The 257,579-nt window shown below is 42.1% G+C and overlaps 4 protein-coding genes and 1 non-coding gene across 16 annotated transcripts; 1 reads left to right on the plus strand and 4 right to left on the minus strand.

Annotated features, from left to right (window-relative positions):
- Positions 1-15,349: 15,349 nt before the first annotated feature.
- WHAMM (WASP homolog associated with actin, golgi membranes and microtubules) lies at positions 15,350-29,016 on the minus strand. The gene is made up of 10 exons (XM_068695569.1): positions 28,428-29,016; positions 26,299-26,472; positions 24,861-25,011; positions 24,147-24,316; positions 23,133-23,298; positions 21,981-22,168; positions 20,471-20,557; positions 20,291-20,386; positions 19,476-19,938; positions 15,350-16,700 (listed from the first exon to the last, which is right to left on the minus strand). Exons 1-10 carry the CDS (start codon positions 28,959-28,961, stop codon positions 16,414-16,416), a joined length of 2,316 nt encoding a protein of 771 aa, XP_068551670.1. The 5' UTR covers positions 28,962-29,016; the 3' UTR covers positions 15,350-16,413.
- A 2,441-nt stretch (positions 29,017-31,457) lies between these two features.
- FSD2 (fibronectin type III and SPRY domain containing 2) lies at positions 31,458-52,482 on the plus strand. Of its 3 annotated transcripts, none has more exons than XM_068696368.1 (13): positions 31,458-31,664; positions 33,573-34,351; positions 34,433-34,528; positions 35,538-35,771; positions 37,172-37,194; positions 38,186-38,307; positions 39,387-39,542; positions 40,567-40,701; positions 41,143-41,296; positions 42,570-42,703; positions 44,895-45,027; positions 48,600-48,776; positions 51,021-52,482. In XM_068696368.1, exons 2-13 carry the CDS (start codon positions 33,614-33,616, stop codon positions 51,271-51,273), a joined length of 2,355 nt encoding a protein of 784 aa, XP_068552469.1. In that variant the 5' UTR covers positions 31,458-31,664; positions 33,573-33,613; the 3' UTR covers positions 51,274-52,482. The 3 variants fall into 3 exon arrangements, with proteins under 3 accessions (XP_068552469.1, XP_068552467.1, XP_068552468.1); XM_068696366.1 differs by having other exon boundaries at positions 31,459-31,963; XM_068696367.1 differs by having other exon boundaries at positions 31,459-31,652.
- Positions 52,344-227,384, minus strand: LOC137863315 (high affinity cAMP-specific and IBMX-insensitive 3',5'-cyclic phosphodiesterase 8A-like). 9 transcript variants are annotated; one of them, XM_068696363.1, is made up of 27 exons: positions 227,251-227,384; positions 226,149-226,253; positions 101,517-101,573; positions 99,163-99,353; positions 98,145-98,201; positions 95,717-95,774; positions 94,140-94,228; positions 93,832-93,910; positions 92,130-92,267; positions 86,567-86,655; positions 85,288-85,339; positions 85,145-85,187; positions 84,038-84,115; positions 82,757-82,827; positions 81,948-82,112; positions 79,311-79,359; positions 78,926-79,061; positions 76,595-76,793; positions 73,582-73,799; positions 72,589-72,721; positions 66,921-67,085; positions 65,877-66,006; positions 61,032-65,106; positions 59,014-59,182; positions 58,338-58,404; positions 55,528-55,594; positions 52,344-53,608 (listed from the first exon to the last, which is right to left on the minus strand). In XM_068696363.1, exons 2-23 carry the CDS (start codon positions 226,203-226,205, stop codon positions 64,997-64,999), a joined length of 2,364 nt encoding a protein of 787 aa, XP_068552464.1. In that variant the 5' UTR covers positions 226,206-226,253; positions 227,251-227,384; the 3' UTR covers positions 52,344-53,608; positions 55,528-55,594; positions 58,338-58,404; positions 59,014-59,182; positions 61,032-64,996. The 9 variants fall into 9 exon arrangements, with proteins under 9 accessions (XP_068552464.1, XP_068552460.1, XP_068552458.1 ...); XM_068696359.1 differs by lacking the exons at positions 226,149-226,253; positions 227,251-227,384 and adding an exon at positions 190,009-191,555 and having other exon boundaries at positions 61,032-64,901; positions 64,984-65,106; XM_068696357.1 differs by lacking the exons at positions 226,149-226,253; positions 227,251-227,384 and adding an exon at positions 190,009-191,555 and having other exon boundaries at positions 61,032-61,200; positions 63,162-65,106.
- Positions 55,762-55,892, minus strand: LOC137863389 (small Cajal body-specific RNA 15). The gene has a single exon (XR_011100890.1). It is a non-coding gene; the product is annotated as a small Cajal body-specific RNA 15 (non-coding RNA).
- A 3,740-nt stretch (positions 227,385-231,124) lies between the features above and the next one.
- Positions 231,125-243,992, minus strand: GATM (glycine amidinotransferase). Of its 2 annotated transcripts, XM_068695608.1 has the most exons (9): positions 243,839-243,992; positions 243,196-243,414; positions 237,341-237,536; positions 236,379-236,569; positions 235,481-235,618; positions 235,066-235,230; positions 234,224-234,287; positions 233,992-234,108; positions 231,125-232,106 (listed from the first exon to the last, which is right to left on the minus strand). In XM_068695608.1, the coding sequence occupies exons 1-9, from the start codon at positions 243,905-243,907 to the stop codon at positions 231,994-231,996; spliced, it is 1,272 nt and encodes a 423-aa protein (XP_068551709.1). In that variant the 5' UTR covers positions 243,908-243,992; the 3' UTR covers positions 231,125-231,993. The 2 variants fall into 2 exon arrangements, with proteins under 2 accessions (XP_068551709.1, XP_068551710.1); XM_068695609.1 differs by lacking the exons at positions 243,196-243,414; positions 243,839-243,992 and adding an exon at positions 242,723-242,745.
- Positions 243,993-257,579: the final 13,587 nt, after the last annotated feature.

Below are 257,579 nucleotides of genomic sequence, written 5' to 3' on the forward strand. Positions count from 1 at the left end.
GGTGGGTGTTAGTCACAAAGTTAGACTGTCAAAAAAACAACAACAAACAACCCCAAAGGCAGAAAGGGTTGTAGTCTCTCACTGATTATTCAGCAGCTCTAAATACATTTTGAGTAATGCAAAGTCGTACATCAGGTTCCAGCAAAAAGGATGCTCTCTGCATCACCAGCTGATGTACAGAGGACCAGGGAGGAGAATTCAGCCCAAGTTTTGATTTTATCTCTAGGACTGCCATCAGCTTCTCTCTTTTCTTTCTCTGTATCCTGGTTTGAGATTCTGTTCATACAGCATCAGAATTCATTCAGGAAAGAACTTCTGATTAGGGGATGTTATTGTTTATTTATATCAGGTGAAAGCTTGGTTAAGCACCTGGTTAGTGCTTTCCAGCAGTGACTCATATAAAGTCATCATGCCGTGCTGTTTGCATATTGTTCTTAGTTTTGGGTTTTTTTTGTGTGTTTTTTGTTGTTTCTTTTTTTTTAATTCTCAGCACATCTCTATTATAAAAGTGACCTTTAAAAGACAGGTGGGTTATACATGAGACATGCATTAAATAATTTTTGCACATGGGCATATAACCCACGTGCTGGAGATAGGTTTGGTTTCCAGTTGTCCCTTGAATTTTAATTTCATCTGTTACTGTTGTGTTACCACATTGCCTGTTGTTTAGACTGGAGTTTTTTGTATTTTTGCTTTTAATCCTTTTAAACAACAGATGTGAAGCTAGGACCTTTTACAACCAGTATGACCATTTAAGTCTCTTAAAAAAAATGCTGTAGGCTGTTGATATTTAAAAATAAAAATAAAAATCAGGTACATAGCATGTAGGCGTGTGAAAATTAGACTTTGCCAGTGTGGAATATTCAACAGTTGCATAATGCGGGGTTGGATCAGACTTCTCAAAACCGAAAATGACGTCAGAAACTGTGTGGTTGTGAGCAAGCAATCTCCGTTTTTAGTCTTCTTATATGATAGCAAGTCAGACAGACTCAATCATGTAACAGGCAGCTCATCCAGCTTCCCCTCTCCTCCCCTGCTCCCTTGTGCAGCCAGTGCCTGCAACGGCTGGGAGCCAGGAGACAGCCCCGTGAAGAGCTGCAAGCAATACAGGTGGCTGGGGCCTCCCATCACAGCGCTCATCAGTTTCACACGGAGGACCCTGCTCCACCTTCTGCTTCCTTTTTGCCGTTGAGTGATCTTAGGGTTTTTGCTCTGGTTTTAATACATTTTTTTTAATGTCATTCTGGTTAGAGGGGTGCAAAAGAGTCTGAGAACAAGTTATTTTATTGGGGTTAATCCAGATTCATTATTTTTTTTCCAGCTTTAGTCAGGTCTATCACAGATTCCGTTCATTAGGAATGTGTTAAGCCACTCTTAAATTGCAGGAAAAGTGTTTCTATGGGATTGCATCAATCTAATAGATTAGGTTTAATACCAGCATGTTAAACCAGTGCGTAGCTGTGACATAGGTAATTATTTTTGGCTGCTTCATGCTCTCCAGAGGAGCGATAAGGGATGTCCTTCCAGGAATCCCTGTGCTGCCTCTCCTAGTCTGACCCCAAATGTATGCTCTCTGTATGTTCTTGCTGTGATGTTGAGCTGTCAGGAATGCCTCTACACGGCTGTATGCTGTGGGAAACTCCAAGCATGTTTCCATCCTCCAAGCACCCAAAGTCTTGCTATAATCATCCCCTTTCTCTTTTTTTCCTCCCCAACTGCAGGAAGTTGAGAGCTTCTATGTATAACCCCTTTAAAACCCCTCATAAACTCCATATTTTTAACCTTTCCCTCTCTTCCATTCTATTTTTCCTCTTCAAAATACAAAAGCACACTGGCCGGGCATCTGCCAGCTGCAGCTCCTCTCTCCAGCCCCTGCCCCACTGCTGGAAGCCCATTGATCCCACTGTGTGGGAAACGGGGGTATAAAACACCATTTCTTCCTAGAAGCTCTGTGAAGGTCTGGCAGTAACCTCTTCATGCCAAACTGTGAGCCCCAGGCAGCTCCCTGGGACTTGTCCTGGCATCAAAATGCCTCCTGTCCCCTGGCAGCATTCTGCAGGCACAGCTATGGCTGTGCAGGAGGAGTTCCCCAAACCCACAAATGTCTCCGAAATGGCCTCAGATGCTGCCAACAGATGCTCATCTCCCCTACCCAGTACAGAGCTTGTTCCTATTCATTACTGCAGCGCTGTGCAAACCCAGATTTCCCCATGCCATTGCTGATGAAGGAAGGTTAGCTCTATGTCCGTTAAGCCTAAGTGGAGGTCTCTTTATGCGAGGCTGAATCTCACCTTGAGCAACCCTGGATTCACCTTCCAGACACAGGTTTCTCCCTCCAAGTGGTTCTTGGCAGGATATCTCCTACCTCAGCTGCACGGTCGTTGTTGCCAAAGGCCTTGTGCGTGGCACACCGTGTGCCAGCGCCGCCGCTGCCTGCTGGCCATGTCCTGCCCTGGTGGCACCCACAGGCTGGTGGCTCGGGGAGCAAACATCCGTGCTGACCTCTTTGGACAACCAGCTAGAGAGTGTCTGTCTGTCTTCTGTGTTTTCCAGTGAGGTTCTCCTTTGACCTGGTGTTAGAGCTGCTGAATAATGGTGTTTTTTGTTCTTTTTCTCTCAGTTCTGTGGCCAAAATAAGGGATAAACTAAACAGTTCTACTAAAAACTTCAGAACATTCAGTGACAGAAAAATACCTTGAGATGATTGCTGTCAAGGGGAATAATCTGCTTCATCAGACAGATTATTTAGCATTTTGGAAGATTACCTTAGCCTAGTCATTGGAAGAAATTATTTCAAAATGAAAAAAAAAAGTTAAAACCTTGTTTCACACACCAAAATAAAACAGTTTGACCTTTTGCTTTTTTCCTATTTGACTGAATCTTTCTTTGCTGAATTTGAGTCAAATTCACAATTATTTTTTTTTTCTTAAAAGTGCATTTTCAGTGAAATCAATACTTTTCATTGTTTTTCTGTCTGGGTCTAATTGGCATCTCTTTTATTAATTTTTTTAAGTAATTCAGTGCCTCCTCACACTTTGTATATCCTACCTTTCAAAGTACACTATTATTTTCAAATGGTTTTACACTAGGTGTGCCTGTGCCCAGCAAACACATGCTATTTAGGCAATACCTTTTTTAAATACAAACATCTGATTTTATTTTTAGTGAGAAACAAAGTGTGAACTTTTTTTAAAGCAGCTCGATGAACTGAAGAGAGCAGGAGGGTTTCTGCTATCTGTGACAGCCCGTCACTTCCGAAGCACCACGTCCCCTCCAAGCCAGGCACAAACCGTCCCTGTGCTTTGTCACTCTTCTGTCACACCATTTATTTTTTTCCCCAAGTGTTCGCTTTCTCCCCTTATTCATTGCTGGTCACCTCCGGCTGCTCCCCAGCTAACAGAGGACAAGTCCCCATCACTGCCACTGCCATGACCCAGAGCGTGTCCTTAGGCTCTTCCAAACACAGCCCTTCAAAGGCTTAATGGTTTCTAACAAATACAGCGTTGTCCTCCTGAGCCTATGGGTTAACCAAGATAACATCATTAGAGTGAAGCACCCTCTTCATCTCAATGCATTACAGATGCTGAATCCAAAGGGAAGAGGTGTAAGTTGTTTAAGCAGCAGCTGAGTTTGATGATCATTTTATCAGAGCTTCAGTGAAGGACGTGCTCCATCCGCAGCCCCAGACTGTCTAGGTGTAGGACGGCCACTGCCGAGCGGTCGGCCCCTCTGGCTTTATCTGGGATGTTCTGGGCTTGTGAAGCCTGAAAATATCAAAAAGTCTTCAGCATATCGAAAACGTTGCGATGCGGGGAATGAGAGGTGAACACCAACCCACAGCCGAGCAGCATGAGAGCCTGGCAGGACTGATCAAACAGCGCTGGTTTACACTCAGAAACTTTCCATCAAGCACACTAAGAGCTGTTGTTGTCCCATGGGGGCTCTGCAGTGGGACCTCGAGAGAGGTAGGAAGGCAGGTTCAGCCCTGGGGGAGCATCTTATGGTGATGGGCATGGTTTAGTAGCTGTAAGGCACAGAGCTACCCTACGGTCACACTTCTTCCAGTGACTTAACGCTCACCACACAGCTGTGTGTCAGGCAAAGCAATACGTAGGCACACGGTGTTCAATCCAAAAGCAGGCCCCAGTGGAGAGTCCGGGCTGACCCACATAGGCGGCTGGGGTGCCACACACGCAGTCCTGAGGAGCTCTCAGTGCTTTCTACTGATTTTTAGAAGATAAACTTGACCGTTCTGTGAAGTCTGCTTGTCTTAAATAATGCTCTCTATGGTAAACAGTAAGATACCTAAAGTGAAACGCAGTCAGGAGATTAATGGTAAATGTGACACGCTTCCAAAAAGAGGCTTCTCCTGCAGGCTGCAGGGCAGAGCTGGTCCTGGCCAGGGGCTTTGCTTGGGGTATTTCGGGATGTCTCACAGTTTGACTTTCTGCTGTGTTTTGTGTTCGCTCTTCACAATCTTTTTTTTTTTTTTTTTTTAACAGCCTAAACTCAGTCTTCAAATGAAGGTGCCTATACCTCCAAAAAGTTTTATATGCATATTTTGAAATAGATCGCTTTTTCCTTTCTGTTCATTTAGTTACCTGGTAGTAATGGCACATACAAAGAGAGGCACTTGAGAAAAATCTATCCGCTGTTGTATTTTTGTTTAACACTGGTCAGCAATAATTATTTTAGCCATATACTAGCTAAAAAAGACTGATAATGCAAGTTTTGTGAACTAAGCTTCTAAGTTTGCAGTACATTGATTAATCTGGGTGTGTGAAAGGGGAGTTATGCTCAATAAAAGAGTATTTTGCAGCATTTAGATGTTTTCATTTAATTGCCTAATAGTGATCATGAACATAATATTCTGTAAAACTCATCATGAAGAACAAACAAAGCACATCGATTTTAACATAAATATATCCCTTGTAGTTGAAAGTTCTGGGAATGTTTTAGTGTGGTCTGCTATACCAAAATATTTAGATTATTATGAGATTTTAGTACTGAAGATAAACATACACCCTGTTTTTACTGTTTCAAGTAAAGTTTAGTGAATGACTGACAATTTGTTGATATACAACTGTGGGAAAACACTGCAGTGCTCTAAATGTATATTTTTCTTTGGTTTTGTTATATTTAGTATATGGTTTAATGAAAACTGAAGTGTTTACTACAGTTGGATCATTGTAAAAACATCTCTTACCTCGTCATTTTGTCTGCTGTGAAAAAGTACTTTCCTCTTTTTTTTTTTTTTTTCTCAAATTGGCCATAGACAGTCATTGTTAACATTTAGACTCCTAGTAGCAGTAAATGCTGGGTTTTATATATATAAAAGAAAAACTTGATTTTTTTCTTTATGAACTTATTATACAACTTTGTGATTTTTATCTGATTTTATTGTAACATAAAGTTGTTTTATGTAAAAATATATAGTTTAAGTAAAATCTCTTGTCTCACTGTCTTCATTGAACATCTCACAGTCTTCAATGAACATCCTATACCTGAAGTGTTTCAGGTGGTTGTGATGCTGAACTCAAGGTAATCCCGTTATTTAATAAGAATGTGATTTTGATCTATACATGTGCTATAGTGCCTTAGATAGACCCTCTTTAAAACTTTTTTTCCATGAGGTGGAACTTAAAAGCCTTTGTCCTCTTTCACTTCTTTCATACTGTTAGTACATTGAGGGCTGAATGGGTACATGCATGCTACACTGGAAAAGTAGTTTCTAGAAATACAGTGGCATGAAATTTGGGACTTAATGCATGCTGAGAAATGCCTATCACTAGAAGAAGGCTTTTTGTCACCTCTTCTGGAGGATGCTCAGGACTGAGTATACCCCAAGCCCAATGGTAGCCCTGTAACAGATGAAGCAGCCCCAGGGGCAGCTAGAGCTGCTCTGACATTTTCTTCGGTGGGATTAATAAGACACAGAATTAACTCTTTGCTTTAAAATTAGAGGTGTTTTGACATCAATCATCTTCTCTGTCAGCAACCAGAGGTTAACAAAAGCCCTCTCAGAGGAGGGTTTACCAATTGTCGCGTTAAAGGGGTGTAGCTGATTAACCGTTACGGGCCCGGTTGGATTCAGAGTACTGAACCAGTCAGACATTCACCAAAACTGGGTGTCCGTTCGGACATTCACCAAAAACGTAATAACCACCTGGGGGTCCGCTCAGACATTCACCAAAAACGTATTAACCACCTGGGGGTCCGTTCAGACATTCACCAACAATGCATTAACCGTCTGGGGGTCTGGTTAGATTCAGAACACTGAACTATCACGGATAACCACCCTCACCCTAGTTGCATTAATGAGAGCTATCACAATGCAATCAAGTATGGTTTATTACAGCAACAGATAATCAGGTTCTTTTGGATTGCCGGTGATAGTGACTATCTGCAAAAGCAAGCTAGTATGCATGAAATACACAGGTGTTACAGGTGTTCTAGGTGTGTGTTCTAGGTGTGTGTTCTAGGTGTGGGTTCTAGGTGTGGGTTCTAGGTGTGGGTTCTAGGTGCGGGTTCTAGGTGCGGGTTCTAGGTGCGGGTTCTAGGTGTGGGTTCTAGGTGCGGGTTCTAGGTGCGGGTTCTAGGTGTGGGTTCTAGGTGTGGGTTCTAGGTGTTCCAGGTGTTATAGGTGTTCCAGGTGCTATAGGTGTTACAGGTGCGCAGCCTAGAAATAAACGCGTTAAAAGGATCAAAGACTCTATAGAGATTTATAAGCAAATATTCAGATCTCACCCAAAGGTGTCCCAATGGGGGGGGAAGAGAGGCTCAGCCCGTCGACTGATCCCAGGAGTCAGGAGGTCCTAAGGATGTTGTATGTCCTCGGGATGGTATCTCCCCTGACGATGGTATCTTCCCTAACATCCCCTCTCTCTTGGGCCAATTTATATTATTTTCTATCTTTTAGGTGGAGCTTGAGTGGCTCTAGTCAAGCATATCTTAGTTATGATTGGTGTAAAGTTTTCCCGTTTCCGTTTAAAGTAATAGGCTCCGAGAAATTCAGAGTGCATGCTCAGTGAGGGGTGGTCGCACCTTGGAGGCGGGTAGCTTTTGGGATGGAGGTGTGTTTTGGTATTATAATGATATTATAATGAGCAAAAAGTACACTAGGGTACAGCATTTGTCAAAACATGACAGGTCTTTGGCCTAGGGTGGCAAAAAGTGCAGCTTTGTGCACAAGAACAATCGAGGCCCCACCTGATCACAGAGCCTAGCCGTGGTGTCTCCACTCCACTCCACGCTCCGTGGTGTTCCTTAGAGCTAGCACACCAAGTTTCCCCACATCGCGATAGCATCTAAGGTTGGGAGCCTAGGGAATGCTCAGATAATGCAGTTATGCCCTACCCTGAAAGCCTCTTCAATGCTGTACCTTTTCCTTAAAAGTGTGAATGTTAGTTTTATTTTCCTAGTTACTTCAGGCATTTACACCACACCAATGTCCCCACTGGTGTCCACTGACACAGTCCTTGTTCAACAGCCCATCCCTGGGGAGGAGGTAACGCTGCGGTGCAGCTCCAGACTGCACACAAACATGTTCTCAGCATCATTGTATTCATCGTACAGAAACAGTATTTGCTGTCTTGGCATCAGCCCAGGCTTTCCCAAAGGAATTTAAAAGGCTTGAAGAATGTTAAATGGATAAGGCTCACTGCGCCTTTGTTACTCTGGGTTACAAGGCTGCAAATGTCAGGCTTGGGGTGAGCAAGAAGCACATCTGCCCCTGACCTTTCGCCAAAGCTCTTCTACAAGGAGCCATCAATAGCTCTGACAAGCCGCTCAGCAAACTTGAGCAGTCCATGAGCTCTGAAAGCAGCTTATGTGTGCTGCAGGAGAATGCAAGTGGTCAGCAGGAAAGGCTGCTCCTCGCTGGCTGCTTGGCGTGCAGGTGATGAACGCTTCCAACAGAAACAGCCGGGCTGGAGAGCCGTCAGGGAAATCAGCTGCTGCGTGCCGATAATCCCTTAATTTTCACTTTTGACTGGATTCATATCAGAAAGCTTGGAGAGCCTCCAAAATGGGGTTTGTACTTCTTGAGTTATTCATTAAACAGGTTTTTGCCTAGCTACATGGTATCGAGCTGTGATATGCCACCTTGGGATTTCTGATGAAAATACGAGCGAAGGTGAGATGAAGTTTTGGTGTAATGTTTGACACATCAGCAGATGAATGACTTTGTAATATGTGCTCCTTCTGGTATTCTCTGTGCACTCCTTGTATTCGTTCAGCAACAGAGGAAAACTTAAACTCTAACCTCTTTCCTTTTAGAGGGAAAAGCCACCACAGCACCACTGGGGAGTGCTGTATAAAAGCAGCGTGTTCTGGGCAAGATCACCAGGCAGGAGCAGGCTTGCTCTCTGTGTGCCACTTGTAACTGGTGACAGAGTTGAATTTACACAAAATCCCTTGTTACTCTGTCCAAACGCTTTTCATCCACCACACTTTTCATCTAAAGGCATGCCTGCACAGAACAAGGGCAGGGAACCCAAGGTGTTAATTACCTGTTGTTCTCATCACTATTTCCAAACTTTAGAGGAGAAGTGAGTGTTGCTCGCACACAAATCCCATCCTTCTCACCACCTTTATGAATATCTTGTGGATCCTGCACACTTCCCTGCAGTAGAGACCCTCTGTCAGTTTATAAGCAGCGAAATGTCTGTGCATTTTCATCTATTTCTTTTTATCTCCTACGTAGTGTCCAAAAGCTAGTAAGTCAATTTAAAGATTTAGGACGTGAAATATCCTTTACCTAATCAGCATTGCCGACCAGAGAACAGCACAGCAGTGAGCCTAACGTGGAACAGGCCAGCCTTGTCCTGTGAACAACTGCAATGTGTGTGTGAGATACTAATGTACAGCAGCAGCGGCTGGAGAGGTAAAGCCAGGCAGTGAATGCAGCTCTGGCCCTGCCCTGCAGCTGTGCTTCAGCCACTGCACTGCCTGGAGCAAAGCCTAACCACCCCTTACAAACAGCAGAAACTACCCTACCGGGGGCCCTGCCAGATCTGATTGCAGTTGGCAGCACTGAAGGCGGCCATCCAGCCTCAGAAATGAGCTCTACAGAGGCCAGGCGGGCAACCTGGAACGCCTTCTGATGGCATTACTTGACACACATCAGAGCAGGGTGGCCGTGTAGCTGTCCCATGTCCCGGGCTACAAAGGTCTGAGGGCTGGTGAATTTTAAGAGCTTGGCTAACCTTTCCAAGGCAAACACCTCCAAGCTTATTGCAGTCATGCATGGCAGGGAACATCTGCCAGACTGTCGCAGCTGAGTGGTACCTAACTTGAACCTCTGCCTGCGAATCCTTCACCGACAGATCTTGCTAGCTCCCCTTCAGGTCTTAACACCTTCCTTTGAAATCAAATACATTTCAATACCTTGTCAGAACAGCTCAATCTTCCCAGAAGCACTGTCTGACATGATCTCTAGACAGAAAGCTGTTGACTTTCATTTGGGGTGAAAACAAGAAATCCTTGTTGCCACTTGGTTTTATTGATGACAATTTGGGGCCTGCCTCTTTAAGGCCCCAAATGCACGGGAACAGCAGCTAGAAACATCTTTCTGAGTCAATCCTGCCTGAGCAGAGCTTTAGGGCCAACTGGGCTGCAATGCAGAAGACCTCTGGTAAGAAATGCATATCCTCATGCTCGTGTGTGGCAGCGGTTTGGGGCCAGCATCACTGCGTCGATTACCACGCCGACCTCCCCTCTGGGGACGGACCCCACAGTCTGCACAAGGGCTTACATACCCTGAACAACATTTCGTGACAATGGTCTGCAGCTAATTATTCACATTTCTGAGCAGAAATATCCATCATTACATGAAGGACTTTGATTTGAATATTTTTGTTTTCCTTTCATGTGCTCTTCACTCCTTAGTACTGGCAGTCTGCAAAAAAAGAAGTCTGTGGCTCGTTGTAATCAACAGAGATCAAGCTTTTGCTTTTCTCCCAAGTTTCCATCATTGAATATGATTTGTTGCATATGCCTTGGATTGTGCTTAATGTATGCTGGCTGGAGGGAATTCAGACATACAGGGAATTACAAATAACACCCGGACAAGCAACCTTTTTGCATTATCATGTCATACTGAATTGTATCAGTTTTCAAAGCAATTTATTTTTAGACTTTTGCCATTTATTTCATTGCTGCCATTAGCCATAGCTTTCATTTTATGGCAAGTGCAGGTTTGCATTGTTCATTAGCCTGGCAATGAATGATGCCAAATGAGATCCTGCAGTTTCATGAAGAAAGAACCCAAGAAAGAAATTATTTATGTTGCTCAAATCCTGCTTATATATAGCAGTGCTGGGTGCATTTATAGAGATAATCCCTGGCTCTGAAACCTGGGAAATTGCAGTGATTCACTTCCTCCTTACGGTGCAGAGGTCCCATGGTCATCAGCACAGTCATTGCAGTGGGAGGGGAATAGGTTTAGGACAGCACTGAGACACACACAAATGCTATTAAAAAAAAAAAAAAAAAAAAGAGGCAGTGACACATTGCACAGCAGCATTGCTCTTCTCCATTAAATTGAAATTTTTGTATGCCTTGTTGTTACAAATGGAAGATGAAGGAGGTCCAGGGTCCTGGGCCCTTCATCAGGTGAGCTGTCCCCACCCTCGGGAAGCACAGCTTCAGCTTTCCTGCTTTTGTATCCCACAGATATAGATGCTGTTATAACTTTGATTTTTGGTCATTTTGGAATACAACCACCATTGCTGATCACGTCTCCTCTTTTGAAAAGAAACGTAAATGCAAGGACAGAGTATTACTGATGTACAAGTCCCTGTTTCTGTATGTGATAAATATATGTGAAGGTTATGGGAGTGTTATGTGTGTAAACAGATAACACTGAGCATGAGATCCCCAGGGGATGCAGGATGCTGCCGTGCTTCATGCCCCGGCTGTGCTTCCCAGTCTCTTTTTGCTGTTTGCTGCTGGACCATGATGTGGCCAAGCAGACAACAAATACCCCCCCCCCCCCCCCAATGGCAAGTGTTTCTTCATAGGTGAGGCCAGCAGAGGAGGAACGTGTCAAGGGGTTTCGCTAGACACCTGAATCTCCTCTGGTCCAGATGTCTCTTTACCCAGATGAAGATTAATTAGAGCTGCACAGATGACTGCAACCCTGCCAGAAAGCCACTCACATCACCATGGGAAACAGTGCTCACAGCAATCCTGCAGGGACAGAGGCTGGTCCAGTGAGGCAGGTGCAGGTGTGGGGACCCTGCCCTCACAGGGCAGGCAGCAGCCTCGTCCCCAAGGGTCCCCACAATCTGATTCCTGCAGCATTTACCTGTGACAAGCACTCATTTGGGCACAGCAGACAGAACATATCTCTGCTTTGCCCCTCTGTGTGCCTGGCTGTGGACTCGTGTGTTCGTGCACACTTCTCAGCATAAATATTCTGAAGTACTTGGCCTGACGGCTCTGGAGGAGGGGACGGCAGCAGAGTTTCCGTGTAGGCTAGGGGACGTGTAGGCGCTCGATCCCTTTTTGCCGTCACCGCTGCTTAGCAGGAAGAGACCGTGGGACGGGCAGTGACTCACTTGCTGATGAATATCGATTTGAGCATCTTTCCTGGAGCAGGACAGATCCGCTTTGTCACCCCAGCGCCTGTAGTGCCCACTGCTGAAGGGCCAGGACCCCGTCACTGGTCCTGGTGCTCTCAAACCCACCTCAGTGGGAGGCGGATGGAAGCTGGGCTGGAGTGGGGGCAGCTGCTGGTTCTGAGCTATGCTGTGCTTTTGAACAGACATCCATAGGGTGGTGTTCGGAGCAAGGCAAGACATACTGCCTTGGGACAGAGGGCATTTGCAAGTGTTGTTATGACATTAAGAGTGACTAACTGAATCCAACTGAGATCAGACCACTCTCCCAGTACAACGCTGAGCACCTTTTCCCAGCTGCAGCACAGCCAGGAGGGAGGGGATGGTGGATATCTGCATTTCCCTGGTTTTGGGATAACGAGCTGTTAACCATCAAAACAGAAGCCATGTGAGAGCAGTTCCCCACACTCTGGCATCCTTTGGCTATCAGCAGGGCAGCTCTGTGTTTTGCTGTGGCTTGCTGCTGCCTTTTCCCTTGGGATGCACTTCTTCAGGGCTGGCTGTGCTCACCTGCAGCCCACTGCCCTGAAAGCTGCTTTTTGTCCATGTCCTCTGCTCTTTGCTGGAGATTGTTCTGGTCCTTCAGGAGGTGCCATTTCCCCCAGCCAAGGGCTGAAGTCAGAGGATGAAGCCCCAAAACTGTGGCAGATAAACCTGGAGGATTTGCCTGGGAGGTGATAGGAGGGGAGCTTGAGAAGAGGCTGAGGAGCTGGGGCAGGAGGGGGTGTCCAAGGGAAAATAAGCAAGGGTAGATTGTGGTTAAATATCTTTTCTGAGCACTTAGTGGATCGTTTTTAATGCTAGAGCAATGGCTTGCTAAGGATGGCTTGTTTTACACAGCATTTTTCACTAGTAGCTGAGCTGTTAATGTCACTGCTACCTGAGCAGATTTAATTCTGCTGCTTCTTGCTTTCAGCATAGCATGACATGCTGAGAATGAAAATCACACGCTTTTTCACCAGGAAAAAAAAAATGCCATGTTCAGGAGCAGTTTCCAGTGTGTGCTCCCTCCACAGGGATTCAGTCACATATTGTTCTGAGCTGTTTCCACTGCCAGGCGCTGCCGTGGCATTTATTAAAAGATGCCTTCAATACCATTCACCTTTTATCATCACTGTGGATTTAATTGAAATGATGCATCCCTCTTTCTCACAATACCACGTTATTATGGCATGCAGTGTGCAACTGTTCTCTCTGATGCAAACAGGAAGTTTGGGCATTAAAAATGCTTTTCAGTTGAAAGCATGTGTAACCTCAAATCTCATTTTTTCTCAAAGGGTGCACACTTATCTACCCACCTCTTCTCTATAAAGGACAGCAGCAAGAAGCATTTTTCATCTTTTTGTTTTCCTAATGAATGCTTTCATACTGATCAGCTTTGTTCTTCTTGCTCCAGGTGTCCTGACATACATCTGCATTTTCTCATTTTTAAGGATAAAAGAAGTGACTGGAAGTGGGCGAAGGGGTTTCTGGGGCATGAGGGGCAGCAGGAGGCCAGCAGCAGCACCAGCAATGGGATTTCAGCCTTTGTCCAGCTGTTTTAACAAGAAGGCAGAGAAAGGCAAGTGCCTGCAGCTGTCAGGCATGGTGTAGCCCTCTTGTTCTGCTTGCATTGATGGTATGTCTTAAAACAGGCTAAAGAAGCAGGTAAATTCAACACCCACGCCCCTGTCAGAGCCATCCATAAGGCAGTGAAGCCTTGGAGTTGCTCAGTTATGGGTTGGAGAAGTGACACCGAGCTGGCAGGCGTTGCTCAATACCATCAACCCAGCTGCAGTGCTCGGGCCATTCAGAACCACGAGGGCATGGGCACACAGGCTGCTCCCCGGCCTCTGCCAGCAGCACAGCTTAGAAATCAGCTGGGGGAAGGAGGAGCCCATGGTCTGAATGGGGAGAGTCCTTGGGGTCTTTAGTATCGGGTGAAGCACATTACATACATCAGTATCAATTGCCAAATGGTATTAAATGAATCCAAGGAGGCTCTTTGAGCTGAGACCACACGCACGAACCAAGTGACATCCTTCCATAAGACCCCCATTAGATCAGCCTCTGGATCACTTTGGGGTGTCCACATTCAGGCCTGACTCACCTAATGCAGTATCATTTTGCAGAAGAAAAGAGTCTGTCCCCAGCCCGGGAATCAGCTCTGTGTGCTGCTGGGGGCTTCCTCACAGAGGAGCTTTGTGAGGAGGAGCTTCGGAGGTGCCTGGTGCCGGCTGCGTGCGATCCTGCTCCTGCTGCGATCAAAGCACTGGGCTGACAAAGGGAAACTCTCTCCATCAGACCAAATAGTCTTTGAATACATTAACTTTAAACATCCCTAAAAATACCGCCAGCTGCTGCCTGGCCTGCCCATGTCTAGTTTGAGAGTTCACAAGCTGCCGGGACACTGACTGATTTGTAGGAACCGATTCTTGGCCTCCTTGCTGGGCTACAGCAGTTCTGTGCACTATTAACCCTTTAAAGCCAGAGAGCTGCATTTCTCAGGTTTAACAGCTGGACAGTCAGGGCAGACTGTTCCCACTGAGGGGTCCATTTACTAGCCCCAGAGGAGATGCATTAATAAAGGTATTACATTTCAAGAGCTGTCACAGCAGTTCTGCAGATTAATATTAATCCTGTCTGGCAGAGCAGCTCGCCACAGAGCCAAGCAGCCACCCCACTTTCTCCACTTTTTTGTCCCTGCATGGTGCAAATATCCCGGTGCCAGCAGCACAGTACAGATCACAGTTACAGAGAGGCAGAAGATAAATCTGAAAGTACTTCAGTAAGGAATCTTTTTTTTGGTCCTCTTATATTGGGGCATCTCAAAGAAAAACTGCTGCGGCTTGGCCCTGTGGAACAAACCGAGCCTCACAGCAGCAAACGAACACATGGCTGCGGGGCACCAGTGTCCCATGGGCTGCAGTGCAGCAGCAATGCCAGGAACAGGCCTCAGGGCTTGCTGAAAACACAGCAGATTTGGAAAGATACACAACACAGCAGATTTAGAAAGATACACATCGTTCTGTTTTGTCCTTTTCTTCAGTTCTCCCTTTCCACAACCACACCGCAAAACATGAAGCTCAAGAATCTGTATCTTACATAACCTTGAGGAAGAGCTCTCCACGTTCACAGCAAGTTTTTGCTCAGCTTCATCCTACTGAAGGACGAGATTTTGTGCCCGGTCCTGTTCTGTGTGAGAAATTCAGCACATGGGATGCTGAATTCTGTGCCATAAAACACCCCTACCTCCCCCCAGCTCAGTGAGGCCTTCGCACCCAGCTGAGCTCGGCCTTGGCACGTGGCAGTCCCATGGGCACTAGTTCCCCTCTGCACACATCATGTCAGAGGTGGCTTGTGCTGATAAAGCATGGGCCTGTGCTTCTGCTGCCACTTTTGTCTGCTTGGTTTGCTGTCAGTGAATGGAAAAAAAAAGTCTCACTCCCAAAAAAGCAGTTGACAAAATGGTAAAAAATGAATCCCCACCTGTTGCTCCTGTCACAAAAATTGCTGCATTTACTGATTAAATAGATCTGTTTACTGTAAAACAGGGATAAGGCACCATATTTGCCAACCTGCTATCGAATTATATTTCATAAATATTTGAGAAAACATGGACATATACATATGCCATTAGCATGATAACATGACTGCTTTACAGTTCACACTTATTATCAAAATCCAGAGTACTGTAGTGCAAGTGAATTTTGTGTCACAGCAGAATCTGAAAACGAGAGCACACTGAATCCGCTTCTGTCAGAATATATTTTTATTAAGGGTCAGTATAAATTCCCACAGAAATTATGAATCATTTTTGTCACTAATTTCCCCAAATAGAAACAGTCTTTAAATGAAATGTGGTTGAATTTTTAAATAGTCAGGTTCCAGGCACAATGCAAATAACCGTCATTTATAAGGCTATCAGGTAATTGAAATTCATCAGAGTAGCTATAAACATGTATTGACATTCTCAGTGGAGAAATGCAGCTCTGTTTTACATGGCTACATCCAAGGAAATATTATATACAAAATTTTGGCTTTCTCCCACAGCAACAGTTCATTGCAGCTGCAAAGGTATTAAAAACACTTTGCATCTAGAAACACTACATTTAAGTTTCTGGCTAAAAAGCAAACTTTTAAGTAATTACTACAGCAGTTTTTATCTCAAACTTGATAGTAATTAACCCAATCAACACTGCTAAGCACCTTTGTAAGAACACATTTTACAACATGACAATGAGTGGAGCATTCAATGTAGTTATTTGAGTGCACTGTGTTAGACAAGCAATATTTTAAATAAATTTCTGGGCAACAGAAGTAGGAATGAAAAATTCTGAAGTATGCTAAGTGTTCTGGTCTGCCTTTACCATTACAGGCTGTGTTATACTTTTATGTGACAAAATAGATTTTCAGTTTTCATTCCTGAAGAGTTCTTGTGATAAGTATTACCTACAATGTAGGTAACAAGCTAAATAATGTATGTTTCACTTCAGTATTTTATCTGTCTTCTGATGCGGTGAAAATTCTACATACTTGAGCCAGAAATATCTAATGCAAACATATTTTGGAATATATCTCATGCAAAAATAAGAATCTTGCAAGCATAATTTGGAGTATGATAACTCATGCAAAAATAAGAATCTGTAGCTCCTGTAGAAAACCATCAGGATCCTTTTACTCTACAGAAAACTTTTGCACCACATACACACACACAATCACACTTCTTTCATTTTGAAAGATACATTCTTCTACAGTGTGCAAAATGAGACCAATACTCTGTTCCAGTCAGTAGTCTGTTACTTTAAATTGGTTAGCTGTCCCATTCTCCATTATTCTGATCATTGTTTTCCTCTTCTTCAGAATCAGCAGACACTTTCTTAATTCTCTGGATGGCTGCCTTAATGCTTCTCTCCAGATCATTAGAGGATCCGTTACTGACATCTTTCTCAGTATCTTGATTCACTTTTCTTAGTTTAACTCCCTGCCGTATGGCAGAGAGGATGCTGTCTTTCACAGAGGCATATGGATTTGACTGTTCCACTTTGCGAAGCTGAACTTCTCCACGTTTTAGAGAAGCCAAAACCTCATCCATTGTACCTGCAACAGATAAGTCTATTGTTACCAGACAAAATAATCACACTTTACAAGGTAAAGAATTTTACCCATGTGCTCAGGGTTATTCCTCTCATCTTTAGTAGAGACAGGAAAAATAATGGTCCATTCTGGCACACTCTTCAGTTCCAGAGCTTGGCATTGCAGAAGCTCATAAGAGTTGAACCTTTGTATTTTGAATTGAGAATCCAGTACCTCTTCAACATAATACAAGGTTGTGCACTAACGAAGAATCATATACAAAGGAGAATGCTTCTTTTTCATCATAAATTTATGGGCTTTCAAAAAAGAATTACCGAACCAAAAAATCTCTTGTACTTTGTATTAGAAACAATCTACCATTCCTACTAGTTTGTTCAGATGCCTGCTGAGACTGTCAATTGCATTTTTGCTCAGTCAAGAGAAAAAATGAAAGGATCTGAGTAGAAGAGCTTCAAACTACACCACTGAAGTCAGTGGGAGCTAGATCGGGCCCTAAGCAGGCAGGCAGCTCTTTTCTGTATGGACTTAAAAAAATATATATATATATAATAATAATAAAAAAAAATATCCTGTTTTACATTATTTAAATCTCAGGCTGTGTTTCTGAGCTTCATACCATAAAGAACACCACATTAAGAAAGCTTCTACTTGTTCTCTTAATACATGGTGTAATTTATGGTTTACTCCTTTTGTTGGATTCCTTGTTGCTGGCTTTGGACTGTCAGACAGGGAAGGCAGTTTCCCTGGACAGCAGTCGACTCCTACAGCCACAGGTCCAGACCATCTGTGCTTCACAGCTGAAAGTATTTTTGTCATGCGCAGCGTGTAGCGGGTTATGAGATTAACATCAAGTGCTGAAAATAAAACATTCTGCTGAATTCTGTGGTACCTTCAGAGTGATAGATATGCCAGAAAAGAATCAAGCAAAGATGCACAAAGTTGTCTTGCAAAGCCTTCCAGTAAGTTAAGTCTTAAAGCTATTAATCAGATGGGCTGCATAGTCAAAGAGTAGTCAGACTAACAAGTGATAAGAGACACTGCCTTTGGGAAGTATGATAACACAGAGACTATTTTCAGCACCAGAATATGAAGCTCTCCTGGCTTTTCATGTGCAAAGACAAGAGTAGCCCATGTATAACACAATGTGTTCACAAAGCTGTTGCAGTATGTTCTTATGGCAATAATTTATCAATTACTATTACAGCAAATAACATTCTGTTTTTCTTCATAAAATGTGTATGCAACTTAGTGGATCTCTCTGATGAGCAAAAAAGGATTTTTCCTATATAAAATTAATGAAACATCAATGCTAGGCTGTGAGTGGTAGTAAATATTAGCTACTATTAATGCTGTGCCAGTAGCAGTCAGAATACTCTGGTGTACAGCTCCTGTTGCTAATCAAAGGTTTTTATGAGCATCTGTGGTACACTAATCCCATGGACCTCTCAGCCTAAAGCCAGCACACTGATCCATTGGATGCACAGTGGTTTGTCATGGTAACCTGACTGCATCTCAGGCTCTCGACTGCTTGTACTTCCTCACACCTTGGAAGAACTAAAAATGCTGAACTTTCCTCGGCATTTCTGCCTGTGGTTTGCCTTTTAACTGAGGGGATACAAAGGCTGCTTAGATGTATTGTGAACAGTCTGAAAAGGAAAAGGAATGTACTACATTTAAAGACCTGCTTCAGTCTAGTATAAGCTCTACTGTGAAAAATGACAATAAAAAATTGCTGCCTTCTGACTTAGATCAATCTGCCTGACATAGTAAGAGTATCTGCTTGCTTTAGAGGCAAAAATAAGCCTGTTAGCAGGATGTAACCAGCACAGCCTTGAGAGGCTGCTGAGTTCTATTCTCATTCAAACTACTGTGTTTCAATTGCAGAGTTCAGCCTTCAATTACACCTGCACGATCTTACTAACAAAGCAGAGGTGTAACAGAGCAGAATTTTTGCCCTAGGAATACAAGTATGCCAAAGCTATCCATCTGCCTTTCAAATCCTGGTTGAATTCTGCATGAATTCTCTTAAGAAACCTTTATTTAGAAACAAAGCACACCAATGGACAAAGGCTGTGCATACCTTAGAAATGCAAGCAGCCCAGCTGCTAGCTCTGTAGTACCAAAATCACAAACACTAAAGAATAGCCTTAGCACAACCACAGATTTACCCACAGTAGTCTTTTGCCTGGACAGGTGATTAATCCACCATCAAAATGATACATTCAGTTCAACTGCTGGAAAATTGTGGCAAGAGTAAGTTTAATAATAAAGACAGCTTCTCATCAGCATGAGTAACAAATCCTCTCTCTCCTTGGAATTTCCTCTGACACCTTTCTACCTATTACACCACTGGGATCGTGAGAAATACAGGTCTTGAATTAAGATCTCCTCAGAATTAGTAGTGCTGTCATTAAGCATGTTTTAATCTAACTTGTAATGCTGTACTTTACAGATGCTGGATTACAGCAGAAATTCAAACATGGTAAGAGATTGACCAGAACGTCCAACTTGACATCATTTCCCAAAACCACTGAATGACACACTCTGGAAGTCAGGACCCTGAGCACATCAGACTGGATCAACAGATCAGTTACTCATTCAGGGTCCTGAGTAACAGTCAGTGTTATTTATTGTATGTGGTCTCAATCAAAGCTCTCTCAGGACTCCACTCTCTTGAGTGAGACCGCCCACTACTACTGGCCAGAAACAGAGGAATGGAAAACTGGAAAATACAAACAATGAAAAATGAAAAACACCAGTCAATGTGAGCCTACTTACCTATGCAATTATTTATAGACCTCATGGATGAGTCATCCTGTTTGTGCAGTGCAGAGCTTCCTGCAGGGCCATCAGCTCTAAGGGGAAGTGGCTTGTCCTCTACTGGAGATCGTGTCTTTAAATGGAGAGGTAAAGGAGGAGGTGGGGGGGGAGGTGGTAGAGGTGGCGGTGGTGGTGGAGGGGAGGATGGAGAGACCACCAACTCTTCACTGTCCTTTTGTTGCTTTGATTTATCAGCAGTAACAAAAATCTGGACAGGGATATCTGCTGGAATATTCTCCTGTGGAGCTTCTGATGCTTTGGTTTCTACTATCAGCAAGCTCTTTGGCTGCTCTGGTTCTGGCCTTGTTCTTAATGAAGGCGGAGGGCACGGTACTGCAGCCCGTTGGGTGACACTTCGTGGCAACCTGGGACTGAGAGGTTGTGGACGAGATGTTTTCAGCACAACATGAGCTGGGCACTTCTAAAAAACAAATGGTAAAGCAAAGAGTCACATCTCCATTGGTTTGGCCAAAACAGCATCCCCAGAGACAAAAAGCTACAGAGCACAAACCTGTACCACTCAAGGAGAACACTGAATACTGACCAAGGAACATAAAGGTATTTCTTTCCAAGTCATTTCCTCATTTCTATTCTTTGCAGCAGGTTCTGCACCTGGAAACTACTTCCTTAGTAGACTGAATCCTCAGTACACACAATCTTTTCAGGCTACCCAAGCAGAGGTCTCCAATTTGGATCATGCTCACTTGTGAACTCTGGCTACTTTCTGGTAAGTTCAGACACCATTTAGGACTACTGCAGTTCACATTACTTACCTCCCTGAATGTCTTCAGCCTCTCCAGTGTTTTCTGACGTTCCTGGCTTATCCAAGCTTTTTTCTTTTTCTCCTCCTCTTTTTGCTTGTCTCTTTTCTGCATTAAAACACAAGTAAGAGAGCATTTACGTGTGAAAGCAAGCAGCTGCCAGATTCTCCAAGGCTGTTATTGAGTACTCACTATCTGTATGCTGTGATGCTGCAGGAAGCGTTTCTTGCACTCTTCTGCCTGTTGCAGTCTCTGTTGATGTTTTGCTTCACATTGATCCTGGTAGAACAGCAAAATCCATGAAGTACTTGGTTAGTTCACGTTCACTGTGTGCCATCAACTCCCATGTACAAGCCACTAACGATGACCAAGGCCAAGTGCTTGGCTGTGCCATGAAGGATGGCTAAGCTCAACAGGTGGCAGATGTGAGACCCTGAAGGTTATTTACATGGGACTCCTTCATGGCTAAAACCAATGAGATTTTTTTTTATCCTAACTAATGAGAGGGTTATTCATGCTCCAAAGGGAGTATACCCAGATCTTAACAGACCCCTCTTTCTTACATTTAGATAAAAAAAAAAAAAGCAACAAACTGAAGAAATTTCACCCAAGTACTACCTAGAGGAATGGGGCACTAAGATATGAGAAAGAAGGCAAGAAGGAAGTTAGAATGGCACTGCACAAATACAGGGCTACTTTCCCTCTGTCCGTTATTTGCCATAGCTCCTACATACAAAGGTGAGGGAAGCAAAGGTATGTGAAGCACAACAAATGCCTAACAGGGGTACATTTTGTTAGTAACAAAGTGCCTCAGAGAAACTGCAAGCTTCAGGATTTTCTCCAGGAGTCGCTATTTGTCACTGTACAGAGGGGAATTATCCACATGGCTGTGTAAGCATTTGCAAATCATCTGGCATTCGGCTGTAGTGTTATGTAACCAATAGACAGCAATTAAGTGAATGAAAACAGAAGCAAAGGAAGTGTCTGCCAAGGAAGCAGTTGCAAGCAAGAGACAATGATCATTCACAAAGCGTTTCCAGTGTCATTCCCACTTTGTCCCGGCTAGCAAAGGGCAAATGGCCAGACAGACTTGAGCTTAAACTCTGCTCTCTGCCTCAGCAAAACTGTGCAGGTATAAGGTAAGCCCAGCTCACTGGGGAGGTTCATGAGAGTCAACTGTGATCTCAACTTGTGTCTTCCTACTGTTCTGCTTCAAATGGGAAAAAATGCCTTTTACACAGAACTGAGAGGCTGGAGAGAGAATTGCAGTAGTCAGATCTCCCCTTCCCTCCCATTCAAAGGTAATGTAAGCATCGCTGTGTGGGTTCTGTCAGTGCAGCTTCCTTCATTGCAGGCCAGGTTTTCTCCTGTGCTGCAGCTGCTTTGTGAAATGCTGCCAGGGCAAAGCTCCAGCTGGCCACAGCAGGGCTCTGCACGAGGTTCAGATGATAGGGGAACACCTCCTGGGTCACCCACATGTCTGTGCTCTCAATACACTTGAGAGACACTTGCACCACACAGTGGAGAGTAAAGTTGGCTTAAAAATCACATTGCCCCTCTTTCTGCTTAGGAGGCCTTGGCACCACATCACTTATCATCTTGCACACTCCACCCAAACCCTTGTTGATTCCTCTCCGTCCCTCTTGAGTCAACACTCATGACATCAGCTACAGAAAATGCACATCTCCAGGACTGCATTTACTTTTTTGTTCCTGAGGTAGGCTCTCCTCGCACAGACAGTCCCACGCTTTGTCTCCAACTGTTTAATCTTCTGCCTCAGCATCGTCATTTCTGACAAGTTAGCGTAATGTTGTTCCATTGTCTGTTCAATGACCTTGAGCTCCTCAGGATTTTCACATGTATCATAGTAAACAACTTCATCCTGTTTCTCTAGAAAGGCATTTGGCATTTTTTTAAAAACCCAAAAATTGCCACAGTTATTTAAACATTTAAAGAACTAATGACATTTTAAAAGCCACTGAAGGCAGTGAGTTAGTTATTAGAAAGTGTAATGCTCCAGAGCTGAGCTTGGTCCTTCAAAGTCTTACGCAAACACGTCATGTTACTCACAGGGGTGCTTTGCAGGATCAAATTTATGTTGTTAGCATTTGCTGTTATTTAGCTTCCTCTTTCAAATGTCTCTCTGTGCTTTAACTCCTACCTTCACCGATTGGAGTTTTCCTGGAAAACTGAAGACTGTTCTAATCAACACTGGGTGACTTATTTTATTATTTACCAGGTTTTAATTATGCAACAAGCAAGAGTGATGTTTACCTCAGGGCATACACAGTAACAGAGAATTCATAGAGCACGAATAAACATAAACAAGACTGATGCCTATTTTTGTCATAAATATGTTATGAACAGACACTTAAATGGGAACATAAGCAGCACTCAAGTAGCATCTAGCTATAATCACTTCTTTTTGTCATTACAGAAGTATTTTGCCATTTCTACATGTTAAATTACAACAGATTTGTGATGAAATCTGGACCCATTACAGCAGGTCACAATTTTCACAGTTTCTATACAAAGATCCTGTAAATACATGATCAGTAAACATTTGCAATAGAAGTTACTCAACATGCCAAACCAGTGAGTGCGTGCATTTATCACAGCTGCTGTCAAGATGAGCTATCAAGTACAGCTTTCTTTTTGAAAACTTGTGTTATCAATTAAGTGTCAGAAGGCCATATTACAGATGCTACAGCACCTATGTTTTCCATTGATGCTTTCTACAGTGAAACTTAAGTAGGAAATTTTTTTTTTTTTTTAATGTATCTTACAAAGACAGAGATGTCATACCACCACTCCTGTGTCTTGGATACGTCCTTAAGTATTTCTTCATTCTTACCTTTGATCTGCCTCCTCAAAGCATCCAACTGTACAATGAGCAGCATCTCTTCATGTTTCAATACCTCAAGCTGTACATTATATAATTCTAGTTGGGTTTCATAATAATGTATTTCTAGCTCCTCCACCACAGCTAGATTCTCTTCTTTTTCATCAAGGTTCTCCATCTGTACAGCCCCAAATAGAAAATAAAAAGCATTAATAACAAAATAAGCACATGGGAAACAAGCACACACGCATGAGTTAAGATACACAGATGCCCAAGTGTCTGCACAGAGCCTGGCCTAACTGGTAGCTGCTTAGGTGGGGAAATAACATAACATTAGAAATGGATTGGAGCAGAACTCCAAGGAGCAGAGTCTCATTAGCCTAAAGTTGTAATTTTACCTTAAGTCTACCACAAAAGACTTCATTATAATCTGCACAAATAACATTACTACTACTCTTGGAAAATAAAAATCAGATACTCCTAGCAGCAGTTAGATAACCTCAAATAGAAAAGATCAGAAATTAAAATTAAGTAAATATCTCAAGTTTGAAGTGTCTACTGAAGATAATAGCTGCTCTTTATCTTCCTAGAACTAACAATTTTAAAGGTTAGTGCCATAAATGCTAACATGATACTTGAAATGTAATCATTTATCTTAACCTTTCCTAAATGCCTTCATGTGTGAAGGAACAATTTAAAAAAACTAGAAACAAGTATTTTTTCATAACTTAAAACTGTGCTCAAAACCATCTAGTTCAAGCCGTTTGCTTCTTAATTTTTTTTTCCCTAAACTGTGAAGAAACACTAGGTTGTTAAGGTTTTAATTCTGAAGTATTTATGCATATTTGGGTCAGCTCTGCAACCCCGTAAAATACTACGCACAGAATGCAGGTGCTTTGCTGAAAGAGGCCTTTCTCAGCTGTTTCATAGCCAAGGAGTTTGAAAATCTCCCCATGATCCCTTTGGTAGATTTTGACCAGCCTTTCACAAAATGTTGACAGAAAAGGAGGCTTTGCAGGGTCTTACGTTTTTCTGAATGGCAGCTCTCTTCTGTTTCACGCATAATTCTCTTGCCCTCAGATGCTGAAGGGTTTCTTTAGCTAACATACATTTCAGGTTTTCTAGTCGTGGCAAAGCTGATGCCCAGGTGGCTTTACCAAATCTTTCCTGATCTTGTTCCATCTGTTTCTGCATTGCTGCAGATTAAAACATTGCAATAAGATGAGAGAAATGCAGTAAACTAGTAACACTAGCGCGTTTCTACTATAGATGCAATAGTAAAAATGCTGATGCTGCTAAACAATTTATGAATCTTCTTCAGAAATTACAAGAAAAAACAACTGAATTTATGATTTTGTATAAGTAAGCAAAATGCTTACCTATACAAAAATGCTTACCACAGACATGTTGTAACAGTTACACAGTGATCTACCCAGTTAACACATTGAAATCCTTGACGCTTGCATACCAAGGGTTAAAAGCATGAGTGTTTTTTGTTCACAGGTTTGCAGCTGTGAAGTCTCGATCCTTGATAATGTTTACGTGCAAGCAAAATGCAAGGCATAAATCAAATTGGTTAAACGATGTCAGTCTTAGACGAATAAAATGTTTCTTTATTAAGCTGGACACTCACCCTAACAACAGGGTCTGCCAAGAGAGACTAGCAAAGGTGCTAAGAGGAGCTCTCAGTACAATAAATCAAGTACTTAGGAAACCTTTTGTGTAAATCATTCTGATTACCTGTTAAAGCCTTTACAGTTTCCTTGAAGTAGTTCACAGTTATATCCTGAATGGAGCACACAGCATTCTCAGCTCGCTTAGTCCATTCTTCAGCATCTTTCTGCAAAGCTGCTACTCTTTTAGGCCCCAAATTATCATACTGCAAAGATTTCTGCAAGGAGACAGAATTCTCAGTTATCAGCTGGTTACCATAGTGGTGAAGCCCACATTACACTGCACTGACAGACAATTCAAGCAAGGCACAGCTCAGTGGCAAACATGACCTTCCCCTCACCTGCCACAAAGTGAATCACTGCTCATGCTTGTGCATTACCCCGTTCCTCATTCTCTGGTTAACTCAGAACCTTTGATCCCTAATCATGACTTTAACATTCGCTTTCGATTAGTGAATTGGGTTATTTAAGAAAAATACTTCTTAAAATATTTTTAAACTACCATCTTAAAAATCATGACCAACAGAAGTGTTTCAGTTGTTACTAAAAGTAACCCAGAAATACTCTTCTACGTGCAATGTTCTCTTCTATTTTTCCCCCATGTGTTGACAGCACTTCACACTGTCAGGTTCTCCAGCTTGGCAGACTTTCACATGGGAACAGGGATAAAGAAAAGAAACATAAGAGTATTTTCAAGTCCAAAGAGAGCACATGGGTACAAGACTAGTATTCAAATCCTTCTTTTTAAAAAAATCTAGATTTCATGAGCCTAAGCACCCCTTTGAATTATTTGTATAGAGGCCAACTTTGTGTTTCATCCATTCCAATTTTCATTTTACAGCATACTTAAAACAGTTCAGCTCTTTTCTGGAACATTAACAGCTTATTTAAATTTGAACAGACCATTTAAGGAAAAATCAAAATAGTAGATGGCTCTCTTTTCCAGGGATATCATAACTTTCAGTATGTGTTTCCAGTTTAACATGCACATAAAATTAAATTGATAAAGTGGCAAGTTTGAGTCTGTACTTCTAAAGAGGCTGTAGCAGCAACAGAGAACTGCTTGGGGTGGTAAGGTCTCCTCTGCCTTCTGTTCTACTACCACAGCTGAGGTAATGTGTCCCAGCACTGGGGGGATGGCATTCTCGATGTCACAAACTAAACCCACTGAACAAGGGCTACTCAGATCTCCAAATTCAGCTCACTGAAGAATAGTCCACAGACAGGTGGTGCTTGGGGATGTTTCCCTTTCAAGTCCTCAAAATGTAGGGAAAGGGGAACACTGGTGGAATATGGCTGCACTTCTATTCAAGCCAGTACCACGGACTCAGACATCACCCCAGAGTGGTCCTGCCCTACCTCTGAATTTCTCTGTCACGTTTGGTAGATTTGCAGGGGGGAAGTAAGTGAAGACAAAACCAGAGAATGTTAAATGATTTGAGCTCCAAGAGCAGCCAACGCCCCGCTATGTAACTTGGCCTTTCACTTGATAAGGGCAGACCCACCAGGATTTCCAGTTTGTACAGTGTCGCCAGTTCTCGCATATCTCTGAAGGGCTGCAGCAAATACTGGTAGAACTGCGTCGCCATGGTTACCAAATCCTGATAAGCTTCGTCTTCTTCTTCATAAACCTTCATCAAAGCCACCATTGTGTCAGCACTTTTATGCTGCTGGAGAACCTAGGGGGATAAAAGGTAAATAAGAGTTGGCTGGTTTGCATTTGTGTGTGCTGACTGCCAACAAGGGAAGAACCTGCTCTTTATCTTTGGATGGCATAGGCAAGGCTTCCCTGTGCACCAGGCAGTCAGCAGCCACCCCCAGCAGGAAATATCATTAGCACCACACTCTTAAGGGTACTAATTGCTGCATGTTGCATTAGGAGACTGCAAGGAACATCAGACCTAGGGCCATCCACGTCAGGAATTCCAGTAGCTGCGTGCAGGTGACTCGGTCACTGGTTTTTGGAAACATGAGTGGTAAATGGGAATTCTGCAGACTGGAAGGACAAGGAAAGTATTCTTGAACTAGTTTTTGCATCTCTTCTACAATTACTAAATGCCTGCTAATGAGTTTCTGGATCCCAAATTTCAGATTTGGCAATGGAAACATCAGACTGCCATCTGAAAATAAGAATTCAGAACCAGATTCCTACTCCTAATATAGCCTGCAGTTAGGTTCCTTTATCATTTGCACAATTTGTGATAGTTTTCTCTAATCTCAGGCCTAGCAATATTACTTTGTAACCTGTAATTCTTCCAGTGAATGACTTTGACACATCAGCCCCATCTGAGATCTTTATCTGCTCTTTGACAAAAATGAAGTTGGAAGCTTCCCCTCAATTACTTGTGCTTCTTATTGGTACCAATCAAGACTTCAAAAACTCTTCATTGATAACAGCTGCCGGGGACCATGGTGCACTCTACACACCAGGACACGGTGAGCCAGCTGGAGGAGCACAGCTGAGCTCTGCTGAGGAACACAGACCTTCCTGGAGGGACACTGCTCGCTCTACGACTCCTTAAGGGAAGGGAACAGGGGGTGCTTGGTGCTACAAGTGGGGAAAAAAAAGCCTCAGAAACACAGGCTTGATTGTGCCTCAAATGAAAAGCACTGGAATTAAACTATCACCTTTGCTCTTGCCCACTGGGTCTGGGTAAGAAGGACCACAGCGGCAAGAGTCCCAGCTGCAGAGCAACCTGCCCAGGGAAGGTCTGTGGAAGTAAGCTCAAGGGCGCTGCCTGCCCATCCTCTTCCCAGGCCCAGCACAGTGGGACAAAAGGATATGAATGCATTGTTTCTGATAATCCCAGCAGTCCTGTGGCCCCTTATACAGTTGCAGGAGCCCGTGGTAGCTCACGGCTCCAGGGCTCACCTGTAGGAATTTAACACATACACAGTGCCAATGCCTAACAGAAACACATGCTGCTCCTGGAGGCTGTTTACAGTGCACAGAGAGAAATTACTTGTGAAATTCACAAGTCACCTCCTGAGAAAGGAGGAGCTTTTGGTACGGAAGGGAGAAAGGGCTAACAATTAGCTCATAAACCATTAGGCCAGACTTTGACACTCAAGAACTCTGACCACAAAACACCTATCTGGTGCAGGCCCACAGCTTCACTTGATTTTAATGAAGAACTTGACCAAGAAACCCCCAGTGAAAGGCATCACTGAACCTGACCACGAAAGGCGTCAGTGCAAAGAGGCTGACACCTTCACAAAGAGGTTAGAGAACTACGTCACGCTTGTACTTTCACTTCTGGTTGTCATTCCACTCGGTGCACACCGCCGGGTATTTTTAGCAGTGTGTTCTTGTCGGAGCACTTGCAGCTTAAGCAAGCCCCCAATGTCTTATACTGAACTGGGTTATTCCCCACTTAATACAGCCGGGCTTGCACAGAGCAAGGACGCCGTAGTTGAGGGCACTGCCTTAGCAGTTCCTGGTCACCAGGAGTGTCTGAGCTGAGCGCCGGACAGGCCCAGGGGCAGGACAACATCACAGACACCCCCCTCGCTCCCTCCCCACCATCCCAGGCCCCTACAGCCGAGCACCACGCCCGACCCCAAGGCTCCACGACCACCAGGGGCCGAACCCCGCTGCCCTCACCCCCTTCCCACCCCCGGGGGAGGGCCGTACCCGCCGCAGGGCCTCCTTGGCCCGGGCCAGGTGCCCTCGCAGGGCCCTCCCGCGGAGCTCGCGGAGGCTCTCGAAGTACTCCTCGTCGCGGGGCCGCTCGGCGGCGAACAGGGCGTCCAGCAGCACGCCGCCGCCGCACAGCTCCAGGGCCCAGCCCAGGTAGCGCTCCAGCGCCCGGCACAGCTCCTGCGCCTCCGCCTCGTCCAGCACCGGGGCTCCACCGGGGAACAGCAGAGCCCAGAGCCCGGTGGCGGCGGCGGAGCGGGGCAGGGCGGGGAAGGCGGGCTCCAGGCGCGGGCACAGGGCCGCCAGCTGCCGGTGGACGCCGAGCAGGGCCGGCGCCGAGAAGAGCCCGGCCCAGCTCCGCGGGGCTTCCCCCTCCGCCCGGCCGTGGCAGGTGACGGCGAAGGCGTCCTCCGCGGCGTTCCAGCCCACCAGGAAGCGGAGCCGCGGCGGCGGCTGCTGCGGCGGGGCGAAGGCGGTGTCGCGCACGGCCACCCAGCCCTCCAGGCTGTCCGCCGCCGGCTCCGCCATGGCGCCGCGGGACCGGCCCGGGACCTTTCCCCGCCGCCTTAACCAGGGGCGGTGCTCAGCGCGCCGCTACCATTGGTGGGGAGCCGCCAGGGGGCGGGGACTACAGGGGTGGGCGGGGTTTGTCGTGGGGGTGGGCGGGGCGAGCAGCGCCTCACGCCAGCGGTGTGGAAATAAATAAATAAATAAATAAATAAATAAATAAATAATGGCTGGGGAGTGAGGGCTGAGGGATAGGCGTGGTGTGAGGAAAAAAAAAAAAAAAACACACAGAATCTGTAAGGTTGGAAAAGACCTTCCAGGTTATCATGCCCAACTGTCCCCCTACCACCAATATCGCCCACTAAAGCCATGGCCCCTAAGCACCATGTCCAACCTTTCCTTGAACACCCCCAGGGATAGTGAATCCATCACCTCCCTGCGCAACCCGTCCCAATGCTCTGACTACTCTATTATTTTATTAAATATTTATTATTATTTAATATAATTATTAATAATAGCTATTATTTATATTATTTATATTACTATTTAATATTAATCATTATTATTTAATAATAATATTATTTGACTATTATTTTATTTGATAATAATTATAATAAAAGAGGCATTATTTTCATGAAAAACAGCGTGCAGAGCACATCAGCCAAGTGCGAGGCAGCACCGCCACCTTCCCTCAGGGAGAGTGGCACCAGGTTCACCTCAGGGGCTGCCGCCATCTTCCTGCACTGCTGTGGTGTCAGTTGTTCACTGCCCAGGGCACAGTCACAGAAAGCTGCCATGTGCCAGCAGGCTTCTTTCCCTACAGCCACCATCCCCCAAATCTTGCTTCTTTTCTTCACCAACACAACCCCACGCTCTTTCCCTGAAGTGCAAAATTTGAGGCGCCCAGTGGCTGAGGCCACACACTGCCTCCCTGCACTTCACTGCCCTGGGTGGGCTCTCCGCTCCTGTGTAGGCTGGCAACTCTGAGGTTTTGTCTAAATCCAGTCCCAAAAGATGGTCCCCCAATACTAGATTGCCAAATGAGGCCAGCTCCTGTAGAGGATTGCTCCTCAGCCTCGCAAATATCCCACCCTTTCTTGGCAGTTGAATGACTTCAGGAGGATGGCGGCGTGGTAGCCCGCTCCGAGAAGGCCCTGTGAAAGGACCTGTGGGCCTCGGGGGGGAGCGGGAAGAGAAGCAGCTTTTTGTCTAGCACATATCTCTCATTCTGGCATTGCGTGCAAGGCTGAATTTAATTTACGGTAAACAAAATGCTATGTTCTAGTCTTTGGAAGTAAAGCTGACACGACTAATTTTTCAACAGATGAAGGCCTGTGAGATTTTGTAGATTAACAGCACAGAGACATAAATAAGTTCCCATCCGAAAAATTAATAAAATCTGTCTGACAGCATAAATGTTAACATTCCTGCAAAGGCGACATCAGTTACGTGAAAACATCATTTCTGCTCTGATCTCACAGATGATAGAGGCACTGTCAGCAGTAATGAGATCATGACTACATGGATAATTAACTTGTAATTCCTTTCTGAAACAGCAAACAATTGCACGGCTAGAAATGTGAGGAAATGACACCGAGTTTAATTGGAATGGAGGGAAACGCAGAGCTGTGTCAAGATGCAACAGACATTTCCTATTGCATTGTCTCCTGAGCTCAAGATGTATACACTGCGGTGTTCTCGAACATGCTTAAAAGTCTGCCAGCAAGGTTAGCTCTCCAGTGAGTTCACAAGCAGAATGTTTTGTATTCTGGACAACTGCAAGGGTTGTGGATTGCAGTGTACATAGAGCTCAAGTAATCACAGTAATCACAATGATCAGTAATAATATATGTCTTATTTTTTATTGGGTGAACCACTACTGAGCACAGACTGAAGCTTTACGTTCCTGTGAAAACCCTCCCCTGACTTGGCCATTAGCCATTTTCTTCTCTATAAATAGCTTTACAAAGGTCCAGCATACACATACGGGGTTTGGATGTTGTATATGTGCAAGTGTATGGAACACTATGATTTCTGTGTTTTTCTAAATTCTGATGGTTTTTAGATTTTCTAGGTATTTTTTCTAGAATCTGATCTTAATTCTGACTCAAACCAGTAGTAAAGTTTCTACTCATTTATTACAGACTTTTTCAAAGAGTAGCACACATATTTACGTGTAACTGTTCAGCAATGCTGTATGCATGCATCTATCAATTTGAGCTGGTTTGTGCAGAGTGCACAGTCTGTGTATCTGACACAAGACAACCTGCCTAGAACCACAGCCTTGGAAATCACATCTAGAGTCAGTGACTGCACTCTGCTGGGTTTATTAATACCAGCTCAGAAACTGAGAGGGTGCTCTGGCTTTAGCAAGGGGTGTGTACAAATGTTCCAAGTACTCCAGGTCCAGGAATCACACGGAACCTTCAGAGCCTTTTCTCAGTAGATGACATTCACCCTGGTGACACTCAAGTAGCATGCTGCTGAAGGACAGCGGGGGCACATCTATATTTGTGCCATTGCTCACTGCTGGCATGTCCCTATCTGAGGAAAGAGGCGGTCTAGGGTTACTGCAATAAGTCTTCCAACTGCAGTCATAGGAAAGTGGCAGGGAATTGCGTTTGTGTGAATTAATTTTTACTAGGGGAAATAAATGGGAAGTTTGATGTCATCTGAGCTATCAGAAGAATTTATGACGTCTTAAGATAGAAGGCAAGTTTTTAGGTAGTAACATTGTTTGCTGTATATTTCTGATAATTGACGGTGACGGACTTAAACATTCTTCACTGTAATTGTATCTGTCTCTGTAAACTGAGCAAACACATAATCTGAAAATCTTATTTCGGCAGCAGGGTTCCAGACAAGCTTAATTATGCTCATTCTAATTTATCTAATTTAATTTCATTTTGGTAGGAAAAATATTTGCTAATTCACTTTTCTAGTTAGTAGTAGCTTCTAAGGGAAGCCTTATTGTTACCATTATGGGAAAAATAGTCTTTCGGGGAGCCAGACAACATTTTCTGGTATGTTTCAAGATATTTTCTCTCTTCAATATGTTAGAATTTGCATGATTTACTTTATCATCTTTACCATAAATAGTATTTCTGCATAACTTCAATGTTTTTGTCTCCAGTAAGATATTGCTAGCTCTAGAATTCACATTCATGTTTGCAGTGCTAGAAGAGAATGGTGAACGTCTTTGTGTGCTTTCTTACAGCCCCAGGAGGCTGGACTGTTTTCAGTCATTGATATCAAACTGGGGAATGGGAAGTTTCTTACCATTTTTCACCAGTTCAAAAAGTTGCTTTCTAATAAGTCACTAAATTTGTTGACTTTGTTAGCTCTGTTATCCTCATGAATATTAGTAAAATATTGATTAAATAAATTTGAGGTGATACCAAGTACTTGAAACTATACAGACAGTGAAAAGTAGTTTGAAAGCAAAGCTTATGTGAAAGCTGCAGAAGCACTGATAACCTTGTTGAGTGACTGAACTTTTATATTTTTTATTTTCTGTGAGAAAGTGGTTTCAAAGCTTGTATCTGTTTCACTGAGTTAGAAATAGGTATAACTATAGATTCCTCAATATTTGGCTGAAGCATTTCCGTGAACTCTGTTGATTGTAGTAGCAAATTCCTAGGAAAATGGACCTGAGCAGTTTTGTATCCACGATTTTGTTGAGCAGTGGAGAGCTGTGGGAACACTGCAGCTGACAGAGCACCAGGTGGTCTCCCTGTACTAGCATTATTTCATGTGCTATTATTAATAGTGGGAGGGTGGGAAGGAGTGGGCTTGGGGAGTCAGCATTAAGATTGGCTGCATACCTGTTGTCCCACATGCATCTGCTTTATCATACAGCTTGATATTTCACATCCATGTGCTCTTTTCACACCTCCCACGTTGCATGGGATGGATAAAGTGTGCAAGCTCCGGGTCAGAGCAAACTTCTCTCAATTCAAGGGTCAATGGCCTGCCTTGCTTCCTAATAACTCTATGCTTTATTGAGGGGATCATCACTGATCTTTTTCTGTGAACTTCTTTTATGTGAAAAAAAAAAAAAAAAAAAATCACACCTGCGAACCCCCAAAGGTCAGTATGTATCCCTGTTTTCTAGAAAGGTTTGGAGACCTGGAGTCAGAATAAAGTTGAAAGAAATGTCAAGTTTCAATTTCAAGAATGATCACTTGAAAAATTGAGAACAGGGTTTTTCAGGTCATTTGCTAATGTATTATGGGTCACAAGAGAGGGCTTCCTACAGGATGCCTGAGTGACAGTACAGTGACAGTGCTTGCCAGCAGCTGAAGGGTAAACAGAAGGGTGAACTGCACAAGATACCTGAAGCACAGTCGCAGTGCTGAGCTGAAGACAGGACTACTCCACAGTTTGGAAATTGGATGTCAGGGTCACAGATGAGCCACTCAGAAGACAGAAGATACACACCAAAGACACAGAGGCAAGAAAAGCAAAGCATCCTGATAGGAAATGACGCTACCAGCTTTGTTTTTTCCCATGAATACTTCCAGGCCCTGAGCAGTCCTCGTACAAACCTATTCCATCTATACATTTTTAAGTAAGAAAAACTCATGCTTGAAATCAAAGTATGTAGCTAAGGATCTTTCTTTTCTATTACAGGGCTGAGAGTCATCATCTCAAAAGCCTCACTGAGGATACCAATGTCAGCCAGATCTGGCAGGGTGAGACAGTATGAAAGTAGTGGCCAGCTGCCTGATCAGTCAGGTTCCCCACCAACTGCAGATTCTAGTGAGACTGAGGCTGAAGGCTTGATATTTTATCACATGGATCTTTACGGATCAAAGGAAAGGTTTGATATCTTTCCCGAGGAGCCATCCGGTCAAGCAGACAGATCTCGGGGGAATAGCAGAAAGGAACCTGCTCTGAGCAGTGAAAAAATTCAGCACTCACAAGAAGCTGGATATGACTTGGAAAAGGAGGTTGCAGAGCTGGCCAAGATGTATGGACTTGATGAGGATAAAGAAAAAGAGCTTGAGCTTCTTGAAGGACATCCGCAGACGGTGGAGAGAAGATGGCCACCAGCTCACACACAAAAAGCAGGATCGCAAGGCTCTGTATACAGTGCATCAAAAAGCAGCTCTCCAGTGAAAGATCAAAGTACAAAGCAACAGGGACTTCCTGGCGAGGCTTCTCCAGATGAAGATCAGAGCAAAGCCAGAGCAGAGGATGACGCTGAGAGCCACACGTGGTCCAGAGAGGGGCTTAGCAGCGGAGGCATGTCAGATGAACGGAGCAGCCAGGCAGTCAGCGAGGAGGAGGAAACAGCAGATGTTTTTTGCTCTACCTGCAAGATGCCAATCCGGGCCTTTGACAAACTGTTTGGTGAGCACAGGGACCATGAGGTGGCTCAGCTCTCCAATGCCGTGGAAAGCGAGAAGGTAAGAATAGAGCAAGTGTGCTGTGGTGCCTCTAAAACAGTGTTTGGATATGCTGAGACTCATGCCGGGTTTTTCTGGTAGGAGGAGATTCATAAAAACATGTGCAAATTGGAAGAACAGATTGCTCAGATAGAAAACTTTGCCAGTCACTTGGAAGAGATCTTCATCACTGTAGAGGTAAGGCATTTCTCCTCAGGCTAATGCTTTGGTACTGGGGTTGGAACTGTTTTGACAGAGTCACAGTATTCAGTTGTTAGAGGGGTAAGTAATTAGAGTACCAGAACTCAGAGTTATCTTGGGGTTTGCCTAGACTGAGGTACTCTGAAAAATTCATTGTAATTGTTTTTTTAAGTGGGCTGGTAAAACCACATTAAACCTTTGCACGAAACTTGCTTTCAGAAATAAAGCCATACCCACCCAGGTTGTCTTAATTTGAAGTGGCCAATCCATCCACAGCATACTCTTTGTGCTCACTCGGTTTCATTTACAGATCCAGGCAAACCCTTGGACCAGCTGCTTCAAGATACAGCACTTCAGGGGTTGTGCTCCTGCTTGGCTCATGTCAACTTGGCCCTGGGGGAAGGGGTCCAGCTGGTAGCAAGTCAGATTGAAGCTGTAACTCAAGGCACCTACTGTCTTTTCTCTGCTGCATGTGGCACAGAAGGACAACAGTGCCTGAGCAGTGGGCAGCTGCTGACAATAAAGCCTTGCCTGCTCCTTAAATCTTCCTTCCTAGTGCTTTCTCCAGCAGCAAGTGAAGATACCAGCATTAACTGCTCAGATCCCCCACAGTGAATCCATGGATCCCACTGGGTTGCCATGGTTTCATTAGCGGAAGGATTTGCTTGGTTGTGTAGGTAGAAATCCTGGAGAGATTAGGGCTAGGATCTAGCCCAAGTTGTGCTCCCTAGGCTTAGGTTGGAGACAGTTGCTTTGCATCATTGTTTTTATTATAATTTCTGATGCTCTTATCATGTCTGGAACCAAATCCAACACGCTTGTGCCTCAGCGGGGGAGAAATATTAGAATGAACACTTAAAATGCAAGTTAGTCAAATAACATCTTCTGTGTACTGGCATTGCATCACTGTCAAGGAGAATTTTAGGCAGGCCTGAGAAACATTTTTAATTGGCTGAGTTACGGATCAGGTCTGATGCTGAGGAACAAAACCCCAAATGCCTTGCAGGAGAATTTTGGGAGGCAGGAGCAGAACTTCGAGGTGCATTACAACGATGCAGTGCAAGTGCTTGCTCAGAAGTATGAAGAACAGTTGGAAGCTCTGGGGGAAGAGAAGAGGCAGAAGCTGGAAGCATTATATGGGCAGCTCGTCAGCTGTGGGGAACATCTTGACACCTGTAAGGAGCTGACAGACACTACCCAGGAGCTTTACCTGGAAAATGACAAAGCCAATTTTATGAAGGTAAAGAGCTTTGATTGTCAAGGCCCCTTCTAAGTGCTTTTTGCTGCTTGCAGGTAGTCTACAGCAACTTTATTGCTAGAGAGTATTTGGGGTTCCCAGTCTGCATGCTGTCACTGCTCTAGGTGCTTGGCATGGGGGCATTGACTTGGTGGGAAAACACAATGGGGCCAAAAATGCAGTGGCAACAGAAATTTGTCATTTGGATATGCAATGATTTAGGAGTCTTGCTGGGATTCAGAGAGAAGATAGCTCTAAAAAACTTGCCTCAGAAAACTGTGGAAACACTTAGCAGTGTTCATTGCCCCACGCAGGCTCAGCTCCCTTGCTCTGTCTTGGGCTCACAGGAAGCAGGCTGATGCATCCACTTTGGAAGATGTTTCTTTTCTTTGCTAATTTTTTTGGACAGCTCAGCTGAACAGGAGGCTCCAAACTAAATACATTATGAGCTCCTGCAAAGTGATGGATGAATCCCACTGTTGAGGAGGTGTCGAGAGTTATTTCTCTTAAAAGGTAGAAAAATAATAGGGGGAAAAAAATTCACTACTGATGAATGATTGCTCTAATGTAAGCTGTCCAGTAACTCAGGTGAGTGGGAGTATTTCTATAGCAAAGTTACAGCAACTTCTGAACTGGACAGTAAATGAAGCGCTCAAACACCTCCTGTCTGTTCCAATGGAAGGACTTGCATGGGCAGTCCAACCTGATGAACTCTTTTCATGAGCTGACTTTTCCATTCCTCTGCAGCTCTGGGAATAACTTTATTTTCTCCTTATCTCGTAAACAGCTCTACATCATCCATAATAACCACTGTTCCAATCTTTTGGGGGGTGGGGCTGAGGGTCCTCTCCCCAGCATAGCACCAAGTGGTGAATAGCTCTTGCTCATGAGCTCTCAGCTGCTTAGGTCTTCCAGGGGCTGTATGGCTGTCTTCCAGGCCACTCTTTGCCACACTGACTGCAATCAGTGCTGGCCTTTGGTCTCTTGGGATGTTCCCAGTGTGGCCCTTGGATTGGGTAAATTATGGTAGGAATGCTCAGACTACCTCCAATACAGACAATGTTCACAAAGTTATTTTCACCAACCATTGTCGGCTTCTGTTTGTGAAAATTCTTCTGGCACTTTGGACAATTGAGGAAGAGAGTCTAGAGCCTAGCTGGGCAGATGCTGCTCCCTGCCTGATGCTGCGTGTTATCTTACTGGAAATGCCCCATGACCTGTCCATTTGAATGGGCTGTTACAGAAAGCTTTGCTCCTAGAGCTGTGCGAGGGCCAATTAGCTCGCCCCAAGGGCTGCATTTGGGACATATAAGACAGGTCAGCAGCACGATGTAGTCTTCTCTGGCCTGATGCAAGAAATACATCTTTTCTGTCTTTAACACACACTCTCTTTTTTTCTACAGGCAGCAGTAACCATGGTTGACAGGTAGTATCACAGTTTGGGATTTTTGTGTCACATTTCTTCCTGCTAATTGGAGCTGTTATTGCAGACATTTGCATGTTCTATATTCCATTCAGGCACACAGATTTTACCTAAGCTACTAGAGCTATGGAAACCGTTAGTATTTCTTGTCTAAACTGCTGCAAGACAAGTTGCTTTAGGAAGTTTAACGCTCAAAACTAGTTTTGAGCCAATTCCAGAAAAACTCAGAAGGAGAGTTAGAGCATGAATAAATCACTGTTTTCAGCTGAGTCATAAGGAACCAATTTCAATGACTGAAAAACAGGATTCCTAAAGATCTTGAAAGAAAGGCCCTGGATATAAATCTGCCTAAAACCAATCTCCCTAAATAGATTACTAACAAGCTAATTTATGCATTAATACAGAGGGGTAGAAAGTCAAGCTGTGAGTGCTCAAGGCAGATCATGAAAGATGTTGAAGCAATTGGAAGAAATCTTAAGCAAGACTACATAATTTGCATTATATATATATATATATATATACATATTTAAATTGTTTGGCATCCATTTTGAAAACATACAGAAAAGATACTCCTTTGTTTCAAAGTTACAACACCTAAAACCATGAGATCCTGATTAGTAACAGTCATCAATTCTAAAAAACTAGATGAAAGCCAAGGAGCTAATGGCTTGTATCCTGCAGGGGGGTGCTAGGGGAAACCCCACGCACCTGCTCCGTGGCAGCACAGGCCACACAAAGCATGGTCTCTCAGTCCCGTCTGCATCCAGCTGCTTGCGTTTGGCATCTTGGACACTGATCTGATGTGGCCACACACCCAAGCAAAGGGCATGGGAAGGCTGAGCTTTAAACAGCTATGGAAACATTGTCTTAAGGAAACAGCTGTTAATTTAGAGCTTGCTGTTCTTTTCCTCTAAACAATAGATATCATAGAATGGTATCTCCAATACCATGGTACTCCCAATTAGACTTTTTTTTTTTTTTTTAATATTTATAGACTGGAAGAATTCTTAAGGAAAGAAGTGGATTTAGAGCTTTCAACACTGCCAGACTTTGAAGAGCGCAAGATAGATTTCTCAGAAGTTGAACAACTAATGAACTCCATTAATACTATTCCAGGTACTCTTCCTATCTGATTATTATTTAAGACCTGTTTACATTCAATCAAGTATATGTATTAAACAGAAGCCCATCACTTCTTTTAAAGGAGAACTGCAAAGGCAGAGTTAGCTTCTCCCTAACTTGCCCTCTAGATATTTTTAGTTTTCCTATATATGCAGAGACTCTGGAAGCTATTTCTGTATTTTTTTTCACTTGTTTTTAGTATAAAATTACCAGAACTTTCTAGTTCCCTGCTTTTGCTGGATGATTTCCTGGAAGACTCACAAAGCCACCCACCTTTTTGATGATGGGTCAGGCATGGTGAGGTGGTGATAACTTGTCTTTCCTTGTAGTTACTTGAATAAAGCACAGGGGGATACCAGAACAATACCAATCAAACAATCTTTCCAGCTTCTCTCAATAACTAGATTTCAGCACTTTGTTCCTCTGCTATTTAGTAAATGTTTTCCTGTCACCCACAGGAAACAAAGCAAAATCCAAATAAATTCCTAATGATAAAAAAAATAAATTAATAAAAATAAAAATGAGAGAGTAAACTTTTTCTGGCACACCACAAATAGTCAGAAATAATCAGACAATATGCATTTTTTTCCTGCCCATACACAGTGGTTTTTAAAAGGAAAACAGCATTTACCACTTGCTTGCTTGTGCTGCTGACACTCTGTTGGACAGCTTTTCATTTGTCTTTCCTCTCGAGGCTCTTCAGCAGCAGGGCTGGCCCCCAGGAGTGCAGTGCGTGTTGGATGCTGCTCTTGCAGGGCTGTACTAGCTGGCTGGGGAACAGCAGCTCTCAGAGATGGGGTGGTGAAGTTTACAGAGGAGTGAGCTGAGGTTTTTGTTGTTTTGTTGTTCCGATTTTGATTTGAAGAAAGAAGAGTTTGTACACCAGAGACCTGATTCTCATCTCCAGCTATTTACTGGGTCAGCTCCTAACTCTTCTCCATGTGAGAGGAACATGACTCCACTCAATGCCTAGGCTTTGTGTTTATGCTTTTGTGGGAGGAGAAGTGTTTGCTTGTCAGCAACAGATCATGCTTCACATACATTCAAAAACCGATCTATTTTTCTCTCTGTAGCTCCTTGTGCCCCTGTGATCAATCCCCAGGCTCCCAATGCAGCGACTGGCACCTCACTGAGAGTTTGCTGGGGCCTCTTCTCAGATGACACTGTCGAGTGCTACCAGCTGTGCTACAAACCAGTGAGCAATGAGAGGCACGGTGACGAGCAAGCAGGTAAAGGAGGCTGAGACCCGAGGGGAAAACCTTGGTCCCCACTGGCAAAAACAGCTTGTTCCAAAGTGGCAATCAGTGCCCCTTCAGCAGCTACTCTGCCAACAAAATGTCGTATGTGCCACCACAGCTCCTGCTTCCAGCTTTGTTACACTTTCCCTGCCAGGTCTGTCATGCTGCCAGCTGCATCAGGACCCATCACAGGAGCAAAGACAGGATCATGGGAGCAGCTGGGATAGCAGGAGTGGGAAGGAGGGGCAGTGGATGCAGTCAGGTCCCAACAGAAGCATTTCCTTTCCTGAGGGGCAGACACTGCAGCAGACACATACACCGCATCCACTGCAAAGCACGGTATTTTTAGAAAGCAAATCATCCTATTATCGGCACGCCCACTTAAACCCCCACAGTCATTTTACAGTTTATCTCAATGCTAATAATAGGTAGCAACTCCCCAACACCCACACACCCAAAGAAGAACCACAGAACCATTCTAAAATGTCTCAGCTTTATGATAAAACTGCATTTTCTAATAGTAATGTTTCAGAACCTTTACTGCAAACACCCAGACACTTCTCAGATTCAAGTGGAAGCCTATACAGTGCCAAATGGCCAGTTCAGAAAGAAAAGCAGAACTGTCCAAATTTTATAAAACAAAAAATGAAAAAAATAGTATTGAAATTGCTTCAGCTCTTGTCCCGCTGCTGGGGAGAGCTGAATGGATAGCATCCCCAGAGTGGTAATGTGCAGGGTCTTTAAAAAAAAAATATCAGTGATGGGTGGTTGACATACCTTTCTGTTTGTTTGTTTGTTTGTTTTTTTCCTGAGTGATGTTGCTCCTACAGAAGCTGATGCATTATCCAATTTGTCAGTTCTTAGGTGAAGCAGCCTAGTCAAAGGGTAGGGAGCAAAGGAGCTCTTGAACTCATCACACAAAGCAATAAACTGCAACTCCCATTATTTGAGGAGGCCTTGGGGAAGGGCGGGTAACCATGTAATGACACTAAATACTTTGTTTTTTCCATTTCAGAGCATATGCTAAAAGTCAAAGAAACTTACTGCACCATTACTAATCTGTTGCCAAATACACAATACGAGTTTTGGGTCAGTGCTTTAAATGCTTCTGGCATCAGTCCACCAAGTGAAAGAGCTGTTTATGTAACAGGTAAATGTATTTTGCTCATATGACTATGGGATCTTCGTAGTGAAATTCACCGTAGTCCTTGGACTTTATGTCAGTAATGCAGGTCAGAGTGAGACCTTGAAACACTCATTCCAGAGATCTTTGACATCTTAGAGCAGAGAAGGGATGAACCTTTATGGCAAAGATAAAAACAATGATAGAAAGAAGAAGAGCATGCACAGAGACAAGTTATACATCCCTTTTCTGACTAATTATCTTGGAATCTTTATAGTCCAAATGAAGTTTTTGAATAGTACTGTTAAACACCCTGCCTGCTGTTTATTGTCCACTGGGGAAGCAGCTTTCTTTAACCGTGTAATATTGAGTAAACAACTTTGCTCTATGTTTTAAAATTCTTTCAAGCATGCTTGTTGCAAACACCTTCAAGCAATTTCTTAAATTGCTCTTTTGCCTACTTTTTAGCTCCTTCACCACCTATAATTAAGAGTAAAAAGATACGAAGCTGTGAAAATGCAGCACTGGTGTGCTGGGAATCTAGAGATATTAACCCTGTTGATTCCTACATGGTTGAATTGTCCAAGCTGACAGATGAAGAAAATGATGACACTATTACTGAGTGAGTCACTATTCTATCAAGTTCACAACATGTAGAGATGAAACCATTTAAAGTCATGTGACACCAGGTAGCAGTAAGAAAGGACCCTTTGGTCAAAAGCCTAAGCCAATGCATTCAGAAAAGTGCAAGCCCAAGTATGTGCAGAACAACCTCTGGGGAACTGTGGACCATACAGGGATAAGAAATGATTTGTGCCACATGAAGCATTTTAGTAGCCCATGATTTGATTTGCCTGGGGTAGGGAGTAGAATATCTCCCTACCCCTTGTGATTAGGAAATACCTGTATTGACATTATCAGAAACTGGATCAGGCACACATATTCAAGCTTTTGATTCTTAAAAAAATTATTGGACTAACGTCAGCCCCAAACTACTTGGCTTTGGAGGTTCCAGAGTGGCACTGCAAGGAATAAGCAGCTGGGTTAGCACTGCATGCCAGTATCTCAGGGTATGGTGAAAGAATACACCTGTGAATCTGCTCTTCCTTTTTTCACTATGACTTAGCCCAGCCAAAAGGAAGAAATACATAAAGTCATAAAATCCTATCACAAAAGTCTAGCTCTGTTACAATGGCATTGAAATACCCTCTCTCTCCCTGAAAAACAAGCTGCATGTGTTAGTTCATCCATTAAGTATATGGAAAATTTAAATGGAATTTAAATAATTAGATGCAATTGTGAGTGATGGTTGTGGGAATATTTCATAACAAATTATTTCAAAGAATTTGATTTCTGTGTTTGCACACTATCCATGAACAGCCTGTGGTATTTTTTCAATTTTACTCTCTGCTGGAAATGGTTTAAGGACATTTCCCATTTTAGAGTTGCAGAAATATCTTTCCATATGAAGCTTACATATAAAAATTCAAGTTATGATGCCTACTTGTGAGCAGTCAAATGAGATAATATTTTCTCCCTGACCTCTGTTTTGGCAGCAACTTCTGTTAGGAACTGGATTTGACAACTTACAAGAAGCAAACTTAAAATTTGTTTTACTTTTGTAGAATTTACCTTTATAAACATTCATTTCAGTAAACTTAATTGTATAATTGTTAATGGAAAATGAATATACAGGGCATGGGGAAAAGCATAGAAACAAATGTAAAAATCTCAGTCTCTCTTACCTCTGGCAACTTACTAGTAAACCTGAAATCTTGTTGAAGGTTATAAGAGAAGCTGATCATGTAATTTCTTCTCTGTTGTTCAGAAAAATAATCTAAAAGGCCCACCTTTGTTCTCTACCCTGTCATTTTCCTCGGATTTATTTTCTATAGATCTATTGTTGGGATTCCTAACTGTGAAGTCCTAATTCACCTCCAGCCAATACAAAGCTATCGCATCTGTGTTAGAGCCTTAAACCTGGGTGGTTCCAGTGAAAGCAGTGAGCCTGTCCTGATACACACCACAGGTACTGTACAGCTTGGATAACTCCCGCAGCTTACCATAGCATCTATTATCCCAACAGAAAGCTTCCTGCTGGCTCCAATGGTGCCTGGATCAGGTCCTAATCTCTTACATCTAATTACACATCTGGTAACATTTTAGAAATGAAAAAAGTCTTTTTGTAACAATAAGTGCATTGCTTTAGCTCTGTTATTCAAAAACATTTTTTTTGCCCACTTCGTTTGAGAAGAAAATTTCTAATTTCTAAACATTTTTAAGGAGTAAATCAGCCCGGTGTCCCCAGATATCACCAGCTTGCCAAGAACTGACACACTAGGGAAGACAGCTGAGGTGTGATTTCAGTTTACTTTGGAGATTACCTTGAATGCTGCTGCTGGAAGGTATAACTGAGGCAGTCAGCACTTTCCAGAGTAATGTAGGTATGTGAAACCTTCCTGTGTCTATATTAGCACATCTCCTGCTTGGCTGGGGGAAGCTCTGAAGGCTGATGTATTTATTTGTTGGAAAAAGATAGTCCAGCTTTCAGCTGAAAGTTTTGGTTTCAGGTAACTGTCACAGTATTGTATTATCCTCTCTGCTCATAGTGCCCCACTGGACAAGCATTAAGCTTCTCTGCCAAGGGGAATTTGGAAGCCCTTTCACTTCCCAACCTCTAATCAGAGCTCATTTTAGTGCCTTATAATTACAGACACCCATTTTCATCTTTAACACAGCTATAACAATGCTGCAACTTTGCTGGGCTGTCTCAAACCTCCCATGTCATTCACAAATGCACTCACACCACACCTGTCTCTCTTCTGCACTTACCTCATGTGAGAGATTTGCAAATTTTGCTTATTCAGCAGGCTGACCACACACCCATGCAAGACATTAGTCCCTGAACAGGCTTTAACACAGCTCTGGCTGCATGTCAGTTACACATCTGCCTGCTACACGTTGGTGACACCCCAGAAAAGAAGCAGTCACTGTTACATCCCCAGGGAGGAGGACTCCTGCGACTATTGTTTGCGTCTATTTCAGCTACTCAAATCAAACTCAGTATTTGAGATTACAATTTTTGCTAGCACAGCATGTCTGTATTCAGCAGCACATGCCTATAATTGTGCTGTCATTGTTTGTGTTGTATTTGCTTTGAAGTAACTGCACTTTGATTATAATGATTTAATTTGGGATTAGCACAGAGAGATTTATCTTCTCAGAGCCTACATTATGTAAACAGCCGATGCAAATTGTTCTGTCAGCTGCAAGCGCTCACCTCCAGCGCTGGGAATGACCTTTGGTTCCTCCTTGCTGGGGCTGATGCACAAACACAAACTACTACAGCAGCCCCGGTGCCTGCTCAGCCGAGCACCGTGTGCCAGACATGCCTCATGACATCTCCAAAGGTGGCGAGGCAGAAGTGCTTTCATCTCAGGCTGGTGTAGCCGACCTGCCTCTCTGAGGGCTGCTCTGGGGAGGAGCTGCTGAAGCACGAGGGACGCTTGTTGCGCCGGTCAGGCAGCTCTCTCCCAGGCCTCACAACTCCTGGACAGAAGGGGGTACACACTGCTGGGGGCGTTGTAGCAGCTTTTGCAGCAGTCCCCCACTGGGGAAGGCTCTCAGAGGGCTGTTAGCATCAGTTGCATCCAGCCTGCGCTCCATGAAGACAGGAGGCTGAACTGGGTGGCCCTGGGGGAATAAGCCCCACGCTGGGGTGCTGCGTGTGGCACCTTTGTAGTCATCCCTTCTCTTTGGTGTGCCCAGCATTTACATGTATATAGAAGAGTGGCGCCATGGAGAGGGCTTTAAACCTCTCCCTTCTTCTTTCAGTGATTAAAAATATATCACTTCTGCTCTGGGGAAGATGACGGAATTGGACAGTCTGTTGCAGGAAGGAGCTGTCATCTTTGAATAGCTGCTTCCTGCGAAATGCCTGCAGCTTTGAGCCTTGGCTGGATTTAAAACTAGGCTAAGGCCCACTTTCTGCTTTTCACAAAGCTGTAACTTAACAGTGTTAAGCTGTGAGTTGCTCCTTTAACACCCATTTATTTGAAAAATCTCAAAACAGGACAACCTGGTCCTCTCAATGTCAGCCAAATTCCTTCCAGAATGCTGTTAATCTTTTTGTGGATCCTAACATTTCCCCCACACCCTTGCTGCAAACCATAATGCCTTAAGGAGTTGCTGGAGTTCTCAAACATTCTTCTCTCTCGCAGGCACCTACTTCTGTCTTAATGAGGACACAGCCCATCCTTTATTGGCAATCCTGGATGATGGATTTACAATTGCCTGTGATGAACTGGAAAACCCGGAGTGCGATCTGCCTGTCTATGATAACAGCTTTACAAGGTACACAAGATTATTTCAGTTGCAACTAACGTGTGGTTTGTGGCTGCTTCACCCATCACACACCCCTACCTTGAATTCAACTCCACTAAAAAGGTGTGCTGGTGTTGCAGCTCTTCTCACCTCCAAGCCAGGCACTGATCAAGTAAAACTTCCAGACGATGTAGTAGATTTTACCATCTTGGTTTTTGCACAAATTATTATGTTTGTCTTCAATTTTAGACAACTGTAAACATATCCAGAGGTATTTTAAAGGACTATAAAATACCTTTAAGAAAGTCAGACTTATTTTAACCTAAACCATCTCTTTGTGTAATGTGTGTACCAACTTCTATTCATTTCTGAAACTTCTCCCCGTTTAATTCCTTACAAAGCCCAAAGAACCTAGATAAATATCACCAAAAAAAAAAAATCAAAATCCATTTACTCTTTAAAAATCTTAAAATAATCTTCATAATTATTAGTCTCTCTTTAATTATAGTGATCTAGCACTTGCAGATTTCCAAGACTCAAGGAGCTGCTCCTCTGTATTGGCTGTTGCTCCCTCTCCCCTGCCCCTTCTTCTGCAAGCTGCCAAGGTGATGCAGCCTTGAGCATAATGTGCATGAGTCTGCCCATCCTTCCTTTGTCTCATTTTCACACTGTGATCTGAGAGCTGTTTTCATGAAGCTCTGTTAAATGGAAGACACTCAATGCATCTTATGTAAAACTTGTTCACTACAGTGAATACTACAGAACAGGCAGAAAAAAAAAATAGAATTGGTGCTTTGGGCACCTGAGCCTCTTGTTTGAAAGGGGCTTGTATAGTACAGAGCACAGACATTTTTAAAATAGATTCCAGGAAGTGTCTGATGGAACATGGACAATAAGGAGGTGATAGGTGATAGCCAACATGGCTTCACTGAGGGCAGATTGTGCCTGATGAATCCGCTGGCCTTCTACAACACCGCTACTGCATTGGTGGAGAGGGGACGAGCAAGTGACATCATCTACTTGGACTCATGCAAAGCATTTGTCACTGTCCCCCATGATATCTTTGTCTCTGAATTGGAGAGATTTGCTGGATGGACCACTTGGTGGGGAAGGAATTGGCTGGGTGGTTGCACTGAGTTGTGGTCAACAGCTCAATGTCCAGGTGGAGACCAGCAATGAAGGGTGTTCCTCAGGGGTCATTATGGGGACCAGCACTGTTTAACATCTTGGTCAGTGACATGGACAGTGCCATGGAGTGCACCCTCAGCAAGTATGCAGATGACACCAAGCCAGGTTGGATGGGGCTTTGAGCACCTTGGTCTAGTGGGAGGTGTCCCTGCCCATGGCAGGGGTTGGAATTAGGTGGGCTTTAAGGTCCCTTCTAACCCAGCCCACTCCATAGTTCTACGGTAATGGGGCTTTCAGCAGCTGTCATTGATTTTGTGAGCTGGAATCTCTCTCCCTTGTTAATCTTTGGAATTTAAGCATCCCATGGAAGTCAATGCACGTTAGCAAAGAGGATTACAGATGCAGACAGCCACAATTATGTGTAAATCTACTTACATGTTGGGCACCTTGAGCTAAATTTAAACAGGTATTATGCACCAAAGCAAATGCTAAAAAGAGAGGGATACAAATACTTATCCCTTGCTGAAAAATATAGCTGAATTGGTCAACTCTTTGCTTAGCTCATATTATTTGGGCCTACAGATTTTGTTTTCAAAACAGAATTAGGCCCTTTGCCATTAAAGTGAGAGCCTTATCTTGCCAAAATGCATCAGTTTCCAGTCAGCACCACAGAAATAACATATAAGCAGCACAGGCAACTGCAGATGCAGGGCAATATGTGCTCACAACTCAGCCCCTGCATGGAAATGCAAGGCTGTTTTTGCCATACAATGTTACGAGGGGGCTTGGTTGGAAAGAGACAGGAGGTAGAAGATTCTCTTCATGAAAGTCATCATGATGATCCTAAATGGGATTTTATCCACCCTTCCACAGGGTGCTTTTATGTTTCACATAAGCAGCCAGAGCTGGCACTCATCTCATTCTGAACTCTGAGGCTGTTTTTGATGCCACTGTGAACTCTCAGAAGCCTCACTCATGCCAAGATGCTGTGAAAAAAAATTAAAAAGCCCTCAAGTTGAAATGACTAACGTTCACACAAGAAGATTACATTGCAAACTCTTCTTACTAAAGTTTACATGATCTCCAAAAGGCTTATGTGCTTCCTAACCACAGAAGCTCCTGCAGTCTGATTCAGGTTTGCCTTGGTCGCTTTGCAACCCTCATTACTATGGTAATATTTTGTTCACAGATGTTTGCCCATCCATTTTGCATCATTCCTTTTCGAGCTGTAGCAGCACAGCCTCTCTCAGGCTCAATTTCAGCAGCCTTTAAGCCATTCCCAAGACACACACATGCACTTCTAATGAACTGTACACTTACTTTACATGATTGCTGCTGGGGTGGCACAAAGTACAGCCCACCCTCGCTGTGCCTGTTGTTACACATCAGGCCCTCAGCATGCTGAGTGCAGTTATTTCTCGGTATTACCTGGAGGTAGAGAAACTCAACCAGCAACATCCTTTGCCTCTGTAATTTATATCCTTAGACAATTCTACCTCAAAAATATAGAGGCTGTGACTCCACATCCAAATCTTCAGGTGTGTTTTGAAACGTGCTATGCCCTGTGATGCAGCAATGACAGTTCATACACTATCCACTTCTTCTGAAGCAAAGCTGGGGTGTAGTCTTACAGGACTCATGCTGCCCTCTTAAATTGAGCTGGGGTGTTTCAGAAGCATTTCACATGGGTCCTTTTGCCCAGTTTTCTCGCTTCAGAAACTGTTTTTGCAGACTTGCCTCTTCAAAGGTACCAACTCCTTTGACTTACAGACTGTTCACATAAAACAAGCTGAAGGGTCTCTGTGGCGTGTTATCTCTGTCAGTTTTTCTCAGACATCTTTTTTAAGTATCTGTTTTACATGGTTCCTATCACGAAGGATAGCAGACTATGGTTCCTACCTTTGAGGATAGAAGCCAAAATCTACTGTCAAAACATTTACTTGCCCAGGTACCCAAGCATATTCCAAGCCCTACTACCATGTTCAATTCTTGGTGGTTTATCTACCCACAGCGCAGGCTGGCCTCCCCCTCCCCAGCTGCCCCAGCAGTTTCACACTGTTACAGTGCTCCATTCCTCATAGAGGGTGACATAAAATTTCTTCCTGGCTTGTCTGGGAAGAAAACACAAAACGTGTAGATTTTTCCCCTACTACACTGGGGTTTACCAGAGCACTCTTCTAGCAAGTAAAAATTTCCCCAGACAACCCAGGCAGCACAGGATGCTATTCTCCCTAGTCCTGAAAGTGCCCAGGGCATTCATTCATACAAAGCTGCCCAAAGATAAAATAGGGTCGGTGTCACAAAGAAACCTGTCAGTTCCTCAGCATGTGGACTTCACTGTCATCAAAAATCCGCGCTGCACTAAGGAAACAACACTATTTATTGATATGTAACATCCAGGTATATTACATAGTTAAACATTTTAAATAGCATTGCAAAGAGTTCCTGCCAGAGCATATTCCTGTCTCTCACAGGTGCATTGGGATCCTGGGCAGTCTGATCCCATTCCCAGGGAAGCATTACTGGGAGGTGGAAGCTGAGGAAGATACAGAGTACAGAATTGGTGTGGCTTTTGAAAACACTCCAAGGCATGGTTATCTGGGGGCAAACAACTCATCCTGGTGCATGAGGCACATCATCACACCATCAAGGTAAGAGCTGTTGGAGGCTACAGGTCTCCTACACAACACCTCCTGCATGTACACCTGCAGACAGAGCAGCAGAGAGCTCAGGCCTGTAGGGGTGGCTGGAGATCTTACATCAAAGCCCCAGACAAACACTTAACCAGGGGCCTGTGATTATTCCACCATAGGCACTGTAATGCGGTGTTGGATGGATACTGGAACCTTTAAGCACATCCTACTGCTTTATGACATTCTCACATTGAAAGAGGCAGTCCCAGGAACAAAAATTTGAACAGAATCTGCATTACAGAAGTTAGCTATAGGTCACTGAAACCCCAGTGGGAAGACAGCCAGTAACAGATCCATGCCACTTAGGAAGTACAAACCTAGCTAAACCCAGCTGTATGCACCGTGTTTTGACCTCTGTCCTCATGGAGGTACCAGACAGACACACCTGCACGCAGAAATGCCAGCTGCCCCTTATGCCTCAGCTGGGACTGCTGGCTCTCCCCTGGACAATGACAACTGAATTAACATCATCACCTTAGAATCTCACGGGAGATTCAGGCACCCTGTGAAGGACCCAGGAGCAAGCCTCAGGCATCCCTGAGTAACTCCCATCGCCTGTCTGAACACCACTCAGCCTGCATGAATTGCCAGCGTGGTGCTGGGACCCCTGAACAGGACACTTGGATGCCACCTGAGAGCCCCAGCATGCACACTGTCAGCAGATGGTAACGATGGCACAGCGTGCTTCCAAAGCTTCCTGTCCTTGCCAGCTGGTACACAGAGAGGTTTTAGATGCAGCTGAGCTGGCGGGAGCACACTCCCAGGTGCTTGCTGCTCACAACTCCCCAGCTATCGGCCTGCTGCACAACCAAAGTCCTTGACAGTGCTGGCATTTGCCTCCCACACAGCGAGAAGTGCTGCTTAATGAGAGGGACTAAACCCACTGAGGTTAATGACTCTTCCATACACTGCAGGAAGGCTAATTTGATTTGCTTGCTACATTGAGCTAAGAGGTACATTGAGGTTTGCTCTTATTCTTCTGAAGCAATGAGCATGGACTTCAGGGAAGAGAATGCGGAGCCAGGCCATTGCTCAGTTTGAGTCACTGTCATACCCAGCTCTACAGGGAAATTTTCTCAGGTTTGAGCAGTGTGGGTGGAGGAGGTGGTTAGTGAAGAAGCTGGCCCTTGTGAAATACCAGATAACTCATTTTAGCTGAATAAATCTTCTCACTTCAGCTCAGAAAGGCACACGTTCCCATAGAAGTCTCATATTTTTGGTTGCAGCGTGCCACACTAGGGAGAGCAGATTGAGTAACTGCTACAGGACCTTAGCATTACTCAAATGGTGATTGCATATGGAAGAAGAGGGCTACCCTCACGACAAAGCACCTATGTACAAGTGCACCTTCACGGCCTCCATTAATCCACAGCTCAGGAATCATGATTAAAAGAAGTCACCCTCTAGTAAATGAGGGCTGGAAATTCCCCATCTACACCCCCCCGGCTGAGGAGGGAGCTGTCTTGTAGGAAGAGCAGCCAGAAACGTTAATTTAGAGAACGGGGTTTGAAAAATGAAATCAAATAGTCTGGAGGATGCCGAGCCACACTCTGAGTCAGACTCTGCCCGAGGGATTACACTCCCTCATTGCTGCTGCAGACGTGGGTGTGAGCAGTTCCCAGTTCCTGTGCCTTTGGCAGGAAAGGGGGCTCGGTACCACAGGCCCCAGGGAGCAAGTGGGCAGCACTGCAGGGCCTGGCTGAGTCACCTCATCAACTCTCCTTGGCTGGGCCTACAGCTGTGGAGCTGCAAGGCTGAGGAGCCAACAAGTGGTGCTCTGGGGCAAGCCTAACTGGCCTGAAAGAGCACAGCTCCTTCAGACAGTAAGGGATGACTTCAGATAAAACCTAATAGAAGAGAAAAATTAACATGCTCTGACCTCATCCTTTCCCAAGTGTCTCCACCCAGCCATTTGCAGCCAGCTGGGAACATGAAGTAAAGGCCTGTTACATGGGTCAGGCAGATCTGAGCACTGAGGGATAAGGTTGTGTAGAAAAGCAGCACTCACCTGCAGGTAAACAGCCATTGCTCAGCGCAGGGGCAGGGGCAGTAAACATGGGGCAGGGGCACACAGGAGGGATGGGACTGTCCATAGCACACATGTGAAGTGGAACACCCTGCCACATACCTGCGTGCACAAAGTGCTTCTCTTTGAGAGAAGCAGGGCACCCTTCGGTATTTGACTGTGCTTCTTGCCTACAGGCACAAATATGAATTCCTGCACAGCGGGATGACACCAGACATCAGAATTACCATTCCCCCCACAAGGATTGGCGTCCTGCTGGACTATGAGAACTACAGACTGTCATTTTTCAATGCTGATATTGCCCAGCACCTTTACACGTTCAATTCACACTTCCAGCATTACGTCCACCCCTGCTTTGCTTTGGAAACACCTGGTATCCTACAGATACGTACTGGCATTGCAGCACCCCCATGGACAGCCCTCCCATAAACTGTGTTCCTCTGCTGCCAAACCTACATATAGCATTGCGAAATGCCCTTTTTCAGCATTAACTGCTCAGGCACACTCCCTATAAACCAGCTCTCTCCTAAGAAGGATGGCAAAATATCCCTGACCCAAACAAGCTCCCAGGCCTAACCCTTAGACAATTCCTCTCATCTTAGGCAGGATCTCAGTAGAAAAACATTAGTCAGAAGATCCATCAGCATCCTGGAGCTGTTCTCCAAACCACTGAGGGCTGAAACGACTCCCATCCTTCTCACAAGTGACACTGTTACCAAGCAGCACTGGCAACTGGATTACTGTTTCCCCCCGTACCCATTTATGCTTGGGGAACTCCCTTATTCCACAGCAATCGTAAACTCCACTCCTGTGTCTGCTGAAGAGCTAAAAATTAAACGAAAAACAAAAATAGCAAAATGCATAATCACTGTACAGCTGCTAGACAGAGCTGAAAACACTCCAAGCATGAAGCTGATCTCACAATCAAGTATTCTCGCCACTACACAGTCTGTGACACGAGATAATCAAAAACGCCTCCCTTGTGTGTGAACTGTTAGTGCATACCATACGCAGTAAGTGGATTGAAACTGTGAAGCTTATTGAAATACTCAACCATGCCCTAGTCTCAAATACTTTAAATAAATGAGAAGCATTCTGTAAGAATGCTTTTTATCAGGGAAAAAGCAAAACCAAAACCAAACGGAGGTGTTTTGCAGTGACTGGTTGCCAGTCTAAAGCACCTTTTTTTTTTTTAGCTTTTTGTTTGTTTGTTTGATGGCCATGCTCATCCCTGCCTTGGTATATCCTGCATACTCATAGATTTTTCCACCCCCTCAGCACTGAGAACTTTTGACCTTTGATGCCATGTCCCAGAAGCCTAGGGGCTGCAGTGTAGGCTGGAAGTAGCAGTCCAGAACTCAACTGAAATGTCCTTGTTCAGACTTCATTTCCAGACACGAGACAGGCACTGCCCCTAAAGCAGGCTGTCCTGCTCCAAACAGCCTCACTTGTGGATGTCAAAACTACCTGAGTTCAATCAAGACTCACTAACACAGAAAGAAGCTTTTCCATAAATTTATTGTACGTTCATTACAAAAACCATTGGTTCGAAATTTCCATTCTAGGGGTTAGTCAGGAACAGGTAGTCCCTACAACATACAGGGTCCACATGAATAAACAGAGCCTGGCAAAACTTAAGAGACTTGGTGTAAACTGTGTGCCAAATGCTTGTCTGTTCTTTCCTATTTGGCTGAGAGAAAGAAGAAATGTGTCTCTCCAAAACAGGCTTTGCAGAAAAACATGTGAACAGGAGCTGAATACGCTGCTACGGCAGGATTAGTCTCTTGAGTATCGATTTGTTTTGCAAGCCACAAAAGAAGGTGGGTTTAGCAACACTGAACTATGCAAGTATAGCTTCATAGCCTACCAGGAAGTCACAGATTTCCAAGGCAGAAAGGGTTGTTATGATTACCTTGTCACACCTCCTGTGAGGCAGTCCAGAGAAATTTCAGTTGCTGTTTCTTGTAGTGAGCACAATGTGTGTCTGCTATAGACAGGCGACTCAGCCAGCAACCACCACCAAGGCCCAGGGCAGAAGGTGGCCAGGTGAGCCTGCTGATGTTGTAAGGCTGTACCACAGAACAGCAGCTACAGTGTACATCTGACAGTGCTGAGATAGCACCACACCCTAAGTTGTTTTAACACTATTTTTTTCCCTTTGGATAAAAACATATACCTTGATTCTGGGTCCAACTTCCCCCCGCTGGAGCATGTTTTACTTTTACCTGCCAAAACCGAGCGCCACCATCTTCTTTACAATTACAGAGAGATCTGGAAGTAAAACACACAAGTATCAGAGCAGGGGTATTAGGATGTCCAACCCCCCCCACCCACCAAGAACACCTTTCCTGCAGACAGACTGCCCAGTGAACCAAAGGGTTCTGCTGGAAGTACTAAGTCGTGGTGTGATCAGCCCCACCACACCACTCCTCACCAACAGCTTCTGTCCCAGCTGCTCAAACCACTCCGTGTTCTGGCACCAGGATTAGCTGTCCACCTCAGGTGGTAAAAGAGCCCCGTAACTTGGGTCCCAGGGGCTTCACAACCACCTCACAGGCGTGCTGCAAGGCCAAATTCGATGAGTCAAACATGAAGTACTTGGACACCGCGCAAGTGGGAACCTACAGGTACCAAACAGCTCTGTCATCATGTTGCCAGCTCAATGAATCTGCTGAAGATCGCAGGAGCAGCCTGCTTAGCAGAGTGTGACTCAGTGGGCATCACCAGGGATGGTACAGGACTGCTAAGGCAGCAACAGAAATACCTGAAAAAAAGAATAAATAAGCAATAATCAGCTGCCAGGCTGAAAACAGGATAGGAAATGAGTTTGCATGTTTCTGTTTAATAAAAAATTCACCTGCCAGCTGTAACCCAAGCATCTCCTCTCTTAGGAATCCTAACCTTGTCACTTAATATTTATTCAGCGAAGCAAAAGGCATGAACAGTTTCAATTTTTTAAAACTGTCACCGTGAATTATCATTGTATGTGTCCTTTACAAGGAAGCCACCATTTACACTGCACGGACTATTGATGTGACCAGTAAGGCACCCAGGCTGGAACCATGGAATATCCCGAATGGGAAGGGACCCACAAGGATCATCGAGTCCAATTCCTGGCTCCACACAGGACCACCCCAAAAAATCAGACTGAACGTCTGAGGGAGTTGTCCAAATGCTTCTTGAACTCTGGCAGGCTGGGTGCTGTTACCCGTTCCCTGGGGAGCCTGCCCCAGGGCCCAAACACCCCCTCAGTAAAGAACCTTTCCCAAACACCCAGCCTGAACCTCCCCTGATGCAGCTTCAGGCCATTCCCTCAGCATGTTCACATCAACCTCGTGTTTCTGTGTAACCCAACAGGGAGATGTGCCAAACATCTGTTAAGGGCCAAACCCTGCACAGAACTGGAAGCTGTGCTTCAGAGTAAAAGGGGAGTCCCTTCGGAAAGCCAGAAGGCACTAACAGGTCCTGCACAGCACCCCAGAGAAGACTAACACCAAACGTATTCTGTTTAGATGGAATCCTGGGTAAAGTGCTCATCTTGGAGAGCTGTGTTGAGTTGTCAACTGAAAGGGGTCTCAGATGAGGCAAAACCTCTTCTCGTCCATGGCCTATCTACTGACACTGGCTCACTGCTGAACTAGACTACATGAAAGGACAAAGGTCTGTTAAAAAACAAGTTGCCTTTGTCTTTGATGAGTTATGTGCCACGAGACACATTCTTCCTGGTACCTGTTGGCATTTTTCTTTCTGTTCATTTCATTACATGCTCTTGCTGGCACACAGAATAAGCTGTCTTCAGTGAAGGATGGGGGCTCATGCCTAAAGCTCTGGTATTGGCCACCTGATTCCCACAGGCTGGCCCCAATCTGCAGCAGTGATCTGCACAGTCCTGCAGGTGCTGCAGCAGCAGGAGCTGCTCAGAGGCTCTTGGGCTTAGAACAAGTTACACCCAAACCCCTTTATGGTGGGCAGAAATACCAGAAGGCAATGCTGACCTAACCTTCGGTACCTAGTAAGAGTCATCTTATTTGGTTTGTGGTAGGCTTCTGTGCAGAACAGCAGGGAGCAAGGCAGAAAAAATATAATAAAACCACAGCTGGCTGAGGAGATTAAGAAACAGAATCTGAGACTTTGCTGCAAGCTGCCAGCATCTCTTGAAATCACCAGGCTGGTCAGTCATTCTCCCTCTGAGCACAGTTATTTCTGTGCTGACCAGAGGGCTAAGTCAATAGCAGGATTCTGCCAGAGATCAAAGTGATTTTTTTTCTGGACTGTTTTTAGGCACTCCTTCCAGGGTTCTCTCGAGGCACCTTGTTCTCCCAACATCCTGTAATAATACAGAAGCAGCACAGACAAGGGAACACAGGGACTGTGGCACAACAGGGACTTGAAACCACACTCAGGAGTCTTGGCCTCATGCTGAAAACAACAGGGTTTCCTCCTCTGTGAGAAACCACATGTGCTAAGACCCAAGGTACCTTTGCATCTAGGGGTATCAAATATTTAGGATCCCTTTTTCCAATTCCCTTCTGTTTCCTCTTGATTCAAAATACCAGTACACACTGTTGCCACTGGAGGGCATCGCACCAAGCCCTTTCACAAGGCTGCACGGGTTAACAGGTTTACACCAAATGAGGAGGGCTAAGCACCCATTACCACAAGCACAGTTTTCACACTGGTTACCGTAATCCTCAGCGTGCCGTGTCCTTCATCACCCAGTCCTGGAGCCACGGACAAAGGAACCCAGGGGCTGTGAGCAAGCACAGGTGAGAACATCAGAAGCGTTAAGTGCAACAACAGGCAACGCAACTGCCCTGGAACATGGTGCATCGTGTCCTGTTCAAATCAAACCCACCCAGCGTTTTCTATACAAACACTTGGCTTTTAACCTGCTCTGATTACCATGAAAAAAAAAAGCCTTGTAGGTAGAGGAAGTAGGTCCCGACTTTATCTCACAGGCAGGCCTTGCTCTTCCACCGTTTAATTTAGGAGGATAGTATCAGTGGAGCCAATATAACGTCACCGGCTCCACTTTCTTAGTCCTCCAGCTAAAACCTCAGCAAGAAACCCGGGGCAGCCTCAGGGCGTGCCTGATCCCTGCCGCACTGCCCGGCTCCTTCCCTCGCACCCAGCACCACAGAGGCAGCGTTCAGCCTCCCCTCAGCGCAGCCGGCCCGGAGCCGGCCCCTGGCAGCCCAAGAGGCGCCCGGGGCGCGGGGCCGAGCGGCGCCGCCATCCTCACCTGCCTCAGCGCCCGGGCTCCTCACCGGCCCCGGCACGCGGTGCGGGGGCGGCACGGAAATGGCGGCCGGGTGCCGGGACCCGTCGCAGCCCCCTTGGAGGCCGGGAGCCGAGCGGGGGGAGGTCTGGGTTCTGCCCGCCGCCGCCCGGTCCCCGCTGCCGCCGCCGCCGCCGTGAGGGGTCCGGGGCCCGCCCGGCCTCGCCCCGCGGCCGGCGCCGCCGCCGCCATTTCCTGAGGGCCGGGCCCCGCCGCCGCTTCCTGGCGCGTTCCTGCCCGCCCGGAACAGAGCGGGCGCTGCCTCCGCCCCCCTCAGCTGCCCTGCCCTGCCCGGGGGAACACAGAGATTTTTTTTAGGAGGGAGATGTGATTTTAATTTATTTATTTTTTAAAGAGAGTTCTTGGCCCTGGCCAAGTTCCCGATGTATTCCAGCCCTCGTGCCCACAGCTCCCACAGTCCGTGAGGACACCAACCATGCATGTAGGGTTGGGCCAATGGTGGCATCTGAGAGGCTTTGTTTGGAGGCATTTTGGAGGCATTTGGTTTTCTTTTGATCCTAAAACAAAATTCCTTGTGTTCCAGTTGCAGGCTTTGAAAACACACGGTCAGGAGGGGCCCCGGCCACTTCTGCCCCTCCTGCTTCTGTTCCACGCTGACCGACAGCTGCAGTACACGTGGTTAATGTGCCAGCGCACTCAGGGTCGGATGGGCCTCACGGCTTCCCAGGTAGTAAAACATTTAATGAAGTGAACATTGAAAGCCCTCACCATTTATAATCTGAGTTATAAAGCTTTCTTGTAGTCTCCCAGGCCAGTCCCAGGCAGGAAAAAACAGCCATGGGAGAGCAAGCTGAGGGGCAAGGCGGTTGCTAAGGCTCAGCACAGGAGCAGCTGTCACGCGTGAGGCCAGGCCGCTGGGCTTCATGCACGAGTTTTTATCCTTACACAAAGCAAAGAAATAGCCAGCAGTAATGAGCAGTAGCCATAAACCACTTCTGTGGTCTCCATATTCTAGGGATAACAAAGCTCTGCTTGGCATCAGCAAAAGAAAAGCAAATTGCTCATCAGGCTTCTCTTCCAAGCAAACACTGCCTACTGCCTTTCAAACGGCTTACCAAAGAGCAGTATCTAATCAAAGCCTCTTTCAAACCTGGGCTAACTACTGTTCCTGCTATTATTAACTTGAGGCAATTTGGAGGTAGGGGTCTTTGATTCCTCTGACATGAAAGGTTTAAAGAAGAGAAGGAAGTCACAGTATCGACCTGTGATGCCATGGCATACAGATAAAAGCCTAGCTGGCATTTTTGCCTGCAGAGCTTCACTATGATTTCAGGGTAGCTCAAGCCTGATTTATAAACTGCAGTTTTCCCCCTTGGGTCCCACAGAGCACAACCTTTCCGCCTCACCCACACCCCACAATGGCAGGGAGAAGGAGGTGGAAGTGTGTGGTCTATAGTAATGATTTATTAAGCCCCAAATTTCTGAGCAGGCCCAAAGAGATAACATGTATTGACATACAGGAAAGGACACTTAAGAAGCACTCTGACTTCCTCACCACCCATCAGATGTAAAATAAAGCCTTTGTTCCCAGTGCAGGACTTCACAACAACCATTTTAAACTCAGCATCACAATGGTTATAGACTGCTCTTGCTTTGCATTCCTCTGTCTACACATTAACCCTAGAGTTAATATCTGGCTATTACAAAAGTTAAATAAGCAAACATCAAAGGATAGACAAAATAAATACATTTACATAGGTCAATTTAAATTAGACATTGATACTTTTTTCTTTTGCTGCATGTGATAAAGCAACCATCAGCTTTCAGGCTGTGCTGTGCCCTCTTGGTCCCTCAGTGGCTTTCTGCACATTGCTAGTGTATCTTGGGTCAAGTCCGTCATGGTTCCAGCCTCCCCAGGGCCTCACATGATTTTAGCCCTATGAGGTGGTCCCTAGCCCCCTAAAAAGCCTTGCAGTAGTCAAGGATAGCAGTGAGCCTAGTTTTTGCCAGACCTCAGGGAGCAGCAGCTGATCAGAAGAGGTGGAATGTGTTAGAACTTTATTCAGCCACGGCACTGTGGCATTTCAGATAGACTATAATAATAGGGCTGCATTTGCAGTCTTGGGGCAGGCAATTCAGAAAGCCATAGTGATAAAAGGAAGTGGATTTATGGGTAAAAAATAGCACTTCAGAAGCAGAACATGAACTGAACTAAGCCAATGAAAGAGAAATATGATTTCAGTGAAATCAGTACCTTAGGAAGGTTTTTTCTTGAAAGTCCTGAGGCGGGTCTGCTGCTCAGCTGGTGTTTCTGTGTGACACTAAGTGGAAAAAAAGAAAAACCCTTTTTTCAGATCATCTTCTAGAAATGCTATTGACTCTTGTTACAACAAAAGCAGCACAAATACCACTCTGCTAATACATACTAAGCCAGACTTAAATATGTCACTGATAGTTACTTAACAAATATTATTAGGTTTGTACTCTACGGTGGTTCAAAAGAATATTTGCTTATTTAAAACCATTTATTTTAAAACAAAGCTTTTTGTTTTCTTTCTTTCTTTCTTTTTATTCCTGGCATGATGGAGTGCAGAAAACTTTTTGCTTTCTGACCTTGGCACGTCAGCAATTTGTCATAGCAGGGAATAGCATATTTGCACTGAGTCTGCCAGCATGGATTTTCAGGGGCTGGGAGAGGCTGCTCAGTTTTAGGGCTTGGTTGCATGGTGAGGAGAATTTCATTCTGTTCTGATAATGTCCTGAGAACTGTCTATTCATGCAGTTGGGTGCTTTCTCCCTCACTATGCCCCAAAACTGTCTAATGTGATGCATGCCATTCCCAGCCCAGGCTCTGGCTCTGTGTGTCAGCTGGGCACCTTGCCTGGTTCATAGCACTTACATTCACCCTATATCATTGCAGTCTTACTTACGGTAAACACTGTCTGAAATAGCTGGCACCACCCACCGCTGGGGACAGGCGCTGGGACACGGTGTGCACGCAGCGGTGTCTCTGGGCTCTCCTGTGAGCCTCGCTGAAGTTCAGTGAAGGTGGTGAGGGAGGGCGGATTTCTGGCTTCTCAGGAGCTCTGATCAGTGTCTCTGTAAAGTGGCAGTGGCAAACCATTACGAACTCACCTGCTTTCTAAACTTCTCTCCTTGCTTTTTTTTTTTGAAGATCAGCATGGTTAAGCCCAGAGCCCTCAGCAGTAGCCTGGCACCCCCCAGCTCCAGGCCAGGGTGGGTGCAGACAAAGCACTGGCTGGCCTGCAGCTTGTTTTACCCACTTGCAAGAGGGCTACTGGGGGGAGGGGGGAAGGGGGAATGTGTCTTCTTGTAAAGCATTTAGGGATCTATGAAGAAAAAAGAATTTTCTTATAAAGGAAAAATTTCATGTAAAGAAAAATACCAGTAGCAAAATAACATCTAATTTAGGCAAAAAGGGACATTTCCTGGTGGAAAAGCAATACTCTCACACATTCTGTGTTGAAAACAGTAAGGGAATTTGGTCAAACATTTAGGCTGAAGACAAAACCATGCCTCCTCCCAAGGAGCTAGGGAGCTGCAGGATCACTAGCATGACGTCGTTCTGCTTGGTTATAAAATGCGCTGCACACCCAACTTGGCACTCAGTGTTCTCAGGTTGAGCTAAGAGCTAATGTAATGAACTCTAGGGAAGGATTTACATCAAATACTACTCTGGAATATTAAAGACAGACGGGAGCAACTTCTTACTTGAATAATTGCACACTAGCTAAATTCCTCCTTTCATTTCAAAGCCAGGCAATCACCTTCCTCACTTCCCCTCTGAAACTATACATCGCTGAGCTATTCCTCAACCTCAAGAAAAATCAATGTGATTAAAGGATGAAGTAACTTTTGTTAATTACCATGGACTGAACTAAGATTAGTTTTAGCTCTAGCAATGACTCTTGCCACTCGAGGGGGGGAGCAAGCAAACCAAGAAAGGCGAGATTCAAATTTCAAGTGTCCAGGGCTGCTTGCATTTGCTAACATAACCCCAGAGGCAGAGATGCTTGCAAACACTCCTGAACTTCCATTTGTACGTGGGAGAACAACACTGCACGCAGCAGCAATGCACTGCTCACAAGCTGCTTCAGTTAACTTATGCACTCTCCTGTCTGCGGGTACCAGTGTAAGGCTTTCAGCCAATACCGGGTATTTTCCCTTGAAGTTGTATCAGAAAAAATAAGACTGCATTGTGCTAACAGTTGTTGCAAGCAGCAAGTGTCCATTTGACTGGCAGGGTTTAGTCCCAGTGTTAGGGCTGTGTGTTTGAGGGAGATCCACAGCCTGTGCAAGCTGAGGGAAGTACTTCTAGCAAATGGCATCGGAAGAAAAATGGAAGACAAAGAAGCTGAGAGGGAAAAAATGGAAGATCAAAACATGAGAATCCTTTCCCTGGCCTGAGAAACACCTATGGTTACTCCATGAGCTGGGCTTGAAGGTGCAGGATCTCAGAGGCGTTTAGAAGCTTCAAGCCCATTTTGCTTAATGGCTCTGAATCCTCTGGCCTTTTCTAATTCAGTTGGCTTGCTTGTTAAAGAGGATGCTAACACATAACCAGACAAGATTTGCAAAGCTAAATTCACTGAGGTTTGTTTGGGAAGTGTGGGAGGAGATCCTTAAATAAGGAAAAAAAATGAAAACATGAGACACTTTGCCCTAGTAACATTCAAAGCAGGAATAAGAGAAAGCATTTAGTGGAGATACAACAAAGAAATCCTTTGCCTACAGAACCAAAGCTTCAGCAAAACAAAAAAAAAAGTACGTGAAGCACCTGGACATCCCTTTGTTCTGAACCTGTAGCACAGGCTGTGGAGGGACATGGCAGTAATTTAAAAGCTTGTTTTCTGCATCCAAACATCATGTAAGGATGAAATGCAATCCATCCCACTATCATTTAATGAGCACCCCGGGACCACTGTACCTTGGAGGCATGATGTCACACGTCAGCAGAGAGATTACTTGTTTTGAAGCTTGTGAACAGCTCTGAGACTTCATTTCGGAGTGCTCCACTCAGAGTCATGACTCAAACCCTTCTGGTCTCACAGAAGGACACAACTGGCTACAGTTTTCCTGTGCTGTCTCTGAGCATCCTGTGAGGGATTAGTAGATAGTTAATTTTATTACCCTTTCTCCTCTTTCATATAGGAAAGGCTTTGTCATTGCTTGAATTCCTTCATGTTCATGACACATTTTCTCAAGTATCGTACCAATGATGTGTCTACTGAGACAAGCAGAGACAGCTACCAAGAAAAGCACTGAAACAAAAACCAAGACATTCATTTAATTTTGGGTGATTTTTAATTTATATAGAGCCATTGGGAAAACTAGTATGAAATCCAGATTCAGACCTGTGACAAGTTGGCTACACGCAATAACTCCTTTGTAAAAGGCAGTTATTACCCAGAATTTTATACCTATCCCTTGAAGGGACCAAGATATTCATCTTGGGCAATTTGCTGAAGTACCAACTTTTTTTTTTTTTTTCTCCAGATCATAACAGCTCCAGAGTCACCTGGAAGCAACTAAATTGATAGCCAGGTTTAGCAGCAGTATTGCCTGAATAAAAACACGTAACATGAAAACCAGCTAACAATTCTGAACGGCTCATTTAATGCTCAATTGCTGAACCTTATTCAGTTTTAAAACAAGCTGTAAGATTAAAGCCCCAGAGGTGAATAAAAGAACTCTCCATTATCATGTCTACATTGGAATTTACTCTTGTATTAGCATTAAACCAAGAATAAAGGAAAAGTGTAGACTCTGTATAAGACTGTCTGAAACTGGGAATAATTTTAAACATACTCTTCCAGTTTATTTCAGTGTTCTCCCTTCCATAGTCAAGGACCATCAATACATCAGTAAACTCATGGTTCCTGTCCCCAGCAGAGCTCCATCCCTGGGTGCCAGACTGAAAAAGCAAAAGGGATGTAATCCACTGAGAGACACTCAGTGGGAAGAGAACTTGGGTGAGGATCAGGCATGCTGGTTCCAGACTTTCTTTAATTATAATCTGTCCCTGGCAACAGGAAAATTTAGATGGGCAACAGAATGAACAGAGCTGCATTCAGTGGCTGCAAATTACTGTTTTACGTTTAGTGAATTTATTGTACAGCAATACAGGCATAAATCTAGCTGATACAGAGGGCTGATTAGCACAGCTCTACACTCCAAGTAATGGCATTAAAGACGCAGTGTGAATTTCAGGGAATTAATCATATTGTTCACATCTTTTCAGTGATGATGCAGCAGGCATTTTTATAGCAGATTAACTGCTTTCACCGTTCGTTAATACAACCCAGAACAATAACTACGCTTATGAAGGAAGTTTTTTACCCCCTTCCTGAAGGCATTCTCTGGACTCATATGCTGTTACTTTTCCTCTCATATCCTCTTTGCAGCTCGTTAGTAGAGATATTGAAGGCCTGATGCAGTTTTCCTCTAAAGGAGCCAGAGTAGTTTTTTTGCCTTGAACTAGGCACAGGAGCCTGCATGCAATGGAAGAGATTAACACCAGGTGGCAAATTACAGCTGATTACAATAGATTCATGTGTATGGAGACACAGTGTAACGCTGCCAGGAAAACAACACATCTGGCAGCTAACTCACCCTCTACTTGCACGTTCCCTTTGAAAAGATAGAGTGGTTTGTTGTTGTTTGTTTGTTTTTAACCTTCAGTAATGATTGTCAAACTCCTGGAAGATCAACGAGGACCCCATACCCTCTATCCAACTATAATCACTGACATATCGGTATGGTCTGGATGTTCCTAGGCAGGGTCTGAGCCCCACCAGATTTGGCAATATACAAGCACTGATAAAATAAAGGGAATTAGGAAAGGAAATTGCCTGCTGCCCCAACACTTAACCCAGATACCAAGTAGAAAGGGAGAACATACAAACATGGTGAGGGCAGCACTGGCAGAAGGGCACAATGCAAACACAAAGAGCAGTGAGCTACAAATAGTAGCATATCATGAATATCATTAGCTAGGAGATGAAGGAGAAATACAGAAACAGGTAACACCTGGAGCGGTCACCTGTTCCTTTCTTACCTGCTTTAAGGCTCCTGCTGCTGCAGCCCCTGAACTGCTCCATCGTCCACCTCTCCTCAGCTTGTGATTCTTGAGGAATGGTTCAAAATGTCCCTTCTCTAAAATCAGTCAATTGACTCTGAACTGACAATAGTTAACAATTCCTTCAGTGCTTTTGGAGTGGCTTCCTGCCTACTGGAAAGGCTGACAGGATACTCCTTCAGTCCTTCAGTGCAATACAGCATGGCACTGCTTCTAGCTGTGTACAGTGTCTAAGTGCACAGAAGGGTTTGATGGGTTTGCCAAGGGCAGGCCACAAACAGAGGGACTTGCTAGCCATATACCACCTTTCATCACCCTTATTGCCAATCCAACCCCCTCGACTCCTCCCTTCCCCAGACAGCAGTTATTTTAAAAAGGATTTCATGCATCTGTTCATCTGCAAACTACAAAGTACGTATACATTTCAAATGAAATGGCTAGGACTTTGACACTTCTTAAAATATACATTTTATTATTTTCTGGTGTTTGCTATGAAGGTTTCATTCAAATTGTGAAGGTACACAGCCTTTACAAACTTGTTGAGTTAAAGGTTTTTGTTGGAGGTTTTATGTTCTGTTTCTTTCATGGCAGAGGAAAATACATACGCTATAAAATGTTGAAATTCATTAGATGTTTAGTATTACCTCTTCATATATGCTGTGGAATGCTTTGTAGAAATACTATATAAAATAAGGCAGACTTTGACAGGGAATTCAGTCATAAAATTTCATGGGAGAAAACAAAAAGTTCCAACATATTATTATCTTCTGTAGCCAAGGGAAGATCAGGTGGTCGTCACTGGTTTGTGGGAGAACTACTGCAGTTCTGGTGCTCAGACAGTATACATTTCTTGTTTATTCTACTATTCTCAAGTGAGACCTTTGCAATAAAACTTATTTTAATTAACATAAATCAGACAATATTTAAACATACACATCTATCCTTACAGTGCAATAAAAATGTATCATTGTATAGTATTTTGTATTTGCATTATGAAAATAAAAGGTCTGTACATCAATTAAATGTATATTAATGAGTATGAATCATGTAAATTTGTAATGCATCTAAAGTTGGCTTTGGCTTTTAAGTATTTATAAATTCATAGAAAATATTGAACATCTAACAAAATAAATAAAACATATCATTTTAATCATAGATGCTAACGATCAACCTCAAAAATTCTTGTGTTATTTTTTACATTTGCTACTAAATTTCTTAAAGAGAACTCACTTTCAGTAGTGCTCAGAAGTGAATGATTGCACCTTCTGTGATGTGAAAAAATAGAGTACATCTATTTTTCATAGATCAAAAATTCCTTCATGGAGAGTTGCATTTTAAATGTCTGATTGTTCTACGTAACTGTCTTAAGTGCTTATAAAAAGCATGTAGCTTTCTCATAAAAGCTGTGAGTCACTATTAATAGATATTTCTTTTTCACTTGCGGAATTGAGGATTATGCAAAATCTTCTGGTGAATGTCCTTTTTTATGAGAATTCTTCAAGGTCTTCCAGCTTCACATACTGGTATGAAGATAGCACAAAAACATGTTCACTAATGAACCCTCTTCAGTACGAGTACTGCAGCAATCCAGTGTAATTCCACTTGACAGGCTTATTTCATTGGAGTCCACACATGGTAGTTTGTGGAAGTCAACTGCTGACCTCATGTTCTCTTGAATTTGAAAGTTCCCCAAGTGCACGGGCTAGCCTTACTGTAATACTGAAGAGACCAAAACAAATCTCAAATCACATGAACAAAAGTGAGCTTGAATAAATATGCATCTGGTTAGTAAATTACACACCATAGTCTAATTGCTATTCTGGTGGTGGTGGTCGAAGGCTCCGCAGCTTCCTTTCATCTAGTCCTTTCCAGTATTTAAAGTTATTATCCAGATGCTGCATCAAATTTGGCAGGTCTGCAAATGCTAGGGAAGAAAGGGCAGAGTGTATTTAGTTTGCAGAATTGGAACAGTCACATGATTCTGTCTGCTTAAATATCACTTGAAATGTCTGGGCAACTGTGTTAAGTAGGAAAGCTTAAATCTGTCATACTGATACTTGAAATGTTTCTGGCTTTATAGCTCTCATCACTCATGTATCTTCCCAGGCTACTGAGAACAATTCTGTGAGTCTATTTAATACTAGTAATGCAAGCACCAGCAAAGGGGCGCAGTTTTGCAGGAGGGGCATAACTAATTATGCCTGTAATTATCCTACTTTATCAAATCTCAGTCACATGTCATGATCTGGCATTCAGGAGAGTCACATTTCTGACCACTTTTACCACGGAGGCAGCACTTGGAAGGAAATAGCTGCTCCCCCAAGCAGTTTCCAGACTGTAGAAATTTGTCTTGAAGAGTAACTGATATTAACACAGACAAAATGATTATGCCCAAAGTGCTATCAAAGAGAATGTGTTCTGTTCTCCATTTATAGAGAAGCAAGTTTAAAAAAAAAAAGAAAGTTAAACTCTGTCTGAAACTAATATATTAAAGAGAAGCCATGAGAATATAGTTTGTAGCAGTATCAAAATACTTTTAAGCAATAATGACACTACTAAGCTTACTTGAACTGTAGAAATCTTCCTTTTTCTCCCATTTTCTTTAGGAGCCAAAAGAAAGCAATTTTATATCACAGTACTTTCAAATGTTTACAAAATGCTTCTGGTTAGGAAATACAGCAGAGTTTCACTTACCGTCCCAGGCATCAAACATATCAGTGATGAAGTAATCGATGAACGATATTTGTGACTTGGGGATGCTGCAAGTATTTCTGTCAAAAACTGGCATCACAACTGGTAAACCTTGTCTCTTTTCTTCATCAGTCTGCAAAGAACACTCTTGTGATTATTCTACGACACATTACATTAACGGCTTCTTTTAGCAGCAGATTGTTTGACACTGACTAGATCATGCAACTGCTAAATAAACAGAGAAACCTCAAGAAATCTGAAGCAGCAGCAATTAATCTTAAGCACCTACTTGCACAGGTTTCAGCCAACGGTAGCTGAATAGTGCCTTCCAGTGTTTTGCACAAAGTGACATTTATCATCTGCATTTACACACAAAGCCATCCCTAAGTTACACCATGCACTACTAATTGAAGTTATGACTGCTTCAGAGCTAAAACACACATATCCATGGTCAGACACTAATGGAAGAGCATTCTGTGCAAATAAGAGTTAGCAAAGTATCTTCTTTTTTTCTTCCCCCCCCCCCCCCCCCCAATTGAGGTACCAAGATCCAGTTTCAGTATTTGGTCTATCATCAGTAATAAAAACCTTCTTCGACATGGTTTACTAAGGTCTTAGAGTATTTTTTGGAGTGAGTGCTGCTCCCATGCTAACACTAGAACCTCACGATCCTATTCTTGAGACATATTGGGTATTTAGAGGCCCCCTTCCTCTGCCTTGTGATGGGAACACATGCAAGCAAAATGCACACACACACACAAAAAAAAAAACAACCTCCAAACTGAACAACTTAAAGGCTTAAGTTTTTCAAAAACTGCATTGTAGTCTTGAAGAATTTGCATTGTAGATGTCAACTTTCTTCTGTCTGAAGGTATCTAGTAGTGGCATGAGTAATATCCCATCATTTCAGATTAAAACAACCAGTATTTTTCAGATTGCTTAATGCACTCTTAGATGTTTTGAAACATTGGCAGTATATGCACACTTCTCTTTGCTTTTACAGAGATGCTCACATGTAATGTCAGCAGCCCTTTTTAGCTGTCTTACCTGTGCAAAGTACTCCTCAGAGATGCGTCCAGCCCACTCTATACATTGCTCTATGGGTCTGCATGGATTGGAAATGTCTGCACACTTTATCAACATGCGTTTGATAAGGATACGGTTTTCAGGAGACGTGAGAACAGTTTTGATTGATTCTCCATCACCATTATTCTGTAACATTTGAGAATTAAAAACAATCCATTAACAAAAAACTGTTATCTGTTAGTCAAAAGCTTTCTGCATTGGGAATGTCTTCAGCAGATCCTATAGGGATCGGTCCTGTTACTGACTGTCATATTTGATGTCCAGCTGAATTTATAGGGGGATTATGAAAGTTAGCCACAGCTCTGAGCTAGCACTGGACTCGTTTCTGGATCCATTCACTGTATTTGTGACATCTCTTGGGCATCTTTGGGCAAGTCACCTAATCCCTCTATGTCTTACGTGCCTCTAAAAGTGTGGAGAGGATCCATTTATCACTGCATAGTTAGTGACGAGCACTATGTAGGCAGAAAAAGGTAATTCTCTGCTAAAATGCAAGGATTAATAGACGTGCACATTAACAGTGGAATAGCTGGTTTAACAAAAAAAGAACTGACACGACATGCACAGTCGTCCTCTGCATGCAAAGCTCACCAGCATGAGCATTGATCATTATGACAGTGCCGCTGCCATTAGGAGAGCCAGATCCCACACTGCCTCTCAGGCGTGCTCCTCGTTCTCTTCCACTGCAGCCACGTGAGCCCATCAGTCTCTGACCTGACTGGGCATTTTGCTTTCTGAGAGTTTATTGGTATTAAAGCAATATATTAAAACCATGCTTCTGAACACAGCCTCATCTTTCCTCTGCAAGTCTAGGAAAGGTTTCAGCCCACACACGGCTTATATTTGGTTCCCAGGCTGCACATACAAGCACGTCAACAGTACTCTATATTTGGAGGCAGCATACAGCTAATATGAGTAAAGGTTCCAAAGATCCAGATTGGAAGCTATTTTCTGTGGAGCTCTGATAAGTGAGTTTCCAAAGAACAGACATTCAGGATTAAAATATCTTAAAAATCACATCTAAGGGCCTTATTATTACCTGACTCTTTCAGGATGAGTAGGTACAGAAATTTATAAAGACTCATCTTCTACTTGGAAAAAAAATATTGTGAAGCAAGGAACATACTAGACTTCCCTAGCACTCAACAAGGTTTTGGTCTACAGACAATGCAATGAAGGAGTCACAGGGATAGTAGCAAGAACAATAAGCCACCAGTTTCTGCAGCACTTTGCACAAAGAGGGAGATACTAGCCAGCTTCTACAAAGCAGCAGAAACATTCTGATCTTTTATTAGGACATATTTTTCAGAAGAAAGTTCTTCTGAGGAAGAAAGTTCTTTCTGAAGGAAGAATATAATAATTATTAGATTATTAATTGTCATTTGGTAGACTACTGGTTCAGAAACATCAGCTCCACAATTCCTACTGAAATGAGACTCTCAAACCAATTCTTTTCCCTCATTTTTAGATATGCTGAAGGGAAAGTACAGGGGAAACAAAGTGAGTTGCATACATCTCCAAATGCATAGAAACATGAGGCAAGAGAAAGTCAACATAAAGTAAAGAGGCTCTAGAAACAAAAGCTATGAGTAAAAACTAAGCTCTGAAAATGATTAGAGATCATTCAGCTAAGGGTAGTAGAGAATATCCTCCTAGGTAAACCACCAGGAATCGAGAAAGGATGTTTGCTTCCGTGATCCGTTCAAACCAAGGGCACAGCTCTACTTGCTGGATGCGGATGTCTTGGGAATAAAATGTGCTAACTGTGCTTAGTCCCAGCATCCTGCTCAGAGTGCAGAGGTGTCTCTGCATGTCAGATGTTGGCTTCCTGTCATAGGCTTAGGTGACATCATGAAGGGAAATGGGAGGATAAAGGATGCTGGAGCTGGAAAGGATTTTTTTCAGTTTATGAAACAAAAGAAGAAAGGAAACAAACAGAGCAGCTTCTCAGCATGGCTCTTTGAACAAATATGTACAAAAATAATAAATAAAAAAAAAATAATAAGTGGAACTGTCCCATTTGGAACACACGGTTGGCAGCTCAGCCTGCAAACATTACACTGAGTCACAGCCACGACTGGAAATCGGGCCAGGAAACACACGCTGCCGCTGCAACCAGATATACGACCAGACTTGAAAGGGGATCTGTCAGTGTTGTTCTGCTAGTAACAAGCACAGCAAATGATTGGTTTCACCCACTCACACATTACAGGCCTTTTAATAGGAACCTGCTGAACTGAGAAACTCCCAGCTAGAAGGAAAACATTTTGCTTCTTGATTTCAATACAAATTATATAGCCTTTGTCTTTCCACCCACTTTTGGGCAGAATTTGCTATAAATCACAAATACTTTGTGGGGCAGGTTATTTCTCTGCAGCCCCTGGCCCTCAAGGGCAGAATCAAACTTAGTTTGATTTCTGTATGTCACTGTCCTTATTTTTACTGCCTGACTGTACAGGCCCAGGTAGCAGCAGCCATCCAGCTCTCTGTAACAGGCGAGATGAGTGTGGCTCTTTGGACAGACACTGCTGCTCAGAAAGTTGCCCCCTGGTTCTCCTCCGAGTCTCTTCCTCTCTCTGGGAACAGGCCCCCAGAGAGGCTGTGCCTTCTGCATCCCTGACAGCTGTAAACACGAGCCTCTTCGAAGCAGTTCTGTAGGTAAAATTACTCCTGCTTAGTGGATGGGCTAGATAATCTCTTGAGTTCACCCCTGCCCCGTTCTCTACATTGCATCCCCTACTTCACAGGTTTCTGCAGCTCCTCTTAGTCCTCCGTCCTCATCACAACAGCCATTATATCCTCCTTGCTTCTGGCAGATATACCCATTACTCATCCTCCTTTCTTCCCCCATCTACTCCCTTTCTATTCCTTTTCTTTCTGACCGGAGAATAGCTCCTTAGTGTGCCTACATGCCAGGGGAAACTGGGGGCTGAGCAGGGCTGCAGTATGGTAGCACTGGGATGATACTGGATGGTAACACTGCAGACTGTTGTGTACAGAAAGAGAAGTGCCCTAGCTTTTCCTGGCTAGCTCACTTACTTGTAATCTACAAAGAATTACTCCCCCTTCTTTTTCTCTTGTTTGTTACAATCAAGAAACTGAGCAGCAAAACATTTACCCTTACAATTTTCCATCCATTTTTCTGGCTTTATGTTTCCATTAAACAATCCTGAAACAAAAAATGTTTATCCAGCATCCAAATATATGTATTAGCATGCTATTTCTTACAACCGTTCAACAACAACAACAAATCTACATCTACAGCTATGGTTGTAGGTTAGCCTGCAGACTGATACTCCACACTGAAAGATTTTGTTTAATACTGTCCATGATTGCCAACTGAAATTGTTTGGTTGAAGTTTCCCCACCAGGTGTCTGCCTTAGGCAGATTTTTTTTTTCTTGCAAATTGCAGTTAAAAATGACTTGGTGGCTTCTAAATATGAGATTGGGGAAATAAGGTCTTCATGCTCATGTTAAGAATTACTGCTGTTTCTCACATCTTCATGAATGAGGACCTGGAATTCAGTTAGAGGAATGGTTTTGGGTTAAGCCAGTCACCATCTCTGAAAAGCTGCTGGACGTGTTACAAACTTTGGGGGAAAAAAAAAAAAGTGGTTTGTATATGTTCAATAGGGATTGCTGGAGCCTGGGTCTGAACAAGACTCTTGCTGCAACTGTAGTTCTTGGCTATGCCGGAGCAGACACTGTCCAAATCCAGGTTTTATAACTAAGAACAGGGAGCCTCTCTCTCCCTTACTTGCAGTAAACAAAACCTGCAGAAAAACAGAAGCAGGGAAAAGGAGGTTGTTGCCTGCTTTGAATGCAAAAATGGAGAAGGGAACAAGTAGAATGGCATAAAAATCCTGGGAGCTGTGAAAGAGAGAGTAGAGTAGCAAGCCAACACCGTTGGAAGAGGGGAGGAAGACTGAAACAGGAAAGATTTGGTGAGTGTGAGAACTAGTGCAGGGAAAAGGAGGAGGAAGAGAGGCAGAGCCAGTGAGAAGCCAAGGAGCAAAATGGTGGGTGAGAACTGAAAAGGGCATGACAAGACAGTGGGCAGTGAAAGAACTCAAAGAAGTCAAAGAAGAGTCAGTGAAAACAGAATCTGAAGATAGAATTAAGGCCTGAATGCACTGTAATAGGCACATAAACGGAGCCGCTACATTGAAGAGATGGTAGTCCTTCCATTTGGTAACCTCTGACAACTTTAAGCATGTTTTTTTACTATCCTTCCTTTATTTGTGAGAGATAGGAGACCAACTGTGATAACAAAGGCTTAGCTATTAAATGATGAATCTAAGAACAAACACGCACAAACTAGTTTTGGTCTTCTCTAGGTGCTGATAGCAGTGAGCAGCCACTTGAAGTGTAGGCATGCCCTAGGTGGTGAACAACTACACAAGGTCCAACACAGCACCCACAGAAGTCAACAATATTTGTCTGTGACTTTAAAGCCTTCTGCGACGTGGAGCTGTCTGGGAAAAATACTTCACAGCCACAGAATTAACAGCCTTTCTCCTAGTTTAGTCAGTAAAAACCAGTATCCTACTGGGACTTTGGCTCCACGTTCATGTAGTTCTCATTAGCATCTCTGGGTGCCAAGAACAAAGCTAATTCTAGCACATACTCTTGTGGACAAAGGTACTTTCCTCCAATTAAGCTCCAGTTTGCTTCTGATGGGTGAGGAACAAGATCTGTCCCTCTCCCGCATTCTGATAATAAAAAAGACTGCCCTCCCCCACTGCACACAACAGTCACAAATGTGGCTTTCTAAAAAAAACATTGTAAGAAAACACAGAAAACCATTACAGCTCCTGCAGGACATTGCCACCGTTGCAAACTTTATTATAACCATTTCTGAAAATCTTCTCTTTGCAAAAACCATTCCAACAAAATTATACGCTGCTCTTACTGGCAAAAAAAAATCTGCTGGTTGAAGCTGTTACTGAAACTAGTGTGGTTTTTTAGAATGAGCTCCTAACAGGCAATTTCATTGTGTCCATGGGGTTCCAGATGGCTATTGATTATGTCTATATGATACATAATGCCACCATGATCTATTTTAAAGATTAAAAAAGAAAGTAGGCAGAAAACCCATGAATGCTGCCAGGCAGCAGTGAAAGCTGAGGGCCCTGATTTCCACACTGTGCCATATGGCAGTCAGTATACCTGCCCTTATGCTGCACCACCAGTGGTTCCCGTTGGGAGGGAGGGAGTAATTCAGCTTCTGTCCTGAGACAAATCTTGGCCCCTTTGCAGAAATGGCCAAAAAGAATGCAAGGTCTTGCTGCTAGCACTCTCTCCACCAGAGTGACTGGGTTCATCAAAATGACATTTTTAACAGGAACATATACAGGCTTCTGGTCCCCAGTACATGGCTGGTTCTCATAAAACATCATAGTGCTGCAATATTAATAGGAACCACGTGAGTCCCACTCATCCTCAAAATGGGTGATGATGACATTAAGTAGATGGGTATTGAAACCCAGAGGTGAAAGACACATTTCTAACCTCTCTTTCTCCATGTTTCTCATGAACTTTCTCAGAATACCACATGGAGATTTCCTACTGCCAACAGTTCCCAGTCCCTGCTTATTTATTTTAAGGAAGATTTGCAGTGTTGCTTACCCCATTTTCTTCTAGCGCTGCCAAGGGTTTATTAATGCTGTTGACAAACTTGTTGACATGCTCAAAGTGCTTTGTCATTTCTGTTGCTAAGACCATGTCAATAATGGCTTGGCGAAGGGTTCGATACTCATTCCTGTTTAAAGAAGGAAACAATTAAGAATGTTGGCTGGTTCACAAAGGGCTGCTTGCTAAAACAACTCTAACAAAAATGCTAAAGACCATTTGTGCTGCTGAGAGGTGCGAGGGGAAGAAAGAATAGTAAGAAAGGCTTGGGTAGCTACATCTATGCTGGATGAAGTACCCTTTGGTGCACAGAGACATATATGCTAGAGGCATGACTGGATCTCTGGGAGAAACAGTGTAAGAGCTGTGCAGAAGCAGAGGCACCAGCTACTCAGGAGGGCTGCCAGGACACATCACACCGGTGTGTTCCCAAGGCTTTTAGCACAGACACTCAACCACAGCTCAAGCTCCCGCCAAGTTTTCAGCAATACTTTTCAGCTGTATCTTGAATGAGCCAAGGCAGTGGTCATCCTCACCCTAAATGTATTTCCTGTTCTGTGCTGGAAGGAGAAGAGCAGGTCCTTCACTATCCTTCCCATTGCAAGAAGACATTTAATGTTTTAGTGATTCTTCCTGACTCTTTCCATCTTTGTTCTACCCAGCAAACATACATCCACTCATCCATAGTTTATCTTCAGTGTCCAAGAATACAAAATAGGACTTTGGTAACGTCAGGATTTACACTGTAAGCTCCTTAGACAAGGTCTGTCTTTTTATTCACAGGAGGAACTGAAACCATGGAAAGACTCCTAAGCCTGTGCGGGCCAGCAGAAGTATCGTACTGTTTTAGAAGCAAACTTTCACAAAGGCTACATACAGTTATCCACAAGGCATGCTCTCCTCTAGGATGCTTGTTTGCATTATCTTGTACTACTCAGAAGAAACTGAGAGATGTTAGTGGGCAGACAGGGACCCTGTGTTTAAGCTTACCTTTCCATGTTTTTAAATATATTGCATTTGTCATCCCGGGTGGTGAGCTGGAAAGCCAGGGCAGCATGATGGCTCTCCAGCACTGCGGTGTCATTGTAGAGAATTGCTAGCTCACTGCCAGCATTGCACAGGAAAGAATTTGTTCTTCCTGGGTGATCCACGTCATGGACTGTGGCAGCAATAAGTGCGGCAACCTCATCAATCGGATCCAAAGTTTGCTGGAAATAGAAAGATGCTTAGTTTTCCTGGCAGACTCATTAGAAACCCTACTCTGTCCATAAAGGTTAAGCCAAGTTGCTAAGGGAGAAAAGCCAGAACTCTGCAGATCAGTAAGGGTCAGATGTTCTAGACAGAGCAATGGAAAATTCATTATAAGCTTCATTGAACACTGCATGACTTTTTAAGTCATTTTGTTCCTCTTGAATTTTGCCTTAGCCACACCTTTCACAAAGCACATCAAATTAAATAAATGCGAAGTAATAAATTAGTTTGTGTTTTCTAACAACACATGAACCACCTTCACTTGAGTTAGGGAAATACCCTTGGAAAAAAAAATGAACACTGCTAAAAATAATTATATTTCCACCAGACTCCTTCATTTCTTTTGGAAACTGAATGTGTCCTAATCATATTCCACTTATGTGCTGGCTAGGTTTGTGATTTGTAAAGAGTATTTCACATACATCCAGTTCTATAATACTGTCCTGAGGCTACAGCTAATATGAGTTCTGTGAAGAATTCTTGATGGTTTATATCCATGGAAAAATTATGTGACACTGTTCTATGCTTGCTGTATCAGATTCAGATTCTTCTACCATGCTGCACTCCATGTTTTCTGTCTACTGACACTGGTCATTGCTTTATGTCTAGTTACAATTACCCTGTAAGAAAACACAAAACTATTTGATTTTTAAGGTTTTATACTCTAAATTTTAATACTGTACTAATAGGAGAAAAAGCACTAAGGATCTCAGAAAACTTTATTGTATGCTTCTTGAAACTAACCTTTATGCTGTGTTTATGCTGTGCTTTTTGTGAAGGACCATAAATACAAAACACTTATGTTAAAATTTTTAATAAAACGAAAGAGACATGAGCAGAATTGTTCCCTGATGAATCTAGATGCAGGACAGATAATTTCCAGTTCAATTAGCTTGAGTTAATGTCCACATTTTTTACTGACTTTGATTGTACCATTCACAATGGTCAGACTTTTCACTCATACTTTTTCACTCAGTAGAAAAGACTGTGCATACCTTATTTCACCGTGTGAAATTAATGCAGTGACTTTGATGGAGCAAGGATATTATTCAGTGAGGACTGCAAAAAGGTTCTTGTGGAGAAAAAGAAAAGGCAAAGAAGTATTTCTACCCTAGGTTCATAGTTACCATTGTCTGAAATACTATCTCCTGTGTGTTAAGTTCTTCCTTCTTTCTTTCAGCTGCTGCTCATGGGATTCTAATTTTGAGGTATAAAGTTAGGGGAGAGGGATTTTAGAACAAGTTCTCCTGGGAGGGCCACACTGATCTCTGTCTGGCTGAGAAAGACTTGTGCAGATGGAAAGTGGCAAGAAACTGGAGAATACTTGACCTGTAGGGCCACAGCAATGTATCTCATGCTTATTTCCTGAGTGTGACATAACAAACTTCAAAGGGATTTACAGTACCTTTACCTCTGACTTCAGGTCAAGGATTCTAACTTTGTTGTGTTAACTCCTATGGCACAGAAGTGGAAATGATTCTGAGAATACTGCTTTAACTTGGGAGCCAGAAAGTTTTCCCAGACAAGAACTGAGTTCAATTTACTAAAAAAAAATCTTTGTGTGATTCTGAGTGGCAGAATCTGGCCTTCTGTATTTAACTTAAGTTGAACTCTGGACAACACAAAAGCAGCTGGGCTGTAAATCTGAGAAGATAAAGAGAGAATCTTGAACTTTGATTCTACTCCTTCTTCTGTTGCAACATTTTTTTTTTTCTTTTGCTATGCCTACAGAGGAATGGAAATAACATTTTTGAAAAGGAGGAGGCAGTCATGCTTCTGTGGCATTGAAATGATTCCAGATCTTGTCTGTTTTTCATAGATGTTCTTGGGAAGACCAGTTAAACCTCTGGCAAATAAGGGACTGCAAATATCCTGTGAAGTTCTATTCCCACTTGGCATATGGTATCTGTGAGTCAGCCTCTGGAGAGCACACTAATAAGCTGCAGCTCCAGGTTAAGGGACTTACTACAATTTTAATGAGCTGTCAGAAGCTTGTTTACAATCACAAATGTCTCAGCCGAGTGCCCATCACTAGCACTATCCTTAGGCAGGCCAATTCATGGTAGGAATTTCTATCTAAAAATGCAACTCAGAAATACGTACTGCCACTCCACTGCGTACACATGCAAGCACTGTTTTAATTCCCCTTCTCACACTCCAGTCTGCCCTCTGGGTGTGTGAGAACAAACGCTGCTCTGATTTATTCTGCTTGTCAGAGGCTCTAATACACCACTGGGCATTATGGTACAAGGAACTTCAACAACTAATCTGTTTCAACACTCTTCTCCAATGCAGTCTCTTTAAGCCTCAGGGCATCTCGTCTAGTGGGTAATACAGCTTTGGAAGTACCAAAAATATTTTATGGCCTATATTGTCCTGGGAATCTTTTGCAAAAAGGCATAAGAAATGATGATTGATTAAATCTGTATGTGTGGGGACCATCACAAAAATAGTGTCATTAGCTCATCTATATGAGAAAAATTAACTATACCAGGAATTTTTGTTTTAGAAGGAGGCTCTCTTATTCTCATCAAGTATAGCTCAATTCCTGTAATACTAGTATCCATTCTTCCACATATACTACACAACAGATCCTAGAACTTGTGTAAAGCAACCCAGTTCTTTGACCTCAGAGCTGCCACGTGGGTCAGCACTAAGTAGACATATGGGTCTTGGCATCTTTTCTGAGAGGTCTTGCTTTAATCCCACCTATACTTCCCACCTATGCTGTTTCTTAGAAATGTGGACTCACCTTTACTCTTTCTTTAGACAAGAAATAAGCAGTGGCATGTAGCACGTCTGCCGAATGAGTAGAATTATGATAGGAGTTGGAGGAATGGTAGTTAGCTTCAATAACTTGTAACCACGACCTCAGAGTTGATTCTGAGCAGTTTAGGAATTCACAGATTCCAAAGCGAGCAAATATTTTGAGACCTAGATAAACCAAGGGCCTGTGAAGAAAAACAAACACAAAGTTTTAAAACAAATGAGGTTGAAAGCACATTACATAATGTGAATAGTATGAATCTATACTTTTTTTTTTTTTTTTTTTTTTAACTAAAGACGTGTCAGGTCAGTATACAGACTTGCTTGTTTCAGAATTGCAATCCAGATCTGTAGAAACCTTCCTATCATGTGCCAACTCTCAGAATATGCCAGTTCCTCACACAATCAGGAATATTAAGCAGGCTCTATATTTATGCTGTATTCCATGTAGCAGCACTTTGGGGCTTGGGGAAACTATGCTGGGTAAATGTAGACAGCAGCTAAAATGAGATAAATTAGTATGTACTGAACACAGAACATTTGAGGAGGGAGGTAATCTTACTACTGCCAGTTTCCTAAACTAGCTTGTTTACAGTTAGATTAAGTATATCTATACTATATATTGCTGCAATCAGTATTCTTTCTGCTCTGCAGAGCTGCTCCATTTCTTTCACACACCCCACTTGAAGGTTTCCATTGCTCATTGATTTTGTATGCAATAGAGGATGAGATATGGAAGCATTCTGGAAGTAAATGAAAACAGGTGCTGGCTGGGATTTCACTAAAGTGAGATCTCCCTGACTGCTAGATCGTTAATACCACATGTACCACTGCCAAAGATCTCTCCAGGTTTCTGTGTCAGGGAACCGCAATGTCTACTGTAGTAGGCTTAGACTTAATGAATTATCTTGGCTTACTACCATATGTCTGCTTGGGCTTGAAGACAGTATTAATAACATATTCATGGTTGTGATTCATTGAAGATCACCTTAATTCCCTTAATAAATGAATTGCTTTTATTTAACAGCAGCAGGAGGCAATCCTAATTATAATACCGTTAGGCAACAAAACACCTCCTTCGTCCTCCCGTGGCCTCTTCAAGTCAATAAGAAAAGATAAACCTGTCTGGTCATCTCATACATGTTACCTGGGATATTTAATTCTTTTAGTTACTGCAATGTGCATATTAAAAATTGTAAATCACACTGACTACATTAACTTTATTTTTCAATTACGGTATCCATAATACTTCATCAGAAATAAAAATATGGAAAAAAGAACCTAAAATAATGGTGCAAATTTCTTTACTTACAAAGAAATTTAAAGTTGGATCACTTTAAGGAAGAAAAAAATTCTGAATGTTTTCCACCTTTTTGACTCAAAAAACATTGCCTAAAATTAAAGTGTGTATGTGTTAATTAAATACCTTAGTATCTTGCTTAGACATTGTTTTTAAATATCTTTCAAAGCTCTCATGGACCTGGGATTTTGATGGGGGCTTAAGACAGTCAATTTCATTGCAGAATCTAGCCTTCAAATTACAATCTCACAGAAGCTTTAAGCTAAGAGAAACCACGACACATGAAACTAGACCCTGAGGAGAATTTTTGATAGGCATCAGGAAATAAAATCAATGATTTAAACAAAAAGATTGATTTACAATCATAGTGGGAGCATTTGCTAATGAAGTACAGACTATCAAAACTTTTGGAAATGCCTGTGATGGAAATTGGTATGCTTTACTTTTTATCAGTAAATATTTCAGTTAATCTTATACATAAAATGTAGCCTGCTAAATTGATAGAATAAAGAAATTCTTTTGATCCCAGAAATGAGAATTCTGCTGAAAAGCTGTATTTGAACTGTCCAGGAACAAAAAAATACCCAATTACATAAAGAGAACATAAATCATGATCTATAAAAACTGATTAAATTAGGACCAGTGTGTTGACTCTGTGTGTAGCTGCACATAATTTGAATTTGAATCCCCACAAGATAACAATTTGATTGATAGAACTTTTCTATTTTCAAAAACAGAAAAGAAAGGCTTGTAAAATGATGTTTCTTTGTTATTATACCATATCAAAGATACATAATTTTCGCTTACATCAACTGGGAATCTGCAGGAAAGAACATATGATGAAACAAAAATATATAATCGGTTCATACACAATGAGAAAATTTCAAACATTTGACTTTGAAAATATAAGTAATTCCATTTGAAAAGCAAAGGTAGAGAAATTGAAGAGCTGATTACAGGATGACATTTAAGTCAATTTTCAGCAACTTGAATTTATGAGCCCTTGAGTTTACTGACCTTTTATGGGTGGCAGCCTCAAGTTCAAAAATATCAAAATCCCAGTGTTCTTCATTTTCCATTGCCTGTGTTATCCGTGGGGGTATGTCATTGAGGGAGATTGGAGAGATCAAACTGCCAGCGACCTGATGAGTTTCTGTTGAAGAATATACTTGCAGATCACTATTAATAACCTCAAGATACACTACTATTTCTTACAAAGTTTCTTTTCTGTACAAATGCCTAGCAGGTCTCATTTCTGTATAGTTCAGTAATGTGCAGAAAAATGTTTATAAATAAAAATAAAGTAAAAACAATGTTCATAAAAAGAACAACTGATCACTCTGCATATTTCTTAAAATTTTTAATATGCTAACGTTTAATGAAGTGCCAAATTAAGACTTACGTTTTGCTGACAGTATGTATTCATTCCCTGATAATCTTCGCAAACCATCCTGTTCAATGAAAGTTGAGAATTAAATGCAGGGTATTGTAAAAGAGGTCTATACAATGATGACAACAAATAGCACGATGACATTAGAGAACCCTGATTACAACATATCATAGTCATCAAAGCTGCCTCTGCTATATCTGTGTGCACTATTAACATTTGCTTGTTTTACATACAGCTCATTATGGATGAGAAACTGCAAGAGGTGGGATACAATATGAACTTTGATAGGTGCAAACTTGAGTATCTCAGGTGCAGATAGAAGTCTGGAATTACAGCTTCACATCCACCCTTGTTTGGACAACACAGACACCAGGTCTGGGTGTATGCCACAAACCAGACACCATATGTCTGTATACTTCCCTTCAACAAGCAAAGGTGGGTGGTGGGAGGGCACGGATGGAGACATGGTTCTGCTCTCCTCCCCCGGTATTGACAGATCAGGTCACCTCAGCAGCATAAGAATCTTGTGATTTGTTGCTGGGATTACAGAGCAACAAATTACTCTGGGCTTCCCTTCTATCAAAGAACGTATGCTTGTGTATTCTCCAGCTCAGTGCGTCCTAGGTGTAATTCTGGCATGATGCCTAATGTGAAAACTCAGCCAAAGGATTAAAACTAACTGAATGATCCATTTAATATTTACCTTTCTGCTCATAATTCTAAATTCTGTGGCCCAAATTCTGCCTCCTCTTTTGATGTATACAGACTGTTAGTTACCACACATCAATGTTTACATCAATGTCATGATGTAAAAAAAAATGGTTATAAAAAAAAAATCAGTCTTTCTGAATGTACCTCCCTATGCTATGTACCCAAAGCATGGCTGAGGTAAATGTGGATGCTGTACCTGAACATGCAATGCCTACACGTACAGGAACTGTTACAACTCATTTTTATTTTTCAAATTTGGAAGCAAATTAGTCTGAAGTTCTGCGATATAAAGGAAATGGAGCACTACCACTCTAATTGGCTCAGTGACTCTTCAATAGCACTGCTATGAAACAAGGATTTGGTACACCAGATGCTGTGAATCCTTTAGAATCAAAGATTATTTTTTTAGGAGTTGAAATAGTAGGTGTAATTGTATCCGGAAAATCCATCTTTGAACTCCAAATGCCCTTCCCATCATGAATTCTGTGTAAGAGTTCAAATCCAATAACCTACTGCTTGTTCCCTACAACTCAGATATAGCTTCTGAACATGAAATGGAATAATAAGATTCTGGTTCCCTTTGCTGGAAAAAATATTTCTCCCAGATCATTTTAAAACTCAGCATATACCATATACCCTGAAATGGGTTTTTTCAGCTTTTCAATTGCTCCATAAAATAGCCTTTGTTTTATATTCAGGAAGGATTTTGTATTTTGTAATTTTGTTACCTGCATGTTCTGGGACCATGGACTGAATTACAAGCAGAATACAAATGTATGTAAAGAACACACAAGCTACAAAAAGGAGTACCCAGCTAAGTTTATGGACAGCAGCAGGAGAAAAGATTCACTTTGAGACTCTAATACATTGCCATTCCAACAATATTTTTATGGTTAATGTAAAGATATATTTTGTTTCCTGTGCTAGTAAATTCAAGCCTGTAGGAACCATTCTGATCCTCTGGAATTCTTGAAGTCTCACATATGTTTCTCCTGATTAGACATTTGCTATATTATTGTACAAGGCAACAATATATTTAAACTGTTTCAAGACTTTAATGGATACTGCAAAGTTGTTGTGAGCATGAAATTGTAATAGCCCAGAGACATCTCTGACAAGCTTGCATTTTGTGAGCCTTTTGCACCCAACACACTGTCTTCTTTTTTTCCTGAGGTAGCCTTTTATATGCAATCTACAGACTAATGGGAACACATATCCTGGAGGCACAGGTAACATTCAACCAAGTTCATCTAGTTATCATCAGGAGGGCCACACTCCAGACTCTGAAGGTTTGAGTTCAATTCTTTGCTTTGCTTCATGCCCTTTGTTCAATTTTGGGTACAATGCTTCTTTTTCTAATATCCCTGTTCCTTTCTAGATAACGTAATAATATATGCTGCCTCCTCCAGTCCTTTTTTTTGCCTTATTTATTTAAATTATGAGTTCTGTGGAGCATGATTTTGTTTTCACGTGAACGTTAGTGTTCTTAGCTCGAAGCACTGATCTTTCTGAGTCTCTAAATATTCGAATATAATCTAAGAAATAGCAACTCAAAAGTATTTTCCATTCTTCTGTAAACCCATACTTCTTATTTATATACTTTTTATACAGTCCATTCTAATCTTAATTAATAAATATACATGTCTAGCTGTCTTTCCTTCTTCCTCTCCCATCTATGTATTTCTAAAATGATACACCTTGGAAAAAAGTGTTTTTACTTCCCACTTCTAGTGAAACTTATGCTTGAAAGGGACTGGTCATTTTTATTCTAGAGCTACATTAATAAAAGGGGTGGGAAGAAAACACAAAAAGAAGTGAGCAGTTTTTCATGAAAATTTGGCATTTTTAGGCAAAGCATCTGCCAGATAATAAAGATCAGGTAACCAGGAACATCAGGCAGCAAAACATCAATAGCCGTTTGTAGCAGTATATACTTACTGTCATCAACCCTCCAACAAGGTCGCTTGTATGTGGATCCTCATCTTTTGTTCCCAGTTGTGGAGAGTACAATTCAGTGGTTCTTAATATCTCCAAAACTCGGTCTAAAGCTTCTGCAACTGGCATTGGACTGCTTTCTTGTGCAGCATTGATGATGTTTATTACCTAGTTTAACATCAGACAATTTGAATTTAGAAGTAATTTAAGAAAGAACCAACACTCTCATCAATTATTACGAAAAACTCACAGCAATTAAATCAGATCTAAAACTTTAATCCACATGTGGGGAATAAAAGTGAAAGGGATGTTAACAAAACACTGACATTTACGATTACCTTTAGGAACAAGATAACAGCCTTAAAGACAGCAGCCTTATTAATACTTTCCTGTTCAAGGCACAGCCCCCAAATGACTCTGAATGGATTCAGTGTAACCTTGTTCCATTTGCCTCTGCCACTTTATAGAAGAGGTGATTTTTGACAAATCCTTGAATGGTTTCAGAAGGCAGTTTATAATGCGTAAGTAAGAAGGAGGAACTCCAGTCTCCTCCTCCACAAAGGCAAGAATCCTTCAAAAAGATCATGCTGTGGCTGGCCACAGGGAGGGCACTCTGCTACACAGCCTTGGGAGGACTCAGTTCAAAGCATCTGTTTTTTGGAGCTCCATCAGTGGTCTGGTAGAAGGGGGGAAGAAGTTACACTGGAGGCCAACACTGCCTTGCTCCTCAGTCTAGACGCTTTGTTGGAGCCTTGGGTTGTGGTATTCCAGTACAGCACAACTGACAGTAGCCAGCAACAGTTGCACATTACCTTGGTAATAGGTGCTTCAATAGTCATGGAATGTATCCTGGCCATAGAAGAGTGCCTCCTTTGTGAGCTGCCTGCATGGGAAACAAAGCAGAATTAGTATCCTGAATCCAGTGACATGGCAGGACAGGTTTCAGCCAAGAAATCTAGATTCATTTTGTGAACTGCTTACCCTGCTGTGCCCTTCACAAGTGATCTACTGTAAAATGCATACACATGCTTGTTATGCTCAGGACACACAGGTGCAAAAAGATGCCTGCTGAACCATTGCTATCCAGATAAGAGATAAGTAGCTGTAACAGCCTGGCAAAATCATTGCTTTGTTTTTGTATTTGAACTGATTAAAATATTTAAGGAAATACTGAGTTAAAAGACTATACGGATGTGTGTGTGCGTAAACTGGCAGGCACATGTAGGTAACAATTGCATTTAGGTTATTATAAGATACAAATACTTTTTCTGACTGGTTCAACATGACAAGTCATAATGAGTCAGCTACCATGCTGAGGTAAATCAGTGAAGCTCTTATGAAGTGAAGAAAGCTATGCCAAATTAAAATAGCAGAAGTTCTGGCCCCTCATTTATTGAAAAATAAAAAAGAAAAAGAAAAAGTTTTATTTCAGTTAGCAATTCTGGTTTTGTAGAGAAAAGGCCCAAAAGGGATTTTTCTATATAATTATGTTGTGTTCCTATAAAATACAGACAGATCTCTGTTACTTCATACTGAACACCTATTTCCAAAAAGAATCAATGCTATTCTTGTCATACTGGGGCATGATAGTATACTCATTGCCACAGACCTCCTCCCATGTTTCACTAGTGCATGCTCCCTAGACTGTAATGATCCATGCTTTAGCAGAGCCATGCAAGTATCAGGAAAAGTTTTCAATATGTGATTCATCTATCAAGGTCGGGGTGCTATGATGAAATACAGCACAAAACAGTGACAAGAAAACAAAACTCGTAAGAAAATTCACATCATATATTTATCGAGAGAAGAGGTAAGAAATGCAGTAATTTGTTAGGTTTAGAGTCTGCGATTTGTAGTTGAAAGTACTGCTATTGAATCTCCTAAGGTCTTCCATGCAGGATGATAGATGATAGCCTTCCATTCTTCAGTGGTTCAAGAAAATGGGGCTGTTGTTCACAGGCGAATGACTTGCTGTTTTTTTTAGTATATGTATATACACATATATACTTATCTGTATTTGTATGTCTATTCGTGCATGCACATAAAAAATTGAATATATGTAGAAATAAAAAAAATCTGCTTGTTTAACGTACCATCACTCCCTCTTGATGTTGTAGATCTGACATCTAGTGATCCTTTCCTCCTGTCTTTGTGTCTGGAAGTCTGAATATCTGTAGAGAAAATTATATGAGGACATAAGCTCTGCCTAAGATGTATGATAAAGGAACCTTGATGTATGATAAAACTCAGAGAAAGCCTCACAGCAGCTGAGTGATATTTAGCAGAATGCTCCAACGGATGAAGGACAATGAAAACTCATTTTTAAACTCTTGCCCAATTACATTGTCATTGTCCCAGTCATGCATTCTGACAAGACATGACAAAATGTTTTTGCAGAATGTATCTACCAGAGGGAAAAGTTCCTCTCTTGACACAATGTAAGTGTACTTGTGAATACAACTTATGCAACACACCCGACGAGTTCACTCAAGTGATAACTGCCAAAAGAATTGTCCCAAAGTACAATACACACTAGTAAACTAGGCAATGCATTCCAGATCCCTGACAGACTCCAACAGATACAACCTGTCCTACCAAACACTACAATTAAGAAGTACTCATGGCACAGATGCGAAAGATGTCGTAACTGCAGTGTTGATACGTGGGATGAGGATGAACAGTAGTGGTGGTGATACTTATTTCCTTCCCGATGGAAATACTCCACAGGACAGTTAAAAGCAATCCAAGCAGACATGCTGCAAGCTATAGACCAACTATAGCAACATGCTGACTAGACAGCAACTTTGCTATCTTTAATTTTGCCACAGAGATCCACTACCTACAACTGAAACATGACACCAAATCCAGCAATACCACAACACCAACCCGGCCCCTCTTATTGCATTTTTGAGTTGCTTTATATCATTTCTGGGTTTATAGCATTTTGGGGTTGTTTTATAGCATTTCTAAGACCAATGTGGCAGGTAGAGAGAGTTTGTATTTATTTTGCTGCCTTTTGAGATGGATTCCCAGTTTATTGCTAGCTAAATAGTACTGTTCAGACTGTCCTTAGCTAAATAATACTGCTCGGACTTGGACTACCCTGTGCAGCTGTGGTTTTCAGTCATATTCTAGCAACTGGCTTCTTTCTTTCCCCAGGTACATTTTCCACTTATTATGACAGAAGAGATGTGTCATACCTGTCTGAGATTCAGCCTGAACACGTTCACATGTCTTCTCCGCCTACAAATCAGTATGAGAAATCCAGTTAGTCAGAACTTTTCCATTATTTTGTAGTATTTAGGGCTCAAACTAAAGCAAGCGTATCACCATTTTCACTTACCTTATTGTTGTCATTGCACAGTCTACTAATTGACACATAGTGTCTAATCTTTCTGCAGGCAAAAAACAGCGTGTTAATTCCCATCCAAACCTCAGCTCTAATTCAGTGCTGATACACAAAATGGGTAATAGCAACAAATTAATGTAAGACAAATCCTGTTCTGGCAGGAAGGCTAGGTATGGAAAAAAGACCAAAACCAACCCACAGTTCTGCTGCAGGTGACAGGGAATACAAAATGGAAACATCCTTTGCAAAGATTTTTCCTTCCTCTTTCTCCATGCCCCCCCTAGCTTCTTTCAGGCAACTGTAGGATGCTTCAGGTATGATATAACTGAAAAAATATCCAACACTGCAGTCCAACAACTGAAAGCTTCTATAGGATTTAGGGACAGGGCAATCAATCTGAAAACTAAATTTTTTTTTTAACAGGAAACTTTCTAAGCCAGTTTCAAATGAGCTTAGATTTCTCCTTAAGTAACAATGTACACAGAATATATTAGTTTTACAAGTTTGGCATAATAAGCTGGAAATATCTTCACGCTATTGATGTAGACTAGAGAACATGAATTACTTCCAAGGGATGAAATCAACCTAAAACACTTTTCTTTTTTCTTTTAAAGGAAGTAACTGCATGAAGAAGCTGCATGTGGCCTCTCCTTCACATTGACACAACTTCCTAAAGAAGTGTCTCAGCCAAGTCTGGAGATAATGCACAGTGCTTTTAATTAATGTCTGTGTTGCCTTAAAGGGATTTTTATACTGCTACTGCATGTGATTTGATCCACTTTCTTTCCCAATATCATACAGATGTACTCATCACAAACGTACCAACAACTAACATATACCTGCATGCTCCAAAATGCTTTACCTGGGGACCAAGACATGCTTGAATTTGGACCAGGATCAAAGCACCCAGTAACCTCATCACAGAAAGACACCTGACAACGGCCATGAGTACGTGAGGGACATGCTACAGGTGAACAGTAGAACAGGATGTAGGTTCTGGTGCTCCCCACACAATACACAGAAAGAGTCACAAGTGAGCACATCTGGATCTCTGGCTCCTTTCTAGGGAGAATTGGGAGAATTTCACATTTCTTGTACACAACATGGAAAGGTGATTTTAACCCAAGGAATTAAATACAGAGGTCTGATGCTCCCTTCTTTGCATAAGTTTCCTTCATACTGGGATAGATATTCCAACGCCTGCTGACAGTAACTGAATTCTGAACTGAACCTTGATTCACACCTAAATCATGGCTTTAGCATTCATACTTACCCTCCCTGTCCGACAACAGGTAATATCTTCACATTTTGCTGTATGCTATCTCCGTTTTTCTTTTTCGCATAGTACATTCCTTGCCATTCCTGAAAAAGGAATTCAAGCAAAAGGAAGTTCAAGATGCAATCATCAAACCAAATATGTTCTTCTACATATTCTCCTTCATTTGGCAACTTGGAGAAGTGAGATAAAACAGGAAGAGAAGCTATAGCTTCATACCTTTTTCCACTGAAAACTGTTGTGAAGTACAAAACCTAAGGGTTCACCCACAAAGGCAAAGAATATATCAGAGAAATGTGTGACAATAAGAAGCAATTTGATGAAGATGATGTTGGTTCAGATGTTATTTCAATCCGATCTGAAGTTACTACAGAATTCCTCAGAAATGCCTTCCTGATACCCTGGCATTTTATTTATAAAATTAAGCAATTTAAGTTCCAAACAATCCTTGCATACAGCATAATTTAACTCCTTTTTTCAAACAGTAGCAGAAAATCTGAGCATACTTCGTTACTCTTACATATGGTGATCATCCTTCTAAGTCTAACAAACACACCAACACGTGGAAGGGCACTGGATTTTGATCTCTGGCATTTTAACAGGTGGCATTTCTAAGTCTGAAGACATACACACCATTTTTTTTCTGAAATCCCAGAGCATGTTGGGGTCACCTTTACCAAGAAGACTGATGGTCTAGCAGAGAAGTCACATCACTCGTTAACATGAGATATATCTATAACTTAGAGTGCTTCGGTACCCTAATGTGTTTACTTTCCACACTGTCTGTTCAGTCTCAAACCACGTCAGAGATTTATCCTGTGGTGTTTTTTTTTTTTCTTTTTTTAAGCAAAAGAGAGCTTAGAACAGCTACTGGATTCTGCCTTCCATCTGCTGACCTCCCCTCTAAAAGCTCTTTGGTCTCAGGATAACACTGAAGTAGAAAATTTTTGCAGTATCAGATTGTCACTGACAGTATCATTGTTTTGTTTTGTTTTGTTTTGTTGGGGGGATAAAACTCATAAATGGAAAAAGAAAAAAGAGGTGGAAAGGAATTTTTCATTTTGCTGTAAGAAGTCATTTTTCCTCTGTAAATGAGAATTTTCTTTCTAGTGCAGAATGTAAATTTTTCCAAATCCTCATCTTTTCTTTCAAATGAGGCTCAGAAAGTGACCTTTCTCCCTTGTTCAAGGCATGCTTTTAAGTGAAATATTGTTATAACAATCACTTCTGTTATTTGAAGATTATAAAGCCAGAAGGCACCATCATGGTCCACCACCCAGCCCCGAACAAGCCGCCAGCAGCAGAGCCCACACCGCGCTGTGAAGCAGCAGAGCTCCCATGCCCACACACAGGTGGAGCTGAAGGCAGCTCCAACAAACCCATCTCCTCCTTACCTCTGTCATTCCCTCCAAATGCCCTCAAGACATCACACTGCTGCTTCTCAAACTGTGCTACAAATGCCACAGCAAAGATATGCAATCCAGCACCGACTGACCTCCCCAGGCCTCCCCTCACATGTGGTGCGCAGACAAGAATTGCCCCTCACAGGGCTATTTAGGACATTTCAGGGAAAACAAGTTTGTGAAGCCTGGGTCTCCTCTGCTCATTTCTGGCAACAAACACAGCAATCTGAAACCTTCCAGCTGTGCCAGTTTCTTGTAACCTGGCCACTGACAAGGCTTACAGTCTTCCCTATGCATTTCCATCCCTTGAGTAGTTGCTGTTGTTGTGTGTTTTTTTTTTTTTAAAAGCTGCAGATTTTGATCTGGGCATCTACTAAATACCAAATGATTAATAATTAATGAATCCCATAATGCATATTCACTTAATGCAAACTACCCATGCCAGTTGCTGTCCCTCAGTTGAGCTCAACAGGCTTTAGTTCAGATCTTACCCATGTATGTGAAAATACTTTCATGAGGCACCTGATACATACTTATTTACGCTGGACTGACAGATCTCACAATCGAGCAGGCCAGAGCCCAGGTACAGAGAGAAGAGTTTTGCATCTATGCTAATTGAGCCAACAAATAAAGACTCCTGCCTGCAGAGAGCTGCATGATGACAGGCTGTGCAGAAGAAAATATGAAAGGCTTTTCCAAGGAGCTGTCAGAGAAAAGCACTGTGAATAACAAATTAGGAAGCAGACATAATATCTTCTCCTGTGAGCTGCATGAGGAATACAAATGAAGATAAATCAAACATCACAAAATTCCACGCTCTCATAATTACAAGCATGCATATCAATAGCTTCTTGACAACCAGGATGAGGCAGAGATGAACGATCGATCTCTAACCCAGGTAATAAAGCCAGAATATGCACAAAGTCATAAGGGACAGATTGGATAATTCTCGCACTGGAAGTGCATGCTTTTCAAAATAGGTTCGAGTTATTCACCAATGTGCTCTTCATAGTCAACAGATAGATTTTTCAACTTGTGAATGTCTAAAACCTGTGAAACTGTGGCAGGGAATGTGAGAGGGAAAAGGTCAGCAGAATTCCAAAAAATAGGAGGCCCAAGCCAAGCTCCTGCTGGTATGTAAAGTTCTCACAGGGATGTTACTTAAACATATTTTAAGAACACCATATGCTCTCACAGAGCCTCTGTCAGCAATCCAACAGAGAGGAGCTGCTTCACAAGACGTGCTGTCAGTCAAGTCATTTTATGGCTATGGTACTGCCACACAAATACAGTCATCAGTCATTTCTGCACAGCCTGTCAGGCTAGGCTCAAATGCAAAGTGAAAACCATACATAGTAAGAAAACAACAGTTTCACCCTTTATACAGTACTCTAAAAATCAATGCTGTGATTTAAGACTTCATTCAGAAGGCCCTCATGCGCATCTATCCACCAAAATAATTCATTCATTCATAACAAGTAATTCCCTAATTCAGCTTTCCATTTCAGTTTGGGGTTTCTCACACTAGACAGCAATGTTCAGCAAGCTCCTTGTCGAAAACAGAACAAACTAAATTAAACACAAGGTGTCATAAAAACAATTGCACAGAGCATAACTCTGAGTTAGGAAGGAATTGCCACAGACCTTTTTCACAGAGCTTGACGACTCCCCCACTCCTCCTGTAAAGACAGCTATCTTGCACATCATTCCCAAGGAGTGAGAGGAATTGCATGCCATGTCTGATTTACTGACAGCTATCTACCTCACTTTAGAAAAAGTGAAACTGAGTTAAAGATCTTTGTGTCAAACTGCAGAGATCAGAGGAAGAGAGAACTCTAGTCAGAAACAGACCTGCACATTTCATCTTAATGGATGTATTTTGAATCATAAAAGGATGAAAAAGAACAACTTTTTTTTTTAACTCAAGTATGGATATGTGAAAATGCCTTTCAATAACATTGGCTTCTTGCAAATTATAGCCAGTTATAGTAACAAAAAATGAACTTCCACTTTTTCTTTTTTTTTTTTTTTTTCTCACTAAGGGAGACAACATCCTGACCCACAAATCCCTATGCATCGTGCAATTAGCAATTTGTGTATAATGTCTCTCAGCTCTTGTTTGGATACACTGAACTTGCTCACAGCATGATGTTTGTCAGCACAAGAAGGGAAATGCTGCAAGAGTTCATCTTCCAAATTCCATGTAAAGACTAAATGTAGATTTTCTACAGCTTAGTTTTTCTAAGGATCAGCACTTCTTACTTTCTATTATTTATGTTACAGTACCATGTTTAATCAAAAACAAGCAAAAAAAAGTTGAGATGAGAATATCACAGGACACAGCTGGCTTTATTAGTATGCTGTGACCTATGGTAACCAATATATAGTTTATTGTAACCAGAAGCAGACTTAAATTTAGGATACAAAGTAATCACAAGCCTGAAAACAACACACAGACCAAATCAGAACAATCCAGACAAAATTTAGGCATTGCTGAAAATGCTGTAACACCTTGTCACAAATCATGTCAAACTAAAGCACCTTCAAAGGACTGCAGTATTTCAAAAGTTGTTCCGCCCAGTCAAGCTCTACTTCCAAGTACTTCCTGTAATAATTTGATTTGTAATACATTTTTCTATTAATATGTAGATGTGAGGCTACATAAATTGCATACTACAAAACGTTCCAAAGGGAAATACAAAAACATGCAAACAGAACATATCCACTTAAAACAGTTTAAGCTGTTCCAGACAGACAGGTTTTAATAAGTAGTATTTCATTAGCCATCACAGTTGGAAATCCTAGAGTCAAGAGTGAAATATGTTGCAAGGAAAGAGATAGACCAGGGTTAGATTTCTATCATTCATAGAATGAAATATGTTTCCATTATTTAAGACATTTTTATCAGCACACTAAAATATTAAGAATTTAATCACTTCATATCTTGAGAATTGATGTTGTGGTTTTAAAGCCTGACATATCTAATGTGTTTGAATTATAACTTAATAATATATACTTCCTCATTACATCAGTTTTGTATTACAAGCATTTACTGAAATAATTCTGGTCAGGCAACACAGGTACAAAGTACCAAAATCCAAGCTACTGTCTATTGCTTGGATTTCTCCCAAAAGACCAATACACACAGAAATGAGTTACACATTCTAGTTGAGATGTACATTCAATCTGCATCCAGAGCACAGGTTTTGATAACGAATGCTTGCGTTAAGTACACAGTATGACTCATCACAACTTTGCATTGGTGCTTTTGCATCACTGCCTGGATACACGAGTGCCATGATTCATTTTAGCATCTCCCTGCGCTGTGTCAATAGCAAGGTGCTTCCCAGCACCCAGTCAGCATGACCCAATTAGTTATCCTGACTCAGGTCTGAGCGTGGACCATGATGCATCTACAAACACACCAGTTCCCCAGTCTTTCTGTTACCTCCACGGTCCCTACAGAAGACATGTTCAATGACACCAGAAGCATTTAGAGCTCATTGTCAAAACAGATGAAAGCTCCTAGATGCTCCTCACACTGTCACAACAGTCCCAAGGGAACATTGTGGAGCTACCAGGCAAATGGCGAAGCCTCTCTCTAGTGACCTCCCTTGAAGCCAGCTGCACTTTCTCACGTACTTTCTTGGTGCAACAAACATTTCTAATTGAAATCTATTAGACAGCTCCCATGTCATAAGGGGATAAAAAGTATTGGCAGTCGACACCACCTATCATTATCAAGTGATATTGAAAATGTCTTTTCTGATACTTTCACATTCTGAAGTTGCAGATCAGCTTCCACATTTCATGTTAAAAAACCTAGACATGATTCTTTTCTCATTTGCATCTTTCTGGATAACATGTGGTTTTAGCCCAATTTTCTTTGGTATGCCTACATCTTTTGCTATATGCAGCATATATTATAAATAAACACAGCAAGTCAATAATTTTCATAAAACATGTAGCTCTTCCAAACAATTAAAGAAAAAGAAGCCCTTATAAATGAGCATTTTTCACTTCCTTGTCTTGCTTGAGTAATCAAGCTGCAAATGCTATATTGGGCTATGAAGATACAGGTTATGTCATGTGTCATCCCTGGACAACAGTAACTTTTACAAATAGCAAGTGAGAAGCAACACAATGTTATTACTCACCTTTCCTATCTTTATGCAGGAATTAATAGTATCTAGGAAATCGGCTTTTTTTTCATTTATAGGCACTTCTGTTAATTCCTTTCCTATTAATTCACCTATTTGATAGCCCATCACTGTTTCAAATGCAGGATTGACGTACTGTGAAATAAAAACAAACCAACATTCAACAGAATACTTAAAACACAATAGAATCCCTTTTTGTCTATTTGCTACACTTAGGTGTCGCTTTCCTAGCCTGAAATAAATCTCGGTATGCATTGTTCCTGAAAGATATATCTGAATGATTTTTATTTGTGGAGAAAAACATGAATGTCCATACTAGAACAGTCATGCAGAGTGTGTACATGTGAGCAGAGGGAAAATATGGAACCAGCTGAGTATTATACACCCATTGTTTTGACAGACAACATAAAACCCTGAAAAATTAGCTTTTTCAGTTCTCAAACCTAAAAAACTCAAACCTACTTCAGCATTCTTAAAATTCACAAATTAGATGGTGGGATACCATAGAAACATTAAACTTATCCATTGACAAATTCTTCGCCTTCTTGTGTGCAAGAGCCAACCACCATCACTCCCCTGCCCAGGCAAAGCTCAGCCAAACTGACTGGAAGAAGTGCAGTCTGAGAAAGCAACTTTCCCTCTCAGCTGAATGCTGCATTTCACTGTTGTTTTCTGGCCCTTGCTCAATAAAACTCAGAACTGATATCTATATAGCCCACACCTTCATGACTCTCACTAGCTGAGCTGCAGACACAGGTCCCGTAATAACAGGATCTGAACACCTCACAGCGTTCAATGTTTTGATGTGACAGATATAGAAAGGGTGCTACTGGATGCCCTCTGCTCCTCGCATTTCTCCTCTAGCCTATTATGGAAGAAAGCCCTGCCTGCTGGAGCTCCAGAACTCTTGCACATGTCAGTTCTTTTATATTCTGTCTATAAAGTGACAAAATTTGGTCTGAAAAAGCGTATTTCCAAACAACTTAAGGATATGTTCTGTTTTCTTTGTAAAAGGGATGTAGAAAACACATCCTTCAGTAAAATTGCCATTGTTGAGATTTGGGTCAAGAGGGTAGGTACAATTTATATGCGCACTGTAACTCCCAGAGGCTTGGACTCAAGCTCTTTACTGCTAATAAAACCACTCCTCACAGCTGTCATAGTGGAACTAACTCCCTTATAAAGATGATGTTTCTCAGGACTGCAGACCTAAGCACAAACTCTTCCACTTTTAAGCAATGATTACATTCAAAAACAGTTGGTCCAAGAATCCTGACTCAACAAACAGCATCAGATCTATGAAAATAAATAAATAAAACAAAACTTGTTTTCTACCTTTATTTAAATAGTTAAACAATTTGGTCTGCTTTTCAAAAGCATCAGATTAACATACAATATTTTTGGGGAAAGAATGTATGCAAGTTAGCAGCTGCATTCATTCATGATATATATATAAAAAAAACAGCAAACTCTTATTTTTTCAGAAACAACCGTCCCTTAAAATTTACTTGATTTATGCAAGATATTTTAAATGGAGAAAATTCTATTCTACAGCTAAACTCACTCCAACCTGATTAGAACCATTAAGTGAGGTTGGATTCTTGCACCATAAAAAAGAATAAATAGAAACATGAATGAAATAAAATACCATCAGCCCGCAGAGCAATTTTCTGTACTTATAAAAATAACTGGAACAAACCTGTATTACATGGTCTTCACTTGTGATCTCAATGGCTTCTTGACTTTTCTCTAATGCTGTGAATAATGAATTACAAGCCCTAGAGACAAAAAAATGACATCTGATTAGCTTTAATCCTCATAATTCTTACTGCATATGCTAATAAACTATTATAATTCCATACTAAATAAAGTTGTACTTTAAGGATTAACATATTTTCTTTAGCTAACTGACATTCTATAATTATCTACAGTTCAGTAAAATGAATGCTCTTGTAAGGATATGGCTGAACTGGAAATTTTTGCTGATGACGTTTTTGGTAAAATTACCTTAGTTTGAATTGTGCCCGCACCTCTCCAAATTCCAGCTGAATTAACTCATTGTAACAGGCCATTATATTGGAATTTTCTACATATCTCTGCAAATAAAATGTTAGAAATATTTCATTAGTCACATTTCTGTACTCAAGGGTATAAGGCTCTGTTTTCTTTTGCTTGATAGAGGATTAAAAAGGTGTAGAGATATGCCAAAAAATGAACATGTTGTAATGTAAGCAACTTTATAAGATTATTTTCTGGAACTAGTAAAATTTTTCAGGTTACTGCATTTTGAAAAGGTGACAGAACCTCACAGCAATGAGGTTCTGCCAAGCTGTTTATTCTGTGTAACTGTCAGCAGGACCAAAATATAAGATAATATACTTTTAATGAATTTATAAGCTTTCATGTTATTTATTTAAAACAACAATCAAAAATAACATTGTGTCTCTGGTCAACAAAATTTAAGATTATTATGAGCTTCAAATTACTAATATTCCAATATACAGTATACATATAGGAAAGCAAAACTTCCCCAAAATGTACCTGCTACTGGACACGATTATTCATTTGGGGCCCCATACAGCAATGACCCTAGCATCTTTGCTCTGATGCTTTTTTGAAACTTCTTATTTTTACCACATAGAAGCCTGAGTGTTAAATCTTTGCTCATGATAAACTTACATAGACATTGATTTGGGGAACGGGAGGACGGAGATTACCAAAGATAAGCCAGAACATCAATGCTAATAAACAAAACTTTGTGCTTTTCCATTAGACCAATCTCCAAGGCTCTGATCTATAAATAATTCAGAACCTGCGTTGAATTACTTCTGTGCCCACTGGAATGATTTTGTGCATACAAGTACAGTTGTTTTCAAGCTTTAGCACTTCCCGTATTAGGAAGTTTTTACTACAAATAAGTAAATGGGTCCAGGTGGACTGTGATGGGACAGGAAAAGATCCAGTGAGCATGCAACCAAAACACTGAATTACAGTGGTAAATCCTGCATATTTTTGTTCCATTGTCAGCTTAATGCAGTAAGGAATCCACTTAACTGACACACTAATAAGCACCTTTCCTGCTTAATTGGAATAGTTGCCAAGGAACAGATTCAATGTAATACTTTTCAGGTGCCTCCAAACAATAGATAATAGCACTTGACAGTGTCTGAAGCCTGTTTACAGATGTGAATTGGCATTTGATAGAAGAGATTTCCCACAGCACGTTCTGTTGTTCACTGCAAGCTGCTCTTTGGTCCTGCTAGAGTAATTAGTCAATTTTGCCAATGTCATCCATTAAAGCAGAGCATTGTATACTTATTTTGAAATAAGTGTATACTGAAGAAATTTCTCGGTAACACTTCTGGTATTCCTAAGAATGTCCACCCACCTTGTCAGCATTATTCTATCTCTACCAATGTACAGTAGTTCAGAATTGGAAAATATGTCAGAACGAGAAGCATGAATAAGATTTACAAGTTGGATTACTGACACAAACAATCATTGACAGCCACACTTCAGCATAGTTTCTTCCATGAGAGTTCTGGAATGTCAGAGCTATCTAGTGGATTATAAAACATACATACCCTTGTGAAGCCAGCAGAGATCAGGGGCAATATTGATGACTCTTCACGATCAGCATGCCTTTTAAAGAAGGATGATGAAGTCAGAGATCATTCTTGTAATCAACTGAAACCCCAATTTGACAAGGCATTGACATACCTGTACACTAAATGTCATATTAAAGGCTAGTACAGCTAGATTCTTACAGGTCATTACAAATATATTTTTTTTGTTTAGTACAAACTTATGTCTTTGGCACAGATAGACCAACATGTTATTTTCCTATTTTTTCCTATTTGTATGTAATGAGCTTCTTGCATCACAAAAAGTAATTTGCTAGACTGTTGGATTCTTTGTCGTTTATGCTGTCCTTAGTGAAAGATACACCTGAGTGTTTACATGGCCGAAGTTTTAAGAAATAACTTGTTATTTGTATATACCAAATATTAGGTGGACGACTCAAGATGCCTGAATGAGGATGGATTTTCTACTGTTGATTACCCAGCACCTGCTAATACGTTACTTCATGATGACATACTCCTAAAATGAGATACCTGAATCATTCTGGAAAACTTGGCTATACTAACTGTTAAAAGATGCTCAAACATATGTGAATGTATGAATGGAATCTGGAAGGAAGGTCATTATGCTAAATTTCTGTAAATGAGCAGATGGAAGCTGGTCAAGTTTAGCAGATGGCACAATAGCTTTTATTTATGTTTAAAATTTTGGATCTTATGGCACCTCATTTTTGTTTTCCATGCAGTTGTTTCCTGTGCACAATGTGAATGATGCCTAGTGAAGTACAGAAAAATTATCTCCATTCCTCATGCCAGCTATCTGGTAACGTTGCCTCCCAAAAGTACAGAGAAAGATTGCAGGCATATTGCAGGGAGAAAGAAAAAAAAAAAAAAGACACAACACCAACAACTGAACTGCAGGAAACTGAAGGAAGATAATCCTCAGAGAGAAGCCCTTCCATATGCTATTGACTAGATGTCAGCCTTTTCACAAATATGCTTCTTGCAGAATGGAAGAAAACGTGTGAAAGTTCTCACTCTGTGAAATCCTAAATGGCAACTACAGACAGCATGTGTTTAGCACACAGGAACTTGAAACAATCAACTTGGTCCCAGTGAAAGGCAAACTTACTTCCGAAGTTTCCACTAGACAGGGATACCAGACACAGGTGAAAAGTTTGAGAACTGAAGCTTATGAGATCTTGTCACTGCAGGGATCTATTATCTTGTCCCAACACACAATACAAAAATTTTCAAAAGACTAAATGAATTGCAGAGAAAAAAAAACTATTGAGCAACTCCCTAATTGTGAGTGAACAAGCCCACCTTCCAATCTAGCTTTCTGGCTTTTTTTAAAAGGATTTTCTGGCCCACAGAACCACAGGTGTCTTTCTCTCTGATGTACATGAAGAAGCTCTTGAGTTCGTTTGCTATTTCTCTCCTGCTCCTTTTCTTCTCTTTTCTTTTGTACTACTCTGATGACAGGCAATTCTGAATGCAGAAGCAACAGTTTTCATAGTCAAAAGACTTTCTCATATAAAAACAATGATGATTATATTCACAATTGAGTCCCTTGAAATGTTTAACTAGGGTCTTTTGTTCCCTAGAAATGGTGGTGGAAAAAAAGCATTAACAGAAAATTTCAACACCTCAGAATTGGATTTTGGAATAAAAGTTTTCTGAGAAATGGACAGTCTCAAAACTGTATTTGGAGGAAATTATCTAAAATTCATTTCAAGTTAAATATATTTTATTTCTGCTACTTCTACATTTGTAGTCTAAATAAACCCCACACTTGATATATAAGCAGTGTGTTCAAGAGGGAGGAGGAGGAAAAAAGCATATGCACTTCTTCATTGCAATGTCTTAGCAGCCTATTTTATTTGCAGAATTTCCATGGTCAGATGCTACTTGTCTCTGCTCAAATTGTTCTATACAATTTTTTTTTGTTAACTCAACAGATCTTCTGTTCGTGCTGTGATTAATCAGATTGAAGGACAGATCAAGAGAGGTTCAAAGTGCTATTCTTACTAATATCAAAACACAGATCTATGAGACAGTTCCACAGTTCTGCACATGGTGTTGCAGAGGTTGTTTGAATCATGCTCCTAAAACCTCCAGTTTTAAGGAGAGGAAAAAACAAACACCAAAACCAAGTGACACCTCTTTAGTAAAAATGAGAAATCAAAAATCCTGTCCCAAACCTGTGGCCAACAATGGTGAAAACTCTATATGATATAATTACATTGATATAATTACATTATCATTAGCAAAGTAAGAGGTTCTAATTCAGTTTTCAGTTTTAATTCTAAATTTAATTCTATTTCAGTTTTAATTCTTTTTTTTTTTTTTTTTTACTGTAGCATTTACATTTACAATGGTAAGATTCACATGTTATTGATCAGATTTATAAGTAAAGATGAGCATTTACCTTCGTACTACACCAATAATGACTGTATTTTCTGAGGGTTTAGTCGTTCTGATAGACCTTTAAATAAAAAGCAAGATCATTTAACATGTTTTAAAGTTCACATTTCAGAAACCATGACTGTACAGAACCTTCCTACAGTACTTTACTTAAAATATCTCACTAATTTAAGGATTATTTCACTCTACTCTGGGACAGAATGGTAAAAATGTAACAAGGCAAACAGTGCTGCTATATAGTCCATGACTGACAAAGATCTTACCTAATTACTTTATTTCAGCAAGGACAAAAGCCTTTGTCCCAGTGCCCTGAACCTACCACACTCACCCACGGTACACAATGTGACCCCATCACCCACACCCCACAAACGGTTATTTAGTCTAGACACATTCCCAAGGGGTATTTCACTGGAAAGTCATTGAAACAAGGCACCACTGCCTGTCAAACCTCTGTGGAGACACAGAAAGAAGCAAATCCTTTCCCCCTTTTTTTCATACTTTACAGCAGTTTGTGAAAGTATTTTTGGAGTCAGTGCGCAACTTTCCTCCTCAAAACAGATTTTCAGATGCTGTAGGTATGGAAACATGCACACAAAACATTGCCTACTTGCATCTGGAATTACTCAACAGCAAGTGACATTTCAAAAAATTCAGAATGCTAATGAAGTGAATGTATTCATTAAATTGCCTGTGGTGGCACGTGACCTTTGCAGTTAATTTGACGTGTGAACACGGAACCAGGTATTGGAAAAAAACACTTCATTATGGCAACAAATTCACATGCTGTGGCTCCATGCCAGATCAAGCTTCAGATGTCCTACCAAACAACTAAAAATGCTGCAGCCATCATAATTACAGCATTGAGGTAACATTAATTGATGCTGCTCATGAACATTTGTCCAAAACCAGCAACATTTCACAGATTTTATAAAAGCAAAAAACAAACTAACAAACAAAAAAAAACACTTTAATGATTTGTTCACTATATAGCTTTGCATTAATTAGACTGAAATGGAGCTTACCTGCATAATGCTTCTGCATCGAAGTATCTGGAATGTCTATGGTCAATAATGATGATTTCATGGTGTTTATCGAGAAAACATTCTAGCGCAGATTCAGGTGTCCTGGCAATATTACATCGAAATCCAGCTTTTTCACAAGCCCAACAGAACCCATTACTCTGGTTATCTTCTTTGGCAAACACTAAAAGTACCTGGTTCAAAGACAGATAGTGAATCACTACAAATAAATCTTATATATGCAGTATTCTGTGACTTTTGTCTGTTCTTAACAAGTTTTTTAAAGCTACTTCCAAGGCTTAATTCATTGTTTTTAACATAATTGCTTCCTACAGACTATTGTTTTTTATAATCGTCTGTATACAGAGTTTTTTCAAGTGGATAAAATATTCTGCCAAGCCATCTGTATCCACATGGGATGAAGTGGCACTCTCTTCATTAGCTACTGAGAGAGCTTAGGCAATCAGTTGAGACAAGATGCCTGTGTTTCAGGCAACGTACACAAAATAACAGTGAGTCTATATGTTTCTTCAGTGAAATTTCTACCACACATCCCTTTCATTACTTTTTTTTCTTGCCAGGATCATACTCCAGCAAAACACTTGGATTACTCACCAGAGCATGCTTCACCTCATGTGAATTAATATTTAATAGTGCTTCAGTGGCATGATGAAAACTGTGCTTTCCTTTTCATCTCAATCTAGTTTCCCAAAATACTGGAAGCAGCCCACTCTGTGGGCTTCTGGGAACTACAGACAGGCTGGTCAAGATGAACTCACACTGGATGGAAATACCTCTGAATATGAAGTACAACCCCATGCACTCCTATACAAAGCTTACCATGGGATTTATATCACCCAAGGAGATTACCATGGCTGAAATCCAGAAATGGAAGACGAGATCTATGATCTGCTATATCATAGCCTGTTGTGTAATTGCCAGTAACATTACTCTCTCTGAGTCTCTTTAAAATCAACACAATGCCCACATAATTCAAAGTATGAAAAGGCCCAATTCCTTCTGAGATGTGTTTCAAATTCTAGGATGGAATACACTACAAAAGATAAACATGAAGTCTACTAATGAAGACTCCCACTGATGTGATTGTGCTTTGCATCATGGTAATATTTTGTAGAGGAAAATTTATTTTGTCTGAAAGAATACAGACTGGCAAAAAAAAAAAAAAAAAAAAAAAAAAAGATCTATGTTAATGCTGCTTTTGTGGATGACTCAGTGTATGCAGCCTTTTGGGAAAAATGGATAAACCAAACCAGCATTTCGCCTACTATCTCAGGACACAAATCTTTCAGTAATTTAATCAAATTGCATTTAAATATATGCTTTGGTTAGACAATAATTTGGAGCATGTGCAACGCATACCACATCCCACTACCACTTATCTTCTGGGTGATTTTAGGAATTCCAGCACTGGTTACACTTTGGACCAGGTTGGTGGAATGTCTACCAGTAAATCTTAACGTTTCCATGTAGTGCATATTTTTGTAAGAATGAAGGACTTAGTACTCATTTACTTCAGATTCTTTTTATAGAAACCTACTTTGTTAACCTGTTTGCAAAAACATGTCATAGTTTGGGCTATATTTAGTTAAGTTAATTTATAACACACTTAGGATTGGAAGAATGGTTTTAAGCAATAGCACAGAGAAGTCAGCAGATCTTATTTGTATAGCCTGCTTGAAATAATGTGATGTTGTCTAACCTTTCATTACTGATTGAAGAACATTTTGGATTATTAATACTTCAGTATGCCTTGGGACATAGGAGAATTTTCAGAGGATGTTCAAAGGAGTCATGTATCTGCAAACCTCCTACCCATCCCAAACTAAATAAGGGGCATAGGACCTATATTAATAAAGAGATAGAAGGAGTATGAAGTAATGCCAGTCAACAGCAAAAAATAAAATAAAATAAAATAAAATAATGCTTTGCCAAGCTCTCTTTGTATCTGTTGTGATGATATTGCAAGTTTGGTTAACACTGGTAATAAACCTCAGCAGGGTGTTTAGTATTGTTCTGATGAGATTTTGATTAAGAAATGACTACCAATAAAATACAAAACATGGAACATCCTAAATTGATTACAAGCTAATTGATAGCAGAAAGAACTGTAGATAGCTCTATTTTTATGATTTAAGACATGTTTGGAGAAAAGAATTAGGCAGGAATTTTAGTATGCCACACAGAATGTTGTGATAAAAATCTGTTGGGTACACACGTATCACTTGATAAAAATGCTGTGAAGATCTTCACACCCAAAAAGCTCCAGTCACATGTTTTTTTAAGTTAACTCATGTGTATCTTAGAAATTAAGATTTCAGTTTCAACTGTTGTATTACCTGAAGTTGATCTTGATGAAGTCTCATAGGACCAAACTGCACATCTGTTACTGGCGCCTAGAAAAAATAAAAGGGAATCTTATTAACACATATGTACCTGTTACAGAATACATTTTTTATTTACCACTGTCACACAGATATATTGCAGTCATTATGTGGCTACTTCTTCTTGACTGTCTTGTTCTGCTTTTGTAAAGTTATATGCTCAGCTGTGTTAACACGGTTACAAATCAACAAACTACTCCCCAAGTCATTTTTAATTGTTATTTTAAACATAGTAATGGATGAGTCGTGTAAGTTTTGTAGACAGATTATATTTTTTTATCATCCGTATGACACCAGCTGTTCTGCAAAATACAGAAGTGTTTTAAAAACTGCCTTTAAAAAAAGTGTTAAAAAGCATCAAATATACAGGAGAAAAGCAGAAAAACATTAGTCTTAGAATTTCACATGTAACAGGTGCCCAAAAGTGATACAAAACAACATAAATTTAATTTCTCCACAGGTGCATGTTCTGCATTCCCTCCATCCTGCCCAGCCCACCCAGGGAAGGTGTCAGGATGCAGGTATTTGTACTTGATGTTGATGCATTCAACATGCCTTTGAAAAACCCTGTAAAAGCGCTGTTGCAGTATGCCCTTCTTTCTGCACACCAGTGATTTCCACATTAGATACTGCTCAAGTAATGCAGACTTAGGATGCAAGAACTGACCTGGGATCTTTCTCATGTGCCACTTCAAGTGATAGAGGTGAATGGCCACAAGTGCTTTTTATCACAGCAGTTCTCTGATACAAGCCATCGTTAGGTACCATCGGCTGGACTGCACGCTTGAACGTGAACAACTTTCCAAGGGGGTTGGGACAGACTTTGTAAAGCAGTTAAACGCAGAGAGGAAACTCTAATAGGCTTGTGTAGGTTGGATTCTTTGGGAATTCCTGCTAGGCAAATAACTGCACTTTTGTGTACTTCAGTAGCTTTTATCTCTTGTCTGAGAAATGAAAATTAGAAATCAGGAATAGCGGTGCTCCTGATTAAAAAAAGGAAAACAGCGTCCACCCAATGGCCCTTGGAGTTGCATAGACTCTTCAAAGATAACTGAAGTGAAAAAGCAGGAGAAAATTGCTGTTGGCAATATAAGAAATGGGAGACCTCTCCAGGTTTAGATGTACAAGGAAAAGATCTGTTGAGCACAAAGGTGTCATTTTTACATTTGTTCCTCTTCAAAGTGAAACCACAATTGAAGATCAGATTTATTGCTTTGCACTCTAGAATTTTTCCAATAAGTAATTCTGAAGAATCGTCACTACATGCCGCAGAAAAAAACTTTTTGAATTACACGCTCTATTATCTCCCTGACCTTACTGCTCCATTGCTCAGCCCTCAAATTTTCTTATCTGTGATTTTATTTATTTATCAACTTGGAAATCATCAGAGTAACACTAAAAGAGCAAGAAACACAAATCAGAGAAAAATGGCAACGTAACACCTGCAAAACAATCAAGGAATCAGTGTTTGCCTGTGTTATTTAAAAGGACCCCAAAAAGCTGACCTTAAAATGACATAGGGGGGCTTCATATTTACTCTCAGCCATTCTTAACCACACTGGCTTAGTTTAAATATTCTCTCTCTGGTCAGTTTTTCTAATTTTTAGACCCCAAATCTCTCCTCAGTTGGAAACAATCACAGTGCTTTATTCTCCCTTGTGGCCCATCATCCAATTATTGCAAATCTGTACCACAAAAAACAGAAAATACTTCTGCTGACAATGCACAGAGCAGGAGGGAATCCAGCTCTTTTCACCACAGCATTACTGGTTTTGCAGCACTGACAGCAGTAACGATTTGTTCTCAGTCAGTAATATCAGCAGGAATGTCTGAAGAATATAGAGGGAGCTATCTATTGAATAAGAGATGCCTTTTTACAGTCACTTCTCTGACCATAACCACACTCTAAATTAAATTTTGGAATATTTATTTTGTGCTCCCCAGCTGCCAGCAGAAAGCAGCAAGTGTTTTCAATTCCACCGAGAGCTGTAAGGTCCAGACCCAGAGCTGAATTTCACTGCAGTCCAGGGGTATTAAAACCCCATTTATCAGAGCAGGGCACCCTCACACTCTCAAGACCTAGTCCAAGGGTAACTGGAAGAGATGAGATAAACACAGCATTGCCAGTTCTTGCCTTTCTTGTTTCTTTTGAAGTGATTGTGACTGACTGTTCATCGATGCACTCAGAGGACGGGTGATGTGACCAAGTGCAGACCTGAGCATCGCCTGCTCCCACCGCAGCCCTGCACCGCTCAGCAGCACCGCACCCAAAGCGCTGAGTTTGCAGCAGGCACTGCCGTGCCCTGCTGGCACCCCCTGTGCAGCCTCGGACGTGTGCCCTGTGTCCATCCCTCTGCCTGCTTGTACAAACAGATGAGCTCCCTTAAGCAGCCACGTCGTGTGTAGCTGTGATTAGAGAAGTGCGCACACATGTGGGCAAATCCTGCTCAGACACAACACAAAACTAAGCCCCATGAAGCCACGCTGCAAGGTTTATTCTGCTGGGAATTCACAGAGCCTGGAAAACACTTCTACGCCAGCAACCTGCGGCCATTCCTACCCTGAAAATGTCCATGTATGCACCACTGGAGCTTAAGTTACAAGCACTGCCCAAGTGACAAACTGCCTTGTTACACGTTAACTTGCTGTCCTGAGTAGAAGAAAAACCCTGCTCTGCATCTCAGCTGGAAAATTTTGGTGAACTCCAGTTAATTCTTAATCCTGTTGAAATCTGTTCAAATACCTTGATTAATCATTTCAACTTTTTGTATGCTGCTGGTAGCGCTGAGAAGCACCATGCTGATTAAGTGCTGTGTCAAAAAATCAAGGCTTCAGTAAGGATTAGATGAAACTCAAATATTGGTGAGCAAAATGAGCTTTTTAAGTACAAGCTCATAACAAAAGCAAACCCAGCCAAAGCTCACACATATTGTAACAGCACAAACACGTCTTTATTCACTCACGCATTTTTACTACTTCTTCCTTGAACTTTCTTTCTTGAAAAAGAAAGACCTAAGTACATTTTCAGATTGGCAGACATGACTTATGCACATGACAGCCCCCCAGGCATGTACAAATCTGTAAACAAGTGCATGAGATGGCAGAGGTACAGCCAGTCATAGGTTCTTGGAACTGAGACTGAGCTGGGCTGCTCACAAAAGAGCCGCTGATGCAAACTTCACGAGCAACTACAGCAGATGTGAATGTGGCAGGAACTAAGTCCAGGCACTTCGGCACCCTGACTACCAGCGCAGGTCTTCTGAAAATCCTTCCCTGGCCAAACAACCTTAGAGGCCAGCCTGTAACTTGGAGCCAGGGACCAACTCAGAGGGTCATGCTACAGACTTTTGACGGCTCTCGGAGCACAGCCTGCTCTCTTTGCAGCTCCACCTTCAAACCTTCCCAAGGGCGCTGGCTGGTGCTAGAGCTCTTGGTCACAGAGAATCTAAATGCTTGAGTAGTTTCTAACAGTAACTAATTCCCAAGCTTCTGAAAACCAAACCTTTTTGGCTTCATCTGTGCTTACTGCAACAATAACTGCAGCTCAGTTCCTCTGGATCTGGGGAGAGAGAGATGCCTGTAATAGCAGGCTGCAGGTCAGCAACTACTAGTTAGCTTTAATTGCAGACAGCAGCTCAGCTACTGCAGCATCACATTTTACACCCTCTGCTTAGAGAGAGCAGATAATCAACTCCAGCCTACTTTAAGTGCTTACACACAGGAATTGCAGCCGTTTTGCATTCTCTGACCTGCTGGCTAGCACTTGTTTACCCCCAGCTTTGCCTTATTTTAACACTGTATTTTGAATCTGTCAAACCAGACCAGACCCTGCACAAGGTGAGCTCCATCCCAAGGCAGTAGCAGCAGCCATAGGCACAATACCCATTGATGGGGAGGTCGTTCTGCTGAGTGCCGCACACAGTTCAGCATTGGCTACAAACAGTCTGCGTGCTGTAGCAGCTAAATTGAAAACACTGCAATTGCTCATAGAAATATTTCATGTTTCCAATGTCCAGAGATAAGAGCATGTTTGGTAAACAAAAACAACTGAAATAAGCTTAAAAATACAGACCCAAACAACTGTGACTGATCTGATTAAAGTACAACGAACTCGACATTGACCTGATTTAACCCGGTAAAGTACTGCTCACCATGAGTCATTCACATTTTACCAGAACAGAATCTACAGGAACGCTCTGGTCATGGTTGCTGGTGTTTTGCTTTGTTTTTCCTTTTCTTCCTACAGCTAGAGAAACCTTAAATGAGTTTGCCCAGTGAATAAATGTACTAAGGAATACAGGGCAGAAATAACGCCAGCTCGATCCACACGCTCCCTATGGTGATAAACTGCCTGGTTGGAGCGTGGGACACATCAAAGCAGCCTGCATTCCACAGGTCTCCTATTTGCTAGAGGTCTCAGATCTTGGCTTTCTCCAAAATGCCTCTCCTACCATTACCAATTGGAGAGGAGAGAAAACCTAAAAGGGCAGAGTCAGCCCTCCAAACTCCCTTTGCCCATTAACTCCCATACAGTACTCCTGCTCTGGTGGGGCAAACACATTCCTTTTTCAGGGTGATTTCCTTAAGTCACTTTTTTATGAATTTTTTTTTGTGGGATGTTTTAAAGCAGAGCTCTGGGTAGCCCGAGGTAACCCTTGTCAGTGCCAGTACCGCTCACTGGGCTGTCCCAGGGAGCTGCAGGGGCACTTGCAGAAATCCTCCTCCATGACCCACAACTGCTCCAGCACTTCCCACCTGCTGAAGATGGGGCTGTGCGGGTGACAGGCGTGACTTTTCATCTGGGCATGTCATCGCCACACGCAGCCCTGGCCTCCTGATAGCATCCCTCCCCGAAGGGCAGCTGGAAGTCCTTCTGCTCCTGCTGCTTTTCTCGCCTTTTCCAGGTCTGGAGATTGAGGGAAGAGATGCGACAGCTCGTATTTCCTGCAACTGACTTGAACAAAGAAGCGACAGAAACTTCTGCCGAATGGATTGCAGATGGAAACTGCTGCTGCACAGCTGACATCAAAGTTTAGAAAGCAGACAATGAGAAGTGAATTCCCATCAGCAGTTTAATACCAAGTAACTGCCTGTTCAAATAAAGACTTCAACCTTAAGGCTCTGACTCATTATAATATATAACACAGATAACTGCAATGATAAGATACAAGGCTCCATCACTGGTCTTAATGGACTACTGCCAGAAAAATTCATCGTTTTAGATCAATATTTTAACACATCATAAAAATATATTTTATTTAGTTTTAAAATATATACTTAAGCTTTGTACATACACTAGGTGTGTGATATAAATCAGTTTTACATGACTCAGTGAAGCAAGATTTGACAGTCTTGATCATAAAAAGATGCTCGGAGCATTAGGACTGTTACCATAATCTCAATTTTGATTTCTTTTAAGAAATAAAAAATGATTAATTTTACAAAGGAAAAGGTATCCCTTTTCTCAACCTGCTGTGCTAAGCATAGATTTATCGCCCCAGAGAATGAAAGTTCAGATAAACTCATAGATTTAGACCATACATCGACTTTAACTGATTTGAGATCCATTAATGGCGGAAATTTGAAGTTTGCGTGATAATATCCTTTCTCAAAAACTTTAGCCAAGAACTCTTGGATACTGAAAGACAGAAAGCAACCCACTGGATATCTGCTGACACAACTGTGGCCAGGACGTTTTGTAACAGTCTTTATCACTTTCTAAAATATATAGATATTAATCCAATTCATGATCATTTACCTATTTCTTTCTCACTGGAAATCTACCTAAGTAGAGAATTTAAGCCTTAGCTTCCTATTTTCCATGCACATTCTGCTAAACACTTAACATCACTGCTCTAATGCTCCTCGCAGACCTTGACGGCATCGTTTTGTTACAACAGTTGGCATCAGTGCAAGTTATATACAATGCTAGCTGAGCAAATCTTCCTAACATACCACAATTGTTTACAGCATAAAATGAGCTTTATAGTCCATGGGTTGGATTCCAACCTAATTGAAAATTCAGTGTAATTCCACCAAACACAAGGAGAATATATTGGATTTACTTCAGTGTAAAGGAAGTAAGAGCATGGCCCCAGAGAGTTTGCTGTTTGGAGGCCACAACAGTTAGAATGAAGAATAGGAGGGAACAAAGCATCCAAGGTTATCTGCCTTTGCTCAACAGATTCAAGGACAGAGGTAAGCCAGGCTCTTAAAGACCTGGAGCTGTACATAGTCAGATTATTCTTTGCTGAAATACGGAGACAGAGTTCTGAAAGGCAACTACAATATACCAAAACTGCTGTTCAACCTAAACGAAACCTGTTAATTCCAGCCCTTGATGTTTTTTTCCTATTTTTGTTTCATAAAAGATGTAGACAAATGTCACAGACTCAATAATTTACATAATGTAGCATTCTGACTCAGTGCAATTTGCTTTGATAAAATCTAGCATTTACATTAATCTAAATCTGGTTCCCACTGATGCAGCTCTGTCAATAAAACAATACAGATTTATATCTGTATTTCAAGGTCTGAAGATGACCTGAGGTTCCGGTCTGATGTCTTTTTTTTTTTTTTTTTTTTAATCTATTTTCAGTTTTAAATTAATTCCTGAAAGAATTGTTTATGATGCTGCCATTTAATGATACAATAACCAACGTAAGTGATGAGATAACACACCCTCTGCTCTATTAATCCACTTCTGAAGTTTTAGTAACAGTTATGAATCAGTTTCACATAAATTAGCTCTTGGGAGCCAAACTCTGGCCCCTGATTCACATCACTAGGAACAGAGAATTTGGAGAGTTTGCAGTTTTGTGAGAAGCTTTATGAGCGTAGTGAGTTGCCAAACTCTCGAGCTAGCCTGCTGACCGTATCAGCCATGAGCCCCACCTCAGTTCTGAGCTCCTGATGACATCTCCACTGCTCCTAAAATCCAGCCCTGTTCCAACCAGCAGTCTGGATGGAGGTGAGCTTCAGGTTCTCCCAAGTCCCAAGAAAGTTAACTAGGAGATAGTTACATGAAGCTGGGACTCGTATATCAGGACAAAGCACTAAACATTGTGACTACTCTAACATCACCAGGGCATCAAGTCACTGGAGCTCCTTGAGACTTCACCTCCTCCAGAGATCTGAATCAAAGTTTAATGTGAACAGCCTGACAGAGGCCCCTGAAAGAATAACACAAGCCTACTTAAACAAAGTCAGGATGACCAACTGCCTGTCAGTTCTGGAAAGTACTGAGATTTTGGCTGTTGGTCTTGTTGCAAAAGAAGCCTCAACATTTTTGGTGAAACACAGCCCCACCCGGGAGAGGCAAGGCCGAGGGGAACACTTATGATGTTTGGCTGTGCCCTGCTTCTCTGCGGTCTACACAATCCAGCCATGATTATATATATGTTTGTTTGTTTGTTTGTATTCTGGATCTAATTCGCCACTGCCTTTCTTCAGTGTTAGCCCAAATGCAGTAAGTAAAGCTAAATTAGAACAAAACTTGAGTAATACTGTCATGAAATCAGCCTTGCTGCCTTCTGGCACACTTTAGACACAACTGAGGACTCTTGTTTTGTGCCTTTTATAAAATCTCCCTTTACTCATTATAAGAAATTACTATTGCCACGCTGCCGAAGTCATGCAGAATCATTCACTATCAAAAGTGAATAATTCCATTACTTTGGGGAAAAATTAATGATGCTGTCCAAAAGGGACTTTTATTCTTGTTTGCAATGTGGTAAGGCCTGGGTGGCCTCTGGCCCAGACCAGTGGCCCACTGTGGTAAACTTCATACAGTTACAAACAGAAAAGCAGCCAGTAATCTCTACCATTGTTAAAGGTCAGAACTTTAACACAGAACATGGCAACAACTCTGGGGACTGCTTCAGCTTTTGCAGGGTATTTAAATCAGAACTGAAATGTCCTTATCTCTTAGCAGGCCTACAGCACTGTTATACAGATCTCAAACCTGCACAGAGCCGGAAACCATTGGTGTTTCCATTTTTACATGCAGAGGACAGGAGACACTGAGAAAGAGCCTCAGCCCACCCCAGGCCTAGGCCCGCTGCCCCCCTGTGCATGGCCTCAAGGTCGCCATGCGTCCAGCCCAACAGGCAGCACGAGGCACCGCTGACACTGGCACCACCAGACAATCCCTGGTATCTGGAAAACACCCGCTGACTTCTGAAATCCAAAATGATAGTTTCTGATACTTCAAACACCATTTGGGTTATCACTCGGCAGAACAAATATTCCTGTAGGTTTTTAAGGCAAATAGATATAACACTAGCAAGGTGGCCATGCAAATCTCATGTCAATGTACTTAAGTTTCCTTACCCTTAACGTACCACACATAAAAAGGGACTGAATAAATCATAGTCAAGGAAGAAAAAGAAAGAAATCTATTCATGAATCTACACCACTTTTTCTACCCAAAGAGAATGATGTTGAATGGAAACCAAAAGCTATTCAAAAACAGCAGCTTGTATTTGCTGCAGCATCTACCCAATCCACAGATCTTGTATAGATCTACATGATATACACAAGTACATTAGACTTGAAATGTCATCTATTTGTTTTGCCTTCAAATATGAAAAATGTGAATTGTATGCTCCATAACAGCCCTGGAGATGTGAATAGCCTGGTCTGTGCCCCATGGTCATCATTTTGTTAAATGCTTTTATGACCAACTAGCACTGAGTTCAAAATGCCCTAAACCTTCACCATCTTACAATCTGAGGTGGCTCGCTGGGGTCTTCACTCAGGCTCCCCGCTTTCTGACTGAAAGTTTTTCAGGAAGTTCTCCATACAGGCCACATATGCACAAACCTTTGCCTGGAGGCTATGGGCTTGCCCTGCATTGGATCCCTGGAATGCTCACTCAACTATAGCCAAATATTTCTGTGTGGCGAGGCCATGCTGTAAAGCATTTGTACTTATATCCTGGCGCTAAAGAGAAAAACAGCAGCTTAAATGACCTGGCTTGTACTTTAGAAGAAATTTTTAAACCCTGTAATAATGGTTTGCTATACATAGGCTGCAGAAATGGATGCCTTTATCAAGGCAAAAAAAGTAGAACATTTTCAGCTGTTCAAAGCCAAACATGGTTCTTAAGCATATAACTTTTTGGAGAGTTCAGCTCAAGAACGTGCAACATGCAGAAAGTGAATTGCTTCAGATGAGAAAAGAGGGCATCTACAGGGTATTAGCACCTAATTCTATGTTTAATTTGTTTTTAACAAAATTCAACTGTCAGCTTGAATACCCAGCACTCCAGAGAGAATATGTCTTCCAAAGTCAGATACCCTTGATATTTTGGGGTTGCTTTCAAATAAGGGTTGTGATTACCTCTGTGAGAAGCTCCTCTGCAGCAGCTGAGCAGCATGTGTGGGTGAATGTCAGAGCTCTGGAGCTACCCCCAGCAGCTATCCCCTTGTACCCCAACAACTCAGAGACTGCTCTCTTTTCCCCTCTGCAGGCAGGACCAGCCATGTTCAATCTCACAAAATGCTTTAAAGGCAGCCCCACAAAAACATGCTTCTAGAAATTCCCAGAGACTCAGAGGCCTATTTCTTTGCCTCTTTACCCCTCACCTGACACAAGTCTGGCTGCTCCCCTGGCAGGGAGAGCTGTAACCAAGCTCTGGGGACAAGTTAGTCCCTTACACTCTGCTGTCCATATAACTGGCATGGATATTACAGTTTCAGTGTGCTGTCCTCTCACATCTATTGGCAGAAATAATCTCTACCCAAATGTAAGAACTAAAGACTGAAAACACAATGGTCTTCAAGTCTTGTGGTCTTAAATTTCTTAAAGCAAAGCAATTGGACTTAAAGTCAAGACAAATGATCAGCCAAGACAAAACCAGAGCATTAAATATGTTGGGGTTTGCAAACAAATGAATCCAGCATTGGCTTTCCCAACATCTTCGTCTAACTCAAAAAGATCTCATTCTCCTACTGCTGCCTCAGGTGTATTCATGTTGCAGGCCAGCTGCAACATTAATATTTTCCGTCCCCACAGTTGTGCAGACGCTTTCACACAAATACTACATTCTTTAGACCCAGAGGGAAATTCTTGCTGCCTGCACTTTCGCAGTTGAGCTGCACAGCACTCTGGGAGACTTAAATATGGCACAGTAGTTCTATTGTTTAATAACATTAAAACTGCTTGTTCTCTTGTGATTCTGCAGAAGCCAAAAGATCCTGGAGTATAGCAGTAAGCGCTCATCTGTTCTATACCTATCAACCAGTTTTCTTCTTCCTAGTGGCTCCCACTTGTTGGTTTTATTTTAGAGATGACTACAGATGCATCAGGATACAATAGATCTCCACCACTGTCACTGTGAGGTTTATGTTTCTCTTTACACATATGAATTTCATTGGCATTTTTCATTGAACCATCTGGATTTAAACAGACTCAGCTGACTAAGAGGAAATTCCAGTTTATCAGGAAGATTTCCAATCACTGTTTCTGTATGTCAAAGAAACCTTTCATGCCTTTATCTACCAACACTGTAATTGCCACAAATAGACCAAGTAAAGCAAGAAAGTACAGTACAAAAATAGTATAAACCTGTCAGTGGATCTGCTAGACTTTCAAGATCTCTGTTTTGTCCCAAGCCTCCACTTGTTGAGGAACAAACTTGCTTTTTGTTGTCATTAACAACCCACTGTTCACACTGACATGGTGGAAGCCATGCAGCCCCAATGAATTTAAAGTCAGAGCAAAACCACATCACACAAAGAGCACAGGTAAAATCACTCGTGCAACAGGCTGACAGCACATCCTGCCTTCTGGGAATCTGAGCATTCTCAGTTACACAACTTAGAAAATTAAAGAAAATCTTTGTATTCCTCACTGAAAGGCATACCTGAAATGAAATTGTGGGAAAGGACAGTTCAGGCTCTACTGACTGTACATTTTTCTACCTGCTGCCACCCTTTATCATAAAAGAATACATTTCCCAAGCAGTGTCAAACAGCCTACATGAAACTGCTGTCAGATCACAGCTGCACAGGGAGCAGGTTGAGATTACCCCTCCTGACTGGCTGAGAACCACACGCAAGCCTGTGTGACTGCTAGCTTATCTCCCAGATCTCCAGCGCTGGCCTACATGGGCACTCTGGAAGCATGGGTGTCTGTGGACCTGCTGGACACCATGGGCATGCGTTGGCCTGGCCCCTAAGATGAGCTCTACCCACCTCCAGCAAGCACCAAGGTACTTGTGCTCTGTGCAGCATCCTGCCTGGGACTGCTCTCAGCAACAGCAGACACAGGCTCTAGATTTCACGGTCAGAGTAATGAAAAAGTCAGTGGGGCAGAGACCAGTACAATGAAGAGAAATGTTCAATAATGATAGTGAACATTTCTGTATTTTTGTTTACTGAACCAAGGTTTGCCAAGCTGAACACAACTGTCTATTAATAATGGAAAAAACTACAAGAGATGTTCTTGGCACTGAAACCTTTTCTAAATAGAAAACGTTCTCTACAATATAGGACAGAAAACTTGAGACTACAGGCATATTCGAGGTATCTTTTAAATGTAACACTAGGAAATTCACAGCAGTGTGTCCTTTTTTCACTCTTTAGCATTAATTTTGCTCGTTCACACCAATGACTACTCCAACAGGGTAACTCCGGGTTTTAAAAGGAAGAAAACAGAAAAATGTATTTATGACTGCCGGGGATCCCTTCTTTCTTTTGACCACTAGGAACTTTACCAGCTGAGGGGATGAGTGACGGCTTTCCTGTAATACAGATGCCTCTTCATTTCTGAGGACCTACCGGGTAGCCTGAAACCTGACCCGGGCCTTGTACTTGTGCCTGGTTCAGTAACACACAGTGCTTCTGCCAGCCCACAGGGCTCCTTGGGTATTACAGGCTCAGTAGATGGGATCACTTTTTTTTTTTTTTTTAATTAAGTACAGTAGAACCTTTTTACAGTTACGCCAAACTAAACTTTGCATGTCTTTTCTAAAGTGTTTTTTTCATTATAATCAGAGTCACAATTAAGCAAAATTGGATGCAGCAAAACCACTTTTCATTCTGGTTCTGCTGCAAACAGAATATCACTATCTAGATTTGTGGTAGGCACACTCCAGCACTTCATTTTATTTAACTAAAAACAGTGTTTAAAAAAATTAACTGTATTACTATTTTTGCTACAAAGCAATCTCCACACGCTCTGCCTACCAGTAACTTTTCCTTTACAAACAAACTGTTGGATATACCAAAGGTGACGCTGCTGGTATAAAATGAGTTAGTATGGAGCATGCTTTTCCCTCTAGAAATGCCTAAGCGACCAATATGTTACCACCTCCCTGTGAAGTTTCACAGGACCAAAGCTGTGGCAACAGAGCAGAGCAGCTTCCCATGGGGCAGCTCCCTTTTAATCAACAACCCTTAAAGCTGCCCCTGTAGTCGATAACTGACAAATTCAGCTAGGTATCGGATATCCAACAAGGTAAAGTCTGGCTCACAGTGAAGTTTGTTGACTGCACAACTATTGGAAATACTCACTCTACGTGTATTATTTGTATTTCTCAAAGTACAAGAGCCATAATTGTGCAAATAATCATATATAGATGTTGAATAGCCTTACTTAAATTGTATCTTTTGCTTAACCTTGAGATTTCTAGGGAAGAGAGACAGCATTTGGAGATACCCGCATCAGATCCTTTCAGCTGTTACAGGATGGCAGTGAAGCTTTCAGAGAGCCTTGCTGCAGCGGCAGATTTTCAAGGAAAGGTCTGCAACATGCAGGAAGAAGAGCACAGGCCAAGACAGAAGGTGAAAAAACACTGAATAATCTATAATGTAAACACATGCACTGACTGCACAGCTAGCTGGCAAACCACACAGATGCACAGCTAACTGCACTGTAAAATCACTACCACTTCAGAGCACAGAGCTAGAGGTGGGTAAGAGGCACAGCTGGTAAAGCAAATATGGGCCCTTCACGTGCCATTTGGACAGCCAGTTTAAAATGGTGCTTCCCTTCCCTAGGATTTGGGTAGGAGGTCTGGAATCTTTCAGAGGGTTTTTCCCCTCAGGTTACAGGTCCTTGTGCCCTACAGCAGGCCCTTGCAGCAGCTGGAGAAGAGCCAGGCTCCTCTGCCATGTGCCACTGAGCTCCATGCAGCATCACGTAGCGGCATCCTCATTTCATTTGGTTAACAGCAATGAATTAGGACAAGGAGCCCTTTGAAAGACAGAAGCTCCACTTGGTCCTTATTTACCAGAATGGTGTCAGCTTGTACAAAAAAAGGTGATGAATTGTAAGGAAAACTGGCAGCCATCCAAAGATAATCTCCCTTCAGATACAAGTTCTGGCATCTGACAAGATGGAAGCTCATTTAAGCTGTTCTGCAACTGTCCAAAATATGTTTCCACCCTGGTCATTCTTGCTTTCTCACTGTGGTAATTTTTCTAAGAAAGGATGCTTGGGCCTAGGCCTTCTGTTGCGAGTGAGAGCGCTTCATGCCAGAGAACAAACAAGAGAAAAGAGACATTAAAGTCCTGTCTGGCGACACCATTAACAAGTTCACAGTCACCATTTCCTTCTTCCTCTCCTGCACCAAGTGTTTCTTCCCAGACAGTGATCCAGACTGCTGATAGCTCTGGCAGGGAGCTTTTACCAGAAATTTTAGCAGGAAATGTTAATTTGCAAGCCTCGGTGTCCTCCCTCAGGGAAGAGGGACGTTACATCTGCAGAGCCCCACTGCAGGGACCCAGAGCTCCTCTGACCTGCCTGCGACGTGCGAGAGAGAAACTTCTGCGTGGCTCTAGCACAGCTGAGTAAAAAATCAACTGCACTCATTTGTTTTCTTTTTCCTTTTTCCCCCAAGCAATGAAATACTAGAAGAATGTCCAATGCAAACAGAAAAATTCTATTAATGAAATATCCAATTTAGTGTAGTTTCATAGCTTAACTCTGAACTCAGCCTGATTTCTAGGACCCAAAGCCTAGCTGGGAACTTGCAGGCTTGGAATTTTAAAAAAACAACTGTTTTGCTTTGTGTAAAAACTCTACATCTCTATAAATTTGTGTAATGGTAAAAATAACTTGTGTGAAACAGTAAATATAACATGAAATATTAACAAATTAGATATTAGGGATAAATAGTTTTTCTGGACTAAAGTGTAACATCTTATGTGAGAGGAAGGAAAGATAGACTCACTTTACGAACAGTTCCAGTAAGGCTGCAGTAAAACTACAGGTTGCTTGCAAAATTAAAAAAAACAATCCTATAAACTCATTGAAAAATTATGCAAATAGGACTCTTGAAAAGTTTTATTACTTAGATCACCTGATTTCCTTTTCTTCCTCTATGAACTTTGAGCATAAGTCTGTAATTACTTACTATAAGTGCAGGAGAGAATAGTGTTTTCGATTAGGAAAGCTTTTATCAATCATGAGAAGTTTCATTTGATTTGTTTTATGTGTTTGTATGTTCCTCTGAGCCAGGACAAATGTTCTTACCACATTCATATTTGTGTGGTTAGCAGATTTTTCTGCATCTCTTTTGTCCTTATCCTCCAAAGACAAAACAAATGTTGTACTGCTGAATGTTGAACTTTGCAATTTTCGTGCTGCATTGCGACAGTAATATATTTTGACTAACTATATGAGCCGCTAACATGTACAGTCTAGGCAGCTGCCATGGAACACCAAAGGTCTACTTTTTTTCTTCACTGCTAACTTTCAACTGACGTGGTACTCTGGATGACTTCAGAATATAGTATGAGGTGCATAATTTAATCCAGTTATATTTCTAATACAATTTTGCTAAGAACATTGAAGTGTATTTCAACAAAACAAACCTTCCATGGAACAGCAGGAAAGTATTAGAGGTGGCATCAAACCACTGACCCATTAGATATAAATTACTCACAGCATGTTCCCCACAAAACAGAGTAACAAAATTTGCAGGCCGTAATATGAGGCTGTACCCAGAAATACTTTCCAGATGAAACAAACAAGATTTGCAGTGGTTTTGTGACACAATCAGCAACTTCCTGCTATTGGAAGAGAGATTATCTAGTGCATTTGGTGCTCTGAGTCTGTCTCCTTCTACACCTCCTTTTCTTAGCTGAGTGAGCCATAAAACCTGATGAGGATGCTCCTACAAACGTAAGCCCCATCACTGTTCTGTGTGTCCTTTCCTCTCTGTGCAGCTAGATCTGAATGCTGAACTTCTGAATTACTTTTGTTTAGTAAATCTAGCAAATACAACAACTACCAAGCATGTGCGATATTTTAGCCCCATGGCTCTTCCTTATTTTGCAAAGATATAGCCCTGTCACTGTTACCCATGTACTCTTAAGAAGTAATGTGGCTAGCTTGGACCATAAGCTTACACCATTTAAAGGACCTATGACTGATTTCTATTTACTTATTCATTTACAAGAGAGGCACATCTATGCTAGGAATAATATTTTTCTGATATGGGTGTCTCTAGTCATATCCTATGTATTACATTTCTACTTCAGACCGAGTTTTAGGGCATAATTTCACAGTGTGTACAACAACTTAATAGATTGTTTTCCTTTGAAATTCAGATTTATACTTTTAGCTTTTTTTTTTTTTTTTTTTTTTTCATGGTGTTTATTCAAAGTAATGTTTCTCATGCAAGAAGCAGCATTTCACATAGTCTGCAGCAAGAAACACCTTCTGGTAAGTACAGACCTATTTTTGCAGTACTTGATAGTATATTTTCTTCCTGAAATGTTCCATTATTTGCAGTATTTCCATCATGCAAGTTTACTTCTATTTTCTTTTTAATTCAGTTATGAGTGCAGTGCCTATCAGTTGTTTTCTCGACACAACTCTCTCAGTCTTACCTGGAACTCTCCCAGTTTCATCTGTTTGGAAAAACTGTATCCCTTTGACTGCAAGCCACTGGCAATGGGGAGCATTTGTTTCACTCTCTGTTCTGTCTAACACAAGACTGAACAACTGGAGCCTCCAGCTGATTCTATCTGCACTCCAGGAGTCAGAGGCAAACATCTGGAATTTATTTGTTAGAAATAAAATAAATGACATCTTTTCAGGAGTTTTAGCTTGCACCTGTACTTATAAATCTCCTCCACGAGGACAAGTTATGAATAAATTCAATCAGGAGCAGGAGGTAGAGGGCTCTTTTGGCTCAGCCCCAGCTGAGGGCCCCAGGAAGAAGGACAGCACCGACGTGCCTTGCAGGCAGTTTGCTCAGAGCTGCTCTCTCCCACCCAACAATGAGCAATGTGCTGCATTAGGCCTCTTGGGGCCCGCTGGATTTCAGCACACACATCCAGCCTGCTGTTTGACTGGGTCAGGGGGTCCCTGATCTCCTGGTCCCCTCTCCCCAGTGGAGTGCTCCATCCGTGCTGGGAGTTAATTCCAGCTTTGCTGCTGGAGAAACGTAGCCCTGAAGGTCATTTTTGTTGTCTGTAATGCCAAGAGTGGTTCCAACTTCAGCAGAAGCTGCAAAGGGGAATGGAAATGAGGAACTAAGGGAGGAATTTAAGAGGACAGTACTGCAAAAACAGAGTAGTAATGGGGGAGCAGAGGTCAAAAGAATCAAACACCACCGCTGTTATCTGATGGGAGGGCACAAAGGTACAGGATGAACCTCTGAAAATATGCAGAGGAGGGAACAGGGAATACACAGAGAGGAAAAAGGGCAGCAGAGAAACAAAGAGAGAGAAGCCCCTGCCAATTGTTTGGATGAAGGTTACCTTTGCCTAGGCACTGCACTCATTGTCTGCAGCCGTCTCCTTTCCTGCTGCTTTCCTGAGCCTCCCTGAGCACAGACAGTGCTCGTTCCAAATCGGAAGGTGACTGATGTGGTCCTGTGCTATGGGCAGGTCCACACGAGGGACTAGATCAACTTCTCTATTTTTGCTTGTACAGAGTACAAGGTCTTCATCACAGGGGTTTAACAGCCTGAAGTGAAAGCTGACTGTACCTCATCCAGCTTGTCCTGGCAGACTGTCTTGGATAAAATTCACATTTAGGGACTGGTAAGATCTTAGCAAGACAACCCCATTGCAAATAGAACCAAACACCTGGGCATGCAAAGCAAATTCACACAAGTACTGCTGGGTACCGCAGCCAGTTCATTTCTCCACACACTGGCTTTGGGCCCCACTAGTGAAGCAAGATGCTGCAAGAAGAGGCACTCGGTATTGTGCAGGAACCAGCTGTATTCCTTTCTGACCATGAAGATAGGCAGAAGGAAACATCATCTTTGTTTCTGCAGAGACTCAAAGATGAAGAAGTAAGACCAAAAGAGAGCACAGCACTGCAGTGAGGTGACAGCCCACACACTGCAGTCAGTACTTCCCATTATATGGACTGAAAACATCAGAGAGACACTTCAGCAAAACTGAATCTGGTTGAGAAAGCCATTAAACAAACAAACAAAAAAGGCAAACTCAACCACCCCAGTGATGGGCTGGTTCCTACAGATGTCTCCAGCATACCCTGTTGGTCTGTTAGTCATCAGATGTTCCCTGACTTTTCCACTGCTCTGTAGGGCAACTCCAAATGTTTGTTTTGTTTTGTTTTGTTTGTTTGCTTTGGTTTGTTTTCTTAAATAAAGGACATTAGAAGATTCCTTACAAGAACTGCTTTCATGAAGCGATCAACTGCTTTTAGCCAAGTACACAAGCTGTTTGGGGAAAAGAAAAATAGTATCTGGAGGTGGGGTAACACCAAGCCAGGGGAAACCATTTGCAGCACAACAGACCTACAGAAGAGCTCGAGAAGCACAAGTCAAGCACCATAAGGCACACAGCTTGCCCTATTTTTGCAAAGGTTGTTTCTTTTTTTCCGATAGATACTTCCTCTTGTGGTGCATGACAGGAGGCTAACATGGTGATGCTGTCGGTATTATCGAGTAAAGCTGCCCAAAGCTCTGTCTGCAAGAACTGTTGAACTAAGGTCTGCATTGCTCATCACTGGTTCTTGTCCAAGGGGAAGTTAATAACCCTGTGCCACCGGCCAAAAAACAAGCAAACCAAAAATGTAAGGGGATCAGACCCCTGGCAGAGCTTCGGTATTCCTGATCTCAGCAATCAGACTCCGCTGCACTAGCTAGCAGGGGAACCGGCGATGCGTGCCTTGCTGACAGTTCCTCAGCATTACAGCATGAGCAGCTTCAGAGGCAACAGTTTGCAGAATGTTTTGCAACACCTGGACGGAGATGGTTTCACACATACATCATACAACACCAAATTATAAACCTCCCAGTTATAAATCTGACTGCTCCAGGAAGGAATCTATTAATACAATTCTTACAACTCAATTAAAATGAAAACATCTCCATGACAGAATAAAATTAAAAAGAATAATAAATCTAAAAGCCATTGAAAAAGAAAATTACAGTAACAAACATGGGGTTTTATCATTGCTCATCATTTAAATTGTCAGCTTTATCCTCATGGCAAGCAGGCAGCTCTCGTTCACAACTGAACACCTACTTTATTTATTTAGCTATGCTGCATTTAACCTTACATCCTGTCTGCTGGGTGCATCCGGCTCCACAGATCTCCATGCAGCGAAGCCTTAGCATAAGGTGGGGGAGCTACTTTCCACAAGCCAAAAAACAGGAAATTTGATGACATTGTTCAGTGAGCAGACGTCAGCAGAGAGTGATACAAAAGAGTAAACAACTTCCTAGCAGCAGCAGACAAATGGGCCGGAACTACTGGAATCCTGTGATGTCTGGTGTGTTCTGCATGAAAATTACTGTCTCGATGAAAGGGAGCGATCTTCATCCGATGCAAATTGGAGCTGCTCCCTGGAAATCCAGGAACCACACACCAATTTGATCGGTTTAAGATCTGACCCCAAATCTTTACCTTTCTGATCATGGAAATACCATTTTTGTGAATATTCTGAGTATTTTGTAAATATTCTTATTATTTTAAAGCACAAAAAGCTCATGTGAATAAAAAGGATAAATTTCAGTGAATGTATGGACGGCAGTATCAGAAATGCTGATGCTATTTCCTTATGACCATGTTACCTTCAGTCTAACAATAACGACATACAAACATATATTCTTGTTAAAATATTTTGATATGAACCAAGCCCAGCACTCTGCCAATGGAACGGAGCAGTAGGTATGACATCTCCTTTCTGTATTTCAGTGTTTGCTTTGTGAAATCTTCTCTCATACTTTCCAGCTATGGGCAAATGTCAAATATGATCCAAAAAAATAACCTCTCAGTTAGGCGTATGACTCAAAGCCAGGTTACAGCAGGCAGAAAGGAAATGTAGGGAAAGACATTTTTGCTCTAACTGAATGTCATTCTGCCCATCTCTGTCCAATTTAATGATCCCTTAACTGCAAAGAGTAATATCTGACCAGTGACCACAAATACAGAGCTTCACTACGGCATCCCAAACAACTGTATCAATAAAAATTGTATCCTTGGGACAAAATCTTTTTCCCTACCCAGCTACTGTAAAGAGACCACTGAGGTATATTATTTTCAGTTCTTTTACATTACCTTTTAAGCTATTTCTTTCAAAGGGTGGATGCAGAGAATCAAGTCCTTTTCTAAACAAGTACGTTCTTAAGAGGAGCTTATGACAAACAGACTAGGAGGCTTCTGGGGGCTTTATGATTTTGGAAAATTTGGGGATCTTACCAAAAATACACAGGAATGTTCCCTGGGAGGATGCAATTCAGTAAGTACAATCCCAGGACTCTCCTCTCATCCAGGTATCCCTCCTAGCCAAAATATAAACAGAATAGACTCCTAAGATTAAAATTAGCAGCTAAATTTAGAGCTGTCCACGAGACTGCCTTACTCTCAGTAAGAGAGAGATGGAACAACAGGAAAACGCCAGATGCTTCTCAGCGCTCCTCGCCAAATTCTCCTCTCCTTGGAGACACAAGAAGTAATATGTAATCCTGGGGAGGAAGACACACCAATAACCATGTCAACGCTGCAGTCAAATGACAAGGCAAACACACTGGGCCAATCTATCTGTAATGTAACTCTAGTAACTTGAGCAGACTTTGTTCCTCCTAAATACTGGCAAGTGGCCATAGGCTAACAAACGGCTAGACAAAAAACAAAAAAACATAACACCCAAACTGCTATAAATGCCTATAAAAAAGAGCAGGTCTACAGAAAACAAAGCAAAACAAAAAGCACCAAAAAAAAAACCAACAAATTGCTTCTTATTCCTCACTCTACTTACATCACAATTTTCCTGGTTTCAATTAATGCACGATTTGGGCAGAGTTACCACTAATTTGCAGTGTTTTGCTTGAGTAAGGGAAAAGAGAAGATACTGTTCCTTCAGATTTCACAAGTAAATGTGGGCAAGCAGTCTGGGACAGGCGGGCACGCCATGAACCCAGAGCTTTGGTGGCATTTGCCAGCCCCTCCAGGCTGTGGTGGAAGCTCCTCACGGACGTCTCAAGCACCTGGCTGGTGGTGGACCAACAGCGAGCACTGTGCAAGCACGGCCTAGGCCACTTTCCCAGGACGTGCCACAGGTGCAAGCAGTCACTAGTGACAGAAGAGGAACTCTCGAGAAGCTTGAGACCGAGCTTCTGGAGGCCGAATGGGGCCTAACCCTGCCCAAGGCTGTTGAGCCGCATGGGCTCACCCCAGTTCTCTCATTCTTCCTCACCTCCTCAGTTTGAATGTAAGAAACAAGGGATTAAAAAAGCAAGCTCCTGTCTACTTGTACACTGATCATGCACAACTCTTCTCTAGCTTTGGTTACATGATAAAGTTTAAAAATATACGTTACCAGCAAAAATTTCCACGAATAAACGAATCGATCTGGAGGAATGCCAAAATATTTATCAGAGAATGACATTCACTTGGGTGTGACAACAAAGTCGAAAAGTTAATAACTTATCTGGAGACCAGGTTTCTGCAAAACCTGCTGGGCTCCAGGATGAAAACATCATTTAACTACAACCCCCTTTCCATATTTTCCTTCCATTACAGCTTACGGCTAATAGGTAGCTATGGAGAGAGACCTTGCTCTGACCTGCAGCAACAGCAGCGATGGTGTTGTGACACAACCGAGTGGAGTTACATGGCTACACAAGCCTGTCATCCACACACCTCTCTTCTTTAGGGCCTTCCATTGTTAAGTCCTGATTTATATCAATAGAGGTGAGTGTGGTGACCAAAGGCAGACAGCACGTGGCTTTGAATATAAATGAAAGCACGGAATGCTATTGTGTGCGAGCACAGAAACAGGAGCAGCATAGGAAGGGTGGGTGGCTGTGCCGAGCCATCTGCTGATAGAGCCTACTGTCTGCTCAACACGGGGCCGTGGAAAAGGGCAGCAACCCCTGCAGGACCTCCCTCCCCTTTCCCGGTGGCCTGAGGCCCTGCCCGGCAGGTACGGCCAGACACAGGGCGTTCTGCTGTCCTCTGAGATGCCACACAGCTGAGACCGACCCTGTAAGCCAGGCCACCGCCTCCTGATCTTTGCCGTGCAGCTAAATGGAGATCTCCTCTTGCCTTCTGTGTCTGGTATATCTGTCGCTATCACCTTCGTTTAACTGAATTTCTACATACTGGTTTGTCTCATGGAAGTGTATTTTGGAGCTACCCTGCACAGCAGAAGTTTAATGGCACTTTCTAACCAGTTCAAATGAGTAATAAAAACCTAGTCTAGGTTTATGGAAGAGTTAAGCTGGAGGCCGCTAACTACGCTATTTCCCCCATTTTACACCTATTTTGAGTTACTTTACATTAAATTACAAATGGACTAAACTGAAATGTTTTCTGATATAAAAAGAGTGCTTGTGAGCAAAAAACGACAGCTCCAAGGGTTAGATGCACCTACCACTCGCCATCCACAAAGGGGAATGTGTTTCTTACGGGCTCCCTGCACAGTGCTAAGCTTTGTTTCTGTAGAGATTTTGACATATGGCCGAAGTTAGACCTTAAATTAGAATATTCCTCTTTGAATTGAGAAATGATCTTTCTGTCCAAATGAATAGTGTATTCAGTGTGAATAAAGCTTCTGCTATTGCACAGCTCATCTTATCTACTGATGTCATTTCCTCAGTTGCTTCTATAATATTAATAATCACCATATAGCCAAAGAGGTCATATACTAGGAATGTATACTTTAAAATTCTTTGACATTGCAGAAGAGTTTGAACAAAAAATCTATGTTTCTGGCTGGATGGACACACTGAATGAGTGCCAGGAAATGACGTTATGTCATTTAAAGGTGGGGATAAAGAAACCTGTCTACTGAGGGAAAAAGACCCCAGACTGCAAGAAAAATGCAAGAGTTGAAGATGGAAAGGAAAATCATCAATGAGTAATAAACCTAACCTCCCTTAAAAAGCAGAAAAGGACCACAAACAATGTAGTCACACCAATATAACCAAAGGATCACAGAAAAATCACAAAGATTTGATTTATGCGTTCTAGGTATTTCTGATGCAATTCTGGATGATTCTTGGTCTAAAATGACTTTCAGCAGTGGCTTCTCTTCTCCTGAGGCAGTGGAAGATGCTGCCTGGACGCAACATTTTCAGCAGTCAGTCCCTAGCTGCACAGGCACCTCAGTGATTCCCAGTTACCTGCCCAGCTGAAGAGCAGAGGAAAGAAAAATGCTGGTGCCACCTCTTCAAAGCCTGGCCACAGAGGTGCACCAGAGAGTGACCAGAGAGACCTTGCTCTTCTGGGAACCAAGGAGCTCACAGGACTGTCTGAGCTGAGCTGCTGGTAGTGGAGCGGGCTCTGGGAGGACCTGCATGATCCAAATCATTCCACACTCATTTCTTGAGCTTTAACAGGTGATCCACACCAAGGGGAATTAATGAGTATATTTGAAAAATAAAGTTTATGTTAAAGAAAAGAGGACCAAGACATTCTTTAGCATCTTTGATTTATATAAAGCCCTTCATGTCACCATATATAATTATGCTTGAAGCATTTCTCTTCTTGAAAATTACTTTCTATTAAAAACCAACTGTTTCTACGTTGAAAATTTTTAAAATGTAAATTTAAGGTGGTCTTTTACATAGACACTCTGACCTTTTATATATTAGAATCATTCTCTAACGGATTTCAGAGCACACAAACACTACTCTGGGAGAGACCAAGATACTGACTTGACAAAGTCTTTATAAACCAAGCAGTTTTTGACAGATTTTTCTTCCTCGTAGTAGCTTGGGTATGTGTTCTCCCCAGAATGTATTCTTTTTTCTTCACTAGTGAGTAGCAATGTTACCAGATCTAGCATCTCTTTAAGGGATCTCACAATATTTAATCTTTTCCTCAAAGCCAGAGTTGCAGTTCCTGGGGCCATGTGACTGCATGAGATTGCCAGCTTTCCTGGAAAAAAAAAGGTTACTTCTACCTCTTGCAGTTGCAAAAAAAATAAGCTCTAAGCTCTAACTTTTAGGACTGAAGCAATTCAAACACCAGAACAGTAAGGAAAGAGAGAACCAAAGCGTGCTTGTACTTAAAATAGATTCATTTCCCATACCCAGTGCATTTTTTGACTGGAATAGAGATTTTCAATTCTCTGGAGTTGGCTGTACTGCACCAGTGCAGCAGAAATGGGTCACAACTGCTGTAGGACTTTGATCTGAGCAAGAAAGGCGTTAAGCACTAAGCAAAACAGGGTAAAAGGGCAAGGATCAGCCTGATTAACTCCTGCGCCTGAAGTCAGACCCTCCATCAATATTCAGAAATCTGTTTTCAGCACTCAGTTCCCAAGTACAGGGCTGCCACTTTTCAAAGGAGACATGGAACAGGAAAACGAGCATTTGGAGCATCACACGGCCTAATGGTCCTGGACAGACAAAAGTAACCTGGGCTAGTAAGTAGCACAAAACAAAGGTCAAAGGTGGAAAGTGCTGGTTCCAGTGCATGCCCTGCTACAGCAGCAAACACAGAAACAGGTAAAGCCAGCAAAAAAAAGGTAGCTGGAGACTAGAGATCAGCCTGCAAATGGCAAAGAAGTAAATTAATAATTTACACTACAAGAAAAGCTTATCCTTTCACAGGGCAGAATGTCAAATCACAGAGCTAGAACACATCTGCAGAGGTTATCTAGATCGTTCTCTGTCCTAAGGCAGGATTCATTCAGTTATGTCACCCTTATCACATATTTGCCTAAGTCTCTTTTAAACTCCATGACTCTCAGCAACCTACTGATCAGCTTCACTGTCTTCTCTGTTTGGAGCTTTTCCCAATCTACCAAACTCCAATATTCTCTGTAATTAAGGCTCATTACAATAACTCTTGTCCTATTCACCATGGACACAAAAAAATGATCATTCCCTTTCACTCTGCTGCAGCCTTTTGCAGATCTGAAGGCTGTTTAGTTAATGGAAGTAAAGGACTTGTTATTTTCCTTTACCCTTTAAGTCCAAGCATTAGGAAAAAAAAAAAATTAAAAACACACAGAAAGGTTGTAAACACTCATGGTGGCTGTATGAACTATGACTTGTGAGCAGTAGCTTGTCTAGATTGAACACATCTTACAGGGATTGCAGGAGGGATGCACACACACAGAGAGAAGCAGCTGGGCACAGAAAACGTCCTGGAGCATGATGATCCTTATCTGTTGGATCCCAGCTTCTAGGAAGTGCCTAGAGAGTACAGGCACTGACTTCCATGGAAGCTCTTCTGCTGAAAACAAAGGCCCTGCACCTCCACAAAAGGACTGTGCCCAGGGCAACACACAAACACCTGCTCGTCTCTTATTAAAACTTAGAGAGTTTTTAAGTTTGTGCTCGTCTGCTTTGCTGAATCACAGCTTGGTGTTGTACACAAAGAAGGCTGTAATACACATTCATTTGCAGTCTGACAACCTAGGCATTATAGGAATTACACAAATTACATCTTGTTCTTAGGATTGCACTTGGATCATTTCTGTCAGTCCCCAAAGAGAGAATTTCACTGGATGTTTATTACAACAGCTGGGATTAACTATGTGCTCTAGTAAAGACACTAGAAATCCTAGCAGGAGGTAACTGTATAATTACATTTCTCATAGACTTTTCAGAACGAAATACAAATCTCAGTTAGTGCTTACTGACATCTCCAGAGCACATAAACTCATAAAAGAAGTTTCATAGATCTATAAAAGGAAAGAGAAAAGCTTACTGGAAAACAACAAACTGGTCACACTTATCTTACTTAATTTGAATGAGGCTCTGGCAGACCAGAAAGTATAAAGGAAACAGTTGTGTAATGCTTAATGACTGCTTAGAATGGAAAAATGCTTCTTCTTTTATCTTGGCTTGTTATAAGGGATTGGGTCAGAGTACAACACAGCTTAAATGGGAAATCATGCCTATGATCAACTACAGTTTTTAAAAGTTGTGTGCACACACTGTACAGTACCAGGGTAGCTTTGAATCATGTTGAAAATATAATTACTTCTAATTGATGGGAAGTTGTGGCTTTAACTTTAGAGCAAAAAAGCAATAAATTGAGTATCAGACTTTCTTGCAGGACAGAGTAAGTATTCTCACGGGAACAGGAAATAAATTCAGCACCATCTACATGTATTTGATACTGGTAAATCCATACCCCATCTCTTTGTTCTCTGACTCTCCATACATTAACTGGCAGACAAATTAGCAGGAAATGGTCTTTCCCATCGATTTACAAAGTTTCCCATCTCCATATATCTCAGCTCCTGAAATGAACTAGCACTGCAGCACGCCATGGAGGCTGTGACCTTCACCCGGACGGGCCTAAGTGGGGAATGCTCTGCTCTCAGTAAGGTCACTGCAGCGTCCCAGCCCAAAAGAATCGGGGGCTTCTGTTCTGAGCACTGCCTCAAGTCTCAGCATCGCTTGGGAGCCTAGAGACATGTTGTTTCTCAGCCCAACCTCCCTGATTGTTGCAGTGGTTGTGTTCCAACAGATGCAACAGAAACAAACAGGGAACATAGTCCTGGCCCGAACAGGTGCAGCCCTCGCAGTCTTCTGCCTGAGCTGCACCAGCAGGAAACTCTGCTCCATACCATAAAAATAGGCTTTGAGTTTTTCAAAACAATATGTTAGCCTTCCCATTGTGATATTGTGCCATACGTTACACATGCCAGACATAAAAGTCAGAGTAACACATAAGGAGATTTTTACAACTGTATGCCAAGAAAAACACCCCCAGTGCTTTTGCTCTTGAATCTTGCACTTCTTGTTAATTCAGCTTGAACTCCGTGTCTTCCGAGGCAAGAGTACTGCAGTGCACCTACAGCTTATTGTTGTTACCTCTGCTCAGACAGACCTTATTAATAGGCAATATAATATGACATCAATGACTGTGAGCACCGGCAGCAATAAAAAAGACCCAGGTGAGGACCTGCCCCTTTTTACACCTTTACTTAGGAAGCTGCACCTTTCACAGCTGCAGCTGGCTGAAGTACATTTCATTGCCAACAGTTTTCTACATGTTCCAGCACTAAAAACTCAAGACCCGCAAATAGATGATATTGAAATCACAGTCCTTAAAAAAAGGAAAAAAAAAAACAGCAAGGAAAGCAACAATGGCAATGCACAGGCTTAGCACAAATCTCATCATCTGTTTACACTGGCCATCTCTCAAACCACTGGCCGATATTCGACTGCTTTTGCAATTATTAATCCCAAGAACCCAAATTCATTTAAACATGCATGACTAGATTCTGATACTTTCGCTCCTGCTGCGCAGACCCTTACTCCTTTAAAAGTCTGGACAAAATGAAAGTGTCCAGATTAGAAATCCGATTTAAGCTTGAAACAAATTTGGGAATTTCAATTTTTCAATTTTTGTATTTTTTTTTTTTTAAACTTGTCACATGACTTAGCAATTACATTTTGTGCAGTGCCTCCAGACCAGCAGGCTGCATTGGGTCAGGACCCTGCACAAACCTACGGCAAAGCCGGTGCAGTGAGGGGGGTCCCTGCCAGCTCCCCAAAGCGTCCAATTCCCTGTTTGACTGGGACAAGTCCTGTGGTGATGGTGCCCTTCCTGCTGAGGGGTAAGTGGCAGCCCAGAGGAGAGCGAGGACTGGGATCTCTCAGGGAGGTAAAGCAACGTGAGGAGTTACCTCCAACCAACATTTTAGAAATGACAGCTAATTTCTACGGGAACAGTTGTGGGCCAGTGCAGATCACCAGCAATCAAGTCTGAGTCTTCATTCCAACATCTTGTAGACATCTTCTTGGGCCCTGGAGCGTTGTCACAGGTAACAAAGGCCTAAGGCTGCCCTAGGGTTAATGCATCCCTTCCTAATTCAACATATTCTCCACTTGGACACTGTTCCTGTGGCAGATGAAATCCATCCCTTTCTTTTTTTTGCTTGTCCTCAGACAATAAAGAAATCTCACAAAGGGTCAAGCCGCATCATCCCTGCTGCCAGCTAACAATTCCTTATCGCCATTACTCATGTATAGTGTTTGTGTTTTCCCCTTGCCATAGCAACGTCGCAGCCCGCTACAAAGAGCCTGCATGAAATAAATCAATGGAGTCTGCGGCCCCGAGAGCCGCCCGGCTGAACAGCGGTTCGTGTCGAGGGGAGAAGGTGGGGGACAAAGCCTGCTACGTGTTATCGTACCCGAATCACAGATTTTTATCGCTCATACGCTAGTAATTGGCAAGTGTGATGTCCAAAGAAAATTGGCTAGTATAAAATCTTACAGGGAATGTAATATGAGGAGGACATGCGTGAGATGGTTGTGATTATTAATCATCATTGTAACATTAAATGTTGATATTACACATAAACACCAGAAATTTGGCCTCTACATCAGAGACCTTGCAGTCCATGAGACACAGGCCTTGATTCCTCCTTATACCTATGTCCTTTATTCCTATGAACAGCCTCGCTTGCTGCATGAGATGCAAGTCTTGCACAAAAAAAACCTGTATGTGATAGACAACACAGATTCAGGAAAAAAAAAAGGTGACCTGCAAAACACTTTAAGGAAAGCACAAAGGATATCCAGGCCAGTTTCATTCACTTTTTTAGAGCTTTTAACCCACTCTTCCTGTTTATTCCTCTCCTCAAATATCAAGCTTCACTGCAATTCTCAAAATACACTTACTGTTTTAATTAAGAAACTCAGGATGCTGATACACTAACAAAAATGCCCAGAAACAGACCTTTTAAGATCCACAGACATCTTAACCTAAACATAGATGCTCAGTGCCGTGGACATGCCTGCTGGTCCTGGAGGTTGCTCACAGGCCGTGTGTTATGCACACCACGGAGCAGCCCAGGGGATCTCCCATGCCCCTGCTGGGCACTGCAGTTGGCACCCAGCAGGCACCGCTGTTTAGGTGATGCAGGAAGTCCCCCGGTGCCTCCACAGTCAGCGGCACCTAACCAAGTGCTGTAACAATCATAGTCTTAGATGAGGAGACCTAAACCAAGCCTCTCTTTGCAGGGTTTGGCTCCTTCTAACCATCCTCACTGCTGTTTGTGCAAAAGGAAAGCCTCAAGTGCCTCTGCAGCTTTGCTCTTCCATCAGCTCCACTACTCATGTTTATTTGTACTGCCCAAATATCCAAGAGCCCTCTTCATAGACTGGGATGTGGTTGTGCTATATCAACACAACAAAATGATGGGCAGCATCTCACAGAGCAAATGTAACACATGCAGCAAACAGTGGAGACAAGCAGGGTGCAGTACAAGGAAATAACACTGGCCATAGTGGAAGGCATTGATTCCAACAGACCAGGGACAGATGCAGTTAACTGGGTCTAGCATGGCTGCTTCTGACACCGCATCCAGCAGCAACATTGGCAAGCTTTTCAGAACAGCAAATAAGCCCAAAGAATATCCAGTGACAACAGGATCTGGATTTCTGACGTGAAGTGCTCTCCCTCCCTGCCCTTTTCCAGCTTTCACTGCATAAGCCTGTGAACACGTTTACAGACTGGAGGCTGGAAGGATACATGGCTGCTCTCTGTCAAAACAGTGGGGCTGAAAATGAGCAGGAGGGAAAAGAACTACTGATGCCAAAGTAAAACCTTAGTGCAAGAAGAAATAGCTATCAACTCACCATGAGTAGGTTTAGGCTTGAAGTAAGGAGGATTAGAAGCCTTCAGAACAGGAAGGATCTGGAAGAGCCTTCTAATAGAACAGGGAAAGGCTGAAAAGTAATTAGCTTTGAGATGGTACAGGATGCATTTATGAAAGACATTTAATGCTGTGGCTGACCATAATAGCAGAGGAGTGACCTCCACGACCCAGGTCATCCCTCCTACTCCAGTAATTGTCTATGTCCCCAGAACACAGAAAAGGCCAAAACCATGTTTGTTCAAGGCCCCTCTGCCGATCTGCTCATTTTGTCCTTAATCCACTGCTCTACGAGCCAGTGGAATAGTGAGCAAGTCGTATGGAAAAAAAATAAAATTGTTAATCCAATAAAATGCATTAAACAAAAATAGAGTAAGTCAGGATATCAAAACCAAAATGTGTTATACTTGAAATTCAACTTTTTAAATCTGCCATCCCCAGCTCCAAAGCAGAAAAATGCAAAAGTGATTGGGGATTCAAATCTTCAGGTTTTATGTTTGGCATTAAACAGGTCATAAAAAAATATTGACTTTGGCTCTTTAGGCCTTTAATACTTTAAAAATAATTACAACCATGCCCTGACTGAAAAGTAATCTCAAAAGTCAGCATGTGAATTTAGGGTTTTGAAAAAAGAGCGACTGCTCAGCAGCACACAGAGCTCACCCCAGAGAAAAGGAGAGGGCAGGCTGCACAGCCATGCATGGCCTCCAGCTCAGGGTGCCTCCCGTCTTGAGAGCCTCAGGTGACAATCCTGCAGCTCATGTACAAAGGGGACGTAAATTCAATGCTTATTTCCTTAGCTGGCCAGGCAGTGTGCCTCTCCATTTTGCTGCTCATCACAGATGACACTGCACACTCCATAGCAGCCTGCAAGATCTGCTCTGGCATGGCGAGGCAATCCTTGGGGACCTCGGGCTCCCTGCCTGTGTGCCGCTGATGCAGCCTTGCCTTACATCTGCTCAGCTCAGCTAGCCTGCCTTAACGCTGCCATGGCTAAAGAGAAAATTCATCAGAATTAAAGATTCCACAGAAACCAATGAATTCAGCATCAGTAAAATTCAGTAAAAAAACAAAAACACTTCATTCTTTTCCATTTATAAGTTCTGTAAAGCCCAAGGTTCAGCTTGCAAACTTCACATAAAGGCACCCAAATGCCCTTTAGAGCTAAAACAGACTCCCACTGTCTTCAGCGCAGTCAGTACGCCCAGCGAGCATGGGATAATTCAGCACCTATATAAACCTGCCTGAAGTACTCCTGGCTAAGAAATGTAATTAATGCTGAAGTCATTCTTCAAGATCACCTCATCCATCCTGGAGTTAACACCACTTGGAAGTCTTATCTTATTCCCTCTTACTATTTAGACCTTTGCGGTGTCAAGAGTTGGACTTGATGATCCTTAAGGGTCCCTTCCAACTCAGGATATTCTATGATTCTATGATTCTATTTAATTCAAAGCACTGACTGAACTGCAGGTTTAGGAGCACCCAGCTTTCAAAACTGTAGTAACCACCTTCAATTGATATTGTACAGAGAAACCTGCTCGTTACCTCTCAGCTACCACAGCCCACTCTGAACATATCCCCTGCATAAAGTCTTGCCATTGCCCTTCCCATTTCAGACATTTTTAATTTTGTCAGCTTTTGGACAAGTTGTGCTGGGTTTTGGCAGCAAAGTAGGCAAGAAAACGACTTTCAAGGACTTCCCAATGTGAAAACATTTGCAACTTTTAGCCAGTAGAAGTCCAGTCAAGGATGTGGCTGTTTAAGGTCCTCAAAAGATGTAGTTATAAAACTTGTCTGTTCACTTCTCCTATCTTTGTGTTCTTTTCTGGTAGCTGTCAAGCTGCTTCAGTAGCTGTAGAGCAGTTAAGATGGAATCTATTGGGCAAGAATACCCATCAATGCTGTTCCTCCTGTTATAAGTACATTAACGTGATCATATTAACCTTAGCACGCTGTGTTCCCAGATTAAAGGCGTACACTTGTGCACAGCACAAAACTACCAAAACACCTTGTTGCACTATAAAACGAACATGAATAATAAAGCACGGTAAACGTTCTCCTTCATTTGTCAAGCACGAGTAGAAAAGGATGCCCCACAGCCCAGTGTCCTGACCACGGCCAGCTAGGAGAGGAACCTTCCTGTTCCTTGCCTTGCCTCAGCTGGAGCCCCATGCAGCTCGGTGAGGCCTGGTGTTCACACAGCATCTCTGTGAGTTGCTTTCAGCCCCGCAGTCCCAGCGGTCCTGCACCCCCTCCAGAGCCCTGACACCTCCTTCTGCCCCCTCCAGATGCAGAAAGTCTCGGTAATGGCCCCCCTGTGGCTCCAGCCACACGGATGAGAGCTCCTTCTCTTAGCTCGCCAATCCACCTCAACGCCCCAGCTACTTGGGCTGACTCGTTCTTTTGTTCCCCTCTGAAAAATGACTGCCTACAAACTCCCGCAACCAGTTCACACCTTGCCTTCAGGAAGGAAGGAGAGCGGCTTTCAGGCACAGGTGTCGGCGGTGCCGCTCCTTCTGCCTGCCCCAATCCCTCGTGTCTTACTTTACAAGGGACTCTCCCTGGCCTAAAGCAGCGTGCCATCCAACTGGCAAGTCCCTTCAGGAAAAAAAGCAGGTTTTACAGTTTAAGGCTAAAACCTCATTTAGAGAAGAATATAACTCCTCTTCCAGTGCAAGGAACGAAGCACAGTCTGTGGGGTGCAAGGGAAGCTTCAGTGATCACAACTCTTCCCTTTTTTTGGCCATGAACATGTCTCCAACTAATGGTTTCTGGCAAAATGTAGCTTGAACACCATGTTACACTTTTACAAAGATTACTATGTTATTATTTGGCAAAGCTTTTAATTGACTGCTAGATTATTTTTAATGAGCAGGAAGTAAGACAAAATTTACTACTGAATTTTACTCTGAAAGACATTTTTTTAAACATGCTTCTACATTTAATTGGCACATGGCATTCAGTGCAAATGCATGCACACAGCAGCAAACACCTTTCCTGCTAGCAAGGAAGTTTTGCATTGCAGTTATCACAATGCAAATGGTCATAAATTTCCAGAAAAAAGAAAAAGGCACAAGCAAGACAGGAAGCAGAGAGTCATAAGATGCAGGGCATGGCTCTGAGACTGGCTCAATAAGGTCCAGAGCCCAGCTCAGAGTGGGGAAGCACTAGGTAATGGATCACAGATTGGTGCAGTGGAGGAAAAAAATAAAAGCAAAAAAAAAAAAAAAAAAAAAAAAAAGCTTTGGACTGGTTCCTTTTTAACCCAGCCATAACCAAAGCAAAGTCCACGTTGCCAGGCCAGGGGAGCAAAGGGAGGAGTCTAACACAACTGCAAGGCAAGCCAGGAGCTCAAACATCCCCGGACCTTGGAACCACTTGCAAAATCCTTTAGTGCTGCAAACCCCGCTGACCATACTGAGCAGCACGGACTTTGAATCCCTTCACACCTTGTCTAACCCTACTGTGACCAGTGCCCGGACTGACTTGCCATCCTAGGTGCCGGCAGTGTCAAGCAGTACGTTTGATAGCACAGATTTCTCCCTTCCCCTCCCCCTGCCTCTGTATTATCAACACTGTTTGACTTGTTCACACTGGGAAACAACAAATAAACAAACCTGAACTTCCCCTTGAAAGAGAGGGCTTCTTGTAAGGAGCCCTGGGAGTACGAAACAGAGGAACCAGCGCTGGGAAGACCAGTCCTTTCCAAAAGCACGCAGGAGCAGACGACCAGGAGGTCCTGCCCTGCTCCCCCAGTGCTGGCGGGTGCTGCTCCAGGCACTAGGAGCAGAGGGACAAAGCCAGGCCCCCGGGGACAACGGCTCCTGAGGGAGCACCTACCGGAGAGCTCGGTCAGTGGGGTTGGGCAGAGGAGGAAGCAAGTGCTCCTTGTGCTTACTGCTGGCTGTACTTTTGCTTCCTCTGTTCCTCAGAGAAAACCCTAAAAGATTTGTTCCTAAAACCCTAAGATTTGACTCCACAGATGTCTCTCTTAGGGAAACAGGACACTCGGACATGGCAGAACACAGATTTTTCCAGTTTCCTCCATATGTACAAGGCATCTGCCCTGCTGGACATCCAAAAAAGCCACCAGGATGATAGGAATCTTTACTTTGGCAGAAAATGGCACCTAGCATATAAACAACATGAAGACCAAGATGGGAGCTGGCCTGCCAGGGTTGCGTTAGCTATCCGTGACTCCCATACATGGCTGTGTGCTATCTTGCTTTTGATTTAGTTACCTTTGCCTCATTTTTAAGGGTTTATTTAGAAAATTCTACAAGGCAATAAATTACTAAATATCTAGGGGACCTGAAGAAAACTGCACACAAAATGCCTCATTTACAGCACATACTCCGACTCCTGCTGTCTACTATATGTGATTTGTTGCTAAACCATATAGATTCTGAAAACTTCTGCTCTGCTATTTAATTTGTCCAACAGAGCCTGTTTTGTTGACCTCTGGGCTCCCTGCAAGGCCTGTTTTCCCAGACTCTCAGAGGGATGGATTGAGCTGGCTTGAATGAGGAGTGTCATATTTACTGTGGGCTGGGAAAAGATGAGGGCTTTGCTTAGTGCTGACATGTGTCAACTTCAAACCTGTAATAAGTGCATTTTTAGAAACAGAATTGTCTGTAGGGTTTTGTCTGGAGCTGACTGCGTTGTATCACTTAGGAAGAGGCACAAGAGGATTGTGAGGCCACATAAAACTGGATTATGACAGTGAACCAACAGGGCATTAGGAGTAAGCTAATTAGAAACGAAGAATCTGCATGTACGCACACATCTCGCTAATCAGTGACTGGGAAAGAAAGTACTGAGAAAATATATGGCAGCTAAACGGGATTTTAACTTGATATTAAAAAAAGACCTTTCCTTCAAGGACAAGCAAGCAGGAAAGCAGCAGATATGGTAGGTTTGAACAGCCCTGCCACACAAACAGCAGGGCTGGGCTCACCTAAGTTTGGGAGAGACTACAGACCTCAGTCATCTCAGGCCCCAAAACAGCCACCGTAAGAGCAGGAGCCCTCGGAAACCTGCATGGCTTCAGGTGCAGCTCCCACAAGACAACGCTGCCCCACTGGCACGGCTTCATGTTCATAAGGGATCCGTCACAGCGACTCCTGGAGAGAGCTAGGGATCTGTCACAAGTCCCAGAGAGCCAGCGGCACCACAAATTCCTGAGTGAACCATGCTGACGCATTAAAGACAAAGAGGAACACGATTATATATCTCTGCAGAAATGTCCTGGCCAAGGAGCTGCACCCAGATTTCCCTGGCAGTTTGCTGACACTCCTGGTGTTTACACGCTAGGTTTTTCTGCAAAGCTACCAGGTTCTCCCCTCAGACCAGCAGTGCCTTGGAAACAGTATACAAAAATCCTCCTAACATTTTCCTTCTTTTTCATTTTTTAATGACTGAGGACAATAGATCCTTAAAGCACAGTATTAGGCCTTTTTAAAAATAATTGTTCCAGGCTACACAAGAAGGCTTCTAAGCATGCTGAGCAGCACTAACACCGTGATCCTACGCCCAGCGGTACCTGAAAACCAGCACAGTTAACATGGGATACAGCTAAGCAACAGGAAGATCTTGCACTGGTGAAAGCTGTAAAAGCTTGTAAATTGACATCTAACACTAGGCAGCTGAAGTCACCTCCTTAAGCTAGAGTCAAGGCGTACAGTTGCAAGGTTCACATTGCAATAACAAACATCATCCCAAGAGAAGACTCCGACTCCTGGCTTTGTACCATTCACAACCCACTGGTGCTGTGTTCGTACGGCTTACAACGTCAGCCCAGACCCAGGAGTATTTTCACTCCAGGGGCCATCTGTTATCCTCTGCACAACAACCGCTATTAACTCATTGTCACTGGGAAATCATTTACTTAATAATACATTGAGTTGGCTGTTCCTGCTGCAGAAGAAAGCCGTTCCAGAAACACAAGGATGTATTTCCAAACCTCAGTATTCACCACTGGCTTCCCTGGGTATTTCAAATTCTTTTCAGATTTTTAAATCTTCTCTTGTGATATAGGCTTTTGGGAAGAAACGGTTTATTAATAGTTTGTTTGTGGTCTTGACTAGACCTGAGAAACAAAAAGATCAAATCAGTGTTTCCCAAACTACTTCTCAAAGTAGAGGAGGGAAATAAGAGCATTCCCATGCTATGACAATGAGCGGGTGGACCTGAGTTCATTCTAACAGCAGAGATTTGCTCCCTACCTCTGTTCCCCATAAGGTTATTTTCTTGTGATATGTTCTTTACACACTGGGCCCTTGATCCTGCAAACACTCGTGCACTGGGTAGCACACTTGATCTCGGTGGGACTCATTCACAGATACAACTCGAGGGAAATCAAGGCCACAGCGGAATTACTGAATCCTGCTCAAGTATAAAGACTGCAAAACCCAAAAAAGCCACAGCGCCAACCAAAACTCAAGGTGGAGCAGCTCCCTGACTGCTGACTGAGCTGTGCATCTCTGAAGGACTAGAAATGATGCAATCCTGACATTTCCATTACTTTACAGCTGCACTTCTAACTGGAAGGGCACGGTGGCAAAACCAGATTTAACGTAAGCAATGTTCCTCAGCACCCCTTTAAAAAACAACACGAAGCCGAATAAACAATTCAAGACAAAATAATAATCTGAGCTGACTTTGCAGTATTGAACTTGCTTTCAAAACCAGTTTGTGTTTTTAGAAAATACTGCGGGTTCTGTACTCTCTGTGGTATTTCCAGCGGACACAGCTCTTCCTGTGGTATTAGACCTGGCACTGCCACAAGAACTTTGCCCCTGATTGTCTCAATGAAAACACCACAGAAAGGAACACTTTCCATGACTGACTGAAAACATCTAGAACGCATATACGTACCGAGATACATTTATAGATATAACTAGGAAGGGGAAACGAAAAATCTGGAAAACAGATGAAAATGCGATGAACAATTTTTTACCAAAATAAGAGGAGGGGGAAAAAGGAAACAAGGACTTGGAGAAGGATTTTTGTTTGTTTGTTTGTTTTTGTGAGAGATTCCAGTCAGGCTCAAAAGCTTTGCTCATTTTTAGCTGGTGGACTGGAGCCAGCGCCTCTCCTTGGCTGTGGCTCAATTCTGCTCTATAGCTCTGATTCACTGAACCCTAGGCTTCAGCTGGGGGAAGGGAGAAGCGCTGGTGCTGCTCCGGCGCGGGAGGCAGGAATTGGAAGCGCCTGTTGCCCACCTTCTTCCTCTCCTCCCTCTGCAGCCTGGGGTCCCTCGGTCCTGGAAGCCGTTCAACTATCCTGCCTTCCAGACAGAGTTACCAGCTCATCTAGCCTACCAGGTTGCTTTTGATGTGCGAAAGCAGACTCGGAGGGGACAAACCAGATTATATATAGATTATCACAGCACTTCAAACGGGTTCCGATAATGTCACGCTCCTCTGGGTGCTGGAGCAGATGCCCTGAAGCCAGGAGCCAGGTACCTTCCGTACCCTGACAGGGAGCGGGGAACCTCAGGTACACTTCCCGACCAGAGGCTGGCTTTTTTTTTGTCAAGTACAACCAGCGCTTGGCAGCACAGTCCTGGCAGAACGCCTCAGCCCCTGCCAGGAGGGACCAGCTCCATGGACGAGGGTGAGATGTCCTTGCTCCTGCATGTCCCTGTGCTGGGCCATGGCCCTTCCTGTCAAGGCTTACCCGCAGGTGGGCAACCTGCCTTCCAAGGGCTGCTCGGGGACCACGGGCTGACACACAGGCCAGGAGATGGCTTTGCAGCTCAGCTGGATCCAAAGTAATGATCTAAACTCTGCAGCCTCCGTTCAACCATTTAGTGATCCGAGTCACACAGTTCCCCCTGTGAGCTCAAAAAGAACACATTATAGAAAAAGAAAATTTTAAAGGGAAGCAGGTCAGCCAGCCAGCCATGCACCCTGTGGGGCACGTGGCAGGGACATGCAGAGATAGGCAGAGCTCAAACTGCTAATTGCAAATTGCTGCCACTGCCGTATTATTCATGCAGCATAAATGCTGTCAAGTAACAAGCTTTATGGGAACAGACTCTGATTTCTCTAACAATGCCAGAAAGTGGCTTTGTGGCTAAAGGCTGTAAATTAAGCATTGTCAGGGTTGACAGAAATATGTCAAGCTCTGTCAGCTGCACCTAGCAGAGGAGAGGGGCTGTATTTAAGACTGTCAGGCTAATTCTGCAAATATGGCTGAGTGCTGCTTGGGACACCACGAACAAAAGAGAGCAGGAAGCATGGAGGTACACCTCGGTGGCCAAAGCACACACGCTTGCAGGCTCTGCTTGCAGGAGCTCTGAAAAGCTTCCTCCAGGTCAGAGTGTCCAAAACCTAACACTGCCCAGCTGAGTATTATCCTTCTTTTGGTACAACTCTCAAGCAGTGGCTGAGAAGCAAACAGAATCCACGCTACGCACATGGAGATTTTTCTCTCCAATGATACTCTCCATTAAAGAGCCTCTTCTTTTCCTTTATGCCTCAGTGCTACACACAAAGGGTAAAAGTACAGGCTGTGGGCATTAAGCAAGCTTTGTTTCCTTCAACGGAAATAATCTAGAGATTTTTTTCATGTTCATTTCTGATTGCATAAACATCTGAGCTAGCTCCGTTTTGCTGCGCTCTGCAGTAAGCAGCATCATGACTCCAAAATGCTGATTTACAGCTTCTCATTCAAGAAGCCTTGAAGATGGGAGTCAGATATTCTGCTTTCTGGTGTTTATCCCCATCCAAAATGAATCTATTCTTAGCAGTCAAGAGGTAATGAGAAGAATACAGACACCCCAAGCACAGAGTTCCAACAGAGAATTATCATCCCTGAGCCTACAGCAAACTCACATTTGTATTTCTGTGAGGTTCCCGATGCAGGACCTTTCCCAGACCCTCCCAAGCCAGCCTCCTTTCCATCGCTTCAAACCAGCAGCACACAGCCCTCCCACTCCTGCTGATCAAGAAGTGCCAGAAGTGTCTGCATAAAACACCGGCCAGCAAAAATAGACCGTAACAAGCAAAAAATGCAACATTAAGATTTGAGTTGCAACATGGTGAGAGCCCATCACTCCAGAGCGGTAGCTAAGCAACAACAACTCTGGTTTGTTTTGAAATCTATATGAGGAATAAAAATACCACCAAGCATAAAGCCAGCCCAGGAGAGGCAGCGCGGCGGCAGCTTCCCAGCAGGTGAAGCCTGCAGGGGTGGCAGCCTGGTCTGCACCCACCGCTGCACCCCAAGGGCAGAGCTTGACAGTGGGCTCCCTGCTCCCAGACCCCACTCCTTCTTCAGAGAAACACCTTGTCCCAAAAAGGGACCACCACCATGTAGCATTGCTACAAGAAAAGGCACTGGCACGCCACACGACAGGCTCACCCATGCCAGCATCTCCTCTCCAGCAGCGAAGGATCAAGGTGCATGGCTTGGGTGCACGGCCAGTCCCTGCATCCTGCAGGTAGAGGATGGTCAAGCCACAGGCTTGAGAGGTTCCCCCAGCACAACACAAGCTGCACATCTCCATGACAGTATGGATGAATTTTCCTTTTGCTGACTCCTGTATTCAGATTTTGGATCTATGTAAAATTTGGTTGCCTTCAGTGTCCTCTGAAACTGAGTTCTAGCTTCATGCAGCACATGAAAAAATGTCAGCTTTGTTTTAAACCTGCTATCTCAAAACTTCTTTTGGCAACCTTCTTCCTAGCCTTTTTTTTTCTTTTTTAATATATATATTACACTGTCAGAGTGTATATTTGTGTGGCTGAATACACAGTCTGTGAATCCACAGCACTCTTACACCCAGTATTGCCAGCACCTTTCCACCAACTGCACCACTGTCAAACCAGAGAACGGTCTTAGGAGCTCCCCGCTGCCCATTCAGCGTCTCAAGCAGCAATGAGAGACTTTTACTGAGAACAAGACGAAAACCATGTCTCTAAGGCAGGCCTGCTATTCTTGAATAACCTGTTAGGAAGTCGAAAGCCTTGAGTCCATTCGCTAACACAAATAAAACCTCCCCTGGATGGGATATGAGCTTATACGTACTGAGTGGCTTAACCAAAGGCAGATGGTTAATTAACTTAATGAGCACTACATTAAAACCAGGAAGTTCCAAATACCTGTCAAATGTGTTTGTCAAAGGAACATTGTCCTTTCCAGAGCCAAATGTACTCTTGTACCCATGAAAAGCTAAAATAAATCAACCCTCAGGTAAATCCTGATGCAAGAACTCTAAAACATAGTCCAAGATAGGACAAGTGGCTTAAAATATCACACGGCAAAGAAATGAAAAGCGCTATGGAACTGTTTAAGACAGTACTGACCACTTTCAATATTTCAAATGACAGACCCTTCGCCAGCAGCTAGCAAGTCCAAGACAAGGCATGGACACCAAGCCAGAGCAATGCTCCTTGCTCCCAGAGCCCTGACCTCTTTAAGTGCTTATTAGAAGCACGAGGGACACAGGGAAGGTCTGCAGCTCTAAGATATCTGACAACTGAAAAAAATCATTTTCTTTGCCTTTTACATGGATATAACTATCACTATCACTGGAAGAAAAGAACCTGTCCCAACATTTATAAATAGTATTCTCCCGTTCTCATATGAGTGGAAGAATATTGTGACCTACTCCGTCAACATTTGTAAACACATTTCATCCAAATCACAGAGTAAGGTTCCAACAGATAGACCCAGGAAACTCCCTGTTGTACCACTGCAGCATGCAACGTCCTCCCTGAAGCAACAGTGCAAGTCTGGAGGTGGAACCCCTCCCCGGAGCAGGCACGGGGCCATGCAGGCATTGTGGAGAGGTTGCCCGATTCCTGCCAGCTCTTCTGGTATCCACAGTGTGTCTCCTTGCAAGTGAAGAGAGGTGAAGGTTGAGAACTCCCTGGTGAAAGAGCTGCAGGGACAGGGAGATAAAGGGCTCCTGGGAGGAGAAATGCAAAGAACCAACTTCTGAAATGGAGCTTCCAGAGGGCTTATGCACCTCTCTGCACTCAACCCCTGGTTAGGGATGCCCAGAGTGGAGTTTGTGTAGTCTGTCCCAAGTAGGACAGAACATCAACTGTTTCTAAGGCCCAGTTCTATTTCTTACTGAGGTCAGGCTGTGTTTCCTCTACTTCCAAAGGAAGATGGACTGTCTTTAAGGAAGCAGAATAGACGTTTGAGCACCTGAAGAGGTCTTGCCATAATTGTTGTTTTCCAGTGAAGGCAAATTTTCTGCCCCCATGGCACAAGCAGAACACCAAGTCACTGCTGTTGCTACTGTGGGTTAGACTGAAAATAGTGGATGAAGACACAGCCAAAATGAAGTTAAGTTTCATTGTGGTGGTTCTTCAAACAAGCAGCCATTGGGGCTATGCCCTTCTCATTCCAACAGATGGAGACAGAGACCTTTGGGTTTAAACGTCATGTCCCAATCTCAAAATCTAGATATTACAAATTTAGATATTACCCTAGTTTATCCATGCTCATTCACAGAAGCTTTAGACTCTCACATAACTTTCTAGCAGAGGAACATCAATAATAAGAGAATCAGATCAGTTCACAGGGTTATGTACAAAAATAAAACGGAGGAGTAAACTAAACAAAATTAATCTTTTTTTCCCCCTCACCTACGGAAGATTACATCCAGTCAAGGTCAAAAAACAGTGTTAAGAAGCAATAAGTTTGCTTAAATTGTATTTAACCAACTTAAGTAATAACACTCTCCTGAGTTCTGGGAAACAGCCTGACACTTGGAGGAAAAATCCCAGGTCAAACATTTTCACTATTTATCGTACTTTAAAGTTTTTGGATGCTCTTTGTGCTGCAGAAGTGCTGACCATGCAAGTGAAGCTAGTGAGGGCTCTGAGGTGCTCTGTACTTCAGAAGAGCGTGTCATGTCCCCAGAATATGCTGAGTTCCCAAAATTAACCCTGTGAAGTTAGCACAGCAAACTACGGAAATGTTCCAGTAGATCCAGTTCTGTTAGCATTGACTTCTTATGGACTCCAAGCAGACCGTCTTTCTCAGCAATGCAGAATTCAGAAGAAACTGGTTTTTTCTGGGTCATGTAAGGTTACTGAACTCAATATACCCTTCAAAACACATTTGTCTGATATGTTTGTTTAATTCAGCCCCCTCTCCTTTTTCTGGGAATACACAGCAAATGTACGATCATTTGAACCATGACATCTCCCCATCCTACCTCCATTCTGAAGACATCTGTCTAAACATTTTCTGAAGAATTGCAATTCACTGTTATTGCAATGCGCTATTTCTTTTTCCCCAACATGATCTTTATGCTTCCAGCTCCTGACATTCACTGTAGCAGTTGGCACGCTTTCCTCCCTCTGAAGTGTTTCACCTTCAGGAAACATCCCAGCTCCTCTGGCCAGCAGGATAAGAAACCTGAGTTGGTTTCTGTACTTGGTTTTAGTGAAACAATGCACAGCACTGCCAAGTTTCTAGGCTGCCCATTTGAATCTCAAACCTAGGACTATATACTGCATACTTCAGACTTATTCAACAATCCATAAAGGAAACAAACAACGGAGACAGTTCTCTAATTAAAAAAAATAAAAAAAAAAGTAGTCTAAATCAGTGTGGTTTTGCTTGCTTGTTTGTTTGTTTTTAAAGGCAGGAAGACCATGCTTTAAAACTGCTTTGTCTTGAAGATAAAATAAAAACTTACAGGTGTTTACAACATTAGTTTTACAAACAACTTTAAAAACTAGACAGCATAAACTCAGTGTCTAAATCTGTCCTCTCTCTCTTCAGCAGCTTCAAGCTCTGCACTTGCTGACTGCTGAGACTCTTTGTCACTGGTTGGCCATCTTGACTGTCCTTGCTTTTCTTTGTCCGGCTTCCCTGCCTCCTGACTCTTCTCCACTCCGCCCTGAAGTGAACTGCTAAAATCTCCTCTGAATTTCTCCAGTGGTTTCCTGTTATTACTGCAAACTCAAAAAGCTTCTTCCTCAGTTACAATACTCTGTATGTTTTCCACACCAACTACATCTTTGCTCCCTCCAACTCCTCCCTTATCACTGTCTCCGCTATTATTTTCTCTGCGTTGCATCTTTTGCTTACACCCAGAAGAGCTTCTCACTTCTCTTCAGCCACCTTTTTCTCCTAACCTCATCAGCCAGTCTGTTTATCCAGGACCATCTTTTTTCTTTTTGCTTTTTACTCATTAACCACCAATAGTCTAATCTTCCCTTAACACACTTCTTCACTGCTTGATTTTGCCTCTCTACGTTGACTTCTGAACTCCTCAAGACAAGAATTGTATCTTGTTGTTTGTTTCTCGAGCATAATTTCAAAATACGCAGGGAAGAAAAGGTTGGAACAAATAACCCAAATGCCCCAGGAGTTTCCTGAAGACAAATGGATTGAATCCAAGAGGGAGTTCTGCTTTACGTGAGAGCAAACAAGCAGCTACAAAAGAAAAAACAGAAGATACTCTGTGAAGGCAATCACTAATGCAGTCACACAGTTACAAGAAGAAATTGTGCGTGGAAGTAGTTTTATTATTGCAAACAACTCAGATGTGCATTTTGTGTATTTCTCAGTTGGCGTAACTGTGCTATATTTTTTCGCTGAGATGGAAATAGCACAGCCTTAGACATGCCCATGAGACAGCCACCTCCTGCACAAATCAGTGTTGCCACCCTTGAAGCTGACCATATTAATGGGGAAAGAAAGGATGTAGGTTAACAGCTTCAGTGTTAACTTCAGTGTAAAACTAGTCCCTTATTTCCAATTTCTAACTCTAAAGTGTTATTGCATTTGGCAGATGCCGTCCAATTTGATGCTTATTTTAATGGAGTGACCACAGAAAGCCAAAGCAATGGGAAACAGCCTGAGCAAAATTCATCACCGTCATGAAGAAATGCAGTCGGTCTGGAAGCTCAGGCTGTTGTCTTTCTCCGGCAACCTTTTAGTTGTTAACCAGACAGCCATTTCACTAGCACGTTTTGCTTGTTTCTGAAGGCACAGATGAAAAATGAAGCTGCGAAGGTTAATAAAGGTACGCGCAGTGTTTCGCTAGGGACAGCTGCAGCTCGTCTAAACCTGCACTTTCTCTACCGCAGTCAACGGAGCAATAACAGTTCACCAAGGCTGAGGCTTTGCCTTCAAAAGTCTACATGGGCTTTTTTCTGCACTCTATTCCATGCCAGAAAAAGTGTTGATTGGGCAAATCACTCAGAGTACAGTTGTACCATTCAAAACCAACATAAACCGATGAAGAGACAGATCAAACAGCAAAACAAAGCTGAGTAAAAGCATACAACCAAGCCACTGCCAAACAGAACCACCAAAGATTGCGCACAGCAGAGCTGTAAAACGTGCAAGATAATGAGCGTGATGCAGCATGCTGGAGAACTAGCTGCAACTCATAACTAGGTTGTAACGTGCTGACTTCAAAAACCCCTCTAGAAGAATGAATCATAACAGGTTGCATGCAATCACTCATGTACAGAGACTACAGAAATATTAAGCTTTCATAAAGCCTTTGAAAATATCTGGAAAACAAGTCAGGCAATATTTAAGTAAGGCTATGAAGAAAGCGCAGAACCAGTAAGTCATATCGAGCTGTCACACACACACAATAAAGACGCTGAAAATACGCTCATAGACAACTTCCTAAAAAGACAAGAGATCAAAACCAGCACTTTATATTTTATTCGAGTGAAGATTAAATAGATAGCAAATTGTACACTACACGGTAGAAACACAGCTGTTCGAATTCGCTTTTTTTTTTTCTAGTCATAAAATACCACACTGTTTCTGCACAGGAAAGAATGTAACTCCAGATAGAAGCAGGGCTACAAATGTCCGGAGGCCAAATGCTGGAGAGATCAAACGAACTCCTCCATCCCTCCCTTGGTCACTCAACAGCCTGCCAGCCCCTGGCTTCTCGACAAACTCCAGAATGGCAGCGAAATATAGATAAAATCTGGTGCACTGCATTGACACCCCCCCCCGCGATGCAGGACGTTGTGCAAGCCCCCTCCGACGCCGCACAGACTTCCAAAAGCGCAGGAGGTGCCCGGGCGCAGCCAAGACCCGAGGCAGGGTGAGACCGCTCAGTGCTGAGCCCTGCTTCACGCCCAGCTCCCAGACCACTCACCCGTGACACAAACATCTCTCACAGACGTCAGGGGCATGGGATACACGCAAATTTTCCTTATATACAGTGCACACGCCACCCCAGCAACTAAACAAGCATGAAGTGAAGCACATTCGGTTTTCCCCCTAAGAAGAGCGAGTTTAAAAAAGTAGGAAAAAGAGCAGTCAGGGAACTGAGGAAGCCAGGGTTCAAGTTCTTGGTCTACCACAGAGTTTCTGTGTGACCCCGGCCGAGTTGTTTATTCCCTGTGTGCCTGAGCAATGGCTCCGTGGGTGGCTCTGAGGAGAAATACGTTGAAAACTGTGAGGCATCTGGATACGGGAATACCCGAGAGCTCTCGAACTGGCATATTTATACAGACAGAAACCACTCCGAGACAATAACTCAGACGGCAGCGAGTTACAAAATAATACATGCATTAATCTTGACAGCAAACGTTGAAGTAAGCATAAGCAAAGGAAAATATTAGAGGACGCAAGAACGGTGATGATTTCCTTCAGCTAATTACACGGTCCGAGAACTTAAGGTATTTTCTTACAAATGTAAACTTTGTTGTTTTTTTTTTTTTGTGTATGTGTGAGGGATTACAGCTGCCTGTAAAAGCACGGAGCAGAAACACGCCTGTGCATGGTGTTGTGTCTGACCTGCGGGCTGCAGGAGTGCGGGGTGAGGAATGGGCTCTCACCCCTGCAGATGCACCCAGCTTTAGGCAGGCAGATGCTGCTGTAAAGCTCCGGAGCACGAGTTAACTCGCTTCCTAACGCAAACGCAAGCTGGCTTGTATAACCTCTGCCCAGCAGTTAAGAAGAAATCATAATTAATCAAAGAGAAGAACACAACTCTCATTCTAGAACCTCGTAGCTTTTCTTGGGATTTTTCTGTTGAAAGAAGCCAGAGAGTTACACTTCACCAATGCAAACCAGGGAGTTTTAACTTCCTACAGCTGTTCTTTTAACTGACCAAAATACTTGTTTGACAATTACTTTTCTAAATGTGAGAAATATTTTAAGTTTAAATACTGTAGCTTGCCATGGTATAAACAAACCATAAGTAACTTCTTTCAGAAGTAAATTCTAACTGAAAAAAGGATGGCTCTTACTTGGAGCACATTTCCTTTCACTCCTCCTGCTAGGCTGATGGGGCAGTTTTGAAGAAAAATCACGACAGAGAAAAATAGTGTGTGACTAACTTTTGTGCCTGGCAAAGCAGTTAAAGCTGCCTTTTTTTTTTTTTTTTTTCTTTTTTGTGTGTGTGTGTGTTAAAATGTATACTGTGGTGCTAAAGCAAAGGATATTTTCCTTGATATTTTCATCTTTGCTCTTCAGCCAAAGGAACATGATGTTAAATTCTGTGCAAATATAGCACAAACCACAGTCCTTTGTGCATGTTCTTGAACTGTTTCAAGAAGCCCTAGAGATATCACACATTATCCCATGATTCAAAGCTTTAACCTTGAGGGAAAATACACAAAACAGCTTCAGATTTTTTCCAACTCAATACAGCATTGTAAATACTATAACAGTTATTTGATAAACACAATAGAAGGGCCTTTAAAGTGAATACATCTCGTTTGCCATGTTTATAGTAAATGACTCAGTAAAAACTGTTTTAAAATGCAAAACACCATTAACTACTCCAATATTTTTACTCTAGCTACTCCTCCGTGTTGTCTGATTTCATTTGCTTTTAAGAGAAATCTAGCCACGTCTCCATTTTAAGAAAGAGACTATAAATTTGTTTACTAAAAAATGCTTTATATTTTCTAAAACTAAATAAACTTCTTTCAGATAATCTTTGATATTTATAAAGAATATTTCAAATGAAATTAATTTGTCCCAAGTGCCTAAAATAAATCTGAGGGTTAATACAGTGAAGAGCTCCTGTAGCACAAAGGAAGGGGGATGTATACCAAAGCCCTCCCTTTGTGCTTATGCCACTTGTACAAGATGGTGTGGATTTACGTGATGTGCTACATGAAAAAAACCATAGAATATAACCTCTTACTACAGCTTAGTTTGCATTTCACAGAAGAGATCTGTTTTAATGATAAAATTTCCACTATAAAACTACACTGAGATATCTGCAAATAGAGTATCAGAATATTTTTAGATGTGGTGCCTCACTTTTTGTAAAGAGTCTTAGAAATTTTAAAGGGTAAAATATCTCCCCTCCTACTATGTTGCTTTCCCATGCACTCTTTTTGGGTAGAAAATATACCAGATTCTTCAGGAATCTGAAGGAATTTAAAGTTAAATGTCAATTTTCGTTTCATCGTCATTTATTCTGGCTAGAAACAGTTAAATATCAAAATCTCTTTTCCTGTCTTATTCTGAAAATTAACTAAAAAAAAAAAAAAACAACCACAAAAAAAAAAAAAAACACCATGCTGGTAGTGTGAAATCATCACTGCCATCCTTTCCTCAGTGCTACCTGGACTGCGGAGCCACGTCCAGCCTGGGACAGGAGCAAATGTACTTGTTCTGTCTGGCCTACACCAGACAAGGGATTCTGCTCTGAGAGATACTGACCCTTCAGTGGCAAGGAAGAATGGCTGCCTACAAACCTTTTTCTCCTGCAGCATCAGCCTCCAACTCCAGTTACGTTCAAGCAAAACTGGGAAACTGCCAAGCAGTGTCAGCACACTGCTCCAGAAAGAGGTGTTCTGGTGATAGTCTCTGACACGGAAATTATTCCCCAGGAAAGAACATCACCACGGGGCTCACCTCAGTCAGAACTAAAAGGGCTGGACTTTTATTTCTTCCTTCACTTTCCACATGAATACACAGCTATCGGGCAATTTCCTTCATAACCTGGGAAAGAAGAACGTATTTGTGAAGTATCTGGGAGGTGCACACACATTAGCTGGATGGTAAATGCCTGAAACAGATGGGTGGTGCTGGATTAGGCCTGCCAGCAAGAAGGGCTGAAGTACAGCAGCAGGAGAAAGAGAAGGCCCAGAAGACTTCGCCAGGAGCATCACCAGCCCCACGTCACCCAGTGCTCCTCAGGTGCCCTGTGCAGGGAGGCCCAGGGCACTGCCACCTCCAGGGCTGGGCCTGTCACCTCAGAAGAGAAGTACCTCACGTCTGCTGAATGGGTTCAAGAAACAAGAAGAGAAAACAGGGGAAGAAAAGACTGTCCAGTCTAACCTTTATTTCCTTCCCTAGCAAGACCCCGCGGAGCTGCCCAGAGGGAGACGAGCAGTCCCCTCAGCCCACCCGCACTGCTGCGGCCGGGAGGAACAGGGTGGAAATGTAACACAGGAGCAAACAGCTGGGGTAAAAACTGCTCAACAGGACCGTGGAAGAAGCCTGCAGAAATCCATGGCGTTTCAGAGCAACCCAGACGTTGCAGAACCACTACTATGTTCATTTCCTCCTCCAAGCATTAATAATTTACCAACTTTTTTTTAGAGGCAGCGCTGAAGCTGCATCATTGCATTCCAAGCAAAGGCCAGGTATTCACACAGCTGTTTGTTTTCCTTTGTCTCTTGGTTCAGCCTTGTGTTCCAGCCCCACTCGCCTTCTGTAAATCCCTCAAGAAAGCTAGTCGGAATGAAACCCAAGATTTTATTAAGCTACAAAAGAAAATAAATAATGTTGAAGCTTATGTGAATATTTAGAAACTTTTCCAAACACGAGGATGAATGTGCAGCTCTTGTGACGAGATACAGGAAAAAATAATTCCATTAAAGGGCCACTTATACCCAGAAAGAACATTCAGAAAGAGATGGAAAAAAAAATAAAGGCAATAACATAATTTTGGGCCCTACATACTCCCTTGCCTGTCCACCAGGGACAGGACAAAGCTTTCCTGGGAAGAGCTGTCACCTTTGGCACAAATGGAAGAATTTCTCTTCCTCGGATCCAAGCTATCTCCTGGGTTGCACAGCTAACACAAGATCCAGTCACAAATCGTAACCAGATGCAGAGCTGGTTTCTAAGCCTCACACAAGAAATCTCGCTACCTCTGCTGCTCAGAGCAATCCAGAACTGTTATAAAAAAATGTCAGAAACCTGCTAGAAGGATCCACTCGCCACTCAGCGATTATACTAACAGACTTCTCACAAAAAAATACAAAAAAAAAAAAACAAAAAAAACAGTGAAGGCTCTTTTTGCACCTCAGTCTATAATACAAAAGGTAGGAGGAAAAGCCCAGTGAAGGGAAATGGAGCAAAACAATTTGTGTTGTGTAATGGGCATGCCAGAGGGACTAGCAGCATCTTTAAAGTTATGAAGGACACAATCTTCTGACAATGCTGCGAGGCAGCACGCAAGGAATGCCGCTCAGCTGTGTCCTTTTCCTTGTAGGAGACACAAGCCTGGTTTCTGACACCACGGTCACTAATCCAGGATTGCAGATAGTAGATGAACTTGAACTGTAATGCTGATATTTGAACATGTTCAACAAGCCTGCTCTTATATTTTAAAGATGCTGAGTTACCACTCTATATTTCACATTCCAGCAAGCACACTGGCTAATAAGCAGCACTCCAAACAATGTATTTAGCTAATGACATTAGAAGGAAAAGTGATTAGGAAACTGTCTCCAATTTATTTTTATTATTTATTTTTTAAGTCATAGGCCATGAACGTATTTAATGAACCACCAGTTACCCGAAGAAGCTGCTGGATTCTTACTGGTGACACAGATCTGGCCAAACTTTGAAGGCAATTCACCTGCCCTGCACCCCTAGTCACTGGGGGGCTGTGGTCACCTACCGACAGCCCATGAGCTGCCAGCAGCCCCTGCCAGCAGCCCTGGTGCCCAGCCAGCCCTCAGCAGTGCCCTGTGTGGGACAGGGCCACCTCAGCTGCCCTGAGTTCAGCACCACGCTCCTCCTGCTCAGACCCCTGTGATTCAGAGCTGTAAGATCTGTATGTGGCTTTATAGCCCTGGTGTTTCCGCACCACTGCATTAGAAAGAATCCTAATCTTACTGATGAAAATGGCAAAGCGCCCGCTAGATCGCAATGTGATCTGAATCTGGCCCTCACAGCCTGTTGTGCGAATGGTCGCAGTGCTGCAAACAGCACGAGGAAACACACGCACCCATGGGCTCTGCTCACTGCTGGTTCCTGCACAGAGAAGAGCTGGTGTTTGCAATGCTGGGAACCCTGCCTGAAGCTTCTCTAGTGCAGACAATGGTTAAAAGTCTCGGCAGCGGAGAAGAGATTCCTCCAAACGAATTCTTTCCTGTTGTGAGATATTTTTTTTTTTCTTTAGCAGACATCAGAACTATCTCATTTGCAAATACATGTACAAGTCTCCAGAGAAAAGCTTGAACTTATCCTTAAATTACTGAAAGTTTATTATTACTTTCTCATGGAAAAAGTCACGGATGTCTCGTAATCCCTCATGTTCCCATCTTCTAAAGTTGAATGCATCTTGACCCAGAGAAAAGCTTGGGAGACCGCTAAAACAAGAGGTAAAAGACAATTCCGACAATGCTCTTTCCTTCCAGACTTTAATGTTATGACTCACAACTGGGTGCTAGAAATCCCCTGAGAGGAATAAGAAATCTATACATTCACTTGATAAACCTTTTAGAACAGTAATGGGATGTTTGTGTGCTTTGTAAAGCAACACAACATATTGTGCGTCAGAGCTAACCCTCCCAGAATCTTGATAGAGCTGCCCAGTCTGGGAGGCTGATCCTCATAGCACCTTTGCATATTGGAATCAAAATACTTCTGCATTTTCACAGGATGGAAAAGGGAAAGGGTAGAGGTTCAAAGGCTAGTGGTGTGCCAAAAAAAATTAAGCATGATTTTAGTCTGTTCTGTAAAGTGTCTTCTGTGTTTTCTTAGGGCCTTATCCAAAGCCTATTAAAACCAACGGGAATCCTTCCAGGCCTAGCCTTTAGCCTTACACTACTGTATACATTTTTATTATTAACTGCAATTACATTCTCCTAACATCTGTGGGCAAAATATCCATGAGAGGGTCTGTTATGTAGAGCAGACTCACAACAGTTATGCTATAGGACGCTTCCAAGTTTGTTTTCTTTACTTCTACACAGTGTCCCATGTTTTGGCTAGGAAAGCAATGAAAGATTTTTGCTCTCTGTATCTTAAAATGACTTGAGAGAGAATTTGAGAGAAAATGAGTGACAGGATTACAGTTAATCACTGAAGTTGGTCCTGCCAAGCATATTGTGTACCTAGATGCCAAACAGTTTGCTCACCTTACCATAAAACTGCTCATTAATGCCATCAGCTGCACTCGTATCCTAGAGCTACTGCATTCCTCTGGGATGTCAGGGCCAAGCTACGCTTCAGCCTGCACAGGAGGCGTCTCCTGCCTGCACGCATGGGAGATGGCTGGCAGCAGGTACCACAAACCAGTTCACAGAGCAGATCCTTACAAGAAACAGGCAACGACGGCTGAGAACATGGGCTGTTGTACTTCTCTAGCCAAAAAACCTCTTCCTCCTGGAGCAATCCACTGACCATGGTGTAAGCCAGAATGCCCCACTACAGAAAATTACTTCATCTGTTCATTAATTTTAAGAAAATGCATGGTTGAATTGTTTCAGAAACACACAGCAGACTCACATAAGGTGAAGTTTTTTTGGATCATTGTTGGTGGAGCATGGAGCCAAGTATTGGGCTATCACCAAGCATGCCCAGGTTCTAGTGCAGTTCTAGTAATACCGAGACAAACATCACTACTGTACGTGGTTTGGGTTCACTGTTGGTAAAGGAAAGCCTGCTTGGAGGCTTGGAATTAGCATCAGAGATTATGGGTACTATGTAGGTGAGATCTTATCTTACTAATATTACATCTTGTGGAAAATATGTAAACATATCGGGTTACATGTGCATACAAAAACATTTCACAATTACACTGGATATTTAGACAGTTGATGCCTCATACAACAAATACAAGTGATACAAACTCTTAAAACTGCATGAAACAAGACTCTGCTTTTTTTCCAAATTAGCTGGTAAACTAACTCAACAAGCTTTATCTTGCTCTTATCAGCCCACCTGTCTTTGCCCCTTTAATGTAAGACTTAAAAGAGGAAATGAGTACTTAACTGATAGAGCTTCTTCAAAGGAAATATTTGCTTCAGTTACCTTGCATTTTTAATGAGATTGTTTAGTCACAGCTTGGCATCAGTTCATAGTATGCTCCATGTCAAAGCTTTCAGGTTTTCAAAGCACAAAAAGCACATGAAATAGTTTGAGCCAGCAACAGTGAAACTGTTCCTGGTTGGCATTCAATCATGGAGAAGACATTTACCTCCCTTCCTTGGTCAGAGCAGAGACAGAATTAGCAGAAGAAAGCTGTTCCTTTAATTCCAATCCCTGTGCCATCTCGTGGGGCTGGCTTATAGAAAATGCTCTGTAATTCAGATTTAGCTGAGGGATGAAGCACCCAACCAACTGCAATATGCTCATGCTTAAAGTGAGGGTGAAGGCTGCTGAAGTGGTCTCGGGGCACTGATGACCCTAACTTAGTATTATGTCACTTTGTTGAAAATTTAATATTAGCGTACCTCTGTGGCTGGGTGGCCTCTTTTGTTCAAAGGGATGATAAAAGATGTTATAATGTGTGGGTTTTTTTTTTGGCTCTTTGTTTTCTAATAGGCTGCAGATCAAACATTTTACTTTTTGTATGGCTCTGACTCAGAGCACAGTATGTGCATTTTTGACAAGCAGACATCTATCATGAGCAAAGACAAATGCCCTGAGAACTTGTTTCAAGTCACTGTGTGACTTAAGTCAATACTTAGTACAAATACTTTCCCAATACAGTACATTTTCATCTTTTTTTGTTCTCCCCCCACCTCCATTCTATTCTTTTTTATACTCCCAAAATAGCAAAAATGTTTGTAACAGCACTGAACCTGTCGCTTATAACTAAAGAAAAAAAAAAGACTGCCTAATTTGACAAAACTGAACCCCAGCTCCACAGAGCATCCTGTCGTCCGCTGCTGCGGCACAAATTTGTATACTTTCTTGTTTACATAACTTACTGCCCTTGAGCCTCTCAGGAAGTTGGTCTGAGGCTTGTGTCTGGTTTGCCCCATGTCAGCAGCAGAAAGCTTTCAAATGCTGGACATCACCTTTGTGTTTTTCCTGCTCATCCACAACAGCTGACTTGGGGAAGAGAAGTTGAAAGAGAAAAGCAACATCCAGGAAGTGCCATTTCTTGTCAGCTTGGATCAATACATCTGCTGTGGTGCTACTGTCTGGAAGGACAGCTAACAGAACAAAACCAATCAGAAATCGCAAACTGAAGAAGGAATGAGAAAGAAAATCACTGCAACAGGCTGCTGGGCACCTCTTTGGGAACAGCTAGGGATGCAGCTACACAGCACCCACCAAAAAGTGTTCAGCCATGTGCAAAACAAAGAAGAGATTTCTCAGACTCAAAATAGATTTGACCTTAGGATTCTCTACTGAACGCCCAGTACAAATGAAGTCATCATATATAAATTCTTCTGCCTTTTGAATGCCTCTTGACCTCTGTACTGGTGCTAGGCTAACTAAGCATCCCAAGCAAATGCATTGTCTCCTTCAACCTGAAGACTCCTATTAAAAGAGCGGGACACCATAAAATGCCAATGGTTCCTCGCCTAGCAAGCAGTGTTAGAGCTGTGAACATGTTGACAGCATCTCGGGGCAGCAGCAGAGCAACCCCTGCAGACACCTGGGGTGCTCTGTGTGCTCCCCTCCCAGGTGGGCACAGGCTGCCCAGGTTATGCAGGGTACTCAGTCTGGCAGAAAAAAAGTGCAGAGCAGAAATGCCAACCTCAAGAGCAATGATTTCAATCACAGACTTCTTTAGAAAGAGGAAGATGCAACACTATCAGGCACTGCTGAGGGCCCGTACTGATGCCGATCTCCACATCTTCACTGTGAAGGCGCACAGGGAAACACGTGTGCTGTTGAGGAGGATTTATCAGGATTCCTCCGCAACAGCAATGTGTTGGCCCAAGATTTCTGTATCAGCACCTCCTCCCATGTATTGCCTTCTGTCAACAGCTTCAACATTATTAGCTTCTACAACAGCTAATTCTGCATATTATCAAAACAAAAGCCATAATGCTTTTCTTTCTTTTAAAATTTCTCAGTCAGTGTTAATTCTGAGGCCATGATCCAGCTGTCTTTTCTCCTTTCCCAGATATCAAAATAAAACTAGTGCATAAAGAAAAAAAAAATAACTACACTGAAAGTTACCCTCACATCACTGAAGGATTATTATCTGGGTGTCCCATTTTGGAAAAGGTGGGAGTAGATTTTGCTTTAAAACACAACAAAATAACAACAAACAAACAAAAATCCTATCTACATGTAAATGTAATATATAGTTTCTGTGGCAAACAGAAGCATGCAGCTCAAAGAGTCACCCCAGTCTCAGTTCCTCTGGAGCAGCATTTAACAATATGCTTCCTCCTCTGATTGAATGGATTCATTCATCTGAATGGGCTCTGGATCAAGCAATATTTAAGAGGGAACTGTTAAAGGAGCTTTCAAATACAAAATGAGTAGACAGGTAAAAAAGCAGATACAAGGTCTTTTAAATGCAAAGCTGGAGAATGAAACTAGAGGTTCTGTGCCACGCAAGCTGGCAGCGGTCACTGCAGGCCTGGGGTATTTCTGAGAAGCTTTTTTTTTTCTTCCCACCACAAGTGGGAAGAAACATATCCCGACTTCCTCTCTCCCTGCAGTGAAGACAGCATTCCCAGCAAATGGCTTATTAGAAAGGGTCCAAGAATAAATAATAAACATATATACATTTGTATGTATATTTGCACATACATAAGTTGCCCAAAAGAACAGTTAGATCTAAAAATTCAATACAGTGACTGAACTACTAAAAGATGAAGAACTGCTTACAAAAATACAAGGTTTCTCAGTGAAAAACATTTACAATTTCAGGGGACTAGAGAATAATAATTATGGTAAACAGATACATATTTTTTAAGTCTATGGGCAATCCTGGATATTTAGACTAATGACCCTGCTGTTATAACCAGCAAAGAGCTTGAAATGGTAAAACCACTGTAACATCAGGCCTGCAAAAGGATGGCACAAAAAATAAGGACTCATGTCTCTACTCGATTCAAGGTCTTTGAGCAGGTTAGTAACGTAGTGTGTATAAAACACATGAACACTAATTTAGACCTCCAAACTGACAGGATCCCAAACAAAAACGGTAACCTAGAAAGCAATCATGGGCTAAGCGAAAGTACTGCCATAGACTGAAGCTGTAAGGAGAAGAAACAAAAAGAGAGGAAGAAACGCACACTTTAGACTGTCTAAACAAGAATGCCTCATTTTGTTCTAGTATTTGTTTTCAGCACTGTAGCTATCAGACACCATCAATGCAGACACAAGCAGCAGGGTGACAGCCTCAGCCCACCAAGCAGCTGCAGCTCTCTGCCCCGTGCTGCCCATAACCAGACGGATGCAGCACGACCATTCCCATGTGGGTCAGGAAGATTTGCTAGTCTGCCTCAGCTGCATTAACACTGAACTCCTCGATATCCTTCCATTTGTTTAACAGCATGTGATGAAAAAGCAGGGAAAACACTAGTCTGAGAGATTCTCATTAAATAAGGTCTAACTTGATATGCAGGTGAGTTAGGCTCGGCCATGTGACTGGGTCTTAATCAGCAGAAACAGGATTTCAAACTCCTACCTGATTTATAATCTTTTTTTATCTTGTTTTTAAGGCTGAACCAAATCAAGTCTTATTTTCCATCTTACCAGTTATGCTAGAAAGCAAAGGCAAATAGCTTTGGGGCTTAGTTTAACATGGCCTCTTATAATTGCATGAAATTAAAAGTAATAATGTGCTGACAATCCTAGAGATACCAGAGAAAAAACAGCAAACAATAAGGTACGGAAAATATTTTGCACTAATTTACAGAACTAGGTTTGGATTTCTAATATATTAAGTGGTAATTGCGGCATTGTTAACTTCCAAAGCCAGCCCTTCCAGTCACTTGTGTGTAGCCTACTTAGGATCTCAGCCTTAAATACTGTAAGCAACTGGAGCAGAACTCCTTCAGGCAAACAGAAGTACTTATTTTGAGGCTGATGCCAAGGAAATTCCGGCATATACGTCCATAAAAGAGGAGTTAAGATCTCACAGGGCAGCCAACCAGTACAACCGCCACCTACCTACTTATTATTCATTACTTGTGCTGTGATGGAGCCCAAGGACTGCAATGGCACGCCACAGCTCACTCTGCTAGATACTGTACAAACACATCATAAAGAGTCCTTAGCCCGAGGAGTTCACAATCTGATCTTCAGTTAGTAAAATCACTCAGCCAAAGACACGGCTGTATATCTTCCTTGACCATAAACTCACCTTTCATCTCATTCTAGCAGCACTTCCCTTGTAAGATCCGCAATGAGGGACTGCTGGATTACAATTTGGAAAAACTAAATCAAGAGAAAATTAAACCCTTGCAAAGTCACCCAGCAACACAAACATGCACCTGTAAGCACCAAAGGAGTACCACCTGAAAAAGCACTTTTCTAGACTAGTCTGTGCAAAATCCTATTCTCTATCTGTCCTTGGGCTACTCGCTTTTTTGAAATGCAAATAAATTAGCAATGATCAGAATGATAAAGAGCAGGAGACAGTAGCTTTTGCTCAGGACTCAACTTTTGGTGACATCCTTAAAGAATGATATCATATGGCTATAATTCTTCCTAAGACTCTGTTCACATTAAATCATTCAGCGATTAGATTTTTGCAATGCTGTTGCATTTCTGGTAACGCAGACTCAGGAGAACACTAAATCTACATCAATCCACCCACCTGTTAAAACTCCTCACCACTATCAAAGCATATTTATTTGGACTTTTTTGAAAAACTTTTCTCACCAGATAATTCATCTCTTCAACTTAAAAGATTGGTTTCACCCTTCAAAGAGAATCCTTTTTTATCTCTAAATTGAAGAGTTTATTCCACTGTTTTTCCATACAAGCAGATTTAGAACTAAAATAAAAAGCAGCCACATTTCCTAAAGTTTTGATCTGTTTTGAAATGAATCTCCATAGCTGCCAGTCCACGAAGAGGAAAAAAAAAAAAGGCTACCCATGGCAAATACTCAAGAAAGTGTGTGTGCTCTGCAGTATTCAAAGCATAGAGTTTGAGGTCTTCCCTCGACCAAAACTAAGACAGAAATGTTCTGAAATGTTCTGACATGTTCAGAAATTTTTTTCTTTTAGCAACTACCAAATCCTTGGTTCGCTATTTTTCACATGGGGCATATTGCACATGATACACTCCAGTTTTCTCCTTCCTTTTTATCCACTTAGATCTCTAGCATTTCTGTTCAGCTTTGATCTCTGTTTTCTCTGTGCTCACTTTCTCAAATTCATTTTTGTTTCCCACAGAAGCCTTCCAATCTTTCAGAATACTTTGCTTATTTGGATTTCTTTCCATTTTTACAACCACAGAGCTCTCTCTTCATTTCCCTCCCCATATTGTCTTGTGTCTCTCATGCTCGTGTCTGTCCATTCCCACCGACCAGCTTTCCCAGTCAGCCTTGCCCAGCAGCCCTGGGAGACCCAAGCACCTTCCCAAGGGAAGAGGTTCCAACGTGGTGGTGGCTGACCTGCTGACAGCATGGGTTTGCGAGTACCACTCTCCAAACCTGAGCTGACGATGCTTGAAGTGTTGGCTTCAGATTTCCACAGCAGGCCAGCTTCCCCTTACACCGGTCAGCCTCCTGCAAAGCTGAAATCTGCATCTTTTAGGGTTGTATAGACTGAAAAACCTCAAATATTTTCTGTGGGATAGAGCCCTAAGTAAGAGCTCTATTCACCTGAAATGTGATGCCATGGGCTTCCACAACCCAGCGTGTAGGCAGACTACGCTTGATAAATGTCTGTTTATCGTAACTGCAGAAGTCAGCTCTGCTTTTCCAGCCTCTCTTTCCCTCGAGATTAAGAAGGTAAAGGTCAAATTTTAAAAAGACAGGCCTTTGAAACTTTTTTTTAAGTGCTAGCAACTAAATTCTGTGTGAAAATATCCCATCCTTTTCCCGTAAATTAAGCTGCACCAAATCAATATATTCTTCTTTAAAGGGCTGGCATGTTACTGACAATGACTTAAGAACAATTTAGTTACATGGATACACAGAAGGAAAGAAAAAAGAGTTAAAACCAACCCGGCTACTGAAAAAAGAAAGCCAACCACCACCACCCTGCTACTGGAAGAGGAAGCCCTAAAATACGTAACTGCAAATTCCAACATGGGAATGCATTAAGATCATATTCCAACCAAAATTCTTACACTAATTAGGAATTATTTTTTATGAGGCTTCACATCCCTTGTGAATCAGGGCTAGGTTACCGAACTACTAGTTTTAACACTTTTCCTCTTCAGGCAAAGATTTATTTTCTGCTCAAATCAAATCAGTACAAAGTACCTGCTGCACTCAAGTTGATATTACACCTTTCAAAGAAAGAGTCACAATCTTTTTAAAGGAAAGAGACACAGAAGTCTTCACCAACATCCTTCTTCATCAGCAGGCAGCGATGTGGAGCGGCACAGAGGCACAGCCATTCTCAGCCCCAGGGAGGGAGTGAGACTTGTGCCGTCCCCTTCTGCCTGGATCTAGTTTATTTTCACCATCCATGCTGCACCTTTGGCTGACGTGCAATGTGTTTCTTTTCAACATCCAAAATATGTTCATACATTTTCTTTATTCTTTATTTATTCCTAAACATCCAAGGGTAAAAATGCTACTGATCAGCACGAGGAGAATTTTTAGTTTCTCGAGAGCACATTCGTGCAATCAGAATGCCATCCTGACCTGCCATCACTGCTCGTTCTGCCATCTCTCTCCTGATCTTCCAGGCGAGAAGCACACAGTCAATAACTCTACCCTCCTGACTACGCCTTGGGCTCTGGCAAAGAGCAACTGAGAAGAAAGACGTTTTACATATTTATGATTAAAAGATAACCGATAACCAGGATCCAGATGTTGGCCGCTGCTGGCCAGCGCACAGTGCAATTATTATTCCATTTATAGAAAGAGATGTTGTCCTCCTTTTCCAGCCAACCAAAAGGTCTTCCATAAAACGCTCAAACACTCTGAAGAGAGGCATTCAAAACAAGGAACGAAAAGGGAATGAGCCACATTTGCTCCACAATTATCGCATTATATAAATCCAACGCGGCCTCAATCCGCCAGCGGCCTCCATTCCCCCCAGCTCCCAGGCTCGCTTTGCCGTGGGCCTCCTGCGGGTCCCGCACCAGCTCCGCACCCCTGGGGCCGCGCGACAGCAGTGCCGGGGCCAGGCGGGAGGCGAGGCCCGGCCCCTCACACCCCTGCTCCGGGGCTGCTTCTAATTAGGTCAATGGGAACAGGCCCAAATTGTTTGAGTCAAATGAAGTCTGTAAAACGCTAGTAACGCTCTGCTCTCCCTGAGATAGAGCTTAAAAAATAAAAACGTTTCTGAATTTGACTCTTTACAGAACCCGATAGTCTTTAATTATCTGTGGTCCTGGCAAGGAGCACGTTAGCCAAAGGGTAGGTTGTCTTTTTGGGTGTTTTGCTTGGTGAGATTTTGGTCTGGGGGAACGGGATGGAATGAAAATAAGTAAGGCTGAAAGGCAGAAGGTTTTCAAAATACGGAATGTATAAAAATGACAGCTCCCAAGCTGAGGAGTAGCCCACAGCTTCAACACGCACATTACGACTATTGTAACTGCTCCGCGGCTGGCAGCTGGCTGTAATATTTTAATGACATCTTAATAAATTGTTATTTAATAAATCCAGTTGCCATGTGCTACCCGTTAGCAATACGTTTTGACAAAAAGAGTCCACAATACCATAAAGGAAAAACAGTCTTGAAATACTTGGAAGAGATATGATAATCACTACAAATTAAAGTCTGTGAAATTTATTGCTGGATACTGAGTGCTCGTAGTCCATACACCAGTAATTTTATTTTTTTTTTCAGCTGTGGACAGGAAAATGTATAAACTGTTAATCCATTACATACAGCCATTTCCTTTGGGTATTTCTAAACAATGGAGAACAGAACTTACTGAAGTTTAAAAATAACTTTCTGTGTACCAACATTTTGGTTTACTTTTAAATACATTTCTTGCAACATTCGAATCATTATATATGTGGATTTATACACAGAATGCTCTTCTTTATTAACTGCCATAAAAAGTAAAAAAGATTAAATTATGTGTTTCCTATTAACATCACATTTTTGTAATTATATTCTGCACATCCCTCTCAAGCATTAGTGGAACTTGACACAAATGTGATTTCTTCAAATTCTTCTGCAGTTTTTCCCTTCCCTGTGAGCAGCATGCTTACTGAAATGTACAGTATACAGCAATTTCTCCCTCGATTAAATAATCTAATGTTAATTTTCTCCTCCCACTGCTTGTTCCCATATAATGTCAACATCATTTATATGATAGAAAAATATTTACAGTCAGAAAATTAAAACAAACAAACAAAACTAATAAAGAGAGCCACCCATCAAGAAAAAATCCTTGCCCAATGTTTCTTTCACAGAGCCTCGCATCAGACGCAATTCTTCAGGACAGCCTAAACCCACCAAACTATAGATAACTGTCAAGTTCCTGGTCCCAAGGTATTACAGATTTTCACAGGAAACATTTCCAGGGCTTTAACATGGGCCAAATAAGTCTTTCATAAAGGTACCACACCTACAAACAACGGAACCCATTGGGCTGAAGATTACACACACAGCCAAGCACAAACACACATTACCCTGAGGCAGACCAAAAATGACAAATTAAAGCCAATGCTTGAAGTCTGATAAAATAACAATAAAACAAAAAAAGTGCTTGCTAGTGTACTGCATCAGGAAACATTTACAGCAAATGACTCTACAAACCCCACCATAAAATAAATTCCTATAAAATTACGTCTGCTTTGGCCTCGGTTAATTTAAAGCAATTTCATTTGAACCTTACTGGCTTCAGCTTTGTGAGGTCTCTCAGGTTTTTACACAGGACAGGAAACCAGGTTGCCTTAGATGAGCTGCACACGAGCAGTACTGGGAAAAAACTGGCTGCTGACCCATCACTCCTTCCATTGTCTCAGCACACTTCCCACAGATGTATGGCATTAAGAAAATTCTCTTAGTTCAGGAAAAAAAAAAAAAAAAAAAAAGCCAAGTAGCAGGTATGATACAGAAGGATTATATGTAGAAAAGCAAGGATAACACCCTTCAATTGTTTTAATTTTAAAAGAATATTGGCATAAAAGGACAAAATCATTGCCCGTATCATAGTTCCATAACAGAAGAAAAATCTTCTGATACTGCAAAAATATCTCAGAAATTAGAGTTTGAGAAGTAAAGCTCACTAATTAACTCATTTCCTAAAGGCAGTATTTTCTGGATATCTCCCTTTTCACTAACACCATATTATATAACTACTTTATTACTGTTTTTATTTAAGACTTTGAAAGCAACGTTCTGGACGGCAATGCAAGCACTATTAGCTAATTTAATGGCAAACTCTTCCAAGAGTCGTCATTTCATTTCATCTGTTTTTGCAAATTCACAGCTTTGTTGTTACCTGCATTTGAAGAATTACTATTTAAGAAACTGTTTTTCATTTTCAAAATGTCCATATGGGAAAGATTAGGTAACATCCCTTGTTTTAAAAGTCTGGATTTTTTTTTTTTCTTTTAAATCAGAGACCTTGTCCAGATAACCAAGCCATCAGGATTATTATTTTAATAGTGTATTACTGGATAGCTCTGAAGTCTCTAAGATAAACAGAATGGTTAAAAACATCAGAAGGAAAAAATTAATAATTTAAAAATAGAAGCCGTAAGTAGCACTACTATTAAAAATTACGATTTGGTTGTCTACACAAAGCTTCTAAGGTAGCTAAAGCACAGCACAAACTGCCATAAATTTCAGAGCTCTGTATAATAAGATGTTATTTCCATTCTCAAAAATGTTCTGTTAATATTAAAAAGAGGGAAATAAATAGTCTGGGATTTTGTTACAAAGCACCAGCAAGTCTAACATTACACATACAACTGGAAAGCTGCAATGTTTATAGAAAGCCAGTCGTTTAAACCTCTACTGAAAGTCCTTAAATCTTCCTTGCTGACAGTTCAGAAGACAAGTAAGAAAAAAAAAAGCCAGAATCCACTGTTTTAAGAAGGAAAGACATTCAATCGGTCCAATTTTTGCTAAAAAGCTGACTGAGTTTGAGTAGAAATATGTACCATTACACAACAGAAAACATGCAACAAGAGATGGGGGGGATTATAGAAAAACCCAGAAAATGATTTCAGAAATGCTCTTCTCATCCAGGTAGCATTAGCTTCTGCTTCTGATTCCATAGTCCTTAAAGAGCCATTCTTTTTTTTCCAAAGGCAAATGACAATGGGTTTAAGAATATCCCTCTAACACAGAAAAGAAGAAAACGCTCATGTTGTTTGCAAAAGTTGCAAAAAAGTTCAGTAATTTGTACTCATCCCAAGAACTTAATCTTTTCTACATCTAAAAATAATTAAAGATTTAAATTAGCTTTAATACTCTATTGCTTAACTGCTGAGATAGATGTTGTTTCTCAGGCAAAAATTCTTTTTTATTTAAAGATACAAAAAGTAGCTTTGTTACAATTCTAGCCTGACTTTATCAGTTGCTGACCAACTCCTCTGTGGCACAGAGCACTTTCACCCAACAACTGAATTAAGCATGTACACTAAAGAGGAAAAACACATTCAAATGTTTTTCCTCACTCCTGGCATCCCTGTCAAAGTACCTACAGATTTCACTTGCAGAGAGGAAGGTCTGAGCATCAATTATTTCCCATTGCATCAGACAGTACTGACAAGGCTATTACCACACTCTCACAGCCTAACCCGGAGTTATCTGTAACGAACGTGTGATTCAGGCTGTTGCACGAGTGACCCACGAGTTTACCCAAAGCGGCTCTGCTCCTTCTTCCCACAGGCTTTCTCTTGGCTACCCCACCTCTGGTCCTCCTCCCTCACCAACCCATTCCGGCTGCTGGTTTTCTAAAGCTTATCTGAACATGGAGATTGTCTAGACACATTTTTTTCCAAATTTCCATTTTTCCTTTTTTTTTTTTAAAAAAAATCCTTTTTTAGAATAGTTAATTATCTGCAGTGCAATTGTATATGCAAAAAGACTGATATATGCCTGTTTAAAATTCCTTTTTCAATAAGATGCATTAGCAAACAAATGTATACTCACACATGATGAAATGCTGATCATTAATATTTCAGACACAAAAACAGTATTTTTCAAAAAGAATTTGGTTTAAACGTTGCTAGTGCTGAGTGACTGGGAAAAATTATTTATGTATAAGTGATTTATGTCCTTCTAAAATCATTTTGGTTTAAAATTGTTTTGCTTTAAATCTCAGGCCTGATATTGAATAAAATTTTACTCTGTTTGGTTAGAAAACATATCAGCTTACTATTTATTTCTATGGATATAACAATTTCAATACAAAATTTGGTTTATGTTAAGAGCAAGACTTGACTGACTTTAAGACGAGAACAGACACATTCACAGCCTTGTATAATCTTTTTTCCTACAAGTTAACTTTTTTCTTACACTGGCTTCTTACTAAACACCACACACTGACATTTTGCATCTCTTCATTGTGTAAGTAAGAACTTGACCCAATTGGATACACTTATAAATTGCTTTATTTTTCTTAGTGACATTTCTTTAAAATTATTTTCTTTTTCACAGCATGCTCTTAAAAAGCAAGTTTATTATCTAGAAAATATGCCATATTTGCAAACTCTTTTGCTCCACTTGCTTTATGGAAAGGAAAAGAGCCCTATTTTCCACAAACGGCTGTGGTTTTCATGTCACTGAAGGGCACATATCTTGGCTGCACACCCTACCGACTGAGTCATCAGAAACTGGACTTGGCTGCAGAATGCCATTTTTCGTTAGATCCACATGTGATTGACACAGACCAACAATCTTGGGTAGAGGGCTGATGCTAATCAGCCACATACACAAACATGAGCACTCACCCCACAGAAGTTTATCCAGTTTGCAAGGGCCAGAAAATAGCTTTTCATGTCCAGAATTATGATTTTTTTTTCTAGGACTACTAACTATTCTTTTTTTTTTTCTTCTCCAAATGGTTCAAGAGCTTTAAGAGTCACTAGAAACAATGTGGAAGCTTAATTTAACAAACTCATCTTTTTTTAATACCTAGAATCTACCACCATTTGATCCGGGAGGGTTTGCTCTCCCAGGCAGCTAAGACAGCAGGTACCTGGCAGCCTTCCTTCACTCTGCTGCCAATGACCCTAACTCTGACAGCACAGTTGAAAGTCTATCACTTCTCATTAGCAATGTGTACATGGCCTGAGCTACCTAAATTTGTAGAGCAAAAAAATGAAGAGGTATATGTTGACCATTTTCTAAACTTCTCTATATCTGAATAATCCCAAAAGCACAGATGTGTCAGCTGAAAGGTTAATTCTGCATCAAAAGGAAGAGCTAAGATATTCATTCAGAGTATCTGTACACTATAAAGATCATCAGAAATGCCACTTGGCTGCTGCTTTATCCAGAAGGTGTTATCTCCTAAATCAGCATTGGGTACTCATGTTTTAATTTAGTAAGGGAAAAAAAAAAAAAAAAAAAAAGAAAGAAAAAAAGAAAAGACATTGATCAGAAGAGATACCTATTGTCATGTGTGTTTTCAGTACTGTCAGTTGTGGGAGCCTGCAGAGCTTCTTCAGGAAGAAGCCTTTTACAATGATTTAGGAAGAAGAATGTGAGGTATCCTCTCCTGCAGCTCCCCAAAAAAGCTTGGAAAGAGTCCGTTTTCCAAAGGAAGGGCATCAGCAAACTGAGTGTCATGAAGGGATACTTTGCACAGAAGCACGAGGCAGTCTGAGCCAGAAAGTTTCACTGAACTCCCAGCTTTAGTTAAACTATTCCAGAAATATATGGGAATAAACAAACAGATTAGGGGAAAAGGCAGAAGAAAGTAATAATCTTCACTGTGAGGAATGGGGCAAATGTAAACTGAAATGGCCTCAGTCTGTAACAAACAGAGACTATAAAAGGCAGCCTGTTTAGTGCAAAATCTGTTTTATGTAGTCTTTGTAAGAAAAAAAAATCACACTAGCATCCCAAAACTTCACACCTGGAACGCGAACACATTTGGTCTAAAGAAGAGAAAGAAAAAACGAACCCCAAACTCCCACTGAACCCAGACACTGGAGCCCTTTGAGTTGATAACTTTGCAAGAAAAACTAGCAGTGCTAGAAAGATCCCAGCAAATCACGTTCCTCTGCCAAATTTAATGAAATAGCCACGCTGAGCCTACGGAACGCAACACTTGCCATTGGTTAAGAGATCACTGTGGCAACACAGTCGCCTTGATTCACAGCTTGAGCCCATGAACCACAAGGGCCCCACAGAGGGGGAAACCTCAAACTGGCAGTGTCTAATTTGGTTTTGTTTATGTTCCTGTGTTCACTATTGATCTGCTTGGGGCTTAGAATCAACAGCAAGGACTAACAACCTCCACAGCACAAACTTCATAGGCAAAATAATCTCCAAATGATGCTTCCTGCTCCAAATCAGGACAGACAGCTGGACCCAGCAGCAGGCAGTTGGGAAACAGCTTCAAAGTCGGTTCAGTCCGGAGCTCCTCACACCGATAAGTGCCCATTTTAATTTATCTCATTGCTGCAAGCCAGGCTTTCTGTTGGACACTGCAGTCCTTGCAATAAAGAGGAATGAGCACTGTCCCTGAAGGTAGGGCATAAAGCCCATCAGGGGGTGAAACAGGTTCTTAGCAGAACAAATATACTGGGGAGGAGAAAGAGCAGAAGAAAAACAACGTTGGAAATAATCCTTTGGGAGCAGTTTAACCCTCAAGTGAATATTACCGTAATCTCTAATTAATGGAGACAATGACTCCAAAACAAGACATGGGTGTCTATCCTCTAACGAGACTAGAGACTGAAGAGTTTAGACACTGCACATAATAAATACTTGCCAGCCACTGAAACATGGCCTACTGGAGGAGTCTTCACTGGTTTCTCAGGAGACTACAAATGCATGGCTCTCTACATAGCAAGACACAATCTTGCTCCTGCTACAAGCTAACAGCATCTCATTTATTCCACATATCTGTCTCCTATCTGCTCTCCATGAATTACAACTCAGAAGGCACACTACATTCGGGCACTGGAACAGGCTCCCCAGGGAAGTGGCCACGGTCTCGGGCCTGCTGGAGTTCAAGAAGCATTTGGACAACACTCTCAGAAACATGGTTTAATTTTTAGGTAGTGCTGTGTGGAACCATGAGTTGGACATGATGATCCTTGTGGGTCCCTTCCAACTCAGGATATTGTGTGATTCAGTTGTTAGAAAAGTGCCTTTGGTTAAAGGGTTAAAGATGTTTCAGTCTACAAAGAAACCAGACTATGACATCTTCCTACTGGTATCAACCACACTGTTTTTATGAAGTCCCTGGAAGGCCATATCCCTTCTTCTGTCATAACGCAGAAATTTATTTTTCACTAGCACCAAATAACATATTTTCAAGTTTGTGATAACTGTATTTCCAGCTGTAATGTAAGAAATTCTGGCATCTACCAGTGTACCCAGGTATGCCACCATTTAACAGATGAACGTCCAGCTTTCGCACATGCACCAGGCTCTTTCCAGTCATGGAATAACAAATGGGCTTCAGCACCTCCAGAAAACAGTAATTAAATACTAAAACAATTCAGCTGTCCCACAGTTTGCTGCCTGCCCGCGTGCGAGATCCATGAAGGCAGATGAAAGGCAGCCTGCCTGACATGGGCACATTATTCTGACAGGCCAAGTCAGGCGGCAGGCTGCAGCCTTGCTTCAGGTCAAGGCCTAGTGCTAGGCCACGTCCATGCAGAACAGAAAGCTGTTCTCCTCCCCCAGCCCCAAATTGCACTGTCAGGGTTCACACGTGCTGATTTACGATACTGTAATCTTTTCTGTTTGCTTTTTCCCCATTAAGGTTTGTTCTCATTGCTAACAGCAATTTATTTGCACCGACAGTGGCAATGTAGGATAGCTTGCACAGGCTCTGCTCTTGCACGGGTTGGGATGATCAATTCCCTTGCCTTCTGCACCACCATAAGCAAGAATAAGTGCCACAATTAAAAAGCCAAGAGACATCCCACAACTCCTCTCAGCCAGAAGATCAGGGAAGCTATCACAGAGGGACTACATCACTCTACTGCAGCAACAGCCTTTTCCACAGTTGATATGCTTTTTCTCTATCTTCAAAAGACACTGCCTCAATTTGTGAAATTTTTATTTTATGGTACTATAAAATACTTGTCTTGTTCACATCTGAAAGTTAAAAGTGAAAGGGAAAAAGATAACAGATGCTTGTTAATAGGACTAATGTACACAAGATTTTGAAATTACACTCCTACTTCAAAGGAGCATTTGTCTGCTGATAACAATCTCTGTAACAGTATGAAAATGACAAACAGCAGGAGGCTGGGAAGATGGATAATTCCGGTGACAGACTGCAAAGTAAACAGATTAAAGTTAAGCAGATATATTTTGCATTTTCCTATAAACCAAAAAGTTTCTTTTTTTTTTTCAAAATGTAGTTGTCACCTCTATGAAGGATTAAATCAGAATAGAAATTGCATGATGCTATTGAAGAAAGGAAATAATAGTAAACAGAGCGCTTGTAACAAGAATGGATCCCATCAGCAATTAAGTGGAGCTTTCAGAATTCCATGAGAAAAAAAAAATCTGCTTGAGAATAGGTGATTTAATGTCCGAAATTCAAATATTGGCACTAAAACCAAGGAAGAAGGAGGTATGTCCTATAACGTGGAATATTTTTGTTGCAGTAGTCAGTAATGCACAGTAAGTTGCATAAGCCTCAACAACACTTTCACAGCGTGATCCTTTTTCCTTTACCTAGGCAAGGCAAAGAGCAAAGGCTGATGATGGTAAAACAAGCACTTAGTTGTTTCAGTAGTGCTTGGTCCAAGATAAGTCACCAACAAGAAGGAGCACTTTCCTATACATCTGTTGCCGTGGTGACATTTCTTTGAGACCTAATCTTGCTAACTTCGCTGACAAAAACAAGCTTTTACTACTGTTAGCTCTGCAAAACCAATATAACCATGGCTGAGCGAGCTGGAATTTTTATTACTGGCAATGAAGTAAGATTCAGACAGAAAACAGCTTGATTGTCAAACCCAAATGTGAGAGTTTGAAATATTGGCTGTTAGAAAAATCACCTTTTGAGTTGTAAACTAAGCAAAGTTTTATCTGAGAGTCATTGAGAGAGAACAAGTGTAAGAACCTCCTGCTGTCATTTTTACAGAGTCACTTCTGGAAACAATCCCACAGCAGGGTAACAACAGCCTGTCCCCTTTGCTTTCTGCCAGCCTGCATACACCATTTGCACATGCAACTGGAGACACAAGCTACAGAGCTCCAAATATTACTGAGGTATGTCAAAATCATGTGGGAACAATCAAAGAGATAAGAGACGTGGAAGAAGAGGTATGCAGCTTTTTGGAGAGCCTGAGCTCTGCCCTGTTATACTCTGAACTCTGCCACTGCCCAGCAATTTATCCCTCCATCACAAGACCAAGCATAGAAAAACCCCTCACAGGCTTGCCGACCTCCCTGTAGGATTCTCACACACTGGACTCCCCAGTTTTTGGGATTTAGTGTGCTCCTGGCAGGAGCTGCACAGGCAGTCTCCTCCCGCGGTGCCAGAGATGCTGCCATGCCCTGCCATGGTCTCAAAGCCCTTGTCCAGGCTGCACTGAACAAAAAGGGCTGTGGGCTCTTGTCCACACCTCATTAAAGGCTTGATCTTCTCAACTTTTTGTGAAGAAATCAACACAGTAGGACACAGGACAGTGAGTATCAAAGGTAGCGCTGACTTAGCTTGCTCTGGTACTGGAAGCAGCGTAGCTCTATCGCCGCAGTACTCTGCACAAACGAGTCCTGGTGTTTACAAAGCTCTCCTACTTCATTAACCCAGGCTGGCCTGGTCATTCCAAACTCATTTATGTTCCTCTACGTATTAGTACCCTACCTCTGCCCTTTAGATACCCTGAGAGATTTCTTCACTGGTTCAGATGAGGAAGGATCAAGCTGTACAGAGCCGTTCCCATGAACAACACCCTCTGCAGCTGGATCAGAGACACAAGTCTGCTGGGCTTCCCTGGAAACAAAAGGGTACTGCTCTTCGGTCCATATCAAGATTTCTTCCTACATCCTGGGAAACAGTTATTTAATCTTCGAGCTGAGAACATGAAATACATGACACTCTTTTGCATATCCAACTTAATCCCAATTTAATCATTTAAAAGCTAAACAAATACCATTTCTCCCCAGGGCATTAGGCCCCTCTAAGGTCAGTGCTCTGCTGCAGACAGTGCTGCTGGCCACCTCACCCACCCGCTGGGGACTGCTCTCGCAGAACATAGGCTGACATTGCCTTTACGGGCAAGAAAGAGAAGAATTGTTATGAGAAGTTGAAGTCCCAGCTCAGACCATACTGCTTTAGACCATACTTTAGAATACCTTACTATCAAGACCTATTTCAGGTGATTCCTGTACTTCACTTAGGGTCCCAGATCTTACCAAAGATACCCCAAGTACTTCAATTACTGTATAGCTCCTGTTTATTTTCTAACTGCCAGAACTACCATCTCAAGCACTCAGACTACCCTGGAAGCTGCAGTACCAGGGCTCCTGGCCCGCGCTGTCCGTCCAGCAGAGCCCCAGGAAGCACAAGGGATTGCTCCAGCCAACACCAGGAGCACTGCAAAGGCTGGGGTTTAGGAGGCTGTGGTGAACTGTCCCCCTGGCTTTGTTTTTGAAGGAATACCGTCAGCGTATTTTATCTAGTTCGGGTTTAGTATATCATGTTTCCTAAGAGACACCCAATTCAGCAACCAGCAGAAACGTTTCAGCTTAAAACATCACGATACATTTTATTCTGATAGACCCGTTGGTTTCTCTCAGCCTCGGTGCAACAGGTCAGGAAAACCACTTTCTATGAAGAGAGAAATTCATCTGGCTGGCTCGCTTTCAGCTGCCCCTAGACTGCTGTGTCCTGCCCTGGGAGGGCTCTGGGCCGGCTCACCCGCGGTAACACCACTGACGTCAGCCAGGGCACCGCGGGGAGGGCGACGCCGTGTACTGGGGAGTGCGGTTGCAAAATCAGATGCAGAAAACAGCTCCGCACGGCCAGCGTGGATTGTCTTCACGCTTCTCTCTCTCTCTCTCTTTTTTTTTTTTTTTACTTTAAGACATCAGGGATTAAAATTCATTCCAAATACATTTGATTATAAAAATATATCCATGCAAATATATGGAAATGAGCAATACATTTTTTGTACATAACAAGATTGATTTATTTTTTTTTTATTTTACCTCCTGTTGATAACTGCAGTCTGGTAGCTTTAAGTGCTATTTTTTTTAAACTATAAATAACTGGGACACTGAATACCAGTGCTATCATTAATTATGCCAGCAGATGAACAAGTCATCTATTACTGAACTAAATTACTTCTAATTGCACATGAAACTCTTGCACTCTTCTAATGCATAAATGAGAATGAGTTTAAAAAGAAAAGCATATGTCATTATGGAGAGTGAATTAACAGAGGATCCACTTCCTGCCATCATCATCACTGTTTTTATTTTATTTTTACATTTGTATTATGTAAGCACTGAACTGCGCAGCAGCCCTATAAACATACAGGAGAAAACGATCCCTGTCCCAGAAAGTTTACATTTTAAAATGGGATTTCTTGTTAGTGCTAATTCTTTCCACCTTTTTGGACTGGTTACCGAAACCAATTATAAAGATATCTACAAGCTACATGTGCTACCCCATGCTAACATAAATATGATGGCACTAAGGCAGTACCATCAATGGCACTTAGCCAGTTTCATCACTCGTTTTCCTTCCCAAACCAGTTTTCTTCACTGAAGCATAGCCCTCTCCTCTCTGCCCTCCCCAACAACTCACCCACAAGGACAGAATTTACTCAGCTGTACAGTTAGTCATTCCAAACTATTGGAATGAGACAGTTTTCCATATTTTATATATTTATACAAATATATTTTATATTTCCTTTTTTTTCCAAATATCACATTGATTATGCCTTTGATTAACACTTTTCTTCAGCAAGACTGGCTATCATTTGCATCTAGGGGGGAAAAAAGAAAGAAAAAAAGCTCCAGGCACAGAAAAATGCTCCTGCAATTTAGACAAAGCTAAATGAGAATTTTTAGACTAATAAACGTGTGTAGTCCTTGCACTCCAGTTGCTTATCTGTCACAAAGCAGACAAGTTATACAGTGGCCTTGACTGACCATTATACATCTTTCAAAGTTTCTATTTGACCATCTTATCTTCTTGCCTGAGCAACACAAACCCGCAAGTCACTAAGTAAAACATCCTTCTATACTCCAAAAATTTCTGCTAGGGCACAATGTGATCGAGCTCATGAATTTTTAAAGAGGAATCTGGTGGTTGTAAAGCAATCTCTGAAAATACTGAAGGCCTTTCCCAGGAAGCCCTATAAGTTTATCTGTGCTGCATTTGCTGTTGCTGTGAAAGTTTCTACTGTTAGGTAATTTCTAATTCTATGATACTAGCCTTTGCTTGGAAAGGTGCTGAAAAGGTTAGAAATATACGCTTATTAGCCTTAAAAAGCTGTTACTTTACCAAGAGCAGCTAAAATCAAGCAACTGATTTTCCTAAAAAGAGAAGCATTTTCAAAAAAGCAAGGAAGTGCTGACCCATTGATGTACTCCAAGTGTGAAACAACATCATGTGAGTGACATGAAAACAGACTGGGGACTCTTGATCCCAGGGCACATGAGGACTTAGTGTACCACAGAGACTGAGCTTGCTTAGTTTCTGGTTGGAGGGCGTTTACCCTGCAAATGCCAGCTAATGCACAGCTATGGAAAATGCTGTCATGAGCTTCAAAAATGTAATAGCCTAATGTTTATAGATGGCGAGGTACTCTGGAAAGATAATATAAAAAGGGGGGAAAAGAACAAATAATAAAATATGCACAATAATTAGATTTTAGGTTTATTTCCCATGGACTGAACTGGCATATTATAAAGTATAAAAGAAATGATTGCTGGCTCAACAAAGTGCTTCCTACAACAAGCAAACCTATCTCCTGCCTAGATGAAGCTCCTGCACCAATACGCACTGCCATAGCTTTGTGCTAAGCCTAAATTTACAGGCTTTGTCGTAGCAACATTACAAATTCACCTATATTAATTCCTTTTATTACATATTTTCTGTCATTTCTGCGCTTGGCTGCATGTGGCATTAATGATGACCATGACCATCCCAGCCACTGTCACCCAGCTGGCTTCCAAAAGGCTGGAACGTTTTGTTCAGCACCAAGCTCCCTGAGCCAGCAGGGGTCATTCACCTGTGCTCTAACCTGTGTGCACACTGCGGCTCTAACATGGCACCAGAGTTTTCAGCATCCTAAAACCATTACGGACCACCCTCCAGTTTTTGGCAGTGCCGTATCCGAAAGGAAGGGAAAAAAAAAATCCAAAACCAGCTAATAGTGGCTCTCAGAAAACCAGCCTTACAGGTAATTCTATGGGCTTCAAACTCCAGTGTATGAGTATAAAGATATAAGTAAGAGGCTTTGTCTCACAGACTGGCACACCGCTCTGTTTGCTTGCATAACACCACTTAAATGAAACTCCCTCCCCATCTCAGTGCAATCAAGATGAAAGTCAGGCCTCTCTCAGTCTACTGACACTACTCTCAAGAAATCAAAGAGGAATGGTCGGTAGCCCAAAACCCGACTGCAGAGTAGGGAGTTACAGGATGTGGCTCCATAAGCAAGAAGGCACCCACAGACCACCTGCAGTCCTCTCTGTAATGGTCACCAGCTCTGGGAGTGCAAGAGAGAGAGGGTAATTCTCAAGGGTACTGGAAGATGTAAAATAGCAGTTAGTTACATTAGAGGCACAAGACCATGGCCATTGGGAAAAAAAAATAAAGAGCTGGCAATGATGGCAGCTGTTGGGAGTATGTCTGGAGGAAAGGTAATGATTCCTCCCACTCAGTGCCTGTCAGATAGAAAGCTGCCCCAAAACTAGCTTGTGTTTCAATACTTTGGGAAGCCACATCAAGATCCCTAGTAAGGCAGAAAAGCAATTTCCCAGCAAGGAAACAATTCCTGACATTTCCAACTAGTTATCTCCTATCTATAGTCTAACATGGGAAAGTTTGTGAGCCATCATCACTGGGCCATGGGTAGTTCCCAGACACCGGCAGGCAGTCATCATTTTCCATTTCAGAACAAAGTTCAGTTTGATCACAGCTACTTGTGTAAGTATTCCCTTTTTACAGCAACTATCTGAACTGATGTGGATACAAAAAAAGAGGGAAAATGTCCAATCTTCATTATAAAATGTGTCAGCACCAGCTGAGTCATGCAAAACTAGGAGTCCATGGTTAATGTCATTTATGACAGTCTCCCTTCATATTTAGATAAGTAAAATTCATATCCCCAAACTATAATTAATGTAAACATCAACTAATTATTTCTGCTTTGTGCTATGAAAAAAAAAAGTAGCCCACAACGTTACTTATTTTTGGTTAAGAAACACAAAAACATACCTACAATTTAAAATGTCATCAAGGAAAACATTTTAAGCACAAAAAAATGTTGCAATTTTGAAAGCTGATAAAAAATAAAAAACACACATTTTTCTAGTATGGCAGACTGGATTGAAGATTACTGCCTTTTAGTTGAAGTTAGAGAAAAAAATGCTTTTCTGGTTTGATTTTGTGTACACAGCTATGAAAATACTCTTCCAATATCATATTGATTTATAATAATGGCATTTTAAGGGCTATTGACCTTGGTGCAAATGATTAACAGTGTACTGTGTGTACTAAATAAAGAATTTCAGGGAGAGATCTGTTTACTAGCCATGCTTCTTTGTAAACAAAAAAGATTGTCATTTCTAGGATAGTGTTGTGGGCCACTGGGTGGGAAGAAGCTAGACTTTCTTTAAAGACCTTAACCCAACAGCAGCACTTCACAAAAAAAAATAAAAATAAGTACTGAGAGAGAAGCTGATGTGAAATTCATCAGTGAGACGAGGTATACTGCTTGTGAAAAATGAAATTATAGGTGCATATAGGAGCATTAGGAACATAAAAATGGCAACCAAAGGTAGAGCACAATGGCAAAAGCAAGCAAAGGGAAATGATTTTTATGAACTGCATCTCCCAAAAGGGGCTGCAGGAAGGAACCTCCACTGTATATAAATGAAGGAGTTAAAGATCAGCTACAGACCATGTGGATGCCGAAGTTACATGGTCAAGCATCAGGAAAGTTGTTCTGCTGCTGCAGAAGCAGCTGTGGTGTCACAGCCCTTGCTGCCTTTTTGCATTACTATCAAATTGCCACCAAATCATACCTAGTAAATTGGTATCTTCTGTACAATAATCATCTGTCACATACTTAAACACAAAACTAGGACAGCTTCAGGAGATAATTATTAACAGTCTATTGAGTACTAAACAATGCAATTAATTAACTGAGAGTTCAACTTTTCCTTAATAACCTGAAGCTGCAGAATGAAGAGCACCATACTTACAGCAAGTTCTGAAGAGCAAAGTGTCCAACGCTAAAAGCACAAAAACAGCAACAGAGGACAAAGGCCATTAACAATCACTTATTTGTCCTGATTCAAGGACTGTTCCCTGTGTTTGTTCTGCTGCCTGGCCTAGCATACGCAGCTCTGCTGACAAAAAATGTGTTTTCTTAGCAAAGGTTTGCAAATACCTTAGAATATTAGAATTTCATAGGTTAGCCATTTTTTTTCCCTGCTATCACTATATCTGTAACAGGGATTTTGCCAGTATAAAATTTTTTTTTTTTAAATCCAATGCCCTCACTGACATTTCCAGGCTAGGTAACATTCCTTGTTCAGTCCTAGCCTTGGCTGTTCTAAGACTTTGCCTAAATCAGAAACGTCAAGAAACACAGGAAAAATCTTCTATTACAGAAGTTATACCACTGTATTCATACTCTCAAATGGCATAAACTATGCAGTCACAAGCACATCAGTATCAGTATTGCTGCAATTACTGTAGGGCTTTACCCTAGCCGTGTCAGAAAGAAATCACAAACATCACGGACAGACCATGGCAATATTAACGCAAGAGGTGAAAGGAGGAGCCTCTATCTCAGACCCTAGATACTTGCTTCTGTAACATACGATGGGATCTTTCAAAGTAGGGTTGTGGGCAGCAGAGGTTTGCAGACTTCTGTGGAACAGCATGTACTCTTCCTCCAAGGCCAAGCTAAGAAGCCCAGCTAGCTAAAGTCAGAAAGCTCAGCACCCATTACCTTCAGCAGGTGTTTTATCAGCTCTCAGCAAGACTAAATTTTCTGCACAATCAGAGCAGGGAGGGGGGAAGGACAAAGCACAAGAATAAACCAAATCAATTAATTTTTAATTACACAGATATCAGTGAACTATTCTCTAACAAGGAATTGCATATTAAAAATATTTTTTTTTTTTTTTTAAATGCTGTAGATCTCTTATCACTAACACACAGCAGCTGCAATCCATGAAAATCAAGCCCAGCCACTGTCCTCACTCCAACACTGCTATCAGTTTGGCAGCATATGTAAAGCAGCTCTGGCTTCAACATGCAAAGTGGTATCTGCAGTGGGCAGCACTATGTAGGACTACACTACAGATCAAAGTATTTTCAGCATCTGTAAAAGGAGTCTTAACTGGTTTTAGAAGGTGCAGGACTGCAGTAATAAATCTGATCTCTTGAAGCCCGAGCTGGAAGTTGTACCCTCCTGTCAGCAGGTTCACTGTGTGATGTATTGTGGAGCTTTGGCTGCAGAGACGCTGTAGCCTGCAGATAATGAGCTGTTCAAAGTAGCTGTGAAATTGTCAACTTAATTAAGCCAAGTTTAGTTAACAGTCATCGTTCAAAAATTGTGTGTGAAGAGGCAGGCTTTGAAAGTGCCCAGCTATGCGCTGTAGGAAAGTGCTGTGTACTTTTCTGAACCGAGAAATTGAAAGCTCATGTGATGCGATGGTGCTCCTTCCCCAAGTGTCTGAAGAAAGCCCCCTGGTTATCCCAGCATGTCTGGAAGCTACATATTTTATTTTTTTTTCTATTTTTAGAAAGTTAAGATGCATAATCACTTGAGAACGATCTGCAACGGTTTATTAAGATAGTCTGACCTCCAGAAAAACATATGATTTGGGAGAGGAAGGAGAGCCTCCTGAGGAAACTGTGAAGATCCAAGCCTCAAGTGCTCGGGCCTGAGTTCTGCAGATGGGTGTATTGACGTGACAGCCATAAGCTGAGGGGCCTGTCCTACTCAGATGAAGGCAGAAAAACTCAGCATCGTGAAGGCCAGGCTGCTCTGTACTCCCTAAATTTATTTTCCTCACTGTTGTTCACGGCTTTGAACAAAGCACTTCAACCTGTACTGCTATCTTTCCTGCACCTGAACCAGGTTAGCACTTAAAGACCTTGTCCAAACTAAATGCCAAAACAAACAAACAAACAAAAAAAAACAAACAGGACCTAAGGGTATTCTAAGCTAGGCTTTTGTTTTCTATTTAAACCAACTGCAAGTTAATTGACAAACATCTTGTACATACATATTCCTCTGGACGGCCTGCTCACACCTGTTCTAGGACAAAAATGCCTGTAGTAACCAAACCGAGTTATAGCAATCAATTCATCTGAGTTTAAGAACCTGTGTTTAAACAAACCATTAACACCGGCCTCAATTCATTCCTCAGCACAGAGGTGAAGGTTTCCCAAACATGACTCAGACTCTTAAGGACATGAAGATGTTTTGCAGCACGCAACAACTGCAGAGGTGCAGTGCTGTTAGCCATATAGCTAACCCTATAGCTTCACCCTGCCAATACTCTGCCATGCTTTAACCCTCTCCATGAATTATTTTGTTGGTTTACCTTAAAATTGTTAAGCTATTTCAGAACAAGCCATGGAGATCCCTCCTTTAGGAAAATCTCCTAGGAATTCCACCTGCCGGCTTAGGACCTCCCAGTGCTGGGAAAGCTGCTGAAAAAAATGCCAAGCCCTTCACCCACACCCACCTCTCTGCAAAAGGAGGGGGGAAAAAGAAGGGAATGAGGTACTTTAGAGGTCCTCGTGACTCTTACAAAATAGCATGAAGCTAACAGTAGCCAAGCATTTAAAGATCCCCAGGTAACGTTTCACATGAGTATTTACTGTTACTTACTGTATTGTTACAGGGGTAAAGGGAAAGTAGATCGTAATGCAGTCAAAGTGCTTGTCCACAGCCAGGGAATCGCAGCTGTTTTCAGACACAACCAACAGGGTGCTCTTCCTTGGTGCATTTTTCCTGAAATGCAACAGCACTGGCACAGGGAATCCTAATGAGTGGATGCAACCGGGCACTTCTCTGATCAGCCAGCCAGAATGCCAGACAGCTGGGGAAAAATGCAAGGGACCAAAAGTCTCAAGTTTCCTGAGAGGGAATTATATTCTTTGCAGGTCATCCATGAAGAAAGGACAAAAGACCACATGGACTCATTGCTAAACACACTTTAGAAAACAAGTAATGGAGACAGTGCCATTGCTCCAACTGATGATGGCAAAATACAGGAGGTTTGTTTCTCAACCTTTTAGGGCAAATTGCTCCCATTGTTGTGTGAAGATTCCTTGCCCTAAACAAACAGGGAAAGGCCACAAAAAATCTAGGACCTCAAAGGAGACCCTGCTCTGTATTATTTCTGTGGACTCAGCGGAGACTTCTGCAACCTAAAAGCAAAAGCATTTGCCATAGTGACCTGCAAGTCAAGCACCAGATCCCATCAGATGGATTCTGCGCTGGTCTCCGTTCTTGACCTCATGATAAAACTTTGGAGGCAATGCAGAGCAGTGCAAGATATCAGGGGAGGCATCTCCTATCCCAAATAACTTCTGTCCATGCAATAGGGTCGGACATCACATCTATATCTGAACACCTAGAGCCTGTACTTACTATCACAGCTCAAAGGCTCACAGAAGAAAAGGAAAAAGAAACTCCATTCACTGAATCAGCACTAGCTTTCCATCTCTTCCACAGTCCTTAAACTTCACTACTTCACTGAGACCAGCAAGGTTACCCCATGAGGCAAAATCTACCCCATGAACAGTGTCCCACAGAGTACAGCAGAAGCGAGTTTCCCCAAAGGGCACGGGAGACCCTTGTAAGAGCTGCTAGGAATCAGAACAGCCAAAATTAGCTTGGGAGAAAACTTCAGAGCTGTCTAGCCTTCAAAAAGAAGTTCTTTTTAGTTTAATTGGCAAAATAAGAGATGATATTTTCAGCACATTCTTTTGACAGTCCAGTGATGGATCTCCCTGGTTACCCTGTGACTTGAGGCTAAGTCTGGGATCAGACAAGCTGTTAGACTTCCCACACCTCACATCAACCACTAGCAGGGCTTGCTCCTTCTCCCACTCTAACTTTGAAGTTTTGCACTGATTAAAAAGAAAACAAGTCAAACATTATATGAACAGTGACAGCAGAACTGTGTTTTCTTTCAGTAAAAATCATAAACTAATGCATCATTATTTAGCTTTAGGCACCACGAGTAAAAATGCCCACCAAAATTCCATGTTCAGTATTTTTTACCAAGCCAACAGGTTGATACTACTGCTTGTCCTTCAGAGGCAAGCCCTGTCCTTTCCTTTCTCAGCAAAGCCAGGTGTGAGAGCATTAAGTCAGCTTCCGCACTAAGCACTTTCATGAACTTCATGAGTTTGTATCATTATTATTAACAAGGATCACAAAACCTAAATCTCTCTTCTGCCCTAGAAGCTGGTTCTTGCTATCCAGTCCCAGTGCTAGAGGCAGGGTACTGTGGAAAAGACTATGCGAGCTGCTTGTTGAGACACCTTGGTTCCCAATAAGCTACTGCTCTAACATGTTCATTTTAAAAAGCTGTAATAAGCAATAATATTTCAGAAAATACAAATCACTCCTAAAAAAAAAATAATGTGTCTACCCCAAAATTAAAGATTCCACACACCAGTAAAGGTAAAATACTAATTAGATCATGCACTGGGGGAATAAAGTATCACTACGAGGTGTAGGGGCTGTGAATGACAGCACTACCACTTGTGTGACAGATCTTGGCTCCATGGCATTGAGCAGCAAGGAACAAGACTCATCATCTCCAGAACTGGGGACATACGATAACACGGCTCAGTGTCAGCATAAGCAGAACAGCCCTTTTATCTTAAATTCTGCAGAAAACAGATCACTTTGACAGCAAAAGGCAAAAGCAAAACAAATATTAAGTCAATTAAAAGTTGCAGCAGAACCAATGGAAGCATTGATTCTGAGTTTTCAGGACTTACTCTTCCTCTCAGTGCAGTTGATATCAAAACAAAAGCTGTTTAGGTTTGCAAAACCCTCTTTGCCTGGGTTCAGAAACATTTTGTCCCTCTAAAGTATCAATGTACCCCTCAACATTTTTATCCATCTGCAGGATACTCTGCTGCATGTATGAAAAAAAGTAACTAGCTCCTCCAGTCATGAAGATCCTCCTATATCTTCAAAATATAACCCCATATTTGGTTACAATTCATCTCACTTGCAATCTCTTAAATGCTTTTATCAGCTGTCCTTGGTCCCTGCCCGCACCAGGATGTGCAGAAACCAATACACACAGGTTCCATGCTGACGGCGTGTCAGTGGTAAGCATGCATGACCACAGCAGAACAGGGTTTGGAAATCAAAAATTCATTTAAAAAATTCCACCCAAGAGCACGATATTTTTATTGCATTTGTCAACTTAGCAACCAAGTCTTAAGGAGATAAAATGAAGATATCATTATCATACTACTTGCCAAAATTGTGAAAAATGAGAAGTAAATCAGTATGTCCAGACTCAGTCCAGAAGAGGAACAAGAAAAACTCTTCTCATTTTTGTAACTTTAAATAGACTCTTACATCTTTCTCCAAAGCACATTCTGCTGACTGCAGATAGAGACGAAGCACTGTGTTACATGGACACAGTTTGATCTGAGAGCAACTCACGTTCCCGGGTACACGGTGGCCTTGATCCTGCATGACACACAATTAAGATCAAGTATGCAAGCAGAAGCATACAGCGACTCGTCCAAAGAGATGCCCAATATCCGCTGGCAGCCTGGATCTTTTGACCAGGTCAGTACCTCCAGCTGTGGCCATGCTGCTGCATCGAGCTGTCTACAGAACGAACGTCTACAACCAGAAAACACCGAGCAACCTAACACATCCCAACGCACTTCAGACATAACTGGATAACAACATAGGTGCAAAAATATAGTCTTCTTGTACGAAAATAAAGCCTTCTGAACTCCATCAAATTCAAGGTTTCAACAAATTCAAAGTTTCAGCTTTCACAGCCAGCACTCTCAAGATAAGCAATAGTCTCTCAGACTTGGTTTATGACCTGAAACCATAGCAATTTATATTCTTTCTACATCTACTGCTTGATAACTGCCCCCACTGTTATATGAAGCTGGGGAAAAAAAAAAAAAGTATTTGCTATCCCATTACTCCCATCATTAGACAGTTAATAGTATCTGTCATTGGAGGTTTTTTGCATTAGTACAGATTAAACAATCGTAAAACAAGGTACCCAACCATAAGGGCACATACCCTGGTTGCACTTAGGAGAATCCAGGGAAGTTTTACTTACAGACCAGAGACCTAATTCTGGCTGTTCTGAAAATTTTAAGAACTTTGCCAGTAGCTTCAGTATAGCCAGGAACTTGCCTACTGAAGTTATACTGATGCCTTTCTGGAATGACAGAAAACAACTTGTCCATAGTACAACCATTATTGCCACTATTTTCATTTCCAAATCTTGTCTCCAACAGGGAGCTGTTTTCTACGCCACCGAGAGGCAAACAGAGCAGTCCAAGCCCTGCCGCAGGTACGTCCCTCGAGCCCACAGAGTTTAAAGGGGCTGAACAACTAACTTTAGTCAGAATTTGACCCTCCAATAAACTTCTTCAGTATGTGAAATTAGTTCTTGGCTTTGTTTTGAAAAATGAAACAGATATTTTGCCAGCAATCCCAGTGCCATCTAAATTTAAGTGTATGGCAGAGCTTCTTTGGGGTCCAGTACCCATGGACATTCCGGTATTGCTCCCCACCCTGAGCTATTTATCGCTAAATTACAGCTAGTGGAAAAGCACAGCTTCATCAGCAGTTTAACTGCAGGAGTGTATGGAGCAAGTCACTTTTGCTTCAAGTTACCAAAGTACTAGGTGTGGTTGTCCTCAACCATTTGTGGAATTTCTCACCAAAGTTTTATTACGAAAAAATAAAAGTCTTAAAAACTAAACCAGCAGACAGAGTATTCCAAAAAGACGAAATACACATCTGCAGACTCAGGCTTCAAAGCTGAACACAGATCCTGACCCACCTACCTATCACACGGATACATTTATGCATTTAAAAACTCGGAATTAAAACCACTGTTGCAAAAATAGAGTTCTACACTTCAGCGCCAGCTGAGAAGCAAGCATGGTAATTCAGTACAAATACAGCTTCTATCTGGCAATGCAAATAACAGAATACAGAACACATTAACATCATATTCAGTTTTTTTGTTTGTTTGTTTTCTGTGCGCGTGTGTGTACTATAACTAAAACATAGGTATAGATTTTTTCCAAACAAGATCCGTACCAGGAAAGTGTACTTTGCTGAGCACTTAATGAGGCTATTTGTCTGATGAAACTGTATCAGACACACCAGAACCTCAAGCGTAAAGGCAGCTATGGTAAATAGATAACTTTGAAAATGTGTTGTCTTTTCATGGCAAGTAAGATGGGGCCTCATAAAATTTCCACTGCATCCCAGTAGGGAGCTAAAGGTCACTTCTAACTCAAAGTTAAGAACAATGGGAAGCAGAGGATGTCATTCTTTCATATTTGCCCAGTGATTCTGTGTTTTCTTTGCATGGATTTACTTAGGAAACTGGGAACTCTACAAACAATTAAAAGATTTCAAGGTTACCATTTTTCCCTTAACAAAGCTGGGTATCAGAAATCTGTTTGTAGACTTATGCAAAATGTTTGTTTTATAAAGAAAAATACTTCTTACTTTGATCTTTCCAAATATAGGAAACATTCATTTTCCCATGCAACTTCAAATTAAAGTGCAAAATAATTCTGCTTTCACAAAAAGACTGAATTTCCAGCAAAGAAACAGATACAATTTCAATCTGTTTGACATTATTTAACAAATGGATTTATTTCTATCCTGATCAGAACAATAGAAATAATGTCCTGGAGATGGTTTTCAATTTCATTCACCCAGGAATGAAATACTGTCTGATTAACAAGGAGACTCTCTTTACATGAACTAAAACGTGTCACCTTAATTTCTAGAGATCTAATCCTCAAAAGTTGGCTATAATGTAATACGGTGACAGAACTGAAAAGCTATAATTCCTCCTTTTCCAAGCACAGATGGGAACCGTAATTAAGAGTCCCTCATGCTAGCATCAGTCTTTTTCAATAGCAACATTATTTTACCCCAAAACTTCCTTTAATCTTGAATATTCCTTTTCGAGTCAAAGTCATCTTGCCTTGCTAGGACATCTTCTCTCCACATATGTGTGCAGACTATCTTTAAACACATAAAAGACTATCACAAACCATTACAAACTACCTTGTCAGCCACACTCAAAGTGGATATAACTTAATTCAATGCAGTTCCACGTCAAAAAAGTAGGTTCCAGCCCTCATCCTTTCTACTGAAACAAAGCCACACACGCGGGAGCTGGTTTATAGGATGCTAAGCTTTTTATATTATGTACAGTGACATATTTACAGATTTTACAAGGAAGAGAAGAAAAGGCCCTGGGAGTTTGATCCAAGGCCAACAGTTCAGCCCATAGGAAAAGGGGATGGTCTGGAAGAATGCACAAATTAGAGACTCCGCTACTTAACTTCACAGCGTATATATCATCATTTCTTACATTTTGGCCTGAACAGGGATTTTAAGAAAGAACCTACGAGGGGCTGGATGTTGAAATCTTTGAAAAACAGAAGACTTTAACCACATTGTCTCCTTGATGCCTCTGAAAGCTTAAAATCTGACTCTGAGCAATCAACCTATTCAGTATGCCATGCACATGAAAGCTATTCAATTTGCATCTTGTCATCCCATGCCAATTTAAATTATGGTTAAATGAAGATACCTAATTATTTTACCCAATGGACTGATAGCAATGAATAGAATGTCACGGGGCCAAGCAAATTCCTAGTGAAACTCCACTGAATTAATGGGTCTCAAATAAAAAACACCGAACACAATTCACACAGAAAATTGTGCTTCGGACATAAAATCACGTTTTATGTGCAATCACGGAAACATTACTAACAATGATTTAGTTCCAGCCACGGCTGGTAAAGCTGTTTACACCGTGGGTATATTATATCCATGCACACCCCCAAAATAGAACACAATGCTAAATTGTTCTCCGAGGTATGCAGGTGCTTGCACTGTCCCCTGACAAAATGATGATTTACACAAAGCTTATATTGAAACAATTTTACCTCGGGGGCAAATTGCTCATTATCATATTTGCTTTAGGTTTCTTTTACTTTTTGTTGCAAGCTAATCAGAGCTTTAATTGTCCATATCCCTAAATATTTATTTCCTCTTTGAGGACTCATTTGAAAGTCACTTAGCATGTAGCTGCTCAGAAAGTGGAATATTTTCACCGCATTGTTAGTACTGTTTAAGCCCAATTCTGGAGTCTCTTCTCAAGGTAAAAGCTGAGAGAAGCGAACAGAAGTTCTTACCATAACTAAATAAACCAATAATTTATCACTGCTGGTAGTGGTAACTGTTGGATAGAAAAATGTTAATGGCTGTTAAAAATAATTATCATTCAACCTCTCATTTTCTTAATATGGACATTTATTTGAAAATGAGAAAAGGATACTAAAATATAATAATATAAGCAAAACAGCATCTAAAAATATTTTTTCTAAGTTTCAAGTGGACTATGAGTACCTTTCTTAATGAAACACTCTTTGTAATCACACAGATTGTAAGCCAATCTAAAATCCTTGAACATGAAGTATCTGCAAGTGGGTGTAACCATTTCACATCTTTCATTTATATTTAGATGCAGCATTTTGGATGCCAAAAACTGAAGTGCTGGCACTTTGAATGGTGAGGTGATGCCAGTACCTTGCACCAGCAGTTCACACCACAGGTAATACTGGGAACGGAGGAAATGGATGGAGAACTTCTATCACCTCGAGTTCTTCTGCATGTCTTACTAGCAAGTAGAGTTTGACAAGTAGAAAATTTCTCACTCTTAATGAACTTGCAGTTTAATCTCAGCAATACAATTAAGGATACAGAGGGTAACACAGTAAGTTAAATAAATAGAACTGGAGAAAAAGGTTTGTTTTCAATATCTCCTCTACTGACACATTCAGGTGGCAGAAAACGTAAAGCTGAGAAGTCAGCAACTAAGCCAGGCAAGAGACATAAAGCAAGTTCAGACCAGGGCAGTGAAGAACAGCACAAAGGGCAGAGAGAAGACAGCGTTTCGTGTCTAATATGAATTTATAGCTGGAAGGAGTCTCAGTGGAATTTCTACCAACAGTAAGTACTCCAAAAATTCAAGACCTAACCTTGCTCATCTCAGTCACACAAGAAGGTGCCTTCAAATGCAGTGGTACATTTTGCATGAGAGGAACTAAAAAGCAATGGTTTAAAGGTTGAAAACACATCTTAGGCTGTCTTTATAGCATAGCAATCTATATGCTGCGAGTGATTTCCAGTTCTTTTCCAGTTTACATTACAAACAACAGGAAATTAAAAAGATTAAAAAAAAAAAAAAAAAAAAGGAAAGAAAGAAAAGCCTTAAATATTAACCCAGCATGAATATGGAAAGGTCACATGTTACTCCATCGGTTCACTCCATACCATTTAAAAATTAGACCCCTCCATCCCCTGGAGAACAGGGCTCATGCCTTGCAATAAAAGCATATTAAACGTCGGGCTGGAAGTCTCGAGCCATAAGGACTGAGCAAAGTTAGCGTATCTCAGCGTGGGAAGGATCCTCTCAGTGGGAGCAAGGATCTCTGTACGGGAGGGCTGACGTCAGTGGAAGTGGGAGGGAAACGGTGAGGGGAGGTTTGCTGGGGGAACGGCTGAGGGCTGTTTCAGTGGGAACAGGGAGGAATCGAGAGGGCTGGATGGCCTCACTGGAAGTAGGGACAGTACATGTGGGAGTTTCAAAGGGAGGGAGAACTGAAGTGTTGCAAGGGGAAGGGATTACCAGACAGGCAGGAAAAGAGCAGACAGCTTAGCAGACTAAATAATGTGCTGTTAAACGCTGAGATGAGATCCATTTCAGCACTGAAGGTAGAAGTTAGCATACGTCCTCCTGTATATACAGGATTATGCAACCATTGGTTTGCAGTGACTGTAAAATTCACAGACAATTTCACAGGTTTTCAATGAAGGAAACTTGCTGGCTGTAACACCGTGGATCTAAACTGCTCATCCCATATTGGCTGATAAATCAAAAAGCTATTTCAAATTCAGCCCTGCTGGCTTAACTCTACTTTTAATTTTCAATAAAGGAAGTTTGGATTTACTTTCCAATCCCCTTGCACCCAAACACACACATTTCTGTGTTAAATATACACGACAGGGAGAGTTACACAAGCAAAGAGGAAGGAAATCTCACATACGTAAAAGAATGAGAGGGCAAAATAAATGTGCAATGTATGTGCTGCAGTGCATATCAGTGCAGTACAGAAATAACACACATGCATTGCTGGGACAGCAACCCCTCACGATTACCCACAGCAGTTTTACATAAATGCCCATCAAGTCCTTACACCATGCCAATCCTTATTTATGCTAAATGTTAACCAGAGTTATTACCCTAAAAGAGTATATGCAGATTTCTATAAAGCCAAGTACCCTTACTACAAATTCAGCTACTGAAATTTCTGCAGAAGAAAATCATTACTAATCTATATGAAAAGGCTATCACAATTCTGAATCCACTTTCTTGAGACTTTTAGAGCTGAAAAAAATCAGGAAACGTCTCCTTTGCAACAGGACTAATCTAAGTTTTCTTTGATATTTTTAATGTAGCCCTGGATAATCAAACTTCAGTCACTGTTACTCAGTAAATCTCACTCATCTTCCACTGGGAAAAGGACAGAGTTTAAGCTGTGGAGTCTATCTGTTGAAAATTAAAAGAAGGGTTTTCATGGCTGGTTCCCTATTTAGGTACAGCACTGATTCCAAGCTGCTCATGAATTTTCAAATGAAAGCCACGCATAAAATTACTAATCAAGGAGGGAGATACAGGCGCCATGACCAAACAGATTTATCTCCTCCGTTTATCACGTACTATCACCATACCCATATATACCAGCACTAGGTACTACAGAACTTATCTCTGCACACACGCACTTTCAGGGCTCCTCTGCGAGTTTACCACGGATAAACCAAGCCTTCTCCTTATTCGGAAAGGACAGGTATTTTTTTAGCTACACTTTGTAAATTGGTGCAAATCCCAAAATGCTCACACCACACATCTGGAGAAATGATCCTCTGCCCTTCCAACAGCACAAAGACACAATAAGATATAAACATAAAGCCAGAATAAGCCTGGGGGTTAATCAGCAATATATATAAGTCCATCTTACAATTAGCATGGGTTATTTCTTCTTATGACACTGCCTGGCTTGAAAATATGTGTGCTATAGCTAACAAATTGATTTGGTAAAAGTCACTGTGTTACTCATTACACTGATATTAATAAACTTAATGCTAATGCCAGCTGGAGTGAAAATGCAAGGTTTACAGTCCAGATTTTTTTCCTAGCTTTCACATAGGACTTTCTTGCCTTTAATCTGTGCATGTATGACAAAATAATGTATGTGAATTCAATTGCAGTGCCCTGAGATAACAGGAGAATGCCATCCTGGCAGTAAATTGGCTGTGCACACGCGTTCTGACCTCAGCACCAAAGCACAAAAGGTATGCAGCATCTTCTGCTCAGGTGAGGGAATCCCAGGCGCCATAAAGAACAGCCATAGTTTGTGGAAGCACCCAAAGTCATAGGATCATAGATCTCAGAGTTCTTTCTCAAATCAAAAATCCTTTTAACTCCAAAACTGCCCAGTGTCCTGCCCAATGCTCCTTTTGCCAGTGATCTCAGGCTCCGGACTCTGACCTTCATCATTCTCATTCTTTATTTCTTTCTAAACAACTTCACTGTACATGACAAGTGTAGCTCTCTCTCCAGCACAATTTCTGAGACAACACAGTTATACTCTAACACAGGATGAACTGTAAATCTGATCATAATATGCACACTAATGCTAAAAGCAGAAAATGAAGCACATTGCTGCTTTGCATCTCTAAAGATAGGATTTTACACATGAAAATTATGTAGATGTGATTTTTCAATCAGATTTTGTACTCAACTGATCACAAAGAGAATTCCATTCTCATTTCTAAAAACCCAGGCAATGTGCTCAGAGTGATGACAAGGGCAGAAAAAGACCTAGAGACAAAAATCAGAACAGCTGCCAATGAGGTTAGAGCATGTACATGAACCAAAATCAACCATATAGCACCTGGCCAAATTACCCAAACTGGGTAACAACAATTTTTACGAAGTTCTTGAAATCAAACACCAAAACTAAGGCTGCTTTCCATGGTTATGCTTCTGGAAACAGTCCTTGGAGTTGTTTGTTTGTTTTCCCCCCCATAAGCAAGCACACAGAAGACGAATTCACACAATATAAACTTTAACAATATTTTGGTTTTAAACTTTGTAATGTACAATTACAATCACAATTAAAAATAAAGCTATTAAAGCAATTGTCAGGATTCTGATGACAACTTAACTTTCCCCACTGCAGTTACCATAAGCACGACTACTGTGCGTGAACAGAGCCGTACAGTTTAGTTTCCTGTACAGTACTAGCACTCAATTTTACGTTACTACAACACCGCTGACCTTCATATTCTGACTTAGGTGCTATTAATTCCTCCTTCGACTCACTACATGTAGTGTCGTCTCATTTTTTCTACACCTTTTTTAAATTTCTGTGAACCGTACTTACTAAATCTGGAGGAAAACGGAGAAAATCATCCATAGTACTGAAGAAAATTGCTTCAGGTCAATGTTCTAGAAGCCACCTTAATAAGTGTGTAAAAATCCTCAGAAATCTAAAAACTATTAGTTTCTCTGGGTCTGCAAAACACTTGACATTTTGCTAGTTCTTGCCTGCACCTCAAGCCTGTATCTTGTATTTACGGCGTGCGTATCTCAGTCCTTATCACAGTAACCCAGAGCTCATCAGCCATGTTATACAATATCCCCCGAGGTACTGCATTTGAGTTCATTTCTTTTTTCTTTCTTTTTTTTTTTAATATTTGCAATTACTTATTTTTTTCAAAATAGAGATAGTTCCCTCCCCCCAAGGGAGAAAATATGGAATAATCAAAAACTCGAGCAGTAGGAACTAAAGTATAATGCATAAGCCCGTGACTACATCAATGGAAAGCAAACTGACATGCAACTAACACTTAAAAAAATTAATCACAGATTGCAATTTTTTTCAGTATGTGTCCGTCAATTTCACACAGGTCTTGTCTTGTATCTCTACACATAAGTATACACACTGAAACACATGCAAAAAATAAAAAATAATAACAAAAAAAAAGGCAAAAACTATTTGCAGTAACAGACAAGGTCAACAAGTTGTTAATGTAAACCAGCACCCAGAGCACAATCTGCTGCCCCTCTTCCAACTTTCTGAATGGAAGAGCTACGCAAACCGATCAGCCCACCGAATGGATCGCTTCGGGCTGCGATCTGCTCGCTTCCACAGAGCCGAGCAGCTCGAGGGTCGCTGGGCAGCCCCCCATGACCGCACAGCCCCCACAGCCAAGCCCACCACTGCGGGCCCGCTGTGAGCGTCCAGCCCTGCGCCCCTGCCTCCAGCGAGGCCGCTCACACCGCTCCCCTTCCCAGCCTTCGCCAAAGCCCTTTGGAGGAGCAAAGAGGCTCGGGCACATCCACAAAGTCATCGCATGAGAGGGATTAGTCTATAAACGAAAGTAATAGCTCGAGCCAGGAAAAGCTCCCCCGCAACGCGTTACTTCGGCGGGGGGACTCCTTGGGTTAGACCGCTGCAGCCAACTCGTGTGCTGCGAGAAACGGCGCTCGTGTTTCGCACCCTTTTTACCTTAACACTGGATCTGCTGGTCTGGGTCTCTGCCTCCATGCTCTGGCTGTTCTCCCTCTTGTCTTTCTTAGAGGAATTAGTCCTCACCTTATAAGTGGATGTGTTGGAGGATTTAATGAATAATCCTGGGACGGGGTTGCCTTGCTGCTGCTGAGACATGGTTGTGTTGGTCTGGTGAGGGGAATTGCACTCCTCAGACTCTTTGCTACTGTGATAGACCACTCTGCTGTCAGAGATGTGGATGCTTGGAGCACAGCCCATGCTTTGTGGCCACCTGGGGAATACTTCTAAATTGTATATATATATACGTGCATATATATATCTCTTTCCTTCCCGTTGGTATTTCCCCCTGCTTTTTTTTTTGCTTTTTTTTTTTTTTTTTGTTAACAGGTTGAATCTTTGTCCTGCGTCTCCGCTACACTCTGAAGCATTGCCATCGGTCCCTCGCACACGACAGGCTCGTGTCTGTCCTCCTCGGCCTCCACGAAGCGGGTCCTTTGGTCGCCCCCTCAGCCAGCGGTGGGCCGGGAGGCTGGAGGGGCGGGCGGGTGGGGAGGGGGGGGGATGGATCAACAACTGGTCGACTTCATATTTTCACAGGTTAGTGCTGATTTTCCTAAGCCATCTGAGAAGCTTGGGAGGGCTTGCTTTCCTTTGGGGGAAGAAGGAGGAAAAAAAAAAAAAAAAAAAGGAAAAATAGCCGCGAAAAGCCGCGAAGCAGCCGCACAGCCCCGGTGCTGAGCGCGGCCGGGGGCTCGGCACCACCCCCCCCTCCTAGCCCGGGGCTCGGCGCATTCTCCCCGCGGCGCTCCCGGGGGGGGCCGCTCCCCACCTCGTCCTCCGCGCTCGGGGCCGCGCTGCGGGGCTGCTCGGAGGAAAAAAAATAAAATAATAAAAATAATAATTAAAAATTAAAAGACACCCCAAAAAATAAAAATTAAAAAAAATCCCGGCGAGGAGCCCGATCCGCCCCGGCGGGCTCGTCACGCCGCCTGGGGCACGTCGGCGGGCGGCCGCGGGGGTGACATTGGCGGTCCCGGCGTCCTCAGGCGGCGGCAGCCCCCCCTCAGGCGGCCCGGGCGCTCCCCGGGCGCCGCAGCGGCATGCCGGGCCCCGGCCCCGGGCGGGGCGGCGGCGGCGGGCGGGCGGCGGGGCGGCTCGGAGCCCTGCCCGGGGCCGCGGGACGAGGAGGAGGAGGAGGAGGAGGAGGCGGCGGCGGCGAGGCTGGCGGAGGCATCAAAGGGCCTCCATGGTGGGGGCAGTGTGTGGCCGGAGGGGTGATGCGGGACGGCCAGAGAATGATGATGACGACGATGATGATGATAAAAAGATTAAAAAAAAAAAAAAGGCGAAAGGCGAGAGAAGCGGCAGGAAAACGATCCTAGCGTCCCGGCTCGGCGGAGAGGCTTGCGGCGGCGAGGGCTCCCGTTCGCAGGGCCGTGGCGGCGGCGCGCCGTGCAGCGGGGAAGTGCCGGTGCTCGGTGCTCGCAGCTCCGCTCCGCGCCCGCCTCTCTGCACCGGGCGGCGGCGGCCCCGGCCCCCTCCCTCCCTCCCCTCCCCTCCCCTCCCCGCCGCCCCCCGCCCCTCCCCTCCTCTCCCGCTCCCCCCCCACCCCCCCGCCCGCGCGGCCCCGGCGCTTGACAGCGTTGGAGCCAATGACAGCCGCCGGCGGCGCTGACCTCCGGCCCGCGCTGGCGTCAATGCAAATCAGCCGCCCCGCGCCAATGGCGGTCCGCGCCGCCCGCCAGAGCCGGCTTCAAACCGCCGCCTGCGCGCTCACGGCGCCCGCTGAGGGCTCCGCGCGCGCTCCCCCTGAGGGGAGCCGGGGAAAGGCCGAGCCCCAGCGCTGCCCTCTCGGCTGTGGCCCCGTCCGGTTACTCGGAAATGGGTTTGGGGGTGAAGGTGCTGCGGGTCCAGGCAGAGCCCAGGACTTGGATACCGAGCTGCAGAGCGGCTTGGGCGGCAGCACGCGCAGAAATCAGGCTTGTTCTGCCGGTGAGACCCGACGTGCCTCAGCTTGGGACACAACACACGGCACAGACCCCGCTTTAACGCACCTCAAGAGGAGCGGAGTGCTTGAGGTACTGCCAGGGCCATGCCCAGCACAGGGCTGCGGGCACCCCTGACAGTGCCTGAAGTACGAACCCAGGTGCGGTGGCAGCCCCCGACACAAGCACAGAGCCCAGGCTGTGCTGATTCCAACGCGCCCTCCGTCCTGGTTGTGGCACCCAGGCTCACCGAGGTACCTCAACACACCACTCACTGTCACCCGGCAAGCAACAGCAGTTTGGGGAGGGCCAGATCAAACTTTAGCTTTAGGAGCACAGAAAACACCAAATCTCAGAGAGATGGCTTTTGTCAATAAGCTCCCGTGCCTCAGGAGAGAAGATAAGGTGTTTCGGGGAAAACTATTCAAGTTCCTCCAAGTGCACATCACGAAGGGCTCTGTGCCCCCATCAGTCGCGGCGTTTTGGAAGCAGCCGGTTCAGAGCGCCCTTGTGTGCGTTCGGAACAGCCGGCCTCTGAGCATTACCTCAGCTACATGGGAAATGCCATCAGGTCGTGATTAAAAGGCAGATAAGCGAGGACTGCGTCAGCAAAAAGCAGCTCTCCGTTCATATAGGTCACAGCATCAGCTGCTGCAGATGGCAGCACCCTGTAAGGCCAGGAGATGCAAAGCCAGCAGGCAGTGATTTTTAAGAAATGTGTTTTTTCAGGACAACCACAGTACTTGCACTGTCAAAATGCTTTTATTTACTTCTAGTAATTGCTAGGGTTAAAGGCTGGAAAATGAAGCCTTCCTGTCCCTGGTCTCCCTGCTACTGTGCAGTTTCAAACATAAGCAACAGTCACATAAACTTCATCCACCCCATTAATTTAGCTGCTTCATATCGCCTGTCAGTACTAGCAAATCACTCCGGCTTCCTGTGCTCTCATCACTTCGGATGCCCACTTAAGATAAGCACTTAATAATAAATGAAGGAAAAGGCTTAACAAACCTGCTTTAAACAGTGGGCATTGGTGGGAGAGTAATCTTGTCCTCATTCTTTATGTTAAACTTCTAATTTTCTAAATCCCACTGATAAGAATGCACTTAAGTGCAGTGTCAGAAGAGAATGCTGGAATTCTTTCTCGTGCCATTAATCACAAGTGTGGGCTCTCTTATTCAGCCTTAATGGATCTGTCATCAAAACTACTATTGCACTTAATTTCTGGTGGCACCGGGGGAGTCAGAGACAGCAAAACTTCATTTTCAGAGCTTCACATTCAGTTTGCAGTGCTGACACCTAGAGTTAAGCCTTCTACTTGTAAAATAAATAGGTTTGATTTGCAGCTACATGGAGATGAAATCTACATTTCATGGTGTCATTTCAAAAACATGAATGTTAAAAGCATCGCTGCTTTCAATTTCAGAAGCAAATTAACATTCAACCAATATTTTATCAAAATGACAGACAAACAAGTACTGGGAGGAAAAAGCACTTTGTTCAACATCACATAATAGCAGCAAGACAAAACAACAGCGTACATGCAGATGTGATGCATATGATCTCTTTGCCCTTTTTCAAAAGTTTTTCCACTCTAAGCCTATGAGACTATTTCTGAATATTTCAATCTAGAGTTGAACTTCAAACAACAAAAATTAAAGCTCCATTTGCAAGTTTTTCAAATGAGAATTCACACTGCCTTGAATTGGAGGGTGAGCTGAGCACAAAATGCATGAACAATTCCTTAACAGTCATTAAGCCATTGAGAAATTACCAGAATTGTTGCTACACTGATGAAAATCCAACTGAAAAAATACATATATAAATATATTTGAGCAAGACACTGGCACAGTCTTTGGCTTGTTTCTCTTAAATTTGAAAACATTACTTCAATTTTTTTGTTGCCAATAGGAAAATATTGTTGAAAGTATAGGTTCACCTGTAGTCTAGAATCAGAGAGAAAAGGTGAAGATATCAAAATCATTGCCAGTGGCAGTCATTTTTCACTATGCTACATGAGTTCTGTTTGCAGATAAAGGGGCTTGTTGAAGCTTATTTGCTGAAGTGCAGCTCAGGAAATGGTGGGCCCTATTATTCAAAAAATGAAATAGTGCAAAAGAGCAGAGGAAGAATAGGAGTGTAGACACTGGCAGATTAGGGCTGTGGGGGAAGTGCAAGGTCAGTGCAGAGTCAGTAAGTGAGAGGTCAGAAGAGAGCTAGCACGAGGAGACAGCTGGGGAACGAGAAAGGTTATTTATGGAGAATAAGGTTGAATTTCATTCAGGATTACAGAATAAGAACGAAGGCTAGAAAAGAACTTGCAATGATTGTTTTCATCTCGGTCTACGGACAAGTGGGAGCTGTAGAAGATCAAAGCACTTGGAGTACAAATACATAAACTCAACATTCAAAAGGAATCAAAAGTTACAGTATTCGGCCACTTCCCCATCCATCTCGAAGACAAAATTAAATTGTACCCTTCATTTCTTGACAAAAAACTGAACTACACAGTGACTCCCAGATTTGGGAGGGATGCTGCGCCTTGTCTGCCCCCTAACTCCCACGAACAAACTCCTTTCCCGTGGTGTGCTAGCAGCAGGCATCCATTGCACGTTGTCCTTGACCACTTCCTGCCGCACATTGCAAGAGTTTGTGTGTGAATACTGGGACAATTTGCTCCTGTCCAGTTACACAAAAATGAAGGCCTAGAGAAAAAGTTTGGTGCCAAAATCCAATTCTGATAATGATTCAGAGCCCAAGACACTGACAGGCAGAATGATGCAGAAGAAATTATGGACTGGCACCTGCATGAACAACAAATACCAGCACGCTTTGAAAAAAACACCACATTTCTTCAGTGGTAGAAAAAGCGTGCCTGCAGTCCTGTGAGCAGACAGGAGCAATCCTGATACAAGATTACTCTATATTGGTTTAATTGCTTCTCCCCCCAAGTCAACTATATGTTCCAACTGTGTCTTCTGGCCTTCTGAAGATTAGGCAATCCTGCTCGTCTCTAGGCCAGCAAAGGAGGCAGTGGGGAGGAGGAGAGGGAGGAGGAGGAATTGCGGAAAATGTGCCAGGACACAAACAGCTGAATGGGCTGTACACTGCTAACTACCGCGACATGCAAACTGTGACAGCTCATCTCTCCAGCCTATAGAAAAACAGGAACCACGTTCTTCTGCCTTAGCCACAGGTAGCATTACACCTCGTGAGCAAGGCAGGGTGTTTCCTCTTGCTTGTATATGAGGAACAGGCATCCTATCCTGGAGCCAGGCACCTTCAGATGACAGAAAACAAATACAGAACTTATCCTGCAATAAATCATCCTCAATTGTATGAAATACAGAAATACAATGGGTTTGTTTTCTTCATCACTTTCTGGTGTCCAAAAAAAAAAAAAAAAAGAAAAAAGAAAAAAGCAATCAACACAAACCCTGCTCTGAAGGCCTTGCAGGCTGTCTGACTTGCAGTTGTTGCATAATGCAGATTGCAGAATACAGACAATTGTCTGTGCCACTTGGAAATCAGAGTCCTCAGGACAGTCTAAGTCAGCAACTTTTTCAACTCTAGCACCAAAGACATTTGAATCTAAAGCTCAGACACTTCATGTACGTGCAACTTATTTATTTTATTTATTTTTACAAAACTTCATCTGCTGTTTGACTGCTGTCAAAATGGCTTTCTGTTGCAGCTGTAGTGTACACATCACACTCACCACTGCTCAGTGATCAGGAGGATAGATAGCATATCTGGGAGGAAAATGTACCCCCTTTCCCATTTTCTTTACTTCTCTGCTGTCCCCACAATGTGGAGGACTCTTTCCTCAAAATTTGTCTTCCTCTTCTTCCTTGTTTCTTGTCCTTTTTCCTACCTTTTCCTCAAATCCTTTTCTTTCCTTCCCTAAGTACCCTTTTTTTTTCCATTTGGTTTCTCTTGCCATTTCTCCTCCTCAGATCAAAATCCTTCACCCTGCCCCAAAGCATTTCTCATCCCTTTCATTTTCCCAAAGCCCCTTAAATCTCCCACAAAAGCTCCCCGTTTTTCCTGCTTTCACCATTGTCCATCTGTCCAATATTTCTCAGGTTTCCTCCTGCACCATGCGTTCTCTACTTTATTGTTTGTAGGCTGTCCTGAAGTCAGCCAAGAGCAGCACCTGCTTGTTTAGCAGACACAGACCAAAGGCATCCAGATCTCTGTGCCCCCCAGCTTAAAAGACTGGCACAGGGCTTCCGATGCTGCTCCTTAAGAGCTGGCTTAGCTGTAGCCCGATTTCTGTGGAGCAAGACATATGCAGGGAAAAGGGTGAAAGCATGGTCTCTGAGTCTCCTCTGCCCCAAAAGGAAGCTTTGTGGATCCAGAGGCAGCTGAGACTGACACCCACAGCACTGCTGATTGCTAGGCACTGCAGATACAGAGCCTTGAGGTGATCCAGTCCAAGGATCTCACAGGTTTTCCTCTCCCTCGTAGTCCTCTGCTCCCAAGCGTTCAGGTGCTCACCACATAGGAAACTGCCACCTAAGCCGCATCCTTCCAGTCCCATAGCCCAGGCAACGCATCCCCCGTGGGATGCAGTAGGCAGCACCACAACACCCAGCTGCAGCACCAGCCCCAGAGCTCAGCGGGAAGGAGAGCAGCTCTGTGAGCTGCCGCTGCCAAAGCAGCCTCCAGCAGCTCCCACTGCCTGGCCATGCCTCAAGTCAGCCAAAAATTTGTGGGGAAGGGAGGAACAAAGCACTGTCGTCCCCACCCACTCCCCTATAATTATCCCATGCTTCACAAGCAAATTTATCTATCTGGATACACAGTGCCATACAGCCAGCTGTGACCATAGGGAATTAGCTGTTCCCCTCTTGGAGAATTTTCTCTTCCCTCTTCCCAAGTATTTTTAAGCTAACTCGCATTCATTTACTATGCATTCCTTTCAGGTTGTGATTTACTAAGCCACAGATGAGAACTGGTCTTTCTCCTAGAAAACTGGCCCTTAGTTCTTACACCCTACAGGCCTTGCTGCCTGTTGTCCCTTTGCTTCCCAAGGCTATGGGACCGCCACCCCAAACCTCTGGCCCAGCACAGAGGTGACCCCAGCCTCAGGACCCTTCCAACTTGTAAATTGGGTCCTGATGCCGTAACACCCAAAACCACATTGTGGTCTGCCTGGATCCAACAAGAAAAAGTAAAGGACACTCAATAAAAGAAACAAGCAACCTGACTCCTCCAGCACGAGGTCGGTCTCATTTGGTCATCAAAGCCACAAGGAGCAGTGCTTAGTGTCAGTAAGCCAACCTCAGCAGCTGACAAGATCAGGCTCATGAAGGAAGACTCACTCAAGAAAGGCATTCAAAGCCACAGAGAGAAGCCTTTCTGACTCCCCACATCCCCTCTCCAGGGGAAGCAAAGGGGTTGGGCCCCAGGTCAGGAAACCCCTCTGGCCCCACTCCTCTTTAACCAGGAGTGTTAGCAGTTAGCAGCCTTCCTCACAATGCCAGCATCTTTTCCAGAGATGTGTGGGGTGAGAGTGGCAGAGAGAAAAATGTGATACAGAGCTAGAAACATATCCCTACAGTATGGCAGTGATGGGAGCTGAAAAACTCACTAAAATGACTGTTTAAGACAGGCTGTCCACCTGCAAAATAGATGGCTTTCATTGGTTGCTCATTTTTTTATTTAAGGAGCACATCCATCATCCAGAGTCATGTTAAGAAGTAATTTACTTTATATTCACAACTGCAAAAATTCCCATGTGCTGTCTGAGTGATCTAGGAATGTGTCACTGCCATCTGAAAAAATCACCCTACAAACACATCTGAATGTAAGACAGAGGAGTGGACCTAATCAGAACACTTAACACCTGTTAACTGTATTCTCAAGGACATTTCCTTTCTTTGGGCTAAAGCAATACCTTTAAACACACTCAGCTACATCTGCCTGTGTACACTCCATCTCCCTGATGCAAGGTCTTTCCGTGGAGCAAGGTGGCTGAACCCTCAATAAACTCCAAGAAGTGCACCCTACCATCAGGCAGATGAGTTGAGATGGCCGTGCAATCTGTCTTTCTCTTCAGATGCACCCCCTTCTCCCAGCAACGTCTGACATCCCATTCTTACACTGCAGTCAGGCTCCGTGAGTAATGTTTCATTCATGATTCATATGATTTTTCCAACTGCATTTGTGTTTCTCTAGGCTCTCATCAGGGAAGTTACGCTCCCTGCCACTTGCCCGTATGCAGCTCTGCGTGCAGACAGCTGTAAGGAGGAACGCACAAGAACCCGACCTCTGTGGTGCCATGGCACAGCGCTCATAGATCATGAGCCTTGTAAACTCTGTTTTACGGCTGTCTGCACATGCAGCAGAGCAGCGGGAAGAGCAACACCACAAGAATTGCGAGAGGAGATGACAACTTGGGGGAGAGATAAGGAGAAACCACACTGAGGGCAGGTGGAAAAACCAGACGGTGCAAGTTTTCTGGGGATAGCTATTAAAAAAAGAGAGAGAGAGACTCTCTCAGGATGTTTGGGGGAGATAAATCTTCCAAGTTTTTGAAAAGGGGAAGGCAGCCCTTGCAGATTCACTCACCACAGCCCTAACAAACATAAATCTTATCCACATGGGCACCATCCTTCCCCACGCACTCACCAGGGCTGGCTGTAGTGCCGCTATCACGGAAGGATCTGTCACATTAAGCAGAACAGCACTTGGCACTTTGCGTGAGTTATGGTCGCAGCCAGCACAGCTGGGTGCTGCAGTGGTTGACAGGCTCTGTAACACAGTCACAATAGCAAGCACTATAAAAGAAAAAATAAAAATGAAACAAAAATCACCCAAATGGGTTGAGAACAGAGCCGAAAAATAGTTTTAAAATATGTCCTTTAACCTCCTGAGAGAATTGCAGACTGGGGGGAGCGATGAACCCGCTGCCGAGGGGGAAGGCTGATCTCATGGTTTCTGTTCGCCTTGGCAAGTGTCTCCTGGCTACGCACTTAACGTGTCCATGTGAGCGGATTCCTCACGCTTAGTCCAGAAGCTTTTAATCTCCTCTCACTTGAAACAAGCTGCGGTACCATCCCTTTCTCTCCCCGATATACCCTCAAGGCATGGTTCTCCACTTCCTATCCCTCTGCAGAAATAAGACCTCACACTTCGGCGGCCACAGACAGCCAGGAGCAATGCTGCTCCTCCCCTTATCTCTCACCCGCTCCCAGTGCTAAACACACCTTTTCCCACAGCCCTAAGCTGGTTTACACTTCTGGTTTCAGGGAGTTTCAGAGGAAACTGGCAGACACACCAGCTTTACAAAGAATTAAAACAACCAAACCAATTCACTACCACAACAGATATACCAATCCAGACAAAACAATGAAAGATTTGCCCATCTCCATGCACTTCTGCAGATGATTAGGCAAGTGTCAGAGTGATTTGGCTTCTAATCTAACCCCTGTGCGTAAAGCTTCCAAGCTTCCATCTTGCTCAGGCAGTATAAGTACATACCTTCCTTTTGAAAATCTTGGGCACAGAAAGAAACGACCATTAAAAAACAAAACAAAAAAACACAGCTCTGAGGACTTCTAATGTAAAGCTATGACCCCATCAGAAGGAAACCAAATTAGTGACTGCCCATTACCCAGACTGACGTGGGAAAGAACACCTGGCCTTTTAAGAGAGAAAGGTAAAGCGAAGGCAGATCTAACACATAAAATACTTACAATAATCTCACCACCAAAACATTTTACAAACACAGCCATGCTTGCTTTCAGCAGGAACAGCAAATCCCAACACAGTTTGTTTTCCACTTGCGGAGAAATACACCTATACAAGAAAAACACTGCACGAGCTAGCAAGCTAAATTCAGCTTATCCACGGAAGGCGAGACAGACTTGGGGCCAAACCTCAGCAGTTTCTCTCCTTCTCTCTACCCCACTCAGGGGTGACTTCTGCAAAGCTCTAGGAGAGCGACATTAGAAAACACTTGTCTTCTACTGCAAGTTTCCCCAAAAACGATATTATTGCTTTTGCAGCGGATTAGCCCAAAGTCACACCTACCACTGACCAAGGGGGACACCATTCACCAAATGCCACATGGAGTGGGAGAAGAGAGACATAACAGATCTCTTAAAGCCTCTGTTAATTTAGTGTCTAGGCAGGAGCCCCATCCCTATTTTCCCCCTACCTTAAGCCAGCAGCAGTAAGAGGACACAGGACCAGACCCCATTCCCAAGCCCTCCTTCTCTTGATTTTTAAAACCACTCGCTCATTTACCAAAAACAGCTGGAGGCATCTCACAGTTGAAGCTGCACTTCCAGCTGGGAGGTATTTCACTGATTATGTAGCAGATGATCAAAAAGAAAAACAAATTAAATTAGAAAAAGGAATATAACAAATTCCGTCCCTCATAGCATTTGTTCAAGTTTTTATTAATATAAGCTAAATAACAGGAAAAAGCACACGGAGAACGTAGGTGTATATGGTAAGTATAATGTATCAGCTTCTTTCATGCAGATGCAGTTTTTACAAAACAAACCAGAGACATGCAAACTTCTGACTGGTAGTGCAAGTTGTTGCACATTTAAGAATAGAAAAAAGGCACTAACCTATAGCCACAGTTAGAGATACGCATCACTACACAAATTACCCGCAACATTAGACACTCAGATAAAAATCACCGACACACAGGTTTAGATAAGTGGGAGCAGATCCCTTGTTTGCATTCGCTTTGTAAAACACACCATTTATTATTTCTTTGCTGGCAAGCTGCACAGGCTGCTCCTTAAAGTGTGGGAGAGAGAAAGGCAGGACCACCAGAAGGTGACTTTCTGGGGTAAAAGGGACCATGCCGGGTGGGCAGCCAAGCCAGGAGGTGGGAGCCTGTGTGTGCTCCCTGCGAGCAGCACAGCTTTGCTGCAGCCCTTAATAACTCGGCAGTTCAAGCCTCAGTTGCAGGCTTTTAGTGCCAGTCAAACAGAAGGAAATGCTTTTTCACCATAAGGTCGTTTTCCAAGAAATCATGGACTTTCATACCTGCTGATTTCCTATCGCTGATGAAGTTTATAGCACCCAGAATCCCTCTTAAAGGTCACCATCTTGGTCACAGCACGGCGCTTAGGCAAACTGAGATAAATTTAAATCTTTGGCTGTTTGGTAAAGCTCTGCATTTTCATTAGTTGGGAAAACTCCATTAGATCAGCCACCTTCACTTTTGCCCACTGCTTTAGTTTCAGTCACTTTTACACTAGTACAATGCTGCAACACTCATCTTAACACAGCATTAGACATATTTTTAAAAGCTTCCTGCTAGTCCTAAACATTTTGCTCATCAGAGGAAGAGATGGATGTGCTAAATGTTCCAGAACTGTTTAGGATAATCTGGTAGGAATACAGACCCAGAAATCACACTTCAGTGTCATTGCAGATGATGACTTAGTTTAACAATTTCTAAGCCACCAGGTTCCCTTTAGGTTTTACTGTTTAGGTGGGAGGACATTGGTATGTTGGTAATTTGTATTCAAGCACTTGCTCACTGTCTTTTTTTTTTTTTTTTTTTTTTTTTTTTTTTTAAGAAATTTGTTTGGAAAACAAGCTTTGCCTCTAGCTCACAGCTGAGGTCTCTGAAATCTACTCAGTCTTGAGAGGTATTTCCATTAGGGCTTTCACAGTGTCAGAATACAGAAGAAAAATGGACTGAAAAGTTGAAAGTTGCCCTATGTAGTTAAGAATGAATTAGTCCCCATCCCAGCCCTTTTTCTTGTAGGGAAGCAGCTTGGGGTAGGGGCTGGAGCAGCAGGAGGAGGATGCTGCACCCCCAGCCCTGTCCCTACAGGTGACTTTGTGTGCACTGCATTTTCCTGCAGCCGATGCTTCCTCTCCTTGCTCCTATCTGAGCTTCAAACTCAGAAACTGGGCATGTGGGGTAGCCGTGCACAGGTCCACATGCAGGTGTGCAGGGAAGCTGGCAAGAATGGGTGAGGCACCTGGACAGCCAGGTCGGGATGCAGGAGCAGGTGCAGCAGCAAGACCCAATTAGCAGCAAACCAAATAGCTTGTATGGTCTCACAGCAACTCCTGAACACTCCAAGCCATCCAAAAGCATGCCGAGTAACTCCTCGTCCCATGTCTGTGATGTATTGTGATGTATTAGGATATTTATCAACAGTATTTTGTAAGCACTTTCCCACATGTACCTAAATACTGACCTATATAAGGAACACATAAACACTCAAACGATGAGGGTTGCTGTTTTTCTCCCTTTTCAGGATTTCTGGTTTTATCTTCTTATCCCCCCCCCAACTTTCCTCACCACATCACCACGATACTATTTTTTACTATCTTGATATAGTAGCCTATTGGTAACACCGACACATTAGTGAGAGCATTTTCCCATCTGAGGCAGCTGTTGGAGCTGCCCTACTTAGGGCAGAGGGATCCCACATCAGTGTGTTTTGGTTTTGTTGGCTCCTTGCATTCGTGCAGGGTTGTGCTGGCCACGCCTGGGCTCCCCCAGGCTGCCTGGAGGCTCTGGGCACAAAGTTCATCAACCTTCCTCTCCTTCCCAACCGGGTTTTCTCAATTTGCTGTGCCTGCTCCTACGCAATGAACTTAACACACAAAGAACTGAAGCAGAGATGAAGATTGTAAAAAAATTACAAGAGGAAGAAAAAGCAAATTAAGCAGGGACCTTGCTAGACAAAGACTGAAACAGGAATAAAAATCCTCTATAGCACTGCAGATTTCAGACAAAATCTAAAGACCCAGGCTAGCATCCTACCCGAGTATAAACTACATTTGCCATTTCTCATCAATTTAAAGCCATGGTGGTAATTTGTGCAATGACAGCGTATTTACTAATGAAAACACTCTGAAAGGCATTTAGGGAAAAGGAACAATGTCATCACACTGAATTCCCACTGTGCAAACACTGTTTTTTAAATGAGGTTGTCTGTGCCCCCTACATTATAGAAATAAAGCTGAGGTAGCTTCCCTATTATACCCTTCCTAAATAAGGCAGGAATTACTCAGCTCATCCTCCACTTGAGCAGAATGTGAACTTCTGATGAAAAGTTTGCTTTTGTTGCTCTGCCAAGTGCTAGGCCCAGAACCTGGAAGGATTAACAACAGGAGCGGGCTGGGGACACGTGATTTAGCTAGCCTTGTTTGCAGTTCGGCTCCTTAGCAAGGTACAGCCTGACCTTAGGTGACTGTGGCTAAAAGGAACAATTATGGAGCTCAGCAGTGGAAAAAGAAAAAAAAAAGTAAAACAAAAACAGACAGACAGGAGCCATATAACTAAAAGAATTTAAAGTGCTCAACTAAATTATGCACATTAGAATACCCTACATCCAGGCTTTATTAACCACTTCAGTGAAAACAGAACCTCAGAAGCGATTACAGAAATCTTGGATTTCTTCTGAAAGAGTTGCTGTATTGCTTTCGTTTCTCTCTTGAGCACCAGAAGACGAACTGTCATTTATTTAGAGGGCTATGGTTCTATCACAGGCTAACTGGAACACATCATAAATATTGACTGACCTATTATTCTAATTCCTTACAGATGGGAAAATAAAAATTGAGGGACTTGCCCTAAGTCACTGAGCAAGTATTTGCCATAGCCTGAAAGTAAGGCTGTGAGCTGACTCCCTTTGCAACTGTAATATTCATCTTTTGTAATGTCAGTGGTTTCTGGACAATTGTGTATTTAAAATAGTTAATATAGCCACCTAAAATTCTATATTTTTGAAGTATTTTTAACATAACCTACAATTACACAGCATAGCCCTGCACACATTTGCACACATTGGTCAAGACCAGCAAAAAATTGCTTGTTGTCCACAAGCTTGAACTGCCTAGTGATCGTGTAAAAGGCTTTTAAACACCACAACTTTCTGATACTTATTTAAGATTACACTTCTCTGAAGGTCAATATATCATGAAAAGGCTAGTAATGGTCAATGAAGCAAGATGGCTCTTAGGGTAGCAGATTTGCCCCTAGAAATGAGTCTCCAGACTTTGTTACAAATGGGAACTGCTGAAGAAAAAGGAGCTGTTGCACTAGGGAGACAAAGGCAGCAGGCTTGCTCAGCATCTGACCTGTATAGGGGCAATAACATGACACTTCAGGAAGCTCTGAAACCCATGGGGAACCTCTCCATGGCTGTACAAGGAAATACTTCTCACCTCCTTCCAGCTCTGCTGGTTTTGAAGGCTTCTAAGTTCTTGTCTGAGCATGGATCTGTTGGCATTTTCTGCATTAGCAGATTCCTGTTCAAGAAGGACTTCAAGAGGAGCCCTTCTAGCAAGGCGAACAGCAGGCACAAAAGTGTGCTGGCGTGCTCACTCTGAGCCTGTTCATGGCTCTCTACTATCCAATTAGTCTGGAGTGTCTGGCTGCTGGTACCCATGGTAGAAGGAGCTCTAGGATCAGAAGCAACTCCACCAAAGCCATCAGAGATGATCTTGGTCCTCTGTGTGATGCCTTTCAAATGCTGCTTGTGGGCACATCAAAACACCAGAGGCATGTCTTTGGGATGTAGTCATCCAGACGCAGGCATCTTGGGACGTTTATAAATGGCCAGTGCAAGCCACAGAACACGGGCCTGCTGCCTGCTGATCTGCGTTGGGGAAAATTGCTGGGGTTGAGGGAATTTATTGAGAGCTGTACTTCAAGGGCCCCCTGTGGGCAGGCAGATGGGCCGGATGCAGCTGGGGTGCTCCCTCCCCTTCTGGAGCACAGCAGAGCTGGCAAAGGCGAGCTTGGCCTTGGGATGTCCCAGCAGGGCTCTGCAAAGCCCTGGACACGGTGCCCAGGGGGACAAGCCGCAGCCCTTCCACACCCTTGCCAACCAGACACGGAGCCAGTGGGTGGCATCCACAGCCGTGACAATCCCCCAAGTTCTTCCCACTGAAAGCACCTAATTAGTCCTCTTTTAAAGTCTGTTTCTTGAGAGTTAAATTGCATGAGTTTAAAATTGGGCTTAGCTAGCCAGGGTGGCTGGACCCTGACAGAGAGCTGCCAGGCCTGCCCTGTGTAAACACCCAGGGTTTTAGGGGAACGTGTTGGAACATGAAAATAGCTCCTTGCACTAGTCTGACAGGTTACCGACTGTAATTCTCGGCAAAGACAACAGATTCACACAACCACAAAATTTAACGCATTTTTTAGGAAGATTTAGTGTTGCCCATAAAGATGAAACAGTGCCGTGCAGCAGCAGGAGCAGGGATGGGATTTCAGCAGCGCACGGCTCCCCCCGCACCCCAGCGGCTGCACGGAGGTCAGCTCATCCCGCCGGCTGCCCGCACTCCGTCAGACAGGCGAGTGCCATGACCTGAGCCAGCCCGCCAGGCACTGATGCCAAAGGAGATACAAGGCACAGGGCTGCCATATAAGGGGAGGAGGGAGTCGGGAAAGATTAGATGAAAAAGAAGGAGAGAAAAAAATTGCAGAGGTTCAGCTCGTATCAACATAGCCTGCACGGTGCCACATTTGGCCCGTTATCCCGTAGAACAAGAACAAAGCTAGATCCAACAACACAGCTAAAAGGAAAGCGTACTATCTGGACATACTATCTCCTCTGTAGAGCACTTATTATTAACTTTTGGAAACCACAATAATTTATCACTCAAGTAGAAGTACAGTGAAATTCTAAAGAGCATTCTCAAGAACCAGCAATACCCTGTGGCAGATACACTGGCCATGGCGAAGCATTCAAGCTTCAGACAGTAGATGATCAGTGGCCAGACATATTATTGTTTGTTTTTAAATATAAGTTGTACCTTAAGCCAAAAGGAAAATCTTGTGAGATGACATCAGAATGCCCATCGGGAACCAGGCAGTGAAGGAATGGCCACAGACAGTGCAGTTTTAGGGAGTGCATTAGCGAGCTGGAGCAGGCAAGGTTATGGAACAGAACAGTCTACATGAGCTCAGGATGTCTTTGCAGAAATCACGAGCTCTTTTTTACTGGAAATAGTTTGATGCTTGTCTGAGCAGGGGCTTACTTCAGAGCACTGTCTCATTAGGTCACCTCTGGGCATAACAGGTAGTTGTCACTTGCATGGAAATGAGGCAGAAGTCAATGAGCTAATTAATTCACTCGGAATTTAAAAATCCTTTCTTTTATCCACCCCTCTGCCCATGACTCCTAAATAAACTATGTAGTAAGGGGTCCGATTCCCTTGTGTCTCTGACTTCAAGGATACACACAATGCTCCCTCTTCATATGGCTATCTTTGATGTGAAGCCACTGTGTGCTGGCTACAAACTCTCAAAATCCATTATAGGCACCCTTTGTATAATATGCACCTTGCTTTAGCACGCAAAACATTTGGTTCCCAAAAACATGATAGGATGGCTAGAGTAACCACTAACCAGACACGCTGGAATGCCTGAAAGTGTCCAAGATTAGTCATTTGGCAGTGATCCTGGGGAAATGCAGTTTTACATATCCCACTCCGCACAGAAAGGTTTAGTGCTCGGGGCCCGCTGACAGGCCTGACCCCACTCCTTCCCCTGCAGAGCACAGCACAGCTTAGATCGGTCACAGCTCCAACAGCCAGAGACGGGATGCAATTGCCAAAAAAAATCCATATCATTCACTTTGTCAAATCTGTCTCCAGCATATTGTTTTCTTCACCAAAAGAAAAAGAAATCCAGAACAAAACAAACCCTTTCCGATACTTGGCTGAGCGTGGTATTTATTTTTTTTCTGGATAATTTCAGCTTCTGTATTTGTCATTTGAAAGAAAAGTACATGTGTCAGATGCACACTGATCAGAATTCTGGCGCGTGTTTGTATCTTATACAGGAGATCAAAGGTTGGAGAAATTTCATTCTGATTTGAGGCCAGCAGAACAAGGTTACCAAAGAGCAGCATGTGTGCTTGTCAGCCATACACAGCAAGGCTGTGTTTGGGTGTTACAGGGCTGGCAGGACCAAGAAGCAGCATCGATCAAGTTCTATGCAGGACTTGCATGGATACATCTTATAAGACGCCTACACCTCACCCTGTGCTTTTAAGAAGGGATCCAGCCAACTATACATAAAGAAATGTAACCTATTTCTTAGGCCACATCCACCCAAGGCAAGAGAGCACAACACAGCGCCTGTACCAACCCTTTCAACAAGCCAGCACATCCAAACGGGCAGCAAAGTGCTGCACGGAAACAGCTCAGGAATAACTCACAAGCAGCGCAGCAAGCACGGCATGGTCTGGCTGCTGGGCTTGTTGGCCAGACTCTCAAAAGAACCAGTTTGCTGGAGCTGAGTGCCGAGCTGAAGCAGAATTAGTCCCACTGGTTCAGGAATTGGCACGCTCTCCAGACCACGGACCTGGGCATCATGCTGTGTGAGGCTGCCATGGCCTCAGCACTTCTGCTCAGAGCTACAGAAAATAAACCAGTTAAAACATGCAGAAACTGGCAGCTGTCTTCGTGTTTTTCACATATTAAGCTGCAGAGCTGGTGCCAAGTACTCCCGCACTCAGGACTGCACAGATGATATTGCTCCTTCGGTGCATGACATTCATGGAGCGTTCCAATCGGGAAAGAAACCAGCACAAGCGTATGAATGAATGGAAAAACGAATTACTTCAAGTTGATTTAAAGAAGATATTTAGTCATGCATGGGAATGAAAAAAGGAAAATAGGTGACCAAAATAGAATGCAGCAATTGGAAACAGCTGATGTTTGATGAAAAGAAAGATAACTTCTGGGGTGAGAAATCTAAAAGCCTTAAGTATTTTGAAGGCCAAATTGTGCATGACTTCTTAATCCTTTAAATGGTGCCAGGCCATCCAGAATCCATTCCAGAAAGGTTTCCGAAACAGTTGATTCTAGAACTAAGCCAAAACCTTCAGCCAACTCTGGAAAATCTTCTTTAGTGTCAGACTAACATTTTGTGAGCTCATGTCAATGCTGGAAAATGACTCCAGCTGTAAGCATGAGAGAATAGTTTTGCAAAGGAACCCCTGAGCTTTGGTCTGGTTTTATGATTTGCAATAAGAAAAGGCAGAACAGGGAACTAAAAAGAGACCTTGACAGAAAAATAAATAAATAAATAAAAAATACAAGAGCTGAGTTGCATTTTCTGACAGAGCCATTACTGCCCTTCCACTTCACAGAGCGGGCAAGTTTTATGCAGCACTGGAAGCAAGAGCAGGGTTTTGCTTTACATGAGTGTTACATCAGCAGGCTCAGCAGACAGAAGCAGAAGATGGCTCCTCAGCCATGCCCACAGCACCTTACAACTTGAAGTATGACAACACATATTTTACTGCTCCAGCCACTGTCCAAATCACACCAATTGCCATTAAAAATCTCTGCCAAAATGGCAGCTCAGACAACACAGTCACCCTTAAGCAGATAGAATTCAGGTGACAAACCCCATGGGACACAGGGAAGGGGCTGTCACAGGCACCACCAAATTATTACACAACTTTTTTTTTAGACTTTGAGTACATTTCTGGGCACATCTCAAGCCTGAAAACAGAGGCATCCTAGTCATTCCTGTTTCTCATCACCAGCGGCTCTTTACATGTTGTCAGTCCCTCTCTCTCTCTCTTTTTTTTTTTAATTAAAAAAAAAAAAAAAAGCCCAAAAGTTAGTAGATAAATAACAGATCCTGCTTTATCCCTTTAATAAATCATTGGGAGAAATGGATGAGCATTTTGATTCATATGGACATAGCTAGCAAGCCAACCAGACTGTATATTCCTATTTTTCATAACAAATACTGATGTATTCCTTCCGTGAGTGTCCACATCTTTTTAAGTGACAAGAAAGAAGCATGCTGTAATAAGTAAACCCAAGGTCAGACAGCCTTGTCTATATCAAACCACATGGAAGAAGAAAAGAGGAGCTATGTGAAATCCGTGGCATTTGGGAAAGATTTTGTATATAGAATCTGAAAAGAGTGTACATTGTCAGCCTGGCAGAGAGGACATAGATATCCAAAACAGAAGCCTAAGCAAACAGACAAATCAATATGTATTAAATTCACCCCAACGTACGATTTGTGGGGCACCAGATCCACTTGAAATCCAAGTCAAATTTGAAATTCAAGTCAAATGATCGTGAACACAGACAAAAATTCAAAACAGAACTGTATATAGCATATTCAAACATGCTTTGAGCAGAGGGGTTGGCGTAGATGATCTCCAGAGGTGCCTTCCAACCTCAAGTATTCTATGATTCTGTGAAGTGTTTTGCTTTGGTATTTTCTAAATTAAATGGTTTGGTTTTGATTTTTTTTTTTCCAAAATGAAAGGGGACAAAAATAAACAGCTTATAAAGCAACACCAGGCATTTTGTTTGGGACCGAACAAAACATTTTGCAATTTTTTTTTTTTATTTTTTCTTTTTCTCCTAAGCTTATCAATTTTCTCCAAAGAAACCTCTGCTTTTTTTTTTCATTAAACCTGTTTGGGTTTCATATTTGGGGTGGGGAGTAAGGGTGTTAGACAGCAAACCAAAAAAACTCACCATTTATCCAGTTCTGCTCCCAACCCCTATTTTCTTATTTCATGGGGGAAAAACTGCAAAGATGATAAACCCTTTCAGATGCACCCCAGTTTTTTCAAGGATTAAGGTGCAGAGCAGGCACCTCTGCAGCCAACAGTAGCAAACAGTAATGCAACAAATGCCAACCTTGTGCGTTTCCATGGCCATGGTGCCTCAGAGACCTCTTTCATCCACATGCTCCTCCTCTCCAAAGGCACCTCCTCATCTCTCTTTGGCTGGGGAAGGGGTGACAATTCAGATGTACTCATTTCCCAGTAGATTTTGTTTCAAGGGAAATAAAATAGGTGTTTCTGCACCTTCCTCATCTGCCTGGGTCTATTTACTCATCTAATGTGGTCACTTACAGAAGAGAAACTATTTGCTTACAGAGCAGAGAGAAAGAGCACAGGGAGCACCATTGCACAACCAGCAGACACCAGGGTCGAGATGATGTCTCCAGGGCTATGTAGGCAAATCAGAGCAGTATTTGCTTATAAACACTGAAGGCACTTGCAGTTAAGCCTTGTGCTTGGGCTTGTCCCGGAGTAACAGTCTTTTGTACATCACACCAGCAGATCACTTACACCAGAGACTGACTCAAGTCCATTTGGGGTAGATGACAACTTTGGCTAGCTCTGTGCTCATGGCCAGCGTTGAGTGGTGAGCTGCTCCCGAGGTACAAACAGTGCTCTTGTGCACGGGCTGATCCCAAAACATACAATCACTTGCAGCTGGAGGTAAATTTGGGGGCAGAGCTCTGTACAAATTTCAGGGCTTTGCTCCCAGATTTACCTCCTGAGAAAGGGAAAGGGAATTAATTGACCCCTTCAAGCCAAACTCCATCATCCAAGTCTTCCCCACCCTCCACAGATAAAAATATTGCTAAGAGAGCATCCTCTGTAATGGCCAATATGTCCTTCAGGGCAGCTATCCCAAGAAGGGCACGATTGCCCCACCACAAATCTGTACTTGCCAAAGCAGCCAGCCAGTTAGCCAGGCAGAGGAACACTGCAGAGAGCAGGTGTGCAGAGTGGGCAACAGAGCCCAAAAGGTGCCCTCTGTACCCAAAGCACAAGCCATTCTGGCACTGCAGCACATTGCTGTGCCACTGGGGAGAAGCTGTTTTGCTGTGTACTCTGCCAAAGATGCTTACTGTAGTTCTGGTAGGAATTAGCCTATTAATTTCTGCGGGTTTTAAAGGCTATGATCACTCATTTCCTTCTGGTCCAGCTAGTCTGCAAAGAGCAAGCCAGGGTCTGCCTCTCTGCCCTGAGAAGAGGTATCTTGAGAACTGTTTTCTCCTGTCTATGTGGCCATCTCAAATCCTCTTTGTTTTTTTAAGGAATAAATTATTAGACCTAAGATCACTACCTGCTGGAGCTGCTCTGCACCCTGGTTCTCAGGACAGGACCTGTGCGTGTGCTGGGGGAAGACATCAAACCCCCCACACACTCCGATGCCTGCTGCTCCTGAAGTACCTCTGCTGTGCATTTGCGCAATGCCACTGTTTCACCTCTTTTATCAAAAAATCTCAGACCTCTGCTGCAAACATGAAGGCACTTCAACAGACCTAGGCAGGAGGTTTGGATTGGTACAAACAGGGAAACACTCAAGGAGAAAGAAAAATGCCAGCCTAAGGGAGGGGAGACAGTGGAGCTCAGCTCATCACATTAGCATTTGTTTGCACCCAGCAACACTTCAGTACAAAGAAAACCAAATCTCCATTATAATCTCACATTTTTGGACGAGGCTCCTGCGTATTAATTCCTATTGATTGACACGTGGAACAGCACACTTTGATCATCTTGTTAATCAAGTATTCTTGCAGCAATACATGACGCAGTTTAAGTAAGTCAGGTTAAGTCCCTGTGTACACAAGGAAGCTATTATAAGAGAACCCGATGATGAAACTGCTTTTAGCAAGAAGTAACCAGAGACCGAGTGCCATGTATGCTTTGGAAAATTTCACTTCATTTGTATCATTTTTCATGACTTTCTGCATAGCATGACACGGTGTTGTCCCCCAGGCCGTGACTGGTTTGGCTTGAAAGTCAAGGTTTTGCAAGCGGGACCAGTGAATTCCCCTGAGGCTCTAAGCTTGCAGGGAGCTCAGGACCTTCCTTTTGAGGGAGCATCTCCTTTACATGTGTGTCTTGGTCATTTCAAATACTGGCCATTCTTGAGGCTACAGCTTAGATGCACAGCAGTTCTTGGCACACAGCTGCTGAGCTTCTGTGGCCCTGTACCATGCTCGGGAGAAATGAGTGCTTCCCCCGGGCACCAAGGAGGGTGGCCCCAGCACTGCCACCAGGGAAAAGTGCTGGTGCCAAATAAGGCTGCCAAGCCCACACGTGCACCTCACAGCATGGCTGGCCCCATTGCCCAACCTCCCAACAGAATTACCTTTGCAAAAGCATCTGATTTTCAGAAGTGCTGATCAGCGCCAGCTCCTACTGATGTCAGCAGGGACTACAAGCACTGGGGTACCGAAAAATCAGAGCGGTATCACCAGCCTGTGCCTCTCTTTCCCATTTACAAGCATGGCTCAGCCTCTTAGGGACCATAACTAAGTCTTTATTAAGCCCTTGGATGAGTTTTACTGCAAAACAAAGCTAAGAATGAGCACGCACAATTACACCAGGACAATAGCCTAAACTTAACAGCTTCCTGTAATTGTCTGAGGCAGCCTGTAAAACGGAGAATCACCTCATGATAAATCCTTGCTGGTCATTTACCATCATTAATCTATACTGTCAGAATGAATTAGGAGCAGAGGAGCATGTTAATTACAACGTAGATGACACCCTAGCTTTAATTATCAGGCCTTCAAAGTAAACAGTGTCAGATAATCGTCCTCAGTCACCATAAACGGGTGTTGGAGGAAAGCCCTATTAAGCCGATGGCACCGACGTCCAGCATCCAGGGTCTGCAGTTACAAGGCTGCCATTATATCATTACTTCTCCAAACTGCTCTCTATTTCTATCCACATTAGTCAGGTCCATGGGCCACTTTTTCCATTGCCTATGACATGCCTTAAGTTAGGGGTGACCAGTTTCATCAGTGTGTAGCAACCTAGCTGTATTTATAGAACACTTCAGATTAAACAGCAAAAGCACCCACTGTCCTTTTATACCTTTTCATTTTGCATTTAACAGCTACTTATTCATTTTACTTACCAACTAGGGCAATGTTTATATAGCTTGTGGTTCCCATTTCAATATTATTTTATGCCATTTTCTGGAGGGCTAGGATTATGGAATAAACCTAAACACCCAGACAGTTTGCAAGGCACTGGGGAGAGCAGCTAGCAGAGTTGCAGAGGCCCCCTAATCCCATCAGATACACGTAGACCTTTCGATACTGCAGATCTTTAAGAGCACGGTATAAGGCAGCTCTTTGTTTTGAATTAAGAGTAACGTAAGCTTTATACTCTCAGGAGTTTCTCAAGGAGAAAAGTCCTGCAAGAGCCCATGGATCAGAAGGCAAAGCTGTTCGCAGAGCTCCGATCACATGTGAAGTAAGCAGGGTGTCACGCAGCTGTAGGAGAGGCAGGTTTGGCACCCAGAGCTGCCTGCCCATGCTGGGCCTGCCGGACACGCAGAGCTGCCTGGGGACATCTTGTGCCCAGGGTATCCCCTGCAGAGCCCAGGGCTCCCGTGGGCTCTAGGGCGCTGGGTGTTATCTCCTGCTGCTCACCACACACTCCAAAACAACGCCCTGCCTTTTCCTCCAAGCCATGGGCAGAATGCAAAAGGCCAAGGAGATACAAGTAGCCTGTGAAACGTCCTGCTTTGCTCTCTCAAGGAGAGCAAACCAAGGAAATAAGGAGCTAGAGAAATAACCCAATAAAGTAAAATTAAGGTGGGGAATTTAATCACTCAGAGGACGGGAAATTCAAGGTTATGGTACCCATGGCAACTACCATTTGTCCACAGAACATTAACCTTAACTCCATATGCGGAAACAGAAAAAAATTATGGGACATATCACGTATGAATGCATATTTCATGCAGCGAGCACTCTGCAATGGCTACTGTGGAAGCGATAATTAAATTTCCTGACTGCAGAACAGGTAGGATCATGCACAAGCAGCTCTTCTGAGACACAAGCTAACGTCACCAGCCAGAGCTCCCAGCTCAGCCCCCCGGTTTAGACAGGGAAGATTCAAGGTCACAGTTTGGCCACAGAATCCAGCTCTGCCTTCTAAGCTCCTGCCTGACGTTCAGATTTTGTTTTGAAAATTGCCATCTGTTGATTTAGGGAATGTTGTGATTTTTCTTTCAGTTGTTTGGGCCAACAAGAATTCAGCATTTCTTATATGTTTTCCTTTTAAGCAGCTAAAGCAACATCCACAGTTCAACAAGGCAGAAGTCCAGCTCCTGCCGGGTGACCAGTTTATTTGAATGTGAGAACCAGATTACAGCTGAGTTACACAGCAAACAAGTTTTCAAAACCTGAGAGAGTTTTGTGCTTGTCTTGAGCTGAATTTTAACCACAAGCTGGGTGTTGAGGAGTCAGATTACTTACGTAAAGAAACAAAACCAAAGCCAGACAGATAGGCAGCCACCCTGTGGGCAGAACTGTTGTCCTTAGAGATTCAGTTTTCATGGGATCTTTGACAATTTCTTACTGGTATATCTCTTTTTGCTAAAATTTGACAGACCACAATTTATGGATATAGAAGCCAACTGCAAAAACGTAACAGCTGAGAAGATTAATTGCAATCTGGGGGCCAAGGAAGAAGAATCAGTTTAATAAAAATTACTTCAATCTTTTGTCACCTCCATGGGACACAGGAGCAGGCAGTCTGCTTGGTTGCAACCTCCCTCCTCTCCCAGCCCGACTTTGGAGGTGCCACGTGTCATCTCCTCCCAGGGCTGGGGGAACCCTTGTGCCTGAAAAGGAAGAAGAAACCCTTATGGGGCTTCTCTGCTCCCCAGGCTCCTCACATTTAAAAAAGTGCTTTGACAAATCCACGACACCAACCATCACAGCTCTGACCTGACCTCTGTCACCACTTCATAGGCTGATAGGACAAGGCCAAAATTCAGTCAGTGCACATGGAGGGGCCACAGGAGTCAACAAAGCAGAAGCGCCCCTGGGCAGCCTCAGATGCCTGCATGCTGGGCACCCTCACACCTCCAGCCGACAGAGCAAGCTCCTCAGCACCTCACCACAGGGTAGGTTTGGGGAAGGACAGGGCTGTGTGCTCAGGTCAAGCTCCCTGTAGAGGGAGGGAGGGGGGCAGTCTAAAATGCACCAAAACTCCTCCTGCACAGCAGCGTCCTCATGCAATAGCATTCCAGAAGGCTTCCATCCAGTAACTTTGGACATATTTCACCAAGCTAAGACCACATTTATGTGTCAGCAGTTCAAAGCAAGGAGATCTCCCACTGCAGAGGGGTTCGTAACCCTTCAAAATAAGAGGGCTCACATGAACTCCCTCCACCAGAAGACCTGTCCCAGCCACAGTCAGCTTACAGGCTTAAAACTCTCCACATAAAATATCTGTGTATATATATATATATCTTGACTGCATGAAAGAAGAAAAAGTATAAACTTAGATTCTTCAAAATACCCCCAAGAGCCACACAAGAAAGGTGCCAGGGTCAGACCCACTGAACCAGAGCCATGTCAATATATCAGCATTCTTCATGCTACATCCTGCTGCAGTAAAGGGAGGACACCCAACAGCAGCGCTGCTCTTAGCTCCTAGAAACACAGGCAGTGTCCTCTGGTGGGGTTACCATTGCTAGTGCAAACCTCAGACCAGGCTCATGCAAGCTGGCTGAAATCACCGACCTAATTTCCAGAGAGCTGTAAGTATCCTTGAACTCTTTTCACTCTGTGTACCTTGAATATGAGCTATTCTTCACCAGAAAGAAATCAGGACTTGATATTGCACAGCAAAGAACAGCCGAACAAGACAAACCTTGAAAAAAGGCTGCTTGTTTTTTCATAGAAGTTAGGGTATAAAATACCTCAAAGTTCAGGAATTAAACTGGCCAGACACCATGACAATGTCTGTATGCTAACCTGAGTCCAAGCAGGTTTGAACACTACTGAAAAATCACACGCTCCAAATGATTTCCATGTCTGAGTCTCTGAGTCATCGTGTATAGGAAAAGAAAGAAGTGCAATGATGAAGTAAATGAGTTTATGAAAGCATTACTGTTACCTTTCTACTCTAACAGCTTCCAGTAAGGACTTTACCACCCATATTTATTGCTAATCAAGATCAGCACTGGGGAAGAAGGAGGAGGCATTTCTGCCACAAAGTTTGTGGTAAGTTAAGACAATCTTCCCTAACCGTGTGAAAACCATAGCTTAGGAAGACTTATTTGCAGCCTGTTAGTGGCTTGAAGTAACCTTTTTTTTTCAGGAGTTAGTTTTTATTTCTTACAACTGCTCAGGGTTTTCCGGGCACCTCTTCCACCGAGCAGCAAGTGCAGCCTGAGCTGCAACAGAGCAGCAAATCTGAAGTGCTCAGCAAGCTTCACTGAACTTGTGTTTAAGGAGTTTCCTCAAAAGCAGCACAAGGTATTTTGCCAGCTAATCTCTCCAGCCTGCAGCTACAGAGCAAAGCACAGCTGTAGACCTATGTCAAAGGTACATTTGTTAACACATTTTCCCCGGAGTGCTAATTAACATTTACATCAAGCCCTATGAGGGAAAAAGCTTCAACACAAACACAGTGCAGTGAAATGCAAGGAGTAAATTCTCTCTCCCCACCAGATGAAGTGTGCTGTTTGCCCTTCAGGAGCTGGTGAAAATCCAGTTTGTTTTGTAATCTTCTGTTCTCTAAAATCAGATATTTCTGCAAGTTAATAACTAACCACCTTCTTTTTCTTTAAAAACCCTACAAGTGCATTTAAAATTCTATGAAAGCAAGGCCCTGCTGGCACTGGTGCAAGCCAGCCCGCATGCATGTCTCCCTGCTGAGTCACAGCACAGGCTCCACATCTTCTAATTACAGAAAAATGACAATATTTTATGATTTTATAATAAACAAATAAAAGAACAGCAACACACTTTCGCTTGCATCTTGAAACGAGACTGAATCCCTTTAAACTAAACACTGAGATAGGGAACACAAACAAATATTTGGAGCTGGATCTTCAACTGCCACGTTTTGGGATGCCGACAAAGAGGCTCTAATGAGTAACATTTGTACCCACAATAAGATGCGGACAAAGCTATTTGCAAACACAAATTTGCACTTGGAAAAAAAAAAAAAAAGTGAAGGCAGTTGCAGAACTGCTGGTTAATAAGCTATTCTCAATATTATTTCTCAATAAGAATTGGGAAGAGTGTGCTATCGCATTGCTGTAAATTCTTTTAAAGACTGCAATATAACTTAGATAAGGTTGAAATCTCTAGGTTTTTCCCAGGGAAAATGTGTTTTTCCGGTTTCTAAAGCAAAACTAGAAAATTCCAGGTTAATAGAGGGAAAGCCACATTCTCTGAGTCATGATAGGGTAGTATGTGAAACTTTACCTGTTCTGTGAACTTTTAGGCCATGAGAGAGTGCATATTATGATTCAATATATTTTGTAGGATGTATGCCACAACCATACATCCTACTCAGGCTCACGTGAACTCAAATCCATATGTCTAAAGCATTGCCAGCATCCCTGAAGCAATGCACACTTGCAGATGCAGAAAATTTTGATTGAGCAAGGGGCACAGCTGCACACCATTTCAGAAATCAATTTCTAACTCTCCACCTCCACAGAAATGAAGATCCAAGATGGGTAATACACCAGCAAAACATGGACGTTTTGGTTGCAAACTGGTTTAGAGTTCTGTGAACATGTTTTGTTATCTTTGCTCACTTGCCAAATATTTAGGGTGAACAACTTTCATCCTCAATGTTTAAGAACCTCTGCTGTTTCATCCCTGTTCTTTTTTCTTTTCTTTTTCTTTTTTTTTTTTTTTAAATGTTGCTTACTTCTGCCTATTAACTGGATATCTAGCCTTTAAACAAGAAAATAAAAATAACAAACAATGAATGCAACAACAACAAATATTTTTGTTGGAGATACGCAAGTGAAGGACCCTGAGCACTAATATGAACAACAGTCTGGGCAGGAAATGCAGTGATCAATGCCGAGCAGATGTTCCAACTGAACAAGGTGATTGTGTTTTCTTTTGTTGTCCCTTTTTTTTTTTTTCTTATTGCCATTAGATACATACAGTTCTGTATTCATTAAGAATGTTTTTAACATGCAGATATTTTGCAAGTTCCCAGCTTCCTAAATTCTCTCCCTTGATTTCCAGTAATTCCCATAAAGAAAAGGCAAGTTTGTGCTAAAATATAAACTGCCACATCCTGACACAATCTCACAGAGACTCTCTCCAGAGCATGAATGTCTGGACTGAAATCCTGGCCTCAGCACAGGCAATTCCACCAAAACTTGGAAAGATGAGAAAAAACATTTTTTGGGGGGGAGAAACAAGATGGAGGTAGAATGCTCAGATCCCAATTCACTAATCTTTTAATCTCGTGTAACAGGATGAGATTAATACAAACACGCTAACCTGTCCAAATTGGAAGTCTTTCAAATTTCAAGCACAGGAAACAACAACATTTTTTTTCAGACAGGATGTCAGAGTTGCCCCTGTGGTTATATGTGAGCTGAGGACAATGTTGTTACATGAGATCAAGTTACAAACACAAGCAAACAGAAAACAATCTCTGAACGTCACTGCTCAAGATTTGACAAGAAGCACAGCTGACCTGTTAGGAAGGTTAAATGCTCTCGAGCGAGCTCTGGGAGAATATTAGAAGTTCGCTGCTGGACACCAAGTTTTGTGCAGTTAAATTGTCAGTTTGTTTGCCCAAGTTAATGCTTATCTTACTTTATGCTTGCTGTGGTTTTACTAACACATTTGACCTGCAGATCTTAAAGCAGTGGCTTTGCTAGCATAATAAGAAGTTTCTGGATTTTCCAAACACCTAGGAAGACTATTTCGGTAGTTTCCACAGCACAGAAACCTGTAGTTACTCATATATTTGAAACTTCCAGTGAGGTGGATGACAGTTGCTTAACCACAAACCTTACCATTTCATTTCTATTTCTACTGTTTAGCACAACCTCACTATAAGGAGTTTCTGAAATTGTTTACAAAGGCTGATGCAGAGGTTGTATGCAGTCTGGTCCAAGGGCAATGGTTTCCCGAACTCGCTTGTAAACAGCAGAAAGAGATAATATTTTCTGTAATTGAAAAAAAAAAAAAAAAAGTCCTCACCTTGCACCAAGGACCATTAGAGACAGGGCGGGCTTCCAAAATATCTGCTCCTTCATTTTCTTCCATGTCTGCTTTGTTGAAAAACTTTGGTTTCCAAAGAAAAACATTAAATTACCCTCCAAGCAAAATCAAACCAAACTATTTAGGCTCTAGTATTCCGGTTTGCCAAATCCCTGCAGTAAACCACACAGAAGCTTTATGGTCACTTGTCTAATCCAAGGTTTCAGATCCCTGTTTCTTGCTGGATTTCAGAGGCACAAAGCTTGGCCTTTCTTTTAAGCCTCTACTGCTCCTCTTGTCAGGTATTTTTCTCCGTCAGGTCTTACTTGCGGTCCAGGTTTTCACATAACAAATGGCAAATGTTTATCAGAATATGGCTTCCCAGGTACTGTAAGAGAGCTGACACTGAACCTCTGATCATCTCAGGAGAAACTTGACAACGAAGTGCAATAGCATGGCCACACCTCTCCACTGCGAGAGCTGGCTGAGACCATAAAATCACAGACAAGGTCACCCAGCAACCAACCATTCCACGTCACTGCAGTCATAAAGCTAACTTACATTCAACCTATTGCTTGGGTAGATAAATATTTTTATTAGATGAAAGAAATCCAGAGAAGATGGCGGGGGGCTTGCTGTTCTTATCTGAAATACATTTCAATCAACGCAAATCTTGCAGCAGATATCTGTGCCAAATCTGCAAATCCCATTGGGGTAAAAGCCCTATAAAACATCACCGTTAGTGTGAGCAGCACTGTGTGCCCCAGCAGGCCCAGTGGATAGTCCCTGCAGGGCCTCAAGCAGGAGAGAGATGATGAGCTCTTGTTCAGGTGCCTACTAGGCTTCCATCTGCCACGTGCTCAGCTTAACAAAGCTCCGTTCTCAAAAGTCTGCATAAAATAGGGACAGTTTACAAAATAGCCTCAAGTTCCCTGCCAGAGTCCATAAAAATCAGGTTACATGATAAGGCAGCTTTTTCCCTACCTGAGGGAGCTTTCTCAAGCAAATGAATTGTTTTTCTCAGGGACTGGAGTACTGTGTACCTAAAGGAGCATGCTCACTTTACAAAGAAATTCCTCTCCAAGTACATCACACATGTTATAGAAAGAGGCTACAATAAATATGAATAAAAGCAGGTAACAAAAGATCAATCCTCTTTGTCCTGTTTACATTGCATATCAGGCAGTGCAATTGCAGATAGCTGATGCCCTAAAATTTCGAAACTGACTATGATCTCTGGCGTCTATTTAAAGACACACATGGCTTCGTTTTCCATGCAGCTGCTTGGCCCTCTCAGGAAAGGTCTTTCCTTTAAGGATCCCCAAAACAGAGGAGTCCAGCAAGGCCACTTTTCCCTGTCTCTAGTATGTGAACTTCTTTCTGGCTGAGCAATTCTTTATATGTATATGCTTTGTGTCTTTATATCTATATGGTAACATTCTTTCTAGTAGTAACTGTAAAGAAAGATTAATTTTAGTTCTGTCAAAATAGAAAATCTTTTAGTCAATCATTCATATTGGCAGCATCCTTAAAAAATAGCACTTTAGTCCTCTCTCTGTCACCAAGGCACGAAGTGCATAAGTGATTTACTCAAGATCACCTGCTAGATCTATGTACTCATCTATTCATTAATCAAATTTGATTTCACGAGATATTTCTCAGCAGTTTAATTAAAATTGGTCTTTAAGGAGTTGGAGATTACATTTTACAAAATGGTAACTAACCAAAAGCATCAATCTAGGTTAGGACATGAATAGAAACACTGTCAGTAGTGCATGTCTAGCCAGGTGTGTGCATTATTGATTATATATTTATTTCAAAGAAGTGAAGTCAAAAGTGATAAACAAAATAGGCAATAAGCATAAGAACACAGGTGTCTCTTTAAGGAGAGACAGCAAAGCAAAGGATAAGAGCATGAATTTGGAGGCCAGTGACCTGGTATGTCTTTACTATTGATCCTGTGATTCTGAGGAAGTAAACCAAAGTTCTGTGTCTCAGTTTCCCCACCTGTACTGTGAGATGAGCAATACTCAGCACTGCTGTCTCACAGGAATAGCAGGCTGTGCACTAAAGATATTCAATGTCTTTAACTTGCATCTCTTCCTACCGACATGTGAACTCCTTATCCTACCATTTGCCCACATAAGCCCAAGGAAAACAAAGCCAACATACTCCTCAGGGTGCTACCCAAGCATAACACTATCCCAGCCTTCTCCCAGTGGCCAACACTAGTCTACAGTCCTACAGGTCTCAGGCACATGCTCACTCCACTGCAGTGGTGAAATTGAGTCTCAGACAGCAAGTTTTGCCTATTTTGAAATAACTCAAGGCCCACATGAACTCACTGTCCACACTAGCAGATAATCAGCCAAGTTCCTGCCTGCCCAGCTGGAAGTTTCTGCTGCACACAGGTTGGAGTTATACCAGTCTTTTCTCAGTTATTCACAAGGGCTCCTTATAACAACAGCTTTAAAAACTCTCTTTTATGCCATTCCTTTGACTTGGGCAAAAATCTCCAATCACTAATTGCTGAATTTTAAGAAAGTAAGCAAAGAGCCTGGCTGAAATATCAAATTTCTTTTTCTTTTTTTCTTTTTCTTTCTTTTTTTTTTTTTTCTTTCCTGTTTTCTATTTACAGGTCACACATTTAGTGACACATTAGCCATGTCCCTGAGTAGGGGAAACTAGACTTCCAAAGTTTGCTTGCATTAAATAGCAAGCAAAAGTACTGTACCTAATTATCCACGTAGGTGTCCATGCTACGCCTTCTGCTTTGATGATGATCTGTGGCAGTAACAGTCAGACTTCTTCTGGTTTTGAATTGGCCATTTCCTAATTTAAAACAGAGCAATTAAAGGAAACACTTTCCCCATACACAGCATAACATACGATAAACTTTCCTATGGTTGCTGTGGAGAAACAAACTCAACAAGGTTTTCAGCTTGAACCTTCAGTGTAAACCAGCCATCTGTTCCAGGCTGTGTCAGATCACAGGAAGGATAGCCCACAGCTTGGTTTACTCCAGACTAATTTAGGACATCAGGACTCTCCCCATGGATTAGTCACTGACTTCTTGGGCAATGACAGGCCAGACACATTTGTCTCCGTAGCTCAGTGGTTTTCCCCTGTAAAACAACGGTAACGTCTCTTCCCTGCGTCAGAAGGTGACTTGAGGTTGGAGGACCTAGCCCTGATGCTGAGGTAGAAACTAAACTTTTCAGCCCGTTTGTAGTTCTGCAGTCCTGACCATCAAAGTCAACCAGAAAAGGGAAGAAGGGGAAAAAGAAAAGGAAAAATGCGAATGGGTCTAAAGATGGCTTTGAAGTCCAGCCCAGGAGTGGAGATCAGGAAGTGAGAACTGTAATTGCAGCTGGGTATCAGTTTCCTTTTTTATTTCTGGAAAGCCCACAGTATGGTGCAGTTTTTCTGCCTTTCCTTCAGCAAACAGGCAGGAATAACATTTACCTCTGCAGAAGAATGGTTGTTAAACAGAAGGAGCCACAGAGACAAAACAACTCTGCATTTCCAGTGCAGAAGCAAGGAGGAAGCCTCGTGAACATGTCTGAAACATATTTCTTTTGGATCAGCAGTGAAAGCTGTAAAGTATTTCTCATTTTGTTTCCTAAGGAAATTGCACTGTATAGCTTGTGGGCTCTGCCCAAGTTCCTTGGGAGGAGCGCCAGCTTCAAACAAACTCAGTAGAGAGGAGATGTTGGGTTCATGAAAATGGGTGGTCTGGCAGAGGGAAGGGTTCCTACAAATGCCCCGCTGAGTGAGAGCCTCCAAGCTGAGCTCACACCATCTGGAAAACTCACATGAGGAACTAGAGGGAAGCTGCCAGTGCTACAGAGATGTTATGTGTGACTTCAAGTTGCCCCAAACCTGGCACTGCTGAGTGGTTAGTGACACCCCGGCGCTGTTCATACCTCACTGAGCTGGGTGCTCGGCTGAACACACAGTAGGCATGAGCATAAAACTCAGACCACAGGTCTTGCAGCCTTTGACCCGAGCCCTGATAAGACTGCCCATTACAGAGGCTGCCCTGGCCTGTGAGTAACAAGCTGCTGCCACAACAAAACGTGTCAGAACAGGTTAATCGACATCACGCTGTAACTTTGACGCTATTAATCAACATTAAACAAAGGTTTACATTTTTTTTCCTTTCTGAGATAAGCTGCAAGGCAGGTACCAGGGCTGCTGTGAGAAAACATGGACTTGATATAGTGAAATAAACCTGTTTGTTCCAGTTAAAAGAGCTTTGTGAGCTGAACTCATAGGCTGAGTTATCACAGAAGTGACCACATCTTGAAGACCATTGCAAAGAGTTTAGTTTTTGGTATTTGCTAGGCATAACTTGAATGTTTGGCCATTATAAATCTCTTCTTGTTTAGGAGAGAAATCTCATTTTGCATCATACTGTTCTTATCTTTTAGCAGAAGCAGGGTCAGGATCTGAGTATGCTGGTGTTTGCAGACAGCAGTGGTGCAGCACAGTCCGTCTCTGAGCTTCACAATGAGGAAAATGAACTACAGTTGTGAAATCATTGCCTAATAATTGATGAGGACAGCCACTGCAGTCCTCTTCCATGCCCCTTCTTTGCTATTCTCCCATTCACCATACATAGCTGGATATATAGAAAAGACAATGACAATACGGATAAAGTACAAGCCACACTCAGAAGACATTACTTATGTCTTGCCTGATTTCCTCTTTCCCCATGACTAAGTAGCCCAGTCTTTTCAATTCATTTTTTCTTAGGATTATATTTGTTGTCCTTTCAACAGCCCCTGAGCTCTCCCAAGGAATTTGTAAATAGGGTTACAGGGAAGAAGCTGGAGAGATCTATTCCTTCAAAAAGAAAGCAGATACATTGAAACCCCCATTTCACCCTTCTTTTCAGGAATTCCCACTGGTAGCACAAACACCTTGTGACATGAGATCCTGATGCCAGCCTTCCCAAGAAAAGTCCAGCCCACCACAAGGCCAAAGAAATTTGGTTCAGTCTTTCTTGTCCAGAAAGGAAGGGTGGATGCGTATAAATCCTCAGTCTTCAAAATTCCTGAGTCTCGGGAAGCAAGCACACCCAGAAGAAGTCACTGTTAGCAAAAAGTCACTGTACTGGGGGATACACTGACCATTTGTTGCCTATGAGAGGAAAAGTCTGTGGTAAACAACATACTTCTATGTGTGAAGTATTGGGTAAATACTGACATCATATATTGCCAAGTAATGGTACTTTTAGTATGCTATAAGGAAAATGTTATTTCTTCCTACTCTACGATGATGTCACCCACTCAGTGACAATCACAGCACTTACTAGTAAACTGCAGAGAAAAAAATGAACAGGTCTGGTATAATTTTTACAAGAGCTGTGTTACAGAGCCTGGGTCACTGAACTCTAGCTCCCTTGAACACAGTTCAGCATTACAGCTAGCCAGGGCCAAACTCTACCCAACACCCTTATAAACATCAAGCAAGTCACCTAACAGAGCTATTTCAGTGCCTTGCTGACTCAAAGGTAACATAGAAACAAGAGTACAGAGGATAGATTCTGTTTTATTTTAAATCTGCTGTTCAAAAGTGCATCACTGATGTTCTACTAAAATGAGATTTCAAATCTACAGAAGAAATAACATGTAATTCACAAAGCAATTGCTGCTTCTGTAGAAAATTAAATTGTGCTTTGTACTAATGACTTGGAATTTCTTAAGGTTCATGTCAACAGTTTCCAGTTCATCTTAACTCCTGGTTCTTCCAAATATGTTTATATTTCTAAAAACGTGCAGTATATTTTGATTAACAGAATGAAATATTCTGAACAGTAATCTGAGGGAACAGGAACTCCTGAAATAAACCATGTTACCCACAGCAATCTCACCTGTGCCAGAGCTTAATAAAATAACAACATTTAGCCTTAATTTTATAGAGGCAGAGGGGCATAACTGAACCCAAAGGAGGGATCTAAAAGAATGGGTAATGGGCCCATAAATGTATGGCTTTTGAGCCACATATTTTTTTTTTAAATTAATGGCTATGTTGATATATTTTTTTGGTTTTCAGCCCACACAAAGAAGGTTTCAGAAGGCAGAGATCAGTCCCCATTTGGCTCCATATGTCATTTCTGACACCCTATGCAAAGCTGACCCTTGAGATATCTGTGTCCTAGCACTCCACAGCAATCACTTTCACACATATAGTTATGTGAAAATTTTGACATTGACAAGTAGTACTTTGTGTATGATCAAACAAAGGATACCTACAGGTAAAAAACATTTTTAGGTATTTTTACTTACTTTGCTCGAAATGTCAATAGGAACAAGAAGAATAAACAAAAACTATTCTAAGACATCCATTATGGTAGACTGGAGAAAAGTTACTAGCATCACAGTAGCACCCTCTACTGTGCTGCTGTCATTGCGATTTGCCAGCACTTCCTAGATTAAACCTGGTATTTTGTGTCAGGATGCAACTTCACTCTTCCAAGGGTGAGCAGTCCTTGAGGTTTCTGTGCAGGCTGAAGGCTGGCATATAGGACTCCGCCTGCTGAAAGCCCTGCACTCACCACATCCCAGGGGCCCATCAGTGGAAGGCACCATGGACTGTGGAGTGGGCATTAGTCCCTGTTGTTCTGTGCAAACCACCAAACAGGTTTTCAAGTTCATTGCAGGACACTGGTTTTGGGAATGGGTGTCAGTGAGGCACCACCATTTCTACACCTCCTTTACTTCATGGGGATAAGGTCTACTTTGTAAATGATTGCCAGGCCTTAGAGGTTGTCATGCAGGTAATGCTAAAGGTTATCTAATGGTGAGCTCTTTCTAGGTTATGTGCCTTGGTGAATGTTTCCATTGACACAGAGCTCATGAAAAGGGCAGAATATCAACACCATCTTGTGGACAAAACGAAACATAGATGACTAAGGAGACAAACCAATCATTATTAACAAATGTTTGAATAAAGAACTGCAACTATTAAAGATCTTTGTGCTGTGTTAACAACACCTACAGCACAGTACAATACCTCCCAAGCAATAAGAAGAAAGAGCACTACAAAGATAGAGATTATTTTTTCATTGTGTAGTGGAAGTGAAATGAAAATACTTCCGCAAGTTTCAAATCACATAGAGATAGAACTCCAAAAGTAGCTACTGTCAGTCACAGCAAAATAGGTGCATAAATCCAGGTCTATATACTGTCTAAAAATTAATCTGTCACTGTGGTGAACATAAAAAGATAGAGGCAAGATAGGGTACGTAAAACAGGATTGATGGAAAACCATACACCATACTTTAGATGGGGAAGGCTACCTAAGATTTAAAAAACACTTATTGCTCTTCTGAAGCAAAGCTGAGTCTGAGGTCCCTTAACTATCATCCATGTAGATTACAGATAGACCAGCGTAGCTGAGGGTGTTACCTTAGTCTCTGCCAGTTCTTCCTCCTGCTTATCCCTGCCAGCTATAATCACTTTCATGTTATCCACTCTGGGTCTCAGCCAAATAGCTTCTCCCTCTCTCTTGTCCTGCAAGACATAAAGTGAACAGAGAGATGGTATAAAGTGTTATAGAGCATGCAGTGGATTTGCTAGACTATTTTTTTCGTAGGGCTGTCTAATTCGTCACACTACCAAGCTTATGAAAATACCATTCCAGTAAGAAAACATTTGGAAAGTTCTGTTTCTCATTCATACATCTGACTTCACCAACACATAAATCGTGACAATTTGCTATAAACTAATGAATGAACCACTTAATTGGGACATCACTCATTATCATAGAACTATTTCCTGTCTGCTCAATTAAGCTCTGAGAATGCTCTAGCATAAGCGAAGCAGAAGCAGATACTCCTGGGAAGTGATAAATGCCAGAGGCCGAGGGGCATCCTGACAGTTTCAGCAGAGCTAAACACACTGGGTCTCACCCTAGCAGGAATGAAGAGCCCCTGCAGCTCTGGAAGGCTGGAACAGGGAATTCAACTCTGGCAACATAATTGACTAGCAGAAATATTTGTGGATCCAACAGTCTAATTCCCACCAGCAGCCCATAAAGCAAGACAAATTCCTTTTCCCCAGTGGACCTAACTTTTGATTTAAAAAAACAAACAAATTTCATATGGAATTGCACATACATCAGCCTATGCCTCTTAAGCATCAACATAGGAGTTGCAGTGCTACCCACCAAACTTTGCTGTTTGTGCTATTAATCAGATGGATACCAAAAGTAAAACCAAATGACAGTATTTTGAACTAGACAGCAGGAAGATTCAGGAGTAATCAACACCAAGAAACAATCACATTCTGCTAGAACAGGCACAGCCTACAGGAACTGACTGGAGAAAACCATTCTTTCCCTTCTGCCCTCTAAGTAGGGAAAAAAAGCTCTCCTTCCCCTACTTTGTATACCAGCACTTAGCATTCCCAACCACAAACGACAGATACAAGTACATTGCAAGAGGCTACCCCCACCTTCTTTCTACATCCTCTCTGGTTTGGCATTGGTACCTTAAGAAACATATCTTACCAAAAAACAATAGACACGAAGAACTGTTATTGCAGGTATTTACACAGATGCAGCACATGGCTTCTTGTAACCAGCGAGCCTACTGCAGCCAAGTTTCAGAAGCAAAGTGCAAGGAAAATCCTAGCCCTCCAGAACCACTGCCTGGAACGTGGCTGGCTAATTCCCTGCAGCTGAGCTGAGCCCACCCTGAAAATCTCTCTCTGTAGATTTGGCAACTGATTTATCACCTTTCCTTAAAGCTTCCAGTCAAGACTATGTTTCTAATGATTCTTTTGACACCGTCTATTCTGAATACCAATTATTTAAGGCCTTCTCAGACTGAAAAATTATGAAAAATTCAAGTCCAGCCCATGTTTAATCTACTTTATTTACATATATAAACTGCAGCCTGGAACAGAGGTGGTCAAACACCATCACGCCTGCTTCCTCCATCTCACCCAATAGCAAGGCCTGTTGCCCACATGTAATTTGGCGTCCAAAAATTGCTTGTAATTGGATATCAAAGCAGAAACCAAGCGCTCCTGTTTCTCACCATGTGTTCCTATTTCCAGGGTCTTGTCTAACCAAAACCAACTGTGACATGGGCTGACCTCCCTCTCTGCAAGAATAAAAATAACTTGGAAGATTATAAGTATCAACGTTATGTGGTGGCATCTACCAGAGCAGTATTATATATCATGTTCCCTTCATCATTCCTCTTAAGGTTTTGCTGTCTCTGCATCACTCCCTCTTGAATGGGCTACTGGGAAAATCCTGATTCTCATCAGCATTTTTCCAGTTCTTCCACCATAAAGAAAGCCTACTAGAGCTTTAAAATATACTTTTTTTTTTTCTTTTTTTTTTTTTTTTTTTGTCATTGCGTTGTTCACTTCATAGATTCTGTCCTATAGCAGCATAATCATATCTCTCAATAGCACTGGTAAGACAGAAGAAAGTGTAAGAAATGGTAATTCTACATTTGGTTATACAGAAGTGCGTATCAACCCCAGGGACATTTGTAAGCATACTTGTGAATACATTTGCATATGTACAGTGCACTGGTGGGAAAATATTGCAGCTGCAAGAGAGACAGAAACTTTGTTCTCTCTGGTCTTGTGCTGCAGGAGACTTATACAGGATCACAAAAAGTCTTCAGCACTTTTGCAAACTGAAGCAGTTTCCAGGCATGTATTGTTTAACCATCGCTACACTTCATAGAGTACTTAAGCATGGTTCGCTTTTTCCTTATGTGGAAGTAAATTGGCTAAGTGACCAGCCAAGGTCAGTCAAGGAGACAGATCTGAGAAGGTCTCAAAAATATTCACACTACCAGATCCTCTGTCCCTAAATGATGGTAGTAACACTTCATTTTGTCAATACATCTCTCCTAGGGTGTCTCTGCAATCTCTATTCTGATGCCACTGCTGAAACTGAACAGAAAGCTTCTGGTTATATGGAAAAACTCCCCTGCCTTCCTTGTTGAAGGAAACATGAGTTAGAGGCAAATCTATTCAGCCAAAACCTCCAAGGATGAGGTAGAAGAATATGTATTACTAGCAGAAAACAAAAACAAACAACTTCAGAAGCATAGTGGTGGTTTGCAGGCTGAAAGACTTGCTACTGTGTGAGCAGTTTAAGGTTAAAATATATATATATATTTTTATAAAGGATAAGCAAAAAGCTGGGAAAAAGCTGATGTTCATAATTTTTTTTTTTTTTTTTGCACCTAATTTGGTGTTTAATAACATCCTTTTCTAAAGTCCTACCAGACATAATCAAGGGAACTATTAATGGAAAAGAAGAATTCTGATCCTTTGAGACTATACACAGATTTTTAAACACAGTTCAGCTTGCCCCAAAGCATACGAAGCAGGAGAAATTCCATCTACACTGCGTGTTAACTTCACCTAAGTAAAACAACAAAATGCATATGAAAGAAAAATGGTACTAATTGTTGAAGTTGCTCTTCATCTAAGTACTAGAACTAAGACTAAAGCTTAATTTCACATTAGCAGCTTTCAAATCTATTTTTAGGCATGGCCTAAATAGGAAAGCATTTCCTGTTAAACTAGAAGCCTGAACTCCCAAGTCAATATGTTTGTTCGGTTGGGTTGGTTGTTTCTGCTTCTGAAAATGAGTTGAAGAAAAAAATCAGCAAGACACATTCACAGGCCTGCTGTAAAGACAGCTCTGTTCCAGCGTTAGGGATCATGTATTTGTCATCAAAGTAAAGATTACTACACTTTCTTTAAGACCCAGAACATGTGAGCCTTCAGAAGATTGAAACAAGAGTACAGGGTTCCAAAGAAATGCATCACATGCCTGAAAGGAAACATCCCACAGGCAACAGAGTTTGTGAAAAACACGGTGATTGAAAAAAAAAAATAAAAAAAAAAATTAGCATTTTTTCCTTCAAACTTAAAATATTGTGTTTAATACAAAGGGTGATTTACAGCCCTTGTTTTGTTTTGAGCCATTTGCTTTTTACATTCCTCCCAGATGGGTATAAACAACTACCCAAGAATCCTTGTAATTTTTCAGTCATCTTCACCATTGGATACCAATGCTTTAATTAAATGCTACAAATCAAAACAGGATGGTAACTGAAAAAAAAAATTACAGAGCTTAAGCATTTGTTGGGGTCTAAAACTCTTAGTCAAACATTGGATATAAACGTGTCTTCAGTGTTTTCTCCTGTGATGTCAAAATCTCTAGTCTACACTATTTTTGAAGGAGCTACCTTCATTATTGGAATAAACTGGTAGAAGACTTCATAGACAGGCCAGCCACCCCACCTATTCTTCCTTTCCTATGGCTCTAAAGAACATGAGAAACAACTTATCACATCAGAGTAGACAGCAGCACGTTTTCCATAGAAAGAGAACATTAAGGTCAGTGCACATGCAGCACCTTTATCACTGGCAGGTCAATCACATTTATTGTGTGTGCATGGGGGGGAATCGTGCTTACAATTGCTTCAGAAAAGTATACTGAGATGAAGTCAGAGCATCTGTAATGTTTACATAAAGCAGCTTTCAAGTAAGGATCACATATAACAAGATATGAAAGTAGTCTCCATCATCCTGGATGTATCAGAGGTACTTGTATCCAGCTATCACTCCACATTTGTCCAAAGCTTTTAATGCTTTCAGCTGTATCGTGTGATACCTTATGTTATGCACAAATATATAGATATCCACTTCAGCACTAGAGCATGCAGAACAATGGCAAAAGAATGCTTTGGAATGCATGCCCCTCTACCCAGCTGTTTCAAGCTAAACATCCAGCTCCCTTGTCATTAATTGAAAGCAAAACTCATGTATACTTGTAGACTCTGCTGAATTTCAACTGCCTAAAGAGGCTTGATTTTAAAAGACAGAAGCCATCTTTACTCAGTGAAATGATAGTAGCCATGTTATTAGCTCTTCAAGTGTGGCATGTCTTATGGAATTCCACATCATCAACATATGAAAAAAACCTGCTTGGTCCCTTGCAGGTACTGGCAAAATACAATAATAGTATTACAATACAATAATAGGGCTTTATATTTTGTTGATAACTTAGATGTGAGCATGTTATGCCGGACAGCTGATTTTGCAAGACCTTATCTGTGTAGTTGCACTGTATTGTATGGAGTAGTAGCTTCCTCCCTACTGTGATAATAAACATCTATTGAGGGCACTCTCCCCCACCAGTCCCATTTCTGGGCAAAACACAAGCAACAACATGTTACGTGAACAATATAGTACAAGGATATCCTGCATTGTGATGTTCCATGTTTTACAGAAAAAGCCATGTGTATTTTCTATTTCCAGCTGTATGCTGGATATTACAAGCACCTAGCCATCCAGACACGTCATGATTACTCCTTTTCAGAAGAAAGACAACACAAACAGAGAATGCAAAAGTTTATTAGCATAAAAAGTACATATTCAGTAATCAATACTCAAATCGCTGTATCTGCTACAGTTGAAGGACGTTGTGTGAGTGGTAAAGGTGTCAGCTCTTCTTTTTTTTTTTTTAGTTACGTAAACAATTCACAGTAAAACCTGTAGATGCAGACTATTAGCTACCATTTGTACACTTTAAAAAGTTAAATAAAAGAACCAATTTCAGCAATACAAAAAGTAATATAAAAATGTGTTCAGATGCATGATAAATGTGTTAGAAGAAAATGTAGACGGACATCACAAGTAAATGAAAATAATGTTTTAAAGTTAGATCATACTGGAAATTCTCTGAATATCTGTATGGCCCAACATGAAAAGCATTATAAAATTACTTGGTTCCATAAGAGATCTGTACAGTTGCATCTGTTTTAACTGCATTAAACACTAATATATTAGAACAATAAACCAATTAAAAGGAATAAGAAATGTTAATTCAAGTTTAACATTCCAAGCTGCCTATTTGATAGAGTATCAGACAGAGGTAGATGTCCAATGTTAGTGACCAAACTCATCTAACAAGAGCCATTAGCTATCTTGTCAAGTTTTTACATTCAAAGCCAATGTGAGAGGGCTTCATAGATGAAGGATGTCTTTCAAAATGCCAGCCAGAAAACCTGTATTGCTGATGGAAGTAGTTTCAATTATATTGCTTGAAGTGAAGAGTACCTAAGAATAAATCATTCCCTAGACCACTGTAAGGACACCACTGATCAAGCACTAACAAATTAATTTCACTTTTGTTAAAATGACTGCATGAGCTTATTTCCTATGCTTATTTTAGAAGCTGAACTATAGCTGCCTAGTTGGCTCATGACTAGTCAAAATAAGATTGCAGGGTACCACGGCGGCGGATATCACATGTCCAGCAATGGAAACCACCTCCCAATGAATTGGCATGGCGAATACTCACTTTAATTGTAGAAATGCCTGCAAGAAACATACATTGCATACTTTTAAATGAAAATCTCAGATTCATGTGGTAAGCTTTGATCAGAACATTAGATAATCTTTTATCAGATCATTTAAAGTATTTCCTACTCATTTGTTAAGAATTTCTTTCCCCCAAATTCTAGGCAAAGAACAAGCTAGGAACATAGCTGATTTGTTTATTCCAGCCATACCCTCAGGAATATACAGTACCTGGTACACAGCTGGTGTTTGATGTGTTATGACATGTCAGTTAAAAAGAAAATCATTTTCTTCAGCATGTGAAAAATTAGTTGAAATGCCACTATGATATGTGACCAAGGCACATTTACATGAATCTGTATAAGCATTTACAGTTCAGTCGCTGAATACACTCTTTCAAGTGCCTTTCAAGAAAAGCAGAATTGAAAGTACAGATCTCCAAGACTCTCTCTGAGAGGGGGAAGAAAAAGCTGTTATACTTATAACCTAGGTTAAGTTAAGCTTCCTCCCACTTCTTTTCAGCTCTGATTTTTCAGCTGTGGCTCAGTTTATGCAAAGTCCTGACAGATGGATTAGGATCAGAAGACTTTTCTGTTATGAAGTTTGACTTTTTCCTTTCTTCATACTTTTGGGAGATCAAGAGCATTTCAGTAGAATCCACCATCTAGGTCAGAAATACTTTCATTCCCAGCAGACCCATCTCAGTCCTATGAACTTAGTGACTACAGAATTTTATGTAGAACTTGTACAGAGTAAAGTTCAAGTGTGAAAGATGTGTCATGACTGGCATTAGCAGCTTCATTTTCTAAGTATTTTAAAGTATTTATAAATACTCTTCTCATTGATCATGTGGAGAATTAAACAACCTAACACTAGAAAGCTAGAGTTGTTCACTAACAGCTGTACACCGAGTCTTTTAAGAGTAGAATAAAATATTAGATTGCATGGTTCTCATCTGTGAACTGCCTCAGATTTGAGGGAAGCTTCAATCAAGTCCTCTCTTCCATGAACAAAGCAGCCTTTCTTCTAGGTTCACTGTTATCTTTCACCTTCAGTTCATTCTCTCTCATTAGTCTTCTGCTTCAGGGAGTATTCTTTCTTATTCTCCAATACAACGATCCCTCACTTTGCTTGATTTTTCCTTATTTACCGATCAGTCCTTCTAACCTGTCAACATTTGCATCACCATGTGCTTATCCTGCAGCAAGAGTCAGCTGGCTATAGCACGAAGCAAAAGTAAACTACCCTCCTACTGACCAGCTATGCCTGTAAGTAGATCTACTCAAATCATTCTCTCCTGGCATGATGGGAACAGTTGGATTAACTGCACGAGTTCTACAAATTAAGTCTATTTTATTTGTCTTTCCAGGGAGCAGTGCATAAGACTTGGACTTTTATATTCAATAATAGCTATCCTGCCACTGCATATCTAAAGGAGTTCTGCCCTATCTAAGGTTACATCTTGCAGGAGAGAGATTCTCCATAAGTGAGCAGAAATACCTCAGTTAAGTAGTCTTAGACAGTTTGAAGTATAAAGAGAAGGAAAATCTGAAGCATTTTGGCAGTATCACTCAGCAATATGTATACAATCCCTCTAACACAGACTTTGACTTTGAAACCAAACAGATAGTTTCACATTTAAAAAGTTCATTGAAAAGCTCACGCTGTCAGCAATTTTAATTACTACTCATACCTTCTTTTGCTTCAAGCTGTAGGTAGGTCTTAAGCATTCAGGAGAGAAATCACTGAATGATTGTTAGTAATTAATTTGATTGTTTGAATACATTTCTCCAGTGTTGGTTCCTTTGACTGCTATGAGTGAAGCCTCCACTCATCCTGATGCATGCAGTTGATCTCAAGATCATTTCACTTTAAGTGTATATTAAAATAAATTAGAACATACCCAGTTTTTCAAACATCTTCTGAATTGAAGTCTCATTGGCATCGACCATCACACGTTTCTCATCCAGCATTAGGACATTCATGGAGAGCCATTTAGAAGACATCCACAGTGGGTGATCTAAACACACAAGAATGAACCTGCTACAGTAACTGTAAACTTGGTAGCAATGTTGTCCCATGAGAACATACTTAAGAATATTATGGAATTATTAGAAAAGAAAGTATGAATATACCGTCTGGGATGAGTGGCACAGGGGGGTGAATCACTGTCCAGCCTGCTTTCTTGAAGAGATCAATCTGAAAAATAAATTTAGTTAGATTCTAAACAGGCTTCTTAAAGTATCACATTATGTCATCCAACCTATGCCATATTTTCTCAGGGTAGTTCAGTATATACAACACCCCCTTCCCTTGTGTTCCATCCACAAAACCAATTTTTGTACGAGCATATTTTGAAGACCTTTTCCAACTTAGCATACCACTAGCATAGTTCTACTGTTTTTCTTAGTATAAGCTAAGTATACAAAGATACATTAAAGACAAAGACGATATATACAGTTTAAAGCCCGTCAAGTGAAAATGATATTTGTAAGAATGTTAAATAAGTATTATATTTTTTAGTATTATTAATTTCTCTATAGGAATCACTGATATGAATTAGTGCCGTTTATAGAGACAAAACCAGCAAAAATACCACAAAGTTACTTCTGCATTGTGCTTCCTGAGAAGCTTAATATGCAGTCTATTTAACAAAGGAAAGAAAAATGTAGGTGTTCTGTTGAATTTGTTTCTCTCATAGTAACACAATTAAGTTAAAAATAAGAGGAGGATAATTTGGTTAAATAGAATTGACTTTTCAACCTCATTGCCTGAATACTTGGAGGGGTTCTTTATTCATGTGTAACCACCAGAGGGAGATGTAGTTCTAAGAACTCAGTAAGCAACCCAGCCTGCCAGTATTTTTAAGAAAAGCCCCTCTTCACCCTCACTTCAAATGATTTAAACGATCAGCAAGGATATCTGAATCATTTTAAATATTAAACACTTGATACTTTCTGTTTTGCTGCAATCTTACCTGGTAGCAGGGACGGTCTGGGTTAGACAGCACAAGGCCAGGTCCAATGATATTGAACGTGGCATCAATGTGCATAGGGTTTGGATCCTTGAAGGATATCACATGCACTCTATAGTCTGGTGCAAGATGTCGTCTCATCCATTCAATGCCCATGTAATTAGTAACCTAAAAACAGAAACTTTCACTAGACTAGAGTATAAATGACATCCAAATTTAGTTTATATAAAGTTTTATTTAAATAAATATTTAACACCAAGATACTAGAAGTCTATGCCTCTAGTTAATATTTAACAGATAGTCTATAAATACCAACTTTTGTCAATACTAGCATTTTAATGGTGTTTAGAAATGTAAATATAAAAATATCAATCATCAAATATAGATAACAACACTGTTGGAAGAAATCTTTGTTTACCTGACTCCTTTGTACAAAGATATCTCTTCCAGCTCTAATGAAGTCAGCAGCATCAAAGCATGGCTCAAATTCAGTAGTTACAAATTTTCCCTGAGCAGCCAGTTTGTGCCTGTCTTCAACAGAGCGGATGGGATAATCCTAATTCAGAAAGGAAATAACTTTAGGTTGGAGCTGGTCGGCAAAAGTTTTCAAACCATTTGCTACTGACAAGCATTTTGAAATGAAGAAAATATGTTTATATTGATAGCTAGTATGTTCTGTATGTTCTCTTGGAGTTGGTTTAGTTTTCTTACTTCTAAATGAGTAGAAAAATAGAAGTGTTATTACGGAATTTTAAATAAATAGAGTTTCAATTACACTTAAGAACAGATAATGGTATAAGAGACAAGTTATATCATGAAGTTGTTTGTCAGAGCCACTGTCTCAATAGTATACTGACTTGTGCATTGAAAGTGTTCATAACCAGTCACAGTTTAGATCTTTCACTATTTCTTCAAGTAGCTTCCAAAATACAAGTCCTTCATGCAAAACAATAATTGTGATGTCTTTTTGGTGAAAAGAAATATACATAACTCTTTTCCACCTTCCTGATATATTCAGGAAATATTAATTCTTTGAAGTACTCTTTGTGATGACCTTCGAGCATTCTTTCCTCTTTAGCAATGTTAAGTTACAGTCAGTAATCAAAACAATTCAGAGCAGACGTGATTCCAATAGGCACAACTTCCTGTTTCTTATTACACAGGTGCACACTCAGTTTCACCTGGATAGACTGTAGAAAGTTTTCCAATGCTAAAGAAAACACAAATTCACTTATTTTCCTCTCTCCCTTCCAATTTTGTGAAACAAATTTCTGGTTGAAATTATCAGAAGTTCTGAAGCAAAATGAGAATAATACCTTATCGTAGAGCTCATCTGCCATTGTGGGTTTGGGAGCAGTTGTCCATTTAGCACCACAGTTGAAGTACTCTTTAATTATTCGTCTATATGCTCTGTACTCAAAGAAACGAGCACGCCAAGCCATAGGCGCTTCAATAATTTCATTTCCCACCACCAGTAGGATGTCTCTTGGCATGGCAGCATACATACCTAAAAGGAAAAAGTACATGAATCTATGAAACAAATAGGCTTTTCTCAGATTGTTCAGGTTCTTCACTTTTTTACCAATATTTTTAACATTAATTTTCTACCGGAAAGACTTGCAAAGAGCATCTTCACAAAAGTCAGGAAAATAGCCCATAATGAGGCTCTTATTGACAGTCTTCAATTTTTCAAAGTGACATTTTCCATTCAAAATACTTGCAACAGTTTGCTACAAAGCCTCATTCATAACAAGTTTACAGCTAGAAGGAAGCAATCCACAATCTACAAGTTTCCACAATCTGATTAATGGAAACTAACTATGTTTATGAACTATGCAGAAGACTTCTATAAGAGGTAAGAGGTAGTGGGTTTTCCAAGTGGACCTCATTTTTTATATGTAATCCTTTTAAATAGTAGTAGCATGGAACAGGAATTTGACGCAATGCAGAACTAGTCCCAATAGGGTACATAAATAAGAAACAAGGAAAAAAAATAAAATGAACAAACAAAACCAGCTTTGTTATTATATCGCTACGAATTTTCATAATTATTACCTGGTTCCCACTGAACTTCTACTAGTAAAAACTAACTTAAGAACACACTTGCCATGAAGGGAACATGGAGACCACAATTGGTACAAAGTTGAGTAGGATCCACTGTCTCCAGACAGCCTCCCTCCAAGCAGGAAGTTAGACTAGATGGCAGCCAAAGTGTCTCAGACAAGAGAGCTAAATACATACTTTACCATACACCCTTCAACAACAGAATAGTATTTACCTGTAGATTCAAAATCAGGTGTTTTATACTTCACAGACCAGTCAATTGGATCAGGCCTCTTGACAATTACACCTTCTTGTTTCAAAATATTGCACATTTCCTCAATTTCAGCAATAGCTTTTTTTACATGGCCTTCGGGGAAATTCTGGCCTCCAAACTTCTGATAAAATCCCCAATACTTTTCATACGTGTTGGCCTAGGACAAAAGGACAAGTGGCAAATAAGCATCAGTTTTTTTGACAAAGTGAAATAGATGTATAACATACAATTCACGTTCAGTTTCTTGTTCTTTCACCATCTCAACATTGCGTTGTATAAGTCATAACATAATGCACCTTACATTTGATTCCTGCTCTAATTTGAGGAGTTGTTAAAAACTGTTAATGGCCTGCTGATCCTTCTAAAATGAAGGGCTGGAGTGAGGCAGTGGAAGGAAGGCAGGAGATTCAAGGCTTCAGATAAATGCTGCCACTTATTCACTGTCAAGGACTCCTATCCTAGAAGCACTCTGCTGTCTTTTTGTGGTTACCTCTAGCTATTAATATTTATCACTGGCAAGGTTTTGCTCAGATGTTTTATGATGTGCATGTGTCCAGTTATTAAATATGTTTAAGTGCAGGTGTTAGACTAGTTGTGAATAGCTGGTGGTGTCTTCACCAAATACACATGGCAACAGAATTAAGTTTCAGCTGTACATGCTGAGAAGACTCACTCAACTAGCACGCAGTTCCAGTACTGCTGACAGACTGTACACGTGGCATGATGCCCGGGAAAAAGTCCTTTGATGAGCAGCAGAAAAAGAAAGGAGAAATCAATTCTGGAAAGGGGAGAAGTACACATTTCATTCCCATTTGCAAATCTAGTGTTTTGACTTTTAGATGGGATATTCAGGGTATTTTCTTTCCTCATATTTTTGGATATGGATGGATCAGTAGCTTTAAATTCCTTGTTCCTACAGATGGGAATACTGCTACAAATAACGTAATAAATTCTTTCTTTAGAAGTCTTTTCCCCTCTCTAGTCATAGTCCTATAGAAAGTCTCATTATTATCGAATCACAGACAAAACCCAAGACAGTCTACATAAACACCTCCTATTTACACTTCAGTATTTACTAGCTAGTGCTGCCAAGTGGCCATGAAAAATTTGGTCCTTGTTATGCTAAACCTGTACAAACACACCAGTCATAAAGGAAACCCTATAGACACGTGTTATTTAATAAAGCTAGCAAAAATTCACCTGTCTGTAATCACCTTGTTAAAACCTCACTTTGGTACTGTCACAGTAGTGGCATCGGGAATGGTAAAGCAGCTACAGATGATATGCCCTGTTGGCTAGAAGTGGCCATATTTCAGATAATGCAGAAGTCTAGAAAATGCAAGTGATAAATTCATCTGTCAGGGTTGGATTAAAACAAGTGTAACACTTACAGGCCAAAATCCTCTGCTCCTGAAATCCTCTGACAGTCTTCTCAAATTAAAAAATAATAATAATAATAATTCAGAATTATGTTCTTGCACTCATTGTTGAAAAGGAAAAACAGATTTTCAAAACAGATTAGGCTGCTTCAGCAGCGTGTCTTTGGAAGCACTTCATTCAGATTTATAAGCTGTTGGAACCAGCAAGCTTTGATGTATCTCTGGTAACACTAGCGTGACAGATAAACACGTGCAAACATAGCCCTTCTGGAATGACAGCAGAAAGCATCAGAAACAGTGAAGAAAGAGGTCAGGACCTCCCTCTCCCAATTCTGCTCATTCAGACAGCATGACTGACAGCAACTGGATGCAGGAAAACCTTGCCCTCCTGAAGATGAGGAAGACTTGTGCAACTGCAGTCCTTACTGTCTCCCCGAGAGCACCACTCTGGACAGAAACAATGCAGTGATGAACCCCCAACAATGAATGTTGCCAGTATGGTGTGTGAGTCCCAAGCAGGCAAGGCAATTCTGTGAACGGAGATCAGGCATGATGCCTTCAGCAATCTAGGCTATCCACTGCACTCTCTACTATTTCTGGTTATTTGCCCTCAAACTATAGAGGTAAGATAGAAAGGGGAAAAAAAATCAACCTTTTAGACATTCTTAACATTTATACAGAGAGCCCAAGCAAAGGTCTCAGTATGGCCATGCTCCTCCACTACTGAAACATGTTCCCATCCTTCCTGGGGGAATTTATTCCTTCCCAGCCCCATGCCCCACTGCTACCCCTCTCCTCCCCCCAAGGTCTTGGGTGATTTGATCACCTCAGATTTGCCAGCTGTTCAGAAGTCACATGCAGATCATATGAACTGCCTAGCATTCCCATGGACTCCTGTTCTGCTAATGAGACAAATTTGTCCTAAGGAGTAAAGCTAGTTATTTTCAGTCACCCATGTTATATTTGAATCTCATTAATTCCTAAGAGGTATAGCTCTCCTCTACTACTGCTCCTGTTTCTCAAATGTGAAAAATGACACTTGTGGTGCCCTGATCTGATAGCGCAATCTTAAAATTATGACAAAGTGAAACACCATAACACCACTCCTATTCTATACCATAACAACACTCATATTCTGGATAGAAGGGCAAGAAACTCTGTGACTGGGACATCTATTTTGTACTATTTCAGGGTTGAGATTTCAGGCCCCTTTGACCACATACTTACATACTTGCAACTTATTTCAGACTTCTCAAAAACTGCCATGGCCAGGAAATAGAAATGAGCTTTAAATAATATTCTCAATGCACTTTGTGAGCTATAATCTGAAAGTACACGAAAAACTAGTGGTATTTGGGGGAATGGGGGAGAAGCAACATTATCTTTCCAAAAGAAATTCAAGAATGTGCTGTAAGAAAAAGATTATCTTTAAGAAAAAGGATAATCACTCCCTACAGTTGATATATATTTAAAACATTTATAGTGAGGAAATAACTAACATTATCAATATTAATGCTCTCTAACCCTACCTTAAAGTTAGCTTCTCACTGAAGATATAACAATCTGTTGTAATATCTCTTCATCAAAAACGTATTATTTAAAAATATACTGAAAAATTGTTGTGAAGTACAAAGCCATAAAGCTCAACTGTTTGACTAAATGTCAACTGTTTCAGAAGAATACAACCGAATAGTGAGACTTGATCAATGTGCTAATTCAAAAGAGGGCATCTTCCTAACTGATGGAATGCTAGATAAGATTTCCTATGTTTTTTCTAAATAGTGCATTTCCCTTTACGTAACATACACATGCCGTTTCAAGCTCCCAAAAGGATATGCAATAAAAAAAAGCTGTCAAACATGTCAGCTTATTAACATTACTCAGATATTTAGAGTTTCATATTCAATTCATTGATTCCTCCTCCTTATGCCAAGCGCATCATTTCTAAATCACAGGAAAAAGGCTTTTGTTGTACTTTGAAATGTGCTTTTGGTATACACAAGACCTGAATGCATCCATACTTCCTGCACTTAAGTATTTCGTACATAAATATGCATACAGTTTTAAAACACAACTTAGAAGTACCTCAAAAGCCAGTATTTACAAAAACAGCATTATGATTTGAGACATTTTTCAGGTAAAACAGTTTAGTTTTTCCTCTACACAATTCAAAGTTGATAAATTCAAACTGCAAGTTTTATAACTGATAACCCTCATTCAGACTTGGCAGAAGCCGTGTGATATACAGCAGCCCTAATATTGCCATTTACAGGAACATAATAGGGAAATAGATTCTTATTTACCACCCCTACCTTTCAGACACATGGCAGAGGTTTGAATAACATCCAGATCTATTAAGATCTTTTGCTATAGGCAAGGTAGGATTTAGAACATTGCTTGGATTATTCAGCAACGTCCACAAGGTAGAATTACCGTAGCAATTTTTACAGTACAATTAAGACAAAAGCAGAGAAAACTAGAAAAAATAAATAACATCTCAACGAGCATACTCTATTCCTGTTACCTGTTTTGGCCAATGTATTCATCAGACAGTTTACATAGGCAGTTTACATAAAGAAAAGCTAAAAGTAAAGCTTGCTTTAACCCCCAGATAGCAGGTCTTCAAATTTCAGAGTTAATTCTATACTTTGACACTCCTCATTAAGCTTTTAATATCGCATAGAACAATAGACCTGAGTGACTTGAGCCCATTTGATTAGTTAGGGCTTAATAGGCACTAGAACAAGGCTAAGAGTAAAGTATGTGATATTTCAGCAAGTTAGACATTTGAATGAATATTTTTTTTCTGATATTAAAGCCCTTGGTCATTACTTGAGAACATAATTTTGCTCCAATGTGATGTTAGAATGTAACAAAGATAGCTGTTGGGTTTATTCCATACTCTTTCTGTTCATTCCTTGTGCCAGCTTTAAGTACATAAATGCACACACATATATTTTAGAGTAGAAATCCCAGTCCTCATTAGTTTGTTTTTCTGAAGCTGCTAGAATTTCTCTGGAGTTTCTGGAATGGGATTCCAGAGGTTGGTAAGTGAGCTGAAGCTTTCAAGGAGTCTTTTACAAGTCATAATGAAGTCAGTGGCAAATTTTCATTGAGCTACTGGGGCCAAGGTATCATCTCAAATATCCCAGTGTATGTCAAAGGATTACTATTCTGTCTGGAGATTAGAACCACCAGGCTGCAGTAATTCATTCAAACTCCTTCAAACACTTTTGGCCAGAATCATAGCCCGAGTTTTAAAGAAAAATATACAAAGGTAAAATGGGCTGGAGGACAAAAAATTTATTTCCACAAGTACATCCAAAGCTTCCTCTAAACTACGATTTCCAGCACTTTAAACATCTTTTCAGTATCATCTGTCCTACACCATAAGAGAAGAATTTCTCTGTATGTGCATGTGCATGTGTCATATCTCCTCCCATTTTTAACACTGAGGTCTTCAGTCAATTTTGTCAAGATAGCCTGTAATATTTTACTAAGGTCTCTCCAGCAGCTGTGTTATGCCGGCTCATTTTGCTGGGATAGCCATGCATTGCATGTCCCTCCTCTAAGGCAGCAATGTGGCATCATGCTGTATCTATATTGTGACACTGGAAGAGAAAAACTCAGGCTTATCCCCAGGAATGCAGGTAACAACACATGTTCAGCACTTTAAAGTCCAGCTAAAGTTCACAAAAAGAGTTCAGAGCAAGCCCAGCATTTGAGCATTTCTCTTAAACTAGAGAATGAAAGCTTCTGCTTAGTTTAAAACCATGTAAGAGTCTAATTTTTCTGTGTAAAGCTTTTCTTAAAGACACATAAGAAACAAAGCAAGGCTGAAATACAAGATTTTAAAGAGCAAAGAAATACAAGATTTTAAAGAGCAAAGATTTAAGTTACTGTTATAGTTTTATGAACACATACAAAAAAATCTGAAAAACAGGTGAGTACATACAATACTTACTATAGCACATGGGAGTTCCAATGAGCTATTTAAAACCTCAGTCCTACAGCTACAGACACTAATCTCTCTCAGACCATTAAGTAGACAGCTATACTTCCTTTTCCTTCAAGTCGTAACACTACTTGGTTTCAAGCCCCAGCTCACCATTTATATCAATCCTGCCACCTATCTCAAATGCTACAATGTGTGTAGCCTGATAGTGTCTGGGCTGTATTACTAGATAATGCTGTACATATTAGAGACTGTCTCTACTACATAGTGACTTCAGTTAAAAATTAAATCAGTTGAAAGTGGGAACCAAAAGCATAACCCCCACCAACACAGCTGAGCTGTAAAATTCCAGAGATGTAAACAACTAGCATTAAAGAAGAACTTTCATGGGTAAGTACCATACCTTGTGCACTGCAAAGCTTAAGTTGCATATATAGAAACTGCACTACTTTCCATTTAAAGTTGTTGTTTTTCTTGTTTACCTTAACCTCCACAGAAAAAGGAGGAACACAAGCGTTTTCAGCTCTTCCCACAATGACTTCTTCCAGTGGGTCCCATTCATTGTATGAACAAACAGGACAGTCCTTAGGCACAGGGTTTGTAGCCTTATTGTCATCAGCAGCACAGGTGTTCTGGGAGGCCGTAGCTGCCTGGGTGCTCTGGAAAGTTCGCTGCACCCATCCTGTAAAGACTCTTCCAAGCTTAAAATAGAAATAAAAATAATGTTTCCCTTACAGAAGGCAAAAAGTAACAGTTCAGAAGCCCACAAGTGCCTTACCCCGTAACCCTAAAACGGGCATTATGTGGAACATTAACAGTAACACACTGTTTATTGGAGGCATTCTAATTTATTCATGGCATAGTATATGTTTAAAAGACAATTTGCCTTTTAAAATACATTCTGTCTGGAGGAATAACGGCATGGGAGAACAAAACTGACAGCGATGACTGATGTCACTGAACTCAGCGCTGCTGAACGGGGAGGATGCCCATGGGAGCCCCTGCCACAGAAACCAGTACCGTGCCCACACTCGGGGCTCATCCCTGCGTGCCCGCGGCCACCCTAATCCCGTCGGAGCGACCCCGGCCCCGCCGAGCGTGGCGGCGGATCAGCGCGGCACCAACCCGCGAGCCGATGAAATGCGCCGCTTCGGCTCCGCGGCTCCCCCCGCGCAAGCACCGCACTCGCAGCATCTCCCCGGGGGCTGCCCAGCTCCGTACCGCGCCGCGCCGCCCTGCCCGCGCTTTTACTGCGCCGGGACACGCCCCCGGACACGCCCCCCGCCATATATGGCCTGCCCCGAGGGCGCGCCCTTAGGGCCGAGCCCGCGCTGCCCGGGAGCGGGGAGAGCAGGAGCAGGGGGTGTAGGGGGGGAACAGGGAGTGGGGAGCTGCAGGAGCCCTCGGGCCCGAAAGCCGGCCCAGGGAGACGTGGACGTGGTCTGCCCGGATGAGGCAATCCTCAAAGCCGGCTGACAGCTGCTTTCGACATACCTCGGTCCCACCTCCGCGAGTGACTCTCCAGCAGTGAGATTTAAAGCTCTTCTCTAAGAAGCGCGCTGAGGTCCATCATAACCGCTTCTAGTCATCAGATGTGTTCTTCATTAAACCTGCTGCAGACAACAGGGATTCAATTTTACAAAACAAACCAGTAATTCATTGCTTAACAAAACAAAGTTTTAGACAACAATCTAAAGATTTTGTGATTCTCCAAAAATAATAATTTGAAAGGGTGTTTCAATAAAATCCTAACCGATTTCAAATTCTGGCTTCTTCAAGTGCATATTGCGATACAAAAGTCATCTTGAAATGAAAGGCTAAAATGCTTAGCTCCTGGTAGCCTTACACTTCTTTTTCCCATGCAAAATTACTCAGTGATAGTATTAGCAGAAAGAGACGTATCTTCTAAAATACTTCTGCAATAAGAAACGTGCTTGCTACCAGCTCTACTCATACTTGGTAATAGAAACATTGGTAATAATTACCTAATACACGTAGATCTGCATTTTCTCAGCTTTGCACACAAGTTCACTTTTAATTTTGCCTTACAAAAGTAAAAGACAACATAGGAAAAAATAGTTTTACCTGAGATATTTTTGTTTAAAATAGTAGACGTCTAGATCTTTCTTTTAACCTTATTATTTTTGCTTCTGCCTTTATCACCCATGCTGTGCCATTTATTCAACTTTACTCAATCCTCTTTCAGTCAATGCTTTGTTTTTCAGTGCCAGTGCTGCAGGGCATGACCATGAATAAACATGATATTTAGCATCACTTCTATATATATGTGAGACCACAAGCAGTGCTAATGAACTCAGCAGACATATCTATAGCAGGGAGAAGGTAAACATCAGTACTACTAATGTATATTAAAACTACGGTTGTAGCACAGAGTAAAACAGCTACAGTGTTAACACGCCTTAGATACAAGAGTAAGCAAGTTTTACTCTACTGGGTAATTAATAAATCAACAGTTTGCCTTTCTGGCACAGATAAACACTGCAGCTTCCCAGGAGAAATAGGACAGTACAGCTTCTCTCATCATGAATTTACATACTTTTGGGAGAAAAGTTAATTATTTTAGCTGTTACGATATCAGACATGTTTTGTCCTGTTTCAAATGACAGCAGAACTTTTTCACATCTTTGTTTGTTAAGACTCAGGTGTAATACAGTTGCCTTAAAACTATATCTCTTTGTATTGAATGTTTCCTTGTATCAAAAAGCTTATTCTTCTTAGTTTCAAAAGGGAATTTTCTTGATGCTACTTACTTTCTAGTTGCCTTTTTTTGCCATGTATTTAATAATAATATATTAAAAAAAATATTTTAGTTCTACTCATATGCTTTTTGTTTGATTCAGTTGATTTTTCTAAGGTCACTCTACTCACATTGACCTTCTAAAAGAATTAATGATTGGCTTGAGGCTAAATCCAAAGGTCTTGCTTCTTTTCCTGTCCTTCTCAACTTATCAGCTAGTTTTGGACCTTTGGATCATTCTTTCTCAACTCAGTTTACATAGTTTTTCTGACTCTGCACAATACTTCTTTTCCTACTTACTACATATATTTGATACTATATAGGGTCCCTAAAATTGTTGCCACCATCATTACAGTGGGCTTTGCGCTGAGTGCCTTGTCATTTATTTATTTTCCTGCTGGACTGCATTTTTTCTGCTCACGTTTTTTTCAGTGAAAACATTCTTTCCCATATCTCAAAAGGATGTTTCTTCCTGTCTTAGGTATATTTCCTCCTGGCCATAAGCCAATCTTCATTGGAGTACAGTCAAAGCAGGTAACCTTTCCTTCTCCTAACTGGCATATATTTTGTCTGACGTTGAAACCTTTATTCATGCTTCATTAGCATTTTCCTTCCAGCCTTCACTGAGGGACAGTCATTTGACCCCCAGGTTGCCCTTGCTTGGGCCTTGATATTTGTAACAATTTCAATGTACCACTCATCTAAAATGCAACCTAGTGGTATCCTTATGCTTCTTTCATCACTTGACCACCTACTGTGTCACTCAAAAAAAATCCAAGATGTCTCCTTAAAGTAGCCCCTCACATTTCTCTGCACACCTCCTCTTATGGGTAAGGACCACCCAATATAGGCTTCATATGGTTCACATTTGTGGTGTTTAAGAAGTGTCACTCTTCATAGTTCACTCTTTTGCATCAACACGAGAGTCCTCTTATTTTTGTACTCTAGGTAGCTCTTTTTATCTTCCTGCTCCTCGTCCACAAGAAGGGCTTTATTCAACAATGTAAGTTTTAACAGTGACATAAGTCACGGAGTACGACAGTAACAATTACTCAAATGTAAATAAAGCTGATTTCATTCATTCAAATACCAGAAAGTTACTTAAATTTGGGCAAGTCATTTGTTACCCAAATGAAATTCTAGAATCTCTCAATATTGCATGAGTCTGGGTTTATCTGCATTTATTTTTGTGTTCTTTCAGGGTTTAATTGGACATGTGGTTTATTAAGCAAGTGCTGAGCTCTTTGGATCAAAAAGTTCATTATAGGGCTGTATGATTTTTTGGGGTAATATTCTATCCATCAGTTTTGAATGACAAAGTGCCTTGTAGGCTTATATACAACCATATCATTCTGACAACTATGCAATCCATTTAAAGCAATGTGGTTCCAATTAGCAGCAATATTCTGGCCCAAACACTAGTGTTAACAAAGATCAATGTGTAAGCTTAGCTACCTTTTAGTATAGTATCTTGTCTCGGTCTCATGTATCTTTTTTTTTTCTTCCCCCTAATATATATCTATTAGAGAAACAAAAGTATCAAGAGGTACTACAACTGTTTAAATGTGAATTTCCATCTGGTCAGGAATTGACATCCCACCTTTCAGAGCATCTGTTGTTGTCTGGAGTTGTAAAGTGGTATAGCAACGTGCCTGAAGCACTTGAGGGACATGATTTTTAAGGTTAAAAAACAGCTTATCCTGTCTTACCAGTATTTCTGCTCTATAACTGATTACAATGTTTTTGTAGAGGAAGTCTGGTCTGAGCTGGTCTCCACATTTGCATATATTCAATAGTTGTAATTTAATGATATCTCTATTCAACGATAAAATTGTGAGAGATTTCAGTTCCTTGTGCCTTGTCAAGGATACTGCTTACTAAATTCCAGCAGAATATGACCACAAGAAGAGAATTTGGCACTGCAAATCTTACCTGTTAGCTAACAGGAACAACACAGAAGAATCCAACATGCTTCTTAGAAAGCAAGTTTCCAGAAGTTCAGAAATCTGGATTGTTAGAATTAGGAAGAACAGTTGCATCTGAAAATATTTAAACTACATATTATTTTTTCCCTTTTAAGCTCATAATTTAGTTGTCAATTCTAAGAAAGAAGTCTAAAAACAGTTGAAATATTGTTAGACATTATTAAAACAACTTAATATATTTCACTTTAACTTGTGACCTGTAATAAAAGATGAAAATCAATGTACTACATTAAAAATCCTTTGAAGGAAATCTAATTGTGTGTAATTAAATAACATACAATCTTGTTATATCATTCTTCACATGCGATAGAGAGATATAATAAGATTTAATCTCTTACCTGACCAAACAAGCTACGTTTGTCATATGTAAAATGGTAGGAAATTCTTTCTCCCAGCTTTACCCACACCAATTTAATCTTTAAACTTGATGAGAAACTTCACATGACTTCTGCCTATTTTATTGCTTATAGTTACTAAAGGGCAAATCCTCTAGTTTTTTTTGTTTTGTTTTGTTTTATTAGTGAAACAGGTGTTGGAATTGAGTGCACCCTCAGCAGGTTTGCGGCTGACACCAAGCTGAGTGGTGTGGTGGATACAAGAGGAGGAAGGGAGGCCATCCAGAGGCACCTGGTCAGGCTTGAGAAGTGGGCCCACGTGAACCTCCTCAAGTTCAGCGAGGCCAAGTACAAGGTCCTGCACCTGTGTTGGGGCAATCCCAAATAGCAGCACAGACTCGGGGATGAACAGATTGAGAGCAGCCGTGTAGAGAAGGACTTGAGGGCACTGGTGGATGAGAAGCTGGACATGAGCCAGCAGTACATGCTTGCATACCAGAAAAACAATCAAATCCTGGGCTGCATAAAAAGCAGCATGACCAGCAGGTCAAGGGAGGTGATTTTCCCCCTCTATTCTGCCCTGGTGAGACCCCCACCTGGAGCACTGCCTTCAGCTCTGAGGCCCCCAGCACAAGAAAGACAGGGACCTGTTAGAGTGGGTCCAGAAGAGGGTCACAAAAATTATCAGAGGAGCACCTGGTCTACAAAGAAATGCTGAGAGCTGGGGTGGTTTAGCCTGGGGAAGAGAAGGCTCCAGGGACACCTTATTGCAGCCTTTCAATACTCAAAGGGAGCTTATAAGAAAGATGGAGATGACTTTTTACAAGGGCATACAGTGATAAGACAAGGAGTAACAGTTTTAAACCAAAAGAGTCTAAATCAGATTAAATATAAGGAAGCAATTCTTCACTCAGAGGGTGGTGAGACACTGTAACAGTATGTCCAGAGAAGCTTTGGGTGCTTCATCCCCTGGAAGTGTTCAAGGCCAGATTGGATGGGGTTTTGAGCAACCTGATCTAGTGAAAATTGTCCCTGCCCATAGCAGGGGGTTGAGTATTTAGTTTTTAATGGTCCCTTCCAACTGTAATAATTCTATGTGTACACCCAATCCCTATGCACACACTCAATCCATAGTCATATAACCTTAAGTTCTTAGGTAGCAAAACTGAAAATTTCATTATCTTTAAGAAATCAAAAGGGGGAAAAAATCTCTTGCTTGAAAATGAGTGCATTATGTAGATGTTTCATGTTAGAAATTTAGGTAGTGATAAATCACCCTTTTCTAAGATTCCTAGCACACTGGCATGATTCAGTTCTTAGTGTATTTTTCTATTTATGCAAACATTGCTCCTTGTATTTCTTTGTGTTAAAATGCCTCAAGTTGCATTCCAAAATACTATTAAATCACATATACAATCAAAATGCAGATCAACATATGTACATCGGAAGAACATATCAATATAAATACATATTGCACTACATCTCAATCATGTCTGATACTTTAGGAAACCATTTAACTCTTTTTTAGGGGAAACAAGGTAGTACTGTAATACTGGAAGACTGTGAAGAAACACCCAGAACAAAGCCCAGTAACTTCACAAAGGAAACAGCAGAGGTAGTAGAGGCACATATATGTGAAGGGCAGGACACCAGCCAACAAGGAGATAGAAGTTGCAATTAAATAGCAAACAATGACAGAGTTCGGGTGAGATAATCATTAGACAAATTTTTGGCTTAGAGCTAGTCCAAAAGAAGTTTTGAAATTTGAGCAAATAAAATAGTCCTTGTTCACTGAATCCAGCTGAGTTCAGGATAGGTCTTTCTACTGTCCTACCAGCTACTCACAAGTCGTGATACATCACAGAAATGATTGCCTTACTAGTTCAATTAGTTTCCTAGTAGAGCCTGCAGAAATGCACATTCTGACTAACTACACTGTATGTGCACGTAAACATGAGTACAAATATACATATGTAAATATCTGTTTTAATTTTAGAGGTCACGTTTCTATTATAGGAAGGTGACAGTGCTAAAGAAAGTTCTATGAAGGCAAGGGATTTAGTGATCATAATCCATGACATTTTACTCTCTGTCATTTCCAGAGACAGTGCAGTGCTGACTACTGAAAAATGCAGAAGGTTCATGCAGCAAAAGGCACATCGCTTGGTCAGATAGATTTCATTCAGACCACTATTGCCATGAATACAGTAACACGATCTGCCAACATGTTCTAGGATCGGTACTGTGACAATACTTTCTGTCCGGGCTGCCAATTGAACCGCATGGCACTACAACATTTGAAATCTCATTAATCTCAGTCATATGGTCTTTGACATACCCTGTGTTGCATTAGCATGTAAAGTTTCAAGACTGCTTTACATTTTGTCTTGAAGAATATTTATAGAAATTACTAGTAGAACTTTGCTATGCCCCTAAAATAACAACTGCAGCAAGTTTTCATTTCCCTCCCCGTGGAGTTAAAATTGTAGCCATGTCACATTGTACCTCTGAATAACAATTTCAAAAATTCTGGTTCCTTCAACCACTGTGTGAGTGGCAACTGCAAGTAAACTACTGGCCTCTTAATGTGAAGAAGGTTTGCATGGTTTTTGTGTCAATACCTAGCATTTGCTCCACCTGTTTTATTTCTTGGATCAGTCAGAAAGCATCAGCCCTCCAGCAACCTCATCCATCTGAAGCTTCAAGGAGAGAACAGCTTAATGCATCAAAGTTGTTAGACTTCTATTTATTTTAGGAAGATTGCTACAAAGAACATATTTCCTCCTCTTCACCTTTCCACACTGAAACAGAGAATGCCTTGAAGAGACTCTCTGACAAAAGAGAGTGGTTTATTAAGCCACAGAACCTCAGCCAACCTGTGCATTTTTTTGAGCTTTAAATATTCTCTTTGACAGATGTGTACTGACTCAAGCATTATGTTATAGTGTATGCATGCAGTTTATTCCTGTGAAAGAGGCTGAAGAATCCCCGGACTAAACAAGACCATGGATCTCATCTGTTCAGTTTGCCATAGCTCAGTAACTAAGGCTGTGAGAATAAAGCTTCTTTTTATCCCATCCCTTTTGAAAGAAAACACATTTCTTTGATAAGTATATTCCATCACTCAGTGCTCTTTTTTGGCAGCAGCCATGACTAATGCTCAAACTGTAATGCCCCTTAAAAGTCTGTCAAGTATAATCTTGAATAGTGATTTCATAAATTCATTGTGATTTATGCACTGAATCTGATTCAAGCCTAAATTTTGTGGTTCAAAAACAACACTGGATTTGGACACATGGCTGCTATCTACCCTTCTATCATAAAAGAAAAAAAAAAAAAAGTAAAGGCAAAATTTGTTGAAAAGGGGTAATTTTAAATTCTTCTGAGGACAAGGCTCAGCTAAGTTATCTGCTTAATCCTTACCCTTTCATCTCCTCTCGCCCACTTCAGTTTTTGACAGCTGATAAGCTCTCAGCAGCAGAGAGGAGGGAGCAGGTAGCGTGCACACCATGACTTGTATACCCCTACTAACATCACTATCTGAACTCTGAACCAATTTCTGCTGACAGAGCTCTCGAAGGAGCTTGGCTTTGCATCTGTAATGAACTAAGAGAATCCTAAATCTATTTATGGGATGGAAACATTTCCTCAACTCCACAAAAGAACATTGAGCAAGACTCCCTTTGGGGTTTCTGTATTAGGAGACAAGATAATTCCTGAGCTTTGACAGCTCCCTTCCCTGATCTTAAAGAGCACATCTGCTCTGCTGAATTCTAACCATCTCTGTCCAGGGAGGATAAGGATGGGCTCAGTACCAAGAATTCAGCTACCATCCAGTGCCAGGAATCTCTCACATGTCATCGCAGAACATTACAATTTGATTCCTAGAATTTCATACCAGTTGGTTTTAACACATCTACAACAGAAAGATGAGTTACACTATGAATCAGAGAGCTTCACCTTCAGCCAGTTGTAACTGAGCAGAGAGTTGTGTGTGAGCTGGCATCTCAACAGAAAATAGTTCACTGTTCTAACTTTCATAGCTTAGAAGTAAACATGGCACTGTAAGAAGATTTGGTGGCAAGTTTCTTACCAAAACAAGTTCTTAGTTGCAAAATGACAATTTCTTGAAATGAGAAAGTTTCATTAAGAGTTTTTAGATCCAATATATGTAGGTAAAACATATGAAAGGTTCCTTTCTCTTCTTCCGCTTCCTGCTCCAGTTTTCCATGCAGGCCTCTGGGAAGACAGATGCTCATAGTCTGCCATGAGTGCTACATGTGTGCTACAAGCCTTCTGGCTTTGCTGTAGGATCATCTCCAACAAGAGCTGCTGTGCTTATACTGTTAGAAATCTATGTGTGGCACATAAATCTGGACACTCTATATGGTTTTGTCTAATGAGTCATGCCATGTTTATTCACAGCCAGGTTGCACCTCCTTTACCTTTTAACAGTAATTTTGTTAACACAAAGGAACATAAAAGAACTTGGGACAGTGCAACAAAGCAAAGGTACCCTGCAACATACACTCACTTGGAAAAGCTTTTTGGAGACTGGTGATTGCAAAGTATTTCAGTGAACAGAGGCACCAAATTAGCTGCAGTGCTGATCAGCAACTCAGCTCACCTAGCTGATCTACTAGAAATCCTGATGCATTACAAATTTGTAAGCATCATCCATCAGAAGTGGGGAAAGATCTGGAAAAATACCAATAAACTGCTGATGTTAGCACAGTTTAAGCGGTGCCAGCGCATGTATTTCACTGACCCTCATCTTCTGAACCTCTGCCAGGCTGCGAGGCCAAAAACAGAATAGCTCGAACTTTGCCATGGATAGGTTCACTGATTTATCTCTTCATATACTATGAGCTTGGTTGTTGCATTTATTTATTTTTTTTTCCTGGTTAATAGGATCAGTTGCACCTTGCAACTCATATAGAAGAGGGAAGGGAACAGAAGGAGAATTGGAGACACTGCACGTAGGGAAGGAGATCAAGCTGCCACTTATCGTCTCCTCGTTCCCTCCTTTTCATTGTTCCTAGTACTAATACGACCCTTGATGAGCCAATTCTACTCTGTGAGTCAGCAGGGAACTCACCCAGCAAAATATATTCTGCTGGTTTAGTGAGCTGAATTGGTTACTGAAGGGTCAGAAGAGCACTGGAACTGCACTAAGGGAGGCAGAGGTAGAAGGCCACATAAGGATGAGAGGGAAACAGAATCACCCCTTTTAGCCGCACCAATGAATTAGATCAGGTCAAGCTGTCTCATCTAATTGCAGCCTCAAAGAAACACTGAGCTAATACTGCAAATAAACTCTTAAAAGCAACTGAGAATTTGAACATGTGTCAGGTAGGCATTTTGGAAACTGTAGATAGATTTCAGCTTAGCAGTCCTGAAAAATATCCCATTGGGAAGGTCAGGTGAAGCAGACAAAAGAACAAACCCCAGCTATCCTATTACACAGACTCACTCAAACCACAAGTTTTCCACTCCGAACAAATAAATAAAGGAAAGCTGCAGCCTGGTGTATACAGCGTGCTGGGCTTTCCCATGATTCCTGTCCCTGAATTAGCAGGGCAGTGAGCTTGAATCCCAATTTAATATAGTGTTCCAGCTACTTTTTACCATCTGGTGACATCTTGTGGACAAAACCAAGATACCCCTGCCTGCTGCCTAACCCGCCAAAGCCACGAGCTCCTGAACCTGCAGAGTGGAAGTCTCTTTCCCAAATCCCAGGACCTCTGTAGCATTCTCTACGGTTTTTTGTTGTTGTTTCTTTTTTTTTTTTCCCTTAGTGTTCTATGGATAGTGCAAACAAGCACTGTATCAACAAACCCTGTACAAAGAACTGAATACAGAGGTATTAAAAAAGCAAATAGGAGAGTAGAGCACAGAAACTGAGAAATGAGGAGAGTAATGAACTAATTCCTTGAGCTATGTTTTCTACTAATAAACGTATCATTTCTATTTTCTAAAGCTGAGGATAATCAACTGTTGAGCAATTAAGGTTTGATAGTTAAAGTCAAAGGGAACTTACAAACTGCTTGCGACACTAGCAGGAGAAAGCACCACACAAGCAAAGATCTTTGTACACCCCAAAATACTAAGTGGCTAACCCTTCCAGTATGCTTGTGTGTCATTGACAGAGGCTAGAAGGAAGAACCCAGCTCAGGATTAAGTTCAGACACTAAGAAATGGAAAAGGTTAGTAATACTTCATAAAATTATTATTTTTGGAACCTCCATTTTGAAATATTTGCACATTCTTTATGAACAATATAAAATTATTTTCTCATATTTCATTAACTGTGTATGTCACCTGTAGAGGTGTAATTTTTATTAGTCTAGCATGGAAACTTTGTATGAAAGATTATTCACTGCTCTTAACTTCAAGGCCCTTAATTTATGCAGCCATTCTAGGAAACTTAATATTTAAACTTATCAACAATCTATTTCTCTACCATAGTATATTTTTAAATAATTGAATGCAAGTGATCAGATGATGTTTGTGGCTTTCCCAGCTTATTTCTTACATTTACTCCGAAACTACTTTCTGAAAAACTATTCCAGAACAACTTTCCATCGAGATATATTTATTTCAGAACATTAATTTCTAAACAAAGATTTATTCCAAAATATCTGTAGCCCTGTAAAGTCACCCCCTATCTTGTATCACATACATACCAAAGATGTAACACTCGTGTACTTGGAAGGAAAAACAATTTCATATCTTCCTAGTCAAAAAAATCATACCTCATCAAGAATAACCACCTATCCAACAGAAAATAGAATAATCTTCTCCTTAGAAGTTCTGATATATGATTACCCTCAGCGAAGATGATGAGCATTTTAACAGTAACTTCAAAGGAAACAATCGAGCCAGTGTCCTCTAACATTAGTAATCACTGAGCATTATTATTATTTTTATTAAAAACAGCAACTCACCAATAGGTAGTAATCTGCCATCCTGCCCTTTTAATCTGCTACCTCTGGACACCTACATTCACCAGCGTAAGTGGATGTTATGCTGAAAACAAAAGTAGATTAGGTAGATTTAGGTAAAAGTAGATTAAATAGACTCATAATGTTGGAACAGTATTACAACTATATAACAAGAAATACATTTCCTTTTGAATTATGCTGGCACCTTGAAATGCCATTCCACAGAGGATATTGTTGCAGAGAAAAGAAAGTTCCATGAACATCAGCCGTCATGGAGATATTGTAAAAGGATATCTGTGTTTCAAGGGCTTCCACAAAACATTAGAAGAATGAAAGCTGGAAAGAACGAGACTGCAGAGGGGAGCATACATGGGAAATCAAAAACTCATTAACAGAGCACCCATTGAAGCTGCAGCGATCAGCTGCAAACAGCCTCTTGTCTCCACACAGACTGGCTGAGGGGGCTCTGCAGAGGTGCCTGGGCAGCATCAAACACTGCCAAGAGGCCTTCTGCAGCGCCTGACCCAGGGGCAACAGGCAGCACAGCCAGCACTGCTGACTGCCTGCAGTGGGTGAGGCCCTTGACCACTTTCTGGCACAGCCTCAGGCACACATGCTTCTTGTAACGCTAAACACGTGTTAACTAGTCACAGGAGACTCTGTCAGCTTTCTAGAATAAGTCTAGATTTGCAGTAGCTAATTGGAAAAAAAAAGGGTGCGGAGGTTATTAAAGAGGGTTTACTGACCTATTAAAATAGCAAACAAGTCAACAAAAAAGCACTTCTTGTCTTTAGGCTAACAGTATCTAAACTGATACTTGGACTGGTAAACTAAGATTCCTGGAACAGCAATTCCCCCACAAAAAATATTTAAAAACCAGGAAAACACCAAACACTTAAAACCCAAGTCATGTGTGTGGCACATTTCATGATATATTAGCCTCAAATGACGTATGAAATAGCAGTTAATTACCTATTAAAATTTCTATGCTAATAAGAAATACTTGAACACACAAAACTGTATCTAACAGTGGACTAACACACCTCAACCCCTTGGGATTGCTGAAGAAAACCAGATCGTCCCAGTGTGTGCAGCACAGACTCATTCCTAAGAGGAGTTTGCCTCATAATTTTAGAGAGCAAAACAAATCTTAGCATTAAATCAAAAGTAACAGAAGGAACAGTATAAACATAGGTAGCTAGGGCTTGGTAAACAGAGAAAATAACAGGAACTGAAGAAGTATAGTGCCTAGTAATGCTGACGTAATTACTGCCTTGTGGGTAAAGAAGTACCAGATTTGACACAGAAAAGCAGAAAACTGTGACTGAGAAGGCAATAAACTTGGTGGTGAAGGAAGGAAAGAACGAATCTTTCTTCACAGCAACAGCTGCTTAAACCTCACTGAGAAAAGCAGTGGTTGCAGGCTTGTCAGAAGGGCAAAAATCTTACTTCAGGACTGTCAGAGTAACCAGTGTCTCTCCAAGCCTTGGGCAGGAGCAAGACTGAGAGACTGGGGCTGTAAATCCCTTTTGTGCATCTAAAACACGAATAAACATTTTTACTTGTTTCAACGTAATAAAAATAAATAAATAAAACAAATCACCCCTCTCATTTTCAGCTGAACCAGCTCCTGTTTACCTATTTGGTCTATTTACTCCCCAGTGAGGAAGAGCACGAGGGCTGGTACGTCCCGAGAGGCAGGGAGCGTGAGGTACCCGCTCTCCAAGGCAGCTCACCACTTGTCTGCCTCATCCTGAATTTCTCTCGGTGGGATCCCTGACTAGCCTTGGCTGCCTGCATCCCTGATGGCTGGAGGCTGAAGCTCCAGGTGGTCTGAGCCCCCTCAGGCTGCATTCCGCCGTCAGAACCAGCACCGGTCTCACTCGCAAGGGAAGATGCCAGTCTCATCCGAGGGCACTGAAGCCTGAGGAGAAGGGCTGGCGGTGCAGGTCAGTCAGCACCTGCTGGTACCACGGTGCGACGGGGACAGGCTGCCAGGCTGTGCCTTGAGGCAGGCTGCACCCAGAGCTGAGGGAGCCCCCTCGCTGAGGACGGACGCCCCGCCCAGCCTCACACGGGGACCGAGAGAGGACCGACGGCCGCCAGGGGGCGCGGCATGAGGCGGGCGCGGCCGTTGGGCCGCCCTCTCCTCAGCGCCCGGCGCGGTTTGGCGCCCTTCTGCCCTCCCCTCAGCGCGGGGCCGGGAGGTCGGGGCGGCCGGGGCAGCCCTTGCGGAGCTGCTTCCAGAGCAGAGGGGCTGCTGGCGGCCCCGATCAGGTGCCGATGGAGGAAAACGCTGCCCTCAGGCCTCCGCCGAGCCCTTCTTGGGGGCCTGGGGTCGGTCCCGAGGGTGCCGAGCAAGGTGGGCTGCGGCGGGGGGCTCCGGCTGTGCCCCGTCCTCCCGTAGGTGAACGCGGGGGCTGAGGCGCTGAGGAACGTCAGGTGAAAGGAGAAGCTTGACAAATAATTGGAGCCTTGTTTGTGCTTGTCAGATCGCATACAAGGCACAGGAGTTGAGCTCAGGTGCTTTGCTATTTATACCGGTACAATCACCAGATGTCTACTCCCCATTACCCCTGGAGACACTGCTGGCCCAGCTATGTATCTCTGTGCCCACCTCATACCCTTTGGATGACAACCTTATTGCCTTCCATCAGTGGTTCAAATTGCTTTTAATTGGCAATAGATGAAATCACACATGAAAATGTTTTACAGGCAAAACATGGTTTAAAACAGATACTTGCGATAATTTTGATTTTGTTGGATCATGACATGTGAGGGAGATTTCTGAGCAAGCATCCTAGGCTAGGCAGTGGGACAGAATGCTCCCTTTTTGCATAAGGT

The sequence above is a fragment of the Anas acuta genome, chromosome 12 (genome assembly GCF_963932015.1).
Source record: "Anas acuta chromosome 12, bAnaAcu1.1, whole genome shotgun sequence".
Taxonomy (NCBI): domain Eukaryota; kingdom Metazoa; phylum Chordata; class Aves; order Anseriformes; family Anatidae; genus Anas; species Anas acuta.

What these genes read in the sequence shown, in the direction of transcription:
- GATM (XM_068695608.1), bottom strand. Translation starts at nt 243,907, where the DNA reads ATGCTGCGAGTGCGGTGCTTGCGCGGGGGGAGCCGCGGAGCCGAAGCG. An exon ending in CGCATTTCATCGGCTCGCGG is followed by an intron (nt 243,415 to 243,838) that starts GTTGGTGCCGCG and finishes TTCTATTTTAAG; the next exon opens with CTTGGAAGAGTCTTTACAGG. An exon ending in CAGATGAGCTCTACGATAAG is followed by an intron (nt 235,619 to 236,378) that starts GTATTATTCTCA and finishes TTTCTGAATTAG; the next exon opens with GATTATCCCATCCGCTCTGT.
- WHAMM (XM_068695569.1), bottom strand. Translation starts at nt 28,961, where the DNA reads ATGGCGGAGCCGGCGGCGGACAGCCTGGAGGGCTGGGTGGCCGTGCGC. An exon ending in TTTGAGGAGGCAGATCAAAG is followed by an intron (nt 22,169 to 23,132) that starts GTAAGAATGAAG and finishes ATGCCTTTCTAG; the next exon opens with AGAAACAGGATGAAGTTGTT. An exon ending in GGCTGAAGACATTCAGGGAG is followed by an intron (nt 19,939 to 20,290) that starts GTAAGTAATGTG and finishes TTTGTTTTTTAG; the next exon opens with AAGTGCCCAGCTCATGTTGT.
- LOC137863315 (XM_068696359.1), bottom strand. Translation starts at nt 190,269, where the DNA reads ATGGGCTGTGCTCCAAGCATCCACATCTCTGACAGCAGAGTGGTCTAT. An exon ending in TCTCTGCTGGCTTCACAAGG is followed by an intron (nt 94,229 to 95,716) that starts GTATGTATGTTT and finishes TTTTATTTGCAG; the next exon opens with AGATATGTAGAAAATTCCAA. An exon ending in CTGAGGAGTACTTTGCACAG is followed by an intron (nt 66,007 to 66,920) that starts GTAAGACAGCTA and finishes TGTTCTTTGCAG; the next exon opens with ACTGATGAAGAAAAGAGACA.
- FSD2 (XM_068696368.1), top strand. Translation starts at nt 33,614, where the DNA reads ATGTCAGCCAGATCTGGCAGGGTGAGACAGTATGAAAGTAGTGGCCAG. An exon ending in GCAGTAACCATGGTTGACAG is followed by an intron (nt 37,195 to 38,185) that starts GTAGTATCACAG and finishes TAATATTTATAG; the next exon opens with ACTGGAAGAATTCTTAAGGA. An exon ending in TATGATAACAGCTTTACAAG is followed by an intron (nt 45,028 to 48,599) that starts GTACACAAGATT and finishes TGTCTCTCACAG; the next exon opens with GTGCATTGGGATCCTGGGCA.